Here is a 279468-nt window from a genome sequence, read left to right as displayed (position 1 = left end):
CGCCCGGCTTCTGCTCCGCCTCCTCTCCTCCGCCCCTGCCTCTCTCTCTCTTCTCCCCGACACTGGCAGCGGGGGACATGCGTGTCCCCTCCAGAGTCGTTCGTCCCTGCAGAGCGGGGGCTGGCAGAAGCAATGTCTGCAGCCTCCCCGCTCTGCTTTCCTGGCGCCACGAACGACTCTCGCGTGTCCCCGCCGGCTGCCCGAAGAAAAGAGAGAGAGAGAGAGAGAGAGAGAGAGAGAGAGAGAGAGAGAGAGAGAGAGAGAGAGAGAGAGAGAGAGAGAGAGAGAGAGAGAGAGAGAGAGAGAGAGAGAGAGAGAGAGAGAGAGAGAGAGAGAGAGAGAGAGAGAGAGAGAGAGAGAGAGAGAGAGAGAGAGAGAGGCAGGGGCGGAGGAGAGGAGGCGGAGCAGAAGCCGGGCGGCTTCATTTCATTCAATGAACGAACTGGTTTTTTTTTTTTGCTACATTTGGCCAGAGACGGTCAGGAAAACTACATTCATATTAAAAGGAAACATTCCATTTCTAACATTGGCCGCTGCGCTGCGGCCACTTCGCGCATTGGCCGGCCAGAACTAGAAGTGGCCACACTTCGGGTTCTGGCCGTAACATGTATAAGTAATGAATTTGTATGTGAAAAATGCTTTAGGGTGTAGTTTTACTATTTGGCCACAAGATGGCAACAGTAACTTTTTGTTTAATGTGACCTCCAAGCGTCCAGAAGTACTTGGAGGCTGGGTAAGTTTTTTGTTTTTTTTTTTTCACAATGATCGCGCTAGCAGCGGATCATGGCGGGGCTTAGATCAACGAATGGGAATGGATTTTCCCGTTCATTGATCTCCGGGCGAGCGGTGGGCGGCGTGTTTACGAGCGGGAGTAGGCGCTAGAGCGAGAGGGAGCAGCCGCAGGTGCGCGGAAAGTACGAATTTCTCCGTCCCTGGGGGTGAAAGGATGAAAAAAGGGACGGAGAAATTCGTACGGGCGGGGGTAAAGTGGTTAAAAACTGAAAGTTTGATTTATGATTATTCTATCCCATAACTTTTGGTCCTTTAACAATTGGGAGGCACATATGCAAGCTGTTGTAATTCCTATACCGTCCACTTGACTTGGATGTAAATACCATCAAATTAAAGCTGACCATCTGCAGTTAAAGCATATCCTGTTTGTTTCATTTCAAATCCATTGTGGTTTTGTATAGAACCAAAATATTAGAATTGTGTCAATGTCCCAATATTTATGGACCTGACTGTATACAAACATGCCAGCCTGCATGCACACATGCCACTAATCTGGCAGCCGGGGGGGGGGGGGGGGGGGGGGGGAGAGGAATTAGACAGAGTAAACTCTCTAAGTACATCCAGGATGCATTGCTCTAGGTTTTCCTTCTGTCCTGTACAAGAGCTCAGGTTCACTTTAAAGGAGCACTATGGCGAAAAATTGTAAACATTTAAAATATGTGCAAACCTACACAAATAAGAAGTACGTTTTTTCCCTGAGTAAAATGAGCCATACATTACTTTTCTCCTATGTTGCTGTCACTTACAGCAGTAGGTAGTAGAAATCTGACAGAAGTGACAGGTTTTGGACTAGTCCATCTCTTCATAGGGGATTCTCAGGGATTTATTTTCAAAAGCACTTAGTGAATGGCAGTTGCTCTGTCCAACTGCCAAAAAAACTGTAGCGAGCAGGTGAGCTGGCCAGCAAGACTGCGAATCCGGTCGGGAAGGTAAACAGGCGGCACCATTGTTTATTGATCTACGATTGATCATTACATGCGCGCTAATCTTCTGGGGTTCCCAGTTTATGGGCCCCGTATGTGAATTATTGTTTTTTTATCTACCGCCTTTTAAAGAAATTTTATCTAAATAAAACAGGTTACGTTTAGATATTGCCGGTTTTGTTTTCCTATGTAAATTCCTGAAACTTTACCTCCATACGGATGTCCACTGGATCTTCACGACGTCTGATGTTCCCTGGACGTTATCTGTGACCTGAGCCATTTTACAACCTTATAATGTGGGTTGTTGTTAGGAGCTGGTAAGCCTTTTCTTGTTTTGATGTTTGGCGGATACCTACCTCTGAGCATTTGATATATTGTGGTGACGAATGTATCATTCCCTACATACAATGACTTTCTAAACCTGCGCTGACCTTTGATGTATGCCTACTTCTGAACTTTTGGACATTGTTCTTCTCGACGGCGGTTCCATTGTTCCTTGGCGCCGATATATTTGCTATTAAGAATAAAAGCCCTGCTGAGAATCCCCTATCAAGAGATGGACTAGTGCAAAACCCGTCGCTTCTGGCAGATTTCTACTACCTACTGTAAGTGACAGCAACATAGGAGAAAAGTCATTTATGGCTCATTTTACTCTGGAAAAAATATACTTCTTATTTGTCTATGTTTGCTCAGATTTAAAATTTTACAATTTTGCGCCATATTGCCCTATTAAGAAGGCAGGGAATCATACCAGTGGCCAGTCAGTCAGCATTTGGAATACAGGCGGCAGCCTCTATACTCCAGTTCCGGGTTTACTTTTAATATACAGTGGGTTGCAAAAGTATTTGGCCCCCTTGAAGTTTTCCACATTTTGTCATATTACTGCCACAAACATGAATCAATTTTATTGGAATTCCACACGAAAGACCAACACAAAGTGGTGTACACGTGAGAAGTGGAACGAAAATCATACAGGATTCCAAACATTTTTTACAAATAAATAACTGCAAAGTGGGGTGTGCATAATTATTCAGCCCCCTTTGATCTGAGTGCAGTCAGTTGCCTATAGACATTGCCTGGTGAGTGCTAATGACTTAATAGAGTGCACCTGTGTGTAATCTAATGTCAGTACAAATACAGCTGCTCTGTGAGGGCCTCAGAGGTTATCTAAGAGAATATTGGGAACAACAACACCGTGAAGTCCAAAGAACACACAAGACAGGTCCAAGACAGGTCAGGGATCAAGTTATTGAAAAATTTAAAGCAGGCTTATGCTACAAAAAGATTTCCAAAGCCTTGAACATCCCAAGGAGCACTTTTCAAGCGATCATTCAGAAATGGAAGGAGTATGGCACAACTGTAAACCTACCAAGACAAGGCCATCCACCTAAACTCACAGGCCGAACAAGGAGAGCGCTGATCAGAAATGCAGTCAAGAGGCCCATGGTGACTCTGGACAAGCTGCAGAGATCTACAGCTCAGGTGGGAGACTATCCATAGGACAACTATTAGTCATGCACTGTACAAAGTTGGCCTTTATGGAAGAGTGGCAAGAAGAAAGGCATTTTTAACAGAAAGCATAAGAAGTCCCGTTTGCAGTTTGCCGCAAGCCATGTGGGGGACACAGCAACCATGTGGAAGAAGGTGCTCTGGTCAGATGAGACCAAAATGGAACTTTTTGGCCAAAATGCAAAATGATATGTGTGGCAGAAAACTAACACTGCACATCACTCTGAACACACCATTCCCACTGTCAAATATGGTGGTGGTGGCAGCATCATGCTCGGGGGGTGCATCTCTTCAGCAGGGACAGGGAAGCTGGTCAGTGTTGATGGAAAGATGGATGGAGCCAAATACATGGCAAACTTGGAAGAAAACCTCTTGGAGACTGCAAAAGACTTGCGACTGGGGCAGTGGTTCACCTTCCAGCAGGACAATGACCCTAAACATAAAGCCAGGGCAACAATGGAATGGTTTAAAACAAAACAAATCCATGTGTTAGAATGTCCCAGTCAAAGTCCAGATCTAAATCCAATCGAGAATCTGTGGCAAGATCTGAAAACTGCTGTTCACAAACGCTGTCCATCTAATCTGACTGAGCTGGAGAGGTTTTGCAAAGAAGAATGGGCAAATATTTCAGTCTCTAGATGTGCAAAGCTGGTAGAGACATACCCTAAAAGACTGGCAGCTGTAAGTGCAGCAAAAGGTTGTTCTACAAAGTATTGACTCAGGGGGCTGAATAATTATGCACACCCCACTTTGCAGTTATTTGTAAAAAATGTTTGGAATGATGTAGGATTTTCGATCAACTTCTCACATGTACACCACTTTGTATTGGTCTTTCACGTGGAATTCCAATAAAATTGATTCATGTTTGCGGCAGTAATGTGACAACATGTGGAAAACTTCAAGGGGGCCGAATACTTTTGCAACCCACTGTACAGCTAGTGCTTAAAGGGAACCAGAGAGGAACGAGGGGTGAAAAAAAGGCAAGGATTTAATACATACCTGGGGCTTCTTCCAGCCCCATAAGCCTGAATCGCTCCCACGCCGCCGTCCTCAGCTTCCTGGATCCGCCGGTACCGGGCCCGTCACTTCCGGCGGACGCGGCCAATTGTCCGCATCACAGGGGCTCCCTCCATACATGTACGCATGCGGCTGCGCAGTAAGCAGCCACATGCGTATCTGTATGGGGAGAGCACCCTGTGATGCGGAGAATTGGCCGCGTCCGCCGGCCGACTTGAGGCAATGACGGGACCCGGTGGCGGCGGATCCAGGCAGCGGACGGCAGCGTGGGAGCGATCCGTGCGTATGGGGCTGGAGGAAGCCCCAGGTATGTATAGTTCATCCTCTCTGGTTCCCTTTAAAGGAGAACTGTAGTGAGAGGGATATGGAGGCTGCCATATTTATTTTGCATTAAGCAATACCAGTTGCCTGGCTGTCCTACTGATCATTTGCCTCTAAGGACCCTTTCACACTTGCAAACGCGTAGCACGCAGCATTTTCTGAGCGATTCTGAGTGATTGGCGTTTCAATGTCAAGTATAGGAGCGTTTGTAAATCACTATAGAAGCGCTGGCCTGTTCATAGTCAGAAGCGGTTTTTACCCACCTAATCAATCACCTAAATCAAAAGGAAACAATTTGCTGTCAGACCTGATGCTACTTGAGCTGAAATCGCTATTAACTAATTACTGAAAAACCGTTTTCTATACAGTGAAAAATCACTTGGAAAGCGCTCATAAAAAAAAGCTGGAAAATGCCAGAAAATAGTTTAGCGATTTTAGGTGTGAATGGGCCCTAATACTTTTAGCTATAGACCCTGAACCAACATGCAGCCGATCAGGCGTTTCTGACAGGATTGTCAGATCTGAGTAGATTAGCTTTACGTATAAATTAGTGGCTTGTGCGCACCTCTAAAACCAATAGTGCACTAACAGGCCTAACCTGATGTCAGATTTGATGGATCGCTACACAATGGGGGGGTATAACCCCCTACTCAAAAATGTATATTCTTGCACAATTATGCACAAAGGTACAGCGCTCAACGTCCCATTAGACTAAAGAGCATACATATAGGAGTCCTCCTGTGAAATAAACAAAAAAAGTGTCCCAATATTGCTTAGCTTTACAGACACCACAGTCTGCACAGCAGCATGAGTTCAGTAAATCCACTAGACTTCAATATCAGCTTCACAGTCTTCACACATGTTAAATTGATGAAACACTCTTACCAACAGGACTGGCTGATTTAATCACCGATCAGCTTAGGGGTTCCAGTGATATGATGCTCCACGCAGTCAATTCCCCTTCTTTCAGCTTAGATAGCTGATCCACTGCTGACCAGCTGTTATCACTTGTTAGGCTCTTTGCCTCCAGGTCATAGAAGTAGCCTTTAAAACTCAGAGAACAAAGCCACCATAGCGTAACTCCATTTAATACGTTTAAAAACACATAGTATTGCACTCACATGAACTTTAAAATCAATGCGCATATAGAAAATCAGGACGACCTCTCTGCCGCCGTTCACATCTAGCATCTCCACACACCGCGCCTGAGGCCCAGCCCTACCGGTTTCATCATCAATGACTCCTCAGGGGCATGTGAGTGCAATACTATGCATTTTTAAACTTATTAAATGGAATAACGCTTTGGTGGTTTTGTTCTCTGAGTTTTAAAGGCTACTTTAAAGGCTACTTCTATGACCTAGAGGCAAAGAGCCTAACAGCTGGTCAGCAGTGGATCAGCCATTTGAGCTGGAAGAAGGGGAATCGACTGCGTGGAGAATCATATCAATCGAACCCTTAAAGCTGATGTAACCCTGTATTAAAAAAAAAACAAAAAAAAAAACAAAAAACGGAGGAGCCATCCCTCTCCTCTCCCGGTGCTGCGCTGGCTACTCTTTTCGCATCCCCCGCTGAGGGGTCTTCGGAAGTCTTCGGGAGCCAAGTCCTCCCGAAGACAGGCGGTGCACACGCGAGTGCATCATAGAGGGCACGTGCGCAGTGTAGAGCGGCCTGTCCTCGGGAGCACTCGAGCTCCCAAAGCATTTCCGAAGCCTCCCTTTGGCCGGGAGACAGCGGTATTTGACCGAAACGGTCAAATACTGCTACGGGGGAGCCAGGACAGCAGCGGGCACCGGGAGAGGAGAGGGAATGCTCTGTGGGACCCAGAGCCTCCCTCTCCTTGTGCTGGGGATATTCGGTACGTTTCTGTACCGTGTAACGACCAGCTGATCCGCCCAGCTGATAATATTCAGTTGGCCCGATCAAGCCGCTCGATCCCCGCGGTAATCGATCCATGGGGATGCGGATCCATGTATTCCCAGCATTAGATGAGTATCTTTTTTTTTTTAACGGTTCCCATTAGCTTTAAGCTGATCTGTGATTAAATCAGCCATTCCTATTGGTAAGAGTGTTTCAGCAATTTAACATGTGTGAAGACTGTGAAGCTGATATTGAAGTCTAGTGGATTTACTGAACTCATGCTGCTGTGCAGACTGTGGTGTCTGTAAAGCTAAGCAATATTGGGACACTTTTGTTTATTTCACAGGAGGACTCTTATATATATGCTGTTTAGTCTAATGGGATGTTGAGCGCTGTACCCTTGTGCAAGAATATACAGATTAGCTGCATGCTTGTTTCTGGTGTTATTCAGACACTACTGCAGCCAAATAGACCAGCAGGATGCCAGGCAACTAGTATTGTTAAACAGAGAATAAATATTGCAGCCTCCATATTCTTCCCACTTCAGTTGTCCTTTAAGCTGCCAATCATTATTTGCCGGGATGCCAGTGAGCATAAATATCAGCGTGACATGAGGCAGCACAGCCACAGCCAAAACATGCAGCCGTTACCCGCTGACTGTAAGTGGATTGCAATTACACCAATTACAGGAGCTTGTGTTGTACCTACCCTACAGCAGCTGTGGTCACTAAAAAAATCCATGGAAGTGCTTTGTAGCTGCAACAAATCTCAGCTATAAATAGAGCATGTCACATGACTCCTGGATAAAAACATCTGCTCACTGTGAATCTCTGCAATTTGTGGTCAGTTTAGTTAAACCATGGAAAAGTGGTTTAAGCAGCTGGATAAAATGTTTTTGTCTCCTTCCCAATAGTAGAAGCTCCCCCGCACTCTACAGCTTCTGTTCCATCCCACAGACTGGCACCTATCCTCTGGGAACTCCCTAATCACAGTGTGCAATGGATCAGTGTGCCGTATATATCATCAGCTTAATTCTGTCCATAAAATATTATAAACATAAAAGGCTTTTAGTCTGGGCATTCATTCCTTAAAGTAGGATAAAACTCTGACATAACATTCAATAAAAATGTGTTTTCCTACTGTTAATTATCTATAAAGTTATCATATTTGCTTTTGTGTACAAGTAATATTGTCTTTTTACAAATTGCAAATTCCCAAAGCACAGTTTATCTGCTCTGAAGCTACCATTGCATTTTATTGCGTAGCGGCTGTATTTTTATATTAAATCACTATGTCTAATGGTCACTTCTCAGCTCAGTACAGCCCAGTTTCTGCAGTTTGCTAATGTTTACTAAATGTATCTGACAATGGAATGTAAACAAAAGATAATGTTATCACCTCTTCTAATGCCTGGGCCAGAAGCTGCTCACTGAAGCAAGGAGCTTACCACTGAAGGACCAAGTGCTGTGTTTAACTGTTTGAATACTGTTCTGCTACATTTTTTGTGGCAGTATACTTTATGCTGTAAATATTCTTTTAAATCAAAAAGGAAATTTTGTTTCATATTGTCTTAATGAACTGGGTTAACATACCCAATCAATCCTAAAGGCAGTGAAACTTCCCTAAGTTATCGCAAACTGAATTCAAGCCTACATGTGTGGCAATGACTCTGAAAAACTAGATGCTCCATTCAGTAGATAGCCAGGACCTGCTCAAGGATCCAGAAATCATAAGCACCTGTTTAATGAAAAGGCTGAGCCATATAATATTACTACAAAATGGAAGGAAATATGCATTCATGTTCAGACAATATATTCCTCCAACTAGTGCAAGAAGAGGACCAAACTCTTATTCACCTGAAAATGACTTCAGGGCTGAGCTCCCAGAGGGACAGGTCTCCTGTGACCCAAATGCTCTACTAGTTAATACAAGACAGTCAACACAGGATGTGTTGACTGTCTTGTATTAAAGAGAATCTGTATTGTTAAAATCGCACAAAAGTAAACATACCAGTGCGTTAGGGGACATCTATTACCCTCTGTCACAATTTTGCCGCTCCTCGCCGCATTAAAAGTGGTTAAAAACAGTTTTAAAAAAGTTTGTTTATAAACAAACAAAATGGCCACCAAAACAGGAAGTAGGTTGATGTACAGCATGTCCACACATAGAAAATACATCCATACACAAGCAGGCTGTATACAGCATTCCTTTTGAATCTCAAGAGATCATTTGTGTGTTTCTTTCCGCCTGCAGCTATCTTCCACTGAAGTGTCAGGCTTTTACTTCCTGCAGAGTGCAGACAGCTCTTCCTGTATGTAATTCCTCAGTATGTGAAAGCCCAGCCAGCTCAGAGGAGGATTTATCCAGCTTGTAAAAGATAAGAAAGAAGAGAGAAGCTGCTCTAATCCTAAATAATACACAGGCAGTGTGCAGAGAGGGGCCTGGAGGGGGGAGATGCATCACAGAACCACAACACTGAAGAACTTGGCAGCCTTCCAGACACAGGCTGACAAGTCTGACAAGAGAGAGATAAGTTGATTTATTACAGAGATGGTAATAGTAGAACGTGCTGCAGTAAGCCAGAACACATTAGAATAGCTTTTGGAACTTGTAGGATGATAAAAAAATAGGATGCAATTTTTGTTACAGAGTCTCTTTAAGGGCTTTTTCACACCAGAGCCCTCTTTCGGCGTTTTAAACGCAAAGTCTATACTTTGCGTTAACCAAGGTAAAAGGAAAGTCCATAGACTTTAATTTTACTTTTCACACCCGACGCTGCGTTTCAATGCGTTGCGGTACGACGCACCCTGGCACATTTTATCGTCGGGAATCGGCGCTTCCCCTTCGGGTAAATTAACTACTACCGCCGCTACTCAGCGTCGCACCGCAGATTCCGACGACACGCCGCAACGTCTGCAGGAGCCGTTCTCCTGCACGTTTTGAGTGTGTAACCGGCCTACCTAGTAGAGCATGTGGGTCACAGGAGACCTACAATGTCTACAATGTTACAATGTAAACAGATTTCTGCTGAAGACTGCCACAGAAAATCACTAAAGGGCCATATGCAATTAACGTTTTCACCTGTGTTATCTCCCAGGAGATCATTTTCATTTTCTCTTTAAACTAACTTTTCAGCATTTTACAATTGAAAAAAGTACCCAAATGTTGGTGAAAGACAAAAATTACTTACGGTAATGTCTTTTCCAGAAGACGAAAGGACAGCAACCCTGAGACTTGTCTCCCTCCAGCATTCAATGGACAGGAAGCTAGATAAAACATTTGCATATTAGATTAGATAGGTATATACACATGGTTTCCCCTTACCCCATCAGTTGTAAAAAAAGACTCCACACAGAATGATGCTTCAAATAAATTTTAATAAGAAATATCCGGGTGGGTAGTAAGGGTGCTGTCCTTTCGTCTTCTGGAAAAGACATTACCGTAAGTAATTTTTGTCTTTCCCAGGACGTCTCAGGACAGCAACCCTGAGATGATAGACAAGAACAAACTAGGGGGGGACAACAGCTTGCAACACTTTTCTGCCAAAACATAAATCAGAATTTGAGAATACATCTAATTTATAATGTTTGACAAACGTATTGTGACTCGACCAGGTGGCTGCTTTACATATTTGCTCAATAGTAGCTCCTGCCCTCTCTGCCCATGAAGTAGAGACTGCTCTGGTTGAATGTGCCTTGATTGCTGACACCAGCTGCCTTCCTTGATGAACGTAGGCTAAAGCAATGGCTTGTTTAATCCATCTGGCAATAGTTGGTCTCGAAGCTTGTTTGCCTTTGAATTTTCCTGCAAATAGCACCAGGAGAGCATTAGATTTTCTCCATGAGTTGGAACGTTGAAGGTACTCGATCATACATCTTCTCACATCTAAACAATGCAACTTGCTCTCTTTTTGATTAGATGGGTTATTACAGAAAGATGGTAGAAAAATCTCTTGGGATCTGTGAAACTTGGAGGATACTTTCGGCAGAAAGGATACATCTAGACGCAGAGTAATTCTGTCTTCACTGATGATGCAATAAGGTTCATTTATTGAAAGAGCCTGGAGTTCCCCTATTCTTCTGGCAGTTGTTATTGCCAGCAAAAAGGCAGTCTTTAGGGTTAACAGTTTTTCAGATATTTCTGCAATTGGCTCAAAAGGTGGTTCACATAAGGCCTGTAGTACTGTATTTAGATCCCAGGAAGGGATTTTTGACTGAACGATTGGTCGAAGTCTTTTTGCTGCTTTAAAAAACCGGACTATATACTCCTCCTCAGCTAACCTTCTCTCCAGGAAGACACTTAAAGCCGATACCTGTACCTTTAAAGTGCTGATGCTAAGGCTTTTCTCAAATCCACACTGTAAGAATTCTAATACAGAATTTGAATGTGTCAAGTCCCTCTCGTTCTTCAAGCACCATGAATTATAGGTTTTCCATGCCTTCTGATATATTTGGTGCGTAACCTTCTTTCTGCTCTGAATGAGTGTTTCCGATAATTTATTAGAGAACCCTTTGCCCTTTAGCATTTTCCATTCAGGCTCCATGCCGAAAGCCGAAGCAGACTCAGGTTGGGATGAAGCGCTGGGCCCTGTGTCAGAAGATCCTGACGACCTGGAAGAATCAGATAATCTGTAGCTAAACGTTTTAGCAGAGCAAACCAAGGTCTCTTTGGCCAGAAAGGAACAATCAGGATTACTTGTGCTTGATCTCGACATATCTTGTTCAACACTCTTGAGATAAGATGCAGAGGAGGGAAGGCATACATCTTGTGATGACTCCAGGTGATTGAAAATGCATCCACCTCCCATGGATCGTCCCGCGGGCACAGAGAACAAAATAGACGGCATTTCGCATTGGCTCGTCTCGCAAACAGATCTACTTGTGGGGCCCCCCAGAGATTTGCTATCCTCTGAAACTCTTGTTCGTTCAGACTCCATTCGTCCTGGGAGAGATCTTGTCTGCTTAGATAGTCTGCTAGATAATTCAGGGTCCCCTTGAGATGTAACGCTTTCAGGGAAAGTAGATTCCTTTCTGCCCAATGCAGAATCTTTGATGCTTGGGATCTTAGACCAATGCTCCTGGTGCCCCCCTGACGGTTGAGATAGGCCACTACTGTACTGTTGTCTGTACGAATAGTCACATGCGTTTGGACAATTTGAGCCTGAAATGATTGGAGTGCTTCCCATACAGCTTGCAATTCTCTGCTGTTTGAAGACCGTCTGCGAAGATGAGCAGACCACTGCCCTTGCGCCAGAAGAGTATTCAGATGTGCTCCCCAACCCCAGGAGCTTGCGTCTGTCGTTATAACAGCCTGGGTTGGAAAATCCCAAAGGTTTCCCCTGGAGAGATGCTCTGTCTTTAGCCACCATAGCAGAGAATGTTTGACACTCTATGGAATTTGGAACTTCTTGTCTAGGGAGGATAGATGTTTGTCCCATTTGGATAAGATCCAGGTCTGAAGTTCTCTCGAGTGAAGTTGACCCCACTGTACTGCTGGGAATGATGCAGTCAACAGACCCAGTAATGCCATAGCTTTTCTTATCGAAATTATCCTCCTGCTCTGAAAAGAAAGAACAGAATTCAGTAAAAAGGTCGATTTTCTGGGAGGCAAAACAAGTTTCTTATTAGCAGTACATATTTCAAAGCCAAGAAACTCCATATTTTGTTGCGGCTGCAGGGATGATTTTTCCCAGTTAATCACCCACCCAAGTGACTGCAAAAAATCCAGTGTAAACTTCATTTGAAGTTCCACCGATTGGACAGAGGGACCCCAAATTAATAAATCATCCAGGTAGGCCATAATCTGAATAGAGTTTAATCTCAGAACAGCTAGAACCTCTGCCATGACTTTTGTAAACAGCCATGGGGCTGATGATAACCCAAAGGGGAGAGCGTTAAATTGAAAATGTCTTACCTCTCCCTGAAGAAGGACTGCGAACCTCAGGAATTGTTGCGACTCTAGATGAATCGGAAGATGCAAGTATGCGTCTTTGAGATCCAATGAGGTTAATAGACAGCCTTCCTGCAGTAGGTTTACCACTGAGCGAATGTTGTCCATTCGGAATTTCCTGTAAAGTATTGCCTTGTTCAGCCTTTTTAGATTCAGGATAAATCTGTAGCTGCCTTGGGGTTTCTTTATGAGAAACACAGGGGAATAAAATCCTAGACCTTCCTGGCATCTTGGTACTTGCCTGATGACTCTCTTTTCAAGGAGGGTGTTTACTTCTTTTAAAAGTGCCTGTGACTGATCCAGAGTGTTTGGAGAGGGAGTCACAAAGAATTGCGTTGGTGGGCGCCTGATGAACTCTATTTTGTATCCCTGTGAGATTATGTTTAACAGCCAAGTGCTCTGGAATGTTTCCTGCCATCTTTCGAGGAAGTGGGCCAGTCTGCCGCCCACCGGGATTCTGGCGTCATTGTTTTGATGGAGGATTCGTACTGGTGTAAGCCGGATTTCCTCTCGGTCGTTGCATCTTATTTGGTACCCACTTTCTCTTCTGGGTATTTTTATTCTCCGTTTCTTGTTTTCCTGATGAACGAAAGGAGCGATTGAAACGAAAATTCCTCCGTTTAATTGGAAAGTTCTTCTTACTATCAGCAGATCTTTCCAAAGTTTCTTCCAGCTTTGTTCCAAACAAAAGTCTGCCTTCACATGGGATACCGCATAGTTTAGATTTGGATGACGTATCTCCCTGCCAGGTCTTTACCCAAACTCCTCTTCTGGCAGAATTTACTAGAGCTGTGGTTCTAGCAGTTAGACGGACCGAGTCATCTGCCGCGTCCGCCAAATAATTTGTAGCATGTAAGATCTTGGGAAACATATTCAATATATCCCCTCTAGGTATCCCAGATGCTATTTGTGATTGTACTTCCATCAACCATACTTTCAAGGACCTAGCCACAGCTGTAGCTGCCACAGACGGCTTGAAGTTTAATGAAGCCGCTTCCCATGCTCTCCTTAGGATGTTATCCATTTTCTTGTCGATTGGATCTTTCAAGCAACCGAAGTCCTCAAACTGTAGATCCGCTCTCCTGGACACCTTAGACAAAGAGGGGTCCAGCTTAGGCGCGGTTCCCCAAAACTTCTGATCCTCTGCACTATACGGGTATCTCTTGGCCAAAGATTTTGGCCAAAAGGCTCTCTTTTCTGGATTGTCCCATTCTCTCTTAATGATTTCTTTAAGACTATTGTGTACCGGTATAAACGACATCTGAGGGTCTGACAACGTTTCATACATCTGGTCTAGGGGTGTTAACGTTTTCTTTTCTGTAGTGATCCCCATTGCCTGGTGCATGGCTTCTAACAATTCTCTCATAAAGTCTGTAGAAAAGGCGAATTTATGACTCTTGCTACCCTTTTCTTCTGCCTTATCTGTCTCTGAAGGAATTTCCTCAAAAGAAGAAATTTCCGATCCTGCATCAGATCCTTCTGAATCTTCTGAAAGCATAACGTCTAATTTTCTCTTTTTTGTAGGGGGACTATCAGCAGGGGTTGGATTTGACTGTTTAACCCCCATAGAGCCAGAGGGGCCAGGTATTGACCCATCTGCCCTAGGTGGCGAGGCGGCCGAGCTTTTCATGGTTTCCACCGCTGAGGAAATTTCGGCTCTAATCCATCCTTTCAAGTCTTTAAACATTGAAGGCGATTCCTCTCTGACAACCTTCTCTGTACAGGATTGACATAAGGGTTTAGAGGAAGATGATGACAAGTGACCCTTGCACACTGCACATTTTTTTGGAGGGCTTGTGAGTTGCAGAGCCTTTGGGTTTGTCACTGTCATTTTTATCAGGTCTGCTGGGAAGTTCTGTCTTATCAGCTCTAGTTTCTGATTTCCCATCCACTTTACGAGTTTTAGGCTATAATAAAACAGAAAAACATAAAAAAATATCAATCAGCCTGAGAACCCTCTGATTAGTGCTAATATGAATCATAGAACCACAAATGATGCATACCAGAGAGGGTACGGAGCTTGACTCCACAGAGCCCTGGGAGGAAGATCCGCCGGCAGCCTCCATAGTCACAGACACTGAAAAAAGTGACTAAGTAAGTTTAATAGCCCTGCTATTATTCCTGCCCTGCCCACAGAATAAAACACATTTATCACAGGCCCCAGAAGATCCTACCAGTCCTGAAGATTTTCTCCGATAAGTCACGCCAGCCTCCACCTCCGTCAGCAAGGAGGAATCTGCGCTGAACGCCGCTGTGGAGCGCACGCCGGGCCAGGAGACTTCCTGCTTCCGGCTTCTGGTCACGTGTGGTGCCAAACACGTGATCCGCGGGCGGGACTTCCGGAATCCGACGAACTTCCGTATCCTGGGGAAGGCTCTAGCGTGCAGCGTGATCCCGCGCGAGGACAACTAGCCTGCGCAGACTAGGGGGATCACACAAGCCGCGGCTCCTGCAACAAGCATGGGTGGCCAGCCAAATCCCCACCACTAGCATCCTGCTGGACAGGATAACAACTGATGGGGTAAGGGGAAACCATGTGTATATACCTATCTAATCCCTATCTAATCTAATATGCAAATGTTTTATCTAGCTTCCTGTCCATTGAATGCTGGAGGGAGACAAGTCTCAGGGTTGCTGTCCTGAGACGTCCTGGGAAATAGTACTATCAAATTCATATTGAGTATTTTCTTGCTTGCTGGTAGCTTAAAAGGCATTTTATGAGAAGTTGTGAAAATATCACCTCGGAGAAAACTCAGGTGAGAAAGGGAATTGCATACGGGCCTAAGTGTAGGACAGTGATTTGTGGACGGGTAAGAATAACAGAGTGCATGGTATTACGTGGGCCTTAGTACAGTGACAAATGATAGTACACAGAGGGAGGCCTTTGCTTATCCCCCCACCTATTGAAACTATGGTGGGGTGTAGCTATCCCCTCTGTGGTAGTCACGAACAGTATGGTCACTTGGCCCAAAGTAAACATGCACTCAAAGATCTTAAACCATATATAGTATATCACATATATAACAACGATATAAACCAGCAGTGGCCGAGGGGACATTCAGAGATTGTAACTAGTACATAAAGGGCGGTTGAATCAGCTGATCCACAATTGGTCCCTGTGGCCAATCAAGTCAACAAAAAAAAAAAAAAAAAAAAGGCATAAACTGGTAGGAATGAAGTGTACAGAACAAAGGGGGTGCAAATCTACATACAGTGCATTAAACACTCAACATGTTTCACCCTTCAAGAGAGCATCGTCAGGAGAAAGAGAAAGTGCACAAACGAAAAATATTAAATAGCAATTCCCCCCACCAACCGCGATTCCCCCAGCAACAGCCCAAATCAGCTACATACATACTTGTTCATCTCAGGTTTCCTTTAAGTGTTCAATAAATGACCTTATCAAACCTAAAGGTAGCCATACATCTAGCGACTGATTCAATCATCAAAGAGATCGAAAGTCTGAAAGACTAGTAACCCACACACTACATGCGATATCCTATGCAATTCACCGTTACATTCGATATGACCGATGTTGTGTCTCCATGCTCTGAATGCAAATATCGATTCAGAGTTGATCGAATGAAATGTGACAGTAGCCGATTCCTGTGCTATTGACCGATATCTTGCACCCTGCTCGATCGACTAAGCTGCTCGATTCAACATGAAATCAGCCACTTTTCATTGATTGGGAATTCTGGATCACACACACACACACACACACACACACGATTCTCTCTCGATTCTATAAAATAACCGAATAGTCGATCATACAGCCAAATAGCTGGATGTATGGCTACCTTAAGGCTGCTTTCACAGTGGGACGTTAAAGTCGCACATTAGAAAAAGTAATAAGGCAGACTAAACGCACAGCAACACAAAGTATGTGCAACATTCACAGTGCTCACGTTGTGTTGTGTGTAACTATATTAAGAAAGTGCTGCATGCTGTGCGTCAGAAGCGTTATTAGCTGCGTATTAGGACTGTTTGCACATGCTCAGTAATTTTTTTTTTTTTTTAAATGTGACGCATTCGCCGTTTTTGTTCCATCAGTATGTGCCGAAAACAGCGCACCGCGATACACATAACGTACTTTAAAACAACGTCCAACTTCAAAACCCACATGCGTTGCGTTAGGGGCACGTTGTGCGACCATAACGTCGCATCAAACGCAACGTCTAAGTGTGAAAGAGCCCTGACACTGAGGTTTAAATAATAATGACAGTATTTGTATAGCGCCTTTCTCCTGTCGGACTCAAAGCACTTGCGAGGCAGCCACTAGAGCGCACTCAGTAGGCAGTAGCAGTGTTAAGGAGACTTGCCCAATGTCTCCTTACTGAATAGGTGCTGGCTTACTGAACAGGCAGAGCCGAGATTTGAACCCAGGTCTCCTGTGTCAGAGGCAGAGCCCTTAACCATTACACTATCCAGCTAAAGCAGCCAACTGGGAGAGGAAATCTGTGTGGCCTTATCTGTAATACAGAAGCCTGGACGAGGGCTTGATACATTTGATATTCAGCCTGAAAGAGATGTGCACTTTCCACATGGCAAACTGAATCATGCCACAATTCTGTGTGAATGACTGGATGAAAGAAAATGCTGAGTGAGGCCATCACACAGAACTGCACACAGACTATAACAGAGAACACCACCACCACCAGGCTCAGGAGAACACAGCTCATAATTACAGTGCTGCTAATTACTGTCTTTGTGGTATTATCCAACACTTAACTAAGGAAACAGTGGTGAACTGAGAAAAGCCTGAGCCTCATATGCAAACTCCCCTATAAAACTGCCACATCACGCTTAAAGCAGACCTGAATCCAGAACTTCTTCTCTGCTCTAAACAATAAGCAACAGCAGAATAACCTTTAAAAGAAAAAAAAAACATTTCTCTGTTACTGCTTATACAAATCCTGCAATAAATCTGCAGAGATTCGACTTCCTGCTTTCATGGAAGCAGACAGATTGTTAACATCCTGCACTTTCAAATGAGCTTATCTGCCATGGCAGTCAGCTAGTTTCTAAAGGAGTCGGCACCGTCTTAGTAAAATAGTTCTTTATTCCATATTAAAGGTTAAAATAGAACAGCATGATGTATAGCAGGACAGCCCACACTCACCGCTGTAATAGCTGTAACATGGCAGACCATGTGGACATCCCAGCCATCTCCCTCCGTATATACCACGTCATTGCTGACGTGCCCTGCTCACGACTAAAATCATGTGATCACCATCCTCCAATCGTGCAGCGCCCGCCGTCACGCGTAGCCGGCCGCGCCTCTTCACATTTATCTGCACCAGAACGTGACTATATGGGCTCAAAGGCTCCACCTCCAAGCCACGCTCTAGTTGCTAGGATACTGCGGGGCTAAGCAACCGGACGCTATACAGCGTCAGCTGCAACAACAAAACAAAAAACAGAAGGAGATGGACAGAACGTCCCCACCGCCTACCATTCACAGCAACATCTGAATCATCGTGGTATATACGGAGGGAGATGGCTGGGATGTCCGCATGGCCTGCCATGTTACAGCTATTACAGCGGTGAGTGTGGGCTGTCCTGCTATACATCATGCTGTTCTATTTTAACCTTTAATATGGAATAAAGAGCTATTTTACTAAGAAGGTGCCGACTCCTTTGGAAACTGGACTTTACTAGTCACCTGAAAGTGCACAGGTGATTGAGTCTTGGCACGTCACTACGTTGATATTTTTGTTTTTTCCCCCATTGGTGCATACCACATACAGATTTGATGGCAGTCAGCTAGCACAGGAGAGAGATCACATTACAACTTGTGCTTAGTCACAGATGAGGGGAAAATTAGACAGGCTAAACTCTCTAAATACATACAGGGTGCAATTCTCTGTTTTCCTTCTGTCTGTGGTATGATTGATTTTTTTTTTCCTCAGTTGGTTCCCCCTTTATCAAAGAAGCTGCCCATCTTCACCAACCAATCCTGCAGTGTTGGAGGGTTTTTATATTTTTCAATGTATGGTTATTAGGCCCCTTACTACTAAAGTATCTTTTTTTTAGTATAGTAAGTTATGAAGTATAGTATGAAGTTGAGACTACAATTAAAGGGAATCTAAAGAAAAAATAAACTTATGATATAACGAACTGTATGTGTTGTACAGCTCAGAAATTAAACATTAGCAGCAGAGATAACAATTTAAGACTGTTTTCAGTACAGGAAGAATTCTAAGGGCCCATACACCTAACTATTTTCCCGCCGATATACAGCAGATTCGAACACTGATCGAATCTGCTGTGATATTGTTGCGCACACGTTGACGAAACGGTTGATTTCCGGCCTTAATCGATAGTTCCTGTCCATGTGGAAGATTTCGCTCGATCACCGGCGGGTCGGGAGTGCATCGATAGCGGCGTTCGAATGCCCGACGAACTACAGCGGCAATACATCACCTGTTCTGCTGGCGCGTGTCCCCGCTGCTCCTTCTCCGCTGGGCTCCGAGTCTGGCAGGCTTCACTTCTTCCTGTCCCGGCAGGAAGTTTAAACAGTAGAGCGCCCTCTACTGTTTTAACTTCCCCGGACAGGAAGTACAGTGAAGCTGGAGCCGAGCGCAGATAAGATAGCATGCAGGAGAACAGAGGCGCCAAAAGGATAAAAGGAAGCTAAATGAGCTTAAAAACCAAATTCTTGGTAAATAGGAGGTAGTGGTGGACTTACCTCCTCCAAGTAGACACACAACGACTGTAGTAAACACAGTCAATATATTTTATTTATGAACTCCAAATATGCAACGTGTTTCGCAGGTTTGATCCCGCTTCATCAGGCAATAACAAGGGAGCAATAGCATATGTGGTCGGTAGAAGAGCCAGGCAGAGGTGCCTGGCTCTTCTACTGACCACATATACTATTGCTCCGTTATTGCCTGATGAAGCGGGATCAAACCTGCGAAACGCGTTGCATATTTGGAGTTCATAAATAAAATATATTGACTGTGTTTACTACAGTCGTGTGTCTACTTGGAGGAGGTAAGTCCACCACTACCTCCTCTATTTACCAAGAATTTGGTTTTTAAGCTCATTTAGCTTCCTTTTATCCTTTTGGCGCCTCTGTTCTCCTGCATAATATTGAGTCCACCCTGGGTGGAGGGTTGAACCCCCTTTTTCTCATCTACAGAGAGCGACTTCTTATTCCTGAGTGGGGTCAGGAAAATCTCCCCACCTGCCTTTACAGTGGTTGCCTAATGGTAACCCTGGGTTGTGAGTATTAATATTTACTCTATCTAGTAACCATTTACTAGTACATATTACACTATTGGGGCTCTTGGTGTTCCTTGTTTTTTATCGCAGATAAGATAGCGGAGACCGGGGAACTCGAGCCGGCCGAATCAGGTAATGTATATGCGCGGGGGGGGGGCGGCAACGGCAGCTCCACAGATTGTGATCGGTTTCATGCTGAAATCGATTCACAATTTGTTTGCAGTAAAGGCAACCATACGATCCCTCTGATCAGATTCGATCAGAGAGGTATCTATCTGTTGGTCGATCTGATGGCAAATCGACCAGTGTATGGCCGCCTTAAGAAACTTCAGTTATCTATGCAAAAGAGCTTCACTGAGCTCCACAACCAAAAAAAGTCCTAGATAGCACTACCTTTTGAAGCTTTTATCTCAAATGTCTCTTGTTTCTTGTTTGTTTATGGTTTTCTTTCACATCAGAGCTTGCGTTGGAGAACGCTCAAAGCATACGTTTTGTTGTATGCATTTTAATGCGTTTTGATATGCGTTGCACTGCAGTGAGTGTGCGTTTTTAATCCGTTTTCAATGCGTTACAGCACATAGAAAAACGCAGGTAATTTTTTTTTACTTTTAGTTTTCAACTTTCTACATTGTTCCTCTGTTGCATTCTGGGACTGATTGCCTGCGTTAACGGATTAAAAACGCGCATAGTGTGCGTTTTACATTGACTAACATTGTAACGCATAAAGCTAGCGTTGGCCAAAAAACTGCGCCTGAGTGCAGTGTAACGCAACGCACAAAAAGGCTGCATTATATGTGAAAGCTAAAATGAAAGTCTATGGACTTTCATTGCACCTTGGGTAACGCAAACTTTATCCTTTGCGTTGAAACGCAGAAAATCTGCCCTAATGTGAAAGAGCCCTTAGCTCTGCAAAATCATGTAAAATGCTGAGTGTAATGTGTAAACTGCACATTAGAGAATGATGCAATGTTATAAAAAAAAAGCTATATTAACCATTTAAGCCGCCTGGATGTGATTGTCACGTCCAGGCGGCTGCTGTTGCGCGCTCCCGTGTTCAGCATTTTAAATGATTTTACAGAGCAGCCCAGTGAACGTTTGACCAATTCTCTTATTTTTCTTTGGAGAGAAAAAGAAAATACAGTGACTGACAGTTGAGCTTCAGAAAAAAAAAAACCTGAAAATAAAGTTTTCTATGAGTTTAACATAAAAAAGAAAAAAAAAGTGACCACAAACTGATAATATGATCAGCAATAAAAATGAAAGGTCATAAAAAGCAGAGGCAGATATCACACGTTTTTGACAGCCTCGTTCACCAAAGCGCTGACGTAAGGCAGTTTTATTTTCATGCCATTCTGTAAATGCACACACCTAAACAATACATCACAGGTAGTTATTTACACTGATTCATGCCTTTCCCCATCTGCTGAGTGATTGCAGCCATGCTGTGTCATTCTTGCAGCAACAAAGGATGCCGGAACATATCACCTAGCAACATGTTTATTTACATGTCGGTGAAGTCGGCAATGCAACGCAAAGAAAACAAAACAAAAAGAATGTAAAAATATGAAATACTGCTAGAGGATGGGCCAGTTCATGTGACATTTCTGGGGACTATAAAGGCTCTTTTCCACTGCACTTTCATCCAAAACTCAAGATTGCTTATGATTCACCTTAACTTTTTTTGATCACAAGGGCACTGTGATCATCACTATAATTGCAAAGCAAGCGCTAAAAACGTATTCTGCTAAATCTCAACACAGTATTATCTTGTTATAAAATTAACTTTGATATAGTATACATTTGGGTATAATAAATTACCTCTCCAGGTCCTGACCAATCTCCATTATAAGTCTATGGGAGCCTAGCCTGGTATGGTAAACTCTGATATAATAAAACTTCTGTTATAGTAAACATGTTTTTTGCCCCTTACCAGAGGTTGACTCTGTATATAGTAAACATTGGGCGGTGCATTATATATCACTGATACTCCTGGTCAGCTGCTCTCTTCAGGCTGATTACATGCGAGTTGATGCCTGATAACATTTGTAAGACAAGAAGAATGGCCAGTGCTGGGTATACAGAACTGTACAAATAAGGAGCCTGGGGAAAATGAGGAATAATGTAAATACAAACCAAAGAGGTTGCAGCCAATGTTACCACTTCTACATTGCGATCACCAATCAAAGTATCGTTACTGACCTGCCGCAAGATTGTATGCATTCCCGGGGCATCTCTTCCCTTATTAGCGAAGGCGCTCCTGGTAGGGTGTTGAGCGCATTACAGGGTAATTTCGCTTCTAGTGCAGATCAGAGTGGGCCTACTCACTGCTGTAGCTCTCAGTTAAAGTGGATCCGAGATGAAAAACTAACTATAACAAGTAACTTGTCTATATATAGCTTATCTAAAGTTTAGATAGTTAACACAGCAAATCTACCTGCAAACAGCTTCAACTGTTTATGATTATTGATTCCTGTGATACAGTGAGGGCAGCCATGTTCTGTTTGTCACATTACACAAACAAGCTGATAGCATCTCAGCCCTCAGCCTCCCCTCCGCCTCTGAAATCTATGGCTAGTAACCTCCTCCTGCCCAGACTGAGCTGCCATAAGCCCTTGGTACATGAGTCTGAAAATGCCAAGGCACTCTGGAGAAGCTGTGGGCGAGGCTTGTTTAGTTTATAGGGCATTAAAGTGTTAAAACAAAACAAAAAAAGTATTTGGCTTGAGGAATGCCCTATAAACTATATGAAAGGAACGCAATTATGCAATGAGCAAAAGTTTATCTCGGATCCACTTTAAGACTCCTCTACTTGGTAGTATTGTTGTAGTTTCGAATTTGGCACCACTTGGTTCAGAACCCGAACAGCTGCATTCAGCACCGGACAGCAGTTGCTGAGGCTTCCCCGTCCTCTTCACCCTCCGGAATCCAGTGCAGGCAGCCCCCGAAAAAATCCAAAGTAGTGCCTGCAATATTTACCTTATGTGCTCCAACGCAGTAGCGGCTTTCCAATGAGCTCCGAAGGAAATAGCCCAGCCCAATCGGATCCACTCTACTGCGCAAGTCCGAATCACCTGGGCAGTAGAGCAGACCCAATCGGGCTGGGCAATTTCCTCCGGAGCTCATTTGAAAGCTGCTACTGCGGCTGCATTGGAGCACATAAGATAAATTACATGTGGCCAGTTTGGGCGCTGCCAGCGCTGAATCCCGGAGGGTGAAGCCTCATTAGGATCCAGAGGCCAAGGTGTTTTTTTTTTTTTAATCATTATTATTATTATTATTATTATTATTATTATTATAGATCCTCTATCAATGTGTGCTATTTTGGCAGTGAATGCTAGTTTGTTGGAACACGGGCCTAAAGGTGGACACACACGATACAATAAAATGATCCGATTTTACGGCAATTCGATAAATATGAGCAGATCTCTTTGAAAAAAAGAAAAAAAAAAAATCAAAAACTTTTTTCACTCGACTGAAAAATCCCATTGGAATGCTGGACATTTTTCTTCCATTTTTCTAAAGATCGTATGCTGTGTGTTGGATTGTTACACACAACTTTCTCAGAGTTTCCAATCATTCTTATCATAATTGGGGAAAAACTGAACATAGGTGTGTTACATTGTAACATTTCAAAAATATGACCAATCGGTAAGAAACATGGGTACTTATCCATTAGCCGGGTGCATCCGGCAGGTGGCGCTAATTACTATTACCCCTCCAGGCCGCCATGGATAGTAGGGAAAGATGTAACTCTGGTGGAGTTTTGTCGCTACCTGCCAGATGCGCCCGGCTAACGGATAAGTACCGAAACATGGATTGCAATTCTTGAATTGAAGAGATATTAAAAAAAATTGTTTGGTGTGTGTGGCCACCGACTCTGTAACAAAAATTACAACGTTTTTTCTACCATCCTACAAGTTCCTAAACCTATTCTAATCTGTTCTGGCTCGCTGCAGCACTTTGTACCATCACGGTCTCTGTAATAAATAAATCAATGTATCTTTCCCCTGTCAGACTTGTCGGCCTGTGTCTGGAAGGCTGCCAACTCTTCCGTGCTGGTCTGTTCCTCTATGCACACTCCAGTGTGTGTTTTATTTACATAAGCCAGCAGCTTCTCTGCTATCTTATCAGTGATAGAAGAGAGCTGGATAAAAATCCTCCTCTGTTAGGCTGTGAAAGTAGCTGGCTGACACATACTGAGGAATTACAAACACAGGCACAGGCAGAGCTGTCTGCAGGAAGCCTGTAATGTTCAGTGCATGAGAGAAGGGGACAGAAGGTAAACACACAAATGATCTTTTGAGATTCATAAGGAAAGCTGTATACAGCCTGCTTGTGTATGGATGTATTTTCTATGTGTGGACAAGCTGTACATCAATCTACTTCCTGTTTTGGTGGCCATTTTGTTTGTTTATAAACAAACTTTTTAAAACTGTTTTTGACTACTTTTAATGCGGCAGGGAGTGGCGAAATTGTGTCAGAGGGTAATAGGAGATGTCCCCTAACACACTAGCATGTTTACTTTTGTGCGATTTTAACAATACAGATTCTCTTTAAAGAGAACCTGAACTGAAAATAAAAAGTCAAAATAACCACACAGGTCATACTTACTTCCCGTGTAGTCTACTACTCAATCTGCATCCAGTTTGCCCACTGTGATCAATGGATTTCTCCATTTTAATAATGGCCATTACCCCATAACAGCTTCCTGGTCAGCACACTGTTAAACTGTAATATCACCCACCTGAGCCATAGGGAAACATGGACCTTACCTTGCACATTCAGTTGTAACTGACAGCTGCCGATATATAACTGACAGCAACTGGTATATTTCAGTTCTGACAAATATTGTCAGAACTGGGAGGGATCACTGTAGAAGAGAATGGTGACCTTCTGAGAGGAACAGACGGTGAGGTTAGTATGTAATATTAATTTGCAGCTACGTCATGTGTTTATTTTAAATAATTTTCCTCGCTTTCCCTTTAACGCAATCACTGCATCAACTGGCCCAAGACAAATTGTAAAGTACTAAGAAAAGTGAAATAAGCATGTGACCGTGTAAACACCGGTACACAGAATCAGACAGAAGCCCCCTCTGGGCCCGGTGATCAGACACTACATACCCGTCAGCGCAGCGAGGCCGGACACCGCCTGAGATCACCGATCACCCATCGGGGGATGTACAGACAAGGCAATTACTGCAGGGCAGTGCAAGCAGTCCCCGGTGACATGGCGCGCCTCCTCCCGTCAGTAAACATCGCTGTAAATGTCAGCAATAATTCGGTACGTCTTGCGCAGACTGCGCAGTCCCGCAACTTAGATGGGAGGATCTGCGCATGCGTACTCCCGTAACGTGACGCAACGCCGTCCAGAAGTGCGGGGGATTCTGCGGGCCATAACTACGGCAACCTCAGAGGGACAAATCAGTGGAAAGATCGTGTGAGTCTCTGTGTACTACTGATAGGAAATAGGAGCCCAGCTGGTTACCTCATTCCACAGAGGTAGAGCACAAAGGACAGCAGTTTATAATCCAAATACCAAATGACTCCAAATGCTGGGTAATCAGTGATTATTACCATAATTGTAGTAAAGGAATCTGGACAGAGTGAACAAAAAAGCAAAAACTGGCAATAACACAACTGAAGCAAACAAATAATAATAATATGTAAATAAAAATAAACGCATTCTTATAGTACAGGGGAAATATACGTTGCATCCAATATACATACATGATCTTTGCAAAGTATAACAACCTCAAATGATGACTGCAGTCCAAAATTAAACATGAAATCCCTCATCACTACATATCAAATGTTCTATTGTATTAAAATAGATAATTTCATTATTAGCATAGGAAGGTCTTCAGTGTATGTGTCCCCTGCTGATTCTAGGCACTTTCAACTGTGTGAAATATAAGATTACAGCCCTAACAAGCAGTGGTGTATCTGCAATTCATGGGGACCCCCAGCAAAATGTTCACACCCTATTCCTTGCCTCCCCTTCATGTCCTGGGGGGCCCGTCTCACAAGGGTCATAAAGCAAATGTGGCCATCATGATCTTCACACCCATGTAGCCAAGTGTAGCCACAAAACACCTGAACTGAAGGATGGGCTCCTGTACCAGAGGAAGGGAAGGTTGGTAGTTGGGGCCCCAGGGTTGGATTTACCATAAGGCACTGTAGGCATGTGCCTACAGGCACCAGATGATAATATGACGCCTTCCTCCCTCCACTTAGCTGGGGCTTCCTCCAGCCCCTGCCAGCCGTCCCGTGCCCTCGCCGCAGCTCCGCTCCCTGCCGGTGGCTCCCTGGCGAGGTCGGCATCTGCACCGGAGGGGACCCGAAGCCAATGGAGCTGCGGTGAGGGCATAGGACGGCTGCCAAGGGGCTGGAGGAAGCCATTAGGTGAGTGGATTTATTATTTGTATTCTGCTCGGACCTTCCCTTTAAGGCCCGTACATACGCAAAATCAATGTTGGGGTTGGTATCCAATCCCCCAGGCTATACTGCAGGGCTGAGGCTGACAGACGCATCACTAGGCTGCGGGCCATGATGTGTTCTGTTCGGGCTGAGAGACAATGGAGCTGTACGTTCATTATGACGGCATGCGGCAGAGAGAAGATCAATGCTTCCAGCTGAAGAGATCCGCCAGGTCAGATAGGAGGCCGAGCAGTAAGGAGGGGTCGGAGTCTCGGCAGAGGCTGTCATTATCAGCCACCTCAGACAGGGGCGTAGCAATAGGGGGTGCAGAGGTAGCGACCGCATCGGTGCCCTTGGGCCAGAGAAGCCCCAAAGGGCCCTCCCTCAACCACAGTATTAGCTCTCTATGGGTCCTATGCTGGTAATAATCACTTCTATAGGTGCTTTTATTAGTAGTAATCATTAACAAGCTGTTCCCCATCCAATTCTTGCACCTCTGACACTGTGGCTGTCCTTGGCAGGTTTTGGTGTGCCGTATCAATTGTTATGTATAGAGCGCTTGGGGTGCCCCATGTAAACCTTGCACCAGGGCCCATAGCTCCTTAGCTACGCCACTGACCTCAGATGAATTTCGGTACTTATCCGTTAGCCGGGCGCATCCTCTAGGTGGCGACAAAACTCCACCAGAGTTACATCTTTCCCTACTATCCATGTCGGCCTGGAGGGGGAATAGTAATTAGCGCCACCTGCCGGATGCGCCCGGCTAACGGATAAGTACCTGAATTTCATCTGACGTGTACGGAGCTTTACAGGAGGACAGAAGATGAGGGAAGGGTACTAGAGGGAGATCTGCTATGTGCAGAGGAAGGAGGTATCTGTGGTAAGGTGTAGTACGATGCAGTGCAGTGCATACCATGTGAGGAGCCCCATTAAAGTTCTACTAATGGAACTCATGATTTGTAGTCGCATCTCTGGTTTAATTGTCAGATACTTCTTCTCTCTTTTTAGGTATTTAACTTTTTTGTTTCTTTTAGCCACCTCGGGTTTGCTTTAAATAATTATAATTTGGAGTGGTAATTTTGGTGCCAAAGCTCGGGGCAAAGAGGAAACATGTATACACTCACCGGGACCCTCCATAACATTGAGGCTGCACTCCTTTTCTGGCTTGAGCATAGCCATGCTGCACCTGCACGAGTATGGCTGTACCTGTGCTGTAGTGGCTCCGGGTTACTGCACAAGCAGGCACAGTAGAGCCGTTACTGCACACAAAGGCGCAGTACAGCCGCACTCATGCTTGACGAGGAGCACGACCATCATAAGCCCTTTTCAGAATGTTTTTGGGGAATGGGAGTGGCAACAGGGGACCAGAGGGTGCCATGGGAAGCCTCTGTAGAGTCTATAGGATCCAGAGGCTTCCCTCTTCTTAGGTAAGTATGCACTTTCGTACCCTAGGTTCACCTCGGGTACAGAGGAGGAGAGAGGTTAATTAAGCATAGAAGTGGGGAGGTTAGTGCTAGGCAGATGAGGTTAAGGGGCTAGGGTTAGACATAGACAAGGGGAGGTTAGTGTTATGCAGAGGAGAAGGGAGGATAGTTTTAGGCATAGAAGATGGGGATGCTAGTGTTAGGCATAGAGTAGAGGAGATTAGTGTTAGGCAGAGTAGAAGGGAGAATGCTGGATGAACAGCTTCACAGGACTGATTAGCTTGCCTGGATAATTGCCAGTGCCTGGTCTCAGCTGGATTGCTCACACAGCTGCAAAATCATTTAAAACAAAAAATTGAGACGGCACACTACTGGCTGCAAAACTTTTGCTATATTGAGTGGACAAGAACACTACATGTTACGGATATAACTATCCTTCATCAGGTGTCAAACTGCAATGAAGTGTACATACACAGGTATAAATACAATCCAAATATAGACATACAGATACAGCCCTCATCAAGAGTGACACAAGTGCAGGAAGGGCAGGGACTCATCCATGCCTGAACTGTTATGTGTGCAGTGGCATCATAAAGGGCGACAGAATATGCCATCCCCATACAGGCGGAAGGATAGCTATCAGAGGGAGACACTATTGCTCCACACCATGGGTCGTATATGGGCTTAAATGCCCATGTATACAGGAACACAAACAGGCTATCACAAAGTATGCTGAGGGGGAACGCAAGAACGATGACACGTCTGTAGCCAGACAATTTTTTGGAGCTGGACATAATGCCGCACAATTGAGATGGTGCGTTTTAGAAGCTGTGAATCTGATTAGCAGAGGTGGTGATCTAGAGAAGAGGTTGAAACAAAAAGAGCAGTGGCGTAGCTAAAGAGCTCTGGGCCCCGCTGCAAGTTTTACAATGGGGCCCCCCATGCACTCTATACATAGCAATTAATATGGTGCACCAAAACCTTCCAATGGCAACTACAGTGTCAGAGGTGTAAGAAGGGGATGGGGAACAGTTTGTTAATGATTACCACTACTCCAAAGTATCTATAGAAGTGATTATTATGAGCACAGGACCAATAGAGAGCTAATACTGTAGTTGAGGGAGGGCCCTTCGGGGCCCCTCTGGCCCAAGGGCCCCGATGCGGTCGCTACCTCTGCACCCCCTATTGCTACGCCCCTGAAAAAGAGGCAAGGTGGATTTATTCCATGGCCGTAGTGGCCCCTAGAGGCGTGAATGAGAGGTTGCCTCTTAAGTGCTTTTTATAGGGAACATGCAATGTGACCAGATTGTATCTATATGATTGTAGCATGTATTGACATAATGTTATAACCACGTGTTTTTTCACAGGTGGTTTCAGGGCAGTCCTGTCTCGGAAGTGCCTGGAGTACGGTCAGTCATTGTATATTATTTGTTTGGTAGCCGTGAAGAAGTGCCAAATTACCATTTGATTTTATACACCTTTGAGAATTTGGGCTTACAGTAAGAGTTAATGGCTCCAGGGGAGGAACTATGATGGGTGGGGTGCTCACATTTGGATTGTATTTATACCTGTGTGTGTACACTTCATTGCTGTTTGACACCTGATGAAGGATAGTTATATCCGTAATATGTAGTGTTCTTGTCCACTCAGTATAGCAAAAGTTTTGCAGCCAGTTGTGTGCCGTCTCAATTTTTTGTTTTAACCTTCCTGGCGGTAAGCCCTATGCCACCGGAAGGCACCGCTCAGGCCCCGCTGTGCCGATTTGCGTAATTTTTTTTTGCTACACGCAGCTAGCACTTTGCTAGCTGCGTGTGCAATCCGATCGCCGCCGCGACCCGCCGATCCGCCGCTATCCGTCGCGCCGCAGCCGCCCCCCCCCCCAGACCCCGTGCGCTGCCTGGCCAATCAGTGCCAGGCAGCGCTGTAGGGTGGATTGGAGTCCCCTTTGACGTCTCGACGTCGGTGACGTCATCCCGCCCGTCGCCATGGCGACGGAGGAAGCCCTCCAGGAGATCCCGGCGATCTGAAGGGCTGGGGGGATGCCGCTGAGCAGCGGCTATCATGTAGCGAGACCTTTTTTAAAAAATGGCTTTGCTGCCCCCTGGCGGATTTTGACAAACAGCCAGGAGGGTTAAAAGAATAGGAGGGAGGTTAGTGTTGGGCTAGGCAGATGAGAAGCGAGGTTAGTGTTAGGCAGAGGAGAAAGAGGTTAGGCAGAGGAGAGGGAAGTTAGTTTTAGGCAGAGGAGAAGGGAGGTTAGTGTTAGGCAGAGGACATAGTAGGTTAGTGTTAGGCAGAGGACATAGGAGGTTAGTGTTAGGCAGAGGACATAAGAGGCTAGTGTTAGGCAGAGTAGGAGGGAAGTTAGTGTTAGACAGAGGAGAAGAGAGGTTAGTGTTAGGCAGAGGACATAGGAGGTTAGTGTTAGGCAGAGGACAGAGGAGGTTAGTGTTAGGCAAAATAGGAGGGAAGTTAGTGTTAGGCAGAGGAGAAGAGAGGTTAGTGTTAGGCAGAGGACAGAGGAGGCTAGTGTTAGGCAGAGTAGGAGGGAAGTTAGTGTTAGGCAGAGGAGAAGTTAGGCAGAGGAGTAGAGAGGTTAGTGTTAGGCAGAGGACAGAGGAGATCAGCGCTGCATAATATGTTCAGCGCTGCGTAATATGTTGGCGCTTTATAAATACAATAAATAAATAAATAAATAAAAATAAATTAGTGTTAGGCAGAGGACAGAGGAGGTTAGTGTTAGGCAGAGTAGGAGGGAAGTTAGTGTTAGTCACAGGCAGGGCCGGCCCTAGACTTTTTGCCGCCTGAGGCAAATTTTGAAAAAATTATTGCTGCCGCCGCCCCCCCGTGGGGGAGGGGAGGGGAGGGCCGCCGCCGAGCTGGAGGGGTAGCGAGCAGGGCTGGGGTATTGGGCCTAGCGGAGGGGAGGGGGGTCGGACCCCCCCCTCCCTCGCCTGGGTCCCCCGTCCTCCTCTCCCCTCCAGCCTTAAATCCATCAGAAGCGCAACTCTCGTAAGAGGCAATGGGCGGGGAAGACTCACCTCTTCCTCGCTCGATCCAGCGTGCGCTCCACTGACGTCCCTTCCTGCAGCGCCGTCCATTTACAATACAGTGGGCGGCGTTGCAGGAAGTGACGTCAGTGGAGCGCACGCTGGATCGAGCGAGGAAGAGGTGAGTCTTCCCCGCCCACTGCCTCTTACGAGAGTTGCGCTTCTGATGGATTTAAGGCTGGAGGGGAGCGGAGGACGGGGGACCCAGGCGAGGGAGGGGGGGGTCCGACCCCCCTCCCCGCCGCTAGGCCCAATACCCCCGTCCTGCCCGCTACCCCTCCAGCTGGGCGGCCGGCTCCTCGCACCCTCCGACGGGCGGATGCCGCCCCTAGAAATTTGCCGCCTGAGGCAAAAGTTTCACCCCGCCTCATGAGCGGGCCGGCCCTGGTCAGAGGAAAAGAGAGGTTAGTGTTATGCAAAAGAGATGGAGGTTAGGCAGGGGAGAGGGGAGGTTAGTGTTAGGCAGGGGAGAGGGGAAGATAGTGTTAGGCAGAGGAGAACGGAGATTAGTGTTAGGCAGAGGACAGAGGAGGTTATTGTTAGGCAGAGGACAGAGGAGGTTAGTGTTAGGCAGTAGAGTTGGGCCGAACCTCCGATTTTAGGTTCGCGAACCTGGTTCGCGAACTTCCGCGGAAGGTTCGGTTCGCGTTAAAGTTCGCGAACCGCAATAGACTTCAATGGGGATGCGAACTTTGAAAAAAAAAATAATTATGCTGGCCACAAAAGTGATGGAAAAGATGTTTCAAGGGGTCTAACACCTGGAGGGGGGCATGGCGGAGTGGGATACATGCCAAAAGTCCCCGGGAAAAATCTGGATTTGACGCAAAGCAGCGTTTTAAGGGCAGAAATCACATTGAATGCTAAATGACAGGCCTAAAGTGCTTTAAAACATCTTGCATGTGTATACATCAATCAGGTAGTGTAATTAAGGTACTGCTTCACACTGACACACCAAACTCACCGTGTAACGCACCGCAAACAGCTGTTTGTGTAGTGACGGCCGTGCTGGACTGGTGCGCACCATGGCGAGAGTGCAGGTTTTGGTGGCTTTACAGCCCATATGGTCGCCTGGCTGATGTAGCTAAATGACAGAACAGTGACTGTCCAGCTGATCAAATTTGGTCTGACCACAATGAAGCGGGTTCACTGAACAGAACAGGTATACAGTGGCGGGTTCACAGAACAGGTATGCAGTGGCAGGTTCACTGAACACAACAGGTATGCAGTGGCGGGGTCACTAAACAGGTATACAGTGGCGGGTCCACTGAACAGAACAGGTATGCAGTGGCGGGTTCACTGAACACAACAGGTATGCAGTGGTGGGTTCACAGCACAGGTATGCAGTGGTGGGTTCACAGAACAGGTATGCAGTGGTGGGTTCACAGCACAGGTATGCAGTGGTGGGTTCACAGCACAGGTATGCAGTGGTGGGTTCACTGAACAGGTATGCAGTGGTGGGTTCACTGAACAGGTATGCAGTGGTGGGTTCACTGAACAGGTATGCAGTGGTGGGTTCACAGCACAGGTATGCAGTGGTGGGTTCACAGCACATGTATGCAGTGGTGGGTTCACTGAACAGGTATGCAGTGATGGGTTCACAGAACAGGTATGCAGTGGCAGGTTCACTGAACAGGTATGCAGTGGTGGGTTCACTGAACAGGTATGCAGTGGTGGGTTCACTGAACAGGTATGCAGTGGTGGGTTCACAGCACAGGTATGCAGTGGTGGGTTCACAGCACAGGTATGCAGTGGTGGGTTCACTGAACAGGTATGCAGTGGTGGGTTCACAGAACAGGTATGCAGTGGCAGGTTCACTGAACAGGTATGCAGTGGTGGGTTCACTGAACAGGTATGCAGTGGTGGGTTCACTGAACAGGTATGCAGTGGTGGGTTCACAGAACAGGTATGCAGTGGCAGGTTCACTGAACAGGTATGCAGTGGTGGGTTCACAGCACAGGTATGCAGTGGTGGGTTCACTGAACAGGTATGCAGTGGTGGGTTCACAGCACAGGTATGCAGTGGTGGGTTCACAGAACAGGTATGCAGCCAGACAGGAACAAGTTAAGCCTAACTAATCTTTCCCTGAGAGACAGTCTGCAGCAGCTCGCCCTACTCTCACTAACGCAGGCAGCACACGAGTGACCGTAATGGCCGCCGCTGCCTGCCTTATATAAGGGGGGGTGGGGCTCCAGGGGCTAGTGTAGCCTAATTGGCTACACTGGGCCTGCTGACTGTGATGTAGAGGGTCAAAGTTGACCCTCCATGTGCATTATGGGGCGAACCGAACTTCCGCAAAGGTTCGCCTGCGGGACGCGAACGCGAACCACTGAAGTTCGCATGGAACCGTTCGCAGGCGAACCGTTCGGCCCAACTCTATTAGGCAGAGGAGGAGGGAGGTTAGTGTTAGGCAGAAGAGAAGAGAGGTTAGTGTTAGGCAGAGGACAGAGGAGGTTATTGTTAGGCAGGGGAGAGGGGAAGATAGTGTTGGGCAGAGGAGAAGGGAGATTAGTGTTAGGCAGAGGACAGAGGAGGTTATTGTTAGGCAGAGGAGGAGGGAGGTTAGTATTAGGAAAAGGACAGGGGAGGTTATTGTTTGGCAAAGAAGAGGAGAGGTTAGTGTTAGGGTCCTTTCACACTGAATTCAATTGTAATGAGCAATATAATTGCATCCCACTGTGATACAATGATATTTCTATGGTACATTTATATCGTGTGTGGTGCGGCCTGTCCTATTAGGAGAGGACTAGTGTATTTACAGTGGCAGTGAAGAATACTTTCATTGTCTGGTATACTTCACTGTATGGTCACACCACACATATAAAGTGCAATGCAACTTTTCAGCACCTTTGGTATTGCAATACAATGTGAACAGTGTGAAAGAAGGTAAGGGGGGGGGGGGGGTAATGTTAGGCAGAGGATAAGGGGAGGTTAGTGTTAGGCAGAGGAGGAAGGGGGTGAGTTAGTATAAAGCAGAGGAGGGGGCGGTTGTGTTAGGCAGTGGAGAGTTTAGCATTGGGCAGACGAGAGGGAGGTGTTCGGCATAGACCTGCAGAATACACATTTTGAGGAGAATGCTTGTTTTTGTCACATCATCACCCAAGGTATGGTGTACACTCTCACAGTTTTCGTATTGGCTGGCCAGTTCAGTTACTGCAAGCACTAGGACCAGAAACTAGTCTTCCATAAAGGCCCCTCTCCAGAGATACGTATATAGAAGATAAATCTAAACCTAAAATATAAATCGAAAAGAATACTCTTCAAGATTGGACTGTCAACATTCCAATCCCTACACAATTCAGGCCCTGATTACATGAAGGACTTGTTGAAACTGCACCACACCTCTCACCACCTCAGATCAGCAGGATCCATAAACCTGGTCACTCCCAGAGTGCACTTCAAAGCTTTTGGAGCCAGAACTTTCTGTCATGCTGCTCCTACCCTCTGGAACGCCCTACCACACCCATAAATGACAGCTCCACCACTAGAGTTATTGAAATACAGACTGAAAAAGCCACCTGGCATTCTTCCTCTGTACCACAATTTACTATTCAACCAATTACTGGTCTGAGCCATGCTTATGCGCTTTGAATTCTACAGGAGAAAAGCGTTTTCCAAATGTTGTTTGTTGTTGCACTAACTACTAACTATATTACTTGCAGGGGCTTTTGACACTGGATTAATTTGGTACAGCAAGAAAAGGAGAGTAGACTGCTCGGCAATCATTACTCATTGTAGACAAAGATCAGACTCAGAGAGAGGAGATGAGATGGTGAGAATAGGGAACAGAGCGGATCTCTGGAATGGGGTCACATTTATATAGAATGTTTGGCACCAGCTGCTGAATGGGCCTCAATCCAATTTACACAGCAATCCTGGAAAGAGCTGCAACTGTATGTTTCTCTTGTCACTTTCATTTTGTCATAAAAAATAACAGTGAATACAAGTTATGTTTTTGGCCCTGTTCACAGTGGTCAGTTGCGTTGCAGAATAATTATGCATGTCAACTACCCATAGAATTCTGTGAGTCTGTTCACAGTAATGGATCGCATTATTGTAACTTGCAGCTTGCAGGCTTTGTATTAAAGTCTATGGCCAGTCTCCATTGCAGTTCACAGTCATTATAACGAGCGAGCTGTGCAACTGACCACTGTGAACCTAGCCTAAAGCAGAACTGATAATCACCTAAAAAATAAGAGTTTCACTTACCTGGGGCTTCTGCAAGCCCCCTACAGCCAACCTGTGCCCACAGGGTTACCATACGATTCTCCGTTCCCATGCCACAGCTCCCTTTTACTTAACGCAGTTGGGGCTGATTCACTAAACCGTGATAACTCATAGCGTTAGCACTGGAAGCTCCTGGCTACAGGAACACGTATGAGAAAATGCGGGGCCAGGGCGCAGTGACCGCTGACTTAGAAGCCGGCTTCCACTGTGTGACGAAAAGTGAGCCGCGGTGGGGGAACAGAGGATCGGTCCTGGACGGGGTGGACACAGGACGGCTGCAGGGACTGGCAGAAGCCCCAGGCAAGTGGTGGTGGGGGTGGGGGTATGCAAACTCGCTAGTTTTTTTTCCGCAGTATTTAGAATCTTGCTAATGTAGAGGGGCTGCATTTTTTCACAGTTACTTTATCGTGAATTGAGCCTGGGGTGGGAGCACTTTGCCCCTTATCTGTACACTGGTGATTTTTGTGTCTCCCCCCAGCAATAGGTGTAGCAATACAGAATACAATACAATAACATTTGTAAAGTACTTTTCTCCCATTGGACTCAAAGCACATTTGCAGAGGTTGCAGCCGAATCAAAGCCGTTGACAAGAGGGGGTCCTTTTGGGGCCCTCCTTCATCTGCTCCATTAGCTCTTCATTAGTGCTATAATTGTAAACATCACATCTATTTGTGCTTTGATTAGTGGCAGTCATTAACAATCTGTTCCACACCTTCTGCTTACATTTCAGACCTAACCCTAAGCGCCAGGTTTCACTTACCCTCAGAATTTTATAAAGTACTTAATCACTTAAAACGGACCTGAAGACTCAAAAAAAAAAAGTTTCACTTACCAGGGACTTCTGCCAGCCCCCTGCAGCCAACCTGTGCCCCGCGGTTTCCAAACGATTGTCCAGTCCCCCGCAGTGGCTCACTTTTGTTCTCGCCGACTTGTAAGTTGACGTCCACTGTGTCTGCGCGACTCTGGCTGTGTGCATCCTCGTACAGACTCCCATAGCCAGGAGTGCCCTGCTCAGGTGCAGTACGAGAAAATCTCTACTGCGCCTGCGCAGGGAGCGCGAACGAGGCTGCGCACGGTCTGGGCCACACAGGTGCAGTAAACAGAGACTCATCAAAGCGACGACGGGGGCCCGGAGGATTGTTTGGTAATGAGCACAGGGCAACTGCAGGGGGCTGGCAGAGACCCCAGGTAAGTGAAATTTTTTTTTTAGATTCTTCAGGGTTTTTTTTCAGGCTGAAATCGAGCTGTGAGCACTGTGATTGGCTCACACAGTGATCACAGGGTTAGGAGCCAATGAAATCAGCTTCTAACGTTCACACAGAGCTCGGCTGTCACTATGACAGCTGAGCAAGCAGGACACAGCAACATCAGAGCGACACAACGGGATTGACAGGAGTGTGCTGTGGCAATTGTGAAATCTACTGTATGTCCTGACAGAGCCACACACAGCCAGGAGGTAGATTTCAACTGCAATAGTACGGAAACGGTTAAAGTAAACCTGAGACAAAAAAAGAGCAAAAGTTGTAGAGGACAGTCTCTGAAGAATCTAGAGGCTTCTCTGTTCCTCCTGCAGCCCACCGCTGCTCGCCAGGGGCCCTCTTCTTCTTCACGGCCATGCTCCCATCTTATCTGTGTGCAAACAGAAGTAGCAGTAGCCCGGAGGCATTCGTGCACAGAGGATAAAGCTGTGCAGGAGTGACTCCATTCTACTGCCTAGGCCAACATTGCGCCTGCGCAATGCAGCTGCACTCGGACATGGACTAGAGCTGTCAAACATATTCAACAAGCCCTTGTGGAGTATGTTTGAAAGGTCTCAGTGCTGGATTGGTGGCAGGCCTCTGGTATAGTATACCAGAGGCTTCCATCCATATACCAGAAGCTTCCATCTACTGAAGTATCTTTTGCTTTTTTTTTCCCTCACAGGTAACATTTCGGACACCCTGCTGATTTTTTTTAATAGTATTTTAAGGGAGGCCCCTACCCTCAAATGGATAAATGATGTATATTATAATACTCCCACTCCTCCCAACAACAAGAGAGGAATTCTTAACCCAATTTGAATTATATTTTGGAATATCAGAAAAGTTTTACTCCTAATAAAGCAGGTGAAAGCAAGAATTCACATTCCTGTGTTCTTTTCAAGGACCTTTCCTTTATGTTGGGGTATAAGGCAGGGGCTTCCTCTGTCATCCTTCTTTTAGATCCAGCAATAGAGCCACTTTCTAAGACTCTGGAGGAAATAATAAATATAAAAGGAAGAGGTATAGTAATGAAGGCCAGTCTTTTTGCTGACCATGTCTTCCTATTTTTATTGGAATCGTAAAGTGGATGACATTTTAGATGTTTTTTTAAAGTGTACCCAAAGGGGAGAAAAATAAAATAATCCTCTGGATCGGGCAGAGACACCCCATGTCCTCTTGAGCCCCACTATTGCCACACACAGATGGATAGTTTATTGTGGCTGCTCTCCACTTCATGCAGGAGTGCTGCCATACTGCCCCTGCGTCCACAAGCAGCTCTGTGCTGCTGCGCAGGCATGGCCATACTCCTGCGGGGGTAGCCCAGCTGCGCTCATGCACGCAAACTTGCAGAGGGCAGCGGCGGTGGTCCAACGGAGGATGTGGGAAGCCTCCGCAGGAGCCAGAGGCTTTTTCTTAGGTAAGTATCTTTTTTTAAATTAGTTTACTTTGCCTCGGGTTCTCTTTAAATTCAGAGACGCTTTAACATGGAAGAGGGGTTGCTGTATGACGACGAGAAGGCTGCAAATGAAGAACTCCAGTGAAAATAATGTAATAAAAAGGTGCTTCATTTTTACAATAATTATGTATAAATGATTTAGTCAGTGTTTGCCGATTGCAAAATCTTTCCTCTCCCTGATTTACATTCTGACATTTATCACGTGACATTTTTACTGCTGGCAAGTGATGTGAGTGGAAGGAGATGCTGCTTGCTTTTTTGGCAGTTGGAAACAGCTGTAAACAGCTGTTATTCTCCACAATGCAACAAGCCTCCCACAGTGTGATGTCAGAACCATGGTCTTGACATCACACTGTGGGAGGGGTTTCACCACAATATCAGCCATACAGAGCCCCCTGATGATCTGTTTGTGAAAAGGAAAAGATTTCTCATGGGAAAGGGAGTATCAGCTACTGATTGGGATGAAGTTCAATTCTTGGTTACAGTTTCTCTTTATGAGAATAACTGTTGCCCAAGAGAACTGTACATTAAACAGAGGGGGCTGCTATAAATATATATTTATCAAAAATGAGAATGATTCAACTGCGATACCTACACTACATGATATAAACATATGGTATTAATACAATAACATTTATAAAGGGTTGTAAAGGGCTTTTCTCCCATAGGACTCAAAGCCCATAGATATGTCTCAGACTATGCCTATGGTAGGGATTCGATTGTGATTAAACATAACTTAAAATTGCTTATTTTTTACAATATTCATTTATACATTATGTAGTCAGTGTTTGCCTATTGTAAAATCCACTCTGTAATGTATTACAAATGGTGTCATCTTTAGTTCTGCCAGGTGATCTTTATAGAATGTTTGTTACTGAGAGTTCTATGCACAGAGGGAGATATTGCCTATTTGGCAGTTGGAAAGAGCCGTTATTTCCTACAATGCAATGAGGTTCACAGACAGCAAACTGTCAGGACCATGGTCATGACATCACACTGTGAGTGGAGTTTCACCATAATATCAGCCATACAGACCCTCTGATAATATTCAAGAAAATGTAAAGATTTATTATAGGCAAGAGGATATCAGCTACGGAACGGAATGAAGTTCAATCCTTGGTTATAGTACCTCTTTCAAGGGATACTTAAGCCAATGGTAAAAAAATCAGTTTTACTCACCGGGGGCTTCCAGCCCCCTGCAGCTGTTCCGTGCCCTCGCAGTTACTCACGGATCTTCCTGTCCCCTGCCGCCATCTAGTTTCGTTTCGCTGACAGGTCTGGCCATGCGTAGCCTTCTTCGTGTTCCCATTCTGCGCAGGACGCTATTGCGGATGGGAACGCAAAGAAGGCTACGTGTGGCCCGACCTGTCGGTGAAACTAAACTGGCTGGCAGCGGGGGACAGGAGGATCCGTGAGTGACTGCGAGGGCACTGAATGGCTGCAGGGGGCTGGAAGCCCCAGGCGAATAAAACTGATTATTTTTTTTTACTATAGGCTTAAAGTGAACCAGAGATGAAAATAATAATACACACCTGGGGCTTCCTCAAGCCCCATCTGCCTGGATCGCTCCCACGCCACCGTCCTCCGCTGCCTGCAACTATGAGAACTAGGTCCCCGCACTGCCGACAGTCGGAGCCAGTCTAGCGTAAGAGAAGTGCGCTATTTGCGTATCTCTCCAGCAGACACTGGAGAGATACGTAGAGGGCACACTTCTCCTGCGTAGGCTGGCTCAGATGACGTCAGTGACGGGACCCGGTTCTCGTAGCTGCGGGCAGCGGAGGACGGCGGCATGGGAGCGATTCAGGCGGATGGGGCTGGAGGAAGCCCCAGGTATGTATTATTATTTTTTTTTTTTTCATCTCTGGTTCACTTCACTTAAGTATCCCTTTAAGTGACTAGACTATAAACTCAGTACAGCGCTGAGGACGATGATGGCACTATTTAAACAATAATAATAATGCATTTTGAAGTTGATAATACCTTGATGATGATATAATAATGATTTAATTATTGTCTCCAGACCCGTCACGCAAATAGGGTGACTTTTTAAATTGTTTTATATTTTTTGAGGAATTGTATAATAAAGATTATGGATTTAGAATGCCTTTGACTAGTGTGGTGTTGGTATGGGTTTTTTGTTCTGGTTTAAACTCTTATAGCTCAATGGGCAACTACCCCACACCAACATGGCGCCGGACGCTTCAGCTCCCGTCAGGTGACCTCCGGCCCAGCCTAGAGCTGGCGGCGAGCGCCCTCTAGCGGCTGTCGGAAGAAGCGGCTGGTCTGAGTGAGAAGAGAAAGGGAAATGGCGGCCGGTGGTGGCTGTGCCTGATCCGGAGGGAAGCCGGCTGATCCAGCGGAGAGAGTGCGGGGGGCTGTGCATGTCCGGGGGCCAGGGAGCGAACACTAGCAGGGACAGGGCTGCTCGCAGCCGGACACCATGGTGAACACCCGCCGGTCCGTTCTGAAAGGCCCGGATGGGAAGTTCATCTCATCCCGGACCCGCTCCGGGCAGAGCAGCCGGCTCCAGAGCAGAGCTCAGCCCAGCAAGGTGAGGGGGGAGCCGCCGCCGCCTGATAGTGGCCGGCCTGTGCATTGTGTGCAGCCGCCCCGCTGCCCGGCCTCTGCTACAACATTGTATCCTCCTGTGTGCAGCTGCTGCTGTTACTGTTACTATTCCTAGTACTATGTGTGCTGCACCGGTGTTCCAACATTTTAGCATACCCGACAGAATAGCATACAAATGCTACTGAGCATGTGCAACACCGGCATGTCTACAGCTATACTCTATATAGCATGGCATTACTGTGTGTGCCTAGCCTCACCGACCACTATGTATTATTATCACTACTAAACCAGTGTATGTGCACTGCTGGGCAGATCCAACCAGATATACATAATCTATATACTAACTAATACAGACCCAACCAGATATATATATATATATATATATATATATATATATATATATATATATATATATATATATATATATCTATATACTAATACAGACCCAACCAGATAGACATAAATCTATATACTAATATTACTAAACCAGTGTATGTGCACTGCTGGGCACACAATGACCCAACCAGATATGCATAATCTATATACTAACTAATATTACTAAACCAGTGTATACTCACTGCTGGGCACACAGTGACCCAACCAGATATACATAATCTATATGCTAATATTACTAAACCATTGTGTGTCATGCTGGGCAGACCAACCAGATATACATACTGTATATGTAGTATATATAATAACAGAACTAAATTAGTGTGTGTGTACTGCTGGGCAGACAGTAACCCAACAACATATATGAAATCCATATACTAACATCGCTAAACCAGTGTACGTATACAGAATCACACTTGTTTCTTTGCCCTTAACAGCTCAGTGTGTATCAGATTCATTATGCACATGTATTGCATTGTTACTCCAACTAAATGTGCATACACATGTCCAATTTTGATTGGCCAGTCACTGACTAATTATACCACCTCCCTGTAGTATAAGAGGCAACAGAGTTTAAATGCTATGAACAGGTTGTGTATGTAAACTCTAGTAGTACAGGGAAGTTGTAAAATTGGCCAATCAAAATTGTGTGTGTAACATGTTCATTATGTAGCACAACTTCCTGACTGTCCATTGGAAACTATAGTGTGTGTATATAGAGTTCATAACTCATTTAATGGTAAGACCCATCCACATAATATCTCTGATACCTAATTATGATTACATCTGAAGTAAGAGAGAAGATATGGAGACTTACACATTTAATTGCTTTTAAAGGGGACCTGAAGTGAGGGGGGATATGGAGGCTGACATATTTATTTAAATTTAAGCAATACCAGTTACCTGGCTACCCTGCTGTTCATCTGCCTCTAATACTTTTAGCCAGCATGTTAAGGGTCTATCCTTAACATGCTTGCAGATCAGATGTTTCTGACACAAATCTGACAAGTTTAGCCGCATGCTTGTTTCAGGTGTGTGATTCCAACACTACTGCAGCCAAAGAGAAGGGGACTGCCAGGCAACTGGTATGGATTAAACTGGACCTGAACCCTTGTACAGGGCAGAAGGAAAACGCAGAGAAATACCAGGGCTGTGGAGTCGGGGCAATTTTGGGCACCCGGAGTCGGAGTTAGAGTCGGAGTTGTGGTTTCAGAAACTGGGGAGTCGGAGTTGTGGTTTCAGAAACTGGGGAGTCGGAGTTGTGGTTTCAGAAACTGGGGAGTCGGAGTTGTGGTTTCAGAAACTGGGGAGTCGGAGTTGTGGTTTCAGAAACTGGGGAGTCGGAGTTGTGGTTTCAGAAACTGGGGAGTCGGAGTTGGAGTCGGAAGATTTTTGTTTACCGACTCCACAGCCCTGAGAAATACACCCTTTGTGTATTTAGAGAGTTTATCCTGTCTACTATCCCTTCGCCCGTGACTAATCACAACTGTAATTTGATCCCTCAGCTGTCAGCTGGCTGCCTCAGCAGAGCAGCTAATTTGTAAACATGGAATGTTAACCCTTTGTCTGCTTCCATGAAAGCAGAAAGTAAACACTGTACATTTATTGCAGGATTTGTATCGGCTGTAAGAAAGAAATTATTTTTTTTTAAGGCTAGGAGCACACTAGGCAGAATGGCATATGCGTTTGCCACTGTGTGCTAGGGAAACAGCATATGGGATTGCCTGGCTGTCCTGCTGAGCCTTTGCCTCGATTACTTTTAGCCACAGACCCGGAGCAAGCATACCGTTAAGGGGTTTTTTATTGAAGTCTGACTGGATTTGCTGCATGCTTGTTTTGGGTGTGATTTAGACACTACTGATGCATGAAAGATCAGCAGGACAGCCAGGCAATATGCATCGGAAAATAAATGACAGCCTCCATATCACCCTAAGTTCAGGTGTGCTGTAATATGTGTCTTATTATTCAGAGCTTTGCACAGAAACCTTGCAAATAACCTATATGTATTACCTAATTGCTGAATGTCCACTGTAATGTGAATGTCGTCGTTATAAGTGTATTGGGTTTACTGTGAGCTGCTCTGTAATCCATAGTATGTTGTGTAAGTGTAAAGTAGGCTTCACTGTGTGCATCAAATGCCAGTTTCAAATGCTGGGAATACACACTGAGTTTTTTTTCGGCAAATTTACTGGCTGATCGGTTTTTCCGATTGATTTCCATTCACTTTAATGAGAAAGTCAATCAGAAAAACGATCGAAATCAAATTGGTCCTGTTGGAAATTGAGCCAACTGTCTGCCAAAAAAATTAACCTGTATACCCAGCATAAGTTTGCACTAGCTGTAATATCCAATGACATCTGTGCTGTTATTATAGGTATCTTTGTTCTATAGTATGGGATGCATAGACTGGCCATAGACCATTAGTCCTGACAAAGTTTTCTCTTAGATAAGGTACAAAATACCTTTACAGCACCTGGCAAATGAAAAATATGAAAAAAGCAAGTGATCCTGTACACACTGAAAACCGCCAAGCGCAAACTCAGTGCAATGCAATTACATTTTTGATCAAAATTATACTTGATGGTTTTCTGATTGTTTAACTTAAAATCTCTTGCATTGCGTTTTTCAAATGCAGCACTTAAATGTAGAAGTCACAGTGATTATGCTTTTCTAAAAACACATTGCCCCACTGTTTAGGGGTCATCACGATTTTCATGTTTTTTCACAAGGCCTTGCAGCGCAGCCAGTGTGTACAGTCCCTAAGAAAAGCCGTATCAAAACTCAGCATACTTTGGGCAACAAGGTTAAGAAGGCCTTTTGTGTGTGTGTGTGTATAAAAACAACTTCTGAGAGAAAACTAGGGGGAAATAAAGCTGATTAAATCTGGATTCTTGTCTGATAAATACGGCCTGTATAGACTGTTGAACTGTGGTGTATTGTGCAGGCCTGCGTACTCATTATTGACTGGCTGGAAACTTAGTAAAGCTTGTTGTGTTTGAAGTCCAACTATAGGGAAAAAGGTTGTAGCTTTGGATGGTGCATAAAGAGGCATTAGAGCCTTGAGAGCTTTGATTGAAGTCTTAGTCCCTATTTACAAAAATGTCCTGTACTTCCTGTCCTGATAAGACAGGTAAAACAGATAAACCTCTGCAGAGAGAGTAAAAAAATGAAAAGTGGTAGGCCTGTTTCACATCTAACAACGCGTGCAGAAGCCGTTCTCCTGCACACGTTTTACTAGCCTGCGGCTGTCGGGAATCTGCGGCATGACGCTGAGTAGCGGCAGTAGTGTCAATTAACCCGACCGGGAAACGCCGATTCCCGACGATAAAATGCGCCAGGGTGCGTCGTACCGAAACGCAGCATCGGGTGTGAAAGGTAAAATGAAAGTCTATGGACTTTCCTTTTACCTTGATTAATGCAAAGTATAGACTTTGCGTTAAAACGCTGAAAAAGGGCTCTGGTGTGAAAGAGCCCGTATAACGTAAAGGAGGGTACACACACTAGATGTCACTTGGCTGAGGTGGCCCCTCAGTACTGTCTCAGCCGAAAATCTGTGTTTATCCCCCAGAACTATAGCAACAGCAACACTTCTTCCCTTTTTGCCTGTTGTTCCTACTTCACCTTGCCTGCTGGAAGCCACGCTGTCATCCTCATTCTCCTGGATCCATAGTGACAGTGATGCCTGAGCCATTTTTTCCCCTTCTAACCCCTTCTGTCGGATGCCACTCAACCCTGCGCTGTTGATCCAACCTCCAATGTCTAGAGGCCCTTATAAAGTTCTCTGGTGTCTAATAACCACCCCTCCCCCCCCTTCCTCCAGTATACAATTCACTGGTGTCTAGTGGTACTCCCTCTGTCCCCATATGACTTCTCTGGCGATTTAGGGCATCACCCTTGGTGGTCTAGAGTGGGCCAAACATAATGCAAAGTAGGGAAACCACATGTTGGCCAAATTTGATGACTGTGCAGGCCAGATTTTACCCACGGTCCGGAGTTTGACATGTATGCCCTAGATCCCTAGTGACATTGACACCTGAGCTCATTGTTCCCCTCCTCTACCCATCCTGCTGGAGGCCACTGCATCGTGTGCAGTTGCCCCTCCTATCCCTCCACAGAAACAGATGCGTCACCAGCCTGTAGGCTGAAACTAGAACATACTTTGTCCTGGACTGTTATGTATGTTGGGGCTGCCTGGCTTGTCTATATAATTAGCATCTGGTGCCTGATTGTTCTGAAATATCAAGTACACCACTACCAGGGTTGTCTCTCCATTATCTATTGATGGTACAGTGGGTCCTGTTTAAAAATAATCAATACCCTTTTAAAGGGACACGTAAGTCAGGAATAAAAAAATCAGTTTTGCTTGCCTGGGGCTTCTACCAGCCCCCTGCAGCCATCCCATGCACTAGCAGTCACTCACGGAGTCTCCGGCCCCTCACCGCCAGCTAGTTGCGTTTTTACTGACAGGCCCTGACAGTGAGTCAGCAGGCTTTCTGCGACTGCGCAGGCCTGGCCACGCGTATCCTTTTTTATGTTTCTGTCCTCAATAGCGTTATGCACAGGCCGCTATTGCGGACAGGAACGCAAAGAGAAATACACGTGGCCAGGCCTGTCGGCAAAAAACGAAACTAGCAGGCGGAGGGGGGCCTGAGGCTCTGTGAGTGACTGCGAGGGCACGGGACGGCTGGAGGGGGCGGGTAGAAGCCCCAAGAAAGTAAAACAGATTTTTTTTTTATTCCTGGCCTAAGTGTCCCTTTAAGTTTTTTGTTTTTCCATGTTTGTGACGTGCAGGAGTTTCTTGGCTGAGGAGGGGTTCTCTGCTGTAACAGCGGCTTCCACCTGGTTTGATTGGAGTGCTGTATTCCACTGACTTGTATAATGTGACACACACACATTCCAATACATGTCCATACAATGCAGAATCCTGATGAAGCCAGGAGGCTGCTTCTTTCACTGCAACCACTCATTCTGCTGCTAAGGCTCGGTTCACATCACAACACAAAACTGACATTTTTTTGCCAGATTGCAACGGATCGCATCATATGTAGTAGGATCTGTTCACACTTGCTAGGGCCAGTGCACACCAAAAATGCTAGCGTAATCGCAAACGCCCAACTCTTTTTGTAGTGTTTTTTTTTTTTCTCTAGGCATGTGCCTAGAGATTTTCTAATCATGGCTAGCGATTTTCGGAGCATTTTGGTGGAGCATTTTTATTTTTTGTTACAGTAGATCTGGAACTGAACAGCTTCTGTAACAAAAACTCTTGGAAAATCACTCTGATCTAGCGCTTTTCAGAGAGATTTTCCACTTTCCTATACTTAACATTGAGGCTGAATCGCCTCAGAAATCAGCAGAAATGCTGCAGGACCCGTGTTTGGTAGAAAATAACATCGCTCTGGTGTGATCCATCCCATTCAAATACATTAGCCAAGCACTTTTCAAAACGCTGGCGTTTTTAAAAGCGATCAGAAGCGCTCTTGGTGTGCACCAGCCCTTAGTCTCATTCATTGAGGTAACCTCAACATAAAAATTTGACCTCCATGGTTTGTCTGGACAGCGAAAGCATTTGTCCGGTGGGAACACATCAGCTCCAACAAGACCTCAACGTATCGGACAGTTGTCCATTGGCTATCTGTCTCGATGTGAACTGAGCTTAAAGAATACCAGAACTGAAAAAAATGATTGCTGCAGTGTGTGGGGGGTTAAAAGCACATACTATCGGCTCCTCCTGTCCCCGTTAGTGTAATATATATATGCCGGTGTCCCGGCGGCTTGCTTGACCCCTCACCCGGACATACTGCGCCCTGTGTGCGCAGTATGTCCTCCCCTCTTCACTTCTGGCTGGCGCATAACGAGCGGCTCAGAAGCACGCTGATCCCTCTGTCTCCTCTGGGCTGCGTGTGCACTCCATTACACCAAGCGTCACATGCTCCAAGCGTCACATGCTAATCATGTGACGCTTGATTTATTGGAACGCACACGCAGCCTAGAGGAGACAGAGGGATCAGCGTGCTTCTGAGCCGTTCGCTATGCGCCGGCCAGAAGTGAACAGGAGAGGACATACTGCACACACAGGGCGCAGTACATACTGCGCACACAGGGCGCAGTACATACTGCGCACACAGGGCGCAGTATGTCCGGGTGAGGGGTCAAGCAAGTCGCCGGGACACAGGTATATATATATATATATTACACTAACGGGGACAGGAGGAGCGGATGGTATGTACTTTTAACCCCCCCCCCCCCCCCACACACACACACACTGCAGCAATCCATTTTTTTCAGTTCAGGTATCCTTTAAAGTTGGCCACATTCCATACAATTGTACTTCTTGAATTGGAAAGAAATGTAAATGATTGCAGCATCTGAAACATTTGACCAATGTGTCACACACCTGTTCAGTTTTTTCCCAATTATAAAAAACAAAAATGATTGTAAGCCCTGAAGAAATTGCAGGGTCCATACATAAAGAAATTGACAATCTACCCTACACCATTTAATTTTCATAAAGTGTTTAGAAAAAGCTACTAATCATTATCGACTTATATCGAGAAAAACAAACAAACAAGGAAATTCAGCCAGTTTTTTTGAACAAATAAAATGCTTTCAATATTTCTGTACGTCTGATCGTTTTTATCGAATTGCCATAACATTGGATCATTCTATTGTATTGTGTGTGCCCATCTTTAGAGTCTCCAATGGTGTAGATCAGACCTACTTACTGTCAATAGAAAATGCAGAGGGATTGCGGCCAGCGGTCTTGCTGCCAAGGTTTAATTGGGTTTGAATATATTATGCATAGAGTTGATTAATGTGTCCTGGATATGGCAGGCTGGTCACTGTCTGACCTGTTGTTGGCATGGTCCATCTCATTATATAATACATTTGCTGCATCCTGTGATTATAATATAGTAATACTGTATTTGGTACTTTTGGTGCAGCCTCATTGGTGGTTTGTTCTTCTCAGTGCAGTCATTTCATAGGGTGCTCGGGGACAAATGCTTGAGGAATAAAGTTCCTGCAGAGCTAGTAGGGTCAGTGCTAATGTTGGTCATAGTTAACAGCGAATTAGGGATACTTATATTCCAATCACTTGCCCTGATATTAATGTTTAAAGGAAACCAGAGCTGAATAAAAGTTTTATACATACCTGGGGCTTCTTCCAGCCCCATAATCTTGGATTGCTCCCACGCCGCCATCCTCCGCCTTCTCCGTCTTCTGTACCGGGTCTCGTAACTTCCTCCAGTGACGGCCAGTCTGCGCAGGAGAGGTGCTCTATTTACGTATCTCTCCAGCAACCGCCGGGAAGATGCGTAGAGGGCGCACTTCTCTTGCGCAGACTGGCCGCCACTGGAGGAAGTTACGAGACCCGGTACAGAAGGTGGAAGATGGCGGCGTGGGAGCAAACCAAGATTATGGGGCTGGAGGAAGCCCCAGGTATGTATAAAACTTTTATTCTGCTCTGGTAGACTTTAAAGAATGTATTTTAATGCTCAGTATATGTATGTTCATTAATGTTTCTATCAGTTTATTATTTTTTAACAAATAGTGTGGAGCATAGATGCATAGAAAGTTCAAAACTCTGTACAATCAGGGAATCCAGCAATACATGGAATGTACATACATAGTTGGTGTGTGGTTTAACCTCCCTGGCGTTCTGGGCGAGCTAGGCTAGGCTCGTCCAGAGGCGCCGGAGGTCACCGCTCAGGCCCCGCTGGGCCGACTTTAATAATTAATTTTTTAAAGCGGTATCTTCACCATAAAAATCAAATTTCAACAGCAACTGGTCTGAGTGTGTTAAAGTGAACCTCCAGACTAAAAATCGACTCAGCAGCACTGAAAAGGCTTGGTGTTTCTTTAACAGTTTCACAGCATCAGAACTTTCTTTTATACAAGCCTCATTTTTAGCTGCACAGAAGAAAACTGCCCGGGCAGTTTTCCCCTTATGCTGTGCAAAGCATGATGGGATTTCTGATGTTGTTGTTCTCGTTCAGCTGTTTTGGTGCAATTTTTTTTTTTTTTTACATTTTGAATTTGACATTTGAAGCCTAGTGTGTGCAGCTGGGAGGGGTTATCAGGACACAGGACAGTTGGAACTGTGTCTCCTGCTCCTTGTCACCTCCTTTCAACCAAAAAGATGGCTGCCCCCATGACAAAGATGGCAGCCCCCATGAATCACAAACATTTGCCTGTTCTTTTAAAACAGGGTGGGTAAAAGATTATATTACCTATCTATTCTAATTAACATAACTAATGTAACTTAATAACAGTATGTTTGTTTAGGCTGAAGTTCCCCTTTAAGTGATAAAGATGCTAATCCTGCATTCAAAACTTGCAAAACTTTTTCTGCTGTTATGATTTGGAGTTATCACATACTTGAGGAACACTGGCCCTTTAGTAGTCCATGCCAAAGAATTGCATGCAGGGGGTTCTTTTTATCTATAATCTATTCCTCCTCTTCCCTTTTATTTCCCTGCCAGCTGCTTATCTGAAACCTAATCCCCTACTCACTTGTGTTTACAAGCAAGTGTAATACTCATGCTCTGGCTTGGTCCCGGCGTCCTGTTCTCTCCTTGCGCACGCGCCCTGCCAGTGTTGGAATGTTGTCACTGAGTGATGGTGTGCGCGGGGCTGTGCGTGGTTGCGCAGCGTTTCACGAACGCATGCGTGGAACGCAGTGCACAACATGCATAGGGCCTTGCGCATGCGCCGGAAGTGACGCGTACAGGCGCGTACGTATATGCGCCGGAAGTGACGCGCACAGGCGCGAGCATGTACGCGCATGCGCGGGAGTTTTGGCGCCAAGTTCTCCTATAAAAGGCCTCCCCCAGCCAGTGTTCTGTGCTGTTCGTTCTGACAGCTAGTGTGGACGCCTCTCTGGAAGAAACTTACTTGATCTGTTTTCCCGTTGACGACCCGGCTTGCCTGACCTCTCTTGATCTCCGTTCCTCTGGTTCTGACCTCAGCCTGCTCCTGGATACTTCTCTGTCTGCCGCCTGCCCTGACCTTAGCCTGCTCCTGGATACTTCTCTGCCTGCCGCCTGCCCTGACCTCAGCCTGCTCCTGGATACTTCTCTGCCTGCCGCCTGCCCTGACCTCAGCCTGCTCCTGGATACTTCTGTGCACCTCCTATCCTGACTCCGGCTTGTTTACTACACCCAGCTTCATCTCTACATTGTGGTGTCAGTTCTCCCAACCACTAGTGAGGCGATCCCAGTTGCGACCTGGTGGGCACTAGGCAGCTAAGTCCGACATCCCCGCCAGGCGGGGGTGTTCCAGCATCTCCATTAGGGAAGGTGTTGGTGAAGACCCGTGGTCACTTAGATCCGCATCTGGGTAAAACCTCATTCCCTAGTGGGAAGGTCAACTACCCCGCACCAGCAACCAGTGTCATAACAGCAAGGCTGAAGCTACTCAAAGATTGGAGGAGACAAGAAAAAAAAGTAAAGGGCAGAAATGACATCACGAGTTAGCCTTAACTGTGGGCAAAAGACATGGCCCCCACCAGGAACAGAATTCTCGTCATTTACTATATAACATTCACTGAAATCAAAACGTGGACAGTATAATACATGTGTTGTGTAAGTAGATCAAGTATTTATCTACTTATATATGTGTTTTTTCCCCCTGACATAGTATTGGTGATCCTACTGCTTTAAAACATGCAGCAAGCACTTTGCTTGCTGCGTGTTGTACCTGCCCGCCGCCGATCCGCCGCGATACAGGCCCCCCCCTCCCCGAGACCCCGTGCTCTGCCTGGCCAATCAGTGCCAGGCAGCGCTGAGGGGTGGATTGGGACTCCCTATGACGTCACGACGTTCGTTGCCATGGCGACAGGGGAAGCCCTCCTGGAAATCCCGTTCAGAACGGGATTTCCGGACGGGTGATGGCTGCGATCGAAGAACAGGGAGGAACGCCGCAGGAAGGGTGGGAATCATGTAGCTAGCACTAGGCTAGCTACATGATTTAAAAAAAATGTTCAAAAAAACGTTCCCGCGGTGACGCCAGGCAGGTTAAGAAATCGCCAATAGACACACAGACAGACATCATTGTGTTGTGCTTCTCTCCTGCTGGACTCAAAGCGCTTGAATTGCAGCCACTGGGGCACGCTCTATAGTTAGTAGCAGTGTTAGGGAGTCTAGCCAAGGACTTCTTAGCCAGGTCACCTGTGTCAGAGCCCTTAAGTTTGTATCCTTTGCAGTATATTCTGGTAGCAGATGTGTTTCCTGCATTGTCCTCTGTTTATTTTGCGGAAATGTGTAGTAGCGTGTACAGTGAGCTTTTAGGTTTTTGATTTGCTGAGTTTAGTCTGTATAGTGCTATACACTGGTACATGAAAGTTGTTGCAGTGACAGCAGTTGGGACATGAGACTGTGGCTCTTTGTGCTGTGAGGGCACACAGGGACCTGCTGTATAGTGTTATTGCAGCAAGTCTAGCTGTTGTGTGGGTGTCGTGTGGGCACAGCAGATGTTAGTATGCTGTGTGGGTTGTTCTCTGAATTGTACAAAAGAACAAAAGTTCTTGGTGTTTTGTCGCTGTCTGAGAGTGGAGGGGACACCAGCGCCCTCCCTGGCAGCTCTGGTGACAGCAGGCATACTGGCAAGCTGTGCAAACTTGACATTTCCCTGCTTTAGGCAGCCTAGGTATTCTTTATCTTGCATAGAAGTCACATTATACAAGCTGGTTTTAACAGGCGCACCTTCCTTGCTGTCATGAGGTTGATTTCTCAACTCCTGCACACATTCAGACCCTCCCTGCAATTAGACGTATGGAGCTGTGTCTGGCAAGATTATCCCTAGTCAGACAGAAGTTTACAAGTGCCTGATAGTGTGCAGGCATTCCAGTGTCTGGTGCTGGCTGGTTATTGATCTCTAGTGCTTTTGTACGGAACCAGGGGAGAGGCCTCCAAGTGGTGTGCCAGAATATCCTATGGTGAGAAAATTAAACACATTTTAATCAGACTTAAAGGATACCCGAGGCGAGAATAAACTAATAAAATAAATGATTGTATATATCTTCCTTCTTCTAAAAATGACTTTTAGGCCTCTCACAGTGCGACGTTAGAAAATGTTTTAACGTGGACTAACGCACAGCAATGCTAAGTCTGTGCAACATTCACAGTGCACACATTGCGTTTGTGTGTAACATGTAGCATTATTAGAAAGTGCTGCATGCTGTGCGTTATACACGTTATTAACTGCGTTGGACTGTTTGCACATGCTCAGTAATAACCTGGAAGCATACTTTTCATTGCCTGTATGCTCTATTGTATGCGACGATAACAGGGCATAGAGTTGCGTTGTGACTTTTTTGAGATGTTGCGTTGTTAATTTGAGTTGCGACTTTAACGTCACATCAAACCACAGCGTCCCACTGTGAAAGTAGCCTTAAGATATTCCAGTTTTATTTTATGTTTAAATCTACTTTTTAAGTTTTTAAGTTTTGTTTTTGCTCAATGACAAATTCATTGAAGTATGCCAGAGCTAAAATCTATGAACTATTGGCCCTTTTTATCTTTTGCCTGCTCTCAGAAGCCATTTTCTGCTAGGAAAGTGTTTTATAGTTGGAATCTCTTATTCCTGAGGGTCACACTGTAGTCACTTCCTGTCAGGACTGAATTAGCCACTTACATACCAGATGTTTTAACTCTTTCAGGCAGAGAAAGATTTGTGTCCTTGGCACTGTACATAACCATGTGTATCTCATCATGTCACATGTCACCTCGAGTATCCTTTAATGCATGTAGGACTGGCAGGCTCTGGACCCGTAATGACCAGAGCCTTTTTTTTTTTCATTCTTTAGTTTGTGATCACTGTGATGTGTGGCTCACAGAGATCACATGGTAAAGAGCCAATGAAACAGACTCCTTGCTGATAGAAAAGAAGCTTTCCTGTCACATGACCATTGAGTGCAACCGATTGGCTTGGGACCGCGGGAAATTAGCCGGTTAAGTGATAAGTTATATTGATTCTGCCATATTTATTTCCTTTTAATCAATACCAGTTGCCTGGCAGTCCTGCTGATCCTTTTGACTGCTGTAGTGTCCAGATCACACATACCTGAAACAAGCATGTGGTTAATCTAGTCAGAAACCTCTGATCTGCATTTTTGTTTAGTGTCTATGGCTAAAGCTAGATTAAGGCCTGGAACCCACTACAAATCGCTATCGCTAATCGCAATCGCTAGCGTTTTTTTATGAGCATTTTGTAAGCAATTTCATGAGTGTTTTCTGGAGACTTAGGTAGCGATTTTAAAAAGTGTAAGCATTTGCCAGCGATTGTGCAGTAATTTCAAAACGATAGCAAAATCGCTTTGTGTAGGTTTAGATGAGCGATTATGCCAGCGTTTACATACTTTACATTGCAGAAACTCAAACGCTAAAAATGCTGCATGTCCTGCGTTTGTGATTTTGGTAATCGCAATCGCTCCAGTGGAATTTGGCTTATTCATTAACATTAGCTGAGCGTTTAGGGAAATTGCTAGCGTTTTGAATCAGTTCCTAAACGTTCACAAAATAGCTCTAGTGGGTTCCAGCCCTAAAGTCGGCTGTGGCGGCCGATAACAATGGCCACTGCTGATAATCTGCTGTGTGTACTGGAGCCCCCAATTGCCCACTCGGTGAGTAATGTCACCCTAGGGATCGGATCCTGATCCACTGTGTGTACAAGCCTTATGCTGGGAATACACAGTTCTTTTTTGCTGCTCGATTCTGCAGTCGATTTTCTTATCTTCCGCTCGTTTTTCTACTTTTTTTTTCCCATTCACTTCCAGCAGAAATCGAGCGGAGAAAGGCTCGAAAGGGAGATCGGGCATGTCGGAAATTATCCATCGAACCATCGAAATGACTCAAAAACGTACCGTGTATTCCCAGCATTACAGCTATGTACAGCTATGTATACATGTATGATTAAAGTCAGCTGAGGCGGCTGATAAGGACTGCCTCAGCCGATAATCTGGTGTGTGTACAGCAGCCCCCCGATAAACGACTGCCCCTCGGCTAGTGATCGGTGGATCAACTCAGCCAAGCAACAGTGAATTCCTTTGTACAAGCCACTGGCCCCGCCCATCGTGTAAGGTCGCGTCTGTGCCACTCCGTCCTCCCTCTGCCATCTCACATAGCAACATAATGCGTCGTCGGCTGTACAAGCTGCTGGCCCCGCCCATCATGTAACGTTACGTCTGTGCCACTCTGTCGTACCTCTACTGGCCCGTATAGCAACATAATGCATCATCCGCTGTACAGCCACTGGCCCCGCCCACTGTGACATCATGTCTGCTCCACTCCATCCTCCCTCTGCCGACCCGCATAGCAACATAATAATAGTCAGCTGTACAGCCCGGCCCAGCAGTGATCTGGTCCTGATCCCTGACGGGTGACATCAGTCAGTTTGTGTGTACGTGTTGGAGTGTTAGAGGCAGAAACTCGGCAAGACAGCCAGGCAATCTGCGTTTAAAAAGAAAAATATTTCGGCCTTAATATCCCTCTCAGTTCAGGTGTCCTGTTTAAGGTGCCCACACATCAGGGGATGATGGGCAGATTCGACCAAGAGACAAATCTCTTTCTGATTGAATCCGATTAGAGAGAGATCTATTGGCTGCACATACTCTGCAGGCCGCTTCCAAATCAATTACAGCATGAAATCTCCAGGGAATCGGCCGAGCTCGCTACTGGTTTCTGATGTATAAATGTGCATTTATGTACGTACAGTGGGTTGCAAAAGTATTCGGCCCCCTTGAAGTTTTTCACATTTTGTCATATTACTGCCATAAACATGAATCAATTTTATTGGAATTCCACATGAAAGACCAACACAAAGTGGTGTATACGTGAGAAGTGGAACGAAAATCATACATGATTACAAAAATTTTTTACAAATAACTGCAAAATGGTGTGCGCATAATTATTCGGCCCCCTTTGATCTGAGAGCAGTCAGTTGCCTATAGACATTGCCTAATGAGTGCTAATAACTAAATAGAGTGCACCTGTGTGTAATCTGTCAGTACAAATACAGCTGCTCTGTGAGGGCCTCAGAGGTTGTCTAAGAGAATATTGGGAGCAACAACACCGTGAAGTCCAAAGAACACACAAGACAGGTCAGGGATCAAGTTATTGAGAAATTTAAAGCAGGCTTAGGCTACAAAAAGATTTCCAAAGCCTTGAACATCCCACGGAGCACTGTTCAAGCGATCATTCAGAAATGGAAGGAGTATGGCACAACTGTAAACCTACCAAGACAAGGCCGTCCACCTAAACTCACAGGCTGAACAAGGAGATCGCTGATCAGAAATGCAGTCAAGAGGCCCATGGTGACTCTGGATGAGCTGCAGAGAACTACAGCTCAGGTGGGAGACTCTGTCCATAGGACAACTATTAGTCATGCACTGTACAAAGTTGGCCTTTATGGAAGAGTGGCAAGAAGAAAGGCATTGTTAACAGAAAGCATAAGAAGTCCCATTTGCAGTTTGCCACAAGCCATGTGGGGGACACAGCAACCATGTGGAAGAAGGTGCTCTGGTCAGATCAGACCAAAATTAAACTTTTTGGCCAAAATACATAACGCTATGTGTGGCAGAAAACGAACACTGCACATCACTCTGAACACACCATCCCCACTGTCAAATATGGTGGTGGCAGCATCATGCTCGGGGGGTGCATCTCTTCAGCAGGGACAGGGAAGCTGGTCAGAGTTGATGGGAAGATGTATGGAGCCAAATACAGGGCAAACTTGGAAGAAAACCTCTTGGAGACTGCACAAGACTTGAGACTGGGGCGGAGGTTCACCTTCCAGCAGGACAATGACCCTAAACATAAAGCCAGGGCAACAATGGAATGGTTTAAAACAAAACATATCTATGTGTTAGAATGGCCGTCAAAGTCCAGATTTAAATCCAATCGAGAATCTGTGGCAGGATCTGGAAACTGCTGTTCACAAACACTGTCCATCTAATCTGACTGAGCTAGAGCTGTTTTGCAAAGAAGAATGGGCAAGGATTTCAGTCTCTAGATGTGCAAAGCTGGTAGAGACATACCCTAAAAGACTGGCAGCTGTAATTGCAGGAAAAGGTGGTTCTACAAAGTATTGACTCAGGGGGCTGAATAATTACGCACACCCCACTTTGCAGTTATTTATTTGTAAAAAAAAATGTTTGGAATGATGTATGATTTTCGATCCACTTCTCACATGTACACCACTTTGTATTGGTCTTTCACATGGAATTCCAATAAAATTGATGCATGTTTGTGGCAGTAATGTGACAATGTAGAAAACTTTAAGGGGGCCGAATACTTTTGCAACCCACTGTATTTATACATTACCTGTCCCGTCAGTCTTCTGAATCCGCCGCTCTTCATTAGCCACATACACGCTACCGGTGTGGAGTGATTGTGACATCACGCACGCGCCGGCAGCATGTATTGGGCTAATGTCGAGCGGAGGATTCAGAAGACTGACGGGCACCGCGACATGGGACAGGTTATGTATAAATGCACATTTATGCATTGCAGGAACAGCACCCGGGGTTTGGTCGCGTTTGTCGCTCGTCCCGATATTACTCGCCGTTACCACCGTGCACCCGATCGAGCAAGATGTGGTTTAACCTACATCTTGCATCATGTCCGACCAATTTCTGCCCAAAGTTGGTCACATCGGCGCTCGGGCATGCTCTTGGAATCACAGATTTTCATCCAAATAGAATATATAATTGAATGGTCGATGGGCCACCAAGTCGCATTATGTATGGCCTCCTTTAGGCTGTGTTCCCACTTAAGCTGAGAACAGACATTTTTTTTTTTGTCCGCTCATTGCTAACAATGAATGGATCTTAGTTTATAAACAGGAGCTGTTAATACTTGTCACACTGCGGCCGGTCCCCAAATTGCATGTAACCCCCCCCCCCAAGTTGCTGCAACTTGGAGGGGGGATAGCATTAACACCACCACAGACTTTCAGCAGACACAGGGTGGGCCATCTTTCGGCTTCATCCTGTGCCAAAATTTGGCTGCGCTAATTTTAATTGTATGCCCCACAGAGCCTGGACACTGGACTTTGTGGTAAGGCATAGGGTTAGCATTGGTTGGCAGGGCTGCTACTCTGCGGTACCATGACCAGGTGCAGCAGGGAGGAACAGACTGAACATTGATTGCAAAGTCAAGCCCAGTTCTAGAAATATTTTTACCTTAAAGGACAACTGAATTGAGAAGAATATGGAGGCTGCAATATTTATTTACTTTTAAACAATACCAGTTGCCTGGCAGAACTGCTGGTCTATTTGGCTGCTGTAGTGTCTCAATCACACCAGAAACAAGCATGCAGCGAATCTTGTCAGATCTGACAATGTTTAGAAACTGTTTTATTTCTAGTCGTGTCTCCATTGGTCTTTTACTTACCGTCTATGAAGCTTTTTTAGCTTAAATTCTTCTGCTGACCTTTGCATGAGATATTTTGATGGTGCTTTTTTTGTTTTATCGCCTACCCCTCACCCTCCACCGCAGCCCCAGGGCAGGAGCAAGTGTTGGAGGAGGGGAAGATAAACATTTCTCCAAAGGGATGAAAGCACCCAGGGTGTTTGAGATCCATTAGTGTGAGGAGGTAGGGATAGGTTTGCTTTAATAACAAATACATTTGTCCTCTTCCATATCCTTCTCATTTCAGGTTGGAAGTTGTGCTGTTGTACGATGTGCTGTTATCCCACCTTGACCTCCATAGCAACAGACACACTCTAGTCTATAGGTTGATGAGGCATCTGTACAGCACTCTGGCCCTGAATTGTCGCCTGAGGGATTAAATCCTGATCCCAGCAGATATATCAATTGTACAGGGAGTGCAGAATTATGAGGCAATTGAGTATTTTGACCACATCATCCTCTTTATGCATGTTGTCTTACTCCAAGCTGTATAGGCTTGAAAGCCTACTACCAATTAAGCATATTAGGTAATGTGCATCTCTGTAATGAGAAGGGGTGTGGTCTAATGACATCAACACCCTATATTAGGTGTGCATAATTATTAGACAACTTCCTTTCCTTTGGCAAAATAGGTCAAAAGAAGGACTTGACAGGCTCAGAAAAGTCAAAAATAGTGAGATATCTTGCAAAGGGATGCAGCACTCTTAAAATTGCAAAGCTTCTGAAGCGTGATCATCGAACAATCAAGCGTTTCATTCAAAATAGTCAACAGGGTCGCAAGAAGCGTGTGGAAAAACCAAGGTGCAAAATAACTGCCCATGAACTGAGAAAAGTCAAGCGTGCAGCTGCCAAGATGCCACTTACCACCAGTTTGGCCATATTTCAGAGCTACAACATCACTGGAGTGCCCAAAAGCACAAGGTGTGCAATACTCAGAGACATGGCCAAGGTAAGAAAGGCTGAAAGACGACCACCACTGAACAAGACACACAAGCTGAAACGCCAAGACTGGGCCAAGTAATATCTCAAGACTGATTTTTCTAAGGTTTTATGGACTGATGAAATGAGTGAGTCTTGATGGGCCAGATGGATGGGCCCGTGGCTGCATTGGTAAAGGGCAGAGGGCTCCAGTCCGACTCAGACGCCAGCAAGGTGGAGGTGGAGTACTGGTTTGGGCTGGTATCATCAAAGATGAGCTTGTGGGGCCTTTTCGGGTTGAGGATGGAGTCAAGCTCAACTCCCAGTCCTACTGCCAGTTTCTGGAAAACACCTTCTTCAAGCAGTGGTACAGGAAGAAGTCTGCATCCTTCAAGAAAAACATGATTTTTATGCAGGACAATGCTCCATCACACGCGTCCAAGTACTCCACAGCGTGGCTGGCAAGAAAGGGTATAAAAGAAGAAAAACTAATGACATGGCCTCCTTGTTAACCTGATCTGAACCCCATTGAGAACCTGTGGTCCATCATAAAATGTGAGATTTACAAGGAGGGAAAACAGTACACCTCTCTGAACAGTGTCTGGGAGGCTGTGGTTGCTGCTGCACGCAATGTTGATGGTGAACAGATCAAAACACTGACAGAATCCATGGATGGCAGGCTTTTGAGTGTCCTTGCAAAGAAAGGTGGCTATATTGGTCACTGATTTTGTTTTTGTTTTGTTTTTGAATGTCAGAAATGTATATTTGTGAATGTTGAGATGTTATATTTGTTTCACTGGTAAAAATAAATAATTGAAATGGGTATATATTTGTTTTTTGTTAAGTTGCCTAATAATTATGCACAGTACCTGCACACCTGCACACACAGATATCCCCCTAAAATAGCTAAAACTAAAAACTACTTTCAAAAATATTCAACTTTGATATTAATGAGTTTTTTGGGTTCGTTGAGAACATGGTTGTTGTTCAATAATAAAATTATTCCTCAAAAATACCACTTGCGTAATAATTCTGCACTCCCTGTATGTGTGTATGCACCTTAGGATATAATAATTACGGTATTACAGGCCTATCGTATAAACAAAGTGGATTAACCTTTTCGGGACCGGCCACCTACCCCCCCTTAAGGACCAGGCATTTTGCGCGGGAAGGGGGTGCGCGCGTTTGGGGGGGTCAGGCGGCCGTATCCCGTGTGTGGCTGGCTAGAGTGGTGTCCCCCATGGTGGCCTGTGCCTCCCCCTTCTGCCCGCAGCCTTCACTTACCTTCCAGGCTCCAGCGATGAGCCGCATGGGACCCTCTTCTCCGGCCGGCATCTCCGTTCTGTCTGACGAGCAGTTCCGGGTCGCGGCTTGATGACGTCATCAAGCCGGGACCCGGCGCTGACGTCAGATGAAGCGGAGATGCCGGCCAGAGCGGAGGGGGGCGCCGATCGTCGCTGGAACGGCAGGGAGGTGAGTGGATCCTCTTCTTTCCCCCCCTGCCGCCGCAGCTGTCAAACAGATCACTACGATCCGACGGCGATCGTAGTGATCATGTGATCAGCAGCCATACGCGATGGCTGCTGATCACTCGGGGGAGATGTCGGCTGTCATATGACAGCTGAATCTCCCCCTCCGGGTGCGCACGATCGCGTCGGGAGCGGAAATTGCGGGCCGGCGTAGATCCTACGCCGCATCAGGCTAGAACAGCCACAAGTGCGGCGTAGGATCTCATTCACATGGTCCCGAAAAGGTTAAAATGTGCAAAGTTTGTTTACATATACACTAATACCATTTTGGTTCGTTCTGTACCCTAGGTTTTTTCAAAATGAAAGTGCATGCCTAATGTTTCAGCCTATCTGTTGCCAGCAGTGCTGCCTTTTAATGTGTTGTAGGTTTTTTTTTTTTTTCATACTTCGGGGCCTGTAACCCACTACTAATCGCTAAGCGCTATCGCAATCGCTAGAGTTTTTAATTAGCATTTTGTAAGCGGTTTCTTGAGCGTTTTTCAGTGATTTTGGTAGTGATTTTAAAAAGTGTACGCTTTTTGCAAGCGATTGTGATTTGCGATTAGCAGTTTAATTCTGATTGGTTGTTTCAAATTATTAATTTTTTTTTTTTTTTTTTACAGTTTGCAGTAATTGAAAAGCGCACACAAATTGCTGTGTGTAGTGATTCATGAGCGATTTGCAAGCGCTTACCTACTTTTCATATTGAAGCGCAAACGCTCCCAAAATGCTGCATGTCCTGCAATTGCGATTTTGCTATTCACAATCGCTACTGTGGAATTTGGTACATTGATTTACATTAGCAGAGCGTTAAGGGAAAGCGCTAGCGATTTAAAACCATTAAAGTGCACTAGTGGGTTCCAGGCCTCATATTTATTTGCCTAGCACAGGTTTAGGTTTGATTGTTCCTGGAAGGCTTGTAGCCATTGTCTTTAGCTGTGTTTGGGTGGTGTTTTCTGTTTTCCCCATCTGCTTTAGTGAACATATGGGAATAAGCCACAACCCCCATTAATTAGGCAAGCCTTGGTTACAGAGCCAGAGCTGTGGCACAGAGGGGCCTGTGGCGTGCAGTTGTGCTCAGTTATCTCTGTGGTTACAACAGGCATGCTGCCAGTTACTGACCATCCTGCTGCTCTAAGCGTGCTCCATTGCTATTTATGTTGTGGGACAGTCATTTTTTCCTTGTCTACCAGTAATTATTCACTGGTGTTATCCTATAAGTATTGCCTGTTTGTGCGTATTGCATTTTTCTGGTTTGGGTATATATTTTAGCCTGCTGCAATCGCAGTTCAGCTACTGCGTAGCCAAACTCTTTACCAACCTGTTCGGTCACTCCCCCACCGTTCTGTGTGCTCTGTCATAGCCGGAGCCCCTCTGCCTATATCTGAGTGCCTGCACCAAAAGCATTTACCTGCCACTACCATAGCCACAAATTCGCATTCGGTCCATAGAGGTAGTGATTTCCAAAGAGCACCTGCAGTATGTGCCGAAAGCTCCTGCTTCTGTACCTTAAAGTAAGAGAACACAAACCTTAAAGTTTTATATATACCTGAGGCTTCCTCCAGCCCCATCCCCACAGATCACTCCCACGCCACCGTCCTCAGTCTTCGTTAATGGGTCCCCTAAGTCTGTGCAAGCACAGTGCGCTCCCTCCATCTCTCTCTGGCGGAAAATAGTCTTGCACAGGCACAGTACTATTCTCTGCTGGAGAGAGCGCACTGTGCTTGCACAGACTTGCCCCGACTGGCCGAACTTATGGGACCTGTTAACGAAGAGGGATAAAACAGAGGATGGGAGCGATCTGTGCGCATGAGGCTGGAGGAAGCCCCAGGTATGTATAAAACTTTTAAGGTTCGTTTTCTCTGGTACACTTTAAGGGAGTAACCATTACCAGGCACGGGAGTCTGTAAGCAGCACTGTATATAAGATGGTAGCTGTTATACTTTTTGTGAGTTGACCTTTTGATTAATAAAGTTTGAAAGGGGGAAAAAAAAAATATACTGTGTGCTTTACAGCACAGCTTAGATTTACTTGAACTTATCCTTCTTTTTAGTATAACTTGCTGAATGCAATCATGTTTAAGCACTCAAGGCTTGCTTTGTACACATTTGCAACAGCATGTTGCTTTAATCCCACCTTCTTTATGCAATTTGCATGCTTTCTATGGAACATCAAAAATGCATACATTTGGCATTGGTTTATGTAAAAAAATAGTTTTTGTTTGTTTTTTTACTCTTGTTGAAAAAGGAGGTGATTGAGGAAACTGGAAACTGCAACCTCATACAAAAACGCAAATGCCTTCAGTTTCCCATTGGCTCCAAAAATCGCTGTCATGGTGTGTTTTTAACCAAATTCATATCACTATGCTTAAAGGAAGCCAGAGACTAGACATACTTGCCTTTTTATACATACCTGGGGCTTCCTCCAGCCCCATGGGCACAGATCGCTCCCACGCCGCAGCTTCCGTACCAGGTCCTCGCACTTCTGTCAGTCGCAGCCAGCTAAGCAAGAGAAGTGCGCCCTCTATGTATCTCTCTAGCTGCTGCTGGAGAGATACGCAAACAGCGCACTTCTTATGTTAGACTGGCTCCAACTGACGGAAGTGACGTGACCCGATAACGGAAGCTGTGGAGGATGGTGGCGTGGGAGCGATCAGAGCAGATGGGGCTGGAGGAAGCCCCAGGTATGTACAACATCGTTATTTTACAGCTCTGGTACACTTTAAGCAATACCAGTTGCCTCGCAGCCCTGCTGATCTATTTCGCTCCAGTAGTGTCTGAATCACACCTGAATCATGCATGCAACTAATCCAATCAGAAACATCTTATCTGCATGCTTGTTCAGGGTCTATGGCTACAAGTATAAGAGGCAGAGCCAGGACAACCAGGCAATATGCATTGTTTAAAAGGAAATATGGCAGCCTCTCTATCCCTCTCACTTTAGGTTACCTTTAAAATGTATGCTTTCCTGCCCAGACCAGCCTAAATGTTTAGCAGAACTCCAGGCTGTCGGTGATCTGTAAAAAGGGTCATCTTCAAGGATCCTTGCATGATCCTACTTGCAGCGCAATGTAAACTAGGTCAGTCTAGCCGCAGGCTCCCTATTGACAGATGTACAGAATTCAGTAGGGCTCTCCTTATCTGCAGAACATTGGAAAACGGTGCATTCTAATGACTCAGCAACATCACGCAGCTTGTTTTCCTCCAGCTGGGTGTGGAATGTATTGCTGGCTATAGGCTGGGGTTGGTGTATGTGAAGTCAGCTAGTGTTACAGGCTATAATGGCTCACAGCGCAGGCTCAGCACTCCGGTTCATCTGGGGGCAGCGCATAACTCTCTAGTCCTCGAATGTAAACAAAGGGCCAGCTGGCGAGCGGAGCCTAGCAGTCGTCTGTGGATCTCTATTCCTGGGGCTGTGATTGTTTCTGAGTCTGCAGATCCCAGCAGATTCTACTGCGCCTCCTCTTATTAGCCAGAGCCTGCTCTGAGCAGATTAGGGCTCTATGTAAATCAGCTGTGTAACTGTGTAACAGAGTTTTGCATCCTGGTGACTTATAGCCATTTTGTTTTCTCTGCCTCTGTGGAGCCACTTTCTATGTAAATGTAGGGATTGATTGATCAAACTTTCAGAACTTTAAAGGACGCCCGAAGTGAGAGGTATATGGAGGCTGCCATCTTTATTTCCTGAGCGGACCTGAACTCTGAACTTCCTCTCTGCTCTAAAAGATACTCAACAGCATAATAACCTTTAGCATGCTTTCACAGTGAGACGTTACAGGCGCACATTAGAGCAGCCTGTAACGCAGCCCAACTCAGAGTAATGAAAAATCAATGGGCTGTTCACAGTGCCCACGTTGCGTTACATTGTAACGCTGCACGTCAAGTGAAAGTGCTGCATGCAGTATGTTATACGCGACTAAGCCGCGTTAGACTTTTTGCACATGCTCAGTAAGGTTGGAGGAGGTGGTCTCCCCTCCTCCTCCGTGGCTAGTTACATGGCTAATTAATATCCACTGCACCCAGTGACGTGCAGTGTTTACTTCCTGGAGTGGCCGCTCTGGGCGGCGATTGGCTGGCGGGACCACGTGATACGGATCACGTGGTCTCCGCATCGCATAGCACAAAAAAGGCGCACCTAGAGCTGCATAACGCAGCTCTAGGTAGCGTCCTCCTCCATCACCACCAGGCGTTGTGTTAGGGGCACGTTATGCGTCCTATAACGTCCCCTAAAATGCAACGTCCTGGTGGGAAAGAGGAACAACGTTTGTTAGAGCCTGTTCTCACTTGTAATAGCAAAACACTAGCATTTTGCATAAGGCGGTATGGACGGATATATCATTTTGCATAAGGCGGTATGGACGGATATATCCGTCCATAAAAAAATGCTGTGAACAGTATAAACGTGCGTACACATCAATACTCTCCTGCACTGTATACTAGACCCTTGCTTGACACATTTTGGCAAGTTACAGGAAAAAAAAAGTTTTAAAAATAAATTTTTATCAGTTTTTGCACAGAAATCCTGGGGAAATTGAACGTCAGGGAGGTTAAAGGTTATTATGCTGTTGTGTATATTTTAGAGCAGAGAGGACGTTCTGAGTTCAGGTCCATACCCACGGAAAGATTTCAAGGGATTCAGTTTTCACTTTGGTACTTGGCTTTAGAAGCAGAGGATCAGCAGGACTGCCAGGCAATCTGCATTGCTTAAAAGTAAATGGCGGCTGTGTTCGTTTCAAATGCTGAGGAAACCGTGTGAGAAAAGCTTTCCGAGGATTTAGAATCCTGTTTAATTTGCTTCAAAGTATACCTGTAATAAAAAAAAAATCCTTTAGTAGGGAAAACCTCTGGATTGTCCAGAGGCTTCCCTCCCGACCTCCCTACTCCCCTCCTGGGCTGTGCTGGGTCCTTCTGAATCTTCCACGTTAAAGTCGTACATTGCTTGCAGACGTGCTCCCCACTGTGTACAAGCGTATCCACAATGTGTATGAGTGCAGCGCTTGTAAACAGGGGAATGCAGACGCAAAGATGAAGCGGTTCCTGACCAGCAGTGTAGTGGTAGCAAAGGATCGGGGAAGTTACAAGTTTACTTTAAGGCTTCTAAACTTTATTATTGTGTTCTTTATTTTGAGAATGTTGAGGGTACGGCTCATTTTGAAAGTTTAGTGCTACTTTAAAGGAAACCTGAAGTTTTGTGGGTAAAGAACCCTCCGGTGGTAGGTGAGCTGATTGAGCACCTGGCTTTTCCCCTGGTTGCTGGGTGAGTCAGCAGGTGAGCTGCACAGGCTCTGTGAGGGAGGCTGCTGGTCACCAGTCAGGTTACACTGATGGTCTGATGTAGAGCTCCGTCCTCATTGTGTCACCTGCTGTGCTCTCCATCCTCTCATTCTCTGGCAGTGCACTTCCATGTCTGTGTGACAGCTGCTGCCAATCCCTGCACAATGGGCTGGAATGTCTGTGAGCAGACTGTGGGGGTTCAGTACTGGGATTGTTACGGTTTCAGGCTCTGCCATCCCTTATCCATGTTCTGACTCGGCTTTAAAGGGCAACTGAAGTGAGAGTGATATGGAGGCTGCCATATTTATTTATTTTAACCAGTGTTCCCCAACCCTGTCCTCAAGGCCCACCAACAGTGCATGTTTCATGGAAATCCACAGAGGTAGATGATTAGCTCCAGTGAGACACTAATTACCTCACCTGTGTATGTTTGTGGTTTTCTGCAAAACATGTACTGTTGGTGGGCCCTGAGGACAGGGTTGGAGAACACGGTTTTTAGCCACTTCACCCCTAAGACGTTTTTACCCTAACAGACGAGCGATTTTCCCCTTTCAGTGCTCATCCCTTTCATTTGCCAATCGCTTAATCCAGGGGTGCCCACACTTTTTGGACTCGCGAGCTACTTTGAAAATTCCCGAGCTCGAGAGATCTACCAACATTTAAACGGTTCAGCACCGCAGTCCGAAAATCTCATGCATCCAAACAACGTTCACCTCCCATTCATTCGCCTATAACTTTATTGCTACTTATCACAATGAATTGATCTATATCTTGTTTTTTCCGCCACTAATTAGGCTTTCTTTGGGTAGTACATTTTGCTAAGAATTATTTTTTTCTAAATCTATTTTAACAGGAAGATTAAGAAATAAATGAGAAAAATTCATTATTTCTCAGTTTTTGGCCATTGTAGTTTGAAATTAATATACGCTACCGTAATTAAAACTTATGTATTTTATTTGCCCATCTGTCCCTGTTATTACACCGTTTAAATGATGTCCCTATCACAATTTATGGTGCCGATATTTCATTTAGAAATAAAGGTGCATTTTTTCAATTTGCGTCAATCACTATTTATAAGCTTATAATTTTAAATAATATAATATATTCTCTTGACATGCATATTTAAAAAGTTCAGACCCTTGGGTAACTATTTATGTTGTTTTTTTTTTTTTTTAAATTGTATTTTTTATTTTTATTTTTAATAAAAGTGTATGTGGGTAATTTTTGGTGTGGGAGGGAAACTGCTAATTTTAAATGTAAAATATTTTTTTTAATAAAAAATGTATGTGGGTGCAGTTTACTATTTGGCCACAAGATGGCCACAGTGAAAAAAGTCCTGGATGCGAACAATCTCGCATCCAGGAACTAAAATGCTGGGGAGAAGTTTCCAGGGGGCAGAAATACCGCGCTCTCTGGAGAGAAAGAGTCGGTATTTCTGCGGGAAAGTTAGATCGGCGAATGGGAATTATATTCCCATTCACTAATCGGGGGGCTAGCGGCGGGCAGTGGGAGCACGCGTGGGGGCGCGCCCGATCGCGCGCACCAGCCGGCGGCAGCAGCAGTGCCTATCTGGGCGAGGAAGCTCGTCCAGATAGGCCAAACTGGTTAACATAGCCAGGTATAGGTGCCCCCTATATAGATAGCTAGGCATTGATTCCCCCCCCCCCCATTCAGATAACAAGACATAGGTTCCCCCCCATATAGACAGCTAGGCATAGGTGCCCCTCACATATAGACAGCTAGGCATAGGTGTCCCCCATATAGATAGCTAGGCATGTGTCTCCCATATAGAGAATTAGGTGATAGGTCCCCCCCTTCCTCCACCAGACGCCGTTCTCCTCCACATTGTCACCCTTCACTGACCATGCATGCCCCGCAGGCACCGAGACCTCGGATTAGCGGCGACCAGCAGAGGAGAGTGGAGGGTAACGGCATGTATACACAGGAAAAGCACTTCCTGTATACGCTTCCTTACCCACGCCTCTCCTCTCCACTGCGGATCAACAACAACAACAAATAACATTTGTAAAGCGCTTTTCCCCCATGGGACTCAAAGCGCATAAGCATGGCTCCGACCATCGTGGTACAGAGGGAGAATTTTATGAGTCTGGAAATGCCAGGCTAAACAGGTGGCTTTTCAGTCTGGATTTGAATAGCTCCAGGGATGGTGCTGTCTTTACTGGGTGTGGCAGGGAGTTCCAAAGAGTAGGGGCAGCATGACAGAAGGCTCTATCTCCAGATTTTTGAGGTGAACCCTGGGAGTGACCAAGTTTATAGAACTTGCTGATCTGAGGTTGTGAGAGGTGTGGTGCAGCTTCAGCAGGTCCTTCATGTATCCATGGCCCCGATTGTTCAGGGATTTGAATGTCAGCAGTCCAATCTTGAAGAGTATTCTCCATTCTACTGGTAGCCAGTGCAGTGAGCGAAGGATCGGTGTAATGTTACAGTGGCAAGAATGGTTTGTTAGCAATCTGGCAGCAGCAGAATGCACTAATTGCAGGCGACGCAGGTCCTTTTTGGGGAGGCCAGCATAAAGGGCATTGCAGTAGTCCAGCCGTGATGTGATGAAGGCGTGGACTAGGGTTGGAAGATCCTCTGGGGGAATCAGATGTTTAATCTTTGCAATGTTCTTCAGATGAAAGTAAGAAGATTTAACTACAGATGAAATTTGGTTTCTGAAACTCAATTCCCCATCGATTAGTACGCCAAGGCTGCGCACAAGGTTGGAGCTGTTTATGTCTGAATTCCCAATCCTGATTGGTGTTGCTTTAGGATAGAGCTGTTTTGATGGCGAGCACTGGCTTTGGACAAACAGGACCTCAGTTTTGTCAGCATTCGGTTTCAACCAGTTATCATTCATCCATGCCTGTAGCTCAGCTAAGCAAGAGTTTATTTTTGGGGTAGGGTCTGTTCCACCAGGTTTGAAGGACAGGTATAGCTGTGTGTCATCGGCGTAGTAGTGGTACGTCAGGCCATGACGTAGGATAAGTGTACCGAGTGGCAACATGTAGATTGCAAACAGCAGAGGGGATAGGATTGATCCTGTGGCACTCCGAATTGTAGAGGTGCAGGTTTGGATCACTGTTAATCCGAGGTCTCGGTGCTCCATGCCCTTCTGGGCATGCACAGTCAGTAAAGGGCATCCCAACAACGTGGTGAACGGCGGATGGAGAAGAAGGAGGTGGGCTGGGAAGGAAGGTGTGTGGGCAGGACACAGCTCTCGCTTGCCGCGCCTCTTCCTATTGGCTGTGTGCTGCTCTGCGTAGGGCAGCAGAGCAGCACAAATAGATGGTACGCCGGCGCTGTGCATAGTTAGCGTCCGGCGTACTATTTTAAAATGCCGACCACGATGTACCCAGCAGTCCTTCGCGATCTACCAGTAGATCGACGCATTGGGCAGCTCTTGCTTAATCACTACTTATCACAATGAAATGACCTATATCTTGTTTTTTTCACCACCAATTGAGCTTTTTAGGGTTGATATTTGTTTTCAGCAATTACTTTATTTTCTATGCATTTTAACCACTTGACACCTGAGGCATTTTTCCTCTTGTGGACCAGAGCAATTTTCACCTGTCAGCGCTCCTCCCTTTCTTTTACCAATAACTTAATCACTACTAATCACAGCGTAATGATCTATATCTTGTTTTTCTTGCCACCAATTAGGCTTTCTTTGGGTGTACAGTATGCCAAGAATTATTTTATCCTAAATGCATTTTAACATGAATAATAAGAAAAAAAAAATTATAAAATGCATTATTTTTCCGTTTTTGACCATTATAGTGTTAAAATAAAACATTCTACTGTGGATAAAAGCCACACATTTTATGTGCCCTTTTGTCCCGGTTATTGCAACGTTCAAAAAATTTCCCTAGTACAATGTATGGCGCCAATATTTCATTTGGAAATAAAGGTGCATTTTTTCAATTTTGCGTCCATCACTAATTACAAGCCCATAAATTAAAAATTAATAGTAATATACTGCCTTGACATACATTTTTAAAAAGTTCAGTCCCTAAGGTAACTACTTATATTTTTATTTTTTTTGATGAAATTTTTTTCCCCCTTTTATAAATAAAAAAAAAGTTTGGGTATTATGGGAGGGTGTGGGAGGGAAATAGTTAATTATATCAGTCAGTGTGGGGATTTTTATTAAATAAAATGCAATTTTGGTGCAATATACTATTTGGCCACAAGATGTCCTCAGTCGTCATTTCCGATTCACGTACGTAAGCACGTGAATCGGAAGTAATCCGTGGCTGTGTAACACAGGAAGATACAATGAATGCCGGCGTCTCGTAGACGCTGGTATTCATTGAATCGGGGACTTAGATTTATGAATGGGACCTGCGGTCCCATTCATTAACTTCCCCTCTAAGCGGCGGTAACGGCGGTGCGCGCGCACGCGCGAACGGGAGCGAGCGGCGGCTGCATGCCGCTGCAGACTTGTTTTCACGGCCCTGCTGCATCCTGTCTTTTTTAAAGGGCCGTGAATATACTGCACGGCATGCAGCAAGTAGTTAAAGGGAAAAACAAGGAAAAAATGAAAAAAAAAACAAACACTATTACGCAAATTTCAACCCCTATAGTTTAATATTAACACTGCTGCTGTGCATAAAACCCACACATTGTATCTGCCTATTTGTCCTGGTTATCACAAGATTTTAATTATGTCCCTAGTATAAAGTATGGTGACAATACATTATTCAGAAATAAAGTTTTTGATTTTTTTTTTTTTTTGGGTAGGTTTTCTTTTCACTATTTTCACGTGCACAGGGATGCATGTGCAGGAGCACGCACATGCACATGCACGTGCGGACGAGCGCACGACAGCAGCAACACTGTCTGACGTATAAAAACGTCCTGGAGCCATTAAAAGGCTCTAGCAGGGCGTATTTTTTTTATAAGTCTGCTTTTCATTAAGTGGTTAAGCAATACCAGTTGCCTGGCTGCCCCTCTGAGCACTGCCTCTAATCCTTTTAGCCATAGACCCCGAACAAGCATGCAGAAGATCAGGTGTTTCTGACATTGTCATATCAGGCAGGATTAGCTACATGCTTGTTTGTGGTGTGATTTAGACACTACTGCAGCCAAATAGTTCAACAGGACTGCCAGGCAACTGTTAATGCTGAAAAGGAAATTTATATGACAGCCTCCATATTCTTCTTACTTCTGTAGAAGGCCATTTTGTTTACTCTACTTTAAATAAAAGACGAACGTACCATTGGAAATCATTCTGCGCATAGATAATAAAATATTCTAACATTAGTATAGGGCTTTTCTCCTGTCGGACTTGGGGCTTGCTCACACTATGAGCGCTTTTCCTTTTCTCCTGTCGGACTTGGGGCTTGTTCACACTTAGCGCTTTTCCTTTTCTCCTGTCGGACTTGGGGCTTGCTCACACTATGAGCGCTTTTCCTTTTCTCCTGTCGGACTTGGGGCTTGCTCACACTATGAGCGCTTTTCCTTTTCTCCTGTCGGACTTGGGGCTTGCTCACACTATGAGCGCTTTTCCTTTTCTCCTGTCGGACTTGGGGCTTGCTCACACTATGAGCGCTTTTCCTTTTCTCCTGTCGGACTTGGGGCTTGCTCACACTATGAGTGCTTTTCCTTTTCTCCTGTCGGACTTGGGGCTTGCTCACACTATGAGCGCTTTTCCTTTTCTCCTGTCGGACTTGGAGCTTGCTTACACTATGAGCACTTTTCCTTTTCTCCTGTCGGACTTGGGGCTTGCTCACACTATGAGCGCTTTTCCTTTTCTCCTGTCGGACTTGGGGCTTGCTCACACTATGAGCGCTTTTCCTTTTCTCCTGTCAGACTTGGGGCTTGCTTACACTATGAGCGCTTTTCCTTTTCTCCTGTCGGACTTGGAGCTTGCTCACACTATGAGCGCTTTTCCTTTTCTTAAAGTGCTGGGGATATTTAAAAGCTCTTGAGCAAGGCTTCCCAATGTGAGTGTTCTCACATGAGCGATGAGCTTTCCAATCGCAAATACAGCTCCTGCACCATTTCCTGAGTGTTTGTGCTTCAATACAAAGTATAGGGAAGTCGCAGAGCACTTTGAAAAATAAATACATTGTATTTGTTCAGTTTCAGGTCAAAGAGTTCACTTCCTGAGTGTTGTCAGGAAGGGAAAAAAAATCGGTGGGCAAAAGCGCTTAAAACGCAAATCGCTCTGAAAGTGAAGGGGAAATCGCTTTGAAAAGCGCTTACGAAAGCTCTTATCACTTTATAATGTGAACTAGGTCTAATTGTCTTGAGCTGCAGCTAGTTAGGGGTGCGCTCAGTTGGCCACCCTGCAGTTTGTTGGGATTCTTACTTAAGGACTCTCTACTGAATAAGTACTGGCTAAGGCTTTGTTCACATCAGGGACGTTTCTGTGCGCTTTTTACAGCGCACTGCCTTGTGCGATCAGCAAGGTATTTATTTTCCCATGTAACTAAATGTAGCTGGTTTACATCTATGCGCTGCGCTGAGCAGCGTTACAGAAACGTAGGGTTGCATGCATTTCTGTGCGTTGAGCTGGAAAGCGCACATCAATGCAAGTGAATGGGTGCGCTTTTTTAGCGCATAGAAGCGCATAGAAGTGCATAGAAGCGCATGCGTTTTTTACCCCTAATTGGAGAAAAAAATAAATTTACATACAAAAACAAAGTTTTATTGACAACTGCTGCTGGTACAACAAGCAAAACGTGCTTTAGAGAAGCGCAGCACAACGCACAGAAACGCGCACTAAGGGCCTGTACACACTGCTGCGCTTGCGTTGCGTTTTTAAAAACGCAAGGTCTTTTGAAAAATGAAAATCGTGATGACTTGTACACACTGGTGCGATGCGTTTTTAGAAAAACGCAATCGCAGTGCCTGCTGCGCTTTTTTAAGGTCAGCTCATGAAAAACGCATTAAAAACGCATGCGCTTGCGTTTTTGCCTGCGTTTTTCAGAAGTCAGTATCCCAGAAGACTCTGCAATCTCCTGATTCCTGTTGAAATGTAAACTAGAAAAAAAACAAAGGATTCTTTAGCCAATCAGCAATTACAAGAAAAACGCAAACGCACAAAGAACGCAGGCAAAAGCGCATGCGTTTTTAAAACTACATGCACTTTAAAAACGCGTGCGCTTGCTATTTTGCTTGCGTTTTTCAGTGTGTACAGGCCCTAAAGCGCGCACAAGCGCATGCGTTTTTTACCACGCGCTTTCACACGTTTTTCAGCGCAGCAGATGTGAACGAGGCCTTACTGAACAGGAAGAGCCTTGCCGCTGTATATTATACATTGTATCCTGAAAGAGCAGTGTACTAAAAGTGCTGTTACACTGTTGCAGTTTCTTGCGCTGTGACAGTTTCTCTTCCCTATTCAGCTAACTGGAATGTGTTGAATGCTAATCATTGCATGGTCAGATTTGCAGCTCTGCCCAGTCCCCCTAATGCTGGGGATACACGGTACATTTCTGTACCGTGTATCGAGCAGCTGATCCGGCCAGCTGATAATATTCAGCTGGTCCGATCACGCTGCTCGACCCCCGCTGCTCGACCCCCGCCCGCTCGATCACCGCAATGGCAGGGAATCGAGCAGCTGATAAGGAGCGCCCGCGGGGACGAGGGGTAATCGTTCCGCACACGGGGAAGCGGCGGGGGTCGATCCAGCGGCTAATTGGCCGCCAGATCAACCCGTGTATTCCCAGCATAAAGGTGGCCATACATGATATCATATTGATCAATTGCCTTATGTTTTTCGATGAAAAGAAACGATTGTAGAGTACTGAATTCTTCTTTTTTTTTTTTTTTTTTGATTGAGGAAAAAATTGCAATTTACCACAGAGTCGTTTTACATTAATTTTCTCCACATACTGCTTGGATTTCTGTACAATGTAGTCCTACGGGAGAAAACAGAGTTACAAATGTTATACAATTCAATCGCAAAAATCTTCCTCCTACAGTCCCTTAGCTTTGCCACCCCCTCCTTCCTCCTCCTATTCCTTAGCTTTTCCACCCCCTGCTTCCTCCTTCTATTCCTTAGCTTTTCCACCCCCTACTTTCTCCTCCTGTCCCCCTTAGCTTTGTCCCCCTCTTTTTTCCTCCTCCTTTCCCTTAGCTTTGTTGCCCGCTGCCTCCTCCTCCTGTCGCTTAGCTTTGTCCCCCTCTTTTTTCCTCCTCCTTTCCCTTAGCTTTGTTGCCCGCTGCCTCCTCCTCCTGTCGCTTAGCTTTGTCCCCCTCTGATTCCTCCTCCTGTCACTTAGCTTTGTCGTCCTCTACTCCTTCCTCCTGTCACTTAGCTTTGAAGTCCTCTACTTCTTCCTCCAGTCACTTAGCTTTGTCTTCCTCTACTTCTTCCTAGTCACTTAGATTTGTCGCCCTTTGATTCCTCCTCCTGTCCCTTAGCTTTGCCACCCTCTGCTTCCTCCTCCTGTCAATGAGCTTTGCCACCCTCTGCTTCCTCCTCCTGTCAATGAGCTTTGCCACCCTCTGCTTCCTCCTCCTGTCAATGAGCTTTGCCACCCTCTGCTTCCTCCTCCTGTCAATGAGCTTTGCCACCCTCTGCTTCCTCCTCCTGTCAATGAGCTTTGCCACCCTCTGCTTCCTCCTCCTGTCAATGAGCTTTGCCACCCTCTGCTTCCTCCTCCTGTCAATGAGCTTTGCCACCCTCTGCTTCCTCCTCCTGTCAATGAGCTTTGCCACCCTCTGCTTCCTCCTCCTGTCAATGAGCTTTGCCACCCTCTGCTTCCTCCTCCTGTCGCTTAGCTTTGTCGCCCTCGGCTTCCTCCTCCTTTCACTTAGCTTTACCACCCTCTGCTTCCTCCTCCTGTCAATGAGCTTTGCCACCCTCTGCTTCCTCCTCCTGTCAATGAGCTTTGCCACCCTCTGCTTCCTCCTCCTGTCAATGAGCTTTGCCACCCTCTGCTTCCTCCTCCTGTCAATGAGCTTTGCCACCCTCTGCTTCCTCCTCCTGTCACTTAGCTTTGCCACCCTCTGCTTCCTCCTCCTGTCACTGAGCTTTGTTGCCCTCTGTTTCCTCCTCCTGTCACTTATGCTTGGAATACAATGTGAGTTCTTTTGGCAGATAGATGGGTCGATAGATACATTCCGACAGGTCCGATCTTATTTAGATTGTTTTTCTGATCGATTTTTATCATAGAAGTTAATGGAAATCGATCACAAAAATGATCGGAAAGTAAATCTGCCAAAAAACTCATTGTTTATTCCCTGTATTAGCTTGGTGTGCTGAGACCTGCTGTGGAAATAAGCCTGCTCTTGCTCTGGAGGTCAGTGTTGGGACACAGCGGATGGACAGCTGTGCGGAATAAAGCAGCATGTCTCCCCAACAGTGACCTCTAGTGGTGCAGAGCTTGTGCTTGGGTTGAATGTATGGAATAAGTCTAGCTTATACTGCTTGATGTGGAAACGAGCAGTGTGGAGGGTTACTTGAGTTGTTCCCCGTGGCTTCAGAATTGCTCAACAGGTCGTGCCTGCTATTCTGGTTATGCAGATGAACTGCACCTTTTGTTACTTCCCTAAGACATGTCAGAAAGCCTGAACTAATCCAACGCAGCTTGTACATAAACCTGTGCCTGCTGTGTAATGCTGGGAATACACGTTTCGTTTTTGCCTTCGTTTTAGCCTTCGTTTCGATTGTGCCTTTTGTCCTTTTCGTTCCCGAAATAATCGAACGTACGGTTAATATCACCACCCACGGTTTCGTTTTTTTTTCCGATTCTGATGGTTTCGTTTTTCCAATAATCGAAGGCTGCAAAGAAACGAAACGAAAATCCCTTTTTACAGGGACGGACTAACATAAACGAATATATAATCGATCTGAACAGCCATCAAGCCTACCAATGGCTCGATTAGATGGATAAAGAGAGATAATATCAAACATGTTCGATCACTAGTCGTTCGTTTTTGGGGTCTATTAATCGAAACTGTAATGAGATTATGACTATTTTCACATACGTTTTCAACACTCGATTCGTTTACTGAACGAAACGAAGGCTAAAACGAAGGCAAAAACGAAACGTGTATTCCCAGCATAAGTGTTGTGCTTCTACAATGCTCAGAGCTGGATCTTGTCTGTATGGCTTTTACTGTACAGATTGGGTCAGCGGTCATATACACTCTACATGCAGGTCTATTTGCTGCATTACAGGGACGTGCCTCTGTGATAACGACTCTCCCAGCTTTTATTATTATTAGTTGGATTTATATTACGCTAACACTTTACACAGCGCTTCACAATAAAAAAGGTTGCAGACAATAACAGGGGTGACAGACCACACAATACAGGCAATACACAGTAAGCCACACAATATAGTCAGATCATACACTGGAGTAGAAGTCCTACTAGGACTTGGTTCACACTTGTTTCAAAACTGTATGTGTGGCTCTGTTTTTGTTTTTTTTGCCTTGGACAAAAGCAGAGCCACGGATACCAATGTTAAAAATAGCAGCCGTCTTCACACACTACAAAAAACGGACTTGTGGGCTCAGTTTTAGAAAACTGAATGGAGAGTACCGGTTTTGCAGATTTTCCCGGAGTACCGACACCCACAGAGGCAATGAAAGGCAACACATAAACGGATCTCCCTCTACACAGAGAACTCTTGCACACAACGGATGCCAAAGCGGATTGCCTACTGCTTGCTCCTCCCCTCAGCGTCATCTTTGCGGACCTCTTTATCCAATAGAAACACACAGGAAGGAAGGACACGTTTTTGATATGTTTCAACGGACTGGAATTGTATGCTGCAAAGCACAACATTTTGAAAAACTGATCAGTTTTTAGAAAAACTGATCCATCCCGATCTGCAACCTGACAAGTGTGAACCCACCCTAATACAAGTTCATGTTATTCTGTGGGCAGGATGTACGATCTGGTACGATACAGAATGAGGGCCTGTTCTGCCGAGGACTTGCAATCTAAAGGGAAGTGGTGGTGACACCATGGGAGGGGGATGCATTAAAAGGGCCGATGATGGTCTGTCTAGGCCAGTGATCTGCAAACTTGGCTCTCCAGCTGTTAAACAAGTCCCACAATGCATTGCAGGAGTCTGACAGCCACAGTCATGATTCATAAAGGCGAAGGCATTGTGGCACTTAGGCCTCTTGCACACTGCAAGTGATTCCGATTCAGATTCCGCTTTTTAATCAGTTTTTACATCCGATTCAGATTCTGATTTGCAGTGTGCAGGGAGAAAACTGCAAATCGGAATCGGATGTAAAAACTGATTAAAAAGCGGAATCTGAATCGCTTGCAGTGTGCAAGAGGCCTTAGAGGGCCAAGTTTGCAGATCACTGGTCTAGGCTTAGTTGGTATTCAGCAAACAAACTGAGGGTTCTCAGAAAGAGAAAGTTACCTTTTGGTGTGTTGCAGGATTGTGTTGAATTGCTGGTGAATTCTGGTCAATTTGATTGTTCTACGCTTTATGTAGTTTGGTGGATCATTACAGCATCCTCCTGTAATGTCCTCATCAGATTAGGCAGAAGAGCCTGTTGAAGATTACTAATAACTTTGGTTACAGTTTAATGGGAGGCAGAACGTGGTGAATTCAGTCTGTCAGCTGCTCTGGTGAATTGTGGGCAAGAATGGCACGAAATGAAAATAACGGCGGCATAGTTCCGGCAGGATTGCTGGAAAAGTAGTTCACTGGAGCAAGGCTACGTACGCAAGCAATGTACAAAATAGCTATAGGAGGCGGGGTGGTAGTGGTTGGTATTAGGCCCATTTCCCACTCGTGGCGGGTCAATTGGGAATGGAGCGCACAGCTCAGTGTCTGCTCTTTTTTTCTCGACACATCCAGGGTGGAAGCATTTGCACCATAGGTGGCCATGAGAAACTCATCCGCTCATCTAGAAAAATAGAGCAGGTTGGGACTCTGCATTCCATTTGCCTAAGTCATACATGTCAAACTCTGGCCCATGGGCCAAATCTGGCCCTCAGAGCCATTAAATTTGGCCCTCAAGCCTTTTCCTCACTTTGCATTATGTTTGGCCCTCTCTGGACCACCAGGGAAGCTATATTGGAGGTGAAGTCCTAGAACACCAGGGTAGCAATATGGAGGAGGTAAGGGGAAAGCAATAAACACTAGTGAACTGTATAGGGGAGAGTTGGAGCCTCTAGGCACCATGGATTTGTATAGGGGAGGGAAGGCCACTAGACACCAGGGAACTGTATAGGGGTTGGAGGGGGCCATTAGACACCTGGGACCTTTATAAGGGAGTGTCTGGTTGTAGACAGGCACACCTTGCCGTGGATGTTGGGTGCTCAACCTTGATGCAGAAGCCACATCAGTCCAGTAACAGCGATTCAACACCAGTATCAATAATCAAGCAGTTTTATTGTGTGCACAACATGACAATTGTTTCGGGGCCACGGCGGGTCCCCTTCATCAGATAAAGTGCAAACGTACGTACTAGTGTACCAGCCGAGCTTGAATCGCTGGAACTTTATAAAGGAGGAAAGTCGCCATTAGACATTGAGGTTGGGCCATGAATAGGTCCCTGTGTACAATTTCGGCCCACTTCGCATTTGAGATCGATACCCCTGGCCTAAGTGGAAGTGAAGCACTTCATGTGTTTCCCGAAATTGTAGAAAACGCACCCTTTTTTAGATGCCAAATATGGGCCCGATATTCATGACGTTTGTATGGTCTCCACTGTGTTGAGGGGGTTTCCTCTGAGCTGTCTGGTTTCCTACCATGTCCCAAAAACATATTGATATGTTATCTGGCTGCAGCCAAAACTGGCTTAGGATGGGGACTTGAGTCTGTAATGCTGGGAATACACTGCTCGATTCTAAGCTGATAAGATGGTTAGATAATTACCGACATGTCTGATCACCGTTTGATCGTTTTGGCGCTCGAGTTGAAGTTAATTGAAAAAAGATTAAAAAAAACAAGCGGAAGATAAGAGAATCGATCGGGGCGCAGAATCGGGCACCAGAATCGCCCAGTGTATTCCCAGCCTAACTATGGCAGGGATATTAGATAGTGAGAGCCTTACAGGGCTAGAGACATAGCTACGCACTTTGTAACGTGTTATGGCAGATGTAGGGGCTATATGACCACATTATGATAAATACCTTGTACTGAAGCTATGGTTGTGATTGAGCACTTTGAGATTACTGTCAGTTACACTCTCTAAATACATACAGGGTTCATTTATTCTGTTTTCCTTCTGTCCTGTGCAAGAGTTCAGGTCCACTTTAAATCATTTCTTGCTGCACTCCCTTCTCAGGAGCTTTTGAGTTTTTGGACTCAGCCCCAGACACACGCTCAACAGCGGTCTTTTATGCAGCACAATTATCAAACAACTTTTGTTGTGGAACAAGTTGAAACAACCAAAACAAGTTGTTTGCTAATGTTCAAGCAACTGATAAGACGTCAATCCAACTGTAGGATTAACGTCTTATCAGCTGGGTAAACAATAGCAAACAACTTGTTTTGGTTGTTTTAACTTGTTTCACATCAAAATTTTTGTTAATTGTACTGCATAAAAGACCGCGGTTGAGCGTGTGTGTATTGGGGCTTAGTTTACATTCCTGAGGACAGATTTCCACAGTAGATTGTTGTGGATTGGCTACATGAATGTACACGGCTGTGGCAATCTCTGCTGCATAGCTTCCCCTGCGCTGAGGCTGTTGCTGTGCTTCCTGTGTGACTGACTCAGTGGATAGATTGTGTTGCTTTTCATGCATTGCTGCTTCCAGATGATGGGAACAGCTGAGTCATGCAATCGGAGGAGAGGAAAAGTGAAAGTATAAATAACCAGCATTACTTCGCTTCTCTGTGAAGCGAGACTCAGGCCTGAGTCACAATTGTACCTGCCCCTTTTCATCCTCAGCAAGCTGCCCCACCAGTCTGCTGTATCTATATCTAGTCATGTGATGTTGGGGAGGGGATAAGTGAGCAGCAGATTAGTAAGCTCTTGTCAAATATGTTCAGAGGTTCTGTGCAGCGATGGTGGGGGCTGGGAGGACAGGGGAAGCCTCTTGACTATCAAGGCTTACCTCTGTCTTGGTAAGTATGTAACTTTTTTTTCTTATTTGGTCTGTCCCTGGTACACTTTAACCTCCTTGCCGGTTATCACGAGCCTAGCTCGGGATAACCTGCGCAGGATTTCTCAGGCCCCGCTGGGCCGATTTGCATACATTTTTTTATTGCACGCAGCTAGCACTTTGCTAGCTGCGTGCATATTCCGCTCGCCGCCGATTCGCCGCTACCCGTCGCGCCCCCCCACCCCCGCCAGACTCCTTGCGCAGCTTGGCCAATCAATGCCAGGCAGCGCTGAGGGGTGGATCGGGATTCCCTCTGACGCCCCTACGTCCATGACGTCATCCCGCCCCGTCGCCATGGCGACCGGGGAAGCCCTGCAGGAAATCCCGTTCTGAATGGGATTTCCTGCTTACTCTGATCGCGGAGTGGCTGCGGGGATGCTGCTGCTCAGCGGGCTATCATGTAGCGAGCCGTGGGCTCGCTACATGATTTAATTTTTTTTTTTTTTTTAAAGTACCCACCCCCTGAATGCGCACTATCCTCTTCTGCCTCTGACTCGCAATTGGCCCTGGCAACACGCGCTCGAGGGGAGCGCGTGTGGCTGGGGCCAATTGCGAGTGAACAGAGGCATAAGAGGATAGTGCGCATTCAGGGGGTGGGTGCGAATCTGGCTGGACTGTGTATGCGCCAACAGGCCCCAACTGGAGGATTTGGCAGGACAGTTGCGGGGGGGGGGGGGGGAGGAGAAGGCGACTGAGGAAGACAGTTCAGAGGGGCGTGGAGGAAGCCCCAGGTATGTATACTTTTTTTTTTTTTTTTTTAAAGGGGCCCCATCTCAGGTACACTTTAAAGAGGATCTGTAGTAAGAAAAAATGCCACTGGGGGTTACTCACCTCCAGGAGGGGAAGCGTATGGATCCTTTCGAGGCTTCCCCCGTCCTCCTGTGTCCCACGGCGGCAGCGATAAAGCTCCCGGAACAGCGGGGATGTTAATATTTACCTTCCCGGCTCCAGCGCAGGCACAGTAGCGGCTCTCTGCTCCGAAATAGGCGGAAATGGCAGATCCCAGTCGGGTCCGCTTTGCTGCGCAAGTGCAAGTCTTCTGCGCCTGTGCAGTAGAGCGGACCCGACTAGGATCGGCTATTTCCGTCTATCTCCGAGCGGAGAGCCGCACCAGTGCCCCCGCTGGAACAGGTGTAGGTAAATATTGCTCAGCCTGACAGATTGTCGGCTGTGCCATCCGAGCGGCAGACAGAGGCCACCATGGGACAGAGGAGGACTGGGGAAGCTTCGATAGGTTAGTATCCCCAGGGGCATTTTTTTTTCTTTATACAGTGCCACTTTAAGGATGGGTTTTACAAGTGGTGAATGAGAACTGCATGCTTAGAGGATACCTGTATCCACCCAGGGAAGAAATAGTTAGATACCTGAGAGGGAATGCTCTAGATCCCTTAGAGCCATCCTGGTCCTGTCTTGGGTTTCTGGTTCACCCGAGGACAAACAGTGAATCTAGCGCAGGAGACTTGGGCGCACAGTGAGTAACTTCGGCGCCGTCAGAAGACGGAGCTAAAGTTCATTTTAAAACACAATAATTCTGCTTCCAGCAATTGCTGGAAGCTGAATTATTTCATTCCCCACCATCCATGGCAGCCTGGAGGGGGAATAGATACCGGCTGTATCCTGTGCCCAAGTCTTCCGTGCCAATTCCTCTCGTACGTCCCGAGGAGCCCCCATTCAAAACTCCTGCTGGTTGTGTCTTTGGGTCTCCAAGTACTTCCAAAGGCGAGTGGCTCCGTACTGCACATGTGAATCCACGCTCATGCAGTAAGAGCCCACGCACTTATTTGACATTAAAGTCGGAGCCTGATATGGGGGCGAGGATCCAGAGCCTTTCCTCTTAGGTGAATATGTAACTTTTCTTCCCTGGGTGGTTACAGGTATCCTTAAAAGTGGAACTGAAGTAAGTATTAAAACAAACTGTTTCACTTACCTGGGGTTTTTGCAAGCCCCCAGCAGCCGTCCTGTCCCGCGCCAGTCCTCCACCATCTTCCACTCTCCCGCCGCCAGCTACTTTCAGCTTTGCCACCGGGCCACTGCGCCTGCGCAGCTTTGGCCACACGTATCCTTCTTTGCGTTCCAGTCTGCAGTAGCGCTATTGCAGATGGGAATGAGTAAATAGAATACGCTTGGCAGTGCTTTGACTTACAAGTCGAGGAATGAAACGGAGTGCTGGCGGGAGAACGGAGGATTGTGGAGTACTGGCGCGGGACAGGACGGCTGCTTGGGGGCTTGCAGAAGCCCCAGGAAAGTAAAACAGTTTGTTTCAGAACTTCAGTTCCTCTTTTAAGTGACATCATCTTTCAAAACTGTTTCTCATTTTGGAAGTTAAGGGTCTCTGTCCACCTCCCCTTCTACACACACATTCGTTCTCACATTCACTCACACACTCACCCTCTCTTTCACTTACACACACTCACTCACACTCTCTCTCTTACTCACTCGCTCTCACACTCTTTCTCTGACACATTCTCTCACACACACACTCACACACACTCACACACACTCACACTCACTCACACTCTCTCACACTCTCTCACACTCTCTCACACTCTCTCACACTCTCTCACACACTCTCACACACTCTCACACACTCACTCACACACTCACTCACTCACTCACTCACTCACTCACTCACTCACTCACACACTCACTCACACACTCACTCACTTACACACTCACTCACACACTCACTCACTCACACTCACTCACACACTCACTCACACACTCACTCACACACACACTCACTCACTCACACACTCACTCACACACTCACTCACACACTCACTCACACACTCACTCACACACTCACTCACACACTCACTCACACACTCACTCACACACTCACTCACACACTCACTCACACACTCACTCACACACTCTCTCACACACACTCTCTCTCACACTCCCCCTCTCTCTTTTATGAACGAATATGGAGGTTTGCTGGTAATGTTACTAGCTCTGGAATCACAATTGCATCCAAATGTGCGTGAGCAAATCCCAAAGCTCGTGTGTTTAAAGTTGTATTGTATCTCCAGCCTTGGGATGCATTGGAACAGGCTATAGTATACATTATATCCATGTCTGCTCCTTTTACCAGCTATCGGTTGGATCCAGGCCAGCAGTGAACTCCTGCTTGTTAACGTAATGTCATTATCGCTAAAGTGCACAGGTCTGAGGGGCCTGGTCAGGACAATCGATCATGACAGACATGTGTACATAACAGACCTGCGTTCCTTGGAAAAGTCATGATTCCAGCAGAAATGCTCTGGGCTTCTGGACTTTGGCCAACAAGTTCATTTAAGGATATGTGGTGTTTCCTTATGTACACAGTGTGCGTTCTCTGCTAGTGACTAGCTATGGAGAAGTGTGGCATTGCTGTGTCCATGATGTCACTTGGCATCGCACACGGGACCGTCATCTGCGGAAACATGGCCTAGTGCTTGTCTTTACTCAAAATTCCTGAGGCATAACTTTCTTACAGCTCTAATATCCGTGTGCTGGGATCTTTAAACTTTAATGCCTGGTGCACACCATGCAATTTCCCCATTAGACGGGGCAATTGAATATTTTCTGAACGATTTTTGTATATAAGTAATAAGATAATCGATCAGAAAAACAAAACCGAAATCAGAGCAGACCTGTTGGAAATGTTTGATGCGACCCATCTACTGATGGGAAATTGCATGATGTGTACCAGGTGAGAGGGATATGGAGACTGCCCTATTTACTTCTTTTAAACAATGCAGAATGCCTGGCTGTCCTGCTGATCCTCTGTCTCTAATAATAATAACGTTTAACCACAGACCCTGAACAAGCATGCAAATCAGGTGCTCTGAGTTAAATCTGGCTGTATTAGCCCATTGCTTGTTTCAGGGTTGTGGTCTAGACACCGCTGATGCCAGACGATAAGCAGGACTGTCATGCAACTACAATAGTATTGTTTTAAAAGGAAATAAATATGGCACCCTCTATATCACAGTTCAGGTGTCCTTTACATAGTTATTTTGGTTGAAAAAAGACATACGTCCATCGAGTTCAACCAGAACTCAATGGACTTTAAGAGAACCCGAGGTGGGCACACAGAGGCTTGGTCTTCAGAATCTTTTATTTCACCAAACACAACTGGGTCGTGCCCGGAATTGGTTTTGGCAGGTACAGGGCTAGTGTGAAACAGGACATGCATGCATACAAACAAACACAATAATTTATTTAAACATAGCAGAACATCAAGTTGGCTAATTTTGTCCAGTGTGAAGAGAGTCCATAGAGTTCAAAGAGTTGACTGCTGAAGGGAAGAAGCTGTTCCTGTGCCTTGTGGTCCTGGTGTAGATGGACCGGAGTCTCCGTACTGAGAGAAGCTGGCTGAAGAAGTGGAAGCCCGGGTGGGATGGTTCCTTGATGATCCTCAGAGCTCTGGAGCTCAGTCTGGAGTTAAAAAGTTGTTTCAGGGAGGGAAGAGGTTTCCTAATGATCCTTTCCGCTGAGCTTATGACCCTCTGTAGTTTGAGTCAGTCGTTGGTGGAGGAGCCAGCATACCAGACCAAGATGGAGGAGCAGAGGACAGATTAAATCATGGCGGTGTAGAAACTCGTCAGAGGTTCCTGGGCCATGCCGAACTTTGGCGGATAAAAATAGTCTCTGCTGGGCTTTTTTCTGGGTGGAGGTCGTGTTGGCTTTCCAAGTCAGGTCCTTGGAAATTGTAGTGCCTAGGAGGCATGCACAGGGGACGCTTACCACTTCTGTGCCATCAATACAGATTGGAGGTGGGGTGGGAGCATGCCTTCTAAAGTCAACAATCAGCTCAACGGTTTTACCAGTGTTTAGGACTAGGCCATATAATGCCCAGCCTCTGTTGCTATACTGTTTCCCCCCAGGCCCCCCCTGCGCTTTGCTATCCCCCATAAATCACCGTGCTAGCGACACGCAGCGTGTTGATAGCTGGCTGATTTCATCTACACTGTCACTCTCGCCGCTCCCGTCTCCTCTATTTCTCTGCTCCCCGCCTGCGTCCCTTCCCTCCAATCAGCGGGGAGGGAAGGGACGCAGGCAGGGAGCGGCGACATAGAGGAGGCTGGGGAGCGGCGAGAGTGACTGTAGATGTAAACAGCCTGCTAGCAATGTCGCTAGCACTGCTGTGATTTATTGGGGGATAGCAGAGCGCAGGGGGGGCCTGGGGGGAAACAGTATAGCAACAGAGGATGAGCATTAAGTGCAGACCCAGCCTCTGTGTGCTAATAGGATCCTTAGAACCCACCTCGGGTTCTCTTTAAAGAGGAACTGTAACCAAGGATTGAAGTTCATCCTAATCGGTAGCTGATACCCCCTTTCCCATGTGAAATCTTTTCCTTTTCTCAAATAGATTGATGGGTACAAGGGGGGGGGGGGGGGGCAGTCTGTATGGCTGATATTGTATTGAAACCCCTCCCACAGTGTGATGTCAGAACCAAGGTGCTTTGTTTTCTGTCTGTGAACCTTGTTGCATTGTGGGAAAAGCCAAGCAACCAGTATCTCCCTCTGTGCATATGTGTATCTATTAAAAAAAAAAAAACCTTTTAGCTATCACATTATTAGTGGGTGTGGTTATAAATGGCAGGTTTTTTTTTTTTTTTTTCATGTCTGCCAGTAGTAAAGATGATTACATGCAGGCTGATTGTGGATCAAACAATATGAACAAATTACATGGCGAACATCAATCATTTCTTGATCTCTCTTCTATTTTTTAACTTCTCACTTTGCAATGTATCGATTGTCTCAGATGCTTGTCAAGTCGATTTTGACAGGAATCTATCGAATGTGTGCCACACACTAGGAACAGATTACCAATAGATTTCAGAATGAAACTCTATGGGCCATCGATCTGCTTTCAGCACGACCTAGATTTTTCATCCGGTCAGATAGATCAAATCGATCAAAATCGGCCGCAAATCGATCAATCGATTTCCGATCAATTGATTTGATGAATTGATCGTTTGATGGCTGAAATCGACCAGTGTATGGGCCCCTTTAGAGTACCCAGCAAGCTCATGGTGATCCATAAGGGGACCTGTGGACAAGCTTTTATGCCATCCACTGTTACTGTTGACTTCCTGCAGAAGTACATTAGTTTGAGGGGGAAAGGCAAATGGCATACATTATTGTATATGTGTTGTGGACCTGATCCAGAAAGTGCTGAACATCTGTTACTGCCATGTAGTTTCGAGCACTAGTTAACAGTACACGCCGTTATCCTCTTCCTTGATGTATACAGCAAACTTAATACCAAAAAAAGCTTGTTTTGTTTAGTTGGACTTCTCTCCTCTGGATCAGTGTAGTTTGTGTTGGGCAGCCAGTCCTGTCACGCTTCCAACACTCTGGAGTAAGTTAAACTAAAACAAAAACATGATGTGGTTGTAAAACTACCGAGAGTTTCACATGAAGCATTTGTCAGATCAGGCTTGCTGAACATTGAACCAGGAAATGGCAAGAATGGCAGCAGTGTGGTCAGCAGGGAGGAGTATACAGCCCCTCTGGTACACCGATCATTTACAATGTTGCAATTTGCATCCTGATATGACCGGATACATTGTTGCACCTGCACTGTAAATGTAAGGGCCCTTTTCCACTAGCGGCGATTGCGATGCTGTATCGCAAAACAGCAAATTGCTAGTGATTTTTAATCGCTACGGTTTTCCTAATGGCATAGGAATTGCGGTAGGTAATTTCCATTACCGCTATTTGTTTTTTACCTATCTCAATCACGCCGCGGATCGATTTTTTTTTTTGCTACGATTTTGCTATGCATTGCATAGCAAAATCGCAATCGCCAGGAAAATGTGGTACTTTGCTGAATCGCAATCGCCAGCATTTAGCGCGAACACTAGCGATTGCTAGTGGAAAAGGGCCCACAAGAGTGCAGGATTTAGAGGACACTTTGATTTATTTTTTTTTTCCCCCACAGCCACCGCTTTGTTACTCAAGGCTTAACCACTAATGGTGGCCATACACTGGTCGATTTGCCATCAGATTCGACCAACAGATAGATCCCTCTCTGATCGAATCTGATCAGAGAGGGATCATATGGCTGCCTTTACTGCAAACAGATTGTGAATCGATTTCAGCCTGAAACCGATCACAATCTGTGGAGCTGCCGCCCCCCCATCTCCCTCCCCCCCCCCCCCCCTGCATACATTACCTGCTCCGGCCGGCGCGAGTCCCCGCTGTCTTCTTCTCCGCTGCTGCTACTGAACTTCCTGTCCAGGGGAAGTTTAAACAGTAGAGGGCGCTCTACTGCTTAAACTTCCTGCTGGAGCCCGAAGCGGAGAAGAAACGGTTTGGAGCCCGAAGTGGAGAAGACCAGGGGACTCGCGCCGGGCGGAACAGGCAATGTATACCCGCTGTATTGCGTCGGTCGTCGGGCATTCGAACACCGTTAACGATGTACTCCCGACCCGCCGGCGACCGAGGAAAATCTTCCGCACGGATGGGTCGACAGGAACGATCGATTTCGGACGGAAATCGATCGTTCTGTCAGCGGTGTGCGCGGCGAATTCACAGCCCTTTCAATCACTGTGATTGAAACAGCTGTATATCGGCGGGAAAATCGTTAGGTGTATGGGCCCCTTTAAGGGCTGCAGTCTAATGCCTAGTACACACCATACAATGTTCTGTTAGATTATTTTCTGAAAAGTACTGGTAGAGACTGGTCATTATCTCTGGTGCATTGTCTTCTAGTTATCTCCTGCTGAGTAGAACTTTGCCTAATTGCTCGGCAGATAGATGGTTAGATAGATAATTTCCAACATGTTGGAAATTATCTATCTGGCAGGTAAATATAATGCTGGGATACACGGTACGTTTCTGTACCGTGTATCGACCAGCTGATCCGGCCAGCTGATAATAATCAGCTGGCCCGATCATGCCGCTCGACCATCGCCCGCTCGATCCCTGCCGGCGGACAATGGCAGGGAATAGAGTGCTGATAAGGAAGCGCCGGCGGGGTCGATCCGGTGGCTAATCGAGTCGCTGGTCGACCCGTGTATGCCAGGCATAATGCTGGGTACACACTGAGATTTTATGGTCGACTTACTGTCAGATCTATTATTTGCAACATGTCCGATTTGCTTTCCGATCGATTTCCGAGCATTTTCCAATCGATTTTCTATTAAAGTTAATGGAAATCGATCGGAAAATGCTCGGAAATCGGACTTACAAACCAGTTATGGGTATACAGCACTTAGTTTTGTAAACCCCCCCCCCCCCCCCCCCCGGTCAGGCTCGCTGGGTTAACCACGCCTCCGCCGCTTGCATACTTAAAATGCTGCAGCGTGTGCACAGTGTATCCTGACAGTCCGTTAGGCTCCACCCAACGAGTTTCGTCACAGCGCGTAACTCATGACGGACTGCAACGTGCAGCGTTATTAGGAAGTGCTGCATGCTCTATTTGCTCATGCTCATGCTGTTTGCTCATGCTCAGTAACGACTTGGAAGCATACTTTTCACTGCCTGTATGCTCTACTGTATGCGACGATAACAGGGAATTAAGTTGCGGTGCGTTGTAATTTGCGTTGCGGCTTTAACGCTGCATCAAAACGCAATGTCCTACTGTGAAAGAGGCCTAATGATAAAGCCAGGGGTGGATGAACAGGGTAGGCTGCAGGCCGGTGGCAACACAGTAGATGGAAAATGTGTTCTTCCCAGACATTTTTTTCCAGCCGGTTGGCATGAAGTAGTAGCCGGATGGGGCGAGATGAGAGAATGCAGGGCCGGTGCTTCTGTGCGCAATTCTGCTTACAGAATAGGTGGTAAGCCGATGACAGCCAGGTACTCACCAAAACTAGCCAGGTGGAGCACCCGGTTAACCTTCCTGGCGGTAACTCCGAACGTAGTTCACATTACTCCATTTTAAAAATGGCAATGACCCCATAACAGCTTCTGGGTCAGCCCACTATTAACCTACATGATTTCTGTCAGTTGGCACTGTATTGGCCTGAGGAAGCGGGTTCAGACCCGCGAAACGCGGCGTTGCTTTGCTCAAATAAAAATCTTTTGTAAGTTTACAGAAATTTGGTCATTGAGGTAAGATACCTCATTTTTCTTTTTCGTTTTTAAACTGGTTTTAAAATACTAGATGTACAGAGGCGCCAATAGGATAAAAATTACTAAAATGTTTAAAATATTCGGGTGGCGGGGGTGGACCAGCCACTCAAAAAGGACTTGATGCTGTCGTTTAAGAAAACAGAACAATTTATTCAAATACTCCACGAACAATATCGCAACGCGTTTCACGGGCAAAACCCCGCTTCATCAGGCATTCAACAATGGGAGTAATACACTGGAAATGACAGAGATCTAGATGTATCAGAGCGCTGCACAGGTGTGATAGTGTCAATATAAACATTACATAATGATATTTAATAATCATACATCATATACACAACAGTATGATAAGCATTAAGAATACAGTAGTAATCAATGATTTATGAGCGAGTATAGACAATCGGGTTGAGTGTATAACATTGGTTGGTATTTTTAGATGCAGAGCTTTACTAATATTCTGTGAAATGCCCCTGCCTGGTGGGTGGTGCGGTATCCCAAATAATAATGCTGAGGGCGGAAAGTTCAGAAGTCTCTTAATATCCGGTAGAGGAGGGGGGAAGGGGTGGGGGGGTTATGTGTATATATGGTGGTGGGCCAGGGGGTATAGGTGATAGTTGTGATGGATCTAGCAATGTATATATGCACATACACACCTGCACATACATGTATACACAACCCCATATGTATGGGTAATGGGAGTACCAATAATATAATGCAGTGGGGGAGGGCACCGTCTAAATGTGTGGATAATGCTGGGGGGGGAAAGGGAGGGGAAGGTGGGTGTAATTAATGTGGGAAGGGATATAGGTGGAAGCTTGTGGTTGAATAGGGTGATAGATATAGAGATAGAGATATATATGTATATATAGAGAGAGAGGGAGATTATTTTTTTTTTTAAATTTCTTTACTCGTAGAGGAAGTAAACATATCACTTACCATGTGAAGGTCCAGTATACGCTTGGCACCTCTGTACAGTGGTGTCAGCGTGGAACCTCTAAATAGTTTTGTAAGACGTGATAGGAGGGGTGGGACTGGTGGGATGGGGGTGTGTGGGGATGCTGACCATAGTGGCCAATGGGTGTGCGTGTTGGAGGAGGGTGTAGGGATTGTTGAGGTTGTGGCCAATAGAAATCCGTATTGGGCGGGGACCTCCAGTATGAAATGGCCAATTGTGATAGAGGAACTGTCGGGGATTCTGCGGCAAGGCTCCGGGGCGGAGTATTACACGCACAGCGCCGTATAAAGCTTTTATTCAAATCAGGGCGGCCCTTTCCCTTGTTGTCCACTATTAACCTGTAATAAGGCCGCTTGAGCCATAGGGAAACATGGACATTACATTGCACATCAGTTGTCCTTCAGTTATAACTGACAGCAACTGATATACGAGGTAGTGGAAAAGGGAAGTCAGAACTATAAGGAATCGTTGTTAGAAGAAAATGGTGAGCTTCTGAGAGGAACTCACGGCGAGGTAAGTATGTAATATTCAATTGTGGGTACGTCATGTGTTTATTTTAAATTCAAATGGGTCCGGTTCTCTTTAACAAGTTCAGGCAGTCAGCATGTGTTGCTTGATGCAGTACAAAGTGCCATTTTTTTTTTAAATACCCTAAGGGCTTGTTCACACTCTGAGCGTTTTTTTTTTTTTTTTTTTTAAGCCCTGGCAATTTTGTAAAACACTATAAAAGCGCTTGTGCAATGATTTCCTATGGGAGTGTCCATATATGAGCTCTCCACTTTCTATTAAATCGCAAACGCAGCTCCTGTACCATATTCTGAGCGTTTGCGTTCAATATAAAGTATAGGGAAATCACAAAGCGTTTGAAAAAGCGATTTGAATTGCGATTTCCCAAGCGCTTTAATTTATAAATATATTGTATTTATGCATTTCCAACACTTCCTGGCTGACATCAGGAAGTGTCAAAATTAATCAGCAAAAGCGCAGGGAAAAGCGCTTTTAGAATCGCTCAACTAATTGCTCAGATTTGTAATGTGAACAAGGGCCTAATAACTCCTCCAGAACCTAGGCATTTTGAGTTCCATGTAGCAAGTGCTCATGGGAGCTCAGGCTGGGGAGGAGGAGGCATTACTAGCCAGAGATTTCAGAGGCAAGGCAGCAGAGGGGGAGGAAAAAGGAGAGGGGAGTTTCCACAGGTTGAGGGGTGGAGATGCAGAGCAGCTTGCCTGTGTGATGACAAGCAGTGTATGGCTGCTCTCATCGTATAAAGAAAAAATCGTCTACTATTGAAGCTGTTTGCAACTATCTAAACTTTTAGATAAGATATATAGACAAAAATAAACACTTATATTGCGCTTTTCTCCTGGCGGACTCAAAGCGCCAGAGCTACAGCCACTAGGACGTGCTCTATAGGCAGTAGCAGTGTTAGGGAGACTTGCCTAAGGTCTCCTGCTGAATAGGGTGCAGGCTTACTGAACTGGCAGAGCCGAGATTTGAACCCAGGTCTCCCATGTCAGAGGCAGAGCACTTAACCATTACTTGTTAGAGCAGAGCCCCAACAAGTTACTTGTTATAGTTAGTTTTTCATCTCGGATCCACTGTAACCTTCAGGCATCTACTTTTCAGCAACTTGGAGGTCTTATGTCAGCATCACAGGACGTTTTCCTGCTGTGAGTTTGCTTATCATGCTCCTTTATAAAGTCACAGGGGGACTCATGCCACAGTGCTCTCCGTCGCACAGCTGCTGAAGTCCTGTAATTTCTCATGAATAGAGCTGGCATTGTTCATGGTACAATATCTGCACTGTTCTTCATGTAGTGATCTGCTTCATGGGCCCAGAGGATCTGCTCTGTCATTAGCACTGTGGCTATCATCGGCAATCACAGTGCTGTAGCTCCTGCTATGTAAGCTCTGCACAAGAAGCGTGTGTGGTTATATATAGTCAGGTGTACTCTGTCACGTCTATGTGACTTTAAATTCAGTGCCACACTACCCAGTTATTATGGGGTGTTTGTATTTTAAAGTTCCATTAGAACCTAGAAGCAAAACAAAACTTTGCTTCGTGAATAAAAAGAAAGCAAAAGAATGTCCTTTGCCCCGTGGCCTCCAGTCGGCTTCCTTTTTTTCATGTTCGTGCCAGGACTGTGAAAACATTTGGGTACTTTTTAGTTGCTTTTGATATAAAATAATATAATAAAAAGTTATGAAACAAAGATGTCATCTGGATTCTGCTTGTCAGTGTTTGTGCTCTACAGTGAGAGGAAACTGCTCTGAGCAGTGGCTGGATAGTGTAATGGTTAAAGAGAACCCGAAGTGTGTTTAAAGAATGTTATCTGCATACAGAAGCTGGATCTGCCTATACAGCCCAGCCTCTGTTGCTATCCCAAACCCCACTAAGGTCCCCCTGCACTCTGTAATCCCTCATAAATCACAGCCGTGCTGTAAGGCTGTGTTTACATCTGTAGTGTCAGTCTCAGCTGCTCCCCCGCCTCCTGCATAGCTCTGGTCCCTGCCCCCGTCCCTTCCCTCCAATCAGCAGGGATGGAAGGGATGCAGGCGCGGACTGGAGTTCTGCAGGAGGCGGGGAGAGCAGCAGACTGACACTATAGAGATAAACACAGCCAGCTCTGACAAGCTGTTTGTCAGCAGCGTGGCTGTGATTAATGAGGGATTGCAGAGTGCAGGGGGACCTTAGGGGGGGTTTGGGATAGCAACAGAGGCTGGGCTGTATAGGCAGATCCAGCCTCTGTATGCAGATAATATTCTTCAAACCCACCTCGGGTTCTCTTTAAGGGCTCTGTCTCTGACACAGGAGACCAGGGTTCGAATCTCGGCTCTGCGTGTTCAGTAATCCAGTACCTGTTCAGTGAGGAGACCTAGGGCAAGACTTCCTAACACTACCACTGCTCATAGTGCACCCTACTGGCTGCAGCTCTGGCATTTTGAGTCCGCCAGGAGAAACGCGCAGTATAAATGTTCTGTATCTTCTCTTGTCTGGGCTGAAGTGATTGAATCTGATATTTAGCGTTGGGCTAGGTTCACATTGCGGTGCCATACTGCAATGCACCACCTATGGGATGTTCACAGTGCAGCATATCAATGCTCTACATGCAGCGTGTTACCACAAAATGTGCGTGTGAACAGTGACAGAGCAGCCTCTTTATCATTGACTGTTTGCCTCACTGTATATGGCGCAGCGCACACTGTATGTGGCACAATTGTTTTCCTGCTTTTACTGGGAACACAACGCCCCCTGTGAGCATAGCCTAAATGATTTACATCTGTTAGATTGACTAATTACTTGACAGCCAATAAAGTAATCCTCAGCTTTGTGAGTCTGATAAGCATGTGAATTTAGTTATGTTTTGCACCAGGTGAATTCTGTTTTCATTTTAGCATAGTACTGGCCCCAGAGACTGAATCCAAGCTCCCCTTTGTTCTGTAGCGCAATTATTCATGTGGCAGGCTTAGGCCACGTTCACACTCGGGACTGCGTTTGCATTGCTATTTTTGCTATGTGTTTAAAGGGAAGGTCCAAGCAAAATAAAAAAATGAGTTTCCCTTACCTGGGGCTTCTACCAGCCCCATGCAGCCATCCTGTGCCCTCGTAATCACTCACTGCTGCTCCAGTCCCCCGCTGGCAGCTTGCCGACCTCGGAGGTCGGCGGGACGCATTGCGTACATTTTTACGCATTCCCACTACTGCAGGAACATTAACACATACATTTTTACGCATTACTGGTTCAATGCGTAAAAATTTACGCATTGAACCACTAACGCGTAAAAATGCATGTGTTAATGTTCCTGCACTAGCGGGAATGCGTAAAAATGTACGCAATGCGTCCCGCCGACCTCCGAGGTCGGCAAGCTGCCAGCGGGGGACTGGAGCAGCAGTGAGTGATTACGAGGGCACAGGATGGCTGCATGGGGCTGGTAGAAGCCCCAGGTAAGGGAAACTCATTTTTTTATTTTGCTTGGACCTTCCCTTTAAGAGCTGTTATAGGCTGGGAGCACACATAGCAGAAAACAACGCTGCTTTTGTTGCATATTAGGGCTGCGCGCATGTGTTTGCTGATTCTGAAGTGCAGGCTGTTTAACATAAGTATCTTGGGTGGCCTTTTCCACTGCTGCATTTAAATTTTTAAAAAAAAGCAAATGCATGTCTGTGCAATTATGATGCGATTTACATTTCAGTGTAAAGGAACCCATGAAAAATGCATAGAAATGTGATTTGCATTGATTTAACCACTAGTATCTATTTTAAAGACAACACTTGCCACTTGCCAATCCGAAAAACGGAAAATGCGAACTCCTAAAAACGCACATCAAAATTGGGAAAATGCATGCAGTTGTGTTTTGCAGTGGAAAAGGGCCCCAAATGCTGCCAAAACGCACATAATAAAAGTCAATGGGAACCCAATAGTATGCGCTTTACATGCGTTTTTCCTCCAAATTTTATTTTCTGTATTTTTAGCTTCCTGTTGTCTTCCAAGTGGTTTGCATAAATGGAAATATAAAAATGCATGGAAAACATATACCGCACCCAACGGGGAAACGCCGATTCCCGACGATAAAATGCTCCCGGGTGCGTCGTACCGCAACGCATCGAAACGCAGCGTCGGGTGTGAAAGGTAAAATGAGTCTATGGACTTTCCTTTTACCTTGGTAAACGCAAAGTACAGACTTTGCATTAAAACGCTGAAAAAGGGCTCTGGTGTGAAAGAGCGACTTTGACTATTGCTGTGCTGGAATCTCAGTGCAGGGATGTTGTACTTCCAAAGCAAACGGTTAATGGGGGGGATGCTTGCTGGCAGCTTCCTCTCTGTAGTGAGCTGACCTGCTGGAGAACCCTTTGGCTGCAATGATGAAATAGTCGCTAGCCGCTGTTTCCTGCTTGGCTCCAATGTAAACGGCTACTTCCTATCCAGGCTGGCAGCAGAGGAATTGAAGTAGTGATTCTTCATGTGCTTACTAGTTTAAAGGGAACCTGAAACCAGAGGTATATATTTAAATATTAGTTGCCTGCCTGTCCTGCTGATCCTCTAGTGCTTTTAGCCATAGACCTTGAACATGCATGCAGATCAGGGGTTTCTGACAGTAGCAAAAAAGTTTCTGTACCGTGTTAGCCAAACAAATCATATAGGTAGAAAAAAAAAGTTTTGTAAAAAATATCTTTTAATGGCTAAGTTTAGTTAGCCATTAAAAGGTATTCTTTTTTTACAAAACGTTTTCTACCTATATAATATGGGTTTCTGACAAAAATCCAAAGTTTAGCTGTATGTTTGTTCCAGGTGTGTGATTCAGACACTACTGATGCCATATTGATCAGAGAGATGCCAGGCAGCTGGTATTGTTTAAAAGGAAATAAATATGGCAGCCTCCATATCCCATTCGGTTGTCCTTTAAAGGACCACTATCGTGAAAATTGTAAAATTTAAAGCACATATAAACACATACAAATAAGTAGATTTTTCTCAGAGTAAAATGAGAAATGAATTTACTTTTCTCCTATGTTGCTGTCGCTTAAGGGGTCCATACACTGTTCAATTTCAGCCATCGATTGATTCGATAGAATCAATCGGCAATAGATTCTATAAAATCAGCCAATCAATCGATTTGTGGCTGATTTCAATCGATTTGATCTGACTGTGGAAAATCTAGGACGATCTGCTGCCATGGCCCATAGAGTTGCATTGGAGCTAATGGTCCAATAATGCAATTAGAAATCTTCCCAATAGATGTCATTCTGAAATCTATTGGAAATCTGTTCCTAGTGTGTGGCACACGTCAGAGAGATGCCTGTCCATCCAACTGTCAAAAAACTTTGCAGGGAGGCTGACTGGCATATTCGTATAAAACCTTTTCAGGGAGCGTCTTTATAAAGAATAAAAGCCATGCTGAGAATACCCCATGAGGAAATGAGCTGGTCCAAAACCTGTTGGTGCTGTCAGATTTCTACTACCTACTGTAAGTGACAGCAACATAGTAGAACAGTAATGTCTCAGTTTACTCTGGGGAAAAATGTACTTCTTATTTGTATATGTTTACATGTACTTAAAATGACATAAGTATAGTGAAAATAAAGAGTTGTAAGCATAAAGCAGACCTGTCGTCTGCCTGGGCAAAAGAGAATAAGTGCAATTACAGGAGGCTGTTTTCTGTAAAATCTTCTACACATGCTAGAGGACACAGCTGTGATCATTGCTTTGAGAGTTCCCTGGCAAGAGCCTAGCGCCAATAAAGCTGCCCCACAATATAGTTTTGTTATAGGGTCCCCCCCCCCCCCCCCTTTCCATGAAATAAAAAATGCTCCTCTGTTATAGCCGAGCAGGGTGTCTGTACAGTGCTCATGCCGCAAAATGTCACCCTGATAATAAAATATTGTTCACTGAGAAGAACATTTATTTAGTTGTGTGTAGAATGTTTTTATCTGCACCTCCCTTGTTTGACATTCCTGATACTGAAATTGAAAGTGAATTGAGCTTCTGAGCTTTTTAACGATTTGGCAGTGAAGACATGCAATACACAAATGCACTGTATAGAAGCTTTATTAACCAGTTACTCATTCATCTGACAATCTGATCATTTTTTTTAATCTATTGCATCATCTCCAGCAGTTAGACTGATAGTTTATTGTTCATTCTAGTAGGACACACCATCAGCAATCAACAGAAGGCATGTGAGAGTGATGAAGTCTGCCCTGTGTACTTCTGCATGTGTGCTGGTCAGGCTAGAACTTCTAAAAGTTCTTTATACATTCATACGGTGCATACACACATACAGTTTATACACGCATACGGTTTATACACACATACACACTTACGCACAATGATGTAGGACACAGCACACACACATACACACTTACGCACGATGATGTAGGACACAGCACACACACATACACACATAAACACTTACGCACAATGATGTAGGACACAGCACACACACATACAAACATTCCCTCTTGTGAGACAACCGACCGTAGATTTCATTCTTCCATTTTAGGGTGATCTTTCTGAGTTTTTTTTTAAAAGCTGAAGTTTGGTGGAGTATTTGAAATCTACATGTTGCTGCTGTGGGTTCGAGGAGTCGGAGCAAGGTTTAGCTACCTGGAGTCAAAGGTTTCATAAACTATGGCCTTGATTCATCATTGTCTTTGCGATAGCTTTTTCCGGTTCGTTAAATTATCGAATTCGAAGTTTATCGATTTCTAGTTGTATTCATTAAGGTTTTTCCGCATTCGGTTAGATTTCGATAACAATGCGGTAACCATTACGTAACGTGTCTATTTCCATTTTACAGCGGTAATTTAACACAAGGCCATAAGATTCCCGTGGAATTGTGGGTAAAAAGGCAGTCCTTTGAACACCACATAGAAACATTACGAATAGGGCTTTAACACCTGGACCAGGATTCTGGAAGTGGCTTGGGACAATCCCACAATTTCTCCAGCTGCGGCTTGATAGGAGCCTTTTCTGAAAAAATGTAGTGCAGCTAGCAAATTGGTTAACCCTGGCACTGCCTGTGTTCTCTTACAAGATGATTCAAGAGAAATGCAGATGTCCTGGTATAGCAAATAAATCCATTCTCCTGCAAATTGATATGATTCTAGACCTTTATTCTTGCCCTTCTGCACCTTTGGATCACTCTCAGCTGATACTTAACCACTTCAAATGGCTCCATCTTCTCTGTCAGCAATGATCTGACAGGAATAACGACAGAGCAGTGAAGGAGATGACTAATCCTAAATGTAACGCGAAACCACGCCCACTTTCTTTTTCATGAATTGCACTTTCTTCTGTTTTATCGCATCATTACCGAATGATTGCCGAATGCTCGCTAACAGCTATAGAGAACTTTGATGAATCCTGAAATAAGTCGTCGGAGTTGGATGATTTTTGTAGTGACTCCGCAGCCCTGTGTGGAATTGCTTTGTCCTTTTATGGCACATCGCAATCCCTTTGTAATGTTTCCTACCCCTTGAACCCTTTACTTAACAGCACACATACCCTCTTCATCAACTCCTTAGTGACTGCACCTCGTGTCACTTGCTGACAAAGTGCTGCTAGTGTCAGGTAACTCCTCCACCTGTCAGCAAGTGTCTTTTGCAGCGATTCCCTTCCTACTCTGACAGCTAAGCGCTTTAGTATTTAACCGGATGTGAGCGGTGCAGGGGGGGGGGGGTCTCTGAGGAAGCCGGCACTTGGCTGGCGACACACGTGTCAGACCCACCATTGGGTGGCTGCTCGTTATGGCGCTATTATTTGGGGCAACCAGCAGCATTCTGAGTTCTTTGGTTGAGTGGTTTTTTTTGTTTTGTTTTTTTTAGTAATGACGCTGTAATCATTGATGATGCTTTATGTAGGCAACCATTTAGCTGTGATTTTAATGGTATGTGTTTGTCTGTTTTACAGAAAGACACGAGCAGTGATGTGAGCCTGAGCGACAGCATTGTATCTCCTCCGGCCAAACGCTCGTGCAAACATGCCGAGCCTGTGCGCAAGGAGAGCCCGAAGACCCGTGCCAGCAAGCAGCGGGAGGGGTGGAACATGGCCACCAGGAGGACCAGGTAACTCCTCCATCTGTGTCAGCAAGTGTCTTTTGTGTGTTGCTTCAGAGCACAGGCTCTGCTACACTTGGAGAAAACACAATTACTTATACAATAAATAGTTAGCACTGCCCATACACCACGTGCCAACAAACTTCCAGCTGATGCCAAAATACATTTAAACTTTTATTTTTTTATCCTTGAGTAGAATGGGTCATGCCTCTGATTTTTAAAGTAAATCAGTCATTCAAATTAAATACCGTATATCACCATGGATAGGCTGACTTTTTAACACCCAAACTTTGCGTGTGTGGTGATGGGGTTGAACTATTTTGCGGGGATATTCTGGGGTGATGTGCCCCGTATGCAGAGTGCGCTGCAGAGCATGCTGCAAGATGTGTAGCTACCTGTCCTTGCCAGGGATGCTCATCCGGGTAACCCGGATATCCGAACTTTTTTTACGCTATCCGATTCGGATTTCAAAAAAAAATCCGAATAGATATCTGCGGATATTTGGACGCATGACATGGATATCCGCGGATATTGCAGATATCTGGATCCAAAATCGATTACAAAGGAAAAAACCCTCCACCCTCCTGGTTTAACCCCAGATAGCCAGGTATATCCACCCTCCTCCATTCACCCTCCTCCCCCCTCCTCCTCCTCGCTGTTCATGGATCTTGTCTTCCAGGGATTTGTAGGATGTCAAAAGCACGCTCACATACATTGGCCAGGAATCAAACCCAGGAGGAAGGCAGCTATGCTCACCACTATACTACCACACAGTGAATGCTTTGCTGTAGGAAAAAGTGGTGTTAAACTTCTTGGAGCAGACTTACTTCCTCCCTCCAAAAGACACACATACATTCCCATAATATCATTTAGCAGCAACTGTGTGCAGAGTCTCTGTGGCGCAATTGGTTAGCGCATTTTACCACTTTTTCCTACAGCAAAGCATTCACTGTGTGGCAGTATAGTGGTGAGCATAGCTGCCTTCCAAGCAGTTGACCTGGGTTCGATTCCTGGCCAATGTATGTGAGCGTGCTTTTGACATCCTACAAATCCCTGGAAGACAAGATCCATGAACCGGATATATTTGGATATCCGGATGCAGATCAAATCGGATTTTAAAAAGTACTATCCGAGCACCCCTGGTCCTTGCATCCTCTAGTGTTCCCAGCAGCTCCTGAAGTGGCCACTAGAGTTCCAAGCTCACTGCAGTCACATGACAGGAAGTGTGGAGCTCTAGTGGCCTGTCCAGAAGCTGCACGGGACACTAGAGGATGCAAACTAGAGCGACTACAGGTATGCTAATGTACACCCACTCATTGGCGCTGTACATTGGGAGGGTGATAGTGGCACATTGGGGATCAACCAATTGGCCAGTCATAGCTTGTGGCCCAAAAGGTCAGTAGCCAAAGGTTGTTGGTGGTGGGGGGGGGGACTTTATTTGTACCTTATTATAGATTACGGATTTTTGTGGTCTTCTTATTTATCCTTCAAGTGGATTGATAGACAAAACATCCTTAACCCTCCTGGTGGTCTATTAAAAACCGGCAGGGAGCAGCGCAGCAGTGTTTTTTGTTTGTTTTTAATTCATGTAGCGAGCCTAGGGCTCGCTACATGATAGCCGCTGTGCAGCGGTATCCCCCTACCCGCTTCGATTGCCTCCGGCTATCTGCGATAAGGAAATCCCGTTCACAGAACTGGATTTCCTGGAGGTCTTGGCGATGGGCGGGATGACGTCACCGACATAGTGACGTCAAATGGAGTCCCAATCCACCCCTCAGCGCTGCCTGGCACGGATTGGCCAGGCAGGGTCTGGGGGGGGGGGGGGGGGGGCGGGCAGCGCGGCGCGACGAGCGGCGGCTAATCGGCACAGAGCAGCGGCGAGTGGAGTGCACACGCAGTTAGCAAAGTGCTAGCTGCGTGTTGCAAAAAAAAAAGTTATGCAAATCGACCCAGCAGGGCCTGAGAAATCCTCCTGCGCGGCTTACCCCGAACTACGTTCGGGGTTACCGCCAGGAAGGTTAAAGACTCTTTAACAAAAAAAATACCTCGGGAGGGGAAAGCCTCTGGATCCTAATGCGGCTTCCCCTGTGGTCCTCAGCCAGATCTGCGTCAGGCTGGCGGAGGGACCCGCAGGAAATCAGAAACAATAACAGAAGCCTGCCTGTATAGGTGCATTAGACGGCTCACGCAAGTAGCTGAGCCTGATCGGGTCCACTCTACTGCGCATATGCAGAAAGTTGGTGTCTGCAGTACAGCAGACCTGACCGTGCTCAGCCATTTCCAACGGGCCCGAGTGGAAAGCTGCTAGTTAGTCTGCATGGCAACAAGCACTGACAAGCGGACTTTCAGGGGTCCCACCACTGGATTGCCTCTGCTGAGGAAGTGGGGGGTAACCTCTCTAGGATCCACAGATTTCCTCCTCCCAAGGTAAATACTCCACAGGGGCACTTTATTTCGTTTGCTTAAACAGGCACTTCATGTTACTGGCAGATAAATGGCATGACCCAATATCATGTGAAGTTAATGCGTGGATGGAGCTCATCCAGGTGAATTGCCATACAAATGCGTGCTTTGGGACGAAAAAAAACAGCTCCTGGCACTGCTAAATTGCAGAGAATTCCTTTTCAATGATTCAGTTCCAAAATGACAAACTTATTGCATGCAAAAGTACCCAGACCAATAACGCTGTGGGGTAGTATCTGTACAGGGCAGTTGGCCCAGCGATCATTTCACACTCTATCTAAGATGTGCTGAGGGCGAAATGATTGTCGGACCAACTGCCCTGTACCGATACTGCCTCACCGGTCTGGATGTGTTTAAACTGTGCTTTGATATGCATTGTTTGTCATTTTGGAACTCTACGTATTATCTGAAATTTAGTAGTGCCAGGAGCTGGGTTTCTTTTTTTACTGCAGGCAATAAAACATTCTTAGTGTTCAGGGCAGTTTGATAAAGGGCTTAGTTGCCAACCTGCTCTTTTCTGTTTTTTACAGAAGGGTACAAAAGTCTGGGCTCCTGTTTGGGGAGGGGGCTGGTATTGTAGGTGCACAGTTGATGCCTGCATAGCTTTTCAGAATACTCAAATACAAGTCGACCTCGTATATAAGTCGACTCCAATATTCAATCCTCTTAAGATGGAATTTTTTATTGACCTAAGTATAAGTCTACCCAGCAAAGTTAATGGCTGCACTTGGGGACCAGGAGGGGTTGATGACTGCATTGCATACAGTATTTTGCAGCCATTAACCACTCCTGTGCCGTAAGTGCAGCCAACACCTTCTTCATGCCCCAAGTGCTGCAATTATTCACCCCCTTTTATGCAGCCCAGTATTTCCCCCGACCCTTTCCTTGTTGTTTGTTGACTTTCAGACCTGTTTTTTCTTGGCATTTCCTTTCCTCAAAGTATCACTTACCACACTGGGTAAATTGCTGCAAATGGTCACTATTAGTATCACTTACCACAAGGTCAATTGCTGCAAATGGTCACTATTAGTACACACATAACTCAGTGTGCTCAGTGCTGCACGTGACTCATGTATAAGTCAGCCCCTATACTTTTATGAAGTGAATCAGGTATTTCTTGACTTATACCCGAGTATATGCAGTAGCAATTTCTTTGTGACATTCCTGAGAGTCCGAGATTGTCAGCTGTGAAGTTGGGCACCAAATCTCAGTCTCGTGTGTCTGTATAAAGTAGTCTAGGGCAAAAGAGGGAAAAACTTTCATGGTAGAATTCTCCTTGACATGTCCTCCTGTGCAGGCTAACCTGTGGCCGTTAGGAACCCATATAATAAGTATGATGTTTGACTGCTGTAATTTTCTCCTTCACAAATTTTCTCTTATGGTTTCAGGTTATTGTCTCAGGCTGGTGCTACTCTACAAAACAGCCACAATAGTTTATGTGAGTATTTTTTTTTCTATTTTTTTATGTTCCATTAAAGTAAATTAATGCCTTGTAATATGCTTATTGTGAGTTTCACCTGACAAAAGCTACAGTTTCAGTGCTTTGTTCAGCGTGTCAAAACTGTTTTCGGAAATGGTTTTGGGTAATCTGAAGCAGGAGGTATATGGAGGATGCCATATTTATTCCCTTTTAAACAATACCAGTTGCCTGGCAGGGCAGCTGATCTGTTGGGCTGCAGTAATATCTGAATCCCACACCTGAAGCAAGCAAGCAAGCAGCTAATCTCTGAAAGTCAGATTTCTGTCAAACATCTGATCTGTCCACGGTCTATGACTAAAAACTTATAGAGTCAGAGGATCAGCAGGACAGCCAGGCAACTGGTGTTGTTTAAAAGGGAATACATATGGCAGCCTCCATATCCCTCTCAGTTGAAGTTTCCTTTCATGAATTTCTGTCCATCTGAATTTATTAATAATTAAATATCCTGACCCTGATTCACCAGAGGTAGCGCACGGAAATTTTGCTGGTGGTAATGCCAAGGCGATCACTTTCTATTAACCTATTACGCCATGCGCATTAGCTGGATAATGCGTGCATTGCTATGGTAACGCACCTGTTATCCCAGTGACCTGCGTTGGGCGGGGCTCCTCCGGCATTAGTATCAGTTGCCAGAGCAGTATTACCTCTGTTTGATAAATCACAGTGTTTGTACAGTGGCAAGATAGTGTACTGGATAAGGGCTCTGCCTCTGACACAGGCAACCTGCGTTCGAATCTTGGCTCTGCCTGTTCAGTACGCCAACACCTATTCAGTAGGAGACCTTGGGCAAGACTCCCTAACACTGCTACTGCCTATAGAGCGCGTCCTAGTGGCTGCAGCTCTGGAGCTTTGAGTCCGCCAGGAGAAAAGCGCAATATAAATGTTCTGTGTCTGTCTTCTTAAAATGAGATTTTTCATAAGATATGAATGTCCTGACACCTGCTGGTGATATCTGATATCATCTGATATTATGGTTTTCACTTAAAAAGTCTAATTTCCCTGTGAGAATCTGTGTAGAGCTCCGGTTGTACTCCTTTAATTTCTCTCTTTGCACATTAAAGCGGATCCGAGATGAAACACTAACTATAACAAGTAACTTATCTATATAACTTATCTAAAGTTTAGATAGTTTACACAGCAAATCTATCTGTAAACAGCATCAATAGAATATGATTATTTCTTCCTGTGATACAATGACAGCAGCGATGTTCTTTTTGTCAAATTGTCACAGGCTAAGAGCTGGAGATGGTATCAGCTTTCTTGTGTGTAAATTCAGTCCCCTCTCCTCCTCCCTCCTCCCCTCTGCCTTTGAAATCAATGGCTAGTAACACCTCCCCCTCCTCCTGCCCAGACTGAGCTCCTGTAAGCCCTTGCTATTGTCTGAAAGTGCCTTGGCACTCTGAGGGCTGTGGGCGAGGCTTGTTTAGTTTATAGGGAATTAAAGTATTAAAACAAAAAGAAAAAAGTATTTGGCTTGAGGAATGCCCTATAAACTATAGGAAAGGGACACAATTATGCAATGAGTAAAAATTCATCTCGGATCCACTTTTTAAGGGCGTGTACTCACTTCCAATGCATGTCACCCTTCCTTGGGCGACACACACGTGTCCTGTGTGTGTGTGTGTGTGTGTGTGTGTGTGTGTGTGTGTGTGTGTGTTCAGAGCTCTTAGGAATGACAAATCTTCAAGACTAGCTGTGAAAGAATAAAATCTTTTCATAGTTTTATTCCTGTTAGAGGGCACATAGCTGAATCTTGAATCCGTGCACGGTCCAATCTGCCCGACACTGTCAGACTGCCGTTTCGGACTATATGACGTCCTTTGTCAAGTGGTAATGCACTGAACTGTGCATCACCTCCCCTTTCAGTACCCCCTCCCTCCCTAGTCTGGCCAATCACCTGCAAGGGTATCTGTAACCAATGATAGAGCTTACCATGTTTAGAAGAGGTGGACACCTTTTCAATGGTAAGCTGTACAGCAGTAGTTGTAAGTGATGTGCTTATAATAGTAAGCCCAATGCTTGCATGCGGCGTTAAAGAGACTCCGTAACAAAAATTGCATCCTGTTTTTTATCATCCTACAAGTTCCAAAAGCTATTCTAATGTGTTCTGGCTTACTGCAGCACGTTCTACTATCACCATCTCTGTAATAAATCAACTTATCTCTCTTGTCAGACTTGTCAGCCTGTGTCTGGAAGGCTGCCAAGTTCTTCAGTGTTGTGGTTCTGTGATGCATCTCCCCCCTTCAGGCCCCTCTCTGCACACTGCCTGTGTATTATTTAGATTAGAGCAGCTTCTCTCTTATCTTTTACAAGCTGGATAAATCCTCCTCTGAGCTGGCTGGGCTTTCACATACTGATGAATTACATACGGGCAGAGCTGTCTGCACTCTGCAGGAAGAAACAGCCTGACACTTCAGTGGAAGATAGCTGCAGGGGGAAAGAAACACACAAATGATCTCTTGAGATTCAAAAGGAATGCTGTATACAGCCTGCTTGTGTATGAATGTATTTTCTATGTGTGGACATACTGTACATCAACCTACTTACTGTTTTGGTGGCCATTTTGTTTGTTTATAAACAAACATTTTACAACTGTTTTTAACCACTTTTAATGCGTCGAGCGGCAAAATTGTGTAAGAGGGTAATAGGAGATGTCCCCTAACACACTGGTATGTTTACTTTTGTGCGATTTTAACAATACAGATTCTCTTTAATGCAACTTGTACGCAGCTTGGAACTGAGCCATCAAAATACACTTTCTGTCGATTTTGATTAGCCCTATCATGAAAAAGGTAAAATACATAAAAACACGAGTAAAAAGGACTGTAAATTACATTTCTTCTATGTCGTTGTCACTTACATAAGCTAGAAGAAATCTGACAGGTTTTGGACTAATTATCTGCTCATGGGGGATTTTCAGGGTTTTCTTAATTTTCTAAGCACTAAGGCTTTGTTCACATCTAAAATCGCAATCAATTTTGTGAGTAAAGCGCTTTTGCAGGTGCGATTTGTTTTTTTCACTTCCTGACGCAAGTCAGGAAGTGACCTCTTTGACCCGGAAAAGAATAAATACAATGTATTGTGAAAAGCGCATTCGCTGCACAAAGCGATGTTGTGAGCGTTTTGTGGTTTTCCTATACCTTCCAATGTAGCAAAATCGCCCTAAAAATGGTCCAGGCAGCGCTTTGCTGAGCAGATTGGAAATGCACCGCTCAGATGTGAGCACTCTCATAGGGAGTCATTGCACAAAAGCTTTTAGGGCAATTTCGAAAATCACCGGCACTTAAAAAAAACACCCAACGCTCTAGGAGTGAACAAGCACTTAGTAAATGTCAGTTGCTCCATCCAACTGCCTGAATAGTGTACAAACAGGTAGGGAAGGCGGCCAGCATCTTGAAATAGATACTTTCCCGGGAGTGCTTTTGTGAAGAATAAATTAAATACTGAGAATCTACCATGAAGAGATGGACTGGTCAGAAACCTGGCAGTTCTGTTTGATTTCTACTACCTACTGTGAGTGACAGCAACATAGGAGAAAAGTAATGTATAGTTCATTTTACTTTGGAAGAAACATACAAATAAGAATTGTGTTTACATGTACTTTAAATGTTACAGTTTTTTGAGATAGTCGTCCTTTCAAGAGATCCTGAACTGAAAATTAAAAGTCAAAGTCAAAATAAACATACACAGGTCATTCTTACCTCCTGTGTAGTCTGCTCATAAATCTTTCTCCTCTCCCGCATCCTGTTTGTTCACTGTGATCAATGGAATTCTCCGTCCTCCATTTTGAAAATGACCATTACCCCATAACAGCTTCCTGGTCAGCACACTGTTAAACTGTAATATCGCCCACTTGAGCCATAAACATGGAAACATGGACATTCCCTTGCACATTCAGTTGTAACTGACAGCAGCTGATATATCACTGACAGCAGCTGGTTTATTTCACTTCTGACAAAATAGTGTCAGAACTGGAAGGGATCACTGTAAGAAACAAATGGTGAGCTTCTGAGAGGAACGGACGGCGAGGTAAGTTAGTGATATTCATTTGCAGCTACCGTACTTCATGTGTTTATTTTAAATAATTTTACTCAGTTCAGGTTCCCTTTAAGTCTGCTATAAGTTTGAGATGCCAGATTTTCTGGCTGTCTTTGGCTGCACCAGGCAACAATGTGATGTCCGTGAGCTCTGATCAGTTGGTCTCTGGTAGTTGGCTGTTGAGTTAAAGTTAACTATTGTCTGATCACTGATCCCATAGGAAAGAGAGATCCCATATACAGCAACACTAGGGTAAGCTAAGTTCTCCTACATGGATGTACACAAACAAAAAGGCTTGCAAATCATATAAATAGAGGGGTTTATCTAACCCAAGTTATCAAGCAGGCCAGTTATCACACCTCACAAATGGTGTAGAATCCAAAGTCCAAGAGCCAGGTAGTGATATACAGCTTTGCATATGCCTTTGCCCAGCTCACTCAGCCATGCATTGCATGCACTTCTACAGTAGTAATGTGGGTGACCTTACAGCTGTTTACCAGTAAGGTGAGACCACCCCGGGCCCATGTAAAGCTGAGGTTCCCTACTCAGCTACCAGAGTATACCAAGCCACTGACCTCTCGCACGCTGTGTACTGTGAGATGGCAGCTTGCACAGAGATCTATAACCATTCTGGGTGTTAGGTGTTTGTAGTGAATGATGGAGGATACACTCATGTAAAGTGCTGCAGAGAAAAGCTTAATCATAATTAGAGCTTTACGTAAAGGTCCATACCGACGGCAAGATTTAATCTTTCAAAATGACAAATGAACGTTTGTTCCATCCAGGGCTGTGGAGTCTGTACAAAAATCTTCCGACTTTAACTCTGACTCCTCAGTTTATGAAACCTCCGACTCCGACTATAGGTACCCAAAATGGCTCCGACTCCTTAGTCTAATACTTAACAGGGCTGTGGATTTTGTTCAAAAATCATCCGACTCCTCAGTTTATGAAATCACCAACTCCGACTCCGGGTACCCAAAATTGCTCCGACTCCACAGCCCTGGTTCCATCCGACATTTTTTTTTTAGGCCTGGTTCAAACATAAAGGCGTATTCTCACTTGGAATCGCAAAACGCCAGCAATTAATTCTAGAGTTTTACGCTGGTGATTTTACCGTGATTAGTAAAATTACTGTACACTTGCGATTTTTGAGCAATTGTGATTAGCTCTTTTTAGCATTCTAGTCGTGATTGCTCTACAATAGCGGTAAAATTCTGCATGTAGCGTTTTTTGCAAACGCTGCCAATCACGAATGGGCGGCAGTGAGATCACTGCCATATACTTTATATTGAATATTGCCCTAACGCTTTAACCTCCTTATCGGTAATCACGAGTTTAGCTCGGGGTGGAAAAGACATGCCAGGAGCGGTAACCCCGAGCTGAACTCTTTGTAGCTACCGGTAGGTCTGTGCAGAGCAATGCGCAGAGCAGGAGTTTTAACTCTCCTGCCGGGGGGATCCTGATGTTGGCAGCCATTCTCCTTGTGCTCCTCTGAGGCTCTGCTTCCCCCTGGTGAGATCGCAGTCTGTAGTCATGACAACAGCCGGCAATATCACTATAGGGTTATAGCACCACCCGTAGGATGGAGGGAAAACTACAGCGCTGGATCCCAGGGAGGCGGGTGAGTGCTGGGCTGCTGCAGATCTTCCTAACCGCATGATTGTTTTTCCAGGATTTAGGATCTAAAAGCATGCAAAAAAAAATTACACCGCTTTTAGACCCTAAAATCCATAAAGAATCATACCGCCAAGGGGGTTAAAAAGCGCTACTGGTTCGTCGGTTAGCGGTAATTGCCCCAGTGAGAACTGGCCCTAAATCTGCACATTTCTGGTCGGGTCCAGTACAGTCCTTTCAGTTTTACATCCCTTTCCTATCAGTTTGTTTTACCTGACTGGGCCGGAAATGTACAGATTTATGTGTGAATACAGCTATAAAAACACATACAAACCTGACAGGGCTAGACCAGAAATGTGCAAATTTAGGCTGTGTTCCAGCTTGATTGGAGAACGACCACCAACTGATGTTGCCTGTCGGATCAGGAGATGATCTCCTTGGGCAGTGATCTGCAAACTTGGATCTCCAGCTGTCAAGGAACTACAAGTCCCACAATGCATTTGACTTTATGAATCAGGACTGTGGCTGTCAGACTCCTGCGTTGCATTGTGGGGCTTGTAGTTCCTTAACAGCTGGAGAGCCAAGTTTGAAGATCACTGTCCTTGGGCAACATCGCTGGGCCGGGCTGCACTAGCCGTCGATGAGATGTGCTGCTTTGCAGGGGGGTGACGAGCGGCGCCTGCGTGACGCCATGCAGTGGTTGGGGAAGCAGCGGCAACAATGAGATCGGCGTCACTGACATTGAGTAGATGTACCCAGTGGATCGTTCGCAGTTTGGGGGTCGGCTGCTGTCGTTTACACGTCTGACAATGGAAAAAGGTACAGAACAGGCCGTGCCATTCACTTAAATCGGCAATGCTTAAAGAGAACCTGTACTGAGTAAAAATATTTAAAATGAACACATGAGGTAACTTAAAATGAACATTACATAGTTACCTCAACATCAGTTCCTCTCAGAAGCTCACCATTTTCTTCTTGCAATATTCCCTTCCAGATCTGACAAAATTTTGTCAGATCTGAAATATATCAGTTGCTGTCAGTAAAATATCATCAGTTGCCGTCAGTTATAGGTGAGAGGAAAACTGATGTACCAGGTAATGTCCATGTTTCCCTATGGCTCAAGTGGGCGATGTTACAGTTTAACTGTGTGCTGACCAGAAAGCTGTTATGGGTAATGGCCATTTTCAAAATGGAGGACGGAGAATTCCATTGATCACAGTGAACAAACAGGATGCAGGACAGGAGAAAGACACTGAGGAGTAGACTACATGGAAGGTAAGTATGACTTGTGTATGCTTATTTTGACTTTTAACTTTCAGTTCAGGTTTTCTTTAAATGAAGAGTACCATGGCTGGCGGGAAAACGACCCTCAATCGCCCGTGTGAAACAACCCTTATACAAGCTGTACGCCGACTACTTTACATTGTATCAAAGTGTCATATCTTCAGTGTTGTCCAATGAAAAACTGCAATTAAATTTTTTTAGGTGTCTCACTTTTGTGAGATACTGTACCTGTTAGTTCAGGTTTCCTTTGACACGGTTTAGTGGACATTGTTAGATAGTAGCTAACACTTGATTTCGGTATTATGAAGATGTATTGCTTGCTAAGATAGTGTTTGTTATTGTTAGCTCTTAAAAGTCTCCCCCGCCGCGTGGAGAAGGAGGGGAATGCAGACCGGCCATGCATTAACGGAGACCGGGTAGTCCGGAGAAGTTGCAGGTCCAAAAGTAACCGGTTTGAAACTCTGAACCAGAGTCTGCTGTTTGATCAACTTGTCAACAGGTGAGTGTTTGACTGCCCTCTAGTGTTCATGTAAAGATGGTGAAGTCAGCCCGCTCGACCCTGTGTTTGTGACTTGTGAATGTATTCTGATATCTAAATTATTAGCACCCTAATTGAAGAATTCGGTCCCAGTAGCTTGACAGCTCAAGATGTTTAATAACCAGTCCATAACCACTCAAAACTGATATTTCAGTTTTACTAGACTCTCCAGACTTTGGGTTGACAGTGTTTACACCTCTTCGGGATTGTTGTGGGGTTTTGTGCATGAGGTGTAAGACAAGAACCCATGATGTGATTATGAGGGGGCAGACTAGGCATGTAATTATAATACTATTGCCACTGCTGTGTGGCAGAGGTTAAGGGGGACTAGTTTCTCCATAACTTACAAATTCAAAAACGGAGACTGCACACAAAGGGCTTTAGCGACAAGCTGTATTAGTGAGCATGTAGAGGCACATACACAACATGTTTCGGGCGGAGCCCTTCCTCAGGTGTCGCTAAAGCCCTTTGTGTGCAGTCTCCGTTTTTGAATTTGTACGTCAGTGGAGCAGGAGTGGTGTACCTGCAGGAGAAGTGCACCGGCACAAGGGTCTGTTTTAGGCCCAGAAGGTGGGGTGACGTGTGAACTTTTGGAGCTATATTTCTCCATAACTTGTTCACTGCACTTTTATCTATACCTCCCCCCCCCCCCCCCCCAATCCTCTAAATGCTTGTATATAAAGCCAGCTGAATCTGCTGAGGAAATAGGCTGTGCTCTGTGTGAGGTTTGAGGGAAGCGGAAGGTTTTACAGATGTAAAGTCTGTAGGGAAGCTCTGTTGGGTACAGCAATGTCTCCTAAATACACAAATTCATTAGGATGGGAAGTCCTGTACTTTGGCTGCAGGAAGTGATGTCACCAATCATGGGACCATCCATCAGTGGTTTTGGTAATACCTCAGTGTATTCTTTAGACTCTCTCTATCTCCATCTCTATCTCTCTCTCTATCTCTATCTCTCTCTCTTTCTCTTTCTCTCTCTCTCTTTCTCTCTCTCTCTCTCTCTCTCTCTCTCTTTCTCTCTTTCTCTTTCTCTCTCTCTCTCTCTCTCTCTCTCTCTCTCTCTCTCTCTCTCTCTCTCTCTCTCTCTCTCTCTCTCTCTCTCTCTCTCTCTCTCTCTCTCTCTCTCTCTCTCTCTCTCTCTCTCTCTCTCTCTCTCTCTCTCTCTCTCTCTCTCTCTCTCTCTCTCTCTCTCTCTCTCTCTCTCTCTCTCTCTCTCTCTTCTTTAGTCTCTCTGCTTCTCTGGGAGGGGAATGTATGTGACCACACACATTAAAAAAAAAAAAAAAAAAAAGTGCACACACAAAATCTTAGAGCACTTTATTGAAAACGCTGTGTTGATGCTTGTCTGTCTGATCATCAAATCTGCCAGTGTCTTATTGCTTCCAGCATGCACACCAATTACCAATTTATTCCAGACAGTTTATCCGTAGAGTTATCTGCTTTTTGTGGTTATTCAGTGGGGAGAGGAGTGGCAAAATTTCTGCTTACATTTTGTCACGATCAGGTAGTCAAAATGGGAGTATCAATCATTACTACCAAAATTGATGGCTTCCCACTTTAGACACTTTAACAGCTAGCTTAAAGGACACCAGACGCAAGGCAAAGCTACCCAAAGTAAGCACAGAGGTGTGTTCATGCTGGCTCCACATACCTTTGTGTATTGTCTGTTCCTCTTCGTCTAAACTGCGTCCGGTCCTTGCAAACACTTCTTGAAAAGGCATTTATACATGCCTCTGGCTTCCTCCAGCTCTCTTCAGGCTGTTGGCTCCCTCGCTGTCCTCCTGGGCACGCTCAATCCTTCGCTTAGCAGTCCAGGTATATCTTCCAATCGCCGCCTGTCACCACATAATGCACATGCACAGCCTGGCCCCCATAGTGCTCCTAGTGATTGGAATACGATGGTGGTGCTTGGGCGGATAGGCCACACGTGTAGTGTGTGACCGACTGTCGGCAACTGAAAGATTTACCTGTAAAGCTAGTAGAGGATCGAGGCGGCCCGGGCGGGAGGCAGAGATGGAATTAATGGCCTGAAGGGGGCTGGAGGAAGCCCCAGGTATTTATAAAAAAAAATTCAGTCTAAAGCTCATCACACACCATACAATCTTGGTTGTTCAATCTGACCACTTTCATGTAGTATAAGAGCTTATCCAATCAATCATTCAAGGTATTTTCAATTTGTTGGCCCTTATACTACATAGATTTGGTAAATCTGTACAACCAAGAATGTATGGTGTGTTGAGCTTAAGGTACATTATAAATTTTCAGACCGGAAAAGGCGGGCCTGCAGCAATGTTCCTTCCTATCCCCCTCCCACCTTCCAAATTTCAGTCAATGATTGTGGTGATTTGGGGGGTTGGAGGGGGGGAGATGGACGCGCAAGAACAGAGGTATGTGGTTCCAGCATGGGCATACCTCTGTGCTTACCTTAGGTAGTTTTGCCTTGAGTCAGGTGTCCTTTAATGGTGGGCAGAGCTTTCTTTTGTCCCAAATTACCCACAGTCCTTTGAAATTCTGGTTTATCTCGACATGTCTTTACAACATTTCTTCATGTTTGTCAGCTGCTCATTATTTATGCGATGAATCTCCTGCTCTGCCACTTTGTGAGCCAACGACAGCCTGGTCTGATGGCACAAGACAGTGTGGGGCCATGGATTCATCCAGTTAATATTCTACAGCCACCCTCTGCTTGAGCAGAAGTTTGATTTGCCAGGCTTTGTTTTCAGAGTCTTCAGCTTCCAGTCCTGGAAGGCTTGCGCACTCGGCAGCCTCGGCTTTCTGTTCTTGGCCGGGCAGGCGTGGACCTGTCGTGGTCAGACGTTGTGTGCATTCTGAGTAGCTGCTCTGTTTGTAAAGACTCATTATCTGAGTTACCATAACTTTTCTGACAGCTGGAAGCAGTCATGTCATTCTTTAACCTCTCGTCAACAAGACCTCTCTGTCCCCAGAGCTGCTGCTCACTGAGCATTTTTCAAACCATTCTAAGTAAAATGATTAGAATGTTGTGTGTGATTCCAAGGAGATCAGAAGTTTATAGGCATCTCAAACCAGCCAGTCTGGTACCAACAGCCCTACCAAGGTCAACATCGCTGGCATCACACCTTCTATCCTTTCTAGGGGTTTTTCGTCAATATTAAAGCAAACTTGCTTCACACCTTCCATGAATCAATACCCCCAATTCATTTGAGCTGTGCCAAAAATGTGTGAGGACCTCGGCCCTTGAGGACTGGCGTTCGACATCACCACTGGGTTACATGAAGAGGGAAGGCTCTGCATACCATAGAGCAGGGGTGCCCATTAGGTAGATCGCGAAGGACTTCGTGGTAGATCCCGACCCCACTACATTTTCCATTCTGTACATACAAGTGTGCTCCTAAAATTGTACCTAGGTGCACCTCTGCCATAGAGCCTTCCCAGTCTTTGTTGCTTCCTGTCGTTCCACTGCTGTCCCCCATTCAAAATTCGTGCCCACTGTGTCTTTAGGAATCCTCGGTCAGGCTTCAGAGGTACTTTGGTCACTAAGTACTTCAGAAGATGAGCTGCTCTGTACTGCGGGCGCGCAAGTCCGTGCTCATGCAATGCACAGTACAGAGCCGCTCCTTTTCAGAAGTCCTTGGAGGCTGAAGACTAATTCGATCTGACAGTCAAATAACTTTATTGAGGGAATATCGGTGGTACGAGGAGATAGAGGACTGGCAGGGCTCTATGGGATTTAATTTTTTCACTTCAGGTTTACTTCAAGATTCTGTCCAGAATCTGCTTGGTCTTAGGCATTGCTGACACATGATTGGCTGATTTGATGATTGCATAAATAAGCAGGGTTGCTTAATAAAGTGCTCACAGTAAGTAAGTTAGTGTACCTTTCCTGATGTGGTGGTGGTCACTGTGCATTGATGAGTGGGGGAAATGGGGTGTCTGTCTATTTCAATGTCCACACACTGTCTGATTGGGGGATAAGTGTTTTGAATCATCCCCATTTATCCATAACAAACGTGGGGAGGAGGGAACAGCGAGGGGGGTCATCATCACTCAAATGTACCTAGTACTACTGAGGGCCCCATCATGGGGCCCTATGATTTGTAGTCAGCCCACTGAGGCCCACTCTCCCTGTTGGGTTTTTATTTTATCTTATATTGCATAGAATACTGCAGGAGGCGTGGGAGCACTCCGAGGTTGCTGGGAACGGAACCAGAAACTATGGCAGGACCATTTCACCGCTGGACTCCAAGAGATCTAAGAAACCAGGGTAAGACTCCGCCCACCAGATGCCATCCATCATTGAAATATCACTTTTGGGTGGCTTGGCCCTCTGCTGTGTACGGCAGATTTAATCATCTGTCTATAATCTGCTTTCACCCGGTCTGTTAGTTTTCCGGTAGTTCTATTCCTATACATGTGTGTGCTGTTGGGGACATTGTGTGCTGTTGGGGACATTTTGTGTTGATCACGGCATTCTAGCTCATCTGACAAGAAAGCGCTCGAAGGATGCCGCTAAAGGAATTGCATAGTGATGTTTTTTCACTTTTACCTTAGTCGGGGGGAGGGGCAATTAAATCTTGCAAACAATATAGTGATTTGTTAAAACCTGCTGGTTTGACCAGAAAGTTGCTAAGTATAAAAAGAATCTCCTTTTACTGCTGAGAGATAAACACCTGATTGCACCACATTGAACAGTGGGACTGCTGTAAACTATTTTTCCTTCGGTCAAATCAGGAGGTGGTGATAGTTAAAAAAGAAATGTTTGTTTGTAATATTTTACATATGTTTTGTCTTAAAGCGGATCCGAGATAAAAAAGTAACTATAACAAGTAACTTGTCTATATATCTTATCTAAAGTGTAGATAGTTTAAACAGCAAATCTAGCTGCAAACAGCTTCAACAGTTTATGATTATTTATTCATGTGATACAATGAGAAGACCATGTTTTGTTTTTCACATTACACACAGGCAAGCTGATCTGCATCTCAAGCCCTCAGCCTGTGAAAACTTCACTCCCCTCTCCTCCTCCCTCCTTCCCTCTGCCTCTGAAATCTCTGGCTAGTAACCTCCTCCTGCCCAGACTGAGCTCCCATAAGGCCTTGCTACATGAGTCTGAGGGTGCCAAGGCACTCTGGAGAAGCTGTGGGCGAGGCTTGTTTCTTTTATAGGGAATTAGAGTATTAGAACAAAAAAAAGTATTTGGCTTGAGGAATGCCCTATAAACTGTATGAAAGGAACACAATTATGCAATGAGTAAAAGTTTCTCGGATCCACTTTAAAGAGGAACTGTAGTAAAATATTATTTTTTTTTAATATAATCTTTATTTATAGATTTAGTCAGGGTTTGGCCATTGTAAAGTCTGTCTTCATCATGATTTCCCGTTTGAAATTTATCACAGGTGGCAACAACTTTAGTCCTGTCAGGTGCAGCTCTGCGGAATGTCTTTCTGAGAATTCCAAAGCCAGAGAAATGCCTGGTCTCCCAGAATCCTCTGGGAAAAGTTTTGCATTGTTGAACAGACTAGTGATGAGACACAGATGAGGGGGAATTACACAGGCTAAACTCTCTAAATACATACAGGGTGCATTTCTCTCTGTTTTCCTTCTGTCCTGTGCAAGAGTTCAAGTCCTCTTTAACCTCCCTGGCGTTTTTCCCCAGGATTTCTGTGCAAAAAGTGATCCAAATAATTTCCATAACCTTTTTTTTTTCCTGTAATTTGCCAAAATGTGTCAAGCAAGGGTCTATTATACAGTGCAGTTTATGCACGTCAATAGTGTTGGCAGCTTGTTTTGTATTGATGTGTATAACCATCAATGCCGCTCGGGAGGTTAAGGGATCTCTGGGTCACATGACTGACATTTGCAAAGGAAATTTCTTTGGAACAGCTGCATCAGATATAAAAATTGTGAGATTGATGGCAAAGTGACCCATTCACCCTTACTAACAAATCTGGGAGGGCTAGCTAGGATTTGTTGCAGTGTGACAAGTATGAAGGACTCCTATTTATAAAATAGGAGCTGTTCACTGTCTGCTTAGCGATGAGCAGAGAATGGACAAAAAATGTCAGTTCTCTGCTCAAGTGGGAACACAGCCTAAAGGTGGCCACACACGATAGAATAAAATGATCCAATTTTATGGCAATTCGATAAAAATGATTGTATCTCCTGAAAACATCGAAAGCTGTTTTTTTTTGTTTTTTTTTTTTTTTTTCATTCGACTGAAAAATCCGATCGGATTTCCCATTTTCTTCAATTTTTAATGATCCGGAATGCCAGATATTTTTCTTCAATCTTTCTAAAGATTGTATGGTGTGTGTTAGATTGTCAGTTTATTAATATACACACCCTAGTAATTTTGTCACTTTCCAATCATTTTTAACATAATTGGGGATAAATTGAACATACGTGTGTGGTACATTGGTCATATTTTTGAAATGTTACAATCAGTCAGAAAAATTTATAGTAATTCTTACATTGAACAGATATTTAAAAAATTGTATGGTGTGTGTCCACCTTAAGTGAGATAAATTATTTTCAGTTTCCCTAGAGTTGAACATTAGAACATGTTGATGGTTGTAAGCATCTCAGAAGCTTCTAGTTTGTGGTCAGATTGGCCGGTAGGGTCCTTCTGTCCACAAGGCCTTTATGGCAGATATCCGTGCCTTGTAAAGATGCTTATAGCAGAGCTGTGAACGTTGTTTGCTTGTTGCAGCACTGCAGAGGCCGTACTCCAAGAGATGGACAACATCAACATCCGGAGGAGCGGTAAATCCAGAGAGGTGGAGCGGCTGCGCATGTGGACAGACACTGAGTTTGTGAGTATGACACTAATGTTTCTCATGACCTTCTACTGCACCAATCAGAACAAAGCTAGTTACTGTGGTAGAGTGGGCAGTTTTAGACAAGACCTTCTGCTCAATTCATGTCTATTATCTATAGGTTGAGGTGGTAGAGCAGGTAAACAGTGTGAGGACTAGTGGTGGTGCTTGAATTCAGGAAAACTGAATTCTGCCGCACACCCGAATCAGTAAACAGGGTCATGGGGAGGTCACTTGCTGTTTATGCAGCGTTTCACGTGAATCTGGTACTAACTTCTGTATTGGAATTTGGATTTCTAAATTAGATCTCTTGGACTTGAATACTAAAGGTGGGTACACACATCAAAGTATTTGGAAAATGAAAGCTCACAGATCAATTTTACCCCCTTCCATGTAGTATGAGAGCCATACTCAACACAGTCTATTCTATTGAGCTGAACTCCCCATCTGATTAGAATCTTTGCAAGATGCTGCACACAGAGATGCTGCACACATGCAAAAAAATCATTTCCTGCAAAATGCATTCATAGTCTATGATATCTGCAGATTTCATACACACCTTGTTTAACGGACATTCATCTGCAGATCAGATCCACCAGGATAGATTTTCAGATCTGCAGATGATTGTCTGATCTACAGATGAATGTCCGTTAAACAAGATGTGTATGAGATCTGCGGATATCGTAGACTATGAATGCATTTTGCAGGAACGGATCTGTTGCACATGTACAGCATCTTGCAAACATTTTTTATCTGGTGGGGGAGTTCAGCTCAATAGAATAGACTGTGTAGAGTATGGCTCTCATACTACAATATGGGGGGTGGGTAAAATTTGGTCAGTAATCTTTCATTTTCCAAAGACTTTTATCTGATGTGTTTACCTAGCTTAAGGCCATTAAACGAAAATATAGGTTATTTATCTGGTGTACTACTTATTGACGATTGTATTCCTCTTGAATTATAAGCAGGATATCGTGGGATTTTAGAGTGCAGTAGTGAAAGCATTGATGCACTGTTTAATCCGGTGATTGGTTCGCTTTGAAATAGGCACACAAAACTCATGGGTTTCTTGTTTATAAAAACGGGTTACCTGGTAATCTGTGTTGATTGCTCTGGGTGAGTATTTGCCATAAAAGCAAATACAGTCCTCTGTGTTGCAGACAGTGGCAGCATCTTTACCAGCCTCATCACAGAGAGAATAGGACACCGATGTGCTTATATCTCTTTGGGACATTTGTGATTCCCAGAATTCATCTCTGAATGATACCCAATAAAGATGGCCATATATGGTAAGATTGCCATACAACGTGGCTACCAAAGCAATCCCTCTCCGATCTGAATCTAATCAAAAAGGGGTTGAATCCAAGCACTGATAAAGGCTGGCATTGATGGCACTTTTACAAGAGTGGCACTTTCAGCAGAAGCTGCCCGGTGCTTGCTAGTGATGTCACTGACATGTTTCAGGCATTTTCTATTGATTCCCCCACGGAGGTGTTATCACTAGTCAGCGACCTGAAACTACTGGCAGGAAAGCCAGCCTGACACCAGGCTTTTATTGCGAACTGGCCCTTACTAAACAGTCTGTGCTGTTATACAGCTGTAGGTATCAGTCACTGGCAATAAACAGGATTGCCGAGGAATACTTTGTGATGTGCAAGTTCACCTTAGCATTGTATAACTGGATTGTTGGCCATTTCCATTGGTGGGAAATCTTAAAGGCTGTGCAATGAGAGGAAAGAAAAGAATCGGCACTGCTGAATTCTGCTTTTACTCCAGGGTGTAGCATAACACAATCCAATACAAGATAAAATGTTGTAACATACCAGTGCGGTGGGTGTTGGGCACAAGTAGCCTTACGACCGCTTCACGCTAGGATGCGCTTCTACGGAGGCTGTACTCTCAGTACAGCCTCTGTCCTAGCCGTAAGGCTACTTGTGCCCAGCACCCACCGCAGCGCTTTCTTAAGCACTGGTGTGTCACAACATTTAATCTTGTATTGGATTGTGTTATGCTACACCCTGGATTAAAAGCAGAATTCAGCAGTGCCGATTTTTTTCTTTGCTCTCATTGCACAGCATTGGACCTGCTATACTCAGAGCACGCTTGCTGCACCAGAGTGATGTGTGTGCATCATGCCATATCCCCCTGGTTGATCACTCCTCACTGTAGTGCCAACTCTTCGCCTCTTACACTGTCAATATTAAAGGCATCTGAGCACCCATTTTTTAAAAAAATGAACCTACCAGTAAGGGAGACTTGTTAAAGAGGAGCTGTTAGGTATAAGGTCTCAGAGAAAATAAACACATATATCAGTAGCTAAATATAGGCTGTACTTACATTACATATGCATTTCACTGTCCACGTTTGGATTTCACAGAATTTTTATATAGTATTTGCAGAGAATGATGCTCCTGACAGCTCATGGCAGGTTCCATGTTTGTCTGTCTCCTATGAAGCCAAATGTGTCGTCATGTCCTCCCTGCTTCCTGATGACAGAAAAGCTCGTACTGAATAACACTAGTGTGCAGTGAATATTAATTAGCCATGTGGCTAGGAACAATAGCGGACTCCTGCAGTGTACTCTGCCGGGAGATTTATCAGTGCTGTGTGGGAGATTTATCAGTGCTGTGCTCTGGACTGAGTTGCATGCTATTGTTACTTGACCCTGTAACTTCTCATTAGCAGCCGAGGGGAGAGCCCCAGAATGCTTTGCAGTATGGTATGCGGCTTGCGTCTTCTTAAGAGCTTGGGAATAACAGCTTTGCTGATAAGCACACATCAAATGTAAGAGAGATTTTTATCTTCAGTAATGCCTTTTTGGCTTCCTTCTAAACTGTTTAACACAGGAGAATAGAGGTTTAAATTAGCTTTTGTAGCCTGACAGTTACTCTTTAAGTAGGTGGGTGGGTGGGGGGGAGAATAGGGTTGGGGTGAGCCTCTCTACTTACCTACGGGGTAATGCTCCTCTGGCCTTCATCCTGTATGGGAAGAACTATCTTCTCCTCGGACTGACTGCATCTGCCAAATCTTGTTGTTCCCAGTAGTGTCTTTCTCGCACATCGGCTCTGCTATAAACGCTGGGGATGTACAGTAGTCCGTGGTTGAGAGAAGATCACTGTACTCACATTCATGGACTTATTCTCCTGGCATGCATTGCGGAGTGGGCGATGGACTCGGCCGGGAACTACAAAATTTTGCAGATGTGGTCGGCCCATGGAGAAGATGGTGCATCCCATACAGGCCCAGAGGCCAAAGGGAGCAACATCCCGTAGGTAAGTAGTGAGGCTTAATCCAACCCTCTAACAGCTCACTCCATTACAAAGCTCCCTTATTGGGTGGTTTATTTAAAGAGGAACTTCAGCCTAAGCAAACATACTGTCATTAAGTTACATTAGTTATGTTAATTACAATAGATAGGTAATATAATCTCTTACCCACCCTGTTTTAAAAGAACAGTCAAATGTTTGTGATTTCATTAGGACAGCCATCTTTTTGGCTGAAAGGAGGTGAACAGGGAGCATGAGAGCATGTTTTGTGTCCTGATCACCCCTCCCAGTTGCTAAGCAATGAGAACAACATCAGAAATCCCATCATGCTTTGCACCAGCATTAGGGGGAAAATGCCCAGGCAGTTTTTTTGATGGGCGGAACTTAGCTTCTGTGCAGCTAAAAATTTGGCTTTGGTAAGAATAACAAAATTCTTATGCTGTGAAACTGTTAAACACCAAGCCTTTTCAGTGCTGCTCAGTAGATATAGTCTGGAGGTTCACTTTAAACAAAACAAAAAAAAAAAAAAAAAAAAAAAATCCTGGTGCTCAGTTTCCCTAAAGTTAAGAATAGATGCCAATCTAACTTGGCATATTTAGACCAAATGCAATGCTAGGTACACAAAATACAATTTTTGTTTGTCGGATCGATTATTTCCAACAGGTCGGATCTGATTTCCGAGTTTCTGATCGTTTTTTTTCCATGGAAGTGAATGGAAAATTGATCAAAAATCAGTGGATCTGTTAGAAATAATCAATGTGACAGTAAATCTGTCAGAAAATTGTACTGTGTGTACCTAGCATAAGACCAATTGAAATGAGATGAAGAACCCTATCTGAGCAGTTTGGCAGGTTTAGTTCTATGTGGGGACCACCTGTGCAAGAGCATCACAGGGGAAGTGTCCAGCAAAGCTATGGCGCATTAGTGAAGAACTTCAGCTGCTTTGTGTCTGACGAGACCCTTTGTCTGCAGGAAATGGCACCTTTGCAGGAGAACATGGATATGTATTCCCGAGTTAAGAGGAGGAGAAAAAGCCTTCGTAGAAGCAGTTATCCAATCAAAACCCGACATGAGGAATCCTCTGAAGGGGAGGAAGAGGAGGAGGAGGAGGAGGAGGAGGAAGAGGTTTCAGAAGGTGAATTTCTTTAGCCTGTTAATAAATATGGTATCTGTGAGTCTGGCCTTCTGTAGCATGCTACCTCGTGTGTCCTGGCATGACCTTTGCTTATTACTATGTATTTTTACAGCGCCAACACATTCTCTGCAGCAATTAGCAGAGTACATGGAGCAGTTCACATCAGTAATTGTCCTTCAGAGATGCTTGAGGTGTAAAGTGTACTTGAGGTGTCATGAGATAAACGTGTTTGTACAGTGCCAAACATTTTATGAACTGTGAGGCTGGACTTTCTTTTTTTTTTTTCTGCCTGAAAGAGTTAAAATTCAAGCACGCAAGTCACATCTTCTTTTATTTGACCCTTGTTGGATAATAGCATAACCCTCCCTGATAAGGAATCACAGCCATAAAACTATTTCCTAGCAGAGAAGAGCTTCTGACTGCAGGAGTTCATGTATTTTAGGACACTTAATAGACTGCCATTTAGCAGACATAATAAAACATTCAATCTACTTTGTAAATGTTTAAACAACATAAAACCATTGAATATCTAAAAACGTAATTTGTAGGAGTGGGAGGGTAGATACAATTGTTTCTAATTAGTTTATTTTCAACTCTGGTTCACTTTAATGATCCTACAACAGCTGAAGGCCATTTGGGGGAAGGAAGCCCAATGACCTCGGATTAGGATTTTGGAATACTAGAGAAACCCAATGTAGATCTTTGATTTGAACCTGGCACTCTGGTGCTGCAGGAAAAGCGTCCTAGACACTAATAGGGATGGTTAGTGAGATGTAAATAATTCCAAGTTGATGCTCCATTATACAGATATGTAAAACGTATTTAGCTTGAAAATGGACCAATTTCATTCCACCTTGGTGGGAATCTTACTCAATTTTCGAGCTTCACTGATTTTCTCACAAAATTTGCATAATCCTGCATCAACTCTGCACTGATTTTCAGCTCATTGATCATACCTAGTTTCTAATGCTACGTACACACATGCGACAACGATCGTTCGTTAAGAACGACGAACGAACTTTTAATTGATGAAAGAACGACCTAAGTAAAGGTAGTTTTAAAATGTGTGTAACGATCTGATCGTTAGAACGAAGGTTACATCACAGAAAGCAACTATTGCGCCTGCGCATAAAAATGAGAAGTTCCATGGAGAAATAGTGAAATGCGCATGTCAAGCCTAGTACGAACGATCGTTTCCAACGATGTACTACTTTTGCAAACGATCGTCGTTGGTTAAAATCCGCCGAGACAGAACTTTCTTTTGTAGCGATTTGGCTCGTTCGTCGTTTGCCTTAATAGTCGGTGGTTCGTTTTTTGTAACGATCGTCGTTGGTAAAGATCGGGGAACGATCGTTACAAACGACTATAGTCGCATGTGTGTACGCACCTTAAGAATGGTCCAGAAGGAGCTAATGTGGGGGTTGTTGCGAAAAAAAAAAAAAAATGGATGCAAATTTAAGCAGCTTGGAAATGGGAGCCATTGATCAACAGAAACTTTTTGGTGTGTGGATGAATTTGCATAAAATCTACATCATGTGAAGTTATGAGTATTTCATTGACCTTCCCTACTGCCAACTTAAAGTGGATCCGAGATAAACTTTTGCTCATTACATAATTGTGTTCCTTTCATATAGTTTATAGGGCATTCCTCAAGCCAAATACTTATTTGTTTTTGTTTTAATACTCTAATTCCCTATAAACTAAACAAGCCCCACCCACAGTTTTCAGAGAGCCTTGGCAGTAGCAAGGGCTCATGGGAGCTCAGTCTGGGCAGGGAGAGGGGGAGGTGTTACTAGCCATTGATTTCAGAGGCAGTGGAGAGGGGACTGAATTTACACACAGGGAAGCTGATAGCATCTCCAGCCCTTAGCCTGTGACAATCAGAACATGGCTGCTTCATTGTATCACAGGAATAAATAATCATAAACTTTTGCAGCTAGATTTGTTGTGTAAACTATCTAAACTTTAGATAAGATATATAGACACGTTACTTCGCTCAAACCACTGGGCCACCCTTTGAGTGTAGGGGATTGGTGCAATCAGAAAGCAAAATTACGTGTGGCTCCTATTTGTCTATTCGATTTTAGTGACTTTTTCTTCTTGCAGCTAGTTTGTGTGTTTAAAGGAAACTTTAACGGTCATCAAAAAAAAAAAAAAAGTTTCACTTACCTGGGGGCTTCCCCAACCCCCCTGCAGCCGTCCTGTGCCCTCGCCGGTCTTCGACTATCCTCTGGTCGCCAGCCGTGGGTTAGTTTTGTTTTTGGTCTACTGGGAGTCGTCCCTGTGTCTCCTTGTACACGTTCCTGTCGTCAAGCAAGTCCTGCACAGGTGCAGTACGAGGTTTCACTTACCATGCCTGCGCAGAAGGCGCCTAACGACGAGAACGCATACAAAGAGGCGTAAGGACAGGGGCCGACTCGTGGTCGGCTGAAAACTAAACTAACCTGAGGCTGGAGACCGGAGGATAGTGGAGGACTGGCAAGGGTACAGGACAACTGCCTGGGGCTTGTGGAAGCCTCCAGGAAAGTGAAACATTTTTGATGTCAGTTTTTTTATTCTTTTCTTGTTTGATCATATTACCCATTGTGCTTCACAGAGCACAAGTTTCTCAATCTCAGGCAAATACTTTTTTTTTATGCCGCCAAATTATTTCTAAAGTTTGTCAGGTACTTAATTTTTACTTTAGTAAATTTGGTGTATTCTCTGTGCAGAATCCCAGGAAGAAGGCGAAGATGCAGATGAGGAAGCCGAGGTAGAAGGTGAAGAGAACGATCGACCTTATAACCTCAGACAGAGGAAAACTGTAGAGCGGTACCAAGCGCCCCCTATTGGTAGGTAATATGTGTAGAAACTGGATGCATGGGTAATAAATGTAGAGATATTTGACATCAGTGATTGAAGCATGCGTTGCAAAGAGGATTATTATTTTTTTGTAGCAAAGGGTATGCAAACCGATGACCCTACATATGGCACCGCATGAAAATGCTTATACAGTGCAGTGAGCTGCTTGTGGTTCATGTTGAGGCTCCTTAAAGCAGGAGGATTAGCCATACTATGCCAGGGAAAAAAGCACATATATATATGTAGATAAATACTTGATCTACCTACATAACACATGTATTGTACTGTCCACGTTTTGATTTCAGTGAATCTTATATAGTAAATGAAGAGAATTCTGTTCCTGGTGGGAACCATGTCTTTTGCTCACAGTTTGAGGCTAAATCCTGATGTCATTTCTTCCCTTAACTTTCTTTCCTCCTCCATTCGCTGAGTCACCTCAGCCTTGCTTGTAAACACAAGTGAGCAGATAATCATGTTTCAGCTAGGCAGGAAAATAAAGGGAAGAGGAGGAATATATTATAGATAAAAAGAACCCCCAGCATGCAACTGAATGGCAAGGGCTATTAAAGGGCCAGTGCTCCTAAGGTATGTAACTCCAAACCATAAAAGCAGAACAAGTTTTGAATGCAGGATTAGTATATTTATCACTTAATACACTCAGACCAGTTACTGTTGAAATTTGATTTTTATGGTAACAATCCCGCTTTAAAGAAAATCTGTGCAAAAGCAGAATGTTAATGTCACACACAGCAGCCAGTTAACAAATATTAAAGTGAACCTCTGGAATCTACTCAGCAGAACTGAAAAGGCTTGGTGTTTCTTTAACAGTTTCACATCAGACCTTTGTTTTTCTTACCAAAGCATAATTTTTAGCTGCATTTTTACCTAAGCTCCACCCATCAAAGAAAAAAAGCCCGGACTTTTTTTCCCTGATGCTGTGCAGAGCATGATGGGATTTCCTATGTTGTTCACATTGCCTAGCAACTGGGAGAGGTGATCAGGACACAGGACAGTTGGAACTGTGTCTCATGCACCTTGTCACCTTTCAACCAAAAAGATGGCTGCCATCATGAAATCAAACATTTGCCTGTTCTTTTAAAACAGGGTTGGTAAGAGATTATATTACCTATCTATTTTAATTGACATAACTAATGTAACTTAATGACAGTATGTTTGTTTAGGCTGGAGTTCCTCTTTAACCAAATATTAACCTCTGCTTCCAAAGAGGTTTCCTTTTAAATTCTTTTAGATCGAATTGTACAGCACATATTAATAAACACCAACTAAACCTTGACAGGATACATTTCTGTTTTGCATATAATTTTAGTATTTCAGCCCCTTAGATACTTCCCTGTAACTCTGGGTGTTTCAAGTCCTACCCCATACAGCCATATTAATCCATGCTATATGCACTGATGAGGATCAACCAATCGGAAACAGTATGGATGTTGGGTTATTGTGGCTCTAACAAGCTGACACATTATTGCGTTCCAGCAGTTCTGGAGGTATGTGCTCACTCCAACATGAATAATTGCAAATACCTTCTGTACTAAGAAGGCAAATTTATGTTTGGCATAGCATTTTTAGTAAGGGCTGGCGCACACCAAGAGTGGTTCTGAGCGTTTTTTAAAACGCTTGCATGCTGAAAACCGCTAGGCTAATTTATTGCAATGAGTTGTTGCACAGCAGAGCGGTTCGTTTTTTCCCCCAAACTGCAGCATTTTTTTGCGGTTTTCTGAGGCGTTTCTGCCTCTGTTAAGTATTGGAAAGTGGAAAACGTCTCTGAAAAACGCTAAATCAGAGCAGTTTTCCAAGCGCTTTTCAGTTTCTGTAACAAAACAAAATAAAAAATCTGCTACAAAAAAAAAAACACTCCAAAAATGCTAGGCATGTTTAAAAAAATCTCTTAAAGAGGATCGCCAGTGAAAATAATGTAATAAAAAAAGTGCTTCATTTTTACAATAATTATGTATAAATGATTTAGTCAGTGTTTGCCCATTGCAAAATCTTTCCTCTCCCAGATTTACATTCTGAAATTTATCACATGGTGCCATTTTTACTGCTGGCAGGTGATGTAGCTGCTGCTTGCTTTTTTTGGCAGTTGGAAACCGCTGTAAAAAGCTATTTCCCACAATGCAACAAGGTTCACAGACAGGAAGTACCACGGTACTCAGAGCTTCTTGTGGGAGGGGTTTCACCACAATATCAGCCATAAAACTCCCCTAATGGTCTGTTTGTGAAGAAGAAAAGATTTCTTATGTAAAAGGGGGTATCAGCTACTGATTGGGATAAAGTTCAATTCTTGGTTGGAGTTTCTCTTTAAGCTTAGAATTGCTCTGAAAAAAAAAAGCGCTTCAAAAACTGTTAGCATTTGCAGATCCGCTAGTGGTTTTTGTTGTGCACTGGCCCTAAGAGGTCGTTTTTAGCCACTTGCACACTCCTAGGAGTTCTGGTTCGCAATGAGCTCACAAAGGAGGAAAAATCACAGTAGTCAGTAATATGCCTTCCCAGCTATCTTAACAGAACAAAATCACCTAAAAAACAATTTAAGAAGTATTTACCTAAGAAAGCATATTCAGTATGCATAGTTTGGGGTTGCACACCAGCGGATAGTCATTTAAAGGGAACTTCAGGTGAGATTGTTATGGATGCTGACATATTATTTTTTCTTTTAAACAATGCAAACTACCTGGCTATTCTGATGATCCTCTGCTTCTAATACTTTTAGCCATAGACCCTGAACAAGCATGCAGATCAGATGTTGCTAACTGAAATCTGGCTCGATTAGCTGCATGCTTGTTTCAGGTGTGATTTAGATACTACTGATGCTAGAAAGATCAGCTTGACTTCCAGGCAACCAGGGCTGTGGAGTTGGAGTCGGAGTCGGGGCAATTTTGGGCACCCAGAGTTGGAGTCGTTGATTTCATAAACTGAGGCGTCGGATGTCAGGAGTCGGATGATTTTTGTACAAAATCCACAGCCCTGTTAAGTATTAGACTAAGGAGTTGGAGTCAGAGCCTTTTTGGGTACCCGGAGTCAGAGTCATGGTTTCATAAACTGAGGAGTTGGAGTCGGAAGATTTTTGTACAGACTCCACAGCCCTGCAGGTAACTAGTGGTGTTTAAAAGGAAATAGATGTTAGGCTCCATATCCCTCTCACTTCATGAACCCTTTACTACTTCTTCCAGTACGTAGTCACTATAGGACATGACCATATATCGGTTTGGGCAATTAACACTGGTATTTCAACTCTCAGGCCTAGTGCACACCAGAGCGGGAGGCGTCTTGCAGAAACGCATACTCCCGGGGTGAGGCATTTTTTGGATTGCGGAGGCGTTTCTGCCTCCAATGTAAAGTATAGGAAAACCACAAACTGCTCTGAAAAACGGCAGTTCAGAGCGGTTTTGCAGGCGTGTTTGTTACAGAAGCAGTTCAGTAACAGCTTTACTGTAACAATATCTGAAATCTACTACACCAAAACCGCTTCCCAAAACCGCAAAATGCTAGGTGAAACGCTACAGAAAAATAAGATAAAGCGTTTCAAAATCTGCTAGCATTTTGCGGATCTGCTAGCGGTTTTTGGTGTGCACCAGGCCTCTGTTCTATAGTGCTTTGACAAGGTCCCCAAGTAGGTATGAAAATGCCTGCTGCCTGCAAAAAATCTTCAGCGTGGCTACTTCCTGCTTTCATGCCAGCAAAGGGTTTACATCCTGAGTTTACATATTAGCTGTGTCTGCAGAGGACTGCCGAATTTCTGTGCTGACACAGCTGAGAGATCAGATTACACTAGTGATTACTTGCAGATGAGTGGAGACTAGACAGTCTCTTCTCTCCAAAAGCCCACAGGGTGCCTTTCTTTCTGTTTTCCTTGTGTCCTGTGCAAGAGTTCAGGTCCACTTTAAAGGTTGTGCTGCTGACCAATTATCCCATGGGAATGCAGGCGCCACCTACAGGTTCCCGTTGACTTGTGCACTGTAACACTTACACTAGGAATAGAATAACTCTGCTCCCATCACTTGTAGGGCCAGCCACTACCGTGTGAACGCATGGGTGTGGTAATCTGCTACCAACACTACCATTAGTTTGGGAACAACCACTGCTCTGATAGTAGGCCGTAGAAAATTTGGTCTCGGGGTGGTGTCTATACTAGGCACGGTAGCATTACCAAGAAGTGAAATTTGCAGACTTCATGTAGGTGCTATTGGGGACCTAGAATCCTAGGATTGCAAGACACGAGTGCTACCAGTAAAAGTACTTTACTGACAACTGGTATTCCGGTATGGGTGAAGCTTGAGAAGTAGAAATCTCCAGTTTATATGTTGAAAAATTCACTGACTCAGCTTAAGAAGTGCCTTCACTTTAAAAGTATACTTATCCAGATTGCCTCCATAGAGTGGGATAAAACTCAATGACCTAACATTCAATAAATGTGTTTTCCTAGTCCTACTTATTATTACCCACACAGTTACCACATTTGCTTTTGTGCACAAGTAATATCTGTTTACAAATTTCAAGTTCCCAAAGTACATAGTTACATAGTTATTATGGTTGAAAAAAGACATACGTCCATCGAGTTCAACCAGTACAAAGTACAACTCCAGCCTGCTCCCTCACATATCCCTGTTGATCCAGAGGAAGGCGAAAAAACCCTTACAAGACATGTTCCAATTAGCCCCAAAAGGGAAAAATTCCTTCCCGACTCCAGATGGCAATCAGATAAAAATCCCTGGATCAACATCATTAGGCATAACCTAGTAATTGTAGCCATGGATGTCTTTCAACGCAAGGAAAGCATCTAAGCCCCCTTTAAATGCAGGTATAGAGTTTGCCATAACGACTTCCTGTGGCAATGCATTCCACATCTTAATCACTTACTGTAAAGAACCCTTTCCTAAATAAATGGCTAAAACCTTTTTCCTCCATGCGCAGATCATGTCCTCTAGTCCTTTGAGAAGGCCTAGGGACAAAAAGCTCATCCGCCAAGCTATTATATTGCCCTCTGATGTATTTATACATGTTAATTAGATCTCCTCTAAGGCGTCTTTTCTCTAGACTAAACCGTTTATCTAACCTTTCTTGGTAAGTGAGACCTTCCATCCTACGTATCAATTTTGTTGCTTGTCTCTGCACCTGCTCTAAAACTGCAATATCTTTTTTGTAATGTGGTGCCCAGAACTGAATTCCATATTCCAGATGTGGCCTTACTAGAGAGTTAAACAGGGGCAATAATATGCTAGCATCTCGAGTTTTTATTTCCCTTTTAATGCATCCCAAAATTTTGTTAGCTTTAGCTGCAGCGGCTTGGCATTGAGTACGATTATTTAACTTGTTGTCGATGAGTACGCCTAAGTCCTTCTCCAAGTACAGTTTATCTTCTCTGAAAGCTGCAATTGCATTTGTTTTGCATAGTTGCTGTAAAGATATATTAAAATCTATCTAGTGATCACTTCTCAGCTCTTTGCCTCTACAACAGAGAGAGCTCATTTTCAAAATGTTATCACCTCTCCAGGTGTTGCCAGGAGCTTTCTACTGAAGAACAAAGTGTTAAACTCTTTGAATGCTGTCCTGTACATTTTTTTTTTTGTTAGTAGATTTTATACTGTAAATGATCTTTCAGAGCAAATAAGAAATGCTGAGATTCATACCACTTTAAACAGTTGATCTGAGAAACCAGAACTTAGTTTACAACCAGCACCGCCACTGAGTCTAATTTGCAGTAGAGAGCAGCCCGAAACTCCATTGGAGTGAATAGAGGACAAGTACTATCTTAACAGTGCAACATGGGGTGTATACACGCATTCAATTTTAATTAGCCAATTTTACCACCTCCATGTAGTACGAGAGCTTACCTACACAATCTGTTCATAGTATTCAAAATCTGTTGGCCCTCATACTGCTTGGAAGTCATAAAATTGACCAATAAAAATAAAATGTGTGTATGGCATCCTAATTGGCCAGAGGGAAAGCTGGGGCTGTACCAAAGTCCAAGGTTTTCTCATCACACGACCAAACGATACATGCAGGTGTAGGAGGAGGGAGTAGGTATCTGGGAGCTTACGTGGGGAATTTTAGGTAACTAAAGACTGTAAGTGAAGATATTCTGTATCTATACTTTATGTACCTCTTTCTACACCATGAATACACAGGTACTTGATAGAGTCTGAGGTCAATATCCTAGAGAAGGGCTGTCCAACTGCAGTCGTCAAGGGCTGAGATCCTCACACATTTTTGACACAACTTAAAGGAAACCAGAGGTGAGAGGGGATATAGAGGCTGCCATATTTATTTACTTTTCAACAATGCATTTTGCCTTGCAGTCCTCCTGATCCTGTGTCTCTAATACTTTTCTCCATAGGCCCTGAACAATTATGCAGCAGATCAGGCACCTCTGACTCAGCTGATTCAGGTTTTACAGTATTAGCCATATGCTTGTTCCAGGATTTTGACTCCGAAACTACTTGTAGCAGAAGATCAAAAGAGCTGCGAGGCAGCTGCATTGTTTACAAGGCAATCAATATGGCAGCCTCTATATCACTCTCCCCTCAGGTTCCCCTTAGATTTATTGATGGGTCTGATTCAGGAAAGGTGTGGTTCATCAAGTAGGACAAATCTCTCCATTTCTCAGTCCATCCTAAACACTGGCATGGATTTGGCTCTCTTGGACTGGAGTTGAACAGCCCGATCTTAGAGGAAAGCTCGAAATATCTTAGCAGTATGATTTGGGGATGAAACTGAAGTGCCCAACAGATATTTACTCAAAAATGGTAAGCAAGTACATACAAACTCTTCAAAAATAAAGTCCACGCCAGGAATCTTCCATCTTTCAATCCATTAAATGCTTCTCTCTTAGACTCTTTGCTCCTATTCATTGATGCTTATTAAATATCCATCAGTGTGACACCACCAACTGCTTCTGAAATGGTTGGTCCCATGCTTCCTAGTCAGGAAATCATAACCAGAAATCCTGTTCTAAGTTATTTATAGCATACCTGCGAGAGTGGTGTGGAGGGATCCAAAAAAAGTGTGGCCCTCAAACCAAAACACCTGTAGACACCTGTTACGTACATATTGCAATATATGACATGCACCTTAATCCTGACCACAAAATATTTAGTGTATGTGAATACCAATTTTAGCCCTCAAGGTTAAGTGTTGGGGACTGTCTCTATGTTCACTGGAGCGTGGGAATATATTGCTTCCTTCTAGATACAACTACAGCGAAGTCCCTAGTATGCGGCATCAGTGGGCATCACCTGATGCTGGATACATATGCTTGCTGGTTGTGCAAGTAACCACCTGAGAAAGCACAAACCTCTCCCCCTGTGCAGCATAAAATACTCAGTGTCCAGCACCATCTTCTAGCGGCTTTTTGTCGTCCTCCGTGTACGGCTCCCAGTGTGTCACCTGACCTGTGTCGTTTCACGTGACATGCCAGGAGCCGTGCACGGACAAGGGAAAGCCGCTAGGAGATGCAGGAAGGTTAGAAGATGGTGCTGGACTCTCGATGAGCATTTTTTCCCCCTGCAAAACCCCCAAACTACATTCCCTGTTATCCCCTCAGACAATCGGAGGTCTCAACTAACTGGTATTCCTGAGTTCAAGATAACGGGGACTTTGCTATATCAGCCATACCCAGCCAATAAGGGCAAGAGAATGGGTGAGGAATGGTAGTTCAAAATGATTAATGAGCCTCTTGTTACAGATGGTAGTGTTATAAGGTCTCATGTAACTGGTAGGACGGTGTACATACAATGTATGGAATAATTATGTGTAATTTACTAGTGTCACAATCAGTTTGCTGTCTTTAGATTAAGAAGTACAATATTAATTTTTCGCTTTTTTTATTTTATTTTATGGAAAATACCAATAAAAACTAATTGAAACAAAGTGTGCTAAAAAGCAGGTAATAAAGCAGTTTAGTATGGGAATGAAGGCTTATCAACCTTTGTGTAAATAAGCATGAAATATGTTTGCTTTCATTTGCATTCATTTTGGTTGATATCCATATTTTTCTCCTCCTTTTAGAGCCAGCACATCAAAAAAAGCGACAAAGCACTTTGTTTGATACACACAGGTCTCCTGCCAGAAGAAGCCATATCCGGTATGTACACAGCTTCCTACAGGTAGATCTAGCTACATGCTCTTTATGCTGTACTTATAGAAAACAAGCCAGTATGAAACCTTCGGCCTGTGACACATGGGCGAATGCTTGTCAACAAGGAATTGCCCAAATGCTAAGGCGCCTATAACTTGAAAAGGACTTTTATATACGTTTTATTAGTTTACAGTGTTGTGTTTACAGCTGTTAAGCAAATGATGGCTTTCCTTTCCTTGAGCCTACCCAATCAATATACAATAGTCCAAGTTCTACCCTGAACTACCTTTGCTGAGGCAGACTGTTTTGGTTCCTATGCCTCATTATCTGTGGCAGTATTTGGCCTAAAGCTTTCGAAGACATAACAACAAAAGCTGTTTAGATGAAAGTGGAGTAGACTTATAAACGAGCCAAATTGCCTGGCTGTCCTGCTGATCCTCTGCCTTTAATACTTTTAGCCATAAAACGAGCATACAGATCAGTTGGTCTGACCTAAGTGTGACTGGATTAGTCACATGCTATTCTACTAGAAACCTCAGTAGAGGGAAGCCCCCCGATCGTGTTTTAGCCCTCCGCTCCTGCGCTCTGACCCTCTGAAGATGTGCATGAAGCCGAACTGCTCAGTGCATGGCATTTTCCTCCCTGCACGACCAGCTTCCTGCTGCTGCGCAGGCATGAGCCATACTTGGCAACTGTGCAGTGTGGTCGCGCTCATACATGGGAGGGGAGCGTGGCTGCCAAAAAGAAGGGGATCCCGGCAAAAAGCAAAGGGCTCAATGAGGGTTGTGGACGCCTCCCTCTCCCGTGGCAAGTATCTAGGTTTTTATGAAGGGGGGGGGGGGGGGGCCTTCAGATTTATTTTAAGAAGGGTCTTTCAGACAGACGATTAAACTGAGCACTGGCCTAGCAGTGCAGCATCCTGCCTGCCTGCCTACAATTCGGGTGCAATTTAAATGCAGCAGAATTGCAGCGGTTGCAATTGGGTGTCAAGTGCTGACGTGTGGTGGTGTTACCCAGTGGCAGAGGACCATGACATGTCACATATGGGAACGGCTGTGCTCATATGTGACTATGGGGAGAGCTGCCTGTCTAGCGCTGGTAGCTAGCAAGAGCCCGGCCGGTGCAGGAGAGCAGCTGACAGGTGGTGAATACACCACCTGACAGCTGCCCATCCGAAAGAGGCCTAAAGTTTCAGCCATACTTGAGATATTTTCTATTAGCTTTCTTGTTGAGTTTTTTCTGTGTGGTAAACACGCCATTTTAAACAGCCCTTTCTGCTCTTTTTTAGTGCTGGGGAAATGATTGTTGAATTGATGGAGAACAAACCCCTGACAATTTTCTTAATTTCTCAGCATGGGTCTCCCAGAAGCCTTTGTAATAGAAAAGATTTGTCTAGACTCTTTAATTCGCCTCTTCTAATGCGTTCCATTTCCTCAGCTTGTTTCCCATTCATTTTTTTTTTATCCTAAATTATGGATTATTAAATGGCAGCGAGTGCCTCGGGCATGAATAGATTTGCAAGAACTGTAGGATTAGCTGCTGATTTCCTTGTCTTGAAGTAGATTTCTAAACATTGTGAAGGCGTATGCGTTAGAATCTGGGCTCTGTCTTCCTTGGTTAATGTTCTCTGATATTGAAGTTTACCTGACCCCTGGATATCTGGTTAAATAAAAGCTATTTGTATGTTCTCCTCTGAAGCATGGTTATCTACATACCTTTACTTTCATGTCTGAAGCACCATTCCTCTGGTATTCCTACTTCCTGTCTGTAGACTGGCAGGAAGTTCACAGGCAGGACCAGAGGCGTAGCTGTGGGTGGGCAAGGGCAGACATCTGTCCCCAGGCACAGCATCTGGGTGCGCAGTTAAAGGTTTTACTATCCCCTATGCGTTCCCATCAAAGAGTGATGTGAAAGAAGTAGGAAGGATCCGATCTTCTCTCCTGCTCTCCGCTCAGTTTTGTTTCATCTCCCTGCTGTAATCAGCGCTTACCATCTATGCACCAGCAAAGTAGATCATGCGTATTTCTGCGTATGTTCCAACTGCCTAATGCCTGTACCACACAATGCAATTTGTTGTCAGATCGACAGGTCAAATCGATCATTTCTGGCATGTCCAATCTGCTCCTGATTGAGTACAGGATCGATTTTGTGCAGTGCTGATCTGAAAATCCATCCCATTGTTGATCAGGTGCAGATCGGACATGCCAGAAATGATTCTATGTCTGGGAAAGCATGATGGACCATCTTATGGTTCACACCTTGTCACAAGGGGGCACAAAAACGTCCCCCGGTGATAAAAACCCTCTGTGCTAAACATGCGCCTCTTTACCTTCAATTGTGCATAGCTATACCCCCAAACAATCTGTGTTTGAGGGGAGGTGACAGACCACCTGTGGGTGCCCCACAGTGGACACCTGTCCCTACTTTTTCAAGGAGAGCGACCACATCCAGGTACCGGCTGGGACTACCCCGAGTGGAGTCGGTTTATGGTCTCCACCCGCTTCCTACGGTTGGTTGCCCTTGCAACCTCCTTTTGTGAGTAGTAATTTATTGAAATTCCTTTTTTCAATTGCATACTAATATACTACACTATTGGGCTCCCGTATTTGTCTCCTATATTTTTTCCCTGCAAGGTGCTGAGACACCCCCACTACACTAAATATGCTAAAATCTAAATAAGGGAACTGAAACTGGTTTACTTGTAATGGATATACCTTAAAACCAATGTTAAAGAGACACTGAAGCGAAAACAATTATGATATAATGAATTGGTTGTGTAGTTCCAACCTGCAGACTGCTGTTTCAGTCTGTTTTGGCCTCCCTAACTGAAATTTACTGTATAATAAAACTTGTGAAATGGTTACCCAGGGTACCAGACTTCAGGGTTATGGAGAATAGGGACGGTCAATGAGATGAAGAATTATGCAAATGTATGTAGCTTAAAAATGGACCAATCATATCTCACCAAGATAAAAATTAATTGGCCCATTTTCAGGCTGCATACGTTTCCATACAGTATTTGCATAATCCGGCACCAACTCTTAAATATTTGCATCTCATTGACCATCCCCCAAGATTTTTCCATCTTGAGCTTTTTATGCCCACTACAAATACCCTGGTTCTAGATTTCTTTGTAACTTAATTCTTTACCGCGCCTGGGTTTATAGTAGTTTTAAGTATATAAGGATTTATTTTTCTTTCCTGCAGACGGAAGAAGCATGCGATTCACAGCAGCGACACAACTTCCTCCTCTGATGAAGAACGGTTTGAGAGGAGAAAATCTAAGAGTATGGCCAAAGCCAGGAACAGGTGACAACCTTGCATCAGTCATAGCCAGGGCAGGAGAGAATGTATCCATGGGACGAGTAGAGTTTGCTTTGTTTGCATCTATTTCAAGTAACACACAAGTAGTACAAGTATTTTTAGCAGTAGGACACTAAATCCTTATATAGGGACCGCCCTTCCTGTCCCAAAGTATGATAGAACGTAAGCAGAAATCTCCTCCGAGGAAGGGGAATTCATTGCTCATAACGTGTTCCCATAGACTCTCCGGCCCATATGCAACTTTTTATGCTGAGTTTACCCGTAGGCGATCATGTTCATTGCCACTTTAAAATAACTTTCAGCATTTTAAAATTTAAAAAGTTTACCCAAAAGTTGGTGAAAAAGTACTATTATTTTGAGCCTTTTCTTACTTTCTGTTTAAAAAGCATCTTATGACAAGGTGTGAAAATATCACTTAGGAGAAAAAGTGAATTTGCATATGAGCCTCCGTCATGGTGCAGACAGTTAAAAGAACCGGGATGGAAGCAGAGAATCTTCAGTGGGGCCACAGCAATTCAGACCTAACTGGCGATAAGTCTTCCTTGCACTATCCACCCCTTCAGAGACTGCATGAAAGTCTATTTGGATAAGCCTTAACCCTCCCCTGCTCCCCCCCCCCCTATACACACACACACACACACACACACACCACACACACACCTCTCCTGCAGGTACCCCATGATGCTGTCCCCCCCCCCCCCCCCCCTACATTAATGGCTCTTGACATAAGGTGAAGACATGAATTGCTGGGTGGGGAGAGGTGGAAAAACCTGTCCCACTCTTATGTTGCGATTAACTTGCAAGAACTGTACATGACAGCCTGCTTCTTCTACCCACTGTACAGCTACTCTGGGTTGGGGTGGAGGGGGGCTGGGATTGGGGTTTGGATGTTTACATGGGTCAGTGAATTTAAGGTTGTACGTTCTCTTTTCTGTTCTCTTCCAAACAAATGGTTGTCACTTTTACCTTCTCAGCAGTAGCAAGTCTATGCTGAATTCCATTGTTCCTTGTACTGGTTTCATTTCTGTACTTAGTTTTATACCCTCTTGTCTGGGAGCTCATCTCGTTGTCTGCTGTTTGATAGGTGTCTCCCCATGAACCTCAGAGCTGAGGATCTAGCCAGCGGAATCTTACGAGAGCGGGTCAAAGTCGGCGCTAGTCTGGCTGATGTGGATCCAATGAACTTGGATCGATCGGTGAGTATGACAGCCATATTATTATAATAATAATAATATTTTTCATTATTTAGCACCAACATATTCTGCAGTGCTTCACAAAGCACAATAAGACAAGGGGAACATAGGTACAACCAAGAAATGTACAGCAGAGTCTCAAGCAGCACAAATATTGCAACAAAAACAGTAAACATAAAGGTGGCCACACACGATACAATAAAATGATCCGATTTTACGGTAATTCGATAAAACGATTGGATCTCCCGAAAAAATCGAACGCTTTTTTTTCATTCGACTGAAAAATCCGATCGGATTTCCCGTTTTCTTCGATTTTAATCGATCCGGACTGCCAGATATTTGTCTTCAATCTTTCTAAAGATTGTATGGTGTGTGTTGGATTGTCAATTTATTAATATACACACCCTAGCAATTTTTTCAGAGTTTCCAATCATTTTTATGATAATTGGGGGAAAATTGAACATAGGTGTGTGGTACATTGGTCATATTTTTGAAATGTTGCAATCAGTCAGAAAAAATTGATTGCACTTCTTAAATTGAACAGATATTTAAAAAATTGTATGGTGTGTGGCCACCTTTAAGAGGATGACCCTGCTCTAGCGAGCTTACAAACTAAAGGGTACTGGGGGACACACTGGGGGGGATATTCTGAGCCTCAGATTACATTGTGAACAGATAAGTAAATGGGGGCTATAAAATGTTATTGGCTTGTCTGAATAGGTGTGTTTTAAGTGTGCGTTTGAAGATGTCCAGGTTAGGAGCATCTGACATACAGGCTGTGGATGATGTTCATACAGATGAGGGATGATGTTCGTGTGAAGTCCTGGATGCGATCATGAGAGGAGGTGATCAGCTTTAGAGGCCAGGAGTATTTCTTGGTATAATGAAATATTGATTGCCATATTGATTGCTAAATGTCATTTCCTTACTCTCTACCTAGTGGCTTCAATTTGTTTACAAGAATTTGCTTACTTTTTTTGTGTTTTACCTTTAGGACAGCCCAGTATTTCGCACCAATGCTTATACTTCATGAATTGAACCCACATTTGTAACATTAGATTTTCTTTAGCCCAGGTGTAATTATGTTACAAAATTCAACGGTTTACATCAACACATGTCATGTGACCAACCCGGTTGGATGCTGTGAAGGGGTATAGAGTAGTTTAAATTTAAGGCAGAGCCCTTAAAGTGTACCAGAGCTGAATCACACAAAAAGTTTTATACATACCTGGGGCTTCCTCCAGCCCAAAACGCTTAAATCGATGCCAGGCCGCTGCCCACAGCTTCGGGGAACCGGGTCCCGTCTGACGTAAGAAAAGTGCGCCCTCTACGTATCTGTCCAGCGGCTGTTGGAGGGATACGCAAAGAGCACATTTCTCCCGCGTAGACTGACGGAAGTGATGGGAGCAGTTTCCCGAAGCTGTGGGCAGAGGACGATGTGCGGCATGGGGGCAATCCAAACGGATGTGGCTGGAGGAAGCCCCAGGCATGTATAAAACTTTGTTTCATTCAGCACTGAGGCCTGGTGCACACTAGAGGCGTTTTTCTGAGCGTTTTGCGTTTTTAAATCTGCTGCTTATGTTATCCTATGTGTCTGTGCACACTGGAGCAATGAGGTTTTGTAAAAAAAAACCATAACATTACATTGGGAAGAGCTTTTGAAACCACTAAAAGCTCTTCCCAATGTAATGCTATGGTTTTTTTTTACAAAACCTCATTGCTCCAGTGTGCACAGACACATAGGATAACATTAGCAGCAGATTTAAAAACGCAAAACGCTCAGAAAAACTCCTCTGGTGTGCACCAGGTCTTAGTCCATTTAACCACATGCTAGCAGGAGGAGGAACAATAGGTGGCAAATTGTGTTGCTTTGATCCCATACTGCCGGACTCCATGTGCTTGCTTGGCATCTCGACACGCTGACTGTGGAGTAGCTAGCAGATACATGACACTTCGCTTCAGACTGGTTCCAGGGGACCTGGTAAAATTGTGAACTAGACAAACTGCTAAGGAATTTTTTGTTTATTAGGTGCCTGCACACCACCACACAAGCACTAAACAATAGATGAAGTGGCATAGAGCTCCAAAATAAAATTCTAACATTTCAGCTGACCAGTTCTAAAAGATAAATAATAATAATCTTAACATTTGTATAGGGCTTTTCTCCTGTTGGACACGAAGCACTCAAGAGCTGCAGCCACTAAGGGTATGCTCAATGGGCCACCCTGCAGTGTTGGGGAGTCTTGCCCAAGGACTACTTGCTGAATAGGTACTGACCCCAGCCAAGATTCAAACCTTGGTCTCCCATGTCAAAGGCAGAGCCCTTAACCAGTACTCTATCCAGCCACTAGAAACTGTTTTAAATTGTATGAATTACACAAACATTTATCTGTCGTTGCCTGGATAATGATACTTCATGAAGTTCCATTATCATTGCTATAGATGAATATGAAATGACCTGCACAGAACACAATTCTGCCTTTTGATGCTTATGTGGCACCGTTTGTCTTTCAGGTTCGCTTTGACAGTGTCGGGGGTCTGAGCCAGCACATTTATGCATTAAAGGAAATGGTGGTTTTCCCCTTGCTGTACCCGGAGATCTTTGAGAAGTTCAAGATCCAACCACCCAGGTCAGTGCAGTTCTTTGCTTCTACAGATTTGTAAAGAAAGTGTCCTTCTCGGTAACAGCTATTGGAAAAGTGTCCCTGTGGTATACATACGTTTAAATCCATTGTTCTATCCTGAGACAGAAGCATTTAATAAAAGCATAAATGGTTATTGCTTGCCATGAAAATATTCTGCAGCTCACTCAAGCAGGCTTACTGTCATCCTTGTAATCTTTTCTCCCCACTTCTGATGACTCATGCTGTCTGCTCTCCAAGTAGACAGCAACAGTCATTGGAGGGGAGGGAGTGGTCACTGGGAGTCAGCAAACTCAGCTGTGACTGGCTATACCAGTAGTCAGTATTGCAGCTTTCATATGACTGGATAAGAACAAAGAAAAACATAGTATCAACATGTATGCTTTTATTAAAAAAATGCATGGTAATACTGAAAATTTCCTGGAAACTGGGGCAGTCAATTGACTACTGCTGTGACTTGTAGTGGCACAATGATGGTGGAGCTCTTCTTGGCGGACTTGAAACCCTGTCACCCAAACTCCACCCCTTCCTCTTCCATTAACCCCTGTAGGAGAGATGTTGAGCATTAAAGAGAACCAGAGATGGAGCACCCTCATGTATTTTACCATAAATATCAATGGGAACATGCTGTCCTGCTACGAGCCTACATAGCAGGAAAGCAGAGCCACAGGGGGACAGTCTTGGCCTTGAAAAGACATCACAGAAGACTGACTCAGCTATAATCATTTGGGGCAAAGCTAGACTGAATGCTCAGTCAGGGATTCTTATCAGAGCTGCTAACAGGCAGACTGAGCAGAGAAGAATGAAACAAAGAGCAGGGTAGGTGTTTACTGTCATGTTCCCATTGCTATATATGGTAAAATACATGAGGGTGCCTCATCTCTTTAAAGGGACTCAGAGCTGACAAAAGATAAAGATTTATACATACCTTGGACTTCCTTCAGCCCCATCTGCTCCGATAGCTCCCACCCCTTCCCCCCCCCCCCCCCCCCCCCGTCGTCCTCTGCCAGCAGCTTCAGGAGCCGAGTCCCGTCAGTTACGTCAGTCGGAGCCAGTCTACGCAGGAAAAGTGCGTAGCGTGCCATGTACCTAGGTAGATGAAAGCCCTTTGGATAATCCAGAGGCTTCCTCCGTTCCATACCCCCTCATCGTTCCTCTGGCCCAGTCAAAAAGTGAAAGACAAACATTTGGCTCACTCATATGTGTAGTAACATGGCCCCACTCAGGCGTCGGTGGAAAAAGCGCAGCACTATCGGGTCTATAATGCTATCCATGGGCCGAGCACCTGTGCTGGGGGGGGGGTACCATGGCTGGATTGGCCTAGCGAATGACAACAGGGGAAGACTCTGGAGGATCCAGCCGCTACCGTATACTAACATCACAGAATTGTGGTCCCAGCGGACCAATAACATTTTTCCAGTCTATTTACAAGATACATACATTTGCACAGTCCTGTATCAACTTGCCCTGAGTTATTAGCATCTCCTTGACTATAACCACTTGCCGGTCTCAGGTGGCCACAAAACGCTGGCAGGACAATCTGGTGGGATGTATTGGGCTGGGGGAGCAAAGCAATGTAAATCTGCAGATTTTTTTTGTTAACCTGTTTTATTGCAGTTCCAGTAGCTGCATGGTGTAATTTGCTCCAGTGGCGCTGTTAAGGTGGTCATAAATCAGGCGGCTGATTGGCCATCCAATTTGATTATTATAATGGAATTCGAATGAAAATCTGTGCATGCCTTATTGACGATGCAACCAATTTCGGTTGAAATTACGTCGATCAGGCCAGCCAATTCAATTATTATGATCGAATCGGATGAAAATTGGTGCCGCCAAGTGCATGCCTGATCGACGAGGCAACCAATTTCATGCTGAAATTGGCCGCGTGAATCGGTCGGATATGCTGCAAGATGTCGGTCAGTTGTGGTTGGTCAGGTGCACGGCTATGACGAGCGATATCATGACACTTAACACAACCCCCAACGCTGTGTCCCTCGCTTCTCGGTGCCCAGTGCGCTAAACATTACCTGTCCGTGTGAATCAGCCTGTGGTGTATGGGCAGGCAACAGATCTCTCTTCGATCAGCCAGAGATTTCTCTCGGTCGATCTGCCCATACATAGGGCTTGATTCACTAAGACAAATAGCATACCTTATCAGAGTTAACACACCTTATCAGAGTAGCACAACGAGCCCTACGAACGTATTCCTGCTAATTAGCAATGACGAGAGCTTCACTCCTGCCCTGAGCCCCTGCGGGTCCAATCACTTTAAAGGACATTATCCCTGCACTGTGAATGGCCCAATAGGCTGCCTGTCACTTGACAGGAAACTAGACAGGCAGCCTATTGGGCCAATCAAAGTGCCGGGATAATGTCTTTAAAGTGATTGGACCCACAGGGACTCGGGGCAGGATGAGTGGAGCTCTCGTCATTGCCAATTAGCAGTTCATGGTTCTTAGCGCTCCATATGCTACTCTGATAAGGCACGCTTATTTGTCTTATTGAATCCAGCCCATAGTCTGATATATGGGCACCTTCATCCTTTTTAAAGGAAATCTGAAGTGAGAGGGATACGGGAGGAGCCATTCCAAACTAGCTTTTCAGTTCTAATCCCTTACCGTCTGTACTGCAAACATTGCACAACAATTCAGAATGTGTTACGACTACTTTCCGAATGTTGGCTGTAGGGTGTGATCGCTGAAGCCAAAAAATATCACAATGACAGCCAGGCAAATAAAAGATGATAAAAATGGCAGCCTCCATATTCCTGTTACTTCAGGTATAATTTAGCATAGTTCCAAGCTTGTATGCTTTGCATTATCTTCCTTTCAGGAGAGATTGGTGGTGGTAGTGCACCGGTGAACCTGCAGAGGGCGCTGTCAGCTCACAGAATGCACTGCACTAATACATTTCTGAAGGCCGTGAGGAATACAGGCTTATTTTGGTGGCGCACTGTTATAATAGGAGGTTTATTCAGATATGCATAATGTCCCCGTAGGGAGAAGGGTTAAGTCTCCTGGCAGCAGCTGTTGCGTTCGGCGAGATGCGATCAGCCGGGGAGAGCGGACGTGTGACAGCTCAGCCATTTTTTCCACGACGCACGGATTATCTGCTTGCATAACAGATGGCTGATTATAAAACCCTTCTCTCAATAAAGACCTACTTGTAAACTCGCCTGTTAATAGATTACAGCACTTGCATGTAATTCAGGAGAGCCATCAGTCACCAGGTTTTCTGTTAAGCACACGCTGATGTACGAATGGGGTCTACAGTAATGGCCGAGGCCGTGAGCATCCACATTAATATCCTCAAGTGACCCTGTCACTTTCTCACGCCTCGAGGTTTGTAAAACAAGAGATGTTCGTTTAGATTGGGTGTACTTACCATGTGAAAACATTTGGTTCTTGTCTAGACCCAGGTAGGCACTGATAGGAAGGGATCGGCAATGGCAAACCTCTCCAAATCCATATTCAACTTAAAAATCAAACAAATCAAGCTAAATGGACCACTCATGAGAAATTTAAAAAATGAAAATACACGTAACCAGACCAATTAGAAGTAGGTTTTTTCCAGAGTAAAATGAGCCATAAATTAATTTTATCCTATGTTGCTATCACTTATAGTAGTTAGTAGAAATCTGACAGAACTGACAGGTTTTAGACTTGTCATCTCTTCATGGGGGATTCTCAGTATTTCAGCACTCCCTTGAAAATATCTAATCAAAGGTACAGAACACACACACATCCCTACCTGTTTGCACATTATTCTGGCAGCTGGACTAGCCTGTCTGTCCGCAGAAAGAGCACTCAGATAAGGAGTGCAGTAATTAGCAGTACCAATCAGCAAACAAAAGCTTTCAACAGCAGAGGGGTGGGGGGATAGGACACTGTGCTTCAAACAGTTTAGAGTCACTCTTGATTATCTTCACACCTTCCCCTGGATAAATAAGGGCAAAGTGGAGGGGGAAGATGCCCCCCCCCCCCTCGCAGGAGAAACTGCAAGGGGAAAAAGCTGCTTGGATCCCTTTTAATAGGCATTTACATGTACTCTAATCTTTGAAGCTGCTGAAAATCTACATTTCATTAGGTAACCTCTGATTATGTCGCTTCTCATCATGTTATAATGGCGCAGGTTCATTTGAGGGTAATTGCAAGCTTCGCTATTGACCCTTCTTGTAATTGCCTCGCTTTCTGCTGGCTGCACTGCCGCCGCTCTTGTGCCCTTTTAGCGGTGTGCTTTGCAGTGGTGCCTGGCATTATTGCAGGCTCTGCCATTTCATTAGCTGTAGTGCTCGCAAAGCCAGCCGCCAAGCCTGTTTACTTTGTTCTGCGTCTTCCTTAGCGGAACGAAAGTTCCAGCGTTATTGTTTTCTCTTCTTTATGTTACAGATCATTGGTGCATTTCTGACTTTCTCATCTCTGGCTGGTTTTTAGAATATCAAAATCGGCATTGCATAATTTTTTTCTGAAATGTCATAAAATATGTATGAAAAAAATGTTGTTGTTTTTTTTTTTTTGGTCAAGGGCATCGCCATAGCAAAGGGTATAGAAACTGTTTTTGTGTAAAACAAATATTAAACTGAATATTGTTTCCTTGTATTCATCTTTAGTAATTATCTGAGCGTTTGTTTTCCGAGCAGCTAGAGGCTGCACACATACTGTTGATGAATCGGTTTATGAATCTGCTGTTTGCACCAAACTTAACCTTCATAAACTGGGACATCAGTCAAACGACTGTATATACTGGAAATAAAGTCTACTTCAAAAATAAGTCAACCCAATTTCATTGGAAACTGTAAAGTCTTTGAAGGGTATCAGGAAAAAAGGGCGCCGCCTGAGGGTGGACCAAAACGGTGACGCCATAGACTTTAATGCGTTTTACAAAGATATTATCGTTTCTGTGTGTAAAAGGGTGTTTCTGCAGAGGGAGTAATTAGTTTTAGGCAACACCAGGGGGATGGTTAGGGTTAGTTACCACCAGGGGGGTGGTTATGGTTAGGCACCACCGGGGGGAGGGTAGTTAGGGTTGGACACCACCAGGGAGGTGGTTAGGGTTGGGCACCACCAGGGGAGTGGTTAGTTTTAGGCACCACCAGGGGAGGGTTCTGTGTGAGAATAGGGTTGGGTTAAGCTGTATTGTTGAATTACGTAATGATATTTAACGGTAATATCTTTTTGTTATTTCCGGTCTATTTTTACAACGGTAGTTATTAATAACCAAGTTTGACAACGATGTTTATCGTTATCAGATTTTATATCCACCAGCGCCATTTCATTATCCAGCCGAGCCCTTTTTTCATGCACGCCTTTAAAGTGAACCTGAACTAAGTAAAATGATTTAAAATAAACATGATGTACCTGCAAATGAATATTGCGGTACGTACTTACCTGGCTGTCAGTTCCTCTCAGAAGCTCACCATTTTCTTCTTACAATGATTCCTTCCATTTCTGACAAGATTTTGTTGTGGTGCTGTACAGAGTAATAAGCAAACATGTGGTATATAATAATACAGGCAATGGTATACACAAAATATAGACAGTGGGGCAGAATATAGAAGTGGTAGAAATAACTACAGTGAGCAAATTCCAAGACGCAAAAGGGTGAGAGAGCCCTGCCCTTGTGAGCTTACAATCTAAACCACTCCATAAGATTTGCACCATCTAAAATCTTCCCTTATTTAGGCTTCTTTAAAACATGACAAAAGATAAGTCCATTTGTGGGTCTGTATTGTATGATGACGCACAGGCGTTTTGGTTCACCTAGGTCCTTTCTCGCAATGATTGTGGGCTGGTCATGATTTGAGAAAGGACCTAGATGGGCTGAAACGCCTGTGCGTCATCATACAATACAGACCCACAAATGGACTTTTATCTTTTGTCATGTTTTAAAGAAGCCTAAATAAAGGAAGATTTTAGATGGTGCAAATTTTATGGAGTGGTCTACATTACACTTGTGACTCCAAAGGTGATTCCGGCACGTCTAGCCTACCATTGGTGCAGTGGCAATTACGTTACAAGCTTACACTCTAAAGGAATGGAAAAAGAGATGGGGAAGTATACTATATAGTTAGAGGCAGTGTGTGTTTTAGGTTATATTTAGTAAGGGGTACAACTTAGCCAGAGATTGAAGGGAAATGACCTAAGTTAGAGCGTATGTTTGTTGAGGGAACATTAGTTTTGCGGGTGCGCAGATTACAAAGGTTGGAGAGTGTTGGATGCGTTATAGAACGAAATTCCTGAGGAGGGGGGTGCCAGGTGAGAAAGATATGGTGGGGGATGCACACTGGGGCAGAGATGGAAATGGATTGTGGGGAGAGCGAGCGCAGATGCTTCGCTGACTATCTAGACCAGCCTTTATCAACCTTTTAACCCTGGAGGAACCCTGCAGATACGTTTTGGATCTCAAGTAACCCCCTGAATTTATTTTTCAGGATGAATGGTCTTTAAAAGTTGGTGTGGCTGTTAATTTAACTACCCCCAATTACAGTGCCCTTCATTATGTCTCCTTATTCTAGTGCTTTTTATTAATGTGCTCATTATTCTGACCCCCAATGTAGTGCTGCTTCTTACAGTGTTCCCTATTATAGTGTGCTCTCTGTCATATGGGGGAGAATGCCAAGGAACGCCTGGAGAGTACTCAAGGAACCCTGCTTGAGAAAGCCTGATCTAGACTTTGCTTTAGCAGAATTGTTTGCATTTTAAAAGGGGTTTACTTGGTTTTCATTTATTTTAGTTTTAAAATATACAGTACTGTGGTTTATAAAAAAAATATATAATAAAAATACAAATGTTTGTATCCTTTTTACCCCAACACTTAAAATGATGTTGCTGGCTGCTGCCTGGCACAATGTTTGGGGGCAATATCTGATTTTGCTATAAAGATCTATTTTTCCGCTAATTTCATTTTTCACATTTTTTTTTTACTGTATTGGGGAAGAAGAGGTTAGTAAGGTTGTTAATTGCTTATTTTGTCATTTAGGGGGTTGGAATTAAAAGTATCCGTGGTTATACAAAGTTGCACAGAAACATTATTTTCATTGTTCTAGTCCTCAAGTGTCACATGTCTACTGGTTTTGTTTGTTTGTTTTTTGTACTCAACTTAGTGTTGCACACGTGATTGTGCCTCAATGTATAGGGACCCCCTTAATTATAGAGATGTCTGTATTGGGACCACCCTCTCACAGTACCTTACATATAGTAGCACCTTATACTTATTACCTGTCTAGAGTCCCCATTTATAGCGGTCCCTGTATAGTTCTACTCTTACAATGTACAATGACCTAAAGCTACATTATTCCATGCCATGCACTGATGAGGATCAACTAATCCAAAACTGTCTGTTTGCATGTAGGATTATTGTGGCTCTGTACAATTAACAAGCTGGCACATCATTGCATTCCAGCGTTTCTGGAGGTGTGGTTAGCTTACAGGGACAACAAAGGATCATTTGCATCTTCAGCAGTGATGCATCGTGGAAGAAATCATATGCTTACTCTAACCTGAATAATTGCAAATACTCTGTTTTGTTTTTTGATTGACCTAATTGAGAATGCTTCTTAATTATGTTCCCCTTACAGCATGCCCCTCTTATGTAATGCCCCTTTACGACTCTCTCTCCTAATTAATGATCTTGCTTATAGTGTTCCACATTTATGACAATCTCCTGCAGAGATCGGAAGCCAAATTGATGTATATATTCACGTGTCCACATCTGCCAACTTTTTGCAGCCCAGCCCATCAAAGGACACCTGAAGTGAGAGGGATATGAGGGCTGACATTTTTATTTCCCTTTAAACAATGCACATTGCCTGGCTGTCCTGCAGATTCTCTGCCTGTAGCACTTCTAGTCACAGACCCTGAACAAGCATGCAGATCAGATGTTTTACTAGTTTACCTGCTTTTGCCGCATGCTTATTTCAGGTGTTTGATTCAGACATTACTAATGCATGAAAGCCAGGCAACTGATATTGTTTAAAAGGAAAACGATATGGCAACGTCCATATTCCTCTGACCTTAGGTGTCCATTGAGTTTGGTCCTGTTCAGGCGGAGGACCTGGAGTGCATGTAGCAGAGAGACGCTCCTGGCCTTACTCATTAGCAGCCAATATTTTACAATCTCAACAATTGTTTCCTACTCTGTAGGCCTTGTCATGTTTCCAAGATCTGACCTTTACTTTTCTCCTGCAGGGGATGTTTATTTTATGGACCTCCCGGAACAGGGAAGACGTTAGTGGCCCGAGCCTTGGCCAATGAATGCAGCCAAGGTGACCGAAAGGTTTCTTTTTTTATGCGCAAAGGAGCCGATTGCCTCAGCAAGTGGGTGGGAGAGTCCGAGCGCCAGCTGCGCCTTCTCTTTGATCAAGTAAGTTCTTACTCTCTCCTATCTGTTCATAGGATTAACTATAAGTCTGAGTTGACTTCAGTCCGAATTCAGTCTGTAAATGTTGGAGGTTGGCGCTGCTGCTTATGATGAAGTTTTATTATTGAGAGGTGGGGTGCAATAAGCAGAATTAACTGTGCATTTCTGTGGAGAAAGTCATTCTAAGATAGTCTGGTAAGGAACGGGAGTACACTTGTCGCCGTGATTTCACTGGTGGTTTTCCCCACAATCCTTCAGGGCAAAGGTGAGACGTAGCTCCTCCCAGGAACAGGAACAGACAGCACTTCCCCTATAAAAAAGTCACATGGTTAGTCCACCCTCAGTGCTGTTTGTTCCTGCGTCCAGGCAGGTCGGCATCTCCCCTTTGGGTGAAGCCTGTGTGCTGGGCTGCAGGTGGATCTCTCTGGGTGGCTGAGACTGTGGTACTGAGGCAGTCTGGCCATGCGCCCCAGGCTGGAGCTTTCCTGGGGTTTGCCTACCTTTCTCTCCCGCTTCCAGGGAGAGCAAGAGTGGAAGGCGTGGGTTCCCCTTGGCGGCCTTGCGGCGGAGTGAGCAGGACGGAGGTAAGCCGGCGGCCATGTGCAGCGTGGAGCGCATTGCGGCCATTAGGACGCTTGGCCGCGTCCGGATGCGTACTTTCCGGCGGGTATGCCGAAAGTAACAATTTGTAGTGCCGGCTCATTACTCTCTCTGCAGCTTCCGGGCCGCCACTCATCCATTCGCGGCAGGCCAGGTATGTTTCAAGGGGAAACTGCGCGGGCCTGTAGCACTGTTGCTCAGAGAGAGTTTGTCCTGCTCTGGATGTGTCAGCTGGAAGCATGTCAGACGCTGAGAGGATTGAGAGCAACCAGGCCGCCCAAAAGGTGAGATAATGGTTTCTCTTTCTGGGCTGATTGTGCTATATGTGTGAGCAGAGTTACATGCCTTGTTGTGTTGTTGTTTATGCCAATACTAAGGCTTCTGCTAAATCTGCTGCTGCTGCTGCTGCAGATAAGCACAGGCATCCTCCTAATGATAAAACATGTCCTTTGTGCAATTTTATGTTGCCCTATGCAAAAACTCTGTCAGTTGTGCATACAGAGGGTTGTAGGGGAGGAGCCGGGTCACTCTGTTCAGGATACATTGAATCCTTTAGAGAGGTGATTAATGCTTCATTGGACTCAATTAAGTCCTCATTATTGAATGCTAATCCATCCACTTCTCAGGTTGCTGTATCTGGAGTATCTGTGACTGAAGTTGATAGTTTCAGACACTAGAGAAATAGAATCTGAATCTGTTTCAAAGTTTAAATTCTGTATTGAGGATGTGGTAGCTGTTTTGTTTATTCAATTATACAAAGCTGAAGGATCCACTTAATTAAAAGGTGGATGTTTATTTGAAAAGGTCTTGGGAGGCTAGTGCGGCTATGTTTAGGCCGGCTTTTACCTCTACATGTGTGGCCACAACTTTGGAGCTGTGGATTAATCAGCTCAAAGCTAACATACTGGCTGGTGCACCTGTTTTGCAATTGTTTAATTCTATTGCTATTTTTATTTAAACTGCTGCATATTTATCAAATGCTTCTGCTGAAGCAATTAGGTTTACTGCCAGGTCCATTGCTCTGTTTCTATTAGAGCCTTGTGGCTTAAAATATGGGATGGTAATATCTCATCCAAAAACAGGCTGTGTGGTGTCCCTTTTTCAGGTGAATTGTTGTTTGGTCCAGAACTGGATTCAGCTTTGGAAAAAGCATTGAATAAAAATAAAGTTTTGCTTAAGAAACAGAAGACTGTGGTAGCAATATTTTTCGTAAGCCAAGGAGTGATCAAAAGGATGCTTCTAAGGATCAAAGTAAAGGCAGGAGGTGGACTTTTGACAAGTCCAGGAAAGGGGGCTTTAAGTCTAAAGCTCTAGAGTCCCAGTCAGAATCCCAATGACTCGTGTCAGGCGGTGGGGGGAAGGCTAAGATACTTTCTCTTAGGTGGGCAAAAGTGTCAAAAAATCCATTTATTCGCCAGACAATAATGTTTGGTTTCCAAATAGTTTGCCCTTCCTCCACCATCAAGATTTGTGATCTCAAAGGCCCTAAGAGATCCTACTCTGGTTCCAGAGATTTTTGAGCATATTGCAGAACATGCTAAGACAGAATTATTATTATTATTATTGATTTATAAAGCGCCAACATATTCCGTGGAGCTGTACAAGGTAATGGAATTCATCCTGTGCCTGATTCTGCACCTAACAAACCTGAGTCGGTTTATGAAAAATTTTCGGATGGAATCAGTAAGGGAGTTATTATTTCCAGAGGCCTTTATGGCATCTCTGGATCTAAGAGATGCATATTGGCATATGCCGATTCACCAAAAATCACAAAAATTCTTAAGTTTTGCAGTGAGAATAAATGGGATGGTAGAACACTACCAGTTTGTTTGCCTCCTGTTTGGGATCACTTCTGCAACAAGAATGTTCACAAAAATTCTGGGAGAAGCATTAATTCCGTTAAGGGAACAATCGATTTTAATCATTCCGTATTTAGACGACTTGCTTATTCTAGGAAGTTCAGCAAAACAGCTGAAAATCCATTTGAATCTGGTATCGGAACATCTCCGATCCCTAGGTTGGATCATCAACCTGGAGAAGTCCTCTCTAATTCCAAGTCAGAGAACTCAGTTTCTTGGCATGCTAGTGGATTCAGTAAAACAGATGATTTTCCTTCCTCCCAAGAAGATTCTGAAGATAAGTTTGGCAGTGAAATCATTACAAGGGGAAGACAAAGTTTCCCTAAGAACGATTTTGTCGGTGTTTGGGTTAATGTCATCCACGATGGTGGCAGTTCCCTGGGCATTAGCGCATATCAGGAAGATACAGAGGTTCCTCCTAGAAAATTGGGACGGTCGTCCACAAACATTAGATTTCAAAGTCAAAATCCCTCAAACTGTGTGTCTCTGCAACGGTGGTTGGAGGAATCCTACCTTATGAAGGGCAGGTCTTGGAAGGGGCCTGTAGACAACGTAATAACTACGGATGCAAGCGCCTGGGGCTGAGGAGCTCATATAGCTCACAGAGCCTTTCAGGGGAAATGGACAAAATCAGTCTCAAAGGTTATCCAATTGAAAGGAATTAACAGTAGTAAGGCTGGCTTTATTTCAGGTACAATCGATACTGTTGCAGTCCAATGTTCTGATCCAGTCGAACAACGTTACGGCAGTAGCGTTTATCAACAAACAGAGGCACGCGATTCCTGTTGTTGCAGGAGGAAGCGGAGGACATCTTGTCTTGGGCAGAAAAGAATGTGTCATCCTTGAGAGCTGTTCATCTCAAGGGAACACTCAATATACATGCAGACAAACTGAACAGAAGCAGGATTCTGTCATCAGAATGGTCTCTAAACAAGTAGGTGTTTTCGCAGACATCATAAAACGATGGGGAACACCGTCAATCGATCTGTTTGCAACAGAAGACAATACCCAGATTCAGACTTGTTTCTCTCTCAATCCAAGAGATCAAAGCAGGGGGGTGAATGCATTCATTCAAGAGTAGAACTTTCCACTTCTGTATGCATTTCCTCCTCTCAATTTGATTCCCGCGGTCATCAGCAAATGGAGAGGTTGTCAAAATTGGATGATTTTGATAGCACCTTGGTGACCGAGAAGGAGCTGGTTTTCAGCTCTCAGGTTAGCATCAGAAGACCCTTGGAGACTTCCTTGCAGGCCGGATCTACTGCTACAAGGGAACCTGTGGCATCCGCATCCAGGAAAATTGAATCTGTTAGTCTGGATCTTAAATTAGCCTTACTCAAAAAGTTGGGAGTATCTGAGAAGGCAGCCTCTACATTTGTTACTAGCTGTAAGGAAGTTACTAGGAGGATCTATCTGAAATACTGGAAGACTTTCCATCTTTGGTTATCTGGCTCTAAGTTTGATAGCTTGTCAGTCCCAGCAGTCCTGGTTTCTCCAGGACGGTTGGGATAAAAATATTTGTGAGTACGCTTAAGGTGCAGATTGCTACCTTATCTGCTTTTTCAGGTATCCCCTTGTCTTCCTCTCCAATACTGAGATTTCGGAAGGCTCTATCTAGGAAACTGCCAGTTTACAAGCCATACGTTTCTCCTTGGGATTTATCGTTAGTATTAGAGGGGCTGTCCAAAGGTCCTTTTGAGCCGCTAGGGGACAGTTCTTTTAAATTTCTTACATTAAAGACGGTATTTTTAGTAGCCATCACTACAGCCAGAAGGGTTAGTGAGCTACAGGCCTTGTCTATGAAAAGTCCTTATTTTCAGGATAGGTTAGTATTACAGACGGATCCAAAGTTTTGTCCAAAAGTTATGTCTAGGTTTCACAGGTCGCAGGATATTATTTTGCCTACCCTCTGTGAATCCAAGTTGTGGAAAAGAGGGTTTTTCACTCATTAGATGTTAGAAGATGTGTTCTGGAATACTTGAACAGAGCTGCAGATGTCTGGAAGACCGATTCCTTATCTGTTTTATTTCAGGGAAAACTGTAGGTCAGATAGCTTCTAAATCTACTATAGCTAATTGGATTAGGTTAGCTATTATAGAAGCTTTCAGAGTTATGGGAAGTGAGGCTCCTGCCTCATTTAGAGCGCATTCTACTAGAGCTAGGGCAGCTTCTTGGGCTAATAATGCAGGGGCTTCGCCTGAGCAAATATGTAAAGCAGCAACGTGGTCAAGCTTTTCTACGTTCATCTGTCATTACCGAATTGATGCAATGTCTGCACACGACCAGGCGGTTGGTAGAAACGTTCTCCAAGCATTGGTCCCACCCTGAGGTTGTATTACTTGTTAATCGTCTCACCTTTGCCCTGAAGGATTGTGGGGAAAAAGCAGAGTTAGTACCTGCTAACGATGTTTTCAACAATCCTTCAGGGCAACGATCCCACCCGGGTGTTAATTGTCTGTGTCTGATAGTTGCACGGTTATGGGTTAGTGGAATGTTCACCTGTCGGGTACTTGGCTAAACGCACTGAGGGTGGACTAACCATGTGACTTTTTTATAGGGGAAGTGCTGTCTGTTCCTGTTCCTGGGAGGAGCTACGTCTCACCTTTGCCCTGAAGGATTGTTGAAAACATCGTTAGCAGGTACTAACTCTGCTTTTCTTGGTTTGCAGCACCATGCGTTTGCGCATTCTGCATGAGCCAATGCTAGATGCTTTTACGTTTGGCGTCTGTTCCCGGCCTATCGTTGCTGTGTTTTCAGCCCGGGGTGGAGGGGCGCAGAGGTACTGTAATGCAGCCATCTTGGATGCTGTATGTAGCATCCAAGATGGGATCCTCCACTGGGCACGAAAAGCTGTACCTGTTGTACCTGCTGTACCTAAAAAAAAAAAAAAGCTTCCATAAACTGGTTGCTCACTTTTAAACGTCGTTTTAGTCACTCACCACTTATACTGCCCATCTGCCCCGTCATAGTGTCCAGTGTACAGGAGCATCAGACATTGCATAATATGCTAACACTGTCATACTCAGTAGTTTATGCATTAAGAACAACTGGCTTATAGTGTACAAGATACAGAGGCGCCAAAAGAATAAAAGGTAATTAAATGAACTTAAAAAACCAACTGGCTTATTTCACGCCTGTCATGGCTCTTGTTCTCCATAACTAGAGATGGTAAATGGCATACAGTACTAAGATTCCCAGCCTCTATGTAGCTTGTAATTGGGCCCAATCAGTTCTTAATGTACACCTGGCTTACTAGAGCATAACCCGATGATTTTGCTTTTGCGTACTAATGTCCGGTTGTGATGCATTATGGGTATTTGGTGAAACCCAAATATCTTCTGTTTCAAGAGCAGTGTGGTTATTTCTGCTAATATTTATTTTTTAGTATGTATATTCACCCAGTTTTGCCAGTCAAGGAATGTGGGTAAAGATGAACCCAATGGTGCCCATACACCGTACAATAAAAATGTCTAAATTTTCTAATGTATTCGACCAAATCGATCAACTCGAATGAAAATTGAAAAGAATCTTTTTAATCAAGAAAAACAAAAGATTATCCCGTTTAAAAAAAAAAAAAAATCTAATCGGACATCCAATCTTTATTTTCGATCTAACGGAATAATCAATATTATCTAATTGAGAAAAAAAATTGTACCATGTATGGGCCCCATAAGTCAGATGATCCCGTTATGTGAGTTTAAGATGTGTGTTTAGCAGGAATGTGCTCATTCTGTGTTTTGTGTGATTGCAGGCCTATGTGATGAGGCCTTCTATCATATTTTTTGATGAAATCGATGGACTGGCTCCAGTGCGTTCTAGTAGACAGGATCAGATCCATAGGTAAGCCTTTGCTGCGGTCTTCCAGTTTACTGCTGTTTGTCACATACATTACTTGGGAGCTTTAGTTTTCACTACCATTACTTAGGTACATACACACATCCAATTTTGATTGGCCAATTTTATCCCTCTCATGCAGTATGAGCGCTTACATCCACAATATTTTCTTAGTATTCAAAATGCGTTGGTCCTCATGCTAGCTACATGGAAATGGTAAAGTAGGTCAGTGATTGGCCCTCCTAAATTGGGCGTGTATGCACCCATAGACATGATGTTCGGTGAAATCTTCATGGATGAGTTTTTCTTGTTGAAAACATTTCTGGTATATGTGTTCTTGTACTCAGCTTTATGAATGAGGATAATCTATAAGATGCAATAATATAAATAACATAGTAATAATTCTGAGTTGAGGCACAGTTATGTAAATTTATGCGGTTTAAAGAGGAACGCTAGTGAAAATGTAGTAAAATGCTTCATTTTTACAATAATTATGTATAAATGATTTAGTCTGTTTGCCCGTTGTAAAATCTTTCCTCTTCCTGATTTACATTCTGACATTTATCACATGGTGACATTTTTACTGCTGGCAGGTGATGTCAGTGGAAGTAGCTGCTTCTTGCTTTTTTTGGCAGTTGGAAACGGCTGTAAACAGCTATTTCCCACAATGCAATGATGTTCACAGACAGGAAACTCATCACGCTGTGGGAGGGGTTTCACCACAATATTATCCATACAGAGCCCCCTGATGATCTATTTGAGAAAAGGAAAATATTTCTCATGGGAAAGGGGGTATCAACTCCTGACTGGGATGAAGTTCAAATCTTGGTTACGGTTTATGGACCAATGGAATTCCACCTTGGTCTGATTTGACTGGTCCATTTCAAGCAGCATAAATTTACATATACATTTTGCACAATCCTGGATGAGCTTGAAATGATTTGCGTCTCGCTTGACCATCCGATTTTATAAACAATGGTAATCTAAAAATAACAAGATTCAGGCTAAATGTGAACTTGAATATCAGCATGTTTCATACATACGCTGCTGTTTAGAAGGCAAGCTCACTGGTATGGCTCTTAGAAAAGTCATTTCAGCTGGGAAGCCAAAAGAAATTTTGAAGCAGAATTAAAGTTGAGGTATAACATACAATTTTAATCCAGTGTACCAATTCCTTATTGCCCATATAGTTATTGCACCTGCCTTTAACTCAAAGCAATGTATTCTGGTTGAAAATCACAGTTCCCATCCTGGTCACAGTCAGGGAGCACCTGTTTTACATTAGTATGGACCTATGTCCAGATCAACCTGTAAGCAGCACACTGCAATTTCCTAACGGCACCGCTTTCTGTCAGTGTAGCTAGCACAGGTAAGCTCCTGCTATAAATTAATACCTATATCTTGCACTCGGAGGTAAGAAAAAAATGTCCAGGAAGACTAGAGAGCTCAGGATTGATCACCTCAGTAGTTTTCAGGGGAAAATAAAAGTAAAACTATAAATTCTTTCAATTGCTTTTTTAATGGCATGGGTATCTATTGGAACAGAGGTGACCTTGTGACTGCAGTTCCACTTTAAAGAGAATCTGTAACGTCAAAACGTCCCCTGGGGGGTACTCACCTCTGGTGGGGGAAGCCTCCGGATCCTAATGAGGCTTCCCACGCCGTCCTCCGTCCCTCAGGGGTCTCGCTGCAGCCCTCCGTACAAGATGACGTCATTATTTACCTTCCCGGCTCCTGCGCAGGCGCTCTGATGGCTGTCGGCTCCGAAGTAGGCGGAAATACCCGATCGCCGCCGGGTCTGCTCTACTGCGCAGGCGCAAGTTTCCGGCACCTGTGCAGTAGAGCGGACCCGACTGAGATCGGGTATTTCCGTCTACTTCGGAGCCGAAAGCAGCCACAGCGCCCCCGCTGGAGCCGGGAAGGTAAATATTGAATTGACAGTCGTGTCTGTCGCCGGCTGTTCGGAGGGCTGCAGCGAGACCCCCGTGGGACAGAGGACGGCGTGGGAAGCCTCATTAGGATCCCGAGGCTTCCCCCCACCCGAGGTGAGTACCCCCCAGGGGATGTTTTTGATGTTACAGAGTCTCTTTAAGGATAAAAATAATAATTTTGGTTCTAGTCTGCTTTAGGGGACCAAAATCCACATGGACAAACGGCCGCTTCCATTTGCAAGAAATGGGGGACCCAGCAGGAATTCAGGTAGCTGAAGTGAGCACATTGTCTGAAGCCCAGTGGCAGATGGTTCTTCTTATGCAATTTTAGGGTTATTGTTTTCTCCGGATTTCCCATTTGTTATAATTAGTGGACACTATTATTATTATTATTATTATTATTATTATTATTGTATTTATGTACCAAATATAGGGAGTTTGCAGGAAGTAGCAGTTTGTCTATGGGGATTTCATTTGGGTCTCCTAAAGTAGATTAGCGTTGTCGATTTTACCATGGCTGTGGAGTCGGTAGAAAAATCATCTGACTCAGACTCCTCATTTTATGAAATCACCGACTCAGACTCCAGGTACCAAAAATTGCTCCAACTCCTCGACTCCGACTCCTTAATCTGATTTTTACAAGGGCCATGGATTTGGTTCAAAAATCATCCGACTCAAACTCCTCAGTTCACTGAAACTACAACGCCAGGTACCCCAAATTACTACGACTCCACAGCCCTGATTTTTTTTTTTTTGTCAAAAATCTGAAGTTTATTAGTTCCAGAACAACACATAAGTCAGAATGATGTTATGATTTAATGTTTCTTTTCTTTAGAGTTTATGTAGATAAACAACTATGTTCTCTTTTCCCCACAGCTCTATAGTTTCTACCCTTCTTGCACTCATGGACGGCTTGGATAATCGAGGTGAAATTATTGTCATTGGTGCTACCAACAGACTTGACTCAATAGATCCAGCACTCAGGAGACCTGGTCGTTTTGACAGGGAATTTTTGTTCAGTTTACCTGACCAGAAGGTAAGTCTTTCTCAGGAACATAAGGGTAGCTCCTAGCTTTTGTTTGATATTGAGAAGTTTCTTCTACAATATGACACAAAATACTGCGTGGGCACATTGCTTTTTTCCCCTCTGTTAGGAAAGAAAAGGATATAGGGAGAACATCAAGAATAAAAATAACCTTTCAGTGGCATGGCTAACAAATCTAGTACATTAGGCACTTCCCTACCCTGGTAACGTTCACAGTTCAGCTCTGCTCTGATTACTTTGGCAATAACTTTATCAAAAATTATCACAACTAAATGATGTATATGTTGTTGTTTTTTCAGGTCAAATTAGGCTTTTTGTGGCTGGTATTTATTTGTAATGACCTTATATTCTATGCATTTTAAAAGGAAAATAAGAAAACAAGTGGAAAAAAATACACAATTTATCCACTTTCGTACATTATAACTTCAATGTAAACAGTTCTATTGTACATTAAGGCTACTTACACACCAAGACGTTGCGTTTTAGGGGATGTTATGGTCGCATAACGTGCCCCTAACGCAACGCATGGTGGTGTTGAAGTTGGACGTCAGATTGAGCTGCGTTATGTGGCTCTCAAAGCAGCAGCTCCAGGTTAGTGATGGGAAGTCCGGAACTTTTTAAGGATTCTGATCATTTGAATCGGATCATTGAAAAGATCCGGATCTTTGAACCGAATCATTTGAATAATTTTACTAGGGAAGCAGACTGGGTGAAATGACTAGCAGAACAGGACTTTCCCTGCACTGTACCTTCTGTATGTTCCTGTTTTTTCCAGACAGACATCCACTGTGAACCGAATCTTTCATTGTGATTATCCAGATGATTCGACTCACAAAAAGATCCGAATCAAATGAACGATTAGTTCATGATCCGGACAACACTACAGTCCTACCATGAGTCTCTGCAGTGCAGTTAATATTAATTAGCCATGTGGCTGGCTGCGGAGGAGGGGAGACCTCCACCTCCAACATTACTGAGCATGTACAAGCAGTCTAACGCTGCTTAGCCCAGTATAACGTACAGCATGCAGCACTTTGTTTAACCATTTCACAACTGAGGGGTTTTACCCCTGTAACACCAGCGCTATTTTTACCTTACAGCGCTGCCTCCATTCTAGTATTTATGTACTATGATTTGGTTATTGGGGACTGGAGAGTCCCCATAACCAATCATTGTACTGCAGAGCCGGGGTGTGTGTGTGTGTGCGCGGGGGCGCGCGATCGCGTGCTGCACATTTGTTTACATTACATTGTTTTGAATGAAGACGGCTTCTGTTTAAAGCAGTCTTCATTATACTCGCAATCGGCGAGGCTAATTGGATTTAGGAATGCTCGTTCCTAACATCCAATTAGTCACCTGCTGTGCGGGCTGGCTGAAGTGTGCGCGAGAGTTCCCCGCCCACTCCCAGCCAGTAAATAAACAAGTGCGCCTTTCTCCGTCCCTGGGGGTGAAGCGGTGCGCAGAGGGACGGAGAAATTTAGCACTGGGGGGGTGAAGTGGTTAAACTTGCTGCGTTACAATGTAACGCAACATGGGCACTGTGAACAGCACAATTGATTTTACAGTGCTGTGAGTTAGGCTGCGTTACTGGCTGCTGTAACATGGGACTTTAACGTCCCACTGTGAAACCAGCCTTAACCCACAATTTTATTTGTCTATATCTCCTGTTTATTTAAACCGTTCACTTGTTTTGATAATGTATTAGATGTAACAATTAAGTAATGTATACAATCTGCTACTGTCTGCTCCTGGAATGTGTATTTGACTTGTTTACTAATTAACTCTGCCATTGAATTCCCCGTGAGGAGGGGAGAGAGAGAGAGCTTTGCTGTCATTATTTTACAACACTGTAGTGATGTTATCAGGGCAGAGATAAACAGTGTTATCTGAGATTTTGTTGGAAGGAGAGTGAGACTTATTTTCACGTCATAGGGACAGCAAGTGGTTAATGTTAGTTTGCTGAAATCTAGGCTTCTCCAGGTATAGGTAAGAGAACTTAAAAGTGACATGAAACCCGGCATTTCTTCTTTGCTCTAAAAGATTTACAGCCTTAAACCTACTACCACAAAACAAAATTGGTAGCAGAACAGCATTCAAACAGTTAAACACAGCTCTTCTTCAGTGGAAGGCTGATTGCCCAATCCAAAGAGGTGATATTATGTTTAGTTTACATTCCTTTGTCAGCCCGCTACAATTAGTAAACATTCACAGCAGTGCTGAAAAAATATGCATTTTATTCATTATGTTATTTTCACTACAGTTCCCAATAAAGGAATGCAGATCTTATTATGCATTTAATACTTCAAGAGAATTGCTTTAACAAATTGTGTTTTTAGGGGCAGCATTTAAAACCAACCACTGAATCTTTTTTTTTTTTTTTTTTTTTTTTTTATTGTAGAAAGTGACTGGTAAGGGCTCTCTGCTGAAGCTAGGCAGAAAACTGTAATGTTCCTTTAATTTGTGTTCTGCGTCCATGCATGACAATACTAATATTTATATTTCTTTACTAGGCAAGAAAGCACATTTTACAAATACACACCAGGGACTGGAATCCCAAATTATCTGACGTGTTCCTAGAGGAACTAGCAGAAAAATGTGTTGGTAAGTTAAATGTATTCTACACTGAACAATACATCATAATCTGTTCATATAGACACAGAGAAGCAGAGATCTTGCAGAAAGCACCAGCAGCTGCATCTGGGTATTTTACTTAAAGGGATCCTGTAGTGTAGTGGATCAAAGTGTGTCTACTGCTGCTTTATGCTGAAATAAAAGTGTTTACAAAAAGTATTGTTGCAGTTTGTTAACCTGTGAAAGTTTCTTCTCTTAATCTAGAATGCAGTTTGCTTAAATCTGTTGCATTTTGAGCACAACCTGACCTGCAGCTCCGCCCATCCTCTTTTCTAACTCCACCCTGAAGCGGTCTGCTTCCTGTGTTCAGTTTCTCAGGCTCAATTCAAGACAGCACTGATCACACAGAACAGTTTTCAGGGAGCAGGCAGGATGGCCTATCAGAGAGAAAAGGGATGATGATCCTACCACAGCCCGGACACTGTGGTCTTAGATATGGTCAATCAGATGCAAATAATTCTGGCTTGCTTGGAATTTGGCCTTTAAAATTGATAGGAAATGCATTTGATTGGCCCATTCCCAAGCTGTATACAGTTAGCAAGCAGAAATTATTAGCACATCTTTGACATTCTCGATGTAGGATTTGAGTAAGTATACCAGATTGCAGAGAGGTTTGTGTATTTGTGGCTGTGTGATCATAGCTGCAGGTGGCGTCCACAGTTTAAAAAGTGGCAAAAAAAAACCACCCCAAATATCTTTATTTCTGGATGTTCGGAAGTTTATTTTCTATGCATTTTAAAGAGAAAAATAAGGAAAATATTAAACACTACATTTCTTTACTTTCAACCACTATAGTTTTAAAATAATACTACTGTAGATAAAACCCACACAATTTATTTGCCTATTTGTCTTGGTTTTCACAACATAGAAATGTTTTCCCTGGTGCAATGTATGGTGACATTATTTTATTTGGAAAGAAAGTTGTATTTTTTTAATTTTGTGTTTGGTTTTGTCATTGTACTCTATAAATAATTACAAGCACTTTTTGGCAACAACCATAATAATAAAATACCCTCATGGCTTACATATATAGAAATCTAAAGCCTCATCTACACGCGTAGATGAGGCTCTGATCCGGCGGCTCAATTAGCCGCCGGATCGCCTCTTCAGTGTCCCCGCTCGTCCCCGTGCCGCTTATCTTCCGCTTTATTCCCTGCCATTGTCCCCTCGCCGGGAATGAACAGGGAATCGGCGGTAGCAAGATCCGACCTGTCGGATCTCATCAATCGAGCCGCATCAGCGGCTCGATTGATAACACACATCGGAGCCTCATCTATGCGTTTAGATGAGGCTTTAGTCCCTGATGTAACAATGTATGTATGCTCTTTCTTTTCTTTTTTTTCTCCATCAATCTATTTTTTATTTTGGTAAATATGGGGATGGGGAGGTGGCAGGAGGGGTTAAGATAATTTATTAATGGGCTTGTTGTTATAGGTACAATTTTTTTATATTGTAATGTTAAATACATCCACTAGATGTCTCCTGTCTACTCAGAATGCTAAATCACAGCGTTCTGAGTACCAGGAAAGGGAAAGTGGGCCAAATGTATCAATAGTGTCTGAGAGAAAAATCTTAGATTTCTAGAAATTATGCAGACATTTTAAAGGGTTATTTAAAGCAAAATAAAGAGTTTAACTTACCTGGGGCTTTTTGCAGCTCCCTGGACTCATCCTGTGCCCGGTGTCCATCCTAGTCCCACCAGCAAGCACCAGTAACCCCCGCAAAGCTAGCCAGTTGGCAGCTACTCTCATCTGTGCTCCTGCGTCTGGGAACACTTTGCGCATGCGCAGCAGCGGTCTTTGCGTATTGTGCATGGGCAGAACATTCCCGGCCGTGGGAGTGCAGTGAGGAGGTGCGTGACCAGCCAGCTTTGCTGGGGTCGCCACTGCTTGCCGGAGGGACTAGGACAGATGATGTGGGCACAGGATGAATCCAGGGAGCTGCAAGAAGTCCCCCACTAAGTTAAACTCTTTTTTTTTTTTTTTTTGCCTTAAAATGTCCTTTAAGAAGGTGCAATTTCCTTCTAAAACTGTTCTAAAATAGGAAGAGATGGGTAGGATTCTCAGAATTGGTGCAGTCTGTAAGGCCCAGTGCACACCAAAATTGCGGATCTGCTAGCGGTTTTGGGAGCTGATTTCAGAGCGATTCTAGGTATGTTTAGAGAGGTTTTCTAAACATACCTAGCGGTTTTGGGTGCAGTTTTGTGTAGTAGATTACACATATTGTTACAGTAAAAGCTGTTACTGAACAGCTTCTGTAACAAAAACGCCTGGCAAACCGCTCTGAAGTAGCATTTTTCAGAGCGGTTTGCGTTTTTCCTATACTTTACATTGAGGACGAAACGCTTCCGAAAACCGCAAACGCGCAGCAGGAGGTGCGTTTGCGGCTTGGCAAAAACCTCAAACCGCCAGTGTGCACCATCCCATTGCAATACATTAGCCAAGCGTTTTTACAGGCGGATGTGGCCGACGGATCGCTCCAAAAACCGCTAGGTGTGCACTGGGCCTAAGAGAATCCTTTGAGTGAGGCAAGAGGTACAGAAAAAATGGGACTCACAATAGTGTTTTAATAGGAAAACAGCAGCAGTCAGAGCACTTCTTAAGGCTCATACACACATCAGACCACAGTCTTTGGAAAATGAAAGATCTAAGGCCAATTTTACCCCCTTCCATGGAGTATGAGAGCCATACCTACACAGTCTATTCTATGGAGCTGAACTCCCCATCAGATAAAATCTTTGCAAGATGCTGAACACGTTCAAAAGATCAATATCTGCAAAAGGTCTGTTCCTGCAAAAGATCTGTTCCTGCAAAATGCATTCATAGTCTATTATATCTGCAGATCCTCATACACACCTTGTTTAACAGACAATTATCTGCAGATCAGACAATCATCTGCAGATCTGAAGATCCATCCTGGTGGATCTGATCTGCAGATGAATGTTTGTTAAACAAGGTGTGTATGAGGATCTGCAGATATCATAGACTATGAATGCATTTTGCAGAAACGGATCTTTTGCAGGAACAGATCTTTTGCAGACACTGATCTGTTGCATGTGTACAGCACAGGGATGCTGTCACGAGTAGATTCGAGTGGCCTAAGCACTCGAACTCGTGATTCAAATGAGCAATAATTAATGCAGGTGAGGAGCGGGACATAAGGGTTTTTTACCCATAAGACTGCGTGCTCCCTGCGCTCCAAATAGGATCCACACGCGTCCTATTCTTTGCGTTACAAGCCTCGCTGCAGGCACTGCGGGCACTTCCTCCTTCAAGACGGAAGAAGTGCCTGCAGCGAGGCTTGTAATGCGATGAATAGGACACGTATGGATCCTATTTGGAGCGCAGGGAGCACGCAGTCTTATGGGTAAATAACCCCTTATGTCCCGCTCCTCACCTGCATTAATTATTGCTCATTTGAATCACGAGTTCGAGTGCTTAGGCCACTCGAATCTACTCGTGACAGCATCCCTGGTACAGCATCTTTGTGTGCAGCATCTTGCAAAGATTTCTATCTGATGGGGAGTTCAGCTCAATAGAATAGACTTTGTAGGTGTGGCTCTCATACTACATGGAAGGGGGTAAAATTGGTCTGTGATCCTTCATTTTCCAAAGACTATGGTCTGATGTGTGTATGCACCCTTAGGGTAGGATGAGCTTAATGATTCCAGTTTGGATACTCCTGCTTTATAAAACTAAACATCTCACAGTATAGTTTGACTGCGAAAGAGACCTTTCATTTAGTTATGAGGGTAATGAAAGAACTCCCATATAGCACAAGTTAAATTCCCCAGCGTGGCAGCTTTGGATGAGTTTTAGAAATTATATCAAGCACTTCTTCTTAATTGTATTTGCTTATTTGTATTAATTAGGTGATAAATAAGTAATTTATGAGAAGTGTTGTGAATTGAGCTCCTGGTGTTATTAGCATGCTGAGATAAGCTTGCTACTTCAGCTTAAAAAAAAAACAAAAAAAAAAAACGCAAAAAGCCCTCGGACTAGGTAAAAAAAAAAAAAATTGGTGACCTATTAGGAACGATTTTAGAAAGGTTTACATATATTTTTGGAGCTCTAACAATTTTTTATTTTCTGTTGGATGTTACTTTAAGTTCCAGCATTCTCCAGTAAACAGAAATCAGCCTAATGTTTTTCCTTTGTCTATCATTGCACATCTTTACCTAGTACAGATTATTACATTTTTTATTGTTTTGTTACAGGCATAAACCCAAAATCATATTTTCATTATTGTGTTGGCTTTTCTACTAACAAGAGATTTAGTGTACTGGAAGCCTTATCCAAAGTCTGCAATTGTTTCAGAAGTGCCAGAGTTATTGAGAGATGCGGGCGTGAAAATACATTATTAGATGAGATTTCTTGTGTGCTCTTAAGAAATTCATTAGTGCCACTGCCAGGGGCTTTTTGTGATTACCGTCTTATGGGCCCTTTTGAATCTGAAGCAGACCAGTCACCAGTTACCTGTTAGAGTGGCTGGAGGGTTCCTGTATAAAATAACAGAAGATATTCAGATCGGATGATTCCAAAAAGGGAATGTTGTGTTCACCATAAAATCTTTATGCTGCTAATAGTAGGGTGGGGGGTTATGGAGAGGGGGTTATGAAACTAACCTATTGAATGGCGCTGTACAAAGTAAGAAACGAACATGGATACGTAAAAATTCAGAAATAAAAAAGGAACCTGGTTGACAAAATGTACAGCAACTTCCAAGACACAAAAGGGAAAGAAAACCCTGTCCTTGTGAGCTTACAATCTTATGGATGAGGGGTAGCCCTGCCTTTAGGAGACTAGACCCGAAGAAAGCTCCACCCCTTAACTTGATTTAGGCATTAAACTGCACCAGTTGGCTCTACTTAAAGCAAACCTGAACTGAAAATTAAAAGTCAAAATAAACATACACTTATCATACTTACTTCCCACATAGTCTACTTATCAATTTTTCTCCTCTTCTGCATCCTGTTTGTCCACTCTGATCGATGGAATTCTCCTTCCTCCATTTTGAAAATGGCCATTACCCCTTAACCACTTTCTGGTCAGCACACTGTTAAACTGTAGTATCGCCCACTTGAGCCTTAGGAAAACTTGGACATTACCTTGCACATCAGTTGTTCTTTCAGTTATTCTTTCAGTTAGGACTGACCGCAAATGATATATAACTGCCAGCAACCAATATATTTTCAGTTCAAAATCTTGTCTTTATTTTAAAGAATTTTACTCTGTTCAGGTTCACGTTAAAATGGACCCATCACCCACCTGCCTTGTCCGCATACTGTATATTTTTTTCATATTACAATGTATATTATCAATATAATTTTGCCATTTGAATAGTTTGTTTCATTATCTTCCCTGGTGCATCTATAAGTGGACTATGCAGTCCACATCACGCATAGTCAAGGAACATAGCCATGTAGGCACTGCATATCATCCCGCGGAAGGTGCTAGCTCAAGCCCTTGCAGAAAGCCAATTGTATGAACAGTTAGGTTTCCTATAGACATGTCTTGAGCAGTGATTTTTTAAACCGTAAGTGCTCTGTTAAAGAACATTCCGCAGAGATCACCTTCCAGCAGTAAAGATGTCGCCACGTAGATACATTTAGAATGTAATCAGGAAGAGGAAAGGGCAAACACTGACTAAATTATTTATAAATGAATGTTGAAAACAAAAAAAGCAACTGTATTCATGATGTTGTTTTGACTATAGTTCCTCTGTAACTTCCATTAGTACTGTAGAGCTCAGGTCATTTTGACTGATTGCTGTCACACTGTAACCTCTTCCTCCCTCTGTTTTGGACCAGGCTACTGTGGAGCCGACATTAAAGCACTTTGCACTGAGGCTGCCTTGATCGCCCTTCGGCGGCGCTACCCTCAGATCTATGCCAGCAGTCAGAAGCTGCAGCTGGACATCTCTTCAGTTGTTCTTGGTGCCCAGGACTTCTACCATGCAATGAAAAACATTGTGCCTGCTTCTCATCGCGCTGTGATGTCTCCGGGGCAGGCCCTGTCCCCCATTATCAGGCCGCTACTGCAGAGGACGTTCTCCGACATAATCCGCGTCGTGCACAACGTGTTTCCCCACGCCCAGTTCAGCCGAGACCACAGGAAGGACGGTAAATGCTGCTTCAGTCTACACCTCTCTATAATAATCCTAAATATGGGTAATGTGAACAGCACTGATTTGTTGCAATGATACTCACAAGCGTGGGCTGTAATGGGCAGCAAGCGAATAGTTAAGACTAGACACAGAGCATTTATATCATGCTTTTCTCCTGGTGGACTCAAAGCTCCAGAGCTACAGCCACTTAGGGCACGTTCCATGGGCGACCAGGATATTTTGGGAGCCTTGCCCAAAAACTTCTTACTGTTTTACGTACTAGCTTAAATCCGGATTTGAAACCTGGTCAAAGGCTCAAATCACACATCAAAGGCAACAAAATTGCCAGTACACTATCCAGCTGGATATGTTGGAAGCAGAATTAAATAGGTGTGGTTGAGGAGCCAAGTAACTAATAACAGGCAAGTTGTGATGGGTAGACACACATCTGTGTCCGAGCATCTCGCAGACAACAGGACTTGTGTGGTGTTCTCAGTATGCAGTGATTAGTACCAACAAAGAATGGTCCAAGGAAGGTAAACTGTGGGACAGGATCATGGGCATCCAAGGCTCTCTGATATGAGTGGGCAGCGAAGACTAGCTTGACTAGACCACTCCCACATAATTGCTATTGTAGCAGAATTTGCTAAAATACTAAAACAGAAGTCAAGCATTGGGCAAAAAATTAGATGCGTACCTAAGAGGTAAGCCTCTGTAACCTCCAGAGCCCCCCACATTGTTCTCCCGACCACCGGGACAGCCCGGGACCCTCCTGAAGATTTTGACTGCACCCTTCTTTATGCAAGAGCGTTGGCCATGCTGCACTTGCATAAGTACAGCTACGCTCCTGCATCAAGAGGGTTGCTGTCAGAAATGCAATAAACTCTTGTTTAATTTTATTTTGTGGGTCAGCATGGAGCAACAGTGGGGGCCAGGAAGGTGTGGGAAGCCTACGGAGGATCCAGAAGCTTACTTCTTGGATAGGTTTCTAATTTTTTTGCCTGATGTTGGTCTAGGGTACAGTTATTTGAGCAGGGTATCAGAACATATGGCGCATTAAAGCGTTCTGTACCTGGGGCTTTTTAATGGCTACCTGTGCCAACCCCGGTCCACTGCCCAAAGACACTGCAACAGGCACATTGGCATCAAAACTTGATCATGGAGCGGTCATAGGTTTGGTGCATCTCATTTACTTTTAAATCCTGCCAGGTGTGTTGTACTTGGCGTAACTGGGGAAGACATGGCAGAAGGATGGGTTATGGGAAAAGAAGACACCTCACAGGCGTAATTAAATTCCATTCTTGCTAAACATTTGCTATCAACCAGTTTCAGAGCTGCACAGAGATACTGTAGTGGAGCTTTGTAAACATATTTACCTGCTCCCTTTGCATCTGGTCGTCTCCTGGCAGCGATCTGCTCTGCTGTATGCATGCTTCCAGTTGCATGTCGTGTGTTTGGGAGCCAGAGGAGAGCACCATAGAGCCAGTTGCTCCTGGGAGGAAGAGGAGACCTGATGCAAATGGGAGCAGGTAATAAAAATGTTTACAAAGCTCTGTTGCTTACTCTGCAAGGTGGAGCCGGCCCCCCATAACCCTCGGGCCCCCTACACAGAGCTATTGCTTGGTGCCTGGATGGAATCACATCAGAGCATTTGTGCCAGTGGTGCTAACTGAACTCTGTAACTTATTTTCTCCAGATGACGCGAGCCTCCTCTTGGATGACAGCGATGATGAGAATCCATTGTCCATATTTGATGTGAGTTGTGTCTCAGAATCACCAAAGAAACAACCAGCTGCTCCCCACAAGCCCTTTCTCCATTTTACAACGTGAGTGGAAAGGTTGCAAGACCTCTGACAGTCTAATCTGCAATGAAAAGGTTTTTCTGTTTATCCAGGGCTTTAGTGTAGAGGTGCTGAAGAAAAGACTCGCTAACGTGATGTCACATGACCAAAATGTATTGGTAAAGTGAAGATTTAACAAGGCCTTACAGCCATATAGCAAACGAGGCCTTACAGCCATATAGCAAACAAGGCCCTACAGCCATATAGTAAACGAGGCCCTACAGCCATATAGTAAACGAGGCCTTACAGCCATATAGTAAACGAGGCCTTGCAGCCATATGGTAAACGAGGCCTTGCAGCCATATGGTAAACGAGGCCTTGCAGCCATATGGTAAACGAGGCCTTGCAGCCATATGGTAAACGAGGCCTTGCAGCCATATGGTAAACGAGGCCTTGCAGCCATATGGTAAACGAGGCCTTGCAGCCATATGGTAAACGAGGCCTTGCAGCCATATGGTAAACGAGGCCTTGCAGCCATATGGTAAACGAGGCCTTGCAGCCATATGGTAAACGAGGCCTTGCAGCCATATGGTAAACGAGGCCTTGCAGCCATATGGTAAACGAGGCCTTGCAGCCATATGGTAAACGAGGCCTTGCAGCCATATGGTAAACGAGGCCTTGCAGCCATATGGTAAACGAGGCCTTGCAGCCATATGGTAAACGAGGCCTTGCAGCCATATGGTAAACGAGGCCTTGCAGCCATATGGTAAACGAGGCCTTGCAGCCATATGGTAAACGAGGCCTTGCAGCCATATGGTAAACGAGGCCTTGCAGCCATATGGTAAACGAGGCCTTGCAGCCATATGGTAAACGAGGCCTTGCAGCCATATGGTAAACGAGGCCTTGCAGCCATATGGTAAACGAGGCCTTGCAGCCATATGGTAAACGAGGCCTTGCAGCCATATGGTAAACGAGGCCTTGCAGCCATATAGGTCAGGTGTTCAGACTTGCTCTAGAGCTTCCTGACTTCCACGCTTGTTACACAGTGGCTGAGTGCTTTAGCCAGGGCATCTGCATGGCAGCCAAGAAGCTAACATAAAGCAGCAGGGACAGCCATACTATCTAAGGGGGGAAAAAACACATACTGTATATAAGTATATAACTACTTGTCCTATTTGCATAACAGATTTATTGTATTGTCCACGTTTTTATTTCAGTGAATTTTATATAGTAAATAAAGAGAATTCTATTCCTGGCATTTTCCATTTTGATTCCCTCTGAATGAAGCCAATCCTGATGTCATTCCCACCCTTACTTTTTTTTTTACCCCTCCTAGAAACTGCACTGTCATAGCTAGCTTGATTTGTAAACACGTGAGCAAAGCATAGATCAGATTTCAGCAGCTCGCTGAACTGTCCACAGCCAATCGATGAGGAGCAGGAATGTGGGAGGGGTGATAACACGCTTTCCTTTCTTGGCAATGTAAAAAATGGAGCCAGGCTGACTAAGATGAGATTTATTACAGCAGAAACCTTTCTGAATAGATTGGAGGGCTTGCAGTGCAGGGTAAGGCTGCAGGCTACATATTTAGCACGGAGCAATGGGTAAATGGAATTTCATTTTGTGTCGGACAATCTTTCTTTAAAGGAGCAGATCAGCAATGGCATCTATATTTCTCCCATGATGGGCATTCTTCAGCATTAGTTCTGCCACTTGGTGTTTGGAAGCACTGTACAAGCCATCTATCCCCTTTAATGAGCTGTAATATTTCCGTTCCCCATCTCATAATCCAGTCTTTCAATGACTGATGCATATTCCTTTAATGACTTTACGGCTCTTTTCATATTATGCAGATTGGCAAGAGGGGTCTTAAAAAATGAAATAAGCCCATCCAAATTATTCAGCCTCGTTCCATAATACATGTCTGGAGATTGTCAGAATATTGTTTAGCAGCCTAATTAAAGAGCAGAAAGTTGTGGCCAATATTTCCCTCTCCTCTGCTGGCAGACATGCAGGATTGCTGGCTCACTCAGGCTTTGCCCCTGTCAGCGTGTCACCGGCCTTGTGTGCGCATTCTGGCAACACAGAGCGCTTGCTACAAGCAACAATCACAGTTCAGAACAGCACTGCTGATTGGTTAGCGGTAATTTCTCTTGTGTTCATATGGATACCCTGAGCCACAGGGGTCAAACTTTAAAGGGACTCCGAGCAGTGCAGTAACGATGGAAAGATGCATACCATTTGAAGCTCTCTTTCTCCTCTTTCCATTGATATATAAAACGCCACCCTATGCCTTTTAGTTTTCAATATTTTCGCGATCGAAATCGCGGCCGACATCTTGGATTCCTTATTCAGCATTGTATTATGCAGGACGACACTTTCCCCAGTGTCAGCAGCTCCGTTCAGTGCAATGCAATAAAATACAAGGAACCTAGGGGGATATAATTACAAACCTCATGCCAGTAGGTGTGAGGATATAATTAATTAGTTGTGGGTATGCTTAGAGAGTCTGAAGCGAGAATAAATCTCGCTTCAGACCTAATAGATAGCAGGGGCACGTGTGCCCCTGCTAAACCGCCGCTATCCCGCGGCTTAACGGGGGTCCCTGATTCCCCAAATCCCCTCCGTAATGCGGGGGAACGCTTCCTGGTTGGGGCAGGGCTAACCGCCGCAGCCCTGCCCCACGCGCGTCTGTCAGCGCATATCTCCGCCTCTCCCCCGCCCCTCTCAGTCTTCCTTCACTGAGAGGGGCGGGGGAGAGGCGGCGATGCGCCGCTGACAGACGCGACTGGAGACAGGGCTGCAGCCGTTAGCCCTGCCTCCAGGAGCGACCAAGTCTGCGACCGAGTGTCGCAGTGGGGGGTTTGGGGGATCAGGGACCCCCGTTAAGCCGCGGGATAGCGGCAGTTTAGCAGGGGCACACGTGCCCCTGCTAACTATGAGCTCTGAAGCGAGATTTATTCTCGCTTCAGAGTCTCTTTAAAGGCATACCCACAGGCACTGCTCAGAGTCCCTTTAAGGCCTGCGGGTCGAATGCGGCCCTCCTTGCCATTTTAGGTAGCCCTCCAGAGCTTTAAATGTGCATCATTGTAAACCGTAAAAGAATGACTTGTAAACAGTAAAAGAACAGCACACAGTCTTCACATCCAGAGAAGCATACTGAAGACCGTGTTAGTTTCAGCCAAGGTGCAGCAACAACCCAATGGGACCCCACTGCAAACCCTACCATGTGGACGGTAAAACACACAGATGCACCTACATACCTTTATCCTCCATCATCTGCCCACATTGCATAGTAGCACAGCACTAATATTTACCTGCTCCAGTGATGCGTTCTCTTCTTCCCAGCAGCTGCACACTCAATGCTACCATACCGCCAGCTCTCAGTCATGTGACAAGCATATAGTGTTTGGCTGTCAGGAAAATCAGAGGACACCAGAAGCCGCACTGAAGGGTGTAAATATTAAACTGCTCCTCTGCGCTACTCTGCTGAAGGGGGATGAGCGAGTCCAAAAACTTTTTTTTTTATGAGATCCAATTACATATAGTTTGAGTGGGTTGGCTGTAACATGTTGTATTCTGGCTGAGGCCAACCTATGGGAGGACGTTTATCAGACCAGGCTGCCATCTGAGCTATGTTGCTATGTAATACTTACGGGGTCGCATTTTCCATAAGGCACTGTAGGCAAGTATTTACAGGCGCCTGATGATGGAAAAGGCGGCTCACTGCCCTCCCGTAGTGCCTCCCTCCCATTCTTCCCTATGCAGAGTCCCAAGCAGAGCATAAATGAGAGGTTAGTCACCCAGCTTTCGGCATTCCACTGAGATCATCTTCCTTCTGTTAGGGGCACCTCTAACTGCTTAATACTGAGGTTCCTCCAGCTACCTAAAACTTGGGGCACCTCTAGCTACTTAATATTGATTGTACTTCTGGCTACGTAACACTAAGGGGCACCTGGTACTACCTGTGACGAGCAAGGCAAGTAAGGGAGAAGTGACAGCTGGGACAGCCAGTACACTCACGGTGCAGTTCAGCGGGTGTTTGTTGGTTCATGGAGGAAAGATGTGTGGTCATGGCCACCATTAAAGTGGATCTACTGTATAGTTAGAATTAACAGATCAGACACACCATAAGGAAATCTCTAGGGACAAACACCTGGGGGTGTGATATTTTTACACAGATGAAACTACTGTAGGGCAAAAGTTATGTAGAACAACTATCTTGGCAGTAAAGAGAAGGGAAAGCATTTTATTTATATTACTAGCAGACCCAAGCCGGGTCTGTGTTTCTCGCCACCGCTTGTATTACACACACACACACACACACATACACACATACACACACACACACACACACACACACACACACACACACACACACACACACACACACACACACACACACGTGCGCGCGTGCTTACCCGCCGCGTGCTTACCCGTCCGCCCGCTCACTGGCCCCATCCTCCTGCCTCTCTGAGGCTGGGTCTGTGCTGCACACATGCGCAGTAGCAAAAAGCACGGACCCAGCTACACAGGGACAGCGTGACGCAGGGACACGTGTTTTATTATAGAGGATAATATGCCAGGCTGTAGTTCTGCTTTAATGTTTGCAGTTCGTCTTCAGCTGACAAATAAAACAATTAAAAGTTGAAGAATGAGGATACCTGTACCTAATAGACCTAATTTTCTATAACTAGCTTATACTTTGTGCTTTTGTGTTAGTGATGTTTTGGTTTTTGGGCCTTAGTAGAAGCCAATAGGAGCATCTTAGTAGGATATTGTCCCAAATGCAACGTAGTCTTGCTGGCCTCCTGCACCCTCTTTCAATTGACTGAATTATTTATTCATCTGTTATGGGTGTTTCAAGTCTTTTACATGTTTTTTTTTTCTTTAAAGAACTCAGAACTTTCTCTCTTCTTTAAAATATAGGGCAAACATGGAAACCTTCTTTTACAATTTATGAAAGCGAGAGGCATATGGAGGCTGCCATATTTATTTCATTTTAAGCAATACTAGTTACCTGGCTATCCTGCTGATGCTCTGCCTCTAATACATTTAGCCACAGATCCTGAACAAGCATGCAGATCAGATGTTTCTGACATTGTCAAATCTGACAAGATTATCTGCATGCTTGTTTCTGGTGTGATTCAGACACTACTGCAGCCACATAGATCAGCAGGGCTACCAGGCAACTGGTGTTTAAAAGGAAATAAATATGGCAGCCTCCATATTCTTCTCAATACAGTTGTCCTTAAGTTTGTATTTCTTGCAGAGCCAGAGCCAGCCAGAGGTGTGTGGCACTGCTGTGAGTTACACATGCTGATAACCTTATAAAGAAACACGCTAGGCACACTGCAATTGATTTCTTCAGCACTTATATGTGGCATGAAAACTTTACATTGCGTACTGTGCAAGAGTTTGGGTACACTTTAAGCCTGTGTAAAGCCTTTACTCTTAGCTTTTTTTTTTTTTTTTACAGCCTTTTGTGACCTAATTCATTCTTGTAGTAATTACTAATATGCATCTTCCCATTTTACAGATCAGCTTGCCACCAGCCAACCTCCTACCGGCCTAGGCTTCTCCTCTCCGGGGAACCAGGCTCGGGCCAAACTTCGCACCTTGCTCCAGCTGTCTTGCACATGCTTGAAAAGTTCTCTGTGCATCGATTGGACCTACCGGCACTTTACTCAGTCAGTGCTAAGACCCCTGAGGAGTCGTGTGCGCAGGTCAGTGTCTGCTCTCTGCTTGCTTCTATGTCTGCTGTGTGGCTGTGACTTGATCCTTTTTTGTTTGTAGTAAATGCTTTACTTTACAATATTGAAGTCCATCTTCAGGCACATGTTAAAAATGTTGTATAATACTTCACTGGTGAGAGGGCTCAAATGCTTCTTTCTTTGCATAAGATGAGGTGTCAGCAGCTAAAAGACCCACTTTTAAAAAATGAATCGCATGACCAGAATCAGAGAAGTTGAGTGTTACTTTTTGACAGCAAGCTATCCAAATCTGATGATTAAAGTTGACCTGTGTCCAGCTTTCTTGAGTGAGACTCGGGCCTGAGTCATGAATTGTGCCTACTTCTTCCTCCCCCACTAAGCTGCTAGCCAACTGTATTCCTTTCTAGTCAAATGATATTCGAAACAGGATAGGTGGGAGGGCTTAACAATAGCCTCTGTGACCCCCACCATTGGTAAGAAGGGGAGAAGATACTGAAGAGCCAAGGGGTGGAGGAGGAGGGATGGGGGGCAGTCCTGGAGAGTGACAGCTGAGCGTTATACATCACCAGCTCCCAATGGCAATATCGGTCCTCTTTAATTCTTATTCAGTTTACCAGTACCGTGCAGCTAACCAATTACCATGTGGTTTCCGTCAATGTCACATGACATGGGACAGACTGAAGAGGGTCCTGTATTGCCTCTGGCAGCTGGTAATGTATAATGCTACTCTCCGCTGCCGTTCTGCATTACCCACAGGCCCTGGCCCACCTAGCTCCAGCCAGGATGGTGACAGATTTCTGCGCGAGGGCCTGGCCCAATGTAATTATGCCCTTGATAGGGGGGTACTGGTCTGCTGACAAGTTGGCCATTAGGAGCTGCTTTGGAGAGAGAGGAGGGAGCTGGCAGGAAAGCCTCATTGGGGCCCTCAGGCTCCCCCCCCCCCTACTGTAAGTGACTGTGACATAGGAAAAAAAAGCCTCAGGATCCTATTGAGGCTTCCCTCTCTAGTCAGCAGCCTCCAGTTGCAGAGCGCCCCCCCCCCAATCGGGGCTGCATAGCTTCACTTCCGTATTATTGGCCGTGCTGTAGTCTTGCAAGTCCACCCACTCATGTGCAGTGTCACGGAGCCAGTGACTCCGGCTTACTGCGCATGCACGGGCGGGTTATTGCGTGGCCATATACATGGAAGAGGAGCTGCCAGGAAGGGGGTCTGCGCTTAGCGACTGGGGACATTTGAATGGAGAGGCACGCCTTATTAGGATCCTGAGGCTTCCCTCTCTTTAGATAAGTATCTGGTTTTGTAACAGAGTTTCGGCCCAGGTACACTTGAAGTGTCACTGACCTCAAGCCCACCTCTGCCCATTAACCTTTAGGCATGGAGTACAGTTATTGGATTCTAAGCATTTTGTCGTACATTGTCAATTAAAATGTCATTGAAGTCAATAGCCTACTTGGATAGTGGACATTTTTCATGTTTGTCTTCAATTTTTTTTTGTTTTGTTTTGTTTTTTCGCCCTAGATTTAAAATTGGACAGTCTACTAAAGCAGGTTTTTTTTGGCGCAGGCGAGCGCCGAAACTAGTCGCCCCATAGCAGTAATGTAGTAATACTGTGCGAGGCACGTAAGGGTAATTTGGGGTTCCGGCGATCGAAGGACCCTGAATTACATCTTACTCTGAATTGCGTCGATTCGGAGGAGAATTGTATATCATGCCGCCGGGGATTGGAGCAGCAGGGTGAGCCGCCATTCAGCTCGCCCTGCGCCCAGCTCACCAGCGGCATACACATACATATGCCTGCCTTCTCCCGTTTTCTGCTCATTGTGTGCGTTTCCATTTCCAATGTATATCGCCGCATTCCGAAAAATCGTGTCTGAATGCAAAAATATTGCACCCTGGAACATGGGAACGCAAGTAGTCGCAAAAAGATACCCAAGAAAACAGGACAAAAGGTTTTTAGGGCTATATGGTAATGCAGAATAACAAATACTTTATACTTTCCCATGCTCCTTTGCCAATTTAGCAAGTACCGGTAAACAAGTGAGAACCGTTGGCTGCTGCTCTCCCTGTAATCATGTCCAGTCTAGTTCCCCTCCATGTGAGAATGTGTTAATAATATATCATGTCCTTATCTGTGCACAATCAATGAATGTCAATAGAAGCCCTCAGCCGCCTTCTCCGCCATACAAGAGGCAGAAGCGACGTGTGAATCAGATTCTGACAGGACGTCTCGTTTCCTCTCCGCGCTGCTGTAAAATGACTGACTGCAGTCTGAGGACACTGATCGCCATTTGCCGTATTGTTCCTTTGATTGACTTTATGGCGGTAAATACCCCCGATAGGAACAGTATGAGGCTCTGTGCCGCCGCGCTCCGCACAAAGCGCCGCTCTAATTAAAGCGCTGACTTTTACAGGGCAGGCTGCCTAGATTTAGTTAAGGGTGAAATTGACTTGCCATGTTTAAACCCTTCTATAAACGGCTTCACAAGCTACATCTGCATTTGTTAGGTCACTTGGCAGAAAATCCCATCTATTTTAGTCAGCCGGTAATGAGTTCCAGATGATGAAGCCATTGTTAAGATTGCAGGAGGCTGCGGTGGGGGGAAAAAAATACATCGCTTTAAGTCATCAAAATTCAGGCCGTCTTTGTGCGAGTTTATTCTGCCTTCTGCTGATGGAATATACAACAAATATTGACATTTTAGCAGCTATAGGCCGAGATGCATTTTCAGCACTGAGGGCGAGTTTCAGCACAAACCCGCGTGTATGAGGCGGTTTTATTAAACACCTGTTACAGACGCTTATTTAAAGGCAACTGAGCACCTGAAACCAAGACTAAGGCATGAATATTGGCAAGTATGGGCAGCACGGTGGCGTAGTGGTTAGTTCTCTCGCCTTGCAGCGCTGGGTCCCTGGTTCGAATTCCAGCCAGAGCACTATCTGCAAAGAGTTTGTATGTTCTCTCCGAGTCTGCGTGGGTTTCCTCCGGGCACTCCGGTTTCCTCACACATTCCAAAAACATACGGATAAGTTAATTGGCTCCCCCTAAAATCGGCCCTAGACTACAGTACTTACACTACATAATATAGACATATGGCAATGGTAGGGATTAGATTGTGAGCTCCTTTGAGGGACAGTTAGTGACAAGAGATATATACACACACACACTCTGTACAGCGCTGCGTAATATGTCGGCGCTATATAAATACTAAATAATAATAATAAGTAAACTATGGGTAGCACAGTGGCATAGAAATTAGTGCAGCACAGGGTCTCTGGTTCAAACCCCAGCAAGGGCATATCTGCATGCGGTTTGTATGTTCTCCCTGTGCCTGTGTGGGTTTTCTCTGGGCACTCTGGTTTCCTCCATCATCCCCAAAAACATACAGATGGGTTAATTGGCTCCCCCCTAAATTGGCCCTAGACTATGATACATACACTACACGATACATACATAGACATATGACTATGGTAGGGGTTAGATTGTGAGCCCCTCTGAGAGACCGTGACAAGACAATATACTCTGTACAGTGCCGCGGAAGATGTTGGTGCTATATAAATATTAAAAATAATTTGAACAATAATAATAATATTAGGGTGGCTTGTAATAGTGTGCTGTTGGGATTGGAGTGATAAGCATTACTTAACTACTAGGATGCTAGGAGCTGCTCGCCTACAAACTCCACCCCCCCACTCCCCCCCCCCCCCCCCCCCCCCCCTCAGTCCCAATGGGAACCAACATTTTCCCCAGGAGAGACTGCAGCTATGCCGCATTTCAACTTTCCCAGCAAAGTCACGCTAACGTTGCAATGCATGCCAGGAGATGTAATCTGTGGCTGTGAGTACATCTCCTGGCGGCGATTTATTTGCATCCACAGAATACATCTCCCAGCATGCATTGCAGCGATCAGGAGTGTGTGACTTAACCAGAAGTCATTGACCGTTTGATCAGGAATGGCTGATTTTTATGATCCATTTTTATGAAAGTAGTGTGTAGGATAGATTGTTCATTTATAGACCCAAGCAATTTTTTCAGTTTTCAGTCATCCATTTTCTAATAATTGGGAGAAACTTGAACGTGTGTCTGTTTGTGTTGCATTAGTCAGAATTTGTTTTTTAATCTGATCAATCAGGAAAACTGATGGTAATTCTCTTTTTTGTTGTATAATAGTTATATTTTATTAATACACTGTTTTTGAGTATTGCTTGCAGGGTACGGCTCCCTTTATCCATTTACCTTCTCCCAGTTGTTGTTTTTTTTTTTTTTTTTTTTTTTTTTGCATGATGGTAATTCTCGAATTGAAAAGTATAAACAAATTTGTATATTGTATCAGGACCACCTTAATGCTTTACCCTCAGAGGCTATAGTTATAGCTATATTATGTACCACAATTCTTGTATCTTGGCATTTCAGATGTGTTTTGTACAATATGGTGAGCCCTGTGTTTTTTTTATCCCGTGCTTTGCAGGTCTTCCGGGAAGCGCGGAGGACGATACCCAGTGTTGTTTACATGCCTCATGTCGGTGAATGGTGGGAGGCTGTCAGTGAAACTGTGAGGGCTACATTTCTGACACTCCTGCAAGACATCCCTTCTTTCTCTCCCATACTATTACTTTCTACCTCTGAAACTGTGTACGGGGAGCTGCCTGAGGAGGTAAGCCTGTGTCACTTCTGTGCAGGGTTGTTTGAGGGATGAATGACAGTAGCAGATAGGATACTGAAATATAAAGTCGTGTGGGCTGTGTTCCTGCTATAGCCAAAAACTGACATTTCTTTTTGCATTGGAAAACTGACACTAATTGTATTCTATTTTATAAATAAAATCCGTCCACACCTGTTAGGTAAGCACACTACACTTTTATGTGCTGTCCATTTTTTTTTGGGGGGGGGGGGAGTGGGTGTGTCTCCCATATAACTCATGTTTGATGTGCATCTGGCCCATCTTTGGCTCAAGTGGGAACTCTGCCTTATTATGAGTACAATTGCATAATTGTATTAGAGTAGGAGAGCTCACATGTGGAAGTGGTTGGCTCTCATGCTGGGAATACACCATGAGTTTTTTTTGGCAGACAGATGGCTCGATAGATAATTTCCAACAGGTCTGACCTGATTTACATCATTTTCTGATTGATTTTCTCATAGAAGAGAATGGAAATCGATCAGAATCGCAATCGGAAAATTGATTCTGCAGTAAATCTGCCGAAAAGACTCATCGTGTATTCCCAGCATCAGATTAAAGTGAACCAGAGACTAAGCACCCTCATTTAGTTTACCATATATATCAGTGGGAACATTAGAGAAAACACCTACCCTGCTCTGTTTCATTCTGCACTGCTCAGCCTACCTGTTAGCAGCCCTGATAAAATCCCTCGAGTGAGCATTGTCTAGCTTTGCTCAGGAATCATTATAGCTGAGTCTGTCTTCTATGATGTCTTTTCAAGCCCAAGCCTGCCCCCTTCTGGCTCTGCTATAATGACTAAGCTATAATGATTCCTGAGCAAAGCATTGGCTTACATTGATGGACAGCGTGAGGAGCCAATGAAAGCGGAAAGAGACGGCAGTGAGAGGGGCTTGCGGCGATGGGGAAAACCTTTTTGACTAGTGAGAATGGCGGGTATGTGCGGCGATTTGTTGGTAAGCTCCATTTTCTGGTACCAGCTATCTCTGGTCCTTAAAGTGGATCCGAGATAAACTTTCTCATTGCATAATTGTGTTCCTTTCCTATAGTTTATAGGACATTCCTCAAGCCAAATACTTTTTTTTGTTTTAATACTCTAATTCCCTATAAACTAAACAAGGCTCACCCACAGCTACTTTTGTGCCTTGGCACCGTAGCAAGGGCTTATGGGAGCTCAGTCTGGGCAGGAGGAGGAGGAGGGGGTTACCAGCCATTGATTTCAGAGGCAGAGGGGAGGAGGAGAGGGGACTGAATTTACACACAGGCAAGCTGATAGCATCTCCAGCCCTCAGCCTGTGACAATGTGACAAACAGAACATGACTGCCCTCATTGTATCACAGGAATAAATAATCATAAACTTTTGAAGCTGTTTGCAGCCAGATATGCTGTGTAAAGTATCTAAACTTTAGATAAGATATATAGACAAGTTACTTATTAGTTTGTTTTTCATCTTTCCATCCGCTTTAAGGAGCCAGAGGCTACTGGTACGCTAGGGGTTAAAGTGGACCTTAATTCAGAACTACTCTCTGCTCTAAAAGATACACAACAGCAAAATAACCTTAAAAAAAGAATTTCATTGTTATAGCTGATACTAATCCTAAACTAAATCTGCACAGTTTCTGCTTCCTGATTCATGGAAGCAGACATTGTTTACGGCCTGTGCTTTCAAATGGGCTTATCTGCTATAGCCATTCATGTGACACAGGAGGGAGATCAAATTACAACTAGTGATTAGACACACATGAGGGGGAATTACACAGGCTTAAACTCTTTAAGTACATACAGGGTGCATTTCTATTATGTTTTCCTTGTGTCCTGTGCAAGAGTTCAGGCCCACTTTAAAGAGACTCTGAAGTCTCTAAAAAAATCATCTTTTTATAATAAAATCCTGTGTAATATGGCCCTGGGGGGCAATCCGTGCAGCACTTCTGTGAGACAGAGCTATGAGCTGCAGCCCTGCCTCACACGCGTCTGTCAGTGGTGGATCGCCGCCTCTCCCTCGCCTCTCTGTCTGCCTTCGCTGAGAGGGGCGAGGGAGAGGCGGAGATCCGCCGCTGACAGACGCGTGTGAGGCAGGGCTGCAGCTCATAGCCCTGCCTCACACGGAAGCGTACAGGGAAGCAAAATCCTCGACCAAGAAAGTTGTGGATTTTGCGGGGGAGTTAGGGGGATTTAGATAGATTTCAGGGGCGGTTTAGGTAGGGCTACCATATTACACAGGATTTTATAATAAAAAGATGATTTTTAAGAGACTTCAGTGTCTCTTTAAGCTGCGATCAGTGGCTGAGGTTATTGTTCCCTTTTGGACTCCTATGAGAAAGTGTTCGGTTGCATGGCATCACTCTGTCCCTCCCCATAGCAACAGTCCGTACAGTCCTCGGCTCCCAAATTCTCGCCTGAGGAAAAGTCCTGATCCTCTGAACTTCAAGCATGCTCCGCTTTAAAATTAAATGAATATGACCGCCTCCCCACAGCAAGGATACTCGTGGCATGCAGCCGGGTTTGTTTTTTTATGCTCCACCCTGTACTAAAAGTATAATTAAATATAGATGTATAATACTATACTTTGCAGTAAACTCTTCCATTACTGCACTTAGCCTAGCGATGGGGGTGAATACAGTGGACGGTAATTCTGGCTAGTTGCTATTGGCTGCTCACTCACCTGCCTCTGGGAATGGTAAATGCTGCTTTGACATGGAAGCCCATTCTCCTTCTCCAGCCACCTGGTGGGCAACTTCAGCCCACAGCTGTTCTCTAATGACAAGGAAGAGGGGGTGTTCTCCATCCAGTCATTACTGACATCCTCTGCATAATGCCAACCTTGCCCTGGTGTTTGTGCCATCTCACCATGGAAGGAATCATTCACGCTGCCATTATCTCTTAGCATTAAGGGCTAATTCACCCAGATGCTCGTTGTCCTTGCAGTCAGTAGAAGTCGTGCTTCAGGAACATTGCCGATATTACACACGGCTGGTCATTATTGACGTCTGTTTGGCGTTTTCTCCATCTGGCGTTACAGGTGGTGGTCTCTTACTAACACTTTTCAAAGGTATACCTGGCATTTGCTTGTCATTTCCCAACATCCTGAAGGTACATCAGTCAGGGCCTTTTTCCACTACGGCGTTTGCGATGGCTGAATCGCAAAACCGCAAACCGCTAGTGATTTTACAAATCACTACAGTTTGCTTTTAACATAGGAATCGCGGTAGGTCATTTCCACTACCACGATTCGTTTTTGACCTGATCGCGCGGCGGAGCGATTATTGCCGCGATTTTGCTATGCAGTGCATAGCAAAATCGCGGCCGCAAACGTCGGGAAATCGCCGGTCATTTTTTACATTTTGCGATTCAGCAATCGCTAGCGTTCAGCGCGAACGCTAGCGACTGCTAATGGAAAAGGGCCCTCAGAGATAGAGGTTTCTCCTCCAAGTTCAGATTACATCCACTTTCCATTCCTCAGCCCATAGTCAGAACACATGGTACCGGTAACCGGATAACCTCTATATAGACTGTGGCCTCATCAGCTTGAAATATTAACAGTTTTTCAATGGCAGTCAATGCATGATAAGAAAGCTGCTGGATATATTTGTCGATGAATCTTCCTCTAGATCAAAGTGACCGGAAGAAAAAAAAGATAGGGACAATATGAGTGCAATTTGGTGTAGTATTTAAGTATATGGGAAGGCGGGTTGCTGTGATCAGAGTCCAGTGAACTGATACTTACAATACAGGGTTTCATTGAAGTTAAAAACAAAACAACACGCAATGTGCTCAACAGGGGCGAAGACAACAACCACAAAGCAGGATAGAGGCGCCTAAGGTATATAAATCCAGTAAAAAAAAAAAAAAAACTTCTAAAAAGCTTTTTTGAATAAATTGAATTTCTTTTGAGTGTTAAAGGGAATGTCCAAGCAAAATAAATAAATGAGTTTCACTTACCTGGGGCTACTACCCGCCCCCTGCAGCCATCCTGTGCCCTCGTAGTCACTCACTGCTGCTCCAGTCCCCCGCTGGCAGCTTGCCGACCTCGCAGGTCAGCGGGACGCATTGCGTACATTTTTACGCATTCCCGCTAGTGCAGGAACATTAACACATACATTTTACGCATTACAGGTTCAATGCGTAAAAATGTACGCATTAAACCAGTAACGCGTAAAAATGTATGTGTTAATGTTCCTGCACTAGCGGGAATGCGTAAAAATGTACGCAATGCATCCCGCCGACCTCCGAGGTCAGCAAGCTGCCAGCGGGGGACTGGAGCAGCAGTGAGTGACTACGAGGGCACAGGATGGCTGCATGGAGCTGGTAGAAGCCCCAGGTAAGTGAAACGCATTTTTTTTATTTTGCTTGAACCTTCCCTTTAAAGGTAAGGAGCCACTTACCCTAGCTGTGCCACTGCATGAGGGGACCACAAAAGCCACTATCCGTGGCTAGATGGTGTAATGGTTAAGGGCACTGCCTCTGGCATAGGAGACCCACTGGGGTTGGACAAAATAATGGAAACCCCTTAAAAATCAACAGAATACAGCCTCAATTCTCCGAGGTATTGATTCATACAAATTGTGAATTGTCTCCAAAGGAATTTTAGCCCATTCTTCAGTTAAAACACTCTCCAGTTCTTTTAGAGACGATGGCGGTAGAAATCGACTTCTTACTTGAATCTCTAATAACGACCATAAATGCTCAATAATGTTGATGTCTGGGGCTTGTGGTGGCCAGATGAGATGCTCAACTTCATTAGAATGTTCCTCGTGCCATTCTTTAACAATTCTAGCTGTATGGATTGGGGCATTATTTTGAAAGATGGCATTCCCCTCCGGAAACAGTTATTGAACCATAGGATGAACTTGGTCGCCCAAAATTCCTAAATAGTCTCGGCTGTTAATTCTTCCATGAAGGGAAATCATTGGCCTGGTGGATTTCCAAGAAATAGCACCCCAGATCATCACGGAACCCCGCCATGTTTTACGGTTGGGAGAAGGCAGTCTGGATGAAATGCTTCTTTCGGCTGTCTCCAAACGCTCACTCGACCGGAGGTCGGAAATAAGGTAAACGATGATTCGTCAGAGAAAATCAAATTTTTTACTGCTCGAGGGACCAATTCTGGTGGTTTCTACACCACTCTAAACGCTTTGAAACATTTGTCTTTGAGAGCAGAGGTTTTCTAATTGCAGTTCTTCCGTGGAATCCAGATTTGTGCAGCTCCCCGCTAACCGTTTTTGTGAAAACTGGGTTCTGTAGGTGTTCATTCAGCTCTGCAGTGATTTTAGGAGCCGTGGTCTTGTGAGCTTTTCTAACAATTCGATTTAGAGTCCGACGGTCTCTCTCAGACAACTTTGACTTTCGGCCACAACTGTGCTTTGCTGAGGACGTTTTTCCTTCTCTTTCAAAGGCAGTCATTACTTTTGAGACAGTACCTCTTAAAATGCCAAGCATTTGGGCAGTTTCTGTTACAGTAGTGCCTGCTATATGAGCACCAACAATTTGGCCTCTTTAAAAGTCTGAGAGATCTGCCATTTTTATAAATTATAACCAACTTTGGTTTAAATATCTGTAAAAAAACAATTCTTTTAATTAAACATATCAAATAACAAAAATAAACAAAATAAACAAAAAAAAAGTAACATATGTCAAGTTTTGATTGCTTAAAGGGAAGGTTCAAGCAAAAAAAAAAAATGAAATTCACTTACCTGGGGCTTCTACCAGCCCCATGTAGCCATCCTGTGCCCTCGTAGTCACTCACTGCTGCTCCAGTTCCCCGCTGGCAGCTTTCTGACCTCGGAGGTCAGGGCCACATTGCATACATTTTTACGCATTCCAGCTAGTGCAGGAACAAAAATTTACGCGTTTCACCACTAACGCGTAAATATGTATGTGTTAATGTTCCTGCACTAGCGGGAATGTGTAAAAATGTACGCAATTTGGCCCTGACCTCCGAGGTCAGAAAGCTGCCAGCGGGGGACTGGAGCAGCAGTGAGTGACTACGAGGGCACAGGATGGCTGCATGGGGCTGGTAGAAGCCCCAGGTAAGTGAATCTCATTTTTTTTTTTTTGCTTGGACCTTCCCTTTAAAACATGTTCAAAGCTTATGATGCCAAAGTGTTAGGTGTTTCCATTGTTTTGTCCAACCCCTGTAGGTTATCAGTAAGCCAGTACCTATTCAGTAAGGAGTCCTAACACTGCTACTCTCCACTGAGTGTGCTCTAGTGGCTGCTTCTCAAGCGCTTTGAGGGCCCTTTTCCACTAGAGACGATTGCGATGCTGAATAGAAAAATCGCATATCGCTAACAATTTTAAAATCGCTAGGGTTTGCTACACAACATAGGAATCGCGGTAGGCAATTTCCACTACCGCAATCTTTTTTTTTTTTTTTTTTTAAACTAAAGCGTGTTTGCGCCACGGAGCCATTTTTTCCGCGATTTTGCTAGGCACTAGAAAAATCACAATCACCGGCAAAAATTAGGACTTTGCTGAATCGCAATCGCTAGCGTTTAGTGCAAACGCTAGCGATTGCTTATGGAAAAGGGCCCTGAGTCAGACAGGAGAAAAGCGCTGTACAAATACTTAAATTATTATTCGAATTAGTGTCTTGTAAAGTGACACTCCGCTTCCGTTAAACAGTTGCTGTTTCCTTACCGAAAAGTAAGGCATGTGTTAATCCTTCTGCTTGAGCGTATAGCCCTCAGTAAGGGTTCACACAGAGGTCTTTGTCTCTGCTCATTAAATTGTGTTGTAGCAATAGGTTCTTTTTAAGTTTTCTTGATGTGTGTCGCCGCTGTGATAATGTAGCTGAGAAGCCATCACTGATGAGATGGCTGTGACACTGGTCAGTGTCGAGATGTTCCACCACTCTCCAAGGTTTATCAGCACTTATTTGCATTTGCACAAGTTCTAAGAGTTTGACATAAATATGGAATAATGTCAAGTGCAGAGTGGAGTTATAGAGCAGTGCTTTTTAAGTTTATGAAGCCTTTTGAGTTTTCAATATTTCCGCATAAATGTGACCTAATGTGTTATCCGTTTAGCACTCAAGTCCCAAATCCTAAGTAATGAGAGCCAATTAGACAAACTGGCCCAAAACATTTTACTTATTTATTGTGTTGTATGGCTTAAAGGAGAGCTAAAGTCTTGTACAGGAGCCTGCTTAATCACCCCTCATCTGTGACTAATCACAAGTTGTAATTTGATATCTCACCTGTCACCTGACTGCCATGGCAGAGAGCTAATTGGTAAACACAGGATATTAACCCTATGACTGCTTCCATGAAATCAGGAAGTAGACACACTCAGGTTTATTGTAGGATTTGTATCAGCTGTAACAAATGTTTTTCTTTAATGGTTATTATGCTGTTGCTTATCTTTTAGAACAGAGATGAATTTCTGAGTTCAGGTCCGCTTTAAAGGACAACTGAAATGTGATGGGTATGGAGGCTGCCATAATAATTTCCTTTTAGACAATGCACGTTGCCTGGCTGTCCGGGCTGCATGCTTGTTTCAGGTGAGTGACTGAGTTCAGTGAAGCCAGCCGGACTCGGAGCCCAGCGCGGAGAAGACAGCAGAGAGAGCGGGGACACGCGCCGGCGGAACAGGTTATGTATTGCAACTAGCGTCGATCGCCGGGCATTCGAACGCCGCTATTGACGCACTCCCGACCCACCGGCGATCGAACAAAATCTTCCGCACGGACGGGTTGGCCGGGAACGATTGATTTCGGACGGAAATCGATCGTTATGTCAGCGTTTGCGCAACAATTTCTCAGCAGATTTGATCACAGTGATCAAATCTGCTGTATATCGGTGGGAAAATCGTTAGGTGTATGGGCCCCTTAAGGTGCCCATACACTTACTCAATTTCCCGCCGATAGACAGCAGATTTGAATCTGCTGTGAAATCGATACGCAAATGCTGACAGATCGCTCGATCGCCGGCGGGTCTGGAGTGCGTCGATAGCAGCGTTCGAATGTCTGATGACCGACGCTAGCGGCAATACATTGCCTGTACCGCTGGAGCGTGTCCCCGCTGTCCCTTCTTCGCTGGGCTCTGGCTGGCTTCACTTACTTCCTGTTGGGGAAGTTTAAACAGTAGTGCGCCCTCTACTGTTTAAGCGTCCCCCGACAGGAAGTGAAGTGAAGCTGAAGCCCAGAGCAGAGAAGAGACAGCGGAGACCGGGAGACTCGCACTGGCCGGATCAGGTAATGTATACAGGGGGGGGGGTGGGGGGCGCGGTGGCAGCTCCACAGAATGTGAATCTGTTTCATAGTGAAATCTATTCAAAATCTGTTTGCAGTGTAGGCAGCCAATAGATGCCTCTTTGATCACAGGGATCTATGTGCTGGTCGATCTGGTGGCAATCGACCAGTGTATGGCTGCCTTAACAGAAAAAAACTAACAGAAAATTGTATGGTGTGTACTAGGCTGAACTTCCCAGGTGATCTGCTTTTTCTATTCAGTAGAGATGCCTGCCCATTGAGGCAAACTGATCACTCTCTGATCGGATTGAGGTTGAATCCCACCACACACAGCACTTCAATGCAATGCTGCGGGCCAGCAAACGACCACTGCTTTTAAAATAGATTGAAATTAAAATCATTGGACATGTTGGAGCAATAGATTTCTGGCAGAGTAACTGAATCTGACAGGATTCGAGCAGGAAAATTGTATGTGTGTATGACCATCTTAAAGAGAATCTGTACTCTAATATTCTTACAATAAAAAGCATACCATTCTATTCATTATTTTCTCCTGTGCCTCTCTGCTGCAATCCTGGCTTGTAATTAACAGTTTTAGGCAGTGTTTACAAACAAACTAACCAGCTTCTAATAGGCTCAGCTAAGCATAGTGTGTGAGTCATTCAGAGTATGCAGGGGGCCTGCAGAGGGTGTGTATCGCTTCTACCAATCACAAGCAGCCCTGCACATTCCACACAATCAAGCTTTAGCCCGACAAACAGGACAGAGGAAAGATACATTGATTTATTACAGAGACAGTGCAGTTAGGAAAGACTGCAGTAAGCCAGAGCAGATTAGAACAGGCATAGGAACTTATAGGATAGAAGAACTAAGGCTGAAAAATTTGTTACAGAGTCTCTTTAAAGGAATTGTACAGTGAAAAATTAATCAATTTAATCTACCTGGGGCTTCTTGTAGCACCCCGAGTTTTCCTGTGACCACACCGCCCTTCCAAATCCCTTCGGCCAGCAGCGGCAACCCCTGCAAAGCTAGCCAGCTGACGGGAGCGTTCTCGGCATGCATAATACCCAAAAATCGCTACTGCACATGTGCAGAGCGCTTCCAGGATGCGAGCGGAAAATGTAAAATTTTCTTTTTTTTTTTTTTCCTCACTACACACTTTAACCCTTTAAAGACAACCTAAAATAAAAAACAGCCTTAATTTTTTTTTACAGAGCAGATGCTCATCTTCATATGTTATCTCTTGCAGTTGCAGGCTATGTCAAGTGTTTATAATGTAGCGACAACTCACACATCAGATGACTTTGCTACTTGCTCAGGTTGCCACATGCGGCTGGAAAACTAGTCAGCTGCTTTGTGCCAGGTTACATTACATTATGTAACAACTTGTTTTAGTACAAATGTGTGAGGTTAGCTGATGTTTTATGCGTCCTCTGGTTTCCTTGCAGGTGAAGTGCATTTTCAGACTTCCCTACGAGGAAGTTTTCATCATTTGCAGACCTAATGAGGAAGACCGTTACAGCTTCTTTCGAGATTTGATCCTCCATCAGGCAGCCATGACTCCGAAAAAGAAGAAAGCAGGTAAAGGTTTTAGAAGTCAAATTGCCAGTTATTACTTACCTGTTTGCTGAGAGTACCAGGAGTAAATTGCCTTAAAGTGAACCAGAGACGAAGCACCCTCATGTATTTACTATATATATCAGTGGGAACATTAGAGAAACATTTACCCTGCTCTCTTTCACCCTTCACTGCTCAGCCTGCTTGTTACCAGCCCTGATAAAATCCCCGACTGAGCATTCAGTCTGGCTTTGCTCAGGAATCTTTTTAGCTGAGTCTGTCTTCTCTGATGTCTTTTCAAGCCCAAGCCTGCCCCCGTGTGGCTCTGCTATAATGACTCGGCTATAATGATTCCTGAGCAAAGCCAGACTGAATGCTCTGTTGGGATTTTATCAGGGCTGATAACAAGCAGGCTGAGCAGTGAAGGATGAAATAGAGAGCAGGGTAGGCGTTGTCTCTAATGTTCCCACTGATCTATATGGTAAAATACATGATGGTGCTTCATCTCTGGTTCACTTTAAGAAGAAACTTCCTTTAGAAAGCTTGCAGGGAAATCTTGTACAGTTAATCATTAGAGGTATCACCTAAACAACTTTAGTTATGTCTTCGGATACATCACATTGCATCTGGGTCATATCTTCAGTATTGTCCCATGAGAAGATGTAATGAAATATTAACAATAAAATGTGAGGTGTACTCACTTTCATACCGTACTTGCCACTAGTTACTACACAGCGACCTCTAGCAGCTGGAGGGCGTAGCTACAGCATCTGTCAACAAAAGCTTGCTCTGGCCATGCACACATCAAGCTTCAGACTTGACAGTGATTGTCACTGAGAGCTGCAAGTAGGTTCTTCAAGAGACTCTTTAACAAAAAAGGTTCCCCTGGTGAGTACTTACCTCGGGAGGGGGAAGCCTCAGGGTCCCAATGAGGCTTCCCCCTCAACCGTAAGCTTGCAGGCAATCCAGCGCTGACTCCCTCGAAGTCTCCGGCAATCCAGGCTCAGCAAGCCTGACAAGGCTTGCTATATTTACCTTTCCTGGCTCCATCGGGGGCGCTGTTGCTTCTTTCAGCACGGGGATAGGTGGAAATACCCGATCTCTGTCAGACCCGCTCTACTACACAGGCGCAGGGGACTCGTGCCTGAGCAGTAGAGCGGCCCAACAGAGATCGGCTATTTCCGCCCATCTCCGAGTGGAGAGCCGATACTGCGGCTGCGCTGGAGCCGGGAGGGTAAATATTTACATCCCCGCCGTTCCCGGAGCTTTTTCGTCGCTGCCGTGGGACACAGGAGGATGGGGGGAGCCTCTACAGGATCCGGAGGCTTCCCCCACCCGAGGTGAGTACCCCCCAGGGGAGCTTTTCTTTGTTACAGGATTTCTTTAAGGGTTTCACAGTAAGTCCATAAGGGCTAATGTAGTATATTTTATGAATATTGCTTAAAATTCCAGGAAAGCCACTCCATCCCTTACAGTTTCCACCTCTCATTTCTACTGTAATAGTAAAGAATTTCTGTAAACAAATTTATGGCAATCTTTTTGTAATGGTCACTTAACTGTTGCCAGGCTGTCCTTTTTTTCTAGCCAAGCTGTTCTGCACTTCTCACGAGCTTGTCTGTCTATTAGGGCTTTGCTTTGGTAGAGGAAGTGAATTCGTGTAAGCCAAACCTTCCACCTTAAAGCGGATCCGAGATAAAAAAAATAAATAAACCAGTAACTTGTCTATATACAGTGGGTTGCAAAAGTATTCGGCCCCCTTGAAGTTTTCCACATTTTGTCACATTACTGCCACAAACATGCATCAATCTTATTGGAATTCCACGTGAAAGACCAATACAAAGTGGTGTACATGTGAGAAGTGGAACGAAACTTATACATTATTCCAAACATTTCTTTACGAATAAATAACTGCAAAGTAGGGTGTGCGTAATTATTCGGCCCCCTGAGTCAATACTTTGTAGAACCACCTTTTGCTGCAATTAAAGCTGCCAGTCTTTTAGGGTATGTCTCTACCAGCTTTACACATCTAGAGACTGAAATCATTGCCCATTCTTCTTTGCAAAACAGCTCCAGCTCAGTCAGATTAGATGGACAGCGTTTGAACAGCAGTTTTCAGATCTTGCCACAGATTCTCAATTGGATTTAGATCTGGACTTTTACTGGGCCATTCTAACACATAGATATGTTTTGTTTTAAACCATTCCATTGTTGCCCTGGCTTTATGTTTAGGGTCGTTGTTCTGCTGGAAGGTGAACCTCCGCCCCAGTCTCAAGTCTTTTACAGTCTCCAAGAGGTTTTCTTCCAAGTTTGCCCTGTATTTGGCTCCATCCATCTTCCCATCAACTCTGACCAGCTTCCCTGTACCTGCTGAAGAGATGCACCCCCAGAGCATGATGCTGCCACCACCATATTTGACAGTGGGGATGGTGTGTTAAGAGCGATGTGCAGTGTTAGTTTTCCGCCACATATAGCGGTTTGCATTTTGGCCAAAAAGTTCCATTTTGGTCTCATCTGACCAGAGCACCTTTTTCCACATGGTTGCTGTGTCCCCCACATGGCTTGTGGCAAACTGCAAACGGGACTGCTTATGCTTTCTGTTAACAATGGCTTTCTTCTTGCCACTCTTCCGTAAAGGCCAACTTTGTACAGTGCATGACTAATAGTTGTCCTATGGACAGAGTCCCCCACCTGAGCTGTAGATCTCTGCAGTTCGTCCAGAGTCACCATGGGCCTCTTGACTGCATTTCTAATCAGTGCTCTCCTTGTTCGGCCTGTGAGTTTAGGTGGATGGCCTTGTCTTGGTAGGTTTACAGTTGTGCCATACTCCTTCTATTTCTCAATGATTGCTTGAACAGTGCTCCGTGGGCTGTTCAAGGCTTTGGAAATCTTTTTGTAGCCTAAGCCTGCTTTAAATTTCTCAATAACTTGATCCCTGACCTGTCTTGTGTGTTCTTTGGACTTCACAGTGTTGTTGCTCCCAATATTCTCTTAGACAACCTCTGAGGCCCTCACAGAGCAGCTATATTTGTACTGATATTAGATTACACACAGGTGCACTCTATTTAGTCATTAGCACTCATCAGGCAACGTCTATAGGCAACTGACTGCACTCAGATCAAAGGGGGCCGAATAATTATGCACACACCACTTTGCAGTTATTTATTTGTAAAAATTGTTTGGGATCATGAATGATTTTTGTTCCACTTCTCATGTGTACACCACTTTGTGTTGGTCTTTCATGTGGAATTCCAATAAAATTGATTCATGTTTGTGGCAGTAATATGACAAAATGTGGAAAACTTCAAGGGGGCCGAATACTTTTGCAACCCACTGTATCTGATCTATAGTTTAGATGGTTTACACAGCAAATCTAGCTGCAAACAGATTTAACAATATATGATTGTTATCCTGTGATACAATGGGAGCAGCCATTTATGGGGGGAGCAGCCATGTTTATGGGGGGAGAAGATAATCGCACAGGCTCTTGCTGGGGGGGGGGGGGGGGGTGGGGGGGGGAGAGAGCGGACAGGGGACAGCATCTGGTCTGATCTCCCGGTGGGAGGGGGTGCGGGCTGCGGCTGAGTGAGCCTGCTGCTTCGAAGCCAGGCAGATTGTAAAGGGGCAGCTGCGGACATCTGGGGGTCTTCTAACAAATCCAGCCCTGCATGCCTGGCAACCCTAGGAGGATCAGTAAGAGATGGACAGAAGCGTGGTGGGGAAACCGGGAGGGATAGAGGATGCAGCCAATCAGGCTGCAGCAATGAATTAGGGAGGAATAGGGAAATGAAGGGGAGGAACGGAGCTAAGCAGAGAGAAAAAAAAACACCTTCCAGCATGCTCTGCAACTTCTTATGTGCGGCTTGCGTCCTCCTTAGGAGCTTGGGGAAAATGAAGATTATTATTCAGCCCACAAAATGTAAGATTGATTTTTAACTTCACTATTGCCTTTTTGGCTACCTTCCTAACTGTTTAACACAGGAGAATAGAGATTTAATTTTACATTTCTAGCCTAACAGTTACTCTTTAACCCTCCTGGCGGTTTGCTAAAAATCGCCAGGGGGCAGCAAATCTTTTTTTTTTTTTTAATTTTTTTTTTTTTCATGTAGCGAGACAAAGTCTCGCTACATGATAGCCGCTGCTCAGCGGCATCCCCCCAGCCCCTCCGATCGCCGCCGGCGATCAGGAGATCCCGTTCAAAGAACGGGATCTCCTGGAGGGCTTCCCCCGTCGCCAAGGCGACGGGGCGGGATGACGTCGTGACGTCATAGGAGATTCCGATCCACCCCATAGAGCTGCCTGGCACTGATTGGCCAGGCAGCGCACGGGGTCTGGGGGGGGGGGGGGGGCGGCGCGGCGGATCGGCGGGTAGCGGCGGCGATCGGGCACTGCACGCAGCTAGCAAAGTGCTAGCTGCGTGCAGCAAAAAATTAATAATGCAAATCGGCCCAGCGGGGCCTGAGCGGTGCCTTCCGGCGGCATAGCCCGAGCTCAGCTCGGGCTTACCGCCAGGAAGGTTAAGCAACTGCCAAGACAAATTCCTTGTAGGTGCAAACTTACTTGGCGAAATAAAATTGATTCTTCTTCTTCTTCGAAAGTATTTGGCTTGAGGAATGCCCTATAATAAACTGTTATATAAGGGGCACAATTATGCAACGAGTAAAATTTTATCTCGGATCCACTTTAAGCTTTTTTACACCTGGGGAACAGTCTCCTGCCTACAAAGGGGAGGAATGGAACTGAAGAACCTGGTTGCTGTCACACGATCAACAGCAATTATTGCTTTATAAGTATGAAGTTATCTTTGAACATTAATCAGTATAGCAATGGGGATTTCCTGAGTGGGGTAGTCATAGTGAGTATTGTACTTCTCATTGTTTATCAAAATTTCAAGCCATTAAAAATTTGAAATATAAAAGTTTGCGAACTCCTTAACGGTCTCTGAATGTTTAGCCAGTAGCTGCGAGCCAGTATATTTTTCGCTGGAGTCTTTCATCATATGTGAGGAATGGACCGCTGTAGGAGCCCGGTGTCCTATGGGAGAGAGGAATCTGTGTCGAGCTCCCCGGGTGGCGCTCACGCCATTATTCTGTTTCTTGCAGCCCACAATAGTATGCTGCAAATTAGCAGCGTGAAGTGATAATATAGTGGGATTTACACCTCCACACTTGGCTCTGATGTGCTAAACCACAGAGAGGAGGGGCAAGAGCAAGACCTAATAAAAGCATCAAAGGCAGCATTGTTGGCGCTGTTGAGATTTGTCTCCTCAGATGCTGCACTGTCAGAGCCTCTGCTTTTTAGCGGAGTGAAAATTAATTTTACTCCACACAGAGAATCACGTTCTGCCATAGTTTCAATTTCATAAAAGTATGTTGTATAAAAGAGCTCTATAATTAGACGTGTTTGTTTTTTTTCATAGAGAATGATAAGTCGCCCCTCCACAGCTGTGTTGACAGAACACTGTAAAAGAAGGCGAGGCCTTTGACTGCTAGGGGGTGTCAGATGTAACCTGGCAGTCCAGGCCTGAAGCATGGAGTTTGGGTGCCCTACAGGCACCCTTACAAATATCGGTAATACTGGTAGTTTTGTGCGCCCAAACGACCCCAAAAAATGTTTTGGTTTATCGGGCGCCAAAATTTCCCCCACGCCCCTTTTTCATGTACGCGCCCATGCCTACTGGAAGAGTGGTCACCTGTCCTCTTTTTCCTGCTGAGGTATAAAGGGTTGTTTTTTTTTACAGTATACATGTGATTATGTAGTCATGTAGGTGAAAGTCTGGATGTTTTAAATCTCGTTAATTCAGCTGTCTTTCAAATGTACCTGAGGGCGATATGTGACATAATGAGATTGACATTCGTGTACAGTAGAGTCTCTTTTATCCGGCACCCACGGGGATTGGTTGATGTTGGATACGGTTTTGATTGCTTGATACTCAATGTTGAAAAAAAATTATAGCTAATACAATTCCTTACACCACTGGCAAGCTCATGGTGAGCCAGAACTCCTAGGAGTGTGTAAGGGGCTACAAAGGACCAAAATAAACAAGCTGACACATCATTGCATTCCAATCCCTTACACACTCCTAGGAGTTCTACTTCACTATGAGCCTGCTGGGTAATCTCTAACTATGGGTAATACAAGTCCTACCCCATAGAGCCACATGAATCCACGCCATGCACTGATGAGGACCAACCAATCAGAAACAGTATATGCATGTTGGATTATTGTGGCTCTGTACAATCAACAAGCTGACACATCATTGTATTCCAGCAGTTCTGGAGGTGTGGTTAGCTTACAAGGAAAACAAAGGATGGTTTGCATATTCAGCAGTGATGCATTGTGGGAGAAGACATATGCTCACTCCAATCTGAATAATCACAAATACTTTCTGTTTTAAGAATGCAAACTTTTATTTTGCATGGACACACATGGTAAACATTTTGTCAATAATGAGAAAATTTGAACTAACCAATGATGTTGTTTGAAATGGATGTATGCGGAATGCTACTATCTGCACCATCCAATCACAAATCAGATTTTCTGATCCAGCCACAATAATCAAACCTCTGATTGGTTGTGCCGACGTTCCAGTTGTGCCGACGTTCCACCTTTGGCCCACCGTGTGGAATAATGATATTGGTAACATTGGTTATCATTCCTTCCTTCGCTTAATATTTTGCTGCAGTGCATATAATGTTTCCCTAGTTGACTGATAATGCATTGCTTTTGTAATTAAGGGTCATTTTTAACAAGTTTATGCTAGTAGGTAGTTTAACGAGCCGACGCAACAAAAAGGCAAATGTCTCGTCTAATATCTGTTTTCATAGTGGCTGTAAATGGGTAAAATACAGTGACATAAAAATGTAGTAAACTCATAACACCCAGCATTAAACACGATACTTCTCTACATAAAAACGTAATGGGTCAGCGCTGTTTGAATAAAAACCGTGGCATCTGTTACCATTAAAACGCCATTTATCTGCACGGTGTATTGCTTGCAGTTGTTTCCATCCCTGTTATCCGCAATGATCACTTATGATGGAGAAAATAAAAAAATAAAGGCTTATGACTTGGCACAACTTTTGTCTTGCAGAATTGCGCTCTTTGGAAGTTCTGCCGCTGGCCCCTCCCCCTCATCCACGCCAGCTGTCTGAGGTCGAGAAGCAAAGGATGGAGGACCACGAAGAGAACACCCTGCGAGAGCTGCGACTGTTCCTCAGGGATGTCACCAAGCGACTGGCCACCGACAAGCGCTTTAACATCTTCAGCAAACCGGTGGATATTGAAGAGGTCTTGTTTCAGTAATGCACAAACAATGAAGCGGATTGTATGATTCTTTACCCCCCAACCTTTCGCGAGGTTCTATTTGGTCACACCTTTCTTCTAAAAATAGGATTGATCTGGCTCACTTTGGGGTTTTTAAAAGGCTAGTAAGCATGAATGCAAGACGAACTATTAATAGCAGTTGGGAAAAAAGCAAACTACTTGGTCAAGGCTCCTAAAAAGCAAGCCGCTAATTTCGGTGCAGCGCTGTACCAATGATTTTGGGTGCCCCCCATAGGCTGTAGTGAGAGTTAAAGCTAAAGCGGTGCTCCGTGACTAATTTGGGGGTTGGCAATAGCCAGAGCTCAAATTAACAAAGAGCCAAGGTAATTGGACCAATTGAAATAGCTGATGCCCAAATAATGTGTTCCCCTTAAGTTGCTACAACTTAGAGTGGGAATAGTATTTAGCATGGGCAGGCATATTTGGCAGGGAGAGGGCCATCTTTTGGCTTCACCCTGCGCCCACATTTTTCAATGAACGCCTAAAAAGAGGAGTATCTGGGGCCTTTAAACCAGATCTCCGGCATATATCACAGATTTACTGGGTCCTCATCTCCTATAAAGTTATAATCACCTGCCGTGTCGTTGTCTTGTAAATTCCACCCAGGGTTCAGTGTCCACTGGCTTCTGCCACGTAGCCACGCCCCTTCCGCTGAAAAATGCCATGGTGTTTTCTCAATCTCATGTGCAGAAAAAAAAACATAGCGTTTTCAGCAGGGGCGGGGCTATGTGCTGGAAGGCGGAGCACACGGAACTCTGGGCATGATTTACAACAAGACATTGAAGGTGGTTATAACTTCATAGGAGAAGATCCACTTTAAAGTCCAAGTAAACCCAGAATCGAACAAGGCAAATTCTCAAGGCAATCGGTCATTTAGTGTACATTATAAAAACTAACTTTGAAATGTATATTCCAATGTGGATTTTTTCTCACTGTATCTGTACACCTGTCCTTGCAGGCGTAAGATCTTTTCATCCTATTATCGGTAAGTTTTTGTTATCAGAGCTGGAGTCCTATGATTCCCCACCGTGTACTTCCTGTGAACTAAAAAGTCCTGCTGCAGACGCATGTTTTCCACATGAGAAAGACCTGCTGGGAAATGTAGTCTGGCATTTATTCTTCCTGCTTTGGATGTCACATGGTCACAGCTGAGTGGCCCATCCACCAGCTGAACCCAGCGAGGACAGGAAAAAGCTGGCACTGCAATGACCAGTACATTTTTAGTATCATTAGTAACATTATAGTTTCAGTATATTTTCACTAACATTATAGTTCATGAAATGGGTACTATATCTACAATTTTGCTTTCTATACCCTGTTTATATTTGCTTATCATCCTGGTTGCTGGTTTGCCTTGTTCAATTTTGTCTTATGTATCTTACAATAATTAGCTTTTCCATTCATATATGTTAAAGCCCAACTCCAGAAAAATGTTTTATTTTTGAGTAATATGGGGAACTGTCAGAAACTCTTGAGTTGTCATTTCTGTTCCTTGTCCTGATATGTGAGAATTTCTTCACTTCCTGTCTAGGCAGGAAGTGTGTGTGGGGGGAGGAGGGGGGAATTGGCAAGGGTTTATTTTTGCCGCCACAATGTACTTCGTGTTTACTAGCCCTTCAAATTCCTCTGGTGTTTACATTGGGAGCCAAAAGTACATGTTTACCATAAAGAAAACACAGCTGGTGTAAATCGGTACAAGACAAACCACACAAGCCTCTTCTACTACAGAAAGTGGGACAGATTGTAGATCTTCTCTGTGTGCCACAAGCATCATTCAATAACCACTGTGCTAAATACAGGAGCTCTGTGATCACACCAGTCAGTGTAGCCTTGCGACTAGTCCACACTAACAGTGCTTTCTCAACGCACTTTCTCATAGCCAGCAATTAGCTGGCTTTAGCCTTTAAATTAAAAAAAAATGCCTTTAAATTGGCCTTTAAATTTAAAAAAAAAAAAAAAAAAAAGTCAGATACTTACCTCAGTAAAGGGGAACTGGTGGGGTGTACTCCTCCAGACCCCCACTGGATGCTGGGAATACATGGAAGTTCCCGGCTGTGCTCCCATTCATGAATGGTTGGGAGAACGGCCATGCGCACCTCTCAATAAGCCTTTGTTGACAAGGTTCGGGGAAGTCCCAGCTCTGGGATTGGTGGAGCTGTGGGGGTCGGTGAAACCCTCTAGATCAGCGCCATCCAACTTCGTGGACATGGAGGGCCAAGCTCCCGGGAATCTTGGTCTGGAGGGTGGCAGAGCAGCAACAACCTGACTGTGGGGTGGAGCCAAGCGGAGAGAAAGGGAGATGGGCCTGGCAGAAGTAGTGAGAGGAGGGGGAGCGACACTGTTTGCTACAGACTATCCACAGCAAGAGCTTGCTGGCCACCATTTGGACAGCCCTGCTCTAGGTTATCCAGAGCAACTCTTTTGCCGACAGGTTAATTTTAAATGAATGGTTATACAGGTAGTCCCCGACGTACGAACGCCTGACTTACGAACGGCATGGATTCTGTGGTTCCATGGGAACAAGTCAAAAAAAAAAATTCAAATTGGACTCAAGAGGAAAAAACATGGCTTTTAAACTTTTATAAGCAGGTACAGAAGTCAGAGGTGACAGAGGGGGACACTGGAGGCACGGGGGCACAGAGGCGGTACAGGAGATGGTGATGGCACAGTGTTCCGACTTAAGAACAGATTCAGGTTAAGAACGATCCTACAGTCCCTATCTTGTTCGTTAACCGCGACTGCCTGTACTTACAAAAAAAAATCAGGATTTTATTCTGAATTTTTTTTGTTAAATATTGTGCAAGGCATGACCAATTCTTTGTTTTAGGTCAACTTTAAAGAAAAACGCGCGCGCACACCCTATCTTATCCTACTGCTGCTTCTGCTGGGTCCAGTAGCCCCCTCCCATTGAGCTATCTTGCAGATACTTTCTTTGCTGCTGCTCTTTTTCCAGTATGCTTTTCCACCTTTCCTGGCCCTGCTTTGTACTGCCTGCCCCCTCCCCCTTCATTGGTGCCAGATTCTGGACATTGGGTTAGCTTAATTTCCACCCTATGATGTTTTACCCCCACCCGGGGGGGGGGGGGGGGGGAACACCATGAGCAGAGATATACAGCAGTAGGACAGCAAGTGATAGGGGATATCACTTGCTGTCCTACTGCTGTATATCTCTGCCCATCTGTAGCTCTACCAACTCTCTGCTGTAAATGCCACTATAGACCCTTTCTCTGAATGTATAGAAAGAAGCCAGCCAGGATACTCGTGTCCTTATATGGTGACAGGCTTTGATGCTGCAATCATTTGCTGCTATTACAGAAAATAGAACGTATTGACCTAAGCTTATTAGCCGACTGCTAGGACATTTTCCCTTCTGTTCCTTTTTTTATTATTATTTACCTGCCTGGCATTAACAAATTTGTTACAAACTCAAATTGGGCCCTTTTCTATATAGCTATAGAGAAAAGATAGATAGATAGATAGATAGATAGATAGATAGATAGATAGATAGATAGATAATTTATCCATGTCTATATCTATCGATCATAGTCCATTTTCGGCAACCACAACACATTTTTTTACATTTGTTGTTTCAATGTTTGTTTTTTCTAAAGCCGTCACTGTGTTGCAGAATTCCATTATTGGCCGTGCGTCTGTCAACACTCTGTGGAATAATTTCCTTGTTACAGTAGTGACCTCATGTGCTTTTCCTTCAGTTAAATCCTACTGTATGTCACCAGTGCTTAGCCTCTCCTCTGCACACACATCCCAGAGCAGGCTGAGCCTTTTGCGGCAGGTTAACCAAAAGTCATTCTTTCCATTCCACGTAAATTTGAGAGCGATGCGCAGGAGCCATGTTTTATTGGTTCATGTAAAGAAGGGCGGTGGTGCCATAGTAACTGATGTTGTTTGCGCTCTTCAATTCTGTGCAGAAATTTAGTTGCACGCACTTAAACTTGTATAGAATACCCAAGCTGCTTGGGGTGGCCGAGAACCACTGGGAAAATATAAAAGGGCTAAAAGAACCCGAAACCTCCTGTTACAAAAAATCAAGGCTTAGTAGAATTTGCCGCCTTAAAACAGATGGTATGTGCAATAATTCAGCTTTAAGTGAGCAACTGTGATTTCCCATGATGCTTCACTCCCAAATATACCAATCATCTCTTTATGCCCCTGAAACCAGGCTTACGTCAAGACCCGCTGGTGTACAGCAAGCCTATAGCTTATCTATTTGATAATGCCTCATCAACTCAACATGCAGTTAGCCTGGTTTGGACTTTCTGGTCCTCATCAGTGTATGTCAGGGATTGATATGGCTCTATGGGACAGGGGCTTGGAGCAGTACTAAGGAATGCACAGATAGGTCATGGTGACCCAGAATCACTAGGGAAGTAAAAGGGACTAAGGGCTCTTTTCCACTATGAAATGCGATTGCGATCGCCATTCCGATCGCGATCGAAATCGCGTTTCATTTTCCACCATGCGATTGCGATTGAGCTACTATACTTATTATAGTACAGCTCAATCGCATACAAAACGCGGCAGGACGACGATTGCGCTTTGACCAAAATCGCATTGCGATCGGATCGCACTAATGGAAATTGCTGCTGCAGTTTCCATTAGTTTAATGTACCTTTGCGATTTGCGATCAGAATCAAATCACAAATCGCAGGCTAGTGGAAAAAGGCCCTAAAAGAGACCGAAAAGACCTCCTCCTAAAAGCAACGCTGAGTATAATTTGCCTTCTTAAAACAGAAGGTATTTGCGATAATTTGAATTTATGTGAGCAACTTTGGTTTCCCATGATGCACCAGCAAGACTGATCACAGTGACTGGGTAGGAGTATGTGGCTGTGAGAGCGAGAGCAGGAACTCTTCCTTCCTCACTACACTTTATTTATGAGCAATATAATTGTCCGATTGAAGCTTGGTACACACCTTCAGTTTTGATTGGCCAATGTTCCCACCTCCATATAGGTTGAGGGTCAACAGATTTTGAATACTATGAGCAGACTGTGTAGGAAAGCTGTCATAAGTGGTGGTAAAATTGGTCAGTGATTGGACAATCAAAAATGAAGGCGTGTACCAGGCTTCTCATTGTATTGGTTCTTCCCAATTTAAAGGTTTCTTTCCCATAAAGAAAAAAGGTACACAGCACAGATAATGGTTTGTCGATATGTTTGCTAGTTGCACATCTCTTATCGGGCTTTGACTTTTAGGCATGTTTATTTAAGAACACATCTATGGTAGGGATGATCAGTGATATGCATTTTTTGCTGAGTTTATTCAAAAGTATGTAAATTTTTATGCAAATATATGCAGCTTGAAAATGGACCAATCAAGTCCTACTCAGGTTTTAATTGATTGGTCCATTTTTTAAGCTGCATTTATTTGCATAAAAATTTGCATAAACCCAGATAAAATTGCATATCAATGAACATCTCTTATCTGTGGCAAGGTTTTACACCGGAATATTTGTAGTGCAGCGTGCGTTACCGAGCTGTGTTTTCCCTTTGTGTAAACAGTACAATCTCCTCCTATCAGTGTCTGTCCTGTAGCTTTCCGGGCTGGCGACATGGATACACCTGGAAAGTCACAGGCGTGACCAGAGACTTCTGACGCCTGGCAGCATTGGCAATACTCACTGATTTATGTCTGGAATCTTATAATTGGCACTTTGACAAGACAATGTATGGGCCTCTTCTATTTTCACCCAAAAACTTGTAATCTGAGCCTCGGCCAAAACAATTTAATTTTTCAAGATAAAAAAAATGTATTTACTGACGACAAATTCCGCTTCTGTGCATGTCCGTAACAGGCTCACCGGGTGACTCCAAGATGAGATCAGAGTAAATATGACTGGAAGATGAAGGGGCAATTTTTCTGTCGCGCTGACCTTGAAGAAGCTGCAGTCTCTGTAATGCAGCCAGATAGTCAAAGCAGAGACGGCATTCAGGAATCAATCTTCCTGGCAATCGTCGAAAATGTCTTCAAATAACATGTCTGTGTTTCGCATTCATTGATCTTATGTTTAAAAAGAATGAGAGCGGAAAAAACTCCCAAATCAGATGTAATAGCTTCTGTGTTAGCGATACACGCTCCTCCGGCGAGGGTTAGTGGATCACGCTCCTCCAGCGAGTGTTAATGCTACACGCTCCTCCAGCATGCTTTAGTGCTTTGCGTTCCTTCGGCGAGGGTTAGTGGATTACACTCCTCAGGTGATGGTTAGTGCTACATGCTCCTCCAGCATGGGTTAGTGCTACATGCTCCTCCAGCGTGGGTTAGTGCTACACGGTCCCCCAGCTGGGTTAGTGCTACATGCACCTCCAGCGCGGGTTAGTGGTTCACACTCCTCCGGCATTAGAGCTATGTACTTCTCCAGTGTTGGTTAGTCCTACTTGCTCTTCCGGAGAGGGTTAGTGCTACATGCTCTTCCAGCAAGGTTTAGTGCTACATGCTCTTCCAGCAAGGTTTAGTGCTACATGCTCTTCCAGCAAGGTTTAGTGCTACATGCTCTTCCAGCAAGGTTTAGTGCTACATGCTCTTCCAGCAAGGTTTAGTGCTACATGCTCTTCCAGCAAGGTTTAGTGCTACATGCTCTTCCAGCAAGGTTTAGTGCTACATGCTCTTCCAGCAAGGTTTAGTGCTACATGCTCTTCCAGCAAGGTTTAGTGCTACATGCTCTTCCAGCAAGGTTTAGTGCTACATGCTCTTCCAGCAAGGTTTAGTGCTACATGCTCTTCCAGCAAGGTTTAGTGCTACATGCTCTTCCAGCAAGGTTTAGTGCTACATGCTCTTCCAGCAAGGTTTAGTGCTACATGCTCTTCCAGCAAGGTTTAGTGCTACATGCTCTTCCAGCAAGGTTTAGTGCTACATGCTCTTCCAGCAAGGTTTAGTGCTACATGCTCTTCCAGCAAGGTTCAGTGCTACACATTCCTTCGGCATTGGTTAGTGGATCACACTCCTCCAGTTAGTGCTACTTGCTCCTCCAGTGTGGGTTAGTGCTGCACACTCTTCCATTGAGGGTTAGTGCTCCAGTGTGAGTTAGTCCTACACACTCCTCTAGCGAGAGTTAGCACTGCACGCTCCTCCAGCGAGGATTAGTGCTACACGCTCCTCCAGCGAGGATTAGTGCTACACGCTCCTCCATTGACGGTTAGTGCTGCATCAGGTATGTCAAACCGGTCCTACGAGGGCCGAGATCCTCACACATTTTGATACAGCTCAAATTAATTGATGGGTCTATATCAGGATAGGTGTGGTCCATCTGGTAGAACACATTCCTTTCTTTCTCAGTCCATCCTAAACACTGGCATGGATCTGGCCCTCCAGGCCTGGAGTTCGACACATGCTCCTTCAGCCAGGGTTAGTGCTACACGTTACTCCATTGAGGGTTAATGCTACAGGCTCTTCAATTGAGGGTTACTGCTACACGCTGCTCCATTGAGGGTTACTGCTACACGCTCCTCCAGTGTGAGTTAGTCCTACACACTTCTCTAGCGAGAGTTAATACTGCACGCTCCTCCAGAGCGCGTTAGTGCTACGCGCTCCTCCAGAGCGGGTTAGTGCTACGCGCTCCTCCAGAGCGGGTTAGTGCTACGCGCTCCTCCAGAGCGGGTTAGTGCTACGCGCTCCTCCAGAGCGGGTTAGTGCTACGCGCTCCTCCAGAGCGGGTTAGTGCCACGCGCTCCTCCAGCGTGGAGTTAGTCCTACACGCTCCTCCATTGAGGGTTAGTGCTACATACTCCTCCAGCGTAGGTTAGTGCTAAGTATAGCTGTGCCGCTGCGTGGTGCCGCTAGTAAAAAAAATAAAAAAAAAAATTGGTAATTTACATTACCAGTATTTTATTATGCACTTACCCGACATCCATTCCCACTTGAACCCACCCCTCCTATTGTCTAAATTTAAACACCCCCAATTGCCCAACACTAATCTTCCCTCCAGCCCCAAATGACTACTGTTGTTGGCCACAATATCTACTACAATATTCCTTCCTTACCTAGTATCCGATCAACTACCTCTGTAGCTGATTTATTTTTTTATTTTTTTTTTAGTACTGAATTTGGTGCCCAACTTTTAGCCTGGGCGCCCGTTACTTTGTGCAGGCGTCTGTTAGACCTGTGCCAAAATCATTGGTTCCGATATTATACAGTAGTAATAGGAGCGTGATTGGCCCATTGCAGTGAGCATTGATTGTTCACATTTGCTGCAGAAGGAAAAATCCTCTGGTAGGGTGCTCTCCCGACTTTTTTTTTTTTTTACTGAACTATTAGGAACTTTATACTACATAATTTTTTGTCCCAGGTCTTCCCATAGCATTGGGTGGATTACGGGTTTCAGTATTGCACTCAATAGTATGTGTGCTAACATACTTCTTGCACTTTTAACCTCGTACTGCCTCAGTCTCCATTACTTTATGGTTTAGGGATGTTGCTGTGAGCCATAAAATCCCTCCTCTTTTTGATGGTCTACGACATAAAGGCCCATAGCAAGGATTTAGTGTTGTCTCACCTGTGTCTGTAGTTAATAAGGTGCCACATTTGCACCTCTTCCTGTTGATGGACCTGATAGCATACTAGTAATGTAAATGCTACATTGTGTCACTCTGCCTGTGATTCATTCCTGGTGCAGATTGGCTTTCTATGTACACGTATCAATAGGCAAAGTCTGTGTCTTGGAGTCACAAGGGGTCCCCGGTACGGTTTGTGTGGTCTTCCGACTCTTGTGTTTGAGCACACTGAGCATTAAATGGCAGCCTCTCATTGAAGCCATGACTTGCTTTTGTCAGCCATGTGAAGCTTTACGCAACATATGCAGTAGACTGCTATCATCTGCTTTCATGGGGTCCATGCATGCAACTCATCATTGTGTATAACCTCATCATAAACCTCATATTTGCCATGGACAGATCTGCTCACTGCTTCGGCCTTCTGTCCTTTCTGATCTCTGGCACTTCAAGGGGGAGATTTCCAAAAAGTTTAGCAGCTTGTCTTCGGTTTCAGTGTCCTTACTGAATGCCACAGATACAACCTACTACAGAAATATGCTGAATAAATCATGATGCAGTAGAAAGGCTTGATGCCTCATGTAAAAAAGGCATAGATAACAGCATTGTGGTTTAACAAGTAGAACAATAAAATTTACAGTTTTGTACACAGTAGAGGAGTGGCAGCGCATCTAAAACCAAGCTGCGCCTGACTGGGAAGATCTGCATAGAGCTGCAGACACAGCTGCACTCATTACAGCTGAGACAGGTGCTAAACACCTAATAGAGGATGTCTGCTTCCAAAATAATTTGCATGCAAAGGATTTCGCACTAGACCCCTCCACTGCGATGAGGTCTTCCTGTTGGAAGGGACCCGAGAAGCTAGCAATTAGAATGGCAGAAGGGATGCAGTGTGAACTGCACACAACCCTAACCTTAGTTTAAAATGACCCCAAAAAAACTTACAAGCAGACATAAGTGTTAACCTGGTTTCAAAAAGTACAACCATAGTTGTCACCAGTTACTGTGAACAAAAAAAGCTTGCCATAGGCATACATACAGTAGGAAGCTATTTAGATCCGAATCTGTGGCACACCATATGCTGAGAATTAGAATTGGTCTATTAGATAATTAGTTCAGGCTTCCATGACATTGTGTGCTGCATGGAACTGGGACTGAGTTGTACTGAAATCCTTTTGATGTGTGGATATTAATCCTCTCCATCTCTTGTGTTCTGAGTAGAATTAGCCTTGTTGAACCTGAATCTTGGCATATTTTGGTAATTTATGACGCCATCTATTAGTGAACCTCTGGTGAAATTCTTCACTAGAGCAGCGGTTTGGGAACGATGGCCATCGCTTCACAATTGAACGTGTTTTCACAGCCTATAGACTCCGTGTGACTCTTTGTAGATCTCCCCTTCAGTTTTTCATTTTTAAACAAACAAGCTGGTTATTTGGCAGACTGATATCCTTCCTCCTCTAGCTTCTTGAAAGAAACGCTCCAGGCAAATGAGCGCACCCTCTATCCAATCCATATCCCTTATTTCCTGACCGAATACGAAATGCATCTTCACGGATTCTTTGTGGTTTCCCATCATCCTTTTTCAGAAGTCAGTTCATTGGCTGAACTGAATACAAATTCTCCATATTTTTTCAAGGGATATATAATTGAACCAGAGGGTGTGGTTTTGGTTTTTTGCGCATTTCCCTGGAGTTTTTGTTTTTTGTTTTTTTGTTTTTTTTTAAAGTGGAACGACAGCCAAAACTGTTTAACTTTGGATGGAAGGACGTGTTAAAGAACCACTATAACAAAGTTGTTGACCTTGTGCTACACTTACAGCCATTTCTCAATGTTTGTCCCCCCAAAAAAGGCTGAACTGTGTGGGAAACCAGAGGGCAGAACCACACATAAAGAGGAGGCTGTGCTAGCAGAGAGCAGTGCATATTTAAGTAAGGGGTGTGCCAGCACACACAGACTTATGCTGCATACACACTTGAGATAAGTCTTTGGAAAAGGCAAGACCACAGACCAATTTTACCCCATTCCATGTAGTATGAGAGCCATACCTACACAGTCTATTCTATGGAGCTGCACTCCCCATCAGATAAAATCTTTGCAAGATGCTGCACACAAAGATGCCCGTACATATTCAAAAGATTATTATCTGCAAAAGATCCATTCCTGCAAAAGATCTCTTCCTGCAAAAGATCTCTTCCTGCAAAAGATCTCTTCCTGCAAAAGATCTCTTCCTGCAAAAGATCTCTTCCTGCAAAAGATCTCTTCCTGCAAAAGATCTCTTCCTGCAAAAGATCTCTTCCTGCAAAAGATCTCTTCCTGCAAAAGATCTCTTCCTGCAAAAGATCTCTTCCTGCAAAAGATCTCTTCCTGCAAAAGATCTCTTCCTGCAAAAGATCTCTTCCTGCAAAAGATCTCTTCCTGCAAAAGATCTCTTCCTGCAAAAGATCTCTTCCTGCAAAAGATCTCTTCCTGCAAAAGATTTCTTCCTGCAAAAGATTCATTCCTGCAAAATGCATTCATAGTCTGAGATCTGCAGATCCTCATACACACCTTGTTTAACAGACTTCATCTGCATATCTGGCAATCTGCAGATCTGAAAATCCATACTGGTGGATCTGATCTGCAGATGATTGCCTGTTAAACAAGGTGTGTATGATGATCTGCAGATCTCAGACTATGAATGCATTTTGCAGGAATGGATCTTTTGCAGATAATAATATTTTGAATGTGTACGGGCATCTTTGTGTGCACCATCTTGCAAAGATTTTATCTGATGGGGAGTTCAGCTCCATAGAATAGACTGTGAAGGTATGGCTCTCATACTACATGGAATGGGGTTAAATTGGTCTGTGATCTTGCCTTTTCCAAAGACTTTTATCTCAATTGTGTATGTAGCATAAAAGGCAAACAAACAGCAGAGCAGAGGGAGACACTGAAAAAAAATCAGCTGAATGTAGAGCTGACGCTGCCCCCTACAGTCTGATGCCAAATCACGTGTTTGTCTGCTTCATGGTAGGAATGCCCCTTATTTTACGCATGCAGCTGCTGAGATTGCACTGCAGTTTTGATTCAGGAGAAAGAGACCAGGGGAAGAGAGTGTTCCTATCTGTACCTCTCTCACTGGAGAACAGCTGTCAGATAGTGTAAAGTGGCAATTCTGGACAGTTAGCCAGAAAACCACATTAAAGCCCTAGTTTGCCCAGCGCCTGACTTGGCCGCCACTTTAAGCCATTATTTTACGGTTATAACGGGGCAGGCGAAATTAAAATAAAATCGGCATAATTCAGGTGCCAGCAATAGCCGGATCACTAATTATGAGGCCAAAATAAAAAATAATCTTTAGGGGAATATAGCTGATATATTCTCTGAGATTAAGGAGCACAGAGAGAGAGACATTTTTTTTATCTTCTTCCTGTGATCAAAATCCAAAAAAGCAGTAAATACAAGATACATCAAACTTAATTTCTTTTTCTGGTAATACAACCAGCAAAAAGTTTTGGCTGGCGTTCCCTTTGGACCTGCGTGGTGTCCCCTCTCTCAACGTTTACTCGATGCTTTGTAAACGATCTCCTGCTTCCTATCCCGCAGGTCTCTGATTACCTGGAAGTCATCAGAGAACCCATGGACCTGTCGACCATCATGACCAAAATCGACAAGCACCGCTACATGACAGTGCGGGACTTCCTGCTGGATGTGGACCTGATCTGCAGCAACGCTCTGGAATACAACCCTGACAAAGAACCTGGAGGTAATGATGCCTAGAATCAAAGCGCTCCTGCCATTATTATTGTTCTCCTTTTCTCAAGGCTGCTATTGATTTTCTTAAACCTCTCTGTGCCAGAGGGGAGACGTGCTGAATAGCAGCTCGTAATTACTCCGCTCTGCCAGTCAAGGGAAAAACACAAGAGGCAAGACAGGTGCCATATTGGCACAATGGATAAATATAGTGTGTATGGAAGGGGGGGGGGGGGGGGGGGGAGAGAAACCTTTTACAATACTATATTTTTAATATTGATCTTGTGAGCAGCCGAGTGCATGAGATAAAATGCTGCCTCGAAATCTATAAAGTTACATTTCACCCATTTCACCCAGCTATTTGCTATTCAGGGAGACTGCGGCACGGCAAACACTGCAATTGTTAAGCGCGCAAGCGATTTCTCTCTGGTTCGCACAGTGGTCATTTAGTATTTTTCTCGGTAACGCAGTGACTAGATGAAAATTGTCGCGTCTCTTTCTCTGGAAATTAGGTGTTTACGCCTCCCGCTTTTTATAGGCATCAACTTTAATAAGGCTTATACTACATAAGTACAGTCGTGACTAACACAGCTGAGATTTTATCATCAGACGATACTGGCTTCCAGCTGAGAGAGGGACAAAGCCAAGGCTTGTCAGATCTATTGTGTAATGTAAAGTTTCTCAACTTTGTTATCAAAGCCCAACTCCAGGGGAATACTCGCACAGTACTTTTTTGAGCCATTAAGATAGCTCGATTGATAATTTCCGACCTGTCCGATACCCTGCCGGATCGATTGTGCGCTCGATTCTGCATAGGGAACAATGCGGAAAGATAAGCGACCCGAGCGCGAAAAATCGATCTGACGCGAAATCGAGCGCAAAAACGTACCGTGTATTCCCATCATTAGGGCTAGTTCTCACTCTGTGCTTGCCCTGCAATCTAGCTCGGTCCGCGATCGCGTCTCAGAAGGCAAAATATTCAGATTCATCAAATCCCGCTGCAATTCAGTGGGGTTTGCGCTTGTGATTCCCATTCACTAGAATGAGAATCACAGCGCAATCGCACCCAAAGACGCTGCATGCACCACGTTAGCGATTGTTCGAAAATGCAAACGCTGCAGTTGGAATGTATCCATAGGGAAATATTGGCAGCAGCGCTTTGCTGATCACCGGCAATCAGCAAACCTCTGAAAAAAACGCCAAGTGTGAACCAGCCCTTACACACGCAGAGAAAAAATAAAAACCTAAATGATAAATTACAGTTTGCTTTAAACTTAATAAGTTGCCAAGATATATAAAATCACATATAACAAAGTGTGATTTTCTCACCCCAAGGGTCCGTATTCCAAATATGGTCTTGAAAATCTCTGTCCCTTGTCTAAATTTTTTTAACCTTAGGTGCAAAGGAAGCTCAGAATCAGAATCAGAATCAGAAGTTTATTTCGCCAAGCATGACTGGGACATGCCCGGAATTGGGTTTGGCACAAAAAACAGAGAACTCAGCGACAAAAAAGATAAGAAGCAAAAAACAGCAGTAATACAAAAAGACAACAACACAGACATTAAGTACAACCATGACATCTACCCCCAAAACAGATGACGCCCAAAAGAGTGCAGTAAGTTGTACAGTAACTAGGTGTAGCTTTAGAAAGGGGAACAATGGTGGCAGAAAGAAAAATAAAAAACACCCACACAGACAGTGGGTGACCTATCACTCATATCGTTGGAACCCTATGATCAGACTCGGACTACTGGCCTGAGGGGGGGAGCCAGTGGATGGAATTCAAGAGTCTAACGGCAGCAGGGAAAAAGGAGTTCATATGCCTAGCTGTCTTGATGGAAATGGTCTGTAGCCTTCTGCCTGATGGGAGCACATTAAAGTAACGGTGACCTGGGTGTGAGCGGTCGTTTGCGATCCTTTGTGCTCTGGAGCGCAGTCTGGAGTTGTAGAGAAGGTCAAGCGAAGGGAGTGGTTTCCCAATGATTCTCTCCGCCGACCTGATGACCCTCTGAAGCTTGTATTTGTCCTTGTTTGAGGATCCAGCATACCACACCAGAATAGAGGTGCAGATGACGGATTCTATGGTGGCAGAGTAGAAGTTTGCCATAAGCTCCACTGCCATCCCGAACTTCCTCAGTTGGCGAAGGAAGAAGAGTCTTTGTTGGGCCTTCCTTTGTGTGGTGCTCGTGTGCGTCTTCCAGCACAGGTCACTGGAGATCTGCGTACCAAGGAGGCGGACACTAGATACCTTTTCCACCTCAGTGCCATCAATGAAGATTGGGGGTGGGGTGGGGGCCTGCTTCCTGAAGTCAATGACCATCTCCACGGTTTTGGCTGTGTTGAGGACCAGCCTGTTTTCCTTGCACCAACGGCAAATTTTGTCGACCTGCTGACGATAGTCGTGCTCGTCATTTTTGGTCACAAGACCGATGATGGTGGTGTCGTCAGCGAATTTGACGACCTTGACCGAGTCTGCTGTGGATCTGCAGTTGTTGGTGTAGAGGGAAAACAGAATTGGCGACAGGACGCAGCCCTGTGGGGCACCTGTGTTGGTAGACCTTTCCTGGGAGGAGATCTTGCCCAGCTTGACGACCTGTGATCTGTTGGTCAGGAAGTCTGTGATCCAGAGGCGTAGGGTCGAGTGAACGTCAAGTGCCTCCAGGTTGTTCTGAAGGATGCGAGGGCAGATTGTATTAAATGCCGAACTGAAGTCGAGTAGAAGAATTCTGGCGTATGAGTCAGGTTTATCCAGGTGATCACTGATGAGCTCAAGGCAGATGTTGATGGCATCGTCTGTGGACCTGTTTGCTCTGTACGCGAACTGGTACGGGTCCAGTCGGGGTAGTGTGGAATTCTTGAGTTCGGACAGGACCGCCTTTTCTAGGGTCTTCATGATGACCGAGGTGAGGGCCACAGGTCTGTAGTTATTTAGGTCAGATATGCCCTGCTTCTTGGGGACAGGGATGATTGTGGACCTCTTGAAGCATTTGGGGACTCTGCCCTCCTGTAGGGACTTGGCATAGATGGAGGAGAGGACAGGGGCTAACTGCTGTGAGCAAGATTTTAGGCATGCTGGTGACACCCCGTCCGGGCCGGGAGCTTTCCTAGGGTTGAGTGAGGCCAGAAGACGCCTGACCTCGGCCTCACTTGCCCTCAGCGGAGGTGGGCTCGATTCTGACTCAGCATCTGCGGGGGGGGCGTAAGGTGTTGGAGGCCCCGCTGGTTCTGGTTGGTTCTCGAACCTGCAGTAGAAAGCACTGAGCTCTTCGGCTAGCTTGATGTTTGGTGTGGCGTGCTGAGGGGGGGGCTTATAGTTGGTGGCAGACTTGAGCCCCTTCCAGACGGCTCGTGGATCGTTCGAGCTAAGGTTGTGCCTCAGCTTCTCAGAGTACTCTTTCTTGGCTGCCCTGAGTTCCCTGTTAAGGTTGTTCCTCGCTGCTCTATACTCGTCCAGGTTGCCTGACTTGTGCGCTGTTTCTTTGCGTCTCCGCAGTTGCCGAAGTTTGTTTGAGAACCACGGTTTATTGTTCGGGTAGACCTTGAAAGTCTTGGTTGGAATGCAGGAGTCCTCACAGAATGCGATGTATGAGGCGACGTTGTCGGCCCACTCATCCAGATCTGGTGCTTCCAGAGCCCTCCAGTCGGTGCTGTCGAAGCAGGCCTGAAGTTGGAGCTTTGCCTCGCTTGACCACACTTTAGTTGATCTCTGGACTGGTTTCGCTGTCTCCAGTTTCCGTTTGTAGGTTGGGATCAGGAGGATGAGGCTGTGGTCCGAGGAGCCCAGTGCTGCAAGCGGAACTGCTTTGTATGCGTTTCTCAGGACTGTGTAGCAGTGGTCCAGGGTGTTCAGATTCCTGGTAGGGCAGTCAACATGCTGATGATAGCGCGGGAGCTCTTTGCGGAGGTTGGCCTTGTTGAAATCCCCCATGACAATGAACAGCGCGTCTGGGAAGGACAGCTCCCACTGTGAGATGGTGTCGCTGAGGTCGCTCAGGGCTTGTTTGATGTCAGCGTCTGGTGGTATATATGCCCCTGCAAGGACGAGGGAAGAGAACTCCCTAGGTGAGTATGAGGGTCTGCAGTTGACCAACAGAAGCTCGAGATTTGGCGAGCATTTCTTGGTGAGCACAGAACTGGAGGGGCACCATAGTGAGCTGATGTAAAAGCAGATGCCGCCTCCCTTCTTTTTTCCAGAGCGGGCGGTGTCGCGGTCAGCCCGCATAAGATTGAAGCCTGGAAGTTGGAGGGCATTGTCCGGGATGCCGTCGTGCAACCACGTTTCCGTGAAGCAGAGGATTGGTGTGTGACTGCTGAGCCCCCTCTTGTCGCTGAGAAGATTGAGTTCATCTAGTTTGTTTGGGAGGGAGCGGACATTTCCGAGGAGGATTGAGGGGATGGATGACCTCAGACCTTTCCTTTGAAGTCTGACTCGAGCTCCTGCTCGGCAGCCTCTCCTGCGCTGTCTTACCCCAGGGCTGTGGATAGAGCCTGCAATCATAAGAGCATGGCTCCACACTGAGTTGTACAAGTGCCAGTCCTTGGGGTGTAAGGCAGAATGTGCTTCCCAGGCGATAAGCTGGGACTTGCTGAAGGTGATGACGGGGGTGTTAGGTGGTGTGGTGCGTGCAGGGGTACCCATTTCATCTGGGGAGGAAGTGGCTCTGTAGTGCAACACAGTCCATCATCTGGGCAATGCAACACAGTCCTACATGAGCTATGCAGTACAAGACCAATGCAATGCAACGCAGTCTCACATGAGCTATGCAATACAGTTCAGCACATGGGCTATGCGACACAGACCGTCATATGAGTAGTGCCAACACAGACCCTCCTTAGCAATGCTACACAGTCCATCACATGGGCAATGCTACACAAAGCTGGGTAATAGATGTCATAACTCCACAAGATTTATAGTAAACACAGGATAAGACAGGCTGCAGCAGTTCTCCTGTGTCTCCTCTCTCCTAATCACTGTGAAAAGAGATGTCATTTGATCCATTCAGGGAGAGGGCCACAGGCTGGGGGGTGGAGGACACAGTGCTGAGGGTGGACTTGCAAGGCATCAGCCTGAGGAGAAAGATGGAGGTGCTGCCACAGAAATAAATGAGTCCGTTCTATCCACTATGATGTACCAGATGTAAACTTTTATTGGCTTGGTTCACAAAGACAAATCGCATGCCTTATCAAAGTTAGCACAACTTATCAAACTTAGCACAACTTATCAAAGTTAGCACAACTTATCAAAGTTAGCACAACTTATCAAAGTTAGCACAACTTATCACAGTTAGCACAACTTATCAAAGTTAGCACAACTTATCAAAGTTAGCACAACTTATCAAAGTTAGCACAACTTATCAAAGTTAGCACAACTTATCAAAGTTAGCTCACCTTATCAAAGTTAGCTCACCTTATCAAAGTTAGCTCACCTTATCAAAGTTAGCTCACCTTATCAAAGTTAGCACACCTTATCAAAGTTAGCACACCTTATCAAAGTTAGCACACCTTATCAAAGTTAGCACACCTTATCAAAGTTAGCACACCTTATCAAAGTTAGCACACCTTATCAAAGTTAGCACACCTTATCAAAGTTAACACGCTTTATCAGAGTAGCATAGCAAACTTATGCCTGCTAATTGGCAATGACGAGAGCTCCACTCATCCTGCCCTGAGCCCCTGCGGGTTTGTAGTGCTCGCTATGCTACTCTGATAAGGCGTTTTAGCTTTGATAAGGTGTGCTAACTTTGATAAGGTGTGCTATTAGTCTAAGATGAACATATAGGGCTTGATTCACTAACTACACACACACACACACACACACACGCACACACACACACACACACACACACACACACACACACACACACTTTTGGGACGGAGATAGTCTTTAAAAACGAACGACTCCTCTTTCAGATATCATTTGCACAAAAGCACAAACAACGGCTTAAACTGTACCAGAGGGGAACGTCTGGTACTAAAATGCATACTTGCCTAAGAAGAGGAAAGCCTCTGGCTCCAATTGAGGCTTTTCACGCTGTCCTCCGATCCTCCTTCGCCAAGCATGAAGTCTTCAGCACCTTCCCCCCCCCCCCCCCCTAGGTCCTGCATCTCGTAGCTACCCTATTGGTTAACAGTCGTATAGCATTTCAGTTGCAGTATTCTCCTGTCGTTCACATCACATTGTTAAACATCGTCTGAATTTGATCAGGGAATTGTCGTTCATCTGTCGGTTTACCCAATTTTATCTTACGGTGTGTGTGTAGCTTTAGATGTGGTAGATAATACAATATTTTATTCATTGCTTTGGGCAAATTAAATGTAAAAAGTCAGGAATGGGTACAAATATAAATGTGAATGCTTGATTTTAAGGTGAGTACAGAGGCACAAATATTGTTGCTTGCAGGGATCCGTAGGAGGGATAGTTCAGGGCAGAGTGGCGTATAGACGGATCACAACGCATTCTGTTGGTATGGGTGGGGGAGGAGGGACAATGGCTAAAGGTGGCCACTACCGGTCCAATTTCTAGCAAAAAAAATTGTTCAAGCGATTAGATAATTCTGATCAGATTGATTGTAAATAATCTCCATTGATGGGCACAATCAATTGAGAACGATTTATAAAAACGATTGGATTTTTATCGAGCTAAAATTTGGATTTTCTCATTGGTTGTGATAGGAAGCAATGATTGGTTCATTGATGGTGTAGTGAACAATGCCTTATGATTTTTCACTTCCGATCAGAATTATCCGATTGCTCGAAGGGTTTTTCGCTAGAAATTGTATCTTTAGTGGCCACCTAAGCATAATTTTATATATTAATATATTGAGATGTTAAAGCTGCTTTATAATAGTATGCCTGTCTGCAGGGAAAATAGAATAACATTTCAGCAATAGTGACCCTTTAAAGAGAACCCGAAGCGGCACCAAAAGATTAAAAAAAAAAAAAAAAACTACCTGCTCGGCCCGGATCCATCGGCGCCGCTCTCCCGGATCCATCGGCGCCGCTCTCCCGGATCCATCGGCGCCGCTCTCCCGGATCCATCGGCGCCGCTCTCCCGGATCCATCGGCGCCGCTCTCCCGGATCCATCGGCGCCGCTCTCCCGGATCCATCGGCGCCGCTTTCCTTGGCCCTGTTCATCCTCTGCAGCCCGTTCTTCCTCCGGTCACTGGCAGAAGAATCCAAGATGGCCGTAACCCAGAAGTACTTCCGGGGTTATGGCTTAGTTGGCGATTGGAGCGAGGTGATGGAGGTGGGGAGCAAGTTGGTGGAGGCGGGGGAGTGAGGCAATGGAGGAGGGGGGGGGGGGGTCAGGTGACTTATGGCTTTCAGGGCAGGAGGAGGCTAGCGACAATCAGAATGATAGGCTTTCTATAGCTTTTAGGGGGAAAGCAGAGCCCTGGTGGGGGGACTGACAGTGGCAGCAGAAGGACACAGGTATGCCATTGGGCAGAGAACATGCCTCTGTGTCCTATAATCTAAACTCACTCTGCCTCGGGTGCTCTTTAAATGTGCAAACTGTGACTGTGATTAACCTGTCGGTGCTCCCAGCAGTACTGTTTACCATCGTGATAATTTTGTCTGATTGGCTTCACTTTACCCATTTCTGAGCAGACACATTCCTTCCATACATAAGCATGGCTGGGGTGCAGAGGGAAGTGTGTCAGAGGTAGTCTACACATGGCAGCCGTTATAAGTCACATTCCTGGCCATGCTGGTTAGACGTTTGTCTCCTACTACTATAGAGCAAATCCCATAACTGCTTTTCCATCTCAGGCTGGAGGTTCTTGCCTGAGCTGTTTTATCACTCGTAGATTTTATTATACCTGTAAATTTTGTGTACCTGTAATGCTGGACTGGAAAAAACTGGACAAGCCACCTACAAGGCAGACAGGGAAGGTGTTTGTATCCAGTGTTTATATAGTATTGGCAAATACATGGCACTTCAGTAACATTCAGCACCTAAAATGAAAACCGATTTATAGCCATTTGTGAAAAAAAAATAGAATCTAAGTGGCGGGTTCACACTTGGAGCTTTTGCGTGCTTTGCTGATAACCGTCAATCAGCAAAGCACTACTACTAATGTATCCATTCACACTGCTGCATTTTTCCAATTTCGATCAGTCACAAATGCACTGCATGCAGTGTTCTTTGGGGCGATTGCGCTGTGATTCTCTATTGCGGACCCAAACGTGATCGACAGGAAGCAGCGGGCAAGCGGCCAGTGTGAACCTGCCTTAAGCTTTAATTTATAGTACTAATCTTTATTGGACTTTCTTGGAATATCGTCATCTGATTTTTGATTTAAAAGTGAACTCGAGGTGAAAATAAACTCACGAGATAAACAATTCTATTCATCCTCCTACTCCTAAAAATACTTTTTTTTTTTTAATATCCCATGGTTTTCTTTTATATTAAAACATTTACAAAGTAGGCTGAATTTTTTAGTTTCTAATCAGTGGCAGCCTATTAAGTGTCCCAGAGGTAAAAAAAAAAAAAAAAATCAATAGTTCATGTACAGTATTTTATTTTATCTTTCCCTGCCCTCAAAGGTTGCATTCTGCCAGGAAATCTTTTTTATGGCTGTAATTTGCTTATCAATTATGTTCACTGTATTCCCAACAAAGTACTGACAAGACAGAAGCTGTCACTTCCATGCCTAGAAATTAACTCTTATAGGCAGCAAAATAAAACAAGTGAAACAGCCTGGTTTTTAATATTTTACATATTGCATATACATACACATTACACACTCATGGTTATCTCATCATGTCTCATGATGCCCCAAGTACACTTTAAAGGGTTACAGATTCAATTTTAGATTTTTTACGTGAATTTTAAGCTCCCATACAAACAAATGTTGAGCTGTTGAACTGTATGTTCCTGCCTCTCCCAAATGTTTGTTCTCTGCCAAAAAATAGATTTATAACCTTGAACTGCTCATCAGTGTGATCTTCACATTTTGGACTGCAGACAAACTGTTATTTAGAACTCCGGATTCTACATGACTGTACATACACATTTTATCTTATAAAGTAGCTATTAAAGTGAACCCGAGGGGGGAAATAAACTGATGATATAAACAATTGTATTAATCCTCCTCCTCCTAAAAATGAGGGGGGCGGGATTTAGATATCCCATGGTTTTATTTTATATTTAAACATTTCCGGAGTAGATTGAATGGTTTGCTGATTCTGCTCAATGGCAGCCTAATAAGTGTCCTAGAGTTATAAAAAAAAAACTTAAATAGTTCATGTTTTTATCTCCCTCTGCTCTCAGAAGTTGTATTCTGCCAGGAAAACTTTTATAGCTGTAATTTGCTTATCAGTGATGTTTACTATATTTTCGACAAGGTACCGGCAAGACAGAAGCTGTCAATTCCATGCCTAAAAATTAACTCTTTCAGGCAGTAAAATACAACCTGGTTGTTCATGTTGTTGCACTGTACATATATATGTTTATATCATCATGTCGCACATCGCCTTGGGTACACTTTAAGCACACCCGTACTCGCACTCTGCACACGTTGACATGCTTCAGCTCGTCACACTGCATATGGAGCAACAGCAGCAAATTGTAGGGTCAGTTTATTGGCGGGTTATAGCTTAAGCCCCCCTTTTTTAGGCATAAGCGCAGGGAAGCATATCCAGGGTATATATATTCTATCCTTTTCTACTGCCTATGTTTATGACTGGTTTACTTTAATAGCACAAAGTCATCACAGCATCCATATAGCCATGTGTAGGTCTCATGGAAGAAACTTGCTGCATTGTTGCAGTATTCTATCTTGCCTGTTTATAGTCACAACAGGTGTAGTCTATGTGTGGACGATATTGACTCTCACTATGCTTTTGTACAGATAAAATCATCAGACACCGCGCCTGCACACTGAAAGACACAGCACATGCCATCATTGCCGCCGAACTGGATCCGGAGTTCAATAAACGGTGTGAGGAGATTAAGAAATCCAGAACCAAGCGAGGTATGTGCTAATCTGCTGCTCTAACATGAACTCATGCCTGACCATTTTCAATTAAAACTCCTAGCAAGCAGCAGAAGGGCAAGTGCAGATCAACCTCCAAATTACCTGGCTGCTATGCACCCCTAGATCCGTTCATGGCTTCGCGTCCGCAAATCTGTCATCTGTTGTGCTGCTTGCAGCTGTGCCTTTCTTGACTCCAATTGCTCTGCCCAATTTCTATCAATTCTGTCCCTGTTTTTAAGTAAGGCTCCACTCTCATTAATGTGGGATAAAACTCGGGCATAATATTCAGTAATAAAACTTTCACATTTTTAATCCTTCATTTAAAAAAACAGGCTTTTGTAAAAAAAAAAAAAAAAAAAAAACATTAATACTTATCAGCACATGCATGATGAAGACAGGAGGTCGCCATTGTATTTCTTGCGTAGCTGCTGTATTTACGGTATATATTAAAATCTATCTAGTGATCTCTTCTCCGCTTTGTCTGCTTCTACTATGTGCGTAGCTCAGTTTAAGGACAGCTGCTAATGTTGACTAATTGTAGCTGACAAAGGAATGTAAACAAAATATGTTATTACCACTTAAGATTAGGCAGCAAGCTTTCCACTGAAGAAGAAAGTGCTTTGTTTAACCGTTTGAATGCTGTTATGCTACTTAAAAAAAGCTGAAGAGTGGGGAAATTGTGGCCTGGCAGACAGGGAATATGAAATTAAATGTAACTTTTTTTTACATGATTTTGTGTTTGAAACTTTTATCATACTCAAAATGTTTACTAGACCCTTGCTTGACACAGTTTGGTAAGCTACAGGCAAAATGTCATGAAAAATAATTGAACCACTCTTTGTACAGAATCTAGTAGGAATTGAACACCAGGGAGGTTAAAAGAAGAAAAAAAGGCTGGTGCTAACTAGTTTTGCACTGCCCTACTTGCCTTACTGTACAGCCAGAGCTGCTGTTTTCAGTAGTGTAGCATTTATGTGTAGTCTCCTTTTTGTCATGTCAGAGCTCTGACTGCAGCTTTTTGTTGGCTTCTGAATGGCCAGCGCTCCCCATAAGTTTAACACAGGGAGGGGAGGAGGCAGCAACTACCCTCCACTATAAAAAACAAAAACAAAACAAAAAACTCTGGCTGATAAACTATGGCCGGGCAGACATAAAGGAGTCAGCCCTAACCTTTTTTTCTGTTTTTCTTCTTTTAAACTTCATTTAGGCTCAGACTTCCTGTCTGGCACTCACTGCAGGTGGCTTCTCTAGAATATGGGAAGCATCTGGAATGAAGCTTTTTACAACCCCCCTCAGTTTATAGTTGCCTCTGTTGGAGCTGGCTTGTCATTGGTAAAAGCTGAATTGATCTATATGTTGTTACGCCACTTTAGTACCAAATCTATACAACCTATGCCATTGCTACACAAATTACACTCACTGAAGGTGATGTGTATCCAGGGAGGGGCTGCACCTTTAGCGAGTGCAGAGAAGCTCCAACTCCCACCAGAATAAACATAATTAACCCTTGAGCGGTTGACAGATAGTTGCCTAGAGCAATTTGTGCCTTGATAAAGGAGCCCTATGTGTCCACAAAGCGTTGGATTTTTAACATTGCATAAAACAATAGAGTAGTTTATGGGATGTAACGGCTTCGGTCTATTTGAAACTTTATTATTATTTATTGTATTTATAAAGCGCCAACCTATTACGCAGCGCGGATATGGAGGCTGCCATATTTATTCCCTTTTAAACAAAAGCAGTTGCCTGGCAGTCCTACTGATCCTGTGTTTTTAATACTTTTAGCCATAGACCCTGAACAAGCATATGCAGATCTGGTACCCTGACTCAGCTGACTCAAGCTTTACTGTAGTAACACGGGGGATAGGAGGCGCCCTAATGGGTACTGTTAGCACGACATTTCCGTCGAATATAGACAATTTAAGAGCTAGACCAAAGGTCAAATCAATCTAATAATACAATAGGTGGTACAGGTATGTACCCCTAATGCCGAGAGTGTTGGTATCAGTTTATGTGATTATTTAGTGATATTAGCAATAGATGGAACGATCCTACCTTAAGGAGTAGTCATTCCATAGTAGTTGTAAAAAACATTCTTTATTGGAGCACTCAAATAATGACAACGCGTTTCGCGGTTCAAAACCGCTTCATCAGGTCGTATATCGTGCCTTAAAATAGAAAAGAGATGACATGGCGCTAAATATAGGGGACAGGCTCCCATTGCATAAAAAACACACACATAACAGTATAAAATCCAATAGTGAAACAAAATTTGGCAATTGAATTAACAAATATATCCATAGCACACGTTAAAACATACATATTATAGTATATGTGATGACAAGAACTGTTATGTAGAGAATAGCACATGCCCCACTCACTGTATTTGTTGTGAATGGTTACAAGGTCATAACACATATGTATACACAATCTTATCAGTGAATGGACACACAGCCCTAAAGGTGTGTGTATAATTATAAGAGGTAGAAAAATAAATATATTTGGAAGAATCATAGTATAAAAAGGTGGGCGGGAGTGAGCCCTCCAGGAAACATAGAGAAGTGGTTCTGGGTTCAATACGCTGGGCTGGTTGCTACACACTCTAGTTGCCAGAATCCGCTCTGAGTACAGCAATAGTGCAGCACTCCTAAGGTTGTTGATGCGGGGAGGCCCGTCTGTGTGGAAGAGGAGGCTTACCTATAAGCAGAGTTCCCCGGATTCGGGCGCCAGTGAGCGCCGTCCACCCCGCTGGAGATTTAAATATCAAAGATGTGGGCACGTAGGGTAATGGGGGCGTGGCCCGCGATGACACCACACGCAATACGAGTGTGCCTGACGTCTGTCGTAACTCGCTGCCATGAGAGGTTACGACATGGCTATGCGGAAAGGCGTGGATAAGTTAAGATGCGTCTCAGGATGAGGCGCAGCGTGTGACGTCAGGACGTTTAGTCCGTAATTATGCTAGGCCGGGGGGAGGGCGGGTGTCCGTTGGAATCCGTCTCCTAGGCGACGGAGGGGAGGGGAATTAGGTCCCGCCCATCTGTACAGGCCGGCCAAGTAAAGGGAGAGAGCCGGAGTGTTTACCTGTATCTCAATAGTATAGGAAATTCGTAAAGCAAGTGGAGACAATGCAATACCGCTATAGACACAAGATTCCCAAAAGAGTAAAATAAATAAAAATAAAGATATTAAGAGCAGACACACCTATTAAAAACTGTGAAGACGTACTATAATAAAAAAGTAAAAATTCAAAAATCTATTAAGATCACCATTAGATAAGAGCAACATTGGGTGTGACATTATATAAAAAAAAGATAAAACAGCAAACTATTAGCAGGATGACATACACAGACGTAGAGGTGAAACTGCTGTACTTCCTAGTCCCGCATGAGTTGCTATACTTCCTAGTACCCTACCGTAAGCCACCTTGGCAATGGGTAGGGTGCTCCCCGGAGGTGTGTTGTAGCAACATTACGAGTGGGGGGTTCCCTGAAATTAGCGGGGGAAGATAACTATGACTACAGGGAAGGTGTGGGAGTGGGAAGGGATACGGGGACGGCTATTGGGGGGGAAAGGGGTAGGGAACAGAGGGAGCACAACAGAGGGAGGGGGGGGAAATGGGAGAAGGGGGTCAGGTGCGTGTGATACTGGCTGAAAAAGTCCGATGATGGCTCCAGTACTGTTAGGTCACTGCTTGAAGAGGGGGGGCGGGTGTCGGCCAGAAGGCATATGTGTGCTCTACCAACTAGCCGGCTTGGTGGAATATCCCAACATAAACCGGCCAGTTGCAGCAAAGTAGAAAATCGGACCTCGGGAGAGCATGTGTGGTGCAGCAGATAATGTGAGGCAGATAGTTCTCTAGCTGCTGTTAAAAGAAAAATGAAGCCCTATACCAATAACTCTATATATCCAGATACGGGAGGGGTTTAAGGTCCTCTAGTGTTAGATGGGATACACTAAGGTCTAATTCGGGGTATTAGAAGACTCATGTAGTGATCGTGTAAGGGTTGGGTCGGGTCTGGACAGAAATAAGGATAACCCGTGGGTTTCCCTCTCTGCTTGCACTAAGGCTACCATTGGGCCCTGCCTGTTGCTCGTAGGTTGACTTAGTCTTAAAGGGTCTCACTGTATGTGAGGTACAGTAACGTAAAAGGTAAAGTTTGGCCCATATTAGTTCGTACAGGAAGGGGGGGGCAGTCAGGCTCTGAGGGCTGGGTGGCATGGTGAGCCGATGGGTATTATTTTGTTGGTCAGAGATTATGTTCAAGGCATATATTCAATCCATCAGGTTGAAGGGTGTTTAGTTTGTAGATCCAAAACATCTCCCTACTCCTGAGTTTCTTCAGACGGTTATTCGTGGATTCTGGGATGTGTTCTATGGGGCAAATCCTTATTCCTTCCGTCTGTTGGTTATGGTTTAGTTTAAAATGCCTTGAAAGTCCATGTTTCATATATCCATTGGTGTTACTGTAGTAGCCATTTGCTAGTTCCAGGTTTTTGACTCAGACGCTATATATGCTAGAAGATCATCAGGACAGCCAGGCAACTGGCATTGTTTACAAGGAAATAAATATGGCAGCTTCCATATCCCTCTCACCCCAGCTTCCCTTTAGGTTACTTTCATTCACATTGGGATGTTGTGTTTGATGTGACGTTAGTCGCCCCTAATACAGCGCATGTAGGTTATGAAATTGGACGTTATTTTGCACTGCATTGTGTCTCGGTGCGCCGTTTGCGTTGCATACTATTGGAACGAAAACGGCGCATGCGTTACATTCGAAAAAAAGAAAAATGTATTACTGAGCATGTGCAACACACATCACAGCAAATGTATTGCTAAACGCACAGCGTGCAGCACCTTTTAAATATTGCTACACGTTGCACACAACGCAACGTGTGCACTGTGAATGTCGCACAGACTTTGTATTGCTGTGCGTTAGTCTGCGTAATAAATTTTTATAACGTGCAACTTTAACGTCCCACTGTGAAAGAGGTCTTAAAGTAAACCTGAGATATCGGAGGATACAAGTGCGCACCTACTCGATCACGCACCTGTAGTCACTGCGCATGCATAGCCACGGGAACGCAATCGAGGTGCGTGGTCTGGACAGAGCATGTGCCATAGTGAGCACCTCAGCCAGGGTCACAGACTTAAATGTGGCGGACAGCAGCACAACGGAGGGGAACTGAAGGACACCGAGGGAGATGAAAGACTTTGGGGGGCTAGAAGAAGCCTCTGGTAAGTAAACGACAAGTTTTTCTCCATTTCTGGTACACTTTAAGGGTTAATTGTTACTAACGTAACCAGCATTTCCTAAATAAAGTGATCGTCTGTAGTTGTACCTTGTGGGTTATTGCCTCCTTCCATGTTTCTTTTTACATCTTTTCTTTATCGAAGAATTTCCATTAAAAATTGGTTTGCAGCGATATGAATGGCACATCTGAGGTATCTTAATGGATTTTGACCTCCGAAATTCTTGCTGACTTGAAGGAAATTGCAGCTGAAAAATCTATTTTCCGGTGTCACCCAGGACTAATTTGAATGTGCTCTTATCTCCTACGTGCAGGTCTGCCAGCTGCCGCGGAGCTAGTGAGTTCTCAGAGCTCGGTGGCGCGGAAGGCAGACGATGGGTCGGAGGAGGTGCGGCAGAATAAGCCCACGATGGTGCCAGATGTCAGGAATCACTCTGGAGCAAGATGTTCAAGTAAGTGTCTTGTGATGTGCCGGGTGACGTGAGGGGAGCACTTTACCTTCTATAGGAAGACAGCAGACGTGCATTGTGTATTTCATGTACAGGCTAAAAGGAAAACCTCCGTGACAGGAATGCAGAAGACGCCATAGGTAGCTTCTTTTCTGGCTTTTGTGCTGGTCTTCTACCTCAGTGCTGTCCAACTTCATAGCCATGAAGGGACAGGCTCCCAGCATTCTTGGTCTGGAGGGGGTGGAGCAGCAATGTCCTGGCTTTGGGGGGACGGAGTTAAGTGGAGAGAAAGAGGTGGGTGTGGCAGAAGCAGTGAGAGGAGGAATGACACTGCAAACAGACTAGCCACAGCAAGAGCTCTCTGCGGACCACCATTTGGACGCGTACGTTAAAAAAGGGCGCAGGGTTTTAAACGATAAGTATGAATAACGTTTAAAAAAAAAATTGTGCTATATTTCATTTAAAAATAATGTTTTATCAAGTTATAAATCATTAAATAATGTGTATGAAATCGGCAATTGTAAAAACGTTAATCTTCCCGGTTTAAAAAGTGAAATATATAACGTTTTATAAAAGATTACTAAGAATTTTACTAAAACTATACCTAACCCTACTCTCACACAGAACCCTCTCTGTACCTACCCCTAACCCCTAGACCCCCCTGGTGGTGCCTAAACCTAAGACCCCCCTGGTGGTGCCTAAACCTAAGACCCCCCTGGTGGTGCCTAAACCTAAGACCCCCCTGGTGGTGCCTAAACCTAAGACCCCCCTGGTGGTGCCTAAACCTAAGACCCCCCCTGGTGGTGCCTAAACCTAAGACCCCCCCTGGTGGTGCCTAAACCTAAGACCCCCCTGGTGGTGCCTAAACCTAAGACCCCCCTGGAGGTGCCTAAACCTAAGACCCCCCCTGGAGGTACCTAAACCTAAGACCCCCCCTGGAGGTACCTAAACCTAAGACCCCCCCTGGAGGTGCCTAAACCTAAGACCCCCCCTGGTGGTGCCTAAACCTAAGACCCCCCCTGGTGGTGCCTAAACCTAACACCTCCCCTGGTGGTGCCTAAACCTAAGACCCCCCCTGGTGGTGCCTAAACCTAAGACCCCCCCTGGTGGTGCCTAAACCTAAGACCCCCCCTGGTGGTGCCTAAACCTAAGACCCCCCCCTGGTGGTGCCTAAACCTAAGACCCCCCCCTGGTGGTGCCTAAACCTAAGACCCCCCCCTGGTGGTGCCTAAACCTAAGACCCCCCCCTGGTGGTGCCTAAACCTAAGACCCCCCCTGGTGGTGCCTAAACCTAAGACCCCCCCCTGGTGGTGCCTAAACCTAAGACCCCCCCTGGTGGTGCCTAAACCTAAGACCCCCCCTGGTGGTGCCTAAACCTAAGACCCCCCCTGGTGGTGCCTAAACCTAAGACCCCCCCTGGTGGTGCCTAAACCTAAGACCCCCCCTGGTGGTGCCTAAACCTAAGACCCCCCCTGGTGGTGCCTAAACCTAAGACCCCCCCTGGTGGTGCCTAAACCTAAGACCCCCCCTGGTGGTGCCTAAACCTAAGACCCCCCCTGGTGGTGCCTAAACCTAAGACCCCCCCCTGGTGGTGCCTAAACCTAAGACCCCCCCCTGGTGGTGCCTAAACCTAAGACCCCCCCCCTGGTGGTGCCTAAACCTAAGACCCCCCCCCCCTGGTGGTGCCTAAACCTAAGACCCCCCCCCCCCTGGTGGTGCCTAAACCTAAGACCCCCCCCCCCCCCCCTGGTGGTGCCTAAACCTAAGACCCCCCCCCCCCTGGTGGTGCCTAAACCTAAGACCCCCCCCCCCTGGTGGTGCCTAAACCTAAGACCCCCCCCCTGGTGGTGCCTAAACCTAAGACCCCCCCCCCCTGGTGGTGCCTAAACCTAAGACCCCCCCCCCCCTGGTGGTGCCTAAACCTAAGACCCCCCCCCCCCCCTGGTGGTGCCTAAACCTAAGACCCCCCCCTGGTGGTGCCTAAACCTAAGACCCCCCCCCCCCCCTGGTGGTGCCTAAACCTAAGACCCCCCCCTGGTGGTGCCTAAACCTAAGACCCCCCCCCTGGTGGTGCCTAAACCTAAGACCCCCCCTGGTGGTGCCTAAACCTAAGACCCCCCCTGGTGGTGCCTAAACCTAAGACCCCCCCCTGGTGGTGCCTAAACCTAAGACCCCCCCTGGTGGTGCCTAAACCTAAGACCCCCCCCCCCTGGTGGTGCCTAAACCTAAGACCCCCCCCCCCTGGTGGTGCCTAAACCTAAGACCCCCCCTGGTGGTGCCTAAACCTAAGACCCCCCCCCTGGTGGTGCCTAAACCTAAGACCCCCCCCCTGGTGGTGCCTAAAACTAAGACCCCCCCCTGGTGGTGCCTAAACCTAAGACCCCCCCCCTGGTGGTGCCTAAACCTAAGACCCCCCCCCCCCTGGTGGTGCCTAAACCTAAGACCCCCCCCCCTGGTGGTGCCTAAACCTAAGACCCCCCCCCCCCCTCCCCCCGGTGGTGCCTAAACCTAAGGCCCCCCTGTGATGAGCATTAAAAACGTTTTAAAAAAATATTGTGGTGTTTTTCGTTTAAAAATGTTTTAAAAAGAAATATTGTACTGTTCCGTCTAAAAATGTTTTAAAAATTATAAATCATTAAATAATGTGTAATCATGAGAAGCAGTTATAAAACATTAAAAGTCTCCGGGCGCCGCTTGTAAAACGCTATTTTTCTCCGGCGCCCTTTTTTCCTGTTGCGCGCCCATTAAACGATATTTATTATGGGAGTGAATGGCGGCGCCCTTTTTGTCTACCTGCCTCATGCGCCCAAATTTTCTGCCTCCCATTTGGACAGCCCTGATGTACCTCTTAATGCTGACCCAGAACCAGTATGTTGATTAGTGATTATGAGTTTACTTGTTGCATGTTCGAACCAGCCATGTGGCTCAAACGGCTGAAGTCTAAAGAGCACCTGGAGGGTGCTTAAAGGGGAACTGAAGAGAGAGGTATATGGAGGCTGTCATGTTTATTTCCTTTTAGACAATACCAGTTGCCTGGCAGCCCTGCTGATCCTCTGCCTCTAATACTATTAGCCATAGCCCCTGAACAAGCATGCAGCAGATCAGGTGTTTCAGTGGTTCAGACTTATAAGGGCCCGTTTCCACTCTCGCGGAAACGGCCGCGAATCCGCAGAGTTTCCCCGCAGGCAAATCGCGCGGGGAAACTCTGCCATAGGGGACAACGGCGCCGCCGGCCGAATCGCTTGCAGTAGCGATTCGGCCGGAAACCCCCACAGAATTCGCGGCGGAGGCTGCGATTCCCATAGCCGTGCATGGCACGGCTGATGGGAATCGCCTGCGATCCCGCCCACCCGCTCAGTGCCGGCGTGCGTCTACGAGACGCACGCCGCACTAGTGGAAACGAGCCCTAAGTCTGATCTGACAAGACTAGCTGCATGCTTGTTTCTGCTTTTAATCAGATACTACTGCAGAGAAATAGACCAGCAGGGCTGCCAGGCAACTGGTATTGATTAAAAGGAAATAAACATGACAGCCTCCATATACCTCTCTCTTCAGTTCCCCTTTAAGAATACATTCACAGTGTTCCTTGTTTTAAGTTAGAGGCACTTTAACCACTTGCCGACCGCGCACTCATAACGCGCGTCGGCAAAGTGGCAGCTGCAGGACCAGCGACGCAGTATTGCGTCGCCAGCTGCAGGCTGATTAATCAGGAAGCAGCCGCTCGTGCGAGCGGCTGCTTCCTGTCAATTCACGGCGGGGGGCTCCGTGAATAGCCTGCGGGCCGCCGATGGCGGCTCGCAGGCTAAATGTAAACACAAGCGGAAATAATCCGCTTTGTTTACATTTGTACGGCGCTGCTGCGCAGCAGCGCCGTAAGGCAGATCGGCGATCCCCGGCCAATCAGCGGCCGGGGATCGCCGCCATGTGACAGGGGACGTCCTGTCACTGGCTGCACAGGACGGATAGCGTCCTGTGCAGCCCGGATCTCCAGGGGGGGCCAGGTAGGAGAGGGAGGGGGAGGATTTTCGCCGCGGAAGGGGGCTTTGAGGTGCCCCCCCCCCCCCCCGCAACACCCGCAGGCAGGAGCGATCAGACCCCCCCAGCACATCATCCCCCTAGTGGGGAAAAAAGGGGGGCGATCTGGTCGCTCTGCCTGCACGCTGATCTGTGCTGGGGGCTGCAAAGCCCACCCAGCACAGATCAGCTACAACAGCGCTGGTCGTTAAGGGGGGGTAAAGGGTGGGTCCTCAAGTGGTTAAAGCCTAGGCTTTTTATTATGCAGAGCTTCTTCTCTCAATGCACTCTGGAAGACCAGATGACCTATAACTTATACTTGAATTATCCTGGTTTCTGATTCATAAACCTCTCCTATATCTATATTTTAATTTATATTGAAATTTGACCCCGCCCTCCCAGGGTTAATCACCTTGGAACACAAAACAGACTAACATTCTGCAGTGATAAATTTCTTCGGGCGATTACGAAGTGAATTGACTAACCCGCTTGCATATAAATTGCCACCATACCTGTATGGATGCTGCCGCCAAGCTGGGGGCAGGCTGCTGTAACGCGGTTAGGGGGCTGGCCACAGAGCTGCTGTTTCCTTCAGGAGTAGGATACCTCTGCTCCACCCTGTTTGTGGAAACACAAGTTTGCTCAAGAGTTTGGTAATCGCCTAAGTTAACATTCTTGTATGATCAAAGTCATTTACAGTTCTTCTCATGGAATCATGCTGGTTGCTGGCCTAATGCTGGGTACACACTATGAGATTTTATGGTCGATTTACTGTCGGATCGATTAGTTCCAACATGTCCAATTAGCTTTCCGATCGATTTCCGTTAAGTTTATTAGGAATTTGATCGGAAAGCAAATCGGACATGTTGAAAATAATCGATCTGACAGTAAATTGACCATAAAATCTCAGTGTGTACCCAGCATTAGAGAGACAATATTTTTCAGACTATGAGACGCTCCTGACCATAAGAAGCACCTTGATTTAGAGGACAAAAACCAGGGGGAAAATATATATAGTAAACCTGGGGCATCTTGTAGATTATGCCCCCTTTGTACCTCTTGTGTACAGCTTGTGTTCTCCTGTGTCCCTCATGTGTCCGCATCTGTCCTCTATGCCCCTTTGTGTCCCCCTGTGTCCTCAGTTTGTCCCTGTCTCCTCCTCTGCATGGGCACAGTACAGGGAGTTCCCTACATTGCGGCGGGTTGGAGGTTCACAATTTCAGGCATTCACAAGTCTGGAACTTCCTGCATTTGGACCAGGCTTTCTCAACCAGGGTTCCCTGGAACTCCAGGGTTCCTTGAGTACTCTGCAGGGGTTCCTTGGCATTTTCCCCCATCGTGGAGGAAGTATAATAGAGCACTCTGTAATAGGTGGTACTGTAACAAGAAGCACTAAATTGAGGGCTCAGAAGACAGTATAATGAGTGACAGTGTAATGGGGTAGTGAAATAAACAGCCACACATACTTTTAATGACCATGCCTCCTGCAAAATAAATGCAGGGGTTCCTCGAGAGCAAAACATTGTTTGCAGGGGTTCCTTGAGATCCAAAAGCTATTTGCAGGGTTCCTCCAGGGTAGAAAGGTTGAGAAAAGCTGATTTGGACTATAAGACGCAGTTACTTTTTCTCTAACTTTTGGGATAGAAAAATTGAGTCTTATAGTCCAAAAACGATAGTATATACCTTTATAATGTGTGTAGTTGTGGTCCTATATGACTTGCATAGCGGATACAACACCCTATGGAAACCTAATGACAAATACCTGTGTTTGCAGACCCTGTTGGTTTCCCATGCCTGTCTGTCTTGCTTTCTCCTGCCATGACTAGCTAATTACTATGTGACTTATTAGCACATTTTACTATAGCTCAATCACTCATATCATAATGTGCCATCACAATATCGCACGTTTTAATTGCTTATAGCTGGGGAGTGAGAAAACAGGAAACGCAAACAACTCACAAGTGTGAAAGGTTTAAGTCAATAACGATCATTGGTTTAGATGTTTGGAAACTCTTAGCAGTATTGTTCAGGTAACATTAGAGTTTGTGAAATTGAGTTGACGAGGAATGGATGAATCCAGGTGACAGCTGCAATTAGCACTTTTGCCTCCGTTCCTGGAATGCTGTCTGCCTGATACAGTACGATATCTACTGCAGATTAGGCACCACCGTTGTAGTATCAAATGTATTGGTCACATAAAATTAAAAACGCAGTAGCACAATGACAGTATGTCTATTACAACGTACATCCGTGTCTATTACAACGTACATCCGTGTCTATTACAACGTACATCCGTGTCTATTACAACGTACATCCGTGTCTATTACAACGTCCGTCCGTGTCTATTACAACGTACATCCGTGTCTATTACAGCGTACATCCGTGTCTATTACAACGTACATCCGTGTCTATTACAACGTCCGTCCGTGTCTATTACAGCGTCCGTCCGTGTCTATTACAACGTCCGTCCGTGTCCATTACAGCGTACGTCCGTGTCTATTACAACGTCCGTCCGTGTCTATTACAACGTCCGTCCGTGTCTATTACAACGTCCGTCCGTGTCTATTACAACGTCCGTCCGTGTCTATTACAGCGTACGTCCGTGTCTATTACAGCGTACGTCCGTGTCTATTACAACGTCCGTCCGTGTCTATTACAACGTCCGTCCGTGTCTATTACAGCGTACGTCCGTGTCTATTACAGCGTCCGTCCGTGTCTATTACAACGTCCGTCCGTGTCTATTACAACGTCCGTCCGTGTCTATTACAACGTCCGTCCGTGTCTATTACAACGTCCGTCAGTGTCTATTTCAGCGTCCGTCCGTGTCTATTTCAGCGTCCGTCCGTGTCTATTTCAGCGTCCGTCCGTGTCTATTTCAGCGTCCGTCTGTGTCTATTTCAGCGTCCGTCCGTGTCTATTTCAGCGTCCGTCCGTGTCTATTTCAGCGTCCGTCCGTGTCTATTTCAGCGTCCGTCCGTGTCTATTTCAGCGTCCGTCCGTGTCTATTTCAGCGTCCGTCCGTGTCTATTTCAGCGTCCGTCCGTGTCTATTTCAGCGTACGTCCGTGTCTATTTCAGCGTACGTCCGTGTCTATTACAGCGTCCGTCCGTGTCTATTACAGCGTCCGTCCGTGTCTATTACAGCGTCCGTCCGTGTCTATTACAGCGTCCGTCCGTGTCTATTACAGCGTACGTCCACAGGAACCACACAAGGATGTTTCCATTATTGTGCTGCACGTTTGTCTTTTCCTGATTGCAATCAACATGCCTGCTGCAATGTTTTGTGTAATTGGCTTCCTATACAAAGTAAAGAAATCGCGGTGGTGGAAAATTGAAAACCTACAATTGCAATCTTGTTTCTTAGTGGAAAATGGCCTTTTCCTTTTAAAAAATAAATACATTTAAAAAAAATGCATTTTTAAGTTATTAAACAATATTAGTGATGATTTAACTTAAGACCACTTAAAGAACCTAAGGTGAGAGTGATATGATGGAGGCACCATATTTATTTCCTTTTAGACGATACCAGTTGCCTGGCAGCCCTGATCTATTTGGCTGCAGTAGTGTCTGAATCACACCAGAAACAAGCATGCAGCTCATCTGTTAGATCTGACAATGTCAGAAACACCTGATCTGCTGCATGCTTGTTCAGGGTCTATGGCTAAGCACTTATGCTCCACTGAAGTTTATTTAGCTTTATTGCACATTGATTACATGACATGGAGGACCCTCCACAATTGCGTGCTGGGAATGTGTACACATCAGTTTACGCTCAAGAGCAAACTCCGGTATCTTTCTGTAGCATACTTCAGGGCGGTCTCGCTGTCGGTTGTGGGCCCCCTGCGGCATTTGCTTGCGCAGACTATTTTTTTTAAAAGACATCCGAGGTGGCATGTGACATGATGAAATGGACATGGGTATGTACAGTGCCTAGCACACAAATAACTATGCTGTGTTCCTTTTTTTCTTTCTCTACCTGAAAGAGTTAAACATCGGGTATGCAAGTGACCATTTCTTTCCGGGTTTGGACCGGGTCAGACACTAAGTTATTACAGCAAGAAAACATTTTCCTGTCAGTAAATGGCTTCTGAGAGCAGGAAAGCGATAAAAAGGGTCAATAATTCATAGATTTTAGCTCTGGCATACGTCGAAGGTGTCATTGAGCAGATACAATGAAACAGTAAAAACTAGATTTAAATATAACGTAAAACTGTGGAATATCTTAAAGTCATGTTAAAGAGACTCTGTAACCAAAAAAAGTTCCCCAGAGGGGTACTCACCTCGGTAGAGGGGAAGCCTCAGGGTCCCAATGAGGCTTCCCCCTCTGCTGTAGCTGCAGGCAGTCCAGTGCTGGCTCCTCAGAAGTGTCCCGGAATCCTCCCTCGACAAGCCCGACAAGCGCTGATTTATTTACCTTTCCTGGCTCCAGCGGGGCGCTGTTGCGGCAAACCGTACGGAGATAGGCGAAAATGCCAGATCTCTGTCGGATCCGCTCTACTAAGCAGACGCAGGAGACTTGCGCCTGCGCAGTAAAGTGGGCTGACGGCGATCGGGTATTTCTGCCTATCTTTGAGCTGATACTGCACCTGTGCTGGAGCCGGGGAGGTAAATATTTACATGCCCGCTGTTCGGTGGGGCACAGCGAGACCGGCATGGGACAAAGGACGATGGGGGAAGCCTGGATCAAATCTGGAGGCTTCCCCCTACCGAGGTGAGTACCACCCAGTGGAACCTTTTGTAGTTACAGGTTTTCTTTGAGGAGGAGGATAGATGCAATTGTTTTTCTCATCAGTTTATTTTCACCTCGGATGTACTTTAAGTCAGGCCCCCTCCTCTGGCAGGCCCACTATTTGTTTGCGCATTGATGCTCCGCTCCCTCCAGCCGAATAATACGGTGCTATACACCCCCTGCTCAGGGAGTTGGACAGCACTGGTATAGTTTGTGAAATTCATGAATTGTACAAAGTTTATTTGAGAAGGATTGTGGCTGACACATAAGCTGAATAAAGAAGCCTATCAGAAACCCTTTTAATATTTATATCGCATTCCTGTTTGTATGGTAAGAGGCAGCTAAGTGAAGCAGTGTGAGACTTTCTTCTGTGCCCGCTCGGTGCTGCCATCCGCAGGGACGTGCTGCAGTCGCTGGTGCTTTCAGGAACAGCTGCTGCGCCCCATGCTTGTTCGGCATACATGAGCAGAGCTTGCCAGGACGGCTGTCTGAATGGAGCCCTGTAAAAGGCCGCAGAGTGTAAAATGACACAGCATGCTCCGCATGGAACTTTATAGAGCTGGATATGAAAGCCTGTGCACTGGCCTGATGGCAATGGATGCAAGAGGCTGTATGTAGTTAGCTGACATGAATCTCAATGTAGCCTGCCACAGAACAGGGCTCACTCCTCACAGGCTGCTATTCTGGTCTCTCCTAAAGGCCAGCAAGCCTCCGACAGAACAATAGCCTTCTGCTTCCCTCTCACTGCCTATTCCTCTGTAACCAGGACATCAGCTGCAGTCTGTGATAGGTGATTATTATTATCTATTATTGATAAAGCACAGGCATGAATGTGATGAAGCTTTACTGCTCTGGAAGCTGGCAGATGTAGCATGGTCTGCAGCCAGGCATTACTGCTGAGCAATGCCTGCTGCTCTACACTTGTGCCTGTAGGGGGCACTGTTCCCCTTATTATGGGCTCAACACCGGCTTTGGTTTGATAGGGAAAGATTCGGCTGAATTTACAGAGAAATTGGCTAGAACAGATATTTTCCTTTATATAGCTTTTAACTTTCTTTTTACTTTGCTTGGAAGAATGGTTCATGTATTTTAAGTATAACTTCACCTTGGTGACAAATGTGTTCATATGAAACAGAGCTGTAAAGCCTTAAACCGAGTAAATGGCATTCATTGTTTAGGCCAAGCTTTCTCAACCAGGGTTCCTTGAGTACTCTGCAGGGGCTCCTTGGCATTTTCCCCCATTGTGGAGGAAGTATAATAGGGCACATTATAATAGGGGGTACTGTAACAAGAAGCACTAAACTAGCGGGGGGGGGGGGGGGGGGTCGGGAGACAGTATGAGTGGCCGTGTAATAGGACCATGCCTCCTGCAAAATAAATGCAGGGCGTCCTCAAGATGAAAAAATTGTTTGCAGGGCTTCCTTGAGATCCAAGCGTTATTTGCAGGGTTTCCTTCAGGGTAGTAAGGTTGGTTTAGGCTTATTTAAAGGCTTACTGGTTTAATTTTAATGGCTGATCTGGGGGTATTTAGAATAAAGTAAAAAATCAAAGCCTGCTACAGTAGTTTAGTGTAAATTAGGGGCTCCCAAGTACACAGATACTGGTTTCTGTTTTCTGAACTGAGGGGTATGGAGGCTGCCATATTTATTTCCTTTTAAACAATACCAGTTGCCTGGCTGCCCTGCCCTGCTGATCTTTTTGGCTGCAGTAGTGTCTGCATCACAAGCCTGAAGCAAGCATTAGGCTAATCCAGTCAGACTTTAGTCAGAAACACCTGATTGTTCAGGGTCTGTGGCTAAAGGTGGCCATACATCTATAGCAGGGGTGAGAAACCTTTTTGGCTGAGAGCCATAAACATACAATATGTTTCAAACTGGAACAGTGTGCATGAGTGCTCACGTCCCTGTTGCCATGGTGATGTATGCACAGTTGATCCTCCAGGCAGCGGAAGTGTCACACGTCTTCAGCTTCTTTTGGGTTTCAGCAACATCCGCAATTTCCTCGAGAGCCAGACAGGAGAAATACATACTAACAGCTTGTACAATTAGCTAGCTGACTTAAGTGTTGATTCACTTTGTAGGATGAGATCCGCGCACTTTGGCCCAATAGGCTGCCTGGCTGCCTGTCAAGTGACAGGCAGCCTATTTTGCAAATCAAAGTGCGGGGGTCTCATTCTACAAACAACGGCTTGTGATAATCGAACGCTGAACTCAACAGAAACGCCCGCTGCTGTCCCCCCTTGTGTACATATACTTCCCAATGCCCCTGCATTAATACTTTACCTGTCACACTGCCCGCCGCTGTGTCCAGACTCCTCTTCCGGGTTCGCACCCCACGTGTTTGCTGCCGCTCCACATGCTTGCCGGCAACCACATGGGGTGCGAGTCTGAGAGGAGTCTGGACACAGCGGCCTGACAGATAAAGTGTTAATGCAGCGGCATGGGGGGGTAATATGTACACCAGGGGGAGGCGGCGTCGCAAGATCATGAAGGCCATATTTATTTTATGACCCTTGTGAGATGGGCCTCAAGACCATGAAGGGCATCAAGGGGAAGCAAGGCAAAGGGTGTGTGAACATTCGGAAAGTTTACTGGGGGTCCCCATGAATTGCAGTAACTCCACTGGTTGCTCAGGTTTTTTTTAAAGTGAACCTTATGCCAGAAAAAAAAAAATCAGTTTTACTCACCTGGGGCATCTACCAGGCCCCTGCAGCAGTCCTATGCCCTCGCAGCCACTCCCTAATCCTCTGGTCCTCTGCTGTCAGCTAGATTCGTTTTTGACGACAGGCCCGTCAGGACTGGCCACGCATAGCTTTTTCTGCATTCCCGACTGTAATTAGCGCTATTGCGGGCCGCAATGCATACAAAAATACGCGTTGCCTCATTACCTACGCATAGATATGAGGCAACACGTATTTTTGTACGCGTAGCGGCCCGCAATAGTGCTAATTACAGTCGGGAATGCGGAAAAAGCTACGCATGGCCAGTCCTGACGGGCCTGTCGGCAAAAACGAAACTAGCTGACAGCAGAGGACCAGAGGATTAGTGAGTGGCTGTGAGGGCACAGGACTGCTGCAGGGGGCTGGTAGAAGCCCCAGGTGAGTAAAACTGATATTTTTTTTTTTCTGGCTTAAGGTTCACTTTAAGGTCAGTTAAAAGTTCAGAGTATTTATAAGCTGCTCTCACTCTGCAAAGAGGACATAACAGTACAATAGTACTGCATACCATCATATTTGCAGTATCCCCTGGTTTTTAAATCCTAATGAGACTGATGTAAGAAAAGTACAGTAAGGATGAAATGTCTCCGCTCACGGCAGCCATAAACACAAAAGTTTAACTTTCAGATCTGTTAACTATTAACAGAAATGTCTCCCTGGACTAAAGGCAGCCACCTGAAGAACATTGCAAAAATCAAGCACCTCATACCCCCAGAAGATCTGCCAACCTTAGTCCACGCCTTCATCACATCCCGACTGGACTACTGCAATGCTCTCTACACTGGCCTTCCAAAAAAGGCCTTGTACCGCCTACAGCTGATACAGAATACTGCTGCCAGACTGCTAACCAACCAACCCCATCACTGCCACATAACGCCAGTCCTGCATTCCCTTCACTGGCTACCTATAGAATGGAGGGTCCTATTCAAGATCGGCCTACTGACATTTAAATCCCTGAATAATCTAGGCCCTGGATACATGAAAGATATGTTACAGCTGCGTAGCAATCCCCGCATTCTCAGATCCACAGGTTCTAATAATCTAGTCATACCCAGAGTCCACTTAGAAACTTTTGGTCCCAGAGCCTTCTGTCATGCTGCCCCTACGTTTTGGAACTCCTTACCTCAACAGATCAGGACAGCCCCATCCCTGGACGTGTTTAAATCCAGACTGAAAACCCACCTGTTCAGTCTGGCATTTGCAGAAATATAACTTTTGTTGTGTGAATACTTCATCCTACTAATTACTGAATCTGAGAGAGCCTAAGCGCTTTGAGTCCTATGGGAGAAAAGCGCTATAGAAATGTTATTGTATTGTATTGTATTGTACAAATAAAATGATCCAATTTTATGCAATTTCCTAAAAATAAATGGTTGTACAGAAAAGTTGAAAGCCCCCCCCCCCCCCTTCCTTTTTATTCATTCAAGAAAATACAGGATCTTTGTGATAAGATCGGGAGTGGATGATTTTTCTGATACATTTTTATGAAAATTGAATGGGGTACGGTAGATTGCCAATTTGTTGATTTATAGACCCATACAGTTTTTTTCAGTCCATTTGTTTTTCATAATTGGGGAAAAGTTGAGCATAAATGTGATACATTGGCCAGATTTTTGAAATCGGTAAATTACAAAAAGCAAACTAATACATTGTATACATTGTATGGTGTGTGGCAACCTTAAAGGTGCATACACAGATTCAATTTTGATTGCCCAATGTTACCATTTTTAATTGTATTACCACCCTTTTAAATCATAGTGCCCAAACTATAAAGTGGCAAAGCGGAACGTTCATGTTGATTGAGTTTTGTTCTGTTTCTCTGTAGGAGCCCTTAAAGGAAATCTGAAGTGAAAATAAACTTGTATGTGTAGTACAGCTAAGAAATAGAACATCAGTAGCACAGATAGGAGTCTGATATTGTTTCTAGTACAGGAAAAGTTAAGAAACTTCACTTGTTATCTATGCAAAAGAGCCATTGAGCTCTCTGACTAATTTAGTCACTGGGCAGTGCTATTTTCTGAAGCACCTATCTCAACCTGTCTGTTTTTCTGTCAGGAAGTTCAAAGGGTCATTAGCTCTGCTCTGTTTTATCATTTCAAATACAGAGTGTAATCTGTGAACTGCAAATACTAGAGAATGATGCAGTGTTATAGAAAAACAGCTACAGCATATAACTGAAAATAGAAACATGACTCTTTTCTTGCTTCTAATGTTTTACTAATTATCCGTACTACACCTACAATTCATAATATCATAAGGTGTTTTTTTCCCGCTTCAGTGTCACTTTAAGACACAAAGTGGATGATTCCTCAAACATCAGTAACCGTACCATGCATGCACAGCGCATGGCAAAATTACTATTATTTCTGCTGTAAGTACCCCCAGACATGCTGGTAGAGTGAACAGCGATACTCTAGTAGCGCAACTGTTACTGGGGCTAATGTGCGCGCTACTAGAGTACCGTGGGTCACCTTACTAGCATATCTCGCAGTACTTATGCATGGAAGTAAGGGTAATGCTGCCGTACTCTGTGCTTGCATGGTAATCTTACTTTTAATTCCGCTGTAAGTACCCCCAGACATGCTGGTAGAGTGAACAGCGATACTCTAGTAGTGCAACTGTTACCGGTACTAATGTGCGCGCTACTAGAGTACCGTGGGTCACCTTACTAGCATATCTCGCAGTACTTATGCATGGAAGTAAGGGTAATGCTGCCGTACTCTGTGCTTGCATGGTAATCTTACTTTTACTTCCGCTGTAAGTACCCCCAGACATGCTGGTAGAGTGAACAGTGATACTCTAGCAGTGCAACTGTTACCGGTACTAATGTGTGCGCTACTAGAGTACCGTGGGTCACCTTAGTAGCATATCTCGCAGTACTTATGCATGGAAGTAAGGGTAATGCTGCCGTACTCTGTGCTTGCATGGTAATCTTACTTTTACTTCCGCTGTAAGTACCCCCAGACATGCTGGTAGAGTGAACAGTGATACTCTAGCAGTGCAACTGTTACCGGTACTAATGTGCGCGCTACTAGAGTACCGTGGGTCACCTTACTAGCATATCTCGCGGTACTTATGCACAGTAATATTACTGATGTTTGATGAATCAACCCCATAGTCCCCTAAACAACTCTGTCTATACTGTATGTCTAGTGTTGCATAGAGCACTGTGTATTTGTAGTTGGTTTTTCTGACGTTACACATCATGCTGTATTTACCCCCTATTGCCAACAGATGGCGATCTCACTGCATCTCTCACCTCCCTATGTCCATGGAGTATTGTCACATCTTTCTTTTTAGCTTTGCTATTGTGCCTTTAGCTTTAATCATAGGTGCATCCACAGATGAGCCTCGTACAATGACAGAGAATAGGAAAGACGTAATTGTGATATACGTATGCTATTACCAGAGATAATGTCCCCTAATTTGTTTACTTTTTATTCCCCGAGAGGTTCTTTTGCTGTTATCTAATAAGGTAGGCATCGTGTTAGCCTTTGATGCTGAGTGTTAGGCGCAGTTAGTGGCTCTCAGAAAGAACCCCAGCATGTGCTTCTAGTATATATACCATTCTAATACATACATTAACCATTGACGTCTAGCTGCTGAGAGCCTGCAAGGCCCACAATGCATATGCATAGCATGCATTCTGAAACTCTGGTCCCTACTCTGTTTCCCTACTCTATGCCCTTTTCTAAACTCATTTCAATTCATTCTTTTCCTCTTTGTGCAAAGTGAAAGTAATATTTACCTCAGTGTAACTGTCGGCATAAAATCAATAATCATTTTTTTTATTCTTATCTGGTAAACAAGTAATAAGGATGCTAACCAGGCAATCTAAAAGTAAAAATCCCTACTAATTTCTTGTTGATAAATGATCATACCTATTTGGAACATTGCTGCACAAAGGAAGTTGCAGGGCATGCTGGGTTGTGGTTTATTTATTTTTTTGCTTGTTTACTTTGCTCGCAGACTTAACTAATGCAGCCTGATTGGCTGAAACCTCTACCCCCCCCCCCCCCCTGTTTTCCCCACCCACGCCTCTGTCCCCTTCTGATTGGCCATTATTTTTCATACTGAGACAATGCACTTTCTATTGCAAAGCTGGGTGAGAGTGCTTGAAGACTAGGAGGAGGGCGGGCAATGCATACACAATCAGGCAGAGGAGAGTAAGAGAGGAAATTACATCAGGATTGGCTTCAAGATAGACACAGTTAAAATGGTGAATCCTAACAAGGATTTTCTTTTTTTTTTACTATAGACAAATCACTAAAGTCCAAACGTGGACAGTGCAATACATGTGTTATGCAAGTAGAGCAAGTATTTATCTATCTATCTATCTATATATATATATTATTATTATATTGTATATGTGTGTGGGGGGGTTCTGAGATAGTATGGCTGACAGCTCCTTTTTAAAGCGGACCTGAACTCAGAACTTTCTCTCTGCTCAAAAAGATATGCAACAGCATAATAACCTTTACAGAAAAACATTTTGTTGTTACAGCTGATACAAATCCTGCAGTAAATCTGCAGTGTGTCTACTTCCTGTTTTCATGGAAGCAGACATATAGTTAAAGGGAACCTAAACTAAGGATATGGATTTTTCCTTTTAAAATAATACCAGTTGCCTGACTCTCCTGCTGTTCCTGTGTCTCTAATACTTTTAGCCACAGCCCCCGAACAAGCATGCAGATCAGGTGCTCTGACTGACATCAGACTGGATTAGCTGCATGCTTGTTTCGGGTCTGTGATTCAGCCACTACTGCAGCCAAAAAGATCAGCAGGGCTGCCAGGCAACTGGTATTGTTTAAAAGGAAACATCCATATCTGTCTCAGTTTAGGTTCCCTTTAACATCCTGTGTTTACAAATTAACTACTTTGCACGGCAATCAGCTGACACTGCTGAGGGAGCAAATGACAACTTGTGATAAGTCACAGATGAGGGGAGATTAGACAGGCCAAAAACGGGGTGCATTTCTCCCAGTTTTCCTTCTGTCCTGTGCAAGAGTTCAGGTCCACTTTAAGCAGTTTTTCCAGAACTGTCGCCTCACATTGACTATAGTATTCTGTAGGATTGAGCAAGTACGGTTTTGTAAAAAAGCCAAACTGTACCCACCTTTGTGCGAGTGGGAGGCCGGGCAGAGAGAGTTGTCGTTATGTAGTGTCGCTTTACAAAGGATTAGATGGACTAACGTTGCTCACAATCTAATCCCTACAGTACGTCCATCAGTCTATGGACAATTTTAGGAGGAAACCAATTCACTTATCTGTGTGTTTTTGGGATGTAGGGGGGGGGGGGGGGGAACTAGTGTAGTTGCAGCTTCCACATAGGACTCAACATTCCAAGGTGTAATATACAATGGATAGCGGTATGGATTATTATATATTCCATTGTATATTACACCTTGGAGGGTTGAGTCCTATGTGGAAGCTGCAACTATCTGATTAATGTTATGAGGTTTGATGAGCCTCTCACCACACTGGACTCCCCATGTGATATAGACCTCCTCTGTGGCCGGCAGGTTTCACACTATAGCCTCGATTCATAAAGCATTCCCGCATGCAGGAATGCTGAAAGCAGATGACTTTACCGACAACTTAGCAAAATGTGTATTCATAAAGGCTTTTTCCGCATAAAAAGCCGACATTCGTGAGCAGAGCGAGAAATCACTGCCTTGTGCAGTGATTATGTTAATAAGTCTCAAAATGCCCATTCATAAAAATTACCGCAAGCGGTATGCGGCCGGGGATTACCGTTACCTCGGGATGTAGCGATAAAAATGCGGAACACGTGCAAGTGAATGGGACAGACCTCCCAAGCAGCAGCACTGAGAGGAGTGCACGAAGGGACTCCGGCAGCTTCCTACGTTTCCGCCAGCCATAGGCCTCGATTCATGAAAGTGTGTGCGTGTAATGAAATCCGTGCGGGAAAACTCCACACACGGTATTTCACACTTCTGGGTGGTCATTCATAAAATTTTGTCAGTTGCGATAACAGAGCGGAGATCTCCCGCTCTAGGCTGGCGGAAGGCATGCGGAAACGTAGGAAGCTGCTGGAGTCCTTCCGTGCACTCCTCTCAGTGCTGCTGCTTTTTATGAATGGGCATTTTTTGATACTTTTATTAACATAATCACCGCACAAGGCGATGATTTCTCGCTCTGCTCACGAATGTCGGCTTTTCATGCGGAAAAAGCCTTTATGAATACACATTTTGCTAAGTTGTCGGTAAAGTCATCTGCTTTCAGCATTCCCGCATGCGGGAATGTTTTATGAATCGAGTCCTATATTGCGGGGGAAACTAGTGTGCCAGTGGGCAGGTTGAGCAGCGGGAACAAAGGTATTGGGCGTCGCTCACCTGAGTTGACTCACCTGTCGGATCACTGGCCAGGCAGAGGTCAGGTCTGCTGTACACATGGAGGATTATCAGCAGAGGAGGTCATTATCGGCCGCTGATCAATAGCTGATACCCCCTTTCCCACAACAAATCTTTACTTTTTTTTTCAAATACATCATCAGCCACAATATTTCATACAGACCCCCCGTCTGTATGGCTGATATTGTGGTGAAACCCCTCCCACAGTGTGATGTCCGGACCATGGTCCTGACAGTTTGCAGTCTATGAACCGCCTTGCATTGTGGGAAATAACTGCTTTTTCCAACTGCCAAGCAAGCTGCATCTCCCTCTGTGCATAAACTCTCAGTAACGAACATTCCCTACAGATCACCCGGCAGGACTAAAGATGTCACCACCTGTGAGAACTCTCAGAATGTAAATCGGAGAGGAAATATTTTACAATGAGCAAACACTGACTAAATAATATATAAATTAATATTGTAAGAAAATAAGCAATTTTATTCATTGGTGGGTTTTTTTCCACTACAGTTCCTCTTTAAATCTAGCGTATATACAGGCCTCAGGGCTTTTAACATAGCATTTCTTTGCAAACCTTCTCTACAGTTCTGCATACATAGAAAAGAAGAGAAAATCAAATCTCCTCCCACACCTGTTGCCTTGCCAGTTTCCTTTAAAGAGAACCTGTACTGAGTAAAATTATTTAAAATAAACACATGAGGTAACTTCAAATGAACATTACATAGTTACCTTGCCATCAGTTCCTCTCAGAAGCTCACCATTTTCTTCTGACAATAATCCCTTCCAGCTCTGACAACATTTTGTCAGAACTGAAATATATCAGTTGCTGCCAGTTATATATCAGTTGCTGTCAGTTATATATCAGTTGCTGTCAGTTACAGCTGAGAGGAGAACTGATGTGTCCATGTTTCCCTATGGCTCAAGTGGGCGATGTTACAGTTTAACAGTGTGCTGACCTGGAAGCTGTTATGGTGTAATGGCCATTTTCAAAATGGAGGACGGAGAATTCCATTGATCACAGTGGACAGACAGGACATGGGAGAGGAGAAAGAGATTGAGGAGTAGACTACACGGGAGGTAAGTATGACTTGTGTATGTTTATTTGTCTTTTAATTTTCAGTTCAGGTTTTCTTTAAGCCTTGCTTATTTAAGTGTTAAAATGACAATATTGCTCATCCCACTGCTGTTGTACACTCTCGCAAATCACTAAAAACACACAGCGTGAGTTTAGGTAAAATGTTTCTCAATTTCTAAGAAAATCCTGCAGCTCTTACCAGACACTGCTTTTTTTCCCTGGGATTTATTAAGAAAGCCTGTCTGCCTCCAGCTCTGTCTCTCTGTCAAAACTTGAGGCGGGTTGTGCCAGTGCGCCTTCCCCGCTGCGGGCAAACAGAGATGTTGGCGCTGTTTTTGTCTCTTGCAACCTCTGTTTGGGATTTGTTGTGTTTGTATCTAGTGCTTGGCAAGCAAGCATTTGTCTGTAAACTTGAAGTATAAATCCAGATTTGTTTAATAAAAAAAAATCCCTTCAAAATAAATAGCTGCATTCATTACAGTGATTAAAAGCTGAAAATTGGAGTCAGAATAATACCATTTGAAAAAGGAATAAAAATAGGCTTGTCTTCTTAGCAAAGGACAATACAACTCTAATAGGCTCCTGTGTTGACAGTGTATTGAGTTGGCTCATGAATGGCTTGTCCTTAATGCCGATGTCCGTACAGACAGCTAAATGCATGAGTGAAATACTTTTTATCTAGGTACCAATTAGTAACGTCCTTTTTTTTTTTTTTTCTTTTTTTTTTTTTTTTGGTGTGTTTGCTCATATCTACAAGCAGGGCAATGTATATGGATAATCAGCTTTTGGCAAACTGTAGAATTCTTATTTTAACACACCAGCAATTAAAGAGGGCCCGAGGTGGACTCAAAAAAATGAAAAAAAAAAGAAAGCAGGCTACCCGATCCGCGGGACTGAGCAGATCAGGCAGCCGCAAAAACCGCCGCGGGCCGCAATGGCCCACTTTCACTTTGGGTCGCAACGCTGCACTGAGAGACTGTGTGTCTATCATAGCGTGCAGGAAGGCGGAGTAGCAGCAGGAGGCGCGGCCAGGGAGAGAGAACTGCCCAATGGCAGCTCAGGAAACCCTGCAGGAATCCCCCTGTGCGGGGAATACCTCTCCCCTCTGTTTACCTCAGAGTTGGTGACAATCTTGTCGCTAAACTCTGGGGGCTATAGCGTGGCGTTGGGGGAGGGGGGGGCGCAGAGAGCGGCGGTTGGGGGACACAGAGCCATGTCATTAGGCAAAGGACATGGCTCTGTGTCCCATCTGCTCCCCGGGTTCTCTTTAAGGCCTGTACACACTACACAAACTGCCTGATTATCGTCTGACTTTAGTCTGTTGGACAACGATCAGGCATGTGTACGCACGCAAATGACCAACTGATAACAGGCGGTTTGCCCAATCCATCTGGCAGATCTACTCACACGACTGTTGGGCTGATATCCTGCAGTTGGCCACGTGTGTACAAGTAGTTTGAACAACTTTTACTTGTTTTTAAAGCAGTGTTGTCACCATAAAAATCAAATTTCAACAGCAACTGGTCTGAGTGTATTAAGTGATAAAGATGCTAATCCTGCATTCAAAACTTGCACAACTTTTTCTGCTGTTATGGTTTGGAGTTATCACATACTTTAGGAGCACTGGCCCTAGTGTCAAACAGTGCCGAAGAGTTGAATGCTGGGAGTTATTTTTATCTATAATATATTCCTCCTCTTCTATTTCCCTGCCTAGCTTCTTATCAGAAACACACTCTGATTACTTGTGTTTACAAGCAAGACTGAGGTGACTGAGTGATTGGATGTGTAACTAAAAAAAACAGTGCAGTTGTTAGTATACACCTCAGTGGGAGTGTCTGAAGACTCTGGGAGGAGGGCCACTAATGAATACTCAACGAGCAAGGGAAGGGGGGAGGGGGGGGGGGCAAGAGTCAGGGAGGATATGAAGCCAGCATTAGCTTGGCAAGATGGCCACTGCCTAGAATAGGATTTTCTGCTTTTCCTTTATAAAATTCACAGGAATCATCTGTTATGTAAGTAGAAGTAGTATTTATCTACTTATGTGTTTTTTATTTCTAGGTTAGCATGGGTGTCGCTTCTTCTTTAATGCGGCCATGTCGTGCAGTCGGTCAATCCGCTTGCAATCCGCAGTATGTAAATGAGTTGGCAGTTTAGTCGGTTCGGCCCTGTGGGCGTACAGGTTGTTTTGGTCTTGTGGTTGGTTGTGCGCATGTTGGACATGTTTACTAGGGAAGATTTTAACCCTTAAAGGACAACTAAAGCGAGAGGGATATGGAGGCTTCCATATTTATTTCCTATACCAGTTGCCCGGGCATCCTGCTAATCATCTGCCTCTAATACTTTTAGCCATAGACCCTGAGCAAGCATGCAGCAGGTCAGGCGTTTCTGACCAGATTAGCTGCATGCTTGTTTCTGGTGTGATTCAGACATTACTGCAGCCAAATAGACCAGCATAGCTGCCAGGCAACTGGTATTGTTAAAAAGGAAATATGGCAGCCTCCATAGCCCTTTTCTCTTAAGTTGTTTTTTAAGGTGTCTGTTAACAGTATATTTTCCTCAGTCATGATCATTTAATCAGATTTTTACAATTGATTTGTACAGAAATCCAACACAGTATGTGGATAAAATCTGCATGGAAAATTGTATGGTGGATTGGATTTTTTGTCAAATAGGAATGTTGGATTATACGATCGTATTTGAAGAGAGAAATTGTCCTAATCAACCAGTTTATGGGTAAAAAAACAAAAATTACCTTCTGATTACTTATTTTCCGATTACTTACAAATCTGATTGAATGGTTGCATCTTAGGAAAATATTGTACAGTTAATGGACATGTCTAAAGGTGTGTTTCCACATCCATACGCTGCGGACATCTAAGGGCATTTTAGTACAAAACTACTTCCACCAGTCGCGGACATCGATTGGCATTTCTTCCTCCATACACCTGTGCCATTGACGTCTAACGATCTTTAGTGCAAAGTTCTGGCTCAGTGCCAACTTTCTCCTTGGCCTGAAATATACAAGTCAATGCAGAGTTATTAAAATGTTACTGCACATCTACCCAGCTTGAAAATGGACCCTGAACTTGAAATGTTTTACATTTCTTTAGTCCATTTACCGTATATACTCGCGTATAAGCCGAGGTACCCACTTTTCCTTCAGAAACCAGGAAAAAGTGATTTGCTTATAAGTGAGTTGCATATACAGTGGAGGAAATAATTATTTGACCCCTCACTGATTTTGTAAGTTTGTCCAATGACAAAGAAATGAAAAGTCTCAGAACAGTATCATTTCAATGGTAGGTTTATTTTAACAGTGGCAGATAGCACATCAAAAGGAAAATCGAAAAAATAACCTTAAATAAAAGATAGCAACTGATTTGCATTTTATTGAGTGAAATAAGTTTTTGAACCCTCTAACAATAAAAGACTTAATACTTAGTGGAAAAACCCTTGTTTGCAAGCACAGAGGTCAAACGTTTCTTGTAATTGATGACCAAGTTTGCACACATTTTAGGAGGAATGTTGGTCCACTCCTCTTTGCAGATCATCTCTAAATCCCTAAGGTTTCGAGGCTGTCTCTGTGCAATTCTGAGCTTGAGCTCCCTCCATAGGTTTTCTATTGGATTAAGGTCCGGAGACTGACTAGGCCACTCCATGACCTTAATGTGCTTCTTCTTGGGCCACTCCTTTGTTGCCTTTGCTGTATGTTTTGGTCATTGTCGTGCTGGAACACCCATCCACGACCCATTTTCAGTTTCCTGGCAGAGGGAAGGAGGTTGTCGTTCAGGATTTCACGATACATGGCTCTGTCCATTTTCCCGTTAATGCAATTAAGTTGTCCTGTGCCCTTAGCAGAAAAACACCCCCAAAGCAAAATGTTTCCACCCCCATGCTTGACGGTGGGGACGGTGTTTTGGGGGTCATAGGCAGCATTTTTCTTCCTCCAAACACAGCGAGTTGAGTTAATGCCAAAGAGCTCTATTTTGGTCTCATCAGACCACAGCACCTTCTCCCAGTCACTCACAGAATCATTCAGGTGTTCATTGGCAAACTTCAGACGGGCCTGCACATGTGCCTTCTTGAGCAGGGGGACCTTGCGAGCACTGCAGGATTTTAATCCATTGCGGTGTAATGTGTTTCCAATGGTTTTCTTGATGACTGTGGTCCCTGCTAATTTGAGGTCATTCACTAACTCCTCCCGTGTAGTTCTAGGATGCTTTTTCACCTTTCTCAGAACCATTGACACCCCACGAGGTGAGATCTTGCGTGGAGCCCCAGAGCGAGGTCGATTGATGGTCATTTTGTGCTACTTCCATTTTCGAACAATCGCACCAACAGTTGTCACCTTCTCTCCCAGCTTCTTGCTAATGGTTTTGTAGCCCATTCCAGCCTTGTGCAGGTCTACAATTTTGTCTCTGACATCCTTGGACAGCTCTTTGGTCTTTCCCATGTTGGAGAATTTGGAGTCTGCTTGATTGATTGATTCTGTGGACAGGTGTCTTTTATACAGGTGACTAGTTAAGACAGGTGTCCTTAATGAGGGTGACTAATTGAGTAGAAGTGTCTAACCACTCTGTGGGAGCCAGAACTCTTAATGGTTGGTAGGGGTTCAAAAACTTATTTCACTCAATAAAATGCAAATCAGTTGCTATCTTTTATTTAAGCTTATTTTTTCGATTTTCCTTTTTGCTGTGCTATCTGCCACTGTTAAAATAAACCTACCGTTGAAATGATACTGTTCTGAGACTTTTCATTTCTTTGTCATTGGACAAACTTACAAAATCAGTGAGGGGTCAAATAATTATTTCCTCCACTGTAAGCCCCCTCCACAGCAGCCAGATGTGCCCCTAGGATGATACAGCTGTGTCAAGACGTCACTAGACTAGAATTTCCACACAGGAAGAATCCCCAATCATTGCACCGCTGACAGGTTGCTTACACGGTCCGCTCCACAAGCCAGGGAACATGGGTAGTCTTGAGCAGCGCACTCTGCATACCATGTTGCAGGGATGGGAGACATGGACACAGCAGGGAGTCTGCTGGCAGAGCAGAATCCACTAGTAGATGATTCTTACACTCCTCTGCCAGTAATAAAACCTGCTCTACCATCCAAATTCACAATCCAAGTTAGGCTTATAAGTGAGTATATAAGGTACAATGGATGGATAATGTACTGGTTAAGGACACTTCTTATGTCATGGGAAGCCAGGTTTAAAGTGGACCCAAATTAAAAATACAAGATTTCAGAAATAAAATATATTTTCTAAATAATTATAATAAATAACAGCCTTTTTTCAGCTGCATGATGACAAATATAAAATATTTTACATTTATTGGAGGAACCCCTCCCCTCCTTTCATATTGCCGGGACAGAATACGGCAAACTGGTAGAGTAGAAGGTGTCCAGCTGAGAAGGAATTGCTAATGGCTGCCACCTGTATAACCCTAGTTATGAAAAGAGAAGGGTGAAAAGCATGCACTGCTCATAGACTTGAAGGAGTGTTTATCTTTGTATGTGTCAGTGGTGCAACTAAATATTTTGAATTTAAAAAATGTTTGGTTTGGGTCCGCTTTAAGCCAGCACCTACACCACTGCAGGGTGGCCTATTGAGGGCGCTCCTAGTGGATGCAGCTCTCAAGCGCTTTGTCTTGATAGCATTATTATTACAATAGATTTCCATAATTGCTACCATTCCTTTTCATAATAATTTTCATAGCACAATTCTCAATCCTCTCAAATGTATTTACACTTCAATGTCCATCCCTTCTGACTAATGTGGACTTAGCTACATGTAGATTTTGGCAAGACATTTTGGTAAACAGATGTCAAACATAGCTGACACTGGTGTGTAGTTTTTTTGTTTTGGTTTTCCTAGCATTGGCAGGCTGGCGGTTAGATTATTCCTGTCATGGGAGAAATCGGAAAGATTTGTAGCTCTCAGGATTCTTCTTTGAAGTGGGTAGTTTCGGTAGTGAACTGGGCACCAGCTTTCGGGTGAATAAGATGTGTTTGGAAAGTGTAGCTTGAGCCTAGTCATATTGGTTAGGAGTTAGTTTCGTACCTGGAAGGCGTACATTTTAAAAGGGTGCTGCAGTAATTTGGGCACCAGGGATAGCGGCAAGTATGATACTCTACTATGAATCATAGCATAATTCCAATACTAAAATATCGGTATTTTTTTTCCCCCAATACTTAACTATAGCCTCCACTTACTCTTATTTCCTTATTCTCACACAAGCTCTACAGATTCCTAACCCCAACTGACCCATACCCCATCATCCCCCCCCCCCCCCCACACACACACACGCCTACGCCTAACCCTGACACATACCCCATCTCCCACCGATGCCTAACCTTAACTGACCCATACCCCATCATCCCCCCCACCGATGCTTAACCCTAACTGACCCATACCTCATCATCCCCCCACCGATGAGTAACCCTAACTGATTCTTACCCCATCATCCCCCCACCGATGAGTAACCCTAACTGATTCTTACCCCATCCTCCAGTCCCACGCCCCCCCCCCCCCACCGATGCCTAATCCTAACTGATTCTTACCCCATCCTCCAGCCCCACCCCCCCCCCCCCCCCCACCGATGCCTAACCCTAACTGACCCATACCCCATCATCCCCCCACCGATGAGTAACCCTAACTGATTCTTACCCCATCATCCCACACGCTGATGCTTAACCCTTACTGACCCATACCCCATCATCCCCCTGCTGATGCTTAACCCTAACTGACCCATACCCCATCATCCCCACACCGATGCCTAACCCTAACTGAACCATATCCCATCCCCCCCCCCCCCCCCCCCCACCGATGCCTAACCCTAACTAACCCTGTTTCAGTGGTCTTGCAGAGTCTCCCTTCTATCAAACAAAGGAGGACCCTGCGAGGTGCCCAAAACAATTGTCGTTTATTGCACTTAATGATTGATTAAACACACAGTTGAACATACTGTTAGTGTGCTGATCTTTCCAGGATATATCGATTTGAGTGGACACCAACCAATCTTTAAACAAGCACCTTCCATCTGGGTTAATAGTGTGCCACTAGTGTGGTAATAGTTAGGATACAAATGAGCTAAGCACCAGTTATGGAAACTCACTGTGACTTTTTTGTTTTGTTTCCTCCCCAGTTCGCCGGAAGCAACGCCGCCGCCCTCCTTGGGGTCGGGGGATAATTAAGAAGAAAAAATCCACCTATTTAAAGAAAGATGAGGAGGATTCCAAGTTCCAAGACGATCAGGACAATGATGAACCATTGGAGAATGGTGACTGCCTTGAGGAGAACGATGAGGAAACAGGAGATCACTCTGTAACCAATGACGAGTCCTCATGTGATGTTACAGATGGAGATGTGGAGCAGCAGAATGGGTTACCTGGTAAGGGCAGCAGTCTACTCTCCACGGAGGAAGACAGCTCCAACGAATCTATGTTGCTCAATCCTGACACAGCACTGGAAACCCGTACAGTACCTGCCAAGGACCCACCTGTTGCTATGAACTACTTAAATGGGAACTCCTCATTGGATAGCTTAGAAAGCACACAATTATCAGCTTTCCACAATGGAAACCAGAAATGTGATGCCGTAATATCTACAGACAAAGACTCCGTGTCGGGAGCCCCACACAATGAGGAACTGGTAAACTGTCAATATTCCACAAGCAATAGGCAGACAACACCACCGACGACACTAGGAACTGGCCAGCATAGCAAGACGGAAGGGTTGGCGACAGAGGGGCCAGAAGGTGAGGCTGTTTAATGTGTGTGTGTGTGTGTGTGTGTGTGTGTGTGTGTATATGTATGTATGTATATGTGTATATATATATATGTATATCTATATATATATATATATATATATATATATATATATATATATATATATATATATGTATATCTATATGTATGTATATCTATATATATGTATATCTAAATATATGTATATCTATATATATGTATATCTATATATATATGTATATATATGTATATATATGTATATATGTATATATGTATATGTATATATATATATATATATATATATATATATATATATATATATATATACATGTGTATATATATATATATTAGTATATATATATACATGTGTATATATATATATATTAGTATATATATATATATGTGTATATATATATATATATATATATATATATATATATATATATGTGTGTGTGTATATATATATATATATATATATATATATATATATATATATATATATATATATATATATATATATATATATATATAATAATTTCTCTAGTAGTCGAAAGAGTGACAGTAAAGTGAAAAGAAAACCCAGGTCTTAGAGGTGAAAAAGTCCTGCAGCCAATGTACATCCAGGTGAAAAGGTGAAACCCCGCCCACAGTGTAGACCTAATTAAAATTTAGCCTACTGATGCACTGCCTTGTGGGTAATGACATCACATGCATCCTGATTTGAATATGCTTATATCAAGTAGTTGGTGGTGACACTGAACCATTTCTAAACCGTGCTTGAGTCGTTCGATGAGAGGTTCTGTGTCCACCTTTCAGCGTAGTCCTTTTTGGCAGCTCTCTGTTTCCGGCTGAGGTTTTTCTTGCCCTCCTGTAGTCATCCTGGTTGTCAGACTTGTGCACAGATTCTTTGCTCCTTTGGCGTAGTTTGTTGGAGAACCACAGTTTGTTGTGCGAATAGAGTTTTTAAAAGATTTGTTTGGTATACAGGAGTTCTCACAGAAGTTTATTAACGAGGTGCCTTTGTCCACCCACTCATCAAAGTTTGGTGCTGCCAGATATTCCAACTATTTTAGTGTTAATTTTCAATAGTAAAATATTGGTAAATATTACCAATATTTTACTACAGCTAAACCTAACTCTACTCTGACACAGAATACCTGCCCCTCCAGTGCCTAACCTTAAACACACACACACACGCACGCATGCGCGCGCGCGTTTCAGCAAAGTTCAGCAAATTTCTCGGTGGTTGTGTTCACAATTTTGGTATGCAATGCACTGCATAGCAAAATCGCGGCAAAATCGCTCCACGGCGCGATCGCGCTTGAGTAAATGAATGAGTAAATTGCGGTAGTGGAAATTACCCACCGCGATTCCTATGTTAGAATGCAAACCGTAGCAATTTAAAAATTGCTAGCAGTTTGCGATTTTGCGATTCAGCATCGCAATCGCCACTAGTGGAAAAGGGCCCTAAAAGCACCCTTCCTGAAGCCTTACTTCGCCCTACCGGTCCGCAAATTTGCTACACAGACGTATAAATATTACCAGTTCATTTTACTGGCTGCCACAATTACTGCTTGGCCGCTGGTTGCCGCTAATTAACATTAGTGTCAATTGCGGTGCCCATATTTCCTGTTTCTGAGGCTGAGCACCACTGGGTTGATGTAGGTATAAGCAGCTCTTTGCACTTTTCCCGGGTTGTGAAGTATTCCATAGCAGAGCACTACTGTTTTGCCTTTTGGTGAGTGTCCCATCTTCAGTAACGCTTCAGAGTTTGGTCCCCTTGGATATGGTGGTAAAAGAAGACAGAGGGAGCCTGCCAACGAATAGAAAAGGTTACGCCGAAAGAATCCGTCTGGTTATAAATGTTGAGCAGCTGGTTAATCAAAACCGCAAGCGCTTCTGGATCCTTAGTCAAACATTATCTTAGAATATCAAATATCAGGAGCCTAATGTCAGGCTCTCCATAATGACTGCTGTCATGGGAGAGGAATTTCATATTTATAGCACATGCTTGAGCGGAGGAAATCTGAGGAGCTGCAGGTGTGCAAAGACAAGACTTCATTAATCCTGCTTGTCGCGTGGCTGGTCCTCTTCTCCTTGTCTTCTGCATGGAAAGAGAACTTATCAGGACAGTTGCTAAGCCGATCAGCCTGTGTTTCCACTGCCTGCCTTACAGGAATATTGGTCATTCCAGGCCAGGCACATCACCATGTGTGAGATGCTCCTCATGGGTTGGAAGGTGGCTACCGTGGACCTTGGTAACGTCAGCAACTTGTGTGCATTTCCCAGACTTCCCAGCGTCATCACAGCGGACAAGACACCGAAGTAGACACAAGAAAGATCACACACACTTAAAGATACTCTGAAGTCTACTAAAATTGCACTTTTTATTTAACAGTTGTCTTCAGCATTTTAACACAAGCTAAAACGCCGCATCCCTGCGGCAGATCGCTACATTTAAACGCCCCAAATCCGCTGAGCTAAATATGGGGAGCGCTTCCTCATAGAGGCAGAGCTTTGAGCTGTAGCTCTGCCTCCATGCGTGTCAATCCCTGCTCGTCGCCGCCTCTCCCCACCCCTCTGTCTTCCTTCACTGAGAGGGGCGAGGAAGAGGCGGGGATTGATGTGAATGGAGGCAGAGCTGCAGCTCAAAGCTCTGCCTCCCCGAGCAGCAAAATCAGTGACTTTTAAAGTCGTGGATTCTTGCCCTAATATTTGGGGGGTTTAAATGTTTTAGCTGCTGTGATAATGCTGAAGACAGCTGTTAAAGGGAATGTCCACGAAAAATAGAAAAATGAGTTTCACTTACCTGGGGCTTCTACCAACCCCATGCAGCCATCCTGTGCCCTTGTAGTCACTCACTGCTGCTCCAGTCCCCCGCTGGCAGCTTGCCGACCTCGGAGGTCGGCGGGACGCATTGCATACATTTTTACACATTCCCGCTAGTGCAGGAACATTAACACATACATTTTTACGCATTACTGGTTCAATGCGTAAAAATGTATGCAATGCGTCCCGCCGACCTCCGAGGTCGGCAAGCTGCCAGCGGGGAGACTGGAGCAGCAGTGAGTGACTACAAGGGCACAGGGTGGCTGCATGGGGCTGGTAGAAGCCCCAGGTAAGTAATACTCATTTTTTTTTATTTTGCTTGGACATTCCCTTTAAATAAAAAGTGCAATTTTAGGAGACTTCAGACTCTCTTTAAACACCTTTATCTCCTGCAGTGTCTGAAGTAACATATTTTGTCAGCTGAAAAAAAATTGTTTATCAGTCTAAAGGTGGCTACTAACGATTGAATCTTTTTCATCCAATCTTACCATTTCTATGTAATAAAAGGGAACTGCCTAAATGATCCATTCAATATATTCACTCAGTTTGACGGGCCCATACACTGGTCGATTTCAGCCATCGATTGATCTATTGAATCGATCGATCAGATTCTTTCAAATCGATCGATCAATTTTTTTGGCCGATTTCGATGGATTTGATCTATCTGACAGGGTGGAAGATCTAGGTTCGATCTGCTGCTGGCAGCAGATCGATGGCCCACAGAATTGCATTGGATCTTATGGTGCAGTAATGCCTTTAGATCGATTTTTAATAGATTTCCAATAGATTTCCTTCTGAAATCAATTGGAAATCTGTTCCTAGTGTGTGGCACACATCAGATTGAACATGACAGGCATCTGACAGAAATCTTTCTGATGGTCGAATCTGCTGCAAATCTATCAGTGTATGGCCACCTTTACCCTTATGGTGCCCATACATGGTACAATTTCTTTCATTTTTATTCGATTAGATAATTTTGTTTGATTAATTTGTTAGATGAAATATAAAGATTTTTCCAACATGTTCAATCAGATTTTTATTGAAAAAAAAATGGATAATCGATTTTTTTTTTCTTGAATGAAAAAAAATTTGTTTAAATTTTCATTTGATTCGATCGTTTTGGTCGAATAAACGGGAAAATCAAACGTTTTTATTGTACTCTGTATGGACACCCTTATACTACATAGATTTGGTAAAATTGGGTAAAAACATTGGATCATTAGTGGCCACCTTTAAAGTGGGCCTGAACTCTCGCACAGGACAGAAGGAAAACAAAGAGAAATACACTCTGTATGTATTTATAGAGTTTAGCCTGTCTAATTGCCCCTCATTTGTGTCTAATTGCGAATTGTAATTTGATCTCCCCCCTGTGTCACCTGACTGCCACAGCATATAAGCTCATTTGAAAGCACAGAATGTTAGCAATATGTCTGCTCCCATGAAAGCAGGAAGTAGGAACAGTGCAGATTTATTGTAGGATTTGTATCCGCTGTAACAAAGAACAACGATTTGATCATTTAATCAGATCTGTTAAAAAATCGGCACAAATGCTTCCCGATCGACATTTGACCAAAATTAATCTATTTGGTCAATGCTGCCAGATGAAAGATTTCAATTGAGGGAGGGGGCGGAGACCTGGGGGCACTGCGCACAGATTTTATCATGCAATATTTTAAAAATCTGTGTAGTGTGTGGGGGGATTCAATCAGATGTAGCCCTCTCTGATCAGCTAATGATCTCAGAGGGATCGATTTGTTTAGAACGTCATAATGTCTTCTGGCACAGAGGACATAGCACTTTCAAGACACCGGCATAAAGATGTTGGAGGCAGCTGAGTACTTCATATTATATGTCCCCAGGAGCTTTGGGGAACGTCCTCCTTGTTTCCCCCCCCCCCTCCCCCTCCCCTGACCACCACCTGTTTCCTTAAGACAATTCATACAGCAAGCCTGAGCCAAGCATGTATACAGCTCTATACTGTCTGCTGCCAGTTACTAGCAAAATTTATCAGAAATGTTCATTTTGGCATGCAGAAATCCTGTGCCCCATACAGGGCTTTACTTAAAGGGGAACTGAAGAGAGAGGTATATGGAGGCTGCCATGTTTTTCCTTTAATGCAATACCAGTTGCCTGGAAGCCCTGCTGATCCTCTGCCTCTAATACTTTTAGCCATAGCCCCTGAACAAGCATGCAGCAGATCAGGTGTTTTAGACTTTAAAGTCAGATCTGACAAGACTAGCTGCATGCTTGTTTCTGGTGTTATTCAGATACTACTGCAGAGAAATAGACCAGCAGGGCTGCCAGGCAACTGGTATTGATTAAAAGGAAATAAATATGGCAGCCTCCGTATACCTCTTACTTCAGTTCCCCTTTAAAGGGAACCGCCCAAGGTGTGAGGGATACAGAGGCTGACATGTTTCTTTCCATTTAACCCCCCTGGTGGTCTGATTCTTTCTGGATTTTAAAGAGAATCTGAAGCGAGAATAAATCTCTGATTCTCTTATATATGCAGGGGCATGTTTACCCCTGCTAAAACGTCGCTATACCGCTGCTGAACGGGGGTCCCTTACCCCCCAAATCCCCTCCATGCAGCGCGGTGATCACTTCCTGGTGAGGCAGGGCTAACGGCTATAGCCCTGCCTCTCAGCGCATCTGTCACTGCTGATCGCCGCCTCTCCCCGCCCCTCTCAATCTGCCTTCACTGAGAGGGACGGGGAGAGGCGGAGATCTGCTGATAGACATGCTGACAGGCAGAGCTACAGCCATTAGCTCTGCCTCCAGCAGCAGCAAAATCCACAACCAAGTTGGTCGTGAATTTTGCAGGGGGGGATTTGGGGGGTAAGGGACCCCCGTTCAGCGGCGGTATAGCGGCGTTTTAGCTGGGGTAAACATGCCCCTGCTATATATGAGAATCAGCGAGATTTATTCTCGCTTCAGATTCTCTTTAAGGTCTAAAAGCGGTCCCCTCTTTTTTGCAGGCTTTTAGACCCTAAAACACAGAAAAAATTACACCGCAGAAAGATCTGCAGCACTTACTCACTCCATGGGATCCAGCGCTGCAGTCATCCCTCCATTCTCCGGGGTGGCGCTGTAACCCTGTAGTGAGATCGCCGTCTGTCGTCATGATGACAAACTGCGATCTCACCCAAGGGTTGCGGAGACTCAGACGACAGGAAGGAGAATGGCTGTTAGCGTCTGGATCCCCCGGGAGGTGAGTGAAAACGCACTCTATGCTCTGCACAGTCCTGCTGGCGGCTACCATGAGTCACGCTCGGGGTTACCGCTCCTAGCTTGTTTTTTCCACCCTGAGCCTGACTCGTGATAACTGTCAAGGAGGTTAAACAATGCACATTGCCTGGCTGTCCTGCTGATTCTCTGCCTCTTATACTTCCAAGCCATAGACCCTGAACAAGCATGCAGATAAGATGTCTATGACAAATCTGACAAGATTAGGTGCATGCTTGTTTCAGGTGTGGGATTTAGACCCTACTGACCAGAAAGATCAGCAGGACTGCTAGGCAATTGGTATTGTTTAAAAGGAAATAAATATGGCAGCCTCCATAGGTCTCACACATCGGGGTCCTTTTATACACTGCAGGTTAACTCCTAGCAGGTGATTCTCTTGCTGGCTCCGGACACTGCAGCAGACAACAGAGAAATGCGTACATCTAACATAGATATCTGAACAAGGGAAAATAAATTTGGTGTGGGATTTTTGAAGCTACATACTCTCCTAACGAGGAAGGAAGATGGATCCAGCGACAAAGTCCCACGATGAGCGATCCCCGATCCATCTTGCTGCCGGTGTCCTTGAATGACAGTTCAAGTGATCGCAGTACTTTGTGCGGGAGTCGTCGGGGATCTACCCAATCCAAACTGGTGTGTCCGTCACTTAGTGATGCACGATCGCCGCTGGAGGTAACCTAGCTTAACATGCTTCTGTTAAATGATGTTGCCTGACATCCGGTAACATCACTGCAAATATTGCCCAGTGACATAATGATAGACGTGTATGTACAGTGCCTAGCACACAAATTATTATGCTGTTCCTTTTTTTTTTTTCTCTGCCTGAAAGAGTTACATATCAGGTATGCAAGTGGCTGACTCAGACAGGAAGGGACTACAGTGTGACCCTCACTGATAAGGAATGCCCCCTTTTACCTCTTTCTTGCTCTCAGAAGCCATTTTCTGCTAGAAAAGTGTTTTCTAGTTGGAATTTCTTATCAGTGAGGGACACACTGTAGTCACTTCCTGTCTGAGTCAGGACTGAGTCAGCCACTTACATACCTGATATTTAACTCTTTCAGGCAGAGAAAGAAAAAAGGAACACAGCAGTTTTGTGTGCTAGGCACTGTACATACACATATCTATCTCATCATGTCGCATGTCAGTTCGGGTATCCTTTAAAGGACCACTATAGCGGGAAAAAAAAGTAAGCAGTTAAAAATCTGACAGAACCGACAGGTTTTGAAATAGTCCATCTCCGCAGGGGGGATTCTCAGGGTTTTCTCTGGACTTCTGTTTAACTGCCAAAATAGTAAGGTACCAGCCATCCTCTCTACTCCCTTGCACACTATTTTGGCAGTTAGACTTAGCAACTGCTGCTCAGGAAATGCTTTTGAAAACAGAATCCCCCTTGAGGAGATGGACTAGTCGAAAAACGTGTCTGCTCTGTCAGATTTTAACTGCTTGCTTTTTTCGCCTTAATGGTCCTATAAGGGTAGGTGAGTATGTACATAGATGGCAGTTATGTAAAAGCACCATTTATTTTTGGGTTAATAAAAAATGACAAACCATGTGTCATCAAAAAGAAAAGTCAAGACCACCTTGCAACAAGTAGAATATACAGTATATAGTGTATATAATATACAATGCAGCTGCAATAACAATATAGAAACAAAGACGAACGTTTGTAGGACTGGCAACCAAAATGATTCCCCTAAAAACTGTGGAGCAATCTTATTGGAAGTAATTGAATTGAAAGTCCCTGGCAAGTTTTACTTGTTGCTTTCCCGTGGACCATCACACTTCTTATTAAGGCTATGGAGGTCCTGGGAGCATGTGGTTAGGTGAAACTTCCAATAAGGTTGTAAACAACTTTAACACACCATCCAAAACAATATTGTCTTGCAGTTCCACTTTCAAACAGACCTGTCTAAGCCCAGTAATGTTAGTTTTGTATTTTACCTACATATGTTTTTGTCTGTTTAAAAAAAACTTTTTTTTTTGCTCTTACATAGGTGACCTTGGTAAAAGGATACCACCCAAGGACCATCATTTGGAAGAGATGTTGGACCCTGAACCACCTTTGGTCGTTGACCACAATAGGCTTGAGGTAATGGTGTGGTCTAGTACAGTAGTCCTTAGGAACCAACAGAAGTCCATGTTTTATGGATCTCCAAACAGGAACACAGACTGATCTAGTTAATTAGTTCAGTCGGTGATTTAGTCAAAACACATAACATTTATATCAAGCTTTTCTCTCCTGGAGAGATGCAGCCACTTAGGGCACACACACTATGGATGATCAGGATCATTAGGGAGCCTAGTCCCCTAACTCCTTAGTGTTTTATGTGTTGGCTTGAGCCAGGTTTCGAACCCTGGTAAAAGGATCAAATCCCACATCAAAGGCAACAGCCTTACCAGTACGCTATCCAACTGACCCTCACTTGGACTCTGTAGTGGAAATCCACAAACTGTGCGCTGTTGGTGAGGTCAGGTCTGGGAAGCTGTGGTCTAGCAAATGTCCATTTTGGAAAGTGTGGTGCAGGTCTGAGGAATGCAGTACAGTAGTTCTAGCTATTGGTCTAATTCATGTTTCTTTTGTCTTAGGAACTGCTTCATACTGTGGTGAGGAAAAGCAACAACCTGACAGTAGATGCCCTGGAGAGGTGGTACTCCGTCCTCAGCCAGTGCATCTACATCCATAGGATGGACTATGACAAAACAACTCTAGTGGAGGTGAGTTTCGCGAAATTGACTCTTCAGGCTTTTCAGTAAAGCTGTAGGCTTTGGTTTTGCAAATGCTGAGAGCCTACTGAAGATAAAGCGAGGGCAGTTTCACATGGAAAAGGTTGTCTACTGAGCAGGGCTGTGGAGTCGGTACAAAAATCCTCCAACTCCGACTCCTCAGTGTAGGATTCCTTCGACTCCGACTCCTCTAATTTGCATATTACAATCTTGTTGATTGAAAGTATGTAACATGAAATTTGTCTCTTAACTGCCAATGCTTAGGAATTTTAAGACAACTGAAGTGAGAAGGATATGTAGACTGACATATTTATTCCCTTTAGACTAAAACTAGTCCTTGGTAAGAGTACTTGTAAAAGGTACAGACCGGAACAAAGAACATCTATCAGGCCCTAGGCAATGTAAGTGTGGGTACATGTAAGAATGATGTGCAGGTACTCTGCAGGGGAATAAGGAGATTCTTCCTCTATTACACATTCTTCATGCACAATCTGAACCAGGTTTATGGGTGATAGACAACACCTCTGTGTTAAATGTGCACAACATTCTCAGTGGATTCCCTGCAGCTCTGTGGGGAGTGCTTATGTAGAGTATAGTACTACTGTGTAACACAGTAAACCTGAGACAGATGAAATTAAAGTTTTATACATACCTGGGGCTTCCTCCAGCCCCCTTCAGGCTAATCAGTCCCTCGCTGTCCTCCTCCACCTGGATCTTCTGCTATGAGTCCAGGTACTTGAGCCAGTCTGGCGTAGTGCGCATGCACACACTCCGCCGCCGGGAGCGTATGCACACACTCCGCCGCCGGGAGCGTACTACACGTGCATAGCACTATTGCGCAGGTGCAGAACGTTCCTGGCTGTGGAAGCGGCATGCGGCCGGACTGCGCTGACTGGCTGAATTACTGGGACTCACAGGAGAAGATATAGGTGGTGGTGGAGGAAGGCAAGGGACCGATTGGCCTGAAGAGGGCTGGAGGAAGCCCCAGGTATGTATAAAACTTTTCTTTTCATCTGTCTCAGGTACCCTTAAATTCATAGTCACCAAACCAAATTTTAACAACGTATCAAATTGATTTCATGAGCAAAGACAGTGCATACATTTGCATAAATCAGCATCAACGCAAAATTATTTCCATCTCATTGACCATCTCTATTAGTGACACGGCTACACATCAGGCTTTATTCTTACAGCATAGATGTTGTTTAGTATATATAAGAGATTTCTGTGTACACATCATATATACAGTCACAATAAGATATGTATATCTGACTTTAAAAATATGGGTACTGCTTTATTGAAGCAGCACAAGTAACTACTTTTGATTGGCTTATTTCATTTCTGTGGACTAAGCACAGCTATTACTGTATGTATACAGTGGTGTGAAAAACTATTTGCCCCCTTCCTGATTTCTTATTCTTTTGCATGTTTGTCACACTTAAATGTTTCTACTCATCAAAGATAACATAATTGAACACAAAGATAGTCAAAGATAACATAATTGAACACAAAATGCAGTTTTAAATGATGGTTTTTATTATTTAGTGAGAAAAAAAACTCCAAATCTACATGGCCCTGTGTGAAAAAGTGATTGCCCCCCTTGGTAAAAATAACTTAACTGTGGTTTATCACACTTGAGTTCAATTTCTGTAGTCACCCCCAGGCCTGATTACTGCCACACCTGTTTCAATCAAGAAATCACTTAAATAGGAGCTATCTGACACAGAGAAGTAGACCAAAAGCACCTCAAAAGCTAGACATCATGCCAAGATCCAAAGAAATTCAGGAACAAATGAGAACAAAAGTAATTGAGATCTATCAGTCTGGTACAGGTTATAAAGCCATTTCTAAAGCTTTGGGACTCCAGCGAACCACAGTGAGAGCCATTATCCACAAATGGCAAAACCCGGAACAGTGATGAACCTTCCCAGGAGTGGCCGGCCGACCAAAATTACCCCAAGAGCGCAGAGAAAACTCATCCGAGAGGCCACAAAAGACCCCAGGACAACATCTAAAGAACTGCAGGCCTCACTTGCCTCAATTAAGGTCAGTGTTCACGACTCCACCATAAGAAAGAGACTGGGCAAAAACGGTCTGCATGGCAGATATCAAAGGCGCAAACCACTTTTAAGCAAAAAGAACATTAAGGCTCGTCTAAAAAACATCTCAATGATTGCCAAGACTTTGGGGAAAATACCTTGTGGACCGACGAGACAAAAGTTGAACTTTTTGGAAGGTGCGTGTCTTGTTACATCTGGCGTAGAAGTAACACAGCATTTCAGCAAAATAACATCATACCAACAGTAAAATATGGTGGTGGTAGTGTAATGGTCTGGGGTTGTTTTGCTGCTTCAGGACCTGGAAGGCTTGCTGTGATAGATGGAACCATGAATTCTACTGTCTACCAAAAAATCCTGAAGGAGAATGTCTGGCCATCTGTTCGTCAACTCATGCTGAAGCGATCTTGGGTGCTGCAGCAGGACAATGACCCAAAATACACCAGCAAATCCACCTCTGAATGGCTGAAGAAAAACAAAATGAAGACTTTGGAGTGGCCTAGTCAAAGTCCTGACCTGAATCCTATTGCGATGTTGTGGCATGACCTTAAAAAGGCGATTCATGCTAGAAAACCCTCAAATAAAGCTGAATTACAACAATTCTGCAAAGATGAGTGGGCCAAAATTCCTCCAGAGCACTGTAAAAGACTTGTTGCAAGTTATCGCAAACGCTTGATTGCAGTTATTGCTGCTAAGGGTGGCCCAACCAGTTATTAGGTTCAGGGGGCAATTTTTTTTTCACACAGGGCCATGTAGGTTTGGAGTTTTTTTTTCTCACTAAATAATAAAAACCATCATTTAAAACTGCATTTTGTGTTCAATTATGTTATCGTTGACTAATAGTTAACGTTTTTTGATAAGCAGAAACATTTAAGTGTGACAAACATGCAAAAGAATAAGAAATCAGGAAGGGGACAAATAGTTTTTCACAGCACTGTAAATTATTTATGATGACTATTATCTGAGAAATAGAACATGTTATCATATTTTCTATTTTAATTACAGTTTAAATTCATTAGGAGTCTGAGTTGGTGCATTTTTTCCCGACTCCGACTCCAGGCACCCAAAATTGCTCCGACTCAGATTTCCGACTCCACAGCCCTGCTACTGAGTGCATCGGGGTGTAACTGCTGAGCAGCTGGTCCATCACATTCCCATTGCTTCTGAATGTTATGTCAAATAGTTTATAATCTTTAATGTTGGGGAGGGGTATATATTTTTAACCTATGTTCATGCAGGGGAAATCCCAGGTTAGAGACGTATGGAGGCTGACATACTTATTTCCTTTTAAACAATGTGCACATTGCCTGGCTGTCCTGTTGATCTGCCTCTAAGGGCTCTTTTCCACTATGAAATGCGATCGCGATTCCAATCGCAATCGCGTTTCAATTTCCACCATGCGATTGCGATTGAGCTACTATACTCATTATAGTCCAGCTCAATCGCATACAAAACGCGGCAGGACGACGATTGCGCTTTGACCAATATCGCAATCGGATCGCACTAATGGAAAATGCTGCTGCAGTTTCCATTAGTTTAATGTACCTTGCGATTTGCGATCAGAAGCAAATCGCAGGCTAGTGGAAAAAGGCCCTAAGGCTCTGTTTCCACTTGAGCTGAGAACGGTCAGTTCTCCACTCATCACCGTGAACTTTATTTTATAGCCGTTCACACTTTAAGATCTATGGCCAAAACTATTAAAGTGTACAAGAGATGGCGATCCCCCAATAAAATATAGATACCTGGGGTTTCCTTTAGCCCCCTGTGGTCTGATCGCTCTCACGGTGTTCTCCCTCTCCGTTCCTCTGGTACTGGCCCCAGAAAATCCATCAATCGGTGCATGCGCAGTGCGGCCAGGTGCGCTTCCCGGTCTCGTTCTGCACCTGCGTGCAGAACACTCCAGGCGACGTGAACACAGAGGGTGCTTGCTCGTGGCCAGAATGTGCATGTGTAGTTGGCCCCAGAGCGAAAGGACTTCCCGGGGCCAATTGTGGAAGAACGAGGAGGAAGAAGAGGACACCATGGGAGCGAACAGGCTGGAGGAAGCCCCAGATATTTATTTATTTTATTGGGAATTGCCATCTCAGGGTCATTTTAAGGCATACATGTGAAACTCTGGCCCGCGGGGCCAAATCTGGCCCTCAGAGCCATTAAATTTGGCCCTCAGTTGGTTTTCCCACTTTGCATTATGTTTGGCCCACTCTAGACCACCAGGGAAGCTATATTGGAGGTGAAGCCCTAGAACACCAGGGAAGCCATATGGGGAGGAGGAAAGCACTGAACACTAGGGAACTGACACCAGGGAACTGTATAGGATAGGGCAGGGGCCTCTAGACACCAGGAAACTATGTATGGGTTGGAGGGAGGAGCCATTAGACACCAGGGGAACTTTCGAAGGAAGGAAGGAAGGTAGACAGTAGACATTGAGGTTGGCCCAGGACTTTGTCCCAGTGTTCAATTTTGGCCCACTTTGTATTTGAGTCTGACACACCTGCTTTAAGGTGAATACACACCCTTTGATATGTCTCCCATCAGGGGTTGGGACCAGATCCCCCTTGGGTGACATCGTTGGGCTGGCCAGTGTGTTGGCTGTGTAGCTGACAACGCGTTCTGTTGCTCCGATGGAGCGGCCCATGCGTTTCCCCCCCCCTGTCAGGTGAGTAGATCTGCTGGACACGCCTGATAATCTGCTGAGGTGGCTGTTATCGGACACCTCAGCTGACTTTAGTCAAGCGTGTGTATGAGCCTTTTAGAGGTAGAGGATCATTAGGGCTTCCAGGCAATGTGCATTGTTTCAAAATAATGTTAGCCTCCATATTTCTCTCACTTCAGGTGTCTTTTAACAATCCTGCAAAATAGAACAGTCTGGCACCAATTACATAGTTTGCTTTTGTCGGCAGTCCACCAATTACATAGTTTGCTTTTGTCGGCAGTCTTTAAAAAACAAAAACAAAAAAATCTGAAATTTTGGATTGAAGATCAGCTCTAATGTGCCTGAATAAGTGGCTGTAAAATGAGTTTGTGAAATCCCTTAATATGGTGGAGCTGAAGAAGAGCAGCCTCAAGCTAAGCTTATTGAGATTAGCAGTAAAGTGTCATGTGAGACCTCCTTTGCCTTGTTTTTGTATATGCATGTTATTAGAAGTACCGGGGCTTGCTACATCATTTGTGTATTACATTAGCCTTGAGTAACGATTGAAACGCATTCCACGTAAATGTTAACTGAAATGTTTATTCTTACAGTTGACTTGAGTCTGAAGCAATTCTTAAAAAAAAAAAAACCCAGATACTCACCAAAGGAGAGGGACGGATCTGAGTCCTAAAGAGCCCTCCCGTTCCTCTGTTGGTCCTCTCCTTCCACCACATGCTCCTCCGTCCAAATTTCCCACCACAGGAGGCCTCGGAAGTCTTCGGGAGCCAGAGTGCTCCCGAAGATAGGCAGCTCCCTACTGAGCGAGCGCTTGAGAGAGCATGCTCATGCCAAGCGCTATGCGGAGCTTGAAGATGGGCTGTCTTCGAGACACTCCGGCTCCTGAAGACTTCCGAATTGTCGGAGACTGCTAATGGATCCAGCACTGGAATGCAGAGACCGCGTTTTAGGAATTGCTTCAGACTCCCTTTAAAGCCTATTTGAAATTAAGTGACTTGATAAGATAAACATATGTACATATAGCACCTAGTCTGCTCAGAACTTGCCGCCTACATCAAAAATGGGAGCCTGGGAAATTTGGGTGCAATGCTGCCGATATTCTACTATTAGGAGCTGGTTAATTATAATAGAACTAGTAGACCTTAGGCCGTTTAAAAACAGGCTCTAGGTCTGTTTCTGAGCGCACTCCCGCCGCTTGCTCACCCACCACCACAAGCGACCTCTGCATGCACATTCGGCTGCCCGCACGGCTCCCTGGCTCCGTCCCCCTGGTTCTGGGTCCGTGCTGCGCACATGCGCAGTACATGGACAACGCTACACAGAGACAGGAGGCACACGCAGGGACACAGGGGTTTTATTATAGAGGATATCAGTAATTTCACAGATATTCTATTAACACTTTACCTAACCTTCCTCTCACTCTAACCCTCCCTCTACTTCTTACACTAACCTACCACTATCTAAGCCTACAACTAACTCCCCCTTTATCTACTTCTAATGCTAACCTACTGCTATGTAAGCCTAAATATGCTAACCTACCACTATCTAATCCTAACACACCTACTCCTAAAACTGATCTACACCTACAGACTAAATCCAATAACTTATCCCATCGCCACTTACTGCAGCAAATCTCGTTGACCCCTGTGCGCTGGTCTCCTGCGCCCAAATTGTCGACTGGGCGCCACTACAGCCGCAAGTTCTGTTGCTGGATAGTCTAGTTTCCAAGCCGTCGTGGGCACCCAAATTTACTGCACTGGAAGTTGCCTTTGTTACAGTTTGTCTTCCATTACAAGAGAATATAAACCAGTGCTTGACCTCTGCAGCATAAAAAAAGTTGGACTAGCAGTCAAATCCAGCCACAGTTCTCCTGAATACTAACTATGGGCCATGAAAGTTCTGTGTGGTTGTAAAAACACCACCTATAGCCGAATAGTGAAAATTTCAATAGGTCTTTATTTCTCTTATTGGGAGCTGAATGAACCAGATTTCACATCACATTAACATGGCTACTGTTAAAGATGGCCACACACTATTCAACTTTTATTATTTTCAATGTAAACATTTTTATCGATTTTTTTTCCAGTTGATTGAAAGTACTTTTTTCCCACAATTATGGAAAAAAAGACTGCGTTCATAAATCAAGAAATTAATCTTACACCATTCAATTTTCAGAAAAAAATTATCTACATTTATACAAATTAATCGGTCAAGCAACCAAAAAAAAGTAATTTTTTTCTGTACAGTTAATCATTTAAATAAAAAGTCAAAACTTTTTATTGTTTCGTGTGTGGCCATCTAAATTACTTTTTATTCCATGGCCACTGTATCCTTAAATTGAAAATAAGAGTATGAGACTCCAGGAAAGTTCTATTAATGATTAGTACAATAGAAAAAAAATTGTTTATCTCGTACGCTTATTTTCACTTCAGTTTTAATCTAAAATATACGCCTTGGCATTTCTTTAAGTTGACTGACTTTGTTTCCTCTTTCAGGAAATGGAAAGGACAGTTGAGAAGTTTCAAACATTCCTGTGAAAGTTGCCAAAACTGCAACCTATATAGATTTTTTTCTTTTTTGTTTATTTTGGGTTTTTTTTCTATTTCTGTGACTTCATTGAGAGAGCAGCCCTCCGGGCGATCTTATTTATTTCCAGTGGCACCAAGTCTGCTCTGAGCCTCGCTCTCCAGTATTCAAAAAAACTCACCATCTGCTGTTCAACGAGATTGGTGCTATTGTCTCAGGTACTCGATGCCAACCAGCCTACTAGAACCAAACAGAACTTCACAACCCCCCGGTGGACAGAAAACACAACACCACAGCTTGAAGATTTGCGGTGCTAATGGCAAGTGGATAGGGAAATCCACCCATCTTAAGTTTCTTTCGAATACCAGAAAGCCATCCGCACCACCAGTAGCTCCTCTCTTCTCATCAGAGGAGGGAGGTTTGAATTAATGCGGCTGAACTGTACTAAAATACAAACTGGATCACAAATAAGCCAGACGCTTGTATTTATTAATTTGTTTGTCTCGTTTCTGTTTTATCAACTCTTCAATCATCATCTTTTACAGTCCCGTCTCATGCTGTTCCTTGTCAGAAGTTAACGTCAGAACCAGTTGGTGGCAGCTTATTGTAAACCCTCACTCAAAGCTTTCGTTCTTCTTTTTTTTGTTGTTCCTTTCTAACACTGTGCTAAGAATTCTCATCGGATATTGATTATCACAAACTGAGTAATCTAGCAAAACTGTCGTGGTTTCAGTGCAAATCAAATTAGGTCTATGTGGTTAAGGACTGTGGTTTAACTGGTGCTTGCTCTTGGGCCTTAGTAGAGCGATTTCGCCTTGGCTTCTCAGTAGCAACTGATTATTAGTGCGTGTTGTAACTTTATTTCTCAAGTTCATCTTCATCATCTGCTGGTTGGTGGGACATGACGAGAATTTGACAGCTTAGCTTTGAATCGAACAGGAAGGGAGTGCCGAAAACCCTTTTTTTTGCAACAGTTAGCCATAAATTGTCCATTTCTGGTCTCTTTCTTTTTTTTTTCTAGGATGCCTCCTAGTTTTTCATAAGCGTACAGATAATTATTGCCTCTGTCAGTGCATAATGTAAGCTTATTTGTAAGTGTCCTACAAGCCAGTTAGTATTTATATTAGTGTTGGTATTCAGAAGTGTCAAGTCCTCACCAAATTCACCTGCATCACCACCAAGTTCAAATAGGTGTCTTTGGTCAGTTGCTTCTTGGTTGGAGACCCGCCCACCAAGGCTTACTTGACATAACCTGTTTGAGTTCTATGCATTGCTGAATTTCCAAGTTGCAGAAGATGAGCTCTTCACCACCACTTTTATAAATCACACCTTCACAGGCCACTAGGTGAAATGTACAGGCATGAACTCTAAAACCTCAATCAGTTTTTGGATATTGAATACTTTTTTGTTTTTCTTGGCGCATGTGTGAAGGTGCTAATCGTGACACTGTTGTGTGGTGATTTACTGATTTGACATACTTGTGTTATCCAGGATTCAGCAAAGTGTTCAAGGGGACACCAGAGTACCCAGTTATTTTTTAACATTCAAATGTAGGGTGCTACACCAAAATTTACTTTTTTTTTCTTTCTTTTTTTTTCTTTTTTTTTTATTATTGTCTTTATAAGGGTGAGCTTTGCTGGGATTGTTATGGTATAACATCCTAAAATTTACATTGGAGGACATATAAAATTTAAATGGTGTTTCATTTGTACAAAAAAAAAACAATCCAGTATTGAACAAGAGAGAACAAGTTACTCTGAACCTTTTTGTTGATTCTGTTTTTACATGTGCATCTGTATAACTTTGCAGTGTGTTGTCTTAGCTGCTTTGCAGCTCACAGTTTCTGAGCGTTGTTGCTTACGTCATTATGGCTTCTGTGCTCTCTTACGAAGTGCATTTTTTCCTCAGCTGAGTCCCGTTTTGCGTCTTTTATGTGGATTTTTGCAATATTTTTACTCATCTTGTAGAACGTTCAGTGGTCCAAGATGTCAACTGTCACCACCTGGTAAGAAACTTTTATTTGTGCTCTCATGGACTGGTCATTTATTTTTGGATCAGTTGCGCTTGATTGGTATCCTCTACATGTCAGCTTGACATGTTCGGGTGGGTTTTATGTTTAGCAGAGGCTGTAGAGTGATTTTGTCTAAAGACTACGTTGTATTCAGGGGACTCTGGGAGTGTTGTAGCTAGTTTCTTTACCCTTCACACTGTTGCAGTTTTTTTTTTTTTCTGAGGAGAAAAAAAAACCTACCTAAGATTAACTGCAGCTTAATTTATTTCATCTACATTTTTTAAATTAAAATCGGAGCATTTTTTGTGGGGTGGGGGTTCTGCAACAGCTAGATTGGGTACTGGTGGGTTTAGGCACTCAAGTAGGCAGAATGGTACATTTAGGTGACAATACTGTTGGGACAATTAGCTTATCAGACCATTACGGTAGGAGTACAATTCGTGTCAGGTTTATGGTTAACGGTTTGGGTTTTTTTTAGGCATCAATGCCCTGGAAGATGCTGGCGCTATATAGAAGCCAAATAATAATGTTACTGGTAGGTATAACTTTAGCTAAGCAATTACAAAATAATGTAATATTTGCAGGGCACTAAGTGACCATGCCTAAATGTACCATGCCTACATTGCTGTGAAAAATCAAAATGACAGACTCCCCAGTGTAAAGTGAGTTAGGAAGAGATGTTGATTTACAGTGTAAATGCTTACTGTAAGTGTTTTTTTTCCATTCAATTTTTTTATTTTTCACACAGTTAGCATTTCATTTGAGTTTGTTTCTGGACTGGGAAAAATGCAAAACCGTACCATGTAGCATATTTATTGAATGAAAATTGAAGCAACAATTTGTCATGTCGCACTGTCTGTTTTTTGTTCAGTTTTTTTCATTTGTGTCTTTTGTCTGTATGTAAATCTGAAATTGATTATACAGTTAATACCAGGGTTGAGTTTTACCCTGAAATGAGGACATTTTGACTGGTCATCCTTGAGGAACCCCAGCTTTTAGTGTCAGGGGTCTCGGGTGTTAACCAGCTCTGCTAAATTCTTCTTTGACCCGTTTTCTCTCAAAACAAGCCTGGACGATTATCTCACTACACCACTTTTTATTATATAAATATTATTTTTTCCTCAGTATAATTAAAAAAAATAAATCATGAGGGTTGTAAAAACCTGCTGGTTTGCTGTGAGTTTTCCCTCCTTTTTCTAGGTGTTTAACTCACCATCTCTCCCAATCAACAGTAATTCAGACAAGAGGTACAGACTTTTTACGATTACTCTTTGTACAGTATAAAGTTGAACTTTTTTTTTCCCCTGAAATCCCCACCCCCCGCCCTCTTTTTTTTTTTTTTTTTTACCCTCACCGAAAAGGATTAACTGTACTTTAAGCAAGGTCAGTTTTATTAATAAAAATAAAAATGAAATAAAAATGATTTTTTTAAGGTTGTATTGAAATGGACTGCTGCTGTTTTGTTATGAGTGGATATGGGGAATAATATAAAATGCTACCTATGAGGTTTTGCGACTGAAGTTGAGCACAACTGAGCAAAAAAAAAAAAAAGTGGAATCGGTCATTTTGTAGCCTGAGTAATAACTGCTCACAGGACTTGATGTTGGGTGTTTTCATTGGCTGCTTTTAGGGATGGTCAGTAAGATGCAATTTTGAGTTGATTCAGCATTATGCAAATTTGTGCAGCTTGAACATGAACCAATCAAATCCTGCTGAGGTAACCTTTGATTGGTCCATTTTCAAGCTGCATACAAAACTTGCATAAGCCTGCATCAACGCAAAATTATTTGATACCATCCCTAGATGCCTTCACATGAGCAAAGCTTCAAAACGAATATGATGACTGTGTTTGTGTGAGAGGACACGTCTGTCTGAACTGGATAAAGTTAAATGCAACCATTGGTTTGAAGCACCATACAACAACCAATCAGCTTACTTGACAATAAGGGTCATTGCTGTTTTATTGGTCAATTGAAGGGCTAGTGCTAATGGTGTCCTTCAGGAACAAAATGGCTGATCAATCTGTGTGTAGCTGATTAACTCCTTCCCCCTTTCACAGCTTGTGTGGTTGGCTAAAGATTTGTAGCTGGAAATAGGCTATTTTTATGGTATTTCTTTAGTATTAAACTATTTTGTTTTTGCTTGTTTTTTCCATTGGGGTCTGGGACTGCCATTTTGAAACATGGAGTATTTGTATATAAGATAGGCTAATTTTGTACTACAGCTGGTTTTGTTATACATCCCCTTAAGTTTTTTTTTATATATATATATTATACAGTATATAAATATAAGATATCCTAATAACAGTAAAAGTTTTAGTTTAAGAGGAGGACTTGTATCTAGAGTTTTCTATAAATTCCTATAGTGCGTTTTTCTTTCTCAAGCGATCCGATAATTCTTTCCCAGGTAACAGAAGCAGGTTCCTGGCGCAGTAGAGAAATAGGAAGCCCGGCTGGTCTCTTGTTCTCAGCAGAAGCGCTCAGCCAAGCAGAACTTTTCCAGGAGACAAAAATCCATAGCGATTAGTTATTTTACAAGAATTGTGTCAGCAACCCCCCCCCCCTCCTGCTGCTGCGCGAACGCAGAAACTGTGGACAACCGGTGAGATTATTGAATCGATGACCCCATCTCCTTTCATAGCACCATGGGAATTGGGGAGGGGGGCAAGATGGCAGAAGCGAGTGTAGATTTGTTCACAACTTAATTCCCAGAAGCAGGAAATGGTGCTTCCAAATAGAGAGGAGTCACTGGTCTGCTAAAAGATTTTAGAACATTTCTCAGTTTGCGACGAATAAATTGAAAGATCCTTTCATGCAAGAGGCCGTTAGATGAACTGGAGAGGGTTTTTTTTCCACCTCTCCTTTGCGATAAGAGTGTTGCGTCTGCTGGGCTGCCTGATTTCTGAAGGATCGCAGTTTAAACCTGACCTGTGATGGCAGGAAGGGATTAAGGCGTAGATGCATTAACAGACTTAAATCCCTTAACTTTAATCAGTAAAGGTTGGGCGAACGCTATGCAACACTGGCCCAATTCAACAAACAGTTGATTCCACCCTGATTGGTTGTACGTTATTGAACGTTATTCAGCAGCCCATTCCCCCACCACTCCTTCCCGTGCCCAGACTTAAGTCCCGTACACACGTTACAGGAAACACGACTGAGGTGGGCGATAATGGCCGCATCTGCTGAGAATCTAGCGTGTGTACAGGAGTCCCCAACCCCCCCTCAGCCAACGATGGCCAAGAGCATTATTCTCACCACTAACCCCGCCCACCGCATGATGCCACTCCTGTGCTGCATTGTTGGCCAACTTCAGGAACATACAATGCCCAATGTCAGGGCATGCTGCAATGTTGTAGAGAAACTCTTCCACTGATCATAGAATCCCCACTGTCTGGACAGACATCAATGTTGTAGAAAAACTTTTCAGCTCTCCTCTTTCTCTTCTGACCACAGTTCCTCCCACAATGCCCTGCACTGTATCCCAGAATCCTCTGTCATAACCCACCATCAGTGTGAGAATAGGCTGTGTGCCCATCACATCTCCAGAGCTTTGTGGTGTTGGAAGGTGTAATGGCAGAGATAGATATGCACCAATCATGGTGGCTTGCATGCAAGTTTCCTTTACAAATGTGCATGCAAACTGGAGCTATCAGAATTGTGGTGACCACCCCAAATGTTAGTGCGCTTCCATGCAGATCAGCTGAATTAGCATGGAGCTATTTTCTTGGAAAATATAGAATTCACCCAATCGAATAACATTGTTACATGAACTGATTTTCTGTTCCTTTTATAATGAACTTGTCATAAATAAATGAATAGGTATTCCACTTTTGCATACAAAATCTTCATAACACACTGATCCAGGGAAGACTGTCAGGCAGGGGACACACACGACTGATTTCGTACATGTTTTTCTGCACAGAAAAACTTATGTTAATCAATGTGCTAGTGCACACTTAGGCCCCTGCACACTGCAAATCGGATTTGCGATTCCGATTTTCCCTGTATGCTATCAAAAGAAAAACGCAGCATGAAGTACCGATTAAAAATCCCAAATCAGAATCACATGTAAAATTGTCAAAATCACAATTCGGAATCGCATGTAGTATGCAAGAGAACTGAATGTGTTTTTCGTGCACAGAAAAAAAAACTGGAAGTCTGCATCATAATTCTCCACAATTTATCAGTTTTCTGTATCATTACATTAGTCGCTGTGAAAAAACGTGCGCGTTTTTCTGCATAGAAACGCACTTAGTGTGCAGAAAAACGTGCGCAGAAAACTGACAAGTGTTCCCTGCCTCAGATGGAAGTGTCCTGCTGCCAACTACTAAATGAATCCCAGTGCGAAAATGGAGTAAGGCCTAGTTCACACTGCAAGAGCTTTTTAAAGCAGCAGGGACAACCATACTATCCTAGGGGAAACAAAACACATGTTGATAAGTAATTGTTCTACTTACATAACAGATGTATTGTACTGTCCACGTTTTGATTTCAATGCGTTTTATATAGTAAATAAATAGGAAACTGTTTCTGGGATATTCCATTTTGACTTCTGACTGAAGCCAATCCTGATGTAATTTCCTCCTTTTTTCCCCCCCCCCCTCCTAAATAACTGCACTGTCATATTAAGCCCGCTGTGTAAATACGTAAGCACAGCATAGATCAGATTTAAGAAGCTTACTTAGCTGCCCTCAACCAATCAGTGATGAGTAGGGATGTGGGAGGGTAGATGACAAGCTTCCCTCTCCCTGGCAATGTACCAGAATAGACCCAGGCTGACTGAGATAAGCTATATTACAGCAGACACATTTATGATTATTTTGGAATGCTTGCAATGCAGACTGCATGTAGACTACGTAATAAACACAGAGCAGTGGGAAAATGGAATTTGATTTTGTGGCTGACAATTCCGCTTTAAGGGCACGTACACACTGTAGGCGTTTTTTTTTTTTTTTTTGGGGGGGGGTTGTGCAATTAATATCTATGAATAGGTTCATATCAGCGCGAGTCGTGCGCTGTCCATTCAATAAAGCGGCGTGTGGCCCATTTTTGAGGCGATTCTGCGTTAATGGAAAGTATAGGAGAAACGCAAAACGCTCTCAAAATCTTTGTGTATTGATTGCGTTCACGTTTTTAATAATAAATACATTGTATTTATTCTTTTCCAGGTCAAATAGTTCACTTTCTGACTTGTGTCAGGGAGTGATTTACAAAACCACTCGGAAAAAAACGCTTAGAAAACTAAGCACAAAAACGAATCGCCCACTCAAGCGCCGGGATTTGGAAACAGACGCCTCAAAAATAGCCCAACGCGGACGGCCTGATTTGAAAAGCTCTTGCTAATGCAGTGCTATGGGTGATTTTTTTAAAAATAACATCGCTTGAACACAAGCGCATAAAAAGAAACCACAAAAACTCTTGAAGTGTGAACCGGGTCTCATATCAGTTGTTTCTCAATACTCCAACTGCAAAATGCGAAGTCTGTGCTTCAGCGTGAGTAGAGTCTGTCCTCATAAAGTACAGTTTACCTTCAGTTTCTGAAATTTCTCGCAGCCTGCAAAATGTTATTGAATGGTCATTTTAAAAGACGCCTGAAATGAGAGCGAGATGGTGGCTGCCATATTTATTTCCTTTTAAACAATAGTTGACTGATTATCCTGCTGATATCTTTGGCTGCAGTAGTGTCTGAATAACACCTGAAACAAGCATGCAGCTAATCCAGTCAGATTTTTGTCAGAGACATCTGACCTGCTGCATGCTTGTTCAGGATCTATGGCTAAAAGTATTAGAGGCAGAGGATCAGCAGGACGGCCACACTCACTTCAGTTATCCTTTAATAACATTGTTACATTAGTTAATTTCTGTGTTCACTTCTATAAAAGTTACCATTCCATTTTATTCTGCATCCAGCAATGGCTGCTTCCATGCAGGCCCAGCAACACTCCCTCATTTGCTGGACAGAACAGATTTTCATTTTTACATCCCCACAAAAGAATCCTTTGTTTGTTTTAAATAATCCGTAATGTTACTTAAAGAGAAACCGTGACCAAGAATTGAACTTCATCCCAATCAGTAGCTGATACCCCTTTCCCATGAGAAATCTATTCCTTTTCACAAACTGATCATCAGCGAGCTCTGTATGGCTGATATTGTGGTGAAACCCCTCCCACAGCGTGATGTCAGGACCATGGTCCACACAGCTTCCTGTCTGTGAACCTCATTGCATTGTCGGAAATAACCGCTGTTTCCAACTGCCAAAAAAATCAAGCAGCATCTCCTTCCACTGACATCACCTGCCAGCAGTAAAAATGTTACCATGTGGTAAATGTCAGAATGTAAATCAGGGAGAGGAAAGATTTTACAATGGGCAAACACTCACTAAATCATTTGTACATAATTATTGTAAAAATGAAGCACCTTTTTATTACATTATTTTGTCTGGAGTTCCTCTTTAAAGCACACCTAAGCTGAGCGATATGAAAGTTGACATATTTACTTCGTCTAATACTTTTCTGCAAAGTTCACAGGGGGCGTTGCTTTGCAGTGCCTGTAACAGGAACACAATGGTACGGGAAAGTCGTGCCGCACATTATCTGTGTGTTGCATACAGTCAAGTATACAGTCAATGAAAAGTATGCTGAGCTGTCCCTGTTAATGCGTGCGTTTTGCGGTAACTCGCTGCATGCAGTGTTACAATGCAGAATGCCCTGAAAGAGGATTTTTAAGGATTGAATGTCATCCCAATCAGTAGCAGATATCCCCTTTCTCAAAAGAATCTTGAGTAGACTTTCAGGGGATGTCTGTATGGCTGGTATTATGGTGAAACCCCTCCCACATTGTGATGTCATCGCCATGGCCCTTACAGTTGCTGTCTTGTTGAGAGATGACGCCTTTTTCAAACTACCAAGCAACCAGCATCTCCCATAGAACTCTCAGTAACCGAACTTCCATACAGGTCACCTGGCAGAACTAAAGAGGTCACCACCTGTGATAAATGTCACAATGTAAATCAGGGAGAGGGAAGAGTTTACAATGGGCAAACACTGACTAAATAATCTATAAATGAATATTGTGAAAAATAAGAAATTGGATTCATTATATAATTTTCATTACAGTTCCTCTTTAAACTGCACCAAGCCTCACTGTGAATGTTGCATAGGTGATGCATTGCAGAAAGCTGCATTATGAGGTGCTTACACCGCACCACTGTGAACGTAGTTACGGTAGCAAGCATGCAGATCCGGTGCTCTGACAGTCTTAACCTGCTGGGCGGTCTGGACGAGCTCAGCTCGTCCAGTACCGCCGGAGCCTGCCGCTCAGGCCCTGCTGGGCCGATTTGGCTGAAATAAAAAGCAGCACACGCAGCCGGCACTTTGCCAGCCGCGTGTGCTGCCTGATCGCCGTCGCTCTGCCGCGATCCGCCGCGAGCAGCGGCGAAAGAGGGTCCCCCCAGCCGCCTGAGCCCAGCGTAGCCGGAACAAAAAGTTCCGGCCAGCGCTAAGGGCTGGATCGGAGGCGGCTGACGTCAGGACGTCGGCTGACGTCGATGACGTCACTCCGCTCGTCGCTATGGCGACGATGTAAGCAAAACAAGGAAGGCTGCTCATTGCGGCCTTCCTTGTTTATTCTGGGCGCCGGAGGCGATCGGAAGAACGCCTCCGGAGCGCCCTCTAGTGGGCTTTCATGCAGCCAACTTTCAGTTGGCTGCATGAAATAGTTTTTTTTTTATTAAAAAAAAACCCTCCCGCAGCCTCCCTGGCGATCTTAATAGAACGCCAGGCAGGTTAAGGTGGTCATACACGTATGGATTTGCAGCAGATTTGACCATCGGATACATTTCTGGCAGATGCCTGTCAGGTAGAATCTGACAGGAATCGATCTGATGTGTGCCACACACTAGGAACAGATTTCCAATAGTTTTCAGAATGGAATGAAATCTATAAGAAATCGATCTAAATGCATTATTGGACCATTAGATCCAATGCAACTCTATGGGCCATCGATCTGCTGCCAGCAGCAGATCAAGCTAGATCTTCCATCCTGTCAGATGGATAAAATCGATCAAAATCGGCCGCAAATCGATCGATAGATTTGATAGAATCTATTTTCGATCGATTCAATAGAATCAATTAATCGATCGATGGCTGAAATCGTCCAGTGTATGGGCCACTTTACTATATTGGTTGCAGACACTACTGCAGCCAGAGTGATAAGCAGAACTGCCAGGAAACTGTTGTTGTTTAATCGGGAAATAATTATGGCAGCCTCCATATCACCCTTAGTTCAGGTGTCCTTTAAAGCTGGAGCCTCTAGAGAGATGACCGGAATTCCTGATATTACGCACACACTCGCTCACACTCTATACCACTTCCTGTCAGTATGCCATGCTGCCTGTTGGGAAATCAATGTTCTTACATAAGCTGCTATAGTAATGTCTACTGCACAATATATACATCAATATATACATAGGAATCCTGGAGGGAATGCTTTTTATTTCCACCACTACTACTACCACACTCAATAGTATACATGTAAAAGGAAACAGGTTTTTCTCATGTGTTTCAGCTATACCCCAAGTGAGAGTATTTAATATCCCTAAAATCCATAGGAATTACTTTTTTGAGCAGTAAGGTTTAAAGCGGCCCCAAACCAAACATTTTTTTAATTCAAAATATTTAGTTGCACCCCTCTGACACATACAAAGATAAATAAACACTCCTTCAAGCCTATGAGCATTTCAGTGCATGCTTTTCACCCTTCTCTTTTCATAACTAGGGTTATACAGGTGGCAGCCATTACTTCTGAGCTTAGTAGGATGTTTTAGATCATGGGTGTGTTTGTCATCAGCTACCTTCCCTCACAGGGGCGTCGTCTATGTGAAATCCCACAAGCTGAGATCACCTCCCCTGTGACATCATCAGTAGCAGCCTGTGTTTTGTTTTTTATCTCCTCCACCAGTCTGCCGGGTTCTGTCTCGGCAATATGAAAGGAAGGGAGGGGTTCCTCCAATGAATGTAAAATATTTTATATTTGTCATCATGCAGCTGAAAAAAAGTCTGCTATTTATTATTATAAGTTAGAAAATAGATTTCACTTTTTAAATCTTGTATTTTTAATTTGGATCCACTTTAAGTAAAATGTGAATCATGCAAATGTGACAGCATGTTGCATGGCAGTGCTTGGGTACCTCTGTCCATTACCTGAATGGGGTTATGCCTCAAACCTATGCCACAAGCTGACCTTCTCTAGCATCCTTCACTGCTGTGACTGGGTCCCTTTAACCCATTAGCAGCTTCAATAGAGTTATCTCGTAAGTGAACTGCTTTTGACCTCAGTCAGCAGAACACGTGTTACTGTAAATTCTTAGAATGCTTTGATCTCTCTTTTAGCAGAAAATATAGAAACTGAAATCAGAAGTCCTCTGTTACTGTGTCTCACTGCCCCCTAGTGGCAAGTGGCCATACACACACATTACAGCAGTACTAATTCATAGCAGGAAAATGTAACTAGTAAGAAATATAAAAAGTGCTAAAATAAATTGACCTGGAGCACCTGCAATCATCTAAATGAATTTGCTGCTAAAAGATTGAAGTGAATCGCAGAACCTGATTAAGTACTGTTGACCAGTGGGCACTGTCGGCAATGCTGCTGGTGTAAATGTGTTATCTAAACGGTTTATATGCTGTGAACCTATCCAAAGTAACCCTAAGAATAAATGCAGCGGTTGATGGGGTGCTAGGACCCTCAATGCTCTGCTTCACTCACTACAATGTAATGAGAAATAGACTTACACCATCTGTAGGTCCAGAATACATCTGATGGCAGAAACCTGGTGTCTGCCATTGCTTTTTTGGAAGGGGCAGGGGGTATTGATCTTGCCGATTCAGGGTGTCCGGGGATCTTGCCCATCCCGGGTGTCCGGGGATCTTGCCCATCCCGGGTGTCCGGGGATCTTGCCCATCCCGGGTGTCCGGGGATCTTGCCCATCCCGGGTGTCCGGGGATCTTGCCCATCCCGGGTGTCCGGGAATCTTGCCCATCCTGGGTGTCCGGGGATCTTGCCCATCCCGGGTGTCCGGGATCTTGCCCATCCCGGGTGTCGGGGATCTTGCCCATCCCGGGTGTCGGGGATCTTGCCCATCCCGGGTGTCGGGGATCTTGCCCATCCCGGGTGTCGGGGATCTTGCCCATCCCGGGTGTCGGGGATCTTGCCCATCCCGGGTGTCCGGGGATCTTGCCCATCCCGGGTGTCCGGGGATCTTGCCCATTAAGCGCCCTGAAACAAGCATACATGAGACTCCAGACTTCACTCACAGCATGTTTATTCACAATCAGTTTAGGTTGTCATACACATGTGCGTTTTACATTTGTTTTATTTTGGGGTAGTTTTGATCATATTTTCTTATCCACCAGTGGTCTATCCTCTCATTTTTGTGGATCAAAAAAAATAAAACTTACCATTTAATACAGTTTGAATCAAATTGTGAACAAATTTGAACGATGCCAAGTGTGGTCCACCAATTTGTTATGCTATGAGATCTCTAGTGGCCCGTAAATTGCTGGCTCAACACTAAATATCAGAGTCTTAACAGGTTCTCACACGGGTTCCCGGTGTAATCTGATGTACAATCCGCTGTTTCTGTAATCTGGGTGTCGTAACTTAACAAGCGATGTCCGTGTTCTGTGCTGTCTGGGAATGTGCAAGACGGTCCTTTGGGTTTGGCTGCCACCACAATGGACACAGTCAAAACGGACTTGTGTGAACAGATCCTATAGATGATCTAGGATTTAGACACTTGTCCACTGTCGGGTATTGTGTGAACCTAGCTTTAGAATTGGCATGGCAGCCATTGAATTCAGAATCCTTACAAAAAAGTAAATGCATAAAGTTCACAATGGCAGCACTGATATCTTTGTAAGGTAAGTTCACTTTGAGCCGTAAGCTTTTAGTTTTCTTCAACTCCGACAATTGCAGTAGTTTTGTGTAATGAGGAGTGGCTCATGCTGACATTGGCTCATTGTACACTCATGCTTCCCAGATTATCATCCTTGTCATTTTTATTACTGTCCTGTGTCCTTATCTGTGAGGATTCCCATCACTTCCTGTCCATACAGGACGCAAGCAACGGTCTCAGAGACTATTGCAAGTGACATTTTATGTGCAGTAAGGAAGAGTTAAAATCCTTCAGCAGGATTGCTGTCCTTTATTTCCTGTCCCTGGAAATAACAGTTTTCATAATAAACCCAAAAAACCAAGAGCAGCATCAATATATTTGCCCTTTTATGATACATTTACATCCTTCACTGAGGCCGGTTTCACACTGTAAAGCGGTGGTAGCAGTGCAGTGTGATCAGATGATCGCATCGCTAAAAAATAGCCTTCAGGGATTTTGGCGTAAATACGCGGTAATCCCCTTTCTGGCTGACAGCCAAAGAGGAAGTAAGGCTCTCTAGCGATCATTTCCTGAAGTGTGTTTAAAAGATACGCTTCTGCGCATGCGTGCCGCAACCCCGCCAGGAAAAACATTTAAAGAGCTGCATCACCGTAGACTTGCATGACTTCTGGTCCACCACACATTACTGCGCGTGTTGCCAGGCAACACATGGATGCTCTTGCGGCAGATGCGCACTTCCAGCACATCACATCCAGTGTGAAAGGCCCCATAGATTTTCATTGCATTAGCGTCCCCCTGCAGTAAAAAAAAGTAACGCATCACAATGAAAATTTTTGTGTGAAAGGGGCCTGAGGCTTAAACTGGCTCCTCTTCATCCTTAAAAGTGATCTAAATATGGCAGTATGGCTGGTTCGCTACATGAATGTCAGTCATAATGATTTAAACCTACTTTACAGCAAACATTTTACCTTTGATGGTTAAAAAAAGTGGTATAGCTGATGGAAAATTATCTGAAGCACAAGTTTTTCGGTTCTCTCAAGCCTGCTGCTTCCTGTCAATGGTATAAAACAGGCCCACACTTTCAAATAAAGGAATCCCTGAGTTCTATTCCATATCATGCACTTGAGAACAAGAGGTTTATGCCATCCTGCTGCACTATTTGGCACACTAGAAATGTTCAGCTGTATGTCTTTCTATCTCCACATCCTTGTTGATGCTGCACATGAGGCTTTGTGTCATCACTTTTACCTGGTTTCCTGTGTAACACCATTCCCCCACCCCCAGGATCTCACCTTTGTGCAGCAGAGTTCCTGTACGTTGAGCCATGGTCATTGGAAAATGCACATGGAGACTGGCTTCCTCAACTGAAGGACTAGGATCTGTGCAGGTTATTTCTCCCCGTTATGGTAATGCAGTAGTGTTTTCAGTTCCTGTAAAGCGGGTAGTTTTAACATTTTTTTTTTTTCCCCCCAAAATACTTGAATGCATGCTATTGTTTTTCATACCTGTCTGAATTCAGACAAGATAAAGTGTAAAACGAACAGTCAGTTGTGTTTTAACTAAGCAAGCCTACACATGCTTGCTCCTCTGTGTATGGCTACCTAGACCAGTGACAGAAAGCAGCAGGCTTGAGCAAGCAGAGAAGGCTAGCATGTGAATAATTTCCCATCAGCCACCTGAGTAGCCAGTCATCACTGTGGCTCTATCCCATGACAGGGCTCAATTACCACAGGGAAACAAGCCTTTTTGCTTTTTACTGTCATAGTGTAATTCTGTAAGCACATTCTTTCAAATGCATTTTGTTACCTTGCAGGTATAGTCCTATTGCAGGGAAATACACCAAATAATTACTCTCCTTCAAAAGTCTAAAAAGTATTTTCACTGCTAGAACAAATGGGATTATCTGCACTGTTAGCCTATCTGTTGTCTTGTATGGCTACCTTTACAGTGGCAGCACTGTACATCAGGCGACTTGGCGGCCAATCGACCATCCGATTCGATTATTATAATTGAATTTGATGAAAATTGGTGCTGCCAAGCATGAAATTGATCGGGAATCTGCCTGCGGTGTGTGAGCAGCGGACAGATCTCTCGTATCAGATTTGATTAGGGAGAGATTTGTCTCTTGGTCTAATCTGCCCATCACCGCTAGACGTATGGCTACCTTAATAATTGTCAGTTTTAGGGGCTGGGGTAGCAAAATGCTCAGGCAGCCTATAGTCCAAGCTGCATGTGCAGATACTACAAGCTCTGAAGAGTTGGTATAAAGTCCTGACATAGATGTGCCACTCACAGGACTAGTAGGAAACCATTACAAGTATCTTGAGCATTTAAACATTGTGCTTTTTATGTATTTAGCGGTTTCCCTGGGGTTCGGCTTTAACATTGGTGGTAATGGTTGATGGGAAATGATATCTGCAGTGTAGGTTTCATACTTCTCTCAAGCCTGCTGCTTCCTGTCACTGGTATAAGGGCTCAGACACACTGTAAGAGCTTCTTGGCCTCCAGAGCTTTCTGAGAGCTTTTTAAAAAA

General features: G+C 44.4%; 2 protein-coding genes across 5 annotated transcripts in view; one reads left to right on the top strand and one right to left on the bottom strand.

Annotated features, from left to right (window-relative positions):
* The window catches only part of UBXN2A (UBX domain protein 2A), a 55040-nt gene extending 30100 nt beyond the window's left edge, over window positions 1-24940 (bottom strand). The window contains exon 1 of the mRNA XM_068280235.1: window positions 24722-24940. The gene's annotated coding sequence lies outside the window, so the exon portion shown is untranslated. The remainder of the gene's footprint in view (window positions 1-24721) is intronic.
* A 14725-nt stretch (window positions 24941-39665) lies between these two features.
* ATAD2B (ATPase family AAA domain containing 2B) lies at window positions 39666-264499 on the top strand. 4 transcript variants are annotated; one of them, XM_068280232.1, is made up of 29 exons: window positions 39666-39963; window positions 96961-97115; window positions 100958-101007; window positions 108331-108484; window positions 112662-112766; window positions 115212-115314; window positions 119556-119718; window positions 122430-122549; window positions 130585-130660; window positions 133862-133963; window positions 135063-135174; window positions 137686-137801; window positions 146000-146174; window positions 152382-152470; window positions 155272-155431; window positions 157951-158041; window positions 163881-164192; window positions 165873-166002; window positions 171497-171683; window positions 176139-176324; window positions 185986-186118; window positions 193185-193366; window positions 205509-205668; window positions 215512-215634; window positions 221205-221342; window positions 247396-248007; window positions 256066-256160; window positions 256658-256786; window positions 263998-264499. In XM_068280232.1, the coding sequence occupies exons 1-29, from the start codon at window positions 39853-39855 to the stop codon at window positions 264037-264039; spliced, it is 4311 nt and encodes a 1436-aa protein (XP_068136333.1). In that variant the 5' UTR covers window positions 39666-39852; the 3' UTR covers window positions 264040-264499. The 4 variants fall into 4 exon arrangements, with proteins under 4 accessions (XP_068136333.1, XP_068136332.1, XP_068136335.1 ...); XM_068280231.1 differs by having other exon boundaries at window positions 39667-39963; window positions 193185-193381; XM_068280234.1 differs by lacking the exon at window positions 112662-112766 and having other exon boundaries at window positions 39667-39963.
* Window positions 264500-279468: the final 14969 nt, after the last annotated feature.

The sequence above is a fragment of the Hyperolius riggenbachi genome, chromosome 4 (assembly GCF_040937935.1).
Source record: "Hyperolius riggenbachi isolate aHypRig1 chromosome 4, aHypRig1.pri, whole genome shotgun sequence".
NCBI lineage: Eukaryota > Metazoa > Chordata > Amphibia > Anura > Hyperoliidae > Hyperolius > Hyperolius riggenbachi.
Note: the sequence above shows the minus strand (reverse complement) of the source record. Positions and strands in the feature narration are given on the sequence as shown.

What these genes read in the sequence shown, in the direction of transcription:
- ATAD2B (XM_068280231.1), top strand. Translation starts at nt 39,853, where the DNA reads ATGGTGAACACCCGCCGGTCCGTTCTGAAAGGCCCGGATGGGAAGTTC. An exon ending in TGTGGACAGACACTGAGTTT is followed by an intron (nt 115,315 to 119,555) that starts GTGAGTATGACA and finishes CTTTGTCTGCAG; the next exon opens with GAAATGGCACCTTTGCAGGA. An exon ending in GGCGACAGAGGGGCCAGAAG is followed by an intron (nt 248,008 to 256,065) that starts GTGAGGCTGTTT and finishes GCTCTTACATAG; the next exon opens with GTGACCTTGGTAAAAGGATA.